The 288,358-nt window shown below is 44.8% G+C and overlaps 3 protein-coding genes, 1 long non-coding RNA gene and 2 other non-coding genes across 26 annotated transcripts; 4 read left to right on the forward strand and 2 right to left on the reverse strand.

Annotated features, from left to right (window-relative positions):
* The first annotated feature begins 217 nt into the window (after window positions 1-217).
* Window positions 218-15,922, forward strand: LOC116596948. The gene is made up of 3 exons (XR_004288380.1): window positions 218-1,871; window positions 13,506-13,640; window positions 14,119-15,922. It is a non-coding gene; the product is annotated as an uncharacterized LOC116596948 (long non-coding RNA).
* A 10,429-nt stretch (window positions 15,923-26,351) lies between these two features.
* On the forward strand, window positions 26,352-95,773 carry MFSD6 (major facilitator superfamily domain containing 6). 9 transcript variants are annotated; one of them, XM_032354184.1, is made up of 8 exons: window positions 27,187-27,283; window positions 50,678-52,277; window positions 76,612-76,709; window positions 89,992-90,153; window positions 91,023-91,121; window positions 92,482-92,762; window positions 94,505-94,529; window positions 94,691-94,809. In XM_032354184.1, exons 2-8 carry the CDS (start codon window positions 50,731-50,733, stop codon window positions 94,699-94,701), a joined length of 2,223 nt encoding a protein of 740 aa, XP_032210075.1. In that variant the 5' UTR covers window positions 27,187-27,283; window positions 50,678-50,730; the 3' UTR covers window positions 94,702-94,809. The 9 variants fall into 9 exon arrangements, with proteins under 9 accessions (XP_032210073.1, XP_032210080.1, XP_032210079.1 ...); XM_032354182.1 differs by lacking the exons at window positions 27,187-27,283; window positions 94,505-94,529 and adding an exon at window positions 26,352-26,625 and having other exon boundaries at window positions 94,691-95,773; XM_032354181.1 differs by lacking the exon at window positions 94,505-94,529 and having other exon boundaries at window positions 27,188-27,283; window positions 94,691-95,773.
* A 707-nt stretch (window positions 95,774-96,480) lies between these two features.
* On the reverse strand, window positions 96,481-127,327 carry NEMP2 (nuclear envelope integral membrane protein 2). Of its 8 annotated transcripts, none has more exons than XR_004288379.1 (10): window positions 127,099-127,327; window positions 117,294-117,409; window positions 112,570-112,801; window positions 112,366-112,438; window positions 111,211-111,304; window positions 110,286-110,400; window positions 107,471-107,696; window positions 104,107-104,283; window positions 100,316-103,470; window positions 96,481-100,221 (listed from the first exon to the last, which is right to left on the reverse strand). XR_004288379.1 is itself a non-coding variant. In XM_032354198.1 (10 exons), exons 3-10 carry the CDS (start codon window positions 117,381-117,383, stop codon window positions 103,347-103,349), a joined length of 1,131 nt encoding a protein of 376 aa, XP_032210089.1. In that variant the 5' UTR covers window positions 117,384-117,409; window positions 123,229-123,384; window positions 123,729-124,616; the 3' UTR covers window positions 96,481-103,346. The 8 variants fall into 8 exon arrangements, 6 of the variants coding, with proteins under 6 accessions (XP_032210089.1, XP_032210084.1, XP_032210088.1 ...); XR_004288378.1 differs by having other exon boundaries at window positions 96,481-98,900; window positions 99,092-103,470; XM_032354198.1 differs by lacking the exon at window positions 127,099-127,327 and adding exons at window positions 123,229-123,384; window positions 123,729-124,616 and having other exon boundaries at window positions 96,481-103,470.
* LOC116598015 lies at window positions 118,992-119,095 on the forward strand. The gene has a single exon (XR_004288925.1).
* Window positions 127,328-182,428: 55,101 nt separating the features above from the next.
* Window positions 182,429-182,533, reverse strand: LOC116598023. The gene has a single exon (XR_004288933.1). It is a non-coding gene; the product is annotated as a small nucleolar RNA U13 (small nucleolar RNA).
* A 35,120-nt stretch (window positions 182,534-217,653) lies between these two features.
* NAB1 (NGFI-A binding protein 1) lies at window positions 217,654-262,471 on the forward strand. 6 transcript variants are annotated; one of them, XM_032354206.1, is made up of 10 exons: window positions 217,654-217,913; window positions 221,091-221,153; window positions 227,182-227,281; window positions 228,002-228,839; window positions 241,095-241,228; window positions 243,763-243,814; window positions 254,029-254,118; window positions 255,894-256,056; window positions 257,984-258,097; window positions 259,953-262,471. In XM_032354206.1, the coding sequence occupies exons 4-10, from the start codon at window positions 228,021-228,023 to the stop codon at window positions 260,039-260,041; spliced, it is 1,461 nt and encodes a 486-aa protein (XP_032210097.1). In that variant the 5' UTR covers window positions 217,654-217,913; window positions 221,091-221,153; window positions 227,182-227,281; window positions 228,002-228,020; the 3' UTR covers window positions 260,042-262,471. The 6 variants fall into 6 exon arrangements, with proteins under 6 accessions (XP_032210097.1, XP_032210092.1, XP_032210096.1 ...); XM_032354201.1 differs by lacking the exon at window positions 227,182-227,281; XM_032354205.1 differs by lacking the exons at window positions 221,091-221,153; window positions 227,182-227,281.
* Window positions 262,472-288,358: the final 25,887 nt, after the last annotated feature.

The following is a 288,358-nucleotide window of genomic DNA, read 5'->3' on the forward strand; positions in this document are numbered from 1 at the left end:
TCTTCCTCTGACCCTCCCCCATTTCGTGCTGTCTCTCTCTCAAATAAATAAAATCTTAAAAAAATAATTGCTCAAGATCTTTTTTTTTTAAAAGATTTTATTTATTTGACAGAGAAATCACAAGTAGACAGAGAAATAGGCAGAGAGAGAGGAGTAAACAGGCCCCCCCAGCTGAGCAGAGAGCCCGATGCAGGGCTCGATCCCAGGATCTTGAGATCATGACCTGAGCTGAAGGCAGAGGCTTTAACCCACTGAGCCACCCAGGCACCCCAATATCTTCTTAGAACGTTTTCTACATATTCTTTTCACCTGTTACTGTATACCAGCCACTTGCTTGTTCCTATGAATACCCCTAACTCAGCCCTGTGGTTCTTCCGGACGGGCTCCCACGCTGAGTCGGGTCTTGAAGATCACGGCCTTTGAATGCACTTTGTATGCTGCCGGTCATCGCCCTGGCTTCGGACCCCTCCAAGGCTCCCTGCATGAAATTCTGAAGTGCCAACAGATGTGTATTCTACAAAGGGCTTTCTGCGATGTCATAATGATGGGAACAGAAAAAGCAGAGCATTTCGCCTGTGCATAAAGTCGGTAAGACAGTCCTTCCGTCGGGGAGAAGTCCAGACAGGCCAAGCCTGCAGTAACGCTTTATGTGGACTTTATACAAACCACGTGTAGCAAAATGCCAAATCCACAACAGCTTACACAAGATAAAAGTGGTTTAGGAGGCCGAACGGTGGCTGTACCCTAACACCCACAGGGACTCAGGCTCCTTCCATCCCAGATGACGGCCCTTCTCCGGCGACGGCCGCAGGACCTGCAAGACAGAGGGAAAGACAGGAAGGAAAGAGCAGGTAATTTTTCAGCTCTTTGACCGGGACCTAGTCATGTGACTGTACTTGCACACGGGAAGCTGGGAAGTGTACCCAGCCGTGTGGCCAGCAGCCATGTACCCAGCAAAACCGGGCATTTCATCAGCCTGGAAGACCGGAGACAGGCGTTGGAGAGCAACCGGCAATCTCTATTGCTCAGTCCAGCCGGGCTGTCCTGGCCGGCCCCGGTCTGACCTCTGATCACACATCCCCGTTCCTATCACGAGTGTCTCGTGACGTTTCCAGCCACATCACTCCCATCCGCAGCCACATGCACTTATCTATTTCAGCTGTACTTATCTACTTCATCCCCCTAAGAATTAAGTGTCATAAATATGTACTTTTATTACAATGATAAAGGGAACTTCCGGCCGGCAAAAGCACAGACGAAAATACAAGATGAATGGAAGTGGTTATTTTTCTCCCAAGATCTACGGTAAATATCTGGGCTTCTTGACCCTGCCAAGTCCCCTCCTGCCCCCCTTATGAGCGAGCTCGTGTCCAGAGTGCTTCAGCACTCCACTCCGGAGTCTGCCCAGCCCATCCCCAGGCGCTGGGTGTGACGCTTTGTCCTGCGTCCGCAGCCGCCTGTGCGTTGCCACGACCAGCCTTGAACAGTGACCACCCCGCAGCACGGCCCCTGCCACGGCAGGAAAAGTCAAACCGAGATACACACATTTGCTACCTTCCCCAAAGGAGAAAAAAGCAAACGGAAGGTTACAGTTGCCTTCCTGTCCCCGGTTTTGTTTTCATTTTTTCCTCTAAGTGTGAAGAGAGAACAAAGACCGTCGGTTGCAGCCTTTCACAGCCGCAGCGGACAGCTCCAGTTGTATCCAGCCTGGTACAGACTGGCTGAAAGACACGTCCCGAGAGCAAGTCCAGGGGACTGCGGGGGCCCCTCGGAACGGCCAGGACCGCGTGGGAGTCCGGTGTGTGCACGAGGAAGAGTCGGAAACTGATCCAGCAGCAGTGGCTGCGTCCAGCGCCGACGTTTCTGAAAAGGTTTTGTTTACTCTTTCTATTTGATAATCAGACTAGCCAGAATTCCGGCTCTGTAGCAAAATGCCTGTAATCTTAATACGATTTTTCTTTCTTGGGCTGTATTTTCAATGCGTTCATTCCTGAAGGAGCCATGCCTGTGCAGGATTAGGAGCTTGCTGTACCCCTTAGCAAGGACGCAGGGGAGTGGACGGAAGGGAAGGAGGAAAGAGAGAGGAAGACGGGCCGGGGAGGGAAGAGGTGGGAAAAGAAGGGCAGAGAAGGGAGAGAGGCAAGGGGGAGGAGAGGGAGGGGAGCACCCCTGCAGCTGCACAGGCGCCTCACTCAGAAAGCCTTGTACTTGCTCTGCTGTTGCCATGTCAAACTTCTCAAAACGTTTATTTTTAAGGAGGTGGGCGGGGGGGGGGGGGGCGTAGGTGACGGTGATTGAGGAAGGAACTTGTGGTGAGCACTGGGGACGGTATGGAAGCGATGGATCAGTAAATGCTACACCAGAAACCAGCATTACACTGCGTGTTAACTAACTGAAAGTTAAGTAAAAATCTGGAGGAAAAAAATAAAATAAAATCCTCTTCTTAGAAAAATAATTTATGTTTGAACTTGTGAGTTAAGTCAGGACAGTGGAGCGTACGCGTTGATGGGGACACGGCATACAGGGTGTGTCCCCCACCCACCGGCTGCCCTTACCCCGTTCACCTAACACGATGGTGTCCTGTGAGTGTGGAATTCTCAGGGGCCCGTGACGTTCAATGAGACTCAAAGTGAGCACAAGGTAAGTACGTCACACTCATGATTACGTGGGGACATCGACAGCCCTGGAGGTCCAGTCCTTGGCTCCAGTATGAAAAGAAGACAAGAGCATTCTGAGAAACATGCGTGAACAACCAGATGAGCCTATCCCCCCGTTCTTATCCGTTACGTTTCTGTATTAGCAAGTCACTTCGGCTGAAAACCTTGGCGTGGAAGGAAGGGGAAAGGCAGGGTCACCTATAATTCCTTCCCTTTCTTGTCCTTGCTTGCCAGTGAGCCACAGGTAGAGAGATTTGGCAGAACGTGTGAGTATCAAGAAAAGAAATAAAAACAGTTGAGTTAGTTTCATGAAATGTTTCCACTGTTCTGGTGAGAATTAAATATGAATTCACATAGAAGCAATGAAAAATGGATCGTGTAATTTTGGCAACTCCACACATGCGTTAAATGCTTGTATCTGCATTTAAAACTGGCATCACACTATATATAGATGAATAAAATCCATGCTGATAAGTTACATTTTTAAATTTTCTTTACCTAGAATGACATTAAATAGCAAATAAATGATACATGACAGGTTGAGAGGGAGACTGCGGAAGAAAGGAAAAATGTTTTACTTTGATACCTTGAAGTATTTAAGTACTTGAGTACTTTAGTACTTTCCCCCCACCTTTTGAACGAAGGCCCCATATGTTCGTATGGCAGGTTCGTTTGTGGCACTGGCTGCCCCAATGACGTAGCGGGCCCTGTATCCGTCTCATTTTCACTTCTAACCTCATTGTCTTTTGCTCTGGCTGAAATTTTGTCATATCTGCTGGTCAGGCCCAAAGCGAGCCCCCGGTAAGGGAGGTCTCCCCCAACTGAGAGCAGAAGGATCTTTTCTGTTATAACAAAACTGAGGTGATAAGGGAACCAAACTGTTGTGTACACACATTTCCCACGTGGCCCTTTATGCTGTGGCATTTCAAGCACATTTGTTGTAAATTTATTAACACCCTCCACCAGGGGCCTCCAGCAGATCCACGCTGGCCCTTGTGTGATATTAAAGGCAAATTCTAGCAAGGTTCTTGTCTTGGCTAACCTCTTCCAAAAGGTTCCTTTTAAACTACATTATTATGTGTTAAATATGCTGCTTCCTTTGAACAAATTATTCCTTTTACTGTGTTTTAAATATTCTTTTCATTACGTGCTTCTTGAAGAACTGGAACATGAAAGGGAGTGAAAAAAAAAAACCAAAGAGGAAAACCCGTCACCCAGTCACAAGGACTGCTGACATTTTAGTCCGCTTCCCTAGAGTTGGTTTCCTTTGGTGCGGAAAAGAGTGAAAACACGAGCCACAGAGTGTGAGAAGATGTGTAATATGTATCTGGTGAGGGACCTGTACCCCGAAGAGAGAAAGGCCTCCTACAGGTCAACCTGAAAAATAAAGCCCAATATAAAAATGGCCACACGCTTTTTTGCAATGGGTTTGCAGCCAGAACACAGGTTCTGTGAGAAACCTCATCCATAACGGGAAAGAAAAAGACTCCTGTGCACACCGTCATCGCTGCACATGTAGGCTTGGGCAGGTCCACCACTACTGGTCATCCGACCTCCAAGCGTGGTGGGATCGACAAAGGAACTATCGGAAGTTTTGAAAAGGAGGCTGACACGAGAAAGGGCTCCTTTAAGGATGCCTGGGTCTTAGATAAACTGAAAGCTGAACTTAAACATGGTATCACCATTGATAACTCCGTGTGAACATTCGAGACCAGCAGGTATTATATGATCATCATGGCAGTCCAGGACAGAGACTTTCTCAAACACATGTTTGCAGCCACGTCTCAGGCTCACGGAGCCGTCCTGATGGTGGCGGCTCGTGTTTGAGGCCGGTAGCTCCAAGAATAGGCAGACCCGTTAGGATGGCCTTCTGGCAAAACAATGAAGGGCTGGGTTGCAAATGGGTTCCACCAAGCCACCCTACAGCCAGAAGAGATACAAGGAAATTGTAAAGGAAGCCAGCACCTCCATTAAGCAAATTGGCTCCAACCCTGACACAGTAGCGTTTGTGACAACGTTTTGGTTGGAATGCGGACAAGATGCTCGAGCCTAGTGCTAACATGCCTCTGTTCAAGGGACAGAAAGTCACCCGTAAAGATGGGAACGCCCGGGGAACCACCCTGCTTGAAGCTCTGGATTGCATTCTGCCTCCAACTTGCCCAACTGACAGGCCCTTGTGTCTGCCTCTCCAGGACATCTACAAAATTGATCGTATTGGCACTGTCCCTGGGGGCCGAGTGAACACTGGTGTTCTAAACCTGGCGTGGTGGTCGCCTTTGCTCCTGTCAGTCTTACAACTGAAATAAAGTCTGTTGAAATGTACCATGAAGCTCTGAGGGAGGCTCTTCTTGGGGACATTGTGGGCTTCAATGTCAAAAAGATGTCCGTCGTGGCAGTGTGGCTGATGATAGCAAAAATGACCCACCCATGGAAACACTGGCTTCATGCCTCAGGTGATTATCCTGAACCCTCCAGGCCGGAGCAGCGCTGGGGGTCACACAGCTCACATTGCTTGTTAGTCTGCTGAGCTGAAAGAGAAGACTGGTCGCCATTCTGGGAAAAAAGCTGGAAGAAGGTCCCGAGTTCTTGAAATCTGGTGATGCTGCCATCATTGATTCAGTTCGTGACAAGCCTACTGTGTTGAGAGCATCTCTGATTATCTTCCTCTGGGCAGCTTTGCTGTCGGTGACAGGAGACAGACGGTTGCCACCGTGTCATCAAAGCCCGTGGACAGGAAGGCATCTGGAGCTGGCAGGTCACCACGTCTGCCCAGAAAGCTCAGAAGGCTAATGAGTATTAGCCCAACACCTGCCACCCCAGCCTTAACTGGTGGCGGAAGAAGGGTCTCAGAGCCGTGTCAGTTGGCCAGTTAAGTTTAGTAGTAAAAGAGTGGTTAATGACAGCAATGCATCATAAAACTTCAGAGGAAAAGGGGAACGTTTTCTATGGGCCATGTGTGTGTGTGTGTGTGTGTGTGTGTGTGTGCGCGCGTGTGTGTGTGCGTGTGTGTGTGTGCGTGGCAGTTTTGTTACTAGTTTTTAAAATCAGCATGTTTTAATGGGGAACAACCTGACCAGACATCTGTCACAGAATTTTGAGACCCATTAAAACAAAAATTTAATGAGAAAAGAAAATAAAAATAAATGACCACAAGACCCCTTACAAAAGAGAGTGCTTACCAGGTCAATAAGCATACGAAAATGTGCCCAACATGGCGCATCACCAAGAAAATGCACTTAAACCACATGACCCGCCAGCATAACATGAATTAGCAAGAGTTTGGAACAACAAAAGTCTCCTCTCTAGCTGGTGGGAGCACAAATGTGTACAACTACTTTAGAAAACTAACACATAGTGGAACTTTAGAAAAATATTTAATGAAGCCGAGCATATGCTTATTCTATGACCTTTTCCTAGGTGTGTGCCCCACAGAAATGCATGTAAATATACATTAAGAGACACTTCAAGAATATCCATGGCAATGGTGTTCATAATGGCCAAGTCCTGAAACCCAAGCAAACACTCAAACCACGATAGAAAGAGAAACCACGTCATGGAATGAAGCACTACAGACCAATCAAGGCACATTATGCTCTAAGAAGTGACACAGAAAAAGTATATACAACGTGACATCATTCTTCATTCATACGATGTCAAAACCAAGCAAAACTAATGGAAAGCACCATCACGAGCCCTCTTCAGGGATGGTCTTCTTGGGAAATGTCTCAGCGGACCAAGATCACATCCCCCACCGTTGGCCGGGCATGAAGGCCTTCACTGAAATTCGGGAGAACTCGTCAGTGTCTTCTGCACCTTAGAGTTCCCGGACAGCTGGTTGACGACTTTGGGAGTTGCAATTCAATTCCGCTCCTACCTCTGCTCAATCGTGTTGCTTTCCTTCCCCTCACAAAAACCGGTCCCAGCTGCACAGTGATCTGAGTCTGCTTCCCTGGAAACCTGATCTAAGTGAGAGTACTAGCTGCCTTTGGGGTGGCAATGACTGGAGAAGGGCGAGAGAGAGATTTGGGGGTGTCAGTAGTGTTCCCTGCCTTGATGGCAGATACACGGGGGTGTCTACTTTGTAAAAATTCATTGAGCTGTATAAATTTTGTGTATTTTACTGTATGTATGTTATACTTCAGTAAAAAAAAAAAAGCCAATGAATATACTTGAAGACTGTGTATATAAACATTTTTCTAATTATTCCATCGAGATAAATTCCTAGAAGTGGAAATGCTAGATCAGAAACAGACATTCTAAATTTGGGTGCCTACTGACAAAGGGTCCTCCAGAAAAGGTTTACCAACTGATGCATCTGCAGAGGACGGGAATGTTCATTCCCCACGTGCTGGCCAACACCAGATAGCATCACTTGTCCACTCTGATACGTGAGAAAAAGTAGCAGATTGTTTTAATATTCTCTTGCTTTTCTTTAGAACTAATTACATGCTGATGATTAGTTGGCTAATTTTATGTAGTTAGTGAAGTCTACTGTAGTCCTTGAATTATACCATTTTATCATGCAAAGTAGATAAAAGCTTAAATATTTGTATTAAAAGAACAATATGCAGACATTGTAGAAGGGCAGGTTTGAACTCAGTACAAGAAGCTCCGGAAAGATTCAAGATGTCGCCCATGGAATGACTGTGTTCTACCTACCATTCAGCCCATAGGCATTGGGCAGGGACTCATAAAACCTAGATGATCCTTTCTCTAGGATTCAAGACATGAGATCTAGTTTTCATGATGAATCAGATTATATATATTGGGATTTTTAAATTATAAAATTCCAATATACCATGCTTTAAAAATTTTTTTCTTCATGTAGTTTTTCACTTTAAGATCTCATTCACTTTTGCAACTTCAACTCTATATTTGATTCCCAAATTTATAAAAGGAAAAATGGAAAAGAGGAGGGCATGGATTGGAATAAGGAAAAGCCCTCATCTCTCTTTCAAACCCCAGAGTACATTTCTAATTGCGAGCCCACCATTTCCACCTCCAAGTCTCCCTACGTAACCACCAACAGCTCCCTAAGTAGCCCTAAGTAACCACCTTTCCTGTCCTGCCCTCCCCTCCACTCACACTCTAATTTTCTGATTCCAGGTGTTTTCTTCCATATCCTGCTCTGAGAGAGAACTCTGGGGTCCTGTTCTCTTTCTTGAGCTTTTTCTCCCCACTCTCTCCTCATTTCCTGGCCTCCCAAATCCTTTCATCCTTCAAACTCCCGGGTCACCCCTTTTGGCCGACCTCTCCATGCCTCTGGCTCACAATTACACAGGTACTGTGACAGGACTTTGAGGGACCCGCATCCTTGACAAGAACCTAGACTAGGGGTCAGAATGGTATCTGCTGCTGTGGGTCATTCGTGACTGTGGATGGTCACGCCCAGTGCCACTGTCTCTTCACTGGCAGGACAGTCACACAGGGGCCCTTTTGATGCCAATACCGTACAACCGATTCCAAGTCAGGCTCTCATGTCCCTCAAAACCCTCTGGTGACTTTCTTTGATTCCCCAGCTTCAGCTTGGCCTACAAGGCCTTCCCCCTGCCTCCTGCTGCCCGCCCGCCCCACCCACCCCCAAGGAAATGAAGAAAGAAAAATTGGTGAGACTCTCAAAATCTAAGAGAAGATTTTGAGACTCTTATCACCTAGCTGCTTTCCACTGGGCTTCTCATCCTTTTACCCCCAGTACGTACAACTTAGGAACTTAAAAAAAAAAAAAAAAGCCATCGGGGAAATTGCATGGGAAGTCCCAGGCTCACTGCTTTACATCCTTCTATTCTCGGGGACGCTGAGCCCTCAGATCTTGGCTGCCCAGTTTCCAAACTCCAATTTCCGTTTCCCTAGTCCAGTGAGACAGCTGCAAGCTGGAGCTCTGTCTTTAGGTCTCACGGGTGAATTTGGGAATACCTTGTGGTCAGCAAAAATTTCTTGAGCAAAATACTAATCATAGTGGGAAAACTGGAGGTAACCTCAATGATCACCAGCCGGAGAATGGCTGAAATAACTCGCAGTCTCTACATAATGGTCACGTTATGTAACCAATGACCAGAAAGAGTTAGGGCTCCATGCCTCGTTAGGAAAACACGCTCCGGGTATAGGGTGATGGTGTGTTGTGTATGGTGTTGTTAAGTGGAAAAAAAAATGTATAAAAGAGTGATTTACTTGGTAAATTAAAAAAAATTTTCTTAAGCCTGTAAATATATATACCAAACTATTCATGGTAATTATGCCAATGGACAGGATTACAAAAGAACATTCATTTTCTCTATCATTGTAGTTTGTTTCCATGGATACACAAGAATTACTTTTATAACTAGGGAAAAGAGTGAAATCAAGTTGATGTAACATTTCTTTAAGAAAAAAGTAACATTCTGGTACCCCTGGGGCTAATAATACATTATGTTAATTAAAAAAAAATAACGTTCTGGGGTGCCTGGGTGACTCAGTTGGCTAATGTCTAACTCGTGACTTCACATCAGGTCATGATCTCAGGGTTGTGGGATCAAGCCCCGCGTTGGGCTCTGTGCACGGCGCAGAGTCCGCGCGTCCCTCTCCTTCTGCTCCTCCTCACTCTCGGTCTCTCTCTCTGAAATAAATAAATACAATCTTAAAAAAACAAAAACAAAAACAAAAACTTGGGCTACAGGTTATATACACCCTCTGGAACATAAACCTGATGAGAGCAGGGACTTTTAGAAATCTGTGGTTGTGTTCCCAGCACCTAGAACAATGGGAGTCACAAAATGGGCACATAGTAGTATCAGTCAAATGAATGAATACGTCCAAGTCTGACCTGAATGTGAAACAGTGGAACTAGTTTCCTATATTTAGTAATACACAAGGAGTAATACACATGGTATTATGGAAAATATATTTTAAGGGGGATCACTTGAATATAGACATGTACTTTTCCTCAAATAACATACATTCCTAAAATACACTTAAAGTATATTTTTTCTCTGCTAAGACTGCGAGCTCCTTGGCGCCACGGCCTGTCGTTTCTGTGCACGCTTTGTTTTACTCCATTTCAGTAAGGACTGCACCAGAACTTTGAGCACCTAATAAATATTTACTGAATAATTGCTCAATAATTGATATTTTACTATTTATTATCAGTGATAAAGATGATTAATCACGGATGTGTAAGGATGTAAACTTTATTCCTATTTTATTTTAGCATGTTAAATGTAATAGAAAGTCAAATTATAGTTAAATGAAGATAGATGGATTTATAGTTCCTTTTACATTCCCTATGTGTCAGGTCATGATATTTTCAATATAGGGTACACAGAAGACCAGTGATATTACAATCAAAGTTTCAAAAACAGTGATGCAAAACTTCTGTATACCCCACAGGACTATTTGTTTCAAAGGGAAATACTGTTTACTGCATAATTTTTTTATTTTTATACTATTAAAAAAAACATTTTATTTATTTATTTGACAGAGCTCACAAGCAGGCAGAGAGAGAGAGGGGGAAGCAGGCTCCCCGCTGAGCAGAGAGCCCAATGCAGGGCTCGATCCCAGGACCCTGAGATCATGACCTGAGCTGAAGGCAGAGGCTTCACCCACTGAGCCACCCAGGCTCCCTACTGCATAATTCTTTTAAAAGCAGGGATGAAAATACTTGACAGGTACAGATTCAGAGAATCACAAAAATGTTTACGAAGAGATCTTAAAGATGATCAATTCCAAGTTCATTCATTTTACATAGGAGACTGTCCTAACTCTAAAGGGTTAGCTATCTGCATACAGTGGGGGAATTCAGTGCCCTCAGGCCTTAGGGTCCCAGAGTGAACATTTGGGATGTTTCAATAATAAATACTATTTGATTCAACTCAACTAAAAGGCAACTTATGGAATGGGAGAAGATATTCGCAAATGACATATCTGATAAAGAGTTAGTATCCAAAATATCTGAAGAACTTATAAAACTCAACACCCAAAACATGAACAACTGAATTTTAAAAATGGGCAGAAGACATGAATGGACATTTTTCCAAAGAAGACATACAGATGATTAACGGATACATGAAAAAATGCTCAAAATCACTGATCGTCAGGGAGATACAAATCAAAAGTATAATGAGATATCACCTCACCCCTGTCAGAATGACTAGAATCCAAAACCCAAGAAACAACAGGTGTCGGTGAGGATGTGGGAAAAAAAAAACCCTCGTGCCCTGGGTTGCTGGGAACGAACGCGAGCTGGTGTGGCCACTCTGGAAAAGAGTATGGAGGTTCCTCAAAAGTTCAAAACAGAGCTACCCTACGACCCAGCAATTGCACCACTGGGTATTTACGCGAAGATACAAAAGTATTAAATCAGAGGGATACAGGGACCCTGCTGTTCCTAGCAGCATTAGCTACAATAGCGAAACTATGGAAACAGCTCAAGTGTCCCCTGACAGATGAATGGATAAAGAAGATGAGGTATGTACACACACACTCACACAGACACACTCACGCGCACGCACACACTCACACAGACACACGTGCGCGCACACACACACTCACACACACACTGGACTACTACTCAGCCATAAAAAAAGTCTTGCTATTTGCAGTGACACGGATGGAGCCGGATGTATTGGACTAAAGAAAACGAGTCAGCCAGAGAAAGACCGGTACCATATGATTTCACTCACTCACATGTGGAATTTAAGAAACAAAACAAGCAAAGGGGGAAAAGACAGGCAAATCAAGAAACAGACCTTTTAAAAAAAGACTTTATTTACTTTTTAGAGAGAGAGGAAGTGAGAGGAGGGACCAAAGGAGAGGGAAAGGGAAGCGGAGTCCTCACTGAGTGGGGAGGCCGCCAGGAGGCTTGATCTCACGACCATGAGATCACGACCTGCGCCCAAACCAAGAGTCGGGTGCTCAACCACCTGAGCCACCCAGGCGCCCCAGGAAACAGACTCATAGCTGTAGAGAGCAAACTGGTGGTTACGGGGCGGGGGGCCAGGGTCGGATAGTGAAATCGGTGGTGGAGATTAAGGAGCGAACTTGTTGTGATGAGCACTGGGTGATGTATGGAAGTGCTAAATCACTTACTGTACACTTGAAACTAATATTACACTGTGTGCTGACTGACTGAATTTAAATAAAAACTTAACAAATAAAAGCAAAAATTAATGGGAACAAAAAACACTATTTGACTTTAAATGACCAAGAACAGTTTATTTCATACTTTCATTTTAACATACATTCTAAAATACCATACAGCAAGAGATTTAAGTTCTATTTATACAAGTTACTGAGGACACAAATATTTTCTTGCTGTTGTCTACCCAGCTCTCCTGAATTATGAGTCCGTCGTCATACAGAAAAATATCCAATATGAAGAACGATACTTTACATAAATTAACTCATTGGTAAATTCCTAAACAACCGATGGCAGGATGGGTCAGGCTACGGCCCGCTGCTGGAGGAACATGGTTTTCAACTGATCTGTTGAAGGAAATAGAAACCAAGGCATTACACTGAAAGAAGAGGAGACGGTGACCCTTCGGATCACACAGAGAGAGCTTCTCCGGAAAGGCTTTAGGACCATAAACACATTCCGGCTGATTCCCAACATAACACTTTGAGAAGGACACAGAAGTAGAAAATGTTCAGAAGAAGTGACCAAGTAGTGAGAATTTCATTGTTCTCAGTGGTATCAGCTTTTTTCCATCCTATAGTGTTTGTTTTCCGCATATTTAGAAAATACTGAATTCTGCATATTAACTTTGTACCTTGCCATATTACATAAACCTATTTTTCTTTTTTTTAGGATTTAATTATTTAAGAGAGAGAACACGCAGGGGTGAAGGGCAGAGGGAAAGGGAGAGAGAGTCCAAGCAGATGCTGAGCTCAGCATGGACCCTGATGGGGGGCTTGATCTCGGGATCCTGAGGTCAGGACCCGAGCTGAAACCAAGAGTCAGAGACTTAACCAACTACACCACCCAGGCTTCCCAACCTAATTTGAGTTCCAGTAATTCTTCAGTTTGATTCCCCCGAACTGTCTAGGTAAACAATCAAATAGTACACATAATACAGTTTTGTTTCTTCCTTTCCAACATGTGTAACTCTTCTGCTACTTTCTTACTGCATTGCCAGATGTTCTGGGAGAATGCGTCCGCAAGCATGTGGAGGACAAGTATGAGTTGGTGTGATTTTCTGGTTCCTGAACACGCACAGACTAGCCTTAGTCATGAGAGTTTATTATAAAAATAAATAATAACTTTAGATAGCAAGGAAGTGAAATTTCCTAATTTCTTATACAGTATCTGGGTCTTCTGGAAGCCTCCGATCTGAGCACTCCTCCTGGACAGTTTAAAGAATGCTCTGAGGCACTGACTTCCTTTCAGTCCGGTGTCGCAGAGGCGAGTTGGGCTTGTGAACAGGTCCGGTCCAGTCCGGAGCGGCCCGGAGGGAAGCGTGACCTTCCTCCCGGACACTGAACAGGAGCCACAGCCTCCCCACCCGCCCAGTGTGCTCCCAGTTACACTGACATGTGATAAGCTGCACATATTTCAAGTACACATTTTGGTAAATTGTTTCATAAGCCACTCCTGAAGGCATCACCACAACGGAGGTGATGAACACATCCATCGTCCTCCCAAACTTCCTCCTGCCCCCTTATAGTTCTCCCCTCCCCTGCCCCACTCACCCCCATCCCGGAGCAATCACTGATCTGCTTTCCGTTCCCACAGAGCAGTTTGCAGTCTGGAGTTTTGCCAACAGAGCTATACAGGACTCTCCTTCTTGGGGCGGTGTCTGGCATCTTTCACGTAAGATCACGTCTTTGACATTCACCCCTGTATCCTTACCTACTTATTACCGCGTGTGTCAGCAGGTGCGTCTTCTCACTGCTGAGCAGTGTTTCCTTGTGCGACTAAACCGCCATCGGTTCCTCCATCCACAATCGACAGACACATGAGCTGTTACGGGTTCCTGCTGCTGCACATACAGCTGTGATGTCCGGTTCCGCGTGAGTCTTTTTTTTTTTTTTAAAGATTTTATTTATTTATTTGACAGACAGAGATCACAAGTAGGCAGAGAGGCAGACAGAGAGAGAGAGAGAGAGGAGGAAGCAGGCTCCCTGCAGAGCAGAGAGCCCGACGCGGGACTCGATCCCAGGACCCTGAGATCATGACCTGAGCCGAAGGCAGAGGCTTAACCCACTGAGCCACCCAGGCGCCCCCGCGTGAGTCTTTACACGAACATGTGCCTTCGTGTCGCTCAGAGAAAGACCGAGAGTCGAGCCGCTGGAGCAGGTCTGTGCTGAGCTGCTAAAGAAACGGCTAAGTCACCGTCCGAAGTGGCATAACTACGACACCCCCAGCTGTGTGAGGCCCCACCTGCTCTGCATTCTCCCCCGTGACAGTATGTTCCGTCTCATTCACCCTTTCTTCCTTTCACGTGCGCTGCTGTGTGGCTGAGGTTTGATGAGCATCTTTCTAATGCAGAGTTTCTCCCTTATTACTACGGACGTCTGAGGTCAAACGATTCTTCGCGTGGAGAGCTGTCCTGTTGCATTGCGGGAAATGCAGCTGCTTCCCTACATGCCACAGGCAGCCTCCAAGCCGGTGGTGACAATCACAACCGTCTCCAGACATTGCCCAAAGTCTCTGCGACAGAGAGGCCAAACGCTCCCCAGTGGAAAAGACTGCTCGTGTGACTAATGATGTAGCGCATATTTTCATGTGCTTATTTGCTATTGACATGTTTTCTTTGGCAAAGTGTTTCTGACACGCTTTGCCCACCCTTAAATTAGTTGTTTGTCTTGGTATTGTTGAGCTGTGAGAGTCCTTATGCATTCTAGATACAAGTCATTTGTTGGAGGCATGTTTGAAAATATTTCCCCCATCCTATGTCTGGCCTTCTAATTTTTATAACATTGTGTTTTGGAGAGGAAAACTTCTTAATTTTGATAAAGTCCAATTTATTACTTTCTATTATCACTTGCATTTTTAATATTCTATTTAAGAAAAATTGCCAGATTAAATGTAAGTAAAGTTTTCCCTTGGAAGTTTTATGGTTGTATCTATTATATTTAGGTGTATGATTAATTTTGAGTTAATTTTGTATGTGGTATGAGGTAAGGTGGAGCTCTACTTCTTATTTTTTTATTCTTATTTTTATTTTTTTAAAGTAGGATCCACATCCAACACGGGGCTTGAACTCAAGACTCTCAGATCAGGAGTCACATGCTCTACTGACTGAGCCAGTCAGGACTATGTAAGTGGCAATACCTTGTAAATGCAAATTATTTGTAAAGCAGGTTAATTTTTAATTGATTTTTGTATCCAGCTAACTGGATATTCCCACTTACTAGTTCTATCAGTTCTTTTATTGTAGATCGTTTAACATTTTCCACGTAGATGAACACGTCGTCTATGAATAAAGATGGTTTGATTTTTTCTCTTTTTAATCTTGATTATTTTTATTTTTCTTGACTTATTATATTACATAGAACCTCTAGTGCTGTGTTGAATAGAGGTTGGATTTTATCAGTTTGTTCTGTTGAGATAATCATGTTTCCTTTTTTATTCTATTAGCACAGTGTATTACATTGATTAGATTTTAAATATTGATCTAACTGCATTCCTAGAATAAACCCCAGTGGGTCATGGTGTGTTATAATGTTTAATATATTGCTAGATGTGATTTGTTAAAATTTCATTAAGAATTTTTGGGCCTTTGTTAGGGATGTTGGCTTGTAGTTTTATTTTCTTATAATATTTTTGTCTGCTTTTGGGACCAGGGTAATGCTGGGCTCATAAGTTGAACTGGGAAGAGTTCTCTCCTCCTTGGTTTCTGGAAGTAACTGTATAGAAGTGGTATTACTTCTTAGCTAGAAGTTTGGTAGAACTTAATCAGTCAAGCCATCAGGTCTAGAATTCCCTTTGTAGAAAAGTGTTAAAGTACAAATTCAATTTTGTAATAGATATTTGCCTATTTATGTTTATCTATTTCTTCAAGTAGATTTGATAGCTTGTCTTTGAAGAAATTTACGTATTTCATCTAAGTTGAAAAATTTACAGCATAAAATTGTTCATAATATTATTTCTTTTTAATAGGATTGGTAATGATATCTTCTTTCCTTTTTTTTTTTTTGTATTGGTAACTTGTATTTTCTCTTTTTATTTCCTGTTCAATCTGGTTTGAAGTTTATCAGTTTCATTGACCTTTCCAAAGAACCAATCTTTAATTTTATTGATTTGGCAAAAATCTTTTAGATATGATACCAAAAGTATAATCCATAAAATTAAAAAAATTTGGTAAGCTGGATTTTATTAAAATTAAAAACTTTGCCCCACAAAAGGCACTGTTAAGAGAATGAAAAGACAAGCTAGGGACTTGAAGTAACATTTATAAATCATGTATGTGGTAGAAGACTTATATCCAGAGTATATAAGGAACTCTCAAAACTCAATAAGAATATAAACAACCCAATAAAGATGGGTAAAAGAAAGTGTCTCCCAACAGATGAATGGGTAACGATATGATATACATATATATATAATATAATAATATATTATATATATAATGAAATATTAGCCATAAAACAGAATGAAATCTTGGCGCTCCTGGGTGGCTCAGCTGTTTAGACATCTGACTCTTGATCGTGTCTAAGAGACACGAAGAAGACAGCACAAGGCAGAGTGGTGACGGACTCTGGAGGACACTGAAAGGGACTGAGCGGTCTTCATTTGTCCTGGAGATGGACATGGTCCTCACAGCCTAATAATCTACACTGTCTCCATCTGCTGAAAAAGTCAGAAGCAGAGAGCAGTGTGGGCACGCTCTAAGTCTGAGTTCAGGTCTTGATCTCAGAGTTGTAAGTTCAAGCCATGCTCTGGGCTCCAAAAAAATAAAAAATAAATAAATAAAAATGAAATCTTACCATTTATGATAACATGGATGGACCTAGAGGATACTATGTTATGAATTAAGTCAGACAGTGAAAGACAAATACTGTGTGACTTCACTTATATGTAGAATCTAAAAAAGAAAGGAACAAAACAAAACGGAAACAGACTCATAGATACAGAAGCACAGCTACTGTTGGTTACCAGAGGGGAAAGGAATGAGATAGTAAAAGGGATTAAGAAGTAGAAACTTCTAGTTACAAAATAAATTAAATCATGGGATGTAATTCACAGCATAGAGAATATAGTTATAATATTGTAGTAACTTTGTATGGTAGCACACTAAACTTATCCCAGGGATCATTTTAGAATGTATAAAAACATAGAATCAGTAGGATATACACCTAAAACTAGTAGGATATTGTATGCCAATTGTACTTCAATTATAAAAAGAAATACTTATACCTTCTAAATAAACTTTCTAACAGAAATGTTTCTAAGCCTTGAAAGAAATCTAACAAGGCCTAATGGATAATATAGTCTCGTCAATCTAGCTACGTGACCTTAGTGAGATGAAGATGTGTGACCTCATGTTTTTCCTCTGCAAAATAGGAATACTAATACTACCTTGGAATGCTGTAAAACTTAGAGTTTGTGCATATTAATTAGCACTGGTATATGTCACCTGTCTGGCATAGGTCCAGGTTCATAGTAAGTATTCAATCGGTGGGAGCCATCAGGAGCTTCCTATGCTCCTCATCACTGTGATTCCTTTATCTGCATACGCCTCCCTCATGAGACAACTGGCTCCTCTTCCTCACAGGTAGATCCCATGCCTTTAAATTAATTTCTGTGTCCTTATCCCCACTCCAAATAAATAACAAAGTCTTTGAAAAGAAACAAAACTTACTCTTAATTTTTAAAAAGATGTATTTGAGAGAAAGAGACTGAATTTTAAGTCACAGAATAGAATAAATATCCATGAATCAATACTGATATAAAAAACTGATTAAATAGTAAATAAGTGGGTGCCTGGTGGCTCAGTCAGTTAAGTGTCTGCCTTCAGCTCAGGTGATGATCTCAGGCCCCGGGATGGAGGCCTGCATCAGGCTCTCTGCTCAGTGGGGGGCTGCTTCTCCTTCTCTCTCTGCCCTCCCCCTGCTTGTTCTCTCTCTTGCTCTCTCTCAAATAAATAAATGCAAAGAATAGAGTAAACATCCATGAGGCAATACTGATATAAATAATTGATTAAATAAGTAATTAAGGGGAGAAGAAGGGAAGATTTTTCTCTACAAAAGAATTCCGGTTAATAAATGTATAAGTAATAAGGACACTGTAAAATGTCCATTAGAGCATCACAGTAATAATAGCTTCCAGCGAGAACCACCGACGAATGTTAAATTAGTGGATAAAGGTTGGAGGGAAACGGCATATATATACAAAGTATCAGTGTGTCCTTCCAGACGCTGTTAATCAGAAAGGGAACGAGCGGGACTTGACAGTGGAGAAATCTAGTAGACATGACCTTTCTCAAGGGATCAAAACTAACACTACAAGTAATGGGACATGGGAAGTGTGTGCGCCTGTGTGCTGAGAGAAGGGCGCGCACCTCAAGGACATTCTTCCCACAAAGATTCAGCCTCACTCTAGCCACGAGAAGGTATCAGTAAAACGACATGGAGCCATTCTACTAACCACCGACTAGTATCTGAGGACGCGTAGCGAGGTTCCAGAAAGGGACGGGGAAGACTAAGGAGCAGTCACAGATCGAAGGAGAAACTAGAGAGACACAAGTGTTGGGTGAAATCCTGGATCAGACCCTGAAACAGAAAAAGGATGTTGGCGGAAAGACTGGTGAGACGCCACTGGGATCTGTATCCGGGTTTAGCAAGGCCAGCGTCTGCGGTTCGATCGTTTACTGTGACTGCAGGATGTGACTGACACGCAGGAAGCTGGGTGACGGACCTCTCTGCTCTATCTTCACAACTTCTCTGTAAGTAATAACTTATCTCAAAATAAAAGATGAAAAAAAGAGAAGACTGAAAATACCAAGTCAGGGCAAGGATGTGGAACAAGGAAGGAATATAAATACAGCCCCCTTGGGAATTTGTTTGGTGCTAATGAAGGTGAAATCCTGCACACCCTACGGTTTAGCAGTTATACTCCTAGGTATGTAGGATAGAAATTCATCCATATGTGCACCAAAAGACAGGAATGGTCACAGCAGCATTATTGTAATTGCCAAGGAATATAAATAATCCAAATGCCCATCAGCAGAAGAAAACAAAACGTGTCCTCATATGTCGGAAGTGAAATAAGTAGACACACAATGTAATCTTGAGCAAAAGAAATCAAGTATAAAAGGCTATATACTTTTAATTCCTTTTATATAAAGCTTAAAAACAGGAAAAACTAATGTATACTAAGTCTGAAACTAAAGAGTTTACAAACCAGAATGATGGTTACCTTTGGGGAGAAGGGAGGAGTAGTAACTTGTAAGGGTCAGAAGGGAATCTTTCGGGGGACTGGTCATATTCAGTTTCTTGGTATTGTGATGATGACACAGTGTTGTTATTAAATTTATTATAACTTTGAATTTTACCCTTTGATTTGTATACTGTCCTACATATCATACTTTCAGAAAAAGATGAAGAAGCAAGTATATTGTTAAAAATTACACAACTATGATGCATATTGAGTGCCTTCATTTGTACTGAAGAGATTTGCAAGACTGGAGACAGGGAAACCAATCTGGACACCTTTTCATGCACTGTAGGGACGGGTAAAATGGAATAGCTTCGGAAATGCCAAGGAGATAAAATTGTCAAGATTTAGTGTTTGAAGGTGGCTAAGAATTTGGAAATTTGAGGTCGCCTGGGTGGCTCAGTGGGTTAAAGCCTCTGCCTTCGGCTCAGGTCATGATCCCAGGGTCCTGGGATCCAGCCCCACGTCGGGTTCTCTGCTCAGTGGGGAGCCTGCTTCCTCCTCTTTTTCTCTCTGCCTGCCTCTCTGCCTACTTGTGATCTCTGTCTGTCAAATAAATAAATAAAATATTAAAAAAAAAGAATTTGGAAATTTGGGCACCAAGCCATAAAAAGCTAATGAATTTTTTGTTTTTGTTTTTTTTTAAAGATTTTAATTATTTATGAGAGAGAGAGAGCACAAGAGGAGGGAGTGTCAGAGGAAGAAGCAGACTCCGCACTTAGCAGGGAGCACACTGTGGGGCTTGATCCTGGGACGCCAGGATCATGACCTGAGCCCAAGACAGACGCCTAACTGACCAAGCCACCCAGGTGCCCCTGAATTATTCTAAATAGGGGAGGAACATGGTGGAAGTGATATTTCTGAAAAGAGTCTGTGTGCCACTCGCAGCATATGCTACCTTCTGTTATAAGCAACCTATTTATAACCATGCCTCAGCCAGTAAGTAAACCACAGGACCTGATTCCATACTTCCTTATATATCCAGGGCGTAACTCCACGCCACACTTCCGTTGACTTATTGTCATCTAAGAAACAGTACGATGATGAGATGGTACTAGACAAGAAAACATTTTAGAAAGTATGTGAAGAAAATTACGTTAAAACTCTTACTCTTGGGGCAACTGGGTGGCTCAGTTGTTGAGCGTCTGTCTTGGGCTCAGGTCATGATCCCAGGCTCCTGGGATCGAGCCCGCATCGGGCTCCCTGCTCCGTGGGAATCCTGCTTCTCCCTCCCACTGCCCCTGCTTGTGTTCCCTCTCTCACTGTCTCTTTCTCTGTCAAATAAATAACAAAGTCTTTGAAAAGAAACAAAACTTACTCTTAATTTTTAAAACTCTTATTACATTAAAAACTCTTATTTACAAGAAATATATAAAGAGATATATTTTTTTTAAGGATTTTATTTATTTGACACAGAGAGAGTGAGCACAAGCAGGGGGAGCAGCAGGCAGAGGCAGAGGGAGAAGCAGGCTCCCCGTGAGCAAGGAGCCCATGGGGGGTCAATCCCCAGATGCCAGGGATCATGAGCTGAGCCCAAGGCAGCTTCTTAGTGGCTGAGCCAGGCAGGACCCCACGCAGCGATATGTCAGTGACCTAGTGAAGAACTATCTACTGCGCAGTGCTAGCTCGTCTTACTGTCTGTGGTGAAGCACGAGGGACACTCAGAGTAAAAAAAAAAAAAGAAAAAGTAATGACACAAGGGAACAACTAACTCTTGGCCATCATGAATATTTATAATTGTTTTGTCAACGTGATCCTATTTTCAGATATGCCTGTAGAAAGACTGAAGGGAGACGGCAGGATTATTATCTACAGATTGAGCACCGGGCCGGCCAGCTTCAGAGGTGCCAGCGCAAAGACCCCAGCGTGGAGGATGTCTCGGAGCCTCCTTCCTTCCGATTTACATTTCACGCCTGCTTTTGAGTCGAGTGTAAGTCGCACTTTCTCCACGAAGCCGATGCCACCGAAAGAAGGCCGGCTGGTGGCGGGAGCGAGAAGATACGAGCTCGCGACTCTTGTCACCTGGCATTTAGCCATCTATTCAACAAATACTCATCAGGTCTCTCTCCGCGTGCTTCCATGTCATCCGGGCCGAGGCAATCAGCCTCAAGGGCGCAGGGTCAATCTCCCTCACCTTTCCGGCGAGGCACACAAGCCAGGTCAAGGTCAGGCTCAGCGGCGAGTGACAGTGAATGGCATGGGGCGGGGGGGGGGGGGGGGGGGGGCTGCTGGCTGCGTCTGGTGTCTGTCCTGTCTACCTCCCGTGGTGACGGAACCTGTGCCTGCGCACGGGCCACTTTGGACCGCGGCCGCCGCCTTCCTTGCGCTGGGAGCGGCCGGAGGCAGCGCTCTGCCCCCGGAATCCAGGCGTGAGGAATGAGCAACTTCTGGTCGTGTCCCTGAGAGAAGGAACATGCCTTCTCTTTCCCCGTCCCACAGGTGACGGTGGCAAAGCCAGGTTGGGTTTTGAGACGGAAATTTTATTGAAAGTGACAGAACAGTGAGGTCAGAGGAGCATAAATCTGGTGCCCAGCACCCCCGAGCCTCCCAGGGCGGAACCCTGCATGTGGGGGAGAAACAGGTTTATCTTGCTTCAAGCACCGCATGTGAGCAGTTACGTGCGCACGAGTGCAAGTGATACGAATCTCGAACACGACAAGCTGTCCCTGTCTGTACGGAGCTCGCGGCCCAGCGTGAAACTGTCTGGTGGGCGCCAGGGGAGAGCTGGCCCCCCGGGCGTGTCGCCCTTGAGGGACAGCCTGGTCTACAGGGACATCCTGTTTTATGTGGCATGGGAAGGAAGCCGGGTGATGTGCTGTCTGCTCAATCGTGCTTTGGAAAAGCTCTTCTCAGGCGCCTGTGGGGCTCAGTCGGTAAGTGTCTGCCTTCGGCTCAGGTCCTGATGCCAGGGTCCTGGGATCCAGTCCCGCCTCAGGCTCCTGCTCACTGGGGAGTCGGCTTCTCCTTCCATCCTTCCCCCATTCATGATCTTTCTCTCTCTCTCAAATAAATAAAATCTTTAAAAAACCCCATTCTTCTCTAGGCTTCAGTGACAACACCTTCCTGACATTCCTCCTTCCGTCTGTTATTCCTGACCCAATAACAGACGAGCCACATGTGGCTTTACGTGGCCAAAAGGACTCTCATGCCACCTCCCATACCAGCTGGTGACGGTTGGCCTTCCCCGGGACTCTGGTATCTTCTCTCCCCCGGTGGTCCCCTTCGTTCCCCTCTGCCCGCCGGCCTCCCGGGGCCACCTGCGCGTCTCACGGTCCTCTCAGGCGGATGATGCCCAAACGTGAGCTCTTCTTTCTCCCTCCAGCCTGCACCTCCCACAGGCTTCTCCCTTTCAGTGATGGTTACCTGCATCCAGCCGGCTCGTGCCTCCTCAGCTCACTGCCTCCTTCCCGCGGCCACCCACACCCAACAGATCACGGAGCGAGCGGGTGTCTCCAAACCCTCAGCTCCCCCCACTTCTCTCCGGCCCCACTGCTGCCACGGCTCCGCGCCCCTGTGAACATCTCTGCTCCCGGACGGGGCTTTCCAAGGGAGCCTCACCCCCTCCTTCTCCCTCTGCGCCAGTCTCCACGCAGCGGCCACGGCCGTCCTCTAAAGGCACCAGTTGCACTGCTTCAGCGTCCTTCTGGGGACCATACCCAGTGTCATGGAATCCCAAATGCCTAACATGAGCCTCCGGCCGACTTACCCAATCTCATCTCTCGACAGTCACCCTTCGCTGCCCATAGCTCAGCTCCTTTTGGCCTCACAGCTGCCCCCGCTGGGGGGAATGGGGTGGCCCAAGCTTTTCTGGGCCATCGCCCACTTACTGCCTCCAAGGCCCTCTGCACCCTCCAATCTAACTTAGGCCCCTCCATCTCTCTAGAGCTCTTTGGTTCCCCCCTGAAGACTGCTGTTCGTTCCCCAAACCCACTCACCCGGTTCTCCTGCTGTGACTGAACTGGGCTGGGCGTACAGCTGCTCAGTCGAACTGTCTTCCTCCTTTGCATCCAGACGTAGACATGGGACCGTTTTAGCCAAGGGGATGTGAGTGGACGTGCTGCGTACGAACTAGGACTTCCCTTTAGGTAACTGGGCATGTACGTCCCCAGCCCATATACTGGAACTGGTGGGGTCTGAAGTGTTCATCTGGGACCAGAACTGGAATCCATGTGTTGTACGGCTGGTGGGACCCAATAACAGACGAGCCACATGTGGCTTTACGTGGCCAAAAGGACTCTGCAGATGTGGTTAGGTTAAGGCTCTCCAGAGGAGAAGATCATCCCGGATCATCAGGATGAGCCCAGGGTCACCACCAGGGTCACCACCAGGGTCCTTACAAGGAGCGCTGAGCCAGAAAGGCAAGAAGCAAACCGAAGCGGCAGGGAGATCGGTGCCCTCCGAAGCTGCGGGAAGGGGCTGTGAGCCAGGGACGAGGGAGAGGCCCCCAGAAGGGGGAGAGATGAGGGGTTTCTCTCCTCAACGGCAGATGCAAGATAGTTGCAGATGCCCGGATTTTAGTCTAACGACGCCCATTGTGGACTTCAGACTTCTGGGTAGTAAGTTTGTGTTGTTTTGATCTGCCAAGTGTACAGCAACTTGGTGTAACGGCCAAGAGAAGCTGATGGGGGCACAGGGAAGGGCATCAACTCGGTGCACGACCCCCTGGGAACCCAGAAGGAAGGCCCAGTGGCGGAGACGCGGAAGGTGAGGAAGGGCCGGTGCAAGCCTCAGGGCTTGAGATGACCGACTGGATGACGGCTCTTATGCAGGCGGCACTAGAGGGGGACATGGCCCCGAGACAGGGATTTGGAGGAATCCTCAGCATTCTGTGACTGCGCGAAGGGACGAGGTGAGCAGGCACAGAAACCACGCGCGAGAAGAGAAGGGCCTAGAACAAGAGGCAAGTGGAGCACAGAAAGGAGCAGAGGAGGACGCGAGCGTCAGCCCAGCAGCCCCACCCACCGGGAGACACCCGAGCCCCGAGCGCGCGCGTGAAACTGCGGACAGCACCAAACCCTACAACAGGACAACACACAATTAGGATGAAGTTTAATTCGTGAACTAGGCGGGGCTGAGAGCTCTCCCACACTGACCAGCACTAACACAGAGTGATCGCGACGATAGCACCGTACGAAGGTCACGGGAGCGTGGTTTCTCCTCCAAAATACCGCATTGCATGGTACTGGCCCTTCTTCTTGTGATGACGGGAGACGAGGAAACGTCTCGGGACGAGACGCGGCGAGGGGACAGCCCGGCCCGGGACGTAGCTCAGGCTCCCAGGAAGGAGAAGCCTCGGCTTCCAGACCTCGGGTGGCCTCCGCAGCGGACACTCGGGGGAGCAACGCTGCCGCCGCTAAGGGGGGACTGCTGTGCCCAGCGTCGCTAGCGGGTGGACGGAGAAAAGCACCTGACACCGTGTGCATAGGAGGAAACTCCTCGGCCCTCCGCATGGGAGCAGAGATGTTTCCCAGAGTCTCCGACCCAGGAGGAAGGGCCGGCCCCGACCCAGAGCCCTGACGCTAGACGACGCTGGCTTGAGCGCGGACGCTTCCCCTGAGCCGCGCGATGTCCGCCAGGTCACTTAACCTTGCTGCGCGCCGGGTTCCTGGCCGTGACCCGGGAGCGGAGCCGCAGCTCCTGGCGGCTGCCCGCGGGGAGAACGGAGCGAACGCGCGAGCGCCCGAAGGCCCGGCCGGGGAGTCCTACGAGCGTTGCCATTACACGTGCTGGTCTGTCTCGGTATTTTAGAACAATAAAGTCTGCCAAAGGCCATGAGGGCAACAAGCGCTCTACGGAGGAAATACAGACCCGCGGGGGAGCGGGCAGTGGGAGGGCGGCGCGGGCCGCGCGGAGGACGGGCCGGAGGTCCGGGCGTGCAGCGGCCGCGCTCGGGGCGCCAGCACTCAGGGAGCGCACGAGGCACTGCGCGTTAGGATCCTAAAACGGCTGAAGGGTTCACCTGGCTACTCGCCGGTGACCCTGCGCAGCCCCCATTTGTTCTTCTCCTGGGAAACGCGTAGGAAACGCGCAGCTGCCGCTCGGCCTGACCGCTGAGCGGGACGAGGAGCCGGGGGTGCTCGTGCCCGCGTCCCGGCAGACGGTGCCTGCCTGGGCTCCGGTACCCGCAGCGCCTGCCGGCCGAGCCCCCTGGTTCCGCCTCGGTTCTGGCCCTTGTCCCCACACCAGCACCACGCGGAAGGCGGAGTCACGGAGAGGGGCAGAGGGCGAGGCCCGGGCTGGACTCGTGTTTCAGCAGCGACGGCCCGCGCGCACCCGGCCCACGTGCGTCCGTCTCCGCGCTCTTCCCGCCCGCCGCCTGCCGCGTACTGCGCGCTCATTCGAACCGCACGTGACTCAGCCTCTGCGCCCCTGCCTCTCTGCGGCGACCTCTGGGACAGCCTGCCGGGCAGGGCGGTGGGACGCTCACAGCACACCCACCTCAGGGCGGCAGGGAGCGGCCGACCAGTTCTCTTTGGTGCACGTGCGCCTCTTCTCCCTCGTAAAAGGCGAGGCGCGGCCAGGAAACGTTCCCGCCCTAACGCGGCCAATGAAAACAACATGCTCTGCTGTGCTGACCCCTGAGGCCACCCTGTCCTTTCCGCAACAGAAACACCAGCGCAAATCTCTGGGTAAGTCGGCTTCACTGTCCCCATGAGGCCACCCCCGAGCCGCTGCGGTCTAAGAGCTGCCCTTTCTTCCTCCAGTTTCTCGCTGGTCTCCATCCCTCCTCATACACGCAGGAGAGAATCGGAGCCATGGCAGACCACGTTTTTTTTTTTTAAAAGATTCCTTCTTTAAGAGCCAGCCGGACAGAAAAGAATGATATTCTGTTATCATCGCTACCAGCTGGGTACCTTGTGAGCTGTCCGTTCCAATGAGGCAGTAGGAGGTCACACTAGGCCAAAATGTCTCCTTCTCCAACAACCCACCTTCGTCTCCTGCAGCATTTACTGCCTTCAATCGTTTCTGCTTTTCCGCAGAAGTATTGCAACTGGATTTGGCCTGAAGCTAATGTAGTCCAAGCTTCTGGGACCCTTCCTGGCCTCCAGGACTTTGCATTTGTAATTTGGTTAATTTTTCCTCAAGAGGGACCTCAAATTCTAAGGCTTCGGGGCCTGTGGAATTCTCATCAATATGATTTCATGGCTAAGAGCCTTAAATCCTGGAAATAAAAGACTTCCCTTCCTTTTATTATTTAGTAATTTGGGGTAGGTCACTTTAAGCTTCAGCCTCGGTTTTATAGTTGCGGAGCGGGAATATGATCTGTATCTTTAGGATTACGGTAACGTTAGATGCCCGGAAGCAGTTTCTCATACATAAGAAACGTTCCTAAATGTTGGCTGTCATCATTGTTGTTGTTGTCGCCTGAACAGGACCGTAAGCTCCCCGAGAGCAGGGTGCGGCACCCTGGAGCCCATCACAGGCTGGTGGCCGAGGGATGCGGCCTTCCAGCGCCGGCGCCCGCGTCCCCACCTTCTCACCGCGTCTAACCAGAAATGCAACTTTGGTTACGTTCTCCGTGCGACACACACGGTTACCTCCTCGGCGACGCGCCGGACACTCAGTGGCCCCTTCCCACCTGGAGAGGCTGAAGTAGCTCCGCTGCGTCCCTGCCCGGTGAGTCCCGGAACCCGCTGTGCGCCGGGCGCGCCGACCCCTTCCCTCCCCGGGGTCGGCCGGGGCCAAGGTCGGGCGCGCGGCGCCGAGAGCTCGGGCGTGCGTCAGCGCGTGTTTGCGCCTCACGAGCGCCCGGCGAGCGGCGGCGATGCTGCTTCCCGGTCGGCGACCATCTCCGCCCGCCGGTCCGCGCGGGAGCCGGGTGCGGGGACGGAGCCGCCCGCGCCCTCCCCTCCGCCGCGCGCTGCGCCCGCAGGCCGGGGCCGGGGGTCCCCCGGGGCGCGGGGCGGGCGGGAGGCCGGGAGGAGCGGCCCCGACGCATCCGCCGGCGCCGCAGGAGGCGGAGCGCTGCACCTGGCGGCGGGTTCTCGGGCCTGACGCGGGTCCGGCCGGCCGCGAGCTGCGCGCCCCGGGCCGCGGGGAAGGAAGCCGGAGTCCGCGCCGGCGCTGCGCCCGGCTGGCCGCTGCGGGTCGCCCCTCCGCACGCGCCCCTCGGCCGCGCCCCGCCCGCCGCAGCCCCCGAGCAACCCCCGCCCGCCCGCGATGGCGCGCGCCGCCCCGACAGCCGCCGCCCCGGCGCCCCGAGCCGCCGCCCCGCGCCGGGGGGAGAAGGCCCCCAGCGTCCCGCGCCTCTGAGCGCCGGCGCCGCCCGCAGCAGGTGAGTCCGGGCGCCGCGCGGGGAGGGGGCGCTCGGCCGGGGAGGGGGACGCGGCAGCCCCGCGGGAGCTTCCCCCGCGGGGGCGGCCGGCTCGGAGGGCGGGGGCTCCCCTGCCGCGCGCGCACCTGCTGCGGGGGGTCTCGGAGGCGCGGCTCCGGGCGGGCGGGCGGGCGTGGGCGGCTCTGCTCCCGGCTCGCCCGCCCTCCCCCCTCCCTCCCCACCCCCTGGCATCTGGGTCGCTTGTTGTCATCCTCATGGGGCGCTAGGGGGGCTGCGACGGGCACCCCGGGCCCGGGCGCGGGCGGCACTTCCGCAAACGTAACTGCGGCAGGAAAACAAAGGCGCTGGCGGAGGGGCCCCGCCCGGCGCCGGCAGCTGCGGGGGAGCGGGCGCGGGTGCGGGGACAGGGCCGGGCCCCCAGTGCAGGCCCTTCTCCGCGCTCGCCTGGCGCCCTCGCGGGCAACACCCTCTGGGAAGGGGGAGCGAGAGTCTCGGGACAGACCCAGTGACAGGCCCGGGACCGCCTGTGCGCGGGGAGGACTGCCGGCGCCGGATCCCGCAGGTGAATAAACAGGAAAACTGCCTCCACCCTCAGCCCCGGGCCGCCTGGGCCTCCCTGCTTAACCGAATCCTGCTGTGCTCTGACATGTCCCCAGAGCCCTTTGCGGATACTAATGGGGGCTACCCGCCTTTGGGGGTCCTAGTTATTCCCCACCCCCCTGTAATTTTAAGTGGGAAGGTGAAAAATTGGAAACGCAACTTACGCCTCATTTCTCTTCCTCGGAGACAGACGGATTAATTCCGCTTACAGCAGGAACACGGTGCATTTTGCTTCTCCCACACACATTCAGGACCACAGGCATTTCCTTTTCGACCAAAAATATTTAATAAACACCGTACAGAGCTCCTGGAACAGATAAAACCTCGCCTGATAGCTGTAGGAAAGAACCTTAAAGTGTTGAGGTTCTGGTAACAATTGCTGTCTAGATGCGCGCGTCCTTGGGTATGTCACATCTGCCCCAGCCTCAGTTTCCTCGCATGTAAAAGGAGACGGTTGGATAGTACGGTGGCCGGGTTTCCCCTTCGCTGTTCTAGAAGTTAAGGATTTTGTGGAAATCTAACCTCTTCAATATAGAGGACTACAAGGGGTGGGGGAGACAGACAGTGGGCCGACAGAGCTGTATTTAGTAGACTTCTGGGGTCGCAGAGCATCCGTTCCCCAGGGACAGGGAGAGCTGGCCCGCTGAAGGCGGGTGCATCATTGATGGCCTCGCTGAGTAAAGGGAAGGGCAGGAACCCTAGTCATTGTTAAGACTGGCTTTTGACACCTTGAGCAGCCGGCCATGAGCAGACATCAAGACATTCTCGGTTATTTCGGTAGCCAGATGGCCTGTGTTTATCACAGGTTGGAAGTAGAATTTAGGATTGCTTAAGAGCAGGCTGGGACGTTGCTGTTGAGCCCAGAGCAAGACACGCAGTGAGTAGGAGAGAGGATCACGTTTCCATAATGCATTAAAGCTACTAAGCATGTTCCAGTAATTTATTTCTAAGGCCCTTTGTGTTTCTGTATGGATGAGGCCAACTAAACCGTAAGGTAGGACAGCAGCAAGGTTTGCACGTTCGCTGGAAGGAGGCCCGGGACCCCCTCGTCTGCCTGGAGTGCCGACAGTAAGAAGGCACTTTCTGAGCACGTACTATGTCCAAAACACCATCTTACACGCTTAATTTCTCAGTCTCTGTGAGAGAAGTCTTTTCCCCAGCACTGAAAATGATGAAAAGGAAGCAGAGAAGAGTTAAAGAATTTACACAGACCACATCATCAGTGAGAGTTAGATGGGACCCCATGTCTCTGGCTCCAAAGCCTAGGAAATTTCCACACGGTGTTCCTCCTTATTCAGGACCCCTTGGGCCTCACTACCCAGGCAGATTCCCTCCTCCACTTTTTGACTTTGATAGTTGACTTTGACCTTTCAGGGTCCATATACTCCATATGTTCATATCCATGACAGATGATCTGTAATGTGCATTGCACGCACATTCATGCATATATACCTATTTGTTCTCACCATTTTTAGGTTGAAGGCAAGTGTGAGAAAAATGAAAATAACCAAAGATATATTTAGTACTAGGCCAACAGGTTTTTTTGGCTTTCTTTTTTTGATATCCAGGAAATCTTGATTTAGCAAGTTGTCAGTGAAAGGGAGATCTGCAATAAATGTAAATATGTCTGTTAGCCACCTTGACGCATTGTCTTGGGAAAAGTCAAGACATAGTAAGTGGAAAGAGGAAACCGAAAAAGATATTTAGATGCATGTACTTAAACATGCACGCAGGCCCTTGTACAGCTCGTTGCCCTGAAACCGTTGACATCGACGGCGTGAAGGGAGCAGGGTGGGCTGCGGTGGAAAGAGAATGCTTTTACTTTTTTCCTCATGAAGTTATGTTTGGACTGTTTTTTAAGGGTCTGCCTTAGCCTGATTTGTTGCCCTCAATCCCAAATGACACATTTATGTAGTCATTAGCCCTGTTGTTGATTTCAGTAACATTTCTTTCCTAGCTGCTTGTCCCTCTCTATATTTAGAAGACAGTTATTTGCTATTCTGTAAAATGGCACTGTCTTAATTTAGATGACCAGGGAGCTTTAGGAAACTCTCAGAGTCCTTTGTTAAGGCAATGATTTCCTGGTATAGAGCCCCAAGGAGAAAACCAAACCCAAACAAAATAACCTAACTGTGAAACACCTATACCTCGAGCCTGTATATCAGTATGTATTTGCTATAGATGCTGCAACTCCTCTTGCTAGTTTCTGGGTCTAAGTAGGTCCCAAGCAGACCCACAACCCTACCTCCGCACCGACAAAAACCACGCAGAGTGTTGTATTAAAAGTAGCCTCCATCTGCCTTGGTCCAAGGTAATGTAAATGCGGCTGAGTGGAGGAAGTGCAGAGGGGTGTCTGAGGCTTGGAAATGTGAATGAGAACACTGGATTACCCTAGGACCTGGCGGTCCTGCTGCATTTGAGGCTGGGGGAGGGTGGGACAGATGGAATGAAACGTAGGCTCAGAGCAAAACCCGTATCCCAGAGGTAAGAAAAGGGATTGGGTAAAGGAGGGCTGAGACACCTTTTTTGACATTTGTTCTCATGTGTTTGGGAAGGGAAGACAAATCCAGGGAACATGTCACAAATAGGAAACAGGAAAGTCCAACTTTTAATAAAACTCAGGGGAAATCTTTTGATCTGAGACTAAGAGTGGGACTGGGGGAGAGTGGGAGTCTGGCCCTCATGAGTCAGCAGTGGCCAGAGGAGCTGTGCTGTGGCTTTGTGGAGGATAAAAGGAGAACTAGAAAGGGGAACTGGTGTTGTCTCAACAAGCCTGATTTATAGGTTAATCGTGCCAAGGGAAAGTGAGTAAGGAGCCTGGGGTGGTGGTGAGCTGCCTGTGTGGCTATGGAGAGAGACCTCTGCTGCCCAAACAGGGGCCCTCTGCCCTCCTCACGACGCCTCAGAGTGGGCCCTGCCGCCCGTGGGGTGCTAAGCCGTAGCAACGTCTGGAATCCAGAACAGTGGAGGAGCGGGTCCCTGGGAGCCGTGTGGCAAATTCCTGTCTCGTAACTGCATTAGGTACTTTTAGGGACCAGATTGAGAGAACACGCTTGGGCCCAAGGTAAACAAGGTGTCTCTCAACAGAGTGAAGTCTGGAGCCCTTACCCTAAGCATTAAGCAGAACCATACAAAGGGACACGCACACCGTCCACGATTTAACAGGATGCACTGTTCTGGTCCAGCACAGTCAAGCTTGTGTGTGTGGCTGACAGGGAGCTAACAGGGAGAACCTTCTTGATTCTGTTTCAGAATAAGTTCTGTGGAGCTGGGTTTAAAGAACCAGTGAAACTCAGATTCACCTTTATGAGGGAGTTTGAATAAAAGATTTTATTGTTATGCTTTCAAGGGGTAAAAATGACACACGTTTTAACTTACTGTATAATCAGGTTCCTTATGTTTTGAAGGCATGACATCTTTTAAAAATTATTTTTTATTGAGGTATAGTTAACATACAATGTTACATTAGTTTCAGGTGCATAACATAGTGATTTAACACGTCTATAGTTACACAGTGGTTACTACAATAAGTACTAGTTACCATGTGTCACCCCACAAAGTTGTTGCAATATTACTGACTGTACTCCCCATGCTGTACTTTTCATCCCCTAATTTCACAGGAATTTATACCTCCCAATCCCTAACCCTTCAACATGCCTCCCCTGTGGCAACCACCAGTTCTCCGTGCATATAAGTCTGATTCTATTTTTTTGTTTATTCCTTCCTTTTGTGTTTTAGATGCCACATGTAAGTGAAATCATATGGTATGTGTCTTCTTGTCGGGCTTACTGCACTTAGCATAATACCCTCTGGGTCCATTCATGTTGTCGCGAATGGCAAGATTTCATTCTTTTCTTGTGGCTGAGTAATGGTCCGTTGTGTGTATGGACACCACCTCTTCCTCATCTGCTCATCAGGCATTGGACACGCGGTCACTTCTGCAATTTGGCTGTTGTAGGTAATGCTGCAGTAAACAGATGTGTTTATCTTTTCGAATCTGGTTTTCATTTTCTTTGGGTAAACACCAAACAATGGAATTACTGGATCCTGTGGTAATTCCATTTTAAATTTTTTGAGGAATCTCTGTAGTGTTTTTCATAGTGTCTGCACCAATTTATAGCTCATCAGCAGTGCACAGGGGCTCTCTCGCTATCGTGAAGATACACAGCACTTTAAGGGTATCTCAAAGCCCTTGTAACGGGCCTTTCATTTGTCTCTCCAAGTAAGTGGGATCAGCCCAAGGAAAAGCAGACTTCAATTTAGCAACTCCCTGTGACTTTTCAAGAGCTCCAGGATCAAGGGTGTCCTGATTGTAACTCAAATGCCCTGTTTTTTTTAATTTTTTTAAAAAGATTTTATTTATTTATTTGAGAGAGAGAGCATGAGCAGGGGCAGGGGCAGAGTGAGAGAGGAGCAGGCTCCCCGCTGAGCAGGAGGCTCAGCCCCAGGCTGGATCTCAGGACACTGGAATCATGACCTGAGCTGAAGGCAGAGTCTTACCATTAATGGACTGAGCCACCCAGGCGCCCCATCAAATTCCTCGGTTTTAAAATAATGCCTCTTCTGTATTTTATTTTATTTTTTTCTTAAAGATTTTATTTATTTATTTTACAGACAGAGATCCCAAGTAGGCAGAGAGGTAGGCAGAGAGAGAGGAGGAAGCAGGCTCCCCGCTGAGCAGAGAGCCCGATGTGGGGCTCGATCCCAGGACCCTGAGATCATGACCTGAGCCGAAGGCAGTGGCTTAACTCACTGAGCCACCCAGGTGCCCCCTCTTCTGTATTTTAAAAGTGATAAATGCTCATTGAAGGAAAATCCAGCAAAGTAAAAGAAAAAATTGAAGTAACGCCTGACTTCTCAGAGATAGCCCTACTGGCATGTTGTTATTATTATCCTCAGGTTTTTTGCCAAACATACTTCATATGAAGTACACAAACTTGCAGGTAGAACTCTTGCAGTACACGGGGGTTTGTGTCCTGCCCCTTCTCACTTAGTGCGATGCAGAGTAGATCGTGAGCGTTTCTCCGTATTCTGTTAACGCCAGTCTGTTGAGTTCTGTTCTGCTCTCGTTGGATGTACCACACTTCATTTAACTTTATTTAACTGCTCCTGTCCCTGACTGCGTCCTGTACTTCAGTTTGGTTATTATGAAAAGTGCTGAAATAAACATCCTTATACTTAAATTGTTGCATTCTAGAAAGGTTTTGCCCTTCTCAGTTAACGAGGTCAGCACTGAATATTTTCATTTTCAAAAGCATTGGTGTGGCGTGTGTGTATTTGTACTTTAATGGGCTCGGCGATCAGTCTTTTTCTGAGAGAAACTGATAGCTTATGTTAGCTGTCTATCGGAGTTCTAACAGCACCAGAAACAAGTTAGGTTACATATACTGGAATGTGCGTAGGATATAAAGTATTGTTTTAGATGCTAGCATGTAGGGGATGTAAATAAAAATCAGAGACGGGAGCTCATGTGCTTAAATGTACTTTAAGTCTTGAGATCTATATTTTGATCTAAATTATAAATTCATAAAAGATGTGCCTGAGTACCTCTAAATTTCTGTTTAAAATACCTTGTCTTGGGGTGCCTGGGTGGCTCAGTGGGTTAGGCCTCTGCTTTCGGCTCAGGTCATGATCTCAGGGTCCTGGGATCGAGCCCCGAGTTGGGGGGGGCGGTCTCTGCCCAGCGGGGATCCTGCTTAGCCCCCACCTGCCTCTCTGCATACTTGTGATCTCTTTCTCTCTCTGTCAAGTAAATAAGTAGAATCTTAAAAAAAACAAAAACAAAAAAACTTATCTTATGGGTGGCTTGTACTTTCCTTAGCCTTCTTAACCTCCTCAGTGTCTTAACAGTGTTGGAACAGCCAGGTAAGAACAGCAGTCATTTACTGAACAAGCTTGCATCAAATACCCCTTATAAATATAACATCATTTTTCATCTCTATGCCCACATGCACATAAGTGCTCTAATGTAATGTTTTATTACTAGTACCTGGAGTTGTGTTTTTATTTTTCCTTATAATTCTTATTTTTCCACAATCTCTTTTCCTGTGTTCCTAGTATTTTTAGATCTTGAACCCATACTCCTATGTTAATATATTTAGAGCCAGCTTTTTTCTGAAAAGATTTGGGAAAAAAAAAGTCTGTATGTATAAAACAGATTCACTTAACAAGGTTTAAAAATAAACCAAAAAGCATTTTAATAGAGTTATAATTTGTCTTTTTTTAAGCTAATGTGTCTTCTCTATAAATTGCTCCTCAAGTGTAGCAAGCAAAGATTTATTGAGAAAAATCTTTCTCTAAAACTGTAAGCAGATCACTTCTTTCAGTATCAACCTCTTAAAAACCTTTTGTTTCATGCTTTGAAAATATAAGTCTGAGATTTTCCATGTTGGTTTCTTGGCAAAGAAACAAAGGTTGCATTTATATTCATTGAAACAGTAAATCATTTCATAATAGAGATTGATAATAGGGAGGTAAGTGTTGACTTGCTGAGGTGGCCAGGTTCCCTGTGGTCTGGGCTGGGGCTGGCCGGGTTCCACCTGCCCCCTGCGCGCCTCTCTCTCACCCTGTGCCTCTTCTGGTGCCTGGAAGCTGTGTGAAGACTCCGTTCGGTGTCAGTCGATTCTCCAGGCTCTCACATGGGAATAACAGTGCGTGTAGGGGTCCCTGTCCGAGAAAAGCGAAGAAGAATTACATTGACATTTGAAACTGAGCAGGCGGCTTCTGGGTGAATATGTGTTTAGCTTTTGGAGACTTCTGGGAAAGACTGCACGGCCCCCCAGGTGGGAACCCGTCGCCTGGAGGACCTGAGGGGCCGGGACGGCACGCCGGCCGCTGCGGCTGGAGGGGAGTGACAGGAGCGCTCTGGATGGGCCTGTCTGGGGAGACCGTAGTTGGTGTGCCAGACTGCAACACAGGATTCCCTCTGGTTTAGAAGTGATGCACTCGGGGGCTAGGCACCTGCTGGCCTGGCTGATCTCGGGATTGTAAGTTTGAGTCTTATGTTGGGCGTAGAGATTACTTGAAATAAAATCTTAAAAAAAAAAATAAATAAAAGGTAGGTACTCTGTGACACCCCCGGGGCTCCAGCCCTGCTCGCGGAGTGGCTCAAAGGGAGCCCTTGCCAGGCTCCAGCGGCTGCTGGCCGGTGAACGCGGGGACCCTCTTCCTCCTGTACTTGTGCTCAGCTTCCTCCACTGCCTTTGCTTTCTGGCTGGTGCCGGTGGCTCAGGAAGGGGCTGTGCGGGGTCCTTGTGCACAGAGCTCCCGGGGCCTGTCCCCACGGGTAAAGCAGCATGAGCTCCTGCACGTCCACTGGCTCCCCCCCGGCTCAAGCACCCACTGCTATCTGCTCCTGCTGGAGAAGCTCACGGGATCGAAGTAGCTTAAAACGAAATTCTGTTCCTGGTGTGATTTGAGCTGCTCACTGACTCCTCACGCTGGGCTTGTGAATAAAGGCGTGGAAGGAAGCCGGGTTCTGGGCCCGTTTCACGTTGGCCCTGCAAGCTCCCGGCCCAGGCCTTCACCAGGAACCCAAAGCAGACAAATAGGAATTTGCCTCCATGATGCTCGCCAAGGTCTAAGGCCACCAATTTTTTAATCATTTTTCGTGTGTCTTCCACAAAGTGAAAGTGAAAATCCATTCGGCTTACTGCTGGGCCACATTTAGGATTAAAGACTGTTTCCTCCCCCACAACCACACCCTCGAGAGATGAGAGTAACTGGTTCCTTCCTCTCTCTCAGCTGTGGAGGGGAATGCACTGGATTTCAGCTCCTGTCCCTCATGGTTATATAACTGAAATGTTCCTACAGGTGGCTCTATTCTAAATGAATAGGTATTTCTGGCCCGGAGATACCTGATGGCCATTCCAGTCCCTAAAGAACACTGTGTCCTCTTGGGAGCCGGTGTGCTGCTCCCCACCCCCGGAAGAAACTAGGCTGACGATGCAGAAATCAACAGGAATGTGAATTCACTCTTGCTTTCTCTAAAATAAATTAATAAATCTTTAAGAAAAAACGAAAAATGCTTTTTCACACATTATTTCATTTAAGCCTTGGAAACCCTCTTGGGTTTGTGTTTTGATCCCCATGTTACAGTGAGTAAAGTGAGGCTCAGAGAAGCACAGATCCGTCGAGGCTAGGAGAGCACCCGGAACTTCTCTCTGCACTTCCTAAGATTAATCTCTGTCACATTAAACTTCAGTAAAATATCCATCAGGCTCCAGTATATGCCATCAGGTGCTTGTCAAAAATAATCTTTATTGTGAGCTTAGAAGAGTAAAGGGAATATGCTTAGTACCAGATCCCTCATTCAAGTAGTTTATAATCTAGTCGGGAAGACAGGAAATACCTATAAAAACAATAAAATCATCCACAAGTCTGCCACAGCTCAGGTGTGAGAGTCATCAAAGGAGTTTCTTTTATTTCCAGATGTTAATAAAAGATTGTGTTAAATGCAATTCATAGAGACTATCTAAAGCAATTCTAGGGTCACTCGGGTCCCGGGCTTAGTCGGTTAATGATCTGCCTTTGGCGCAGGTCATGATCTCAGGTCCTGGCCCGCCTCTCCTCCTCCGGCCCTCACCGTCCCCACTGGAGCTCTCACTCTCCTTCTCTCAAATAAATAATCAAACGTTTTTTAAAAAAGTAATTCGATCAGAGCGCCTGGGTGGCTCGGGGGTTAAGCCTCTGCCTTCGGCTCAGGTCATGATCTCAGGGTCCTGGGATCGAGCCCCGCATCGGGCTCTCTGCTCAGCGGGGAGCCTGCTTCACCCTCTCTCTGTCTGCCTCTCTGCCTACTTGTGATCTCTCTCTCTCTCTCTGTCAAATAATAAAATCTTAAAAAAAAAAAAAAAAAAAAAGACCAGTACACTAATATAAAAGATCAAATGTTAGGAAATCCTTAGGGGGTTTCTGTAGTAAAATACTGCCATTCTGTTTCCCACTCTAAAGCTATAATGATCTTCATAAAATACAAACATGGCCATTGTATTCTAACTCTCCGGTTCCTCTCTGTCGCGCCCAGAATGAATAATACCAAGAAGTTCCCACCCTAGATCAGGTGCCGTAAGAGTTGCGCGTTAAGCTTTTTCATCCCGCCCCCACCACTACCCAAATGGAGAAGTATTATTAAATTCCTCATTTTGTAGATGAGGAGACTAAGAGAAGTAGCTTCCTCAAGACCACAACTAGTTGGTGACAGAGCCAGGATCCCAGTCGCTGCCAGTCTCTCATCCCCTACTCAGCCACCCCTTCGGGGCGTGTAGAAGGCCCTTCCGGATCAGGCTCCTTCGGATGCGCCTCCTCCTGTGGGCCACTCTCTCATCCTTAGAGACCTCCTCATGGCCCCTCGAGAGACGCCTGTTTCAGCTGTGCTTGCTCCTGCTTTAACAGACAGCACGGCGCCCTGTGGCTGTGGTCGCCCTCTCTTACCACTGGACTGGACAGCAAGGACTTGGTCTTCACCTTTGGAATTACTGATCACCAAACACGCATCCCATCCAGTGGTTGGTGCTAAGTTTATATTTGTTGGGTTAAAGAGCCTCTTTAACCCAGTTAAACCCACTACGTGGTAGTCTGTGTTTCCCCCTGTCACCTCTTGGTTGATTTCTAGGTCCTCTGTGATCTGTTCCTGAGTGCTCCCCTGAGGTGCCCCTCGGCCCCAGCATCAGCATTTTCAGGCGCTCCTGTGGTCTCTTCTTTTCCTCTATCGTGGAATAGTTTTCCCATTCATCATTGCCCAAGGCAAACCCTACACATCTTTTGGGGTTCAAGTTAAGTCCTTCATTTTCTTGACAACATCTGTGTGAAGTTCGGGCTCTCTGCTCTGCTCGAAGCTCCAGAAGCACCGCATTGTCTGTGACTTTTCCCGTTACTCTGTGCTCTGTAGCTTCCGTTATTCTTGTCACTTGCCATTTAAATCCTCGTGTTTTGCGGTCATCTTGTCAACTGTAAAGCAAGCCTTTGAGGCCCAAGACCATGTTTTGGACGTCCCTGTCCAGTAGCCGCACGGTACCTTAAGACACAGCCCCGCACAAGCTGTCTGGTGTGAGCGTGAGCTCGGCTCCCGGCTCCCTGCGCCCTGCTCGCTCGGCTCCCGGCTCCCAGCTCCCTGCTCGCTCTGGGCTCCTCATTTTCCTTCTCTGGGGCTCGCTGGCCTCATTGTGAAGTTGGGAAAGTAATCTGACCCCAGAGAACTGTTGAGATGATGAAATGAGTTAATACATTTTAAACCTATGGCAGCTATTCCTTAAGCCTTGTTGTGTTGTAGTGAGTAGTAACTGTGATGCTAACATAGCCCACTGAGCCCTTATTAAAATACAAATATGTCATCAAGATGGCCAGCCAGGAGGTATATATTCGCCACTGTATGAGTCAGGTTGTTTGTCACCCAGCAGACAGGTTTTGCTTTGAGCCTGGGAAAGGTCCACCAAGAATAACCGGGAGGCACTTTCTGGGAGGAGTTTCCTTCCAAGGGGAATGATGCTGGCAGCAGCTGTGGGGAGCAGTGAGTGACTGGAGGGCTCAAGCGGGACCTTGGGGGATCTGGCTGGGCTGACAGGACTAGAACCAGTTTGGCTCTTTTACAACTTGGTTTAGCCATAGAAGAGCCATGTCAAAGTGCTGCAAAAGGAAGAAAGATTCCAAAATAGTCATTCCCCTCTGTGGACCTTAATGCCCTTGTAGCTTGGGTGACTATTACAAAACCAAACTTGTGTTTCTTTTTTATAACATCGGCTAAAGGTCTAGCAGATGCTCAAGCAATCATTATGGGAAAAAGATCTGTTGGAATTGACATTGAATGCTAAATAAGCCTCTGAGGGAAGCTCTTTCTGGAAAATCTGGGGGGTGAACTCAATGTTCAAGATGCAGTGGCTGAAAACCAGGACTGCCGGTCTTGTTTGGGTGGTTTCTCTGCGTCTATATCACTAATACAGTGCGGCAGTAGTTAGAGACCTGCCCTGCTGCTCACATCGTGTAAAGGCCTAGAGAATGGTCGGTGACAGTTGACAATGTAGAGCCGGCTCTCAGGGTTCAAAGTGTGGATTTTCCCATTTTGCAGCCTCTATACTGGTCTCTGAGCAACAGCGAGCTGTGACAGAAGTGGTGCCGAGAGGGGACTGGCCTTTCTGTGTTAGCCGGTCACTGCTTCCTCTCCGTCACCGAGAGTCATGTTGCTGCTCTGTTATAGTGTTTGTAAATCTGGCCTTTGACAATTGCTACTCCAAATGATATATTCAGGTTTAAGGTGTTTTTCCCCCTGAAAAGCTGAATCCAGTTCCATACTCACATATTTGTGGATACTCTGTATAGGCTTGAGTGGTTTCCAGTTAAACGCAAAATGATGGTAGCTATCAATTTTAGCAAGAATTATTTCATCACCGTCATCAGTAATTCAGAAATACCTGCTGATTGAATGACTCAGTGTAAGTACCAGTGGAACGTGTTTCCACGTTTAGAAGGCTGTGTTCTATTTTCCCAGTGACGGTGTTGGTTACTATCATTAGAGAGTGCTCGGTGAGAAAAATTTTCGGCTTTTCTAATAAATAAAAGCCCTTCTTATCCAAGTAGTATTAACTGTAAGTCTACAGTACAGATTTCCCAGAGAAGTTCATAAATTTAATTCTGTGTCTGAATTGAAATGTCTTCTCTCCTTTTTAGAAGTTGCTTTAAAAAAATCTAAAAAAAAAAAAAAATGCTCAGAAGTTTAAACAAAGTGTTAGCTGAATGGGTTCATATTGTTAGACTACTTAATAAACAGTACCTCCCCTTGGGGTAAATAGATAAAGTACTTCATCCAGCATATAAATATTTTTACTGCTCTTTATACTTGCTCTATCAATCCTTATGGCGAATGAAATGTAATCCAAGTCAGCCAAAGCATGCCCTACTTTAGGGCATATTTTAATTTTATTAAAATACAGAGTTTGTTTTGGCTCATTTGCTTCTCTTTGTCCCTGATCCCATGATTGTACAGATGACTGCATGTGAACTGTATTTTGTTACTGTGTTTTTTAAATTAATTAATTAATTAATTAATTAAAAAGATTTTATTTATTTATTTGACAGACAGAGATCACAAGTAGGCAGAGAGGCAGGCAGAGAGAGAGGGAGAAAGCAGGCTCCCCACTGAGCAGAGAGCCCGATGCAGGGCTCGATCCTAGGACCATGAGATCATGATCTGAGCCGAAGGTAGAGGCTTAATCCACTGAGCCACCCAGGGGCCCCTAGTAACTGTGTTTAAATGTGATTGTTTGGGTTCCTTTTCCTCAAAATCAAAATATAACCTGAAAAATATTGAGACTAAACATTAGTGTCCTGAACTGAAGCTAAAAGTTTTTGTTGTATTTTTAGAATTAAAATTCCTTTTTTAAAAAATTAATTTATTTATTTTCAGCATAACAGTATTCATTATTTTTTCACCACACCCAGTGCTCCATGCAATCCGTGCCCTCTCTAATACCCACCACCTGGTACCCTGACCTCCCACCCCCCCGCCACTTCAAACCCCTCAGATTACATCCAGTAACTCTTATAAGAATTTTAATTCTTATAAGAGTTACTGGATGTGACATTCATACAAAGGTACTGCCCGTTATAGAAGACATTCCAGTAACTTTGCATTTGTTGGTACTTAGAGAACTACTTAACATCTGCACTCATGGAGTAAGAAATTTTTCATGGTCTTATGATGATAAAAAATCTTGACTAAGATGGTGAGGAAAGAGTGGTTTGGGAGAAAGTCGTTCATCAAGATTGTAATCGACGGTCGAATGGAAGGTATTTTGCAACTTTGAAGTAGCATTTGGGCATGGGTTCTCAGCATTGCTTGGACAAACCAGAGACTTAACGCACTTTAAAAGGACTTGGTGTCCTTCTGTGACCTACTCGTTAAAGACTCAGCAGCTGACCTATGGAGGATAATTAATTAAAGCCCACCTGACTGGAGTTCAGGTCGGAATTCATTGTGTACAATTCTGAAAACTGTTTTTTGTCTGGGGTACAAGGGCATGGTAGCTGCTTTTAACTATTGTCTTCTGTAGAGATAAAGCTCGTAAGACGGCACATTTCCTTTTTAGTCTTGAGTTTTATTTTTTAAAGCAGAGAGGCATGCACCATTTTTTTAAAAAGAAGAACAAGCTTAAAAAGCTTGTTTAAAAGTAAAACAACAACCAGATTCTACCTTATCCACTCATGTCCCCTGTCAGAGGCAACTGCTTTCTCTGCATTTTGGGCTGCTGTTGTGATACTCACCTGTGTATTTTGAAATAGAACGCTTGTATTCTTGAAATCTTCATTTTTGAGTAAAAGCATTAGCTGCTGTCTTCTCACCGTGGAAGATACGGAGTTAACTCTTCTCTGCTGCCCCAACTCTGGGTACCTGCTCAGCCGCCTCCTTCCGCATCTTCCCAGCGTGCTGATGCGGCAGTTTCGGCAGTTCGGTGAGTCCGGACTGTTTGCATTAGTGTATGACTGTAGTCACAGCTGAGACTTGGAGCAAACTCGGATTATTTTCTTTTCCTGTGCAACCTTTTGTTTTCCTGTGATGTTGTGCTCACTTCGCTTTCCCTGTACTTACACTAACTCACCCCTAAACTCCTCCATCATCTGTGTTTCCTCCTGGGACATTCCGATGTACTGTTCCTGTCGGCGTCATCTCGCTGTCCGAGGCCATCTGGGAGCCTCCAACGCTCCTCCTGCTCTACCCGTGGCCCTGGGGCTCTGGCACGCGGCTGTCACGCGGGACCTGCAGTCACCAGCGTGCCTGTGTCCCTTTGCCTCTCTCCCATGTCAGGTCTTTTGTGTCCTGTATCCCCATCTTTCTCTTGATTTCATCCCTTGCTTGGTGGCAACCTGAGAAAGGACAAAGAAGTGATATGTTCCTTGAGAAATCACATAGGTTAATGGCTTCACTTCACCTGCGAACTTGAATACGATTTGGCTGCCCATAGCTCCCACCGTTGTTGAGAAATCTGAAGTCATCTCTGGTTCCCGATCCAGAGTACGTGCCGCAGTTTCTTCTCTGAGGCTTTGTGGGGTCATGTCTGTGTCCCAGTGCTCTGAAATCTCCACCGTGTGCTTCTCCCTGGGTCTGTTTTATTGTCTGTGCTGGGCCCTCAGTGCGTCCTTTCAGTCAGATAATTTATAGCTCTCAGTTCTGAGAAATTTTTTTTGGATTAAAAAAATTTCCTTTTCTTCATTTTCTCTATTTTCTCTTCTTGGAGTTCCAATTTTTTAGATAGTTGGCCTTCTGGATGACCCTATATTCGCCTTGTCCTTTTTCTCCTACTTTCATCTCTTTTCTTTTTTTCGTCTTATTTTAAGAAACTTCTTAAGTTTCATTCTTAATTTCATTAAACTTTTCTTTCTTTCCAAAAAAAGAAAAGAAAAAAATGATATACCCATTGAATACATCCATATGTTAAAGACCCAGATCAAAAAATCATAAAATTCTTAGTACCCTAGAATACCATGTAGTCACTGCTTTCCCCAAGGAGAGCTACTATTTTAAATTAAGCTTTTTGTTTTGTGATAACTGTGGATTCACATACAGTTGTAAGAAATAATACTGGCGGCCTATGTATCCCGTGCTCACTTTTCCCCAGGGGTAACATCTTGCACACATCTTGTAGTACAACACCACAACCAGGGTACTGACACGAATATGGTCAAGATACAGGATGATGTATCACCTCCTGAGTTTCTCATGTCTCCCTCTTGTGGCTGCCACCGCTTTCCTCCTGCCTCTGCTCTGTACGGACCCCCCACCCCAATCCTTTCCGCGCTCTCCATTTCAGTAATTTTGTCGTTCCAAGATTGATATGTGAATGGAATCATAGTGTGTAATCTTTCAAGATGGGCCTTTTCTCATTCTTCAAAGCCCTCTGGAGATCTGTTCAGGTGACTGTATGTACCAGTAGTCTATTCCCTTTTATTGCTGTGTTGTAGTCCATGGCCTGGATGTGCCACAACTTGTAGAACTGTCTCTCTGCTAAAGGACATCTGGTTATTTCCAGTTTGGGGTATCACAAATAAAGCTGTTAACAGTATTTGTGTCTTGTTTTTTGTGTGAACTGTTTTCATTTCTCAGGTATAAATGCCCAGAAGTGCGATTGCTCAGTCATATGGTCGTCATGGTTTCGATTGTCAAGAAACTGCCAAACTGCTTTCCAGAGTGGCTCTACCATTTTGTGTCCCCACCAGCAATGCATGAGTGAGCTGGTTTCTTCCTCTCCTTTTCAGAATTTGGTCTTGCCACTATTTTTACTTTAGCCTTTGTTACACATGTGTAGTGGTATGTTTTTAATTAAATTTACATTTCCCTAATGGTTAATGACAAGGGACATCTTTTCCTATGTTTATTTGCATCTGTGTATCCTGTATCTCCTCTTTGGTGAAAGGTCTTGTGTCCATTTTCTAATTGGATTGTTTGGATTTTTTTTTTTAACTGTTGAGTTTTGAGAATTCTTTACATGTTCTAGATACTAGTCCTTTGTTGAATGTGTCTTCCAAACATTTTCTCCTCTTATAATATGTCTTTTCATTCTCTTAGTAGAGACTTTTATAGAACAAGATTTTTAATTTTGATGAAGTCTGATTTAGCAATTTTTCCTTTTATGAATCATGCATTTGGTGTTAAGTCTAAGAACTCTTTGTCTAGCACTAGAGCCTAAAGATTTTTCTCCTAGTTTTTTTTTTCTTAAAGTTATGTGTTTCTACATTTTACATTTAAATCTATGCCCATTTTGAGTTATGTTCATATAGTATTCATATAAGGTGTGAGACTTAGATTGATGTTCATATTTTGCCTGTTGATATCTAATTGCTCTGGTACCATTTGTTGAAAAGGTTATCTTCCCTCATTAAATTGTTATTGTGGGTGCCTTGGTGGCTCAGTTGGTTAAGCGACTGCCTTCAACTCAAGTCATTATCCTGGAGTCCCGGGATGAGTCCCACATCCAGCTCCCTGCTTGGCAGGGAGTCTACTTCTCCCCCTGACCTTTCTCCACTCATGTTCTCTCTCATTCTCTCTCTCTCAAATAAATAAATAAAATCTTTTAAAAAATTAAATTGTTTTTGCATCTTTGTGAAATATCATCTTGACATATTTATATAGATTTATTCCTGGGCTCTGTGTTCTGTTCCATTAATCAGTGCGTCTGTTCTTCTGCCAGTGCCACATAGTTGTGATTATTCTGTAGCTGAAATAAATCTTCTTTTTCAAAGTTGCTTTAGCTGTTCCTGTGCCCTTTTTTTCCATAGATTATTCATAGGGAATCTTCTCTGTAGCTACAAAAAAATCTTGTTCAGATTTGGGTAGGGATTGTGTTAAACCTGTGCATAAATTTAAGGAGAATTGAAATCTTTGCTATGTTGAATGTTCTGATTCATGAACATCATTTGTCTCTCCTTTTTTTTCTTTTAAGTGGGCTCCATGCTGGGCCCAATGCAGGTTTGAACTCATGACCCTGAGATCAAGACCTGATCTGAGATGAAGAGTCAGATTCTTAACCGACTGAGCCAACCACACGCCCTGTCCATTTATTTAGATTTTTATTTCTTTCATCAGCATGTAGTAGCTTTCGGCATGTAGTCCTTTGCATTAACTTATATTTAAATATTTCTTCTTTCTAGTAGATTTTGTAGGTTTCCTGGGACTTCCTATGCAGACCATGTCTGCTGCAAATAGATACCATTTCTTTCTTTTTGATTTGTATACCTTTTGTTTTCTTTTTTTGTCCTTACTGAAATGGCTAGAGCTTCCAACACTACATTGCATAAGACTCGTAAGACCAGATGGTCTTGCTTGTCTCCTATCTTAGAGAGAAAGCATTAAGTGTAATGTTACCTATAGATTTTTGTAGATGATCTTTATCTAACTGAGGAAGTTTCTCTCTATTCCTACTTTTCTGAGACTTTTCATGAATGAATGTTTAATTTTGTCAAAAACTTTTTCTGTACTAATTAATAGGATTATGATACTTTTTTTTGTTAGTTAATATGGTGGATTTACATTGATTGGTTTTCAAATACCTTAACCAGCTTTGTATCCTTGGAATAGATCTCAGTTAGTCAAAGTGTACCATTCTTTTTATATATTGCTAAATTTTCTTTTCTAATATTTTAGTAAGGATTTTTGTGTCTATGTTTATAAGGAATATTGTTCTGTAGCTTTCTGGTGTTTGGGCTGTTTTTCTTATGGATATAAGATTCTGGGTTGACAATTATATTATGCCACTTTCTTCTGATGCACACGGTTTCTGATGAGAAATCTGCTATCATTTGAATTGTTTTTCCTATATTGGGAAATTGTGAGTCTGGTCTCACTGCTTTCAAGATTTTTTTCTTTGTCTTTGGTTTCCAAGTTTGACTATGATGTGTCTTGGTGTGGGTTTCTCTTGTTTGGAGTGCATTCAGCTTCTTGAATCCGTAGGTCTTTTGCCAATTTGAGAAGTTTTCAGCCTTTATTTCTTTGAGTAATTCAGCCCTGCCCTTTTCTTCTCCTTTCAGGATCTGATGACATGACTGTTCAGTCTTTTGTTATGGTCCCATAGGTCCTTAAGGCTCTCTTAATTTTTTTTCCAGTCTGTTTTCTTTCTGTTGTTCAGATTGTGTAATTTCTACATTCTGTCTTTCATTTGGCTCATTTTTCCCTCTCTCCTCCATTCTTCTGTAGAGTCCATCCATTGAATTTATTTTATATTTTGGCTATTGTCTTTTCAAGTTCTAAAATTTCCATTTTGTTTCTCTTTATACATTATATCTCTTTCTGAGACTTTCTATTTCTATGCTTCAATTTTCTCCTTTCTTTCTTTTCATTTTTTAAAGCATGTTTTTAATTGCTTTTTGAAGCATTGTTTGAAGTCTAACTGGTTCTTGGTATGCATTATTTTTGTTGAAACTTGGAATTTGGGGTATTATGTTATGAAACTCAGGATCATATTTAAGCCTTCTATTTTAGCTAGATTTTTCTGACATGCTCTAGCAGGTGAATTGGAGATATTGCCTCATTACAGCTCGATGGATGTTGAAGTCCAGGTTCCCCACTCACCATCTTTTGGGTGAAGGAGCTCCTTATTACTTTGAAGTAGAGATGGGTGTTCTGGCTCACCATTAGGTATCCACTGACACTTCCCTGGCTGGGAGAAATAGGAGTGCCTCATTACTGCTTCCTGTGTGGTTTCTACTGATACCACAGTGGGGGTGGGGAGAGGAATCTTGTTATTGCTGGGTGGTGGGAAAAGTTATGAGTCTCTACTAGGCCTCTTCTGATACCACCCCGGGTAGAAAAGTAGGGATATCTTGTTACTAGTAGGTGGGGATGTAAGTCCAGGATCCCCCAGTGTTCCCCACTAATGATGTCTTGGGGACATGACCTCATTACCACCTAGCAATGATGAAAGCCCCAGCTCCCTACTTGGTGGTCTCTGATATCACCTCAGTTTAGGGGTTGGGGTGCCCTGTGATAGCTTGGTGGAAATCTAGGCTCCCCCTGTAGCCTTTGCTGGTGGGGGTGGGAGTTAAGACACATTATCCCCCAATCCCAAATCCCACTCTGTGCTATTTTGCTGGAGTAGAGCTGGTATTATCTAAAGTTTTCTGTTTTTCTAGGCTGCAGTTTTCCTCATCCTTTAGCCAGAGAGGACTTTGTGGGGTTTTTGTTGGTTTATTTGTTGTTGTTTTGTTTGGTTGGGGGCTTTATATTGTTTTGTTTTTTGGTTTGCACTCATTGGAATTTCCAAGTCCTTTAGCCCCATTCATCCCCATGTTGTTCTTTGGGTAGAAAGGTCCCTAACTTGTTATAGTCCCATAGGTCCTTGAGTTCTGTTAATTTTTTTTCCAGTCTGTTTTCCAGCTGATTTTTCCCAGCCTTTTCTGTCTATCTCTCAGTCTTCTGTATTTGTTTTCTATATAATGTCCAAGATTTTTAGTTGTACTTAGCAGGAGCAGTAGAAATAGTAGTACTTAATCTCTTTGGAAGCAAAAATCAACCCTGACTTTTAATACCACAAATTAGTTTTGCTTGCTTTTGTAACTCTATATAAATGCAATCATATGGTGTATGTTCTTCTGCTTCTTGCTTTTCTCAGTCCATATTATGTTTGCGAGATTTATCTCTATCATTGTGTGAAACTGTAATTGTTCCTCTTTTACTGCTGTACAGTATTTCATTACACGAATATAGCATAGTTTATGTATTCTGCTATAGATAGGGTATTCCCAGTTTTGAGCTATTAAAATTGTTCTGCTGTGAACATTTTTTTAGATGTCGTTTGTTGAATCTATTACTATTAAATAAACATCGAGGAGTTGTCATCAGGTAAACCTTCAGGTTTGGTAGCTATTTCCAGTTATCAAAGTAGTGTATCAATTTACATTCCTAACAGCAACCTATGAGAGTTCCAGTTGCTCTACATTCTCACCAACACTTGGTATTATCTGTCCTATTTATTTTAGCCATTCTGGGAATATGTTGTATTATTGCATTCTGTTTTAATTTGTTTTTACTGCTTGTTTGACTCAAGCTGAGCATGTTTTTACATATTTATTTTCCATTTGCCTAAGCTCTTTTGTGAAGTGACTGTTTAAGTCTCTTACTCATTTTTCCTATTAGACTACCTGACATCTTTCTATAGATTTTTAAGAATTCTCTATATATCTAGAGACATTCCTTTGTCAGATATATATAATATTCATCCTCACCAGAATACCTTATTTTACTCTTTGGCTTGACTTTTCCATCTCTAATATTGCCTTTTGATGAAAAGAAGTTTTTAATTTTAATGTAGTCCAATTTACTTTTTCTTCCTTAACACGGAGCAGTCTTACATCCTATTTAGTAAGTCTTCTTCTATGCTAAGATCTTCAAGATATTTTTCTGTTTACAGTCTATCAGGAGTTGATTTTTGTGTATGATGTGAAGTAGAGGATCTGTTTATTGTTGTTGTTGTAAGTAGTCACCTTAAATTCTTCTTTTACATCATCCCTTACTTTATCATTTATGCTTTTTTCCCACAAAAAATTTCCATAACTTTTTCTTTCAAGCATTCCTTTTCTTCCCCTTCATCCTCTTTTTCTTGAAAAATAAGTATTATCTTATTTTTGTTTCATAGTTGCATTTCTTTTCCTATTTCTGAAAATAATATATTTAGGAAATATTTTCCTCCTCACACAGCTCCTATTTTCTCCAGGTTGATTTTTTGTTTTTGTTTTGTTTCTGACTTTCATGGAAGGTACTCTCTTCAGACGTCTTACGGTTCTGGATGGCTGCCCATATTTAGTGGCAAAACTCCGTGACTCTGAACTTCCACATAAAGTGATTGGGTGGGTGGTTTAGTGGGGGAGGCTTTGGTGTCGAGATCCTCAGAGAACCTTACAGTTTCCTGCCTGGAGGATGATAGCCTTGCCAGCCTCTGGAAACCTTGTGAGGGAAGTGGGATGGGGGTTCGGGGCAGGGCTAAGGTTTGGAATCAGTATGTATGTGTTCACTTACTGCCCTGTTTGCAGTACGGTACCCCTGCTCTCAACTCCAGCTGTTTCTGTACAACAGCAGAACCTGTTTTATTCTCTCCAGAGGGAAAAACACTCTAGTTGTCTGGTTTGACATGTGGAGTAGAGAAGGGCACTGAATGATCTTAGCTGGAGTTCAGGCTTTCAGTCAACTCCATTAGCAGCAGCCTCCCCTTCTTGCCTCTACACACACACACACACACACGTACTTCAACCTAATGTGACCAACCCATGAGACTTTGAAGGATTCAGAGTAATAAATTCTGTTACTGGCTTTCCCCACTGTCAACCAAGGTTTCAGTTTTCTAAGATCTACTAAGTTATTTACCAACTGTCTAATTATATTCTGGCTTCCAGAATCTTATTGCTCCATTTATGAGCTCTTTAATTCTCCTAGCTTGGATTATGACTTTAAAAATGTGTGTGTGTGTGTGTGTGTCTGTGTGTGTGTGTGTGTGTGTTTATTTTAGTGGAGTTTAGGGATGAAAGTCAGATGTGCTCCGTCTTTCGTCTTCATTCAGACGTGTCATACAACTTTTATACACTGTAAAAACAAATATTTCTTTTAAGTTTGAGCTCAGAAATGAAATTAATTTAGAAAATAAGTCCAAAGGAGAGTTATTGTTCTTTTCAGATGATGAGATGGGATTGGAACTGCTGATGTGGATAGGGGAGGGCATGAATGCTGGAAGAAACGTAAGTCTAGAACATTGAAAATAAATCAGCTGGATAGCAAAAGACAGGATTTTGCTTTTCCTTGAAGTTTTGTGGGGGAAAACAGATTTTCCTTTACACTAAAGAAAACATGACTTGGGAACGAGATGGAGTTGGGGGTGGCACAACTTTGGGAATGCACTAACTTCCACTGAATTGTCTACTTAAAATGGTTAATTTTATGTTGTGTGAATTGTACTTCAAATAAAACAACTGGTTAAACCTAAAAATAAGAAACACATGAACATTTTAAAAACTTAAAGCTACATTGACGCTTGTAAAACAACTACGTTGTGTTTCAGTGCCTCCCTAGCGGCAGTTTTTTTAAATGTTTGCAGGCCTGGTTCTGGAAGATTTTCAGCAGGTTAGTCTTTGTTTTGGGGAAAAAGGGAGAACAAGATCTGCTCCAAGGGGGTAACAAGTGAAATTATTCCTCTCTGGTATAGAAGGTGAAGGGAATTTCTATGTATTTAATGTATATACCTCCCACCTCAGAATTTGCTGAGTGCAGCTGGACAAATCTGGATGCCAGCAAGACCTTTGGACTCTTTAATTATCTATATAGTGGAAGAAAGGGAAATTCTGATGGAATGTGGCACAGTTCCTATAAATTTATGCAATTGATATATTGTTTATCTTTCATATGAAACACCCAGTTTTATAAGAAGGTTTAATAGCATTTCATTATCCAGAATGTAGCATTTGGCCATTGATGGTGGTGCATTAGCGCGTGCAGCTTAAAGCCATGATATTAGGGTTTGGACCTTCACTTTGCTACTTCTGAGTTATTGAAGCTCACCATGCCTCATTTTTCTCTTCTGTAACACAAAGAAAATAATAGGGATATTGAGATAAATATGAATTAACACATTTAAAGATTAAGTGTTGCCCTGCACAGAGTAAGCACTTAGTGAATGGTATCTGCTGTTGTTTTCTGATGTTGTCTTAAATTTCAATCCATAAAAGCACACCTAGAGAAACGTATGGAATATATACAACATAAAGACTGTTTCCTTACCAGGATACCTTTGTCATGGCTGTGGTGAGCACCTCCAGGTACAAACGTGCAGCCGACTCCCTCTTCCTCATCACATTTGTGGTTGTAGTTGAAAACTTATTTCTACCCTGCTACAGAAGCTGAACGGTTTTAGCTACCTTTATTTTCTAGAAGCTCCACGCTTCAAATGTGCAGTGGATTTGTTTGAAAAGTAAAACCAAGAAACTGTAAATACTATTTATTTTCAATTTTCTATATTTGGTTTAGACATAATCCCTATCATTTGTACACTTTCACTAGGAATCAATGAAAAGATTTGAGAATGAACCTGAGCTATAAACCTACCATTAGAACATGTTATTAGTCAGTCAGTGGCCACAAAAAGTATTTGATTCTTTGAAAACTGTTTCTCTTTTTTAGTATTGTGTGGCTGTAAGTGATAAATAAGAGAATTTTCTCTCACCATTATTATTTTTAGCTGTAGTTTGAAACTCCTCAGCTTCTTGCAAGATGAAATTCTGGGTTTAAATGTTATTTTCATACTAAGCCATCTTTAAAATTTTACTCTGCAGATCAACAGTCGAGATTCTGAAGGTCATAAAGTTTCTGATGGTGGTGGTAAGCCATGGCGTCAGATGATAAAGTCGCCATCTTAACCGATGATGAAGAGGAACAGAAGAGAAAGTACGTGCTCGCTGACCCCTTTAATGGTATTTCCAGGGAACCAGAACCACCTTCCAATGAAACGCCCACCTCCACAGAAACCAACGCTCTTCCTGAGGAGGAGATAGACTGGATAGAGAAACATTGTGTCAAAATAAACAATGATCTCCTTATATCCAAGGTCTTCTATTTTTTCTTCTACTCTGCATACGGCTCTCTTTATCCGCTCCTGCCGGTGTACTACAAGCAGCTGGGGATGTCACCCAGCCAGAGCGGACTGCTGGTGGGCATCCGGTACTTCATTGAGTTCTGCAGTGCCCCCTTTTGGGGTGTAGTTGCAGATCGCTTTAAAAAAGGCAAAATCGTCCTCCTCTTTTCTCTTTTGTGTTGGGTGTTATTCAACCTGGGCATTGGATTTGTCAAGCCTGCCACCTTGAGGTGTGTACCAAAGATCCCCCCAACATCTCATCCCACTAACTCCAGTCATCTGCTGACCATCCCGCCAACCAACTCTTCCCTTGCCACGTCCCCACGAATGCGGGAGAAGAGGGCCCTGCTCCCTTCTACCTGGCCAGTGAGAGCGGAAACGGAGCCCAATGTCACAGAAACGGTCATCTTCTTGACAGCTCCGAACAAGACCAGTGGGCCCACTCTGCAACCTCAGACAGATGAAATTACGGATCATATTACGGACTTGACCTTGAGTCCAAGCACAACAATGCCTGCCTTCCTGGGAAACACAACCAGAGAGACAACCACTGCTGTTGTCACCACCACCAAATCTTTACCGTCCAGTCAAGTCACTCTTGTTTATGATCAGCAGGAAGTGGAGGCTATATTCTTGGTGATCCTGGTTGTCGTCATAATCGGAGAATTTTTCAGCGCCTCTTCGGTCACCATCGTGGACACGGTAACGCTCCAGTACCTGGGCAAGCACAGAGACCGCTACGGGCTGCAGCGCATGTGGGGCTCGCTGGGCTGGGGGCTGGCCATGCTGTCTGTGGGCATCGGGATCGACTACACGCACACTGAGGTGCTCATCGACGGGAAGGGGTGTAGACCCCCCGAGTCCCGGAACTACCAGGTCGTCTTCATCGTCTTCGGGGTTCTCATGACCGTGGCTTTGGTCGTCGCCACGCAGTTCCGGTTCCGCTACAACCACTTCAAGCCCGATGAGAGCCAAGGGAAAGCAGAGGAGATCCCTGCGGCGGACAGGAGCAGCTCCACTGAGTCCTCCGAGGGGACACCCGCCGGCCCGGGCAGCTCGCCGGCCTTCAGCTTCTGGGCCCTGGTGCGGCTGCTGTGCGGTGTGCGCTACGGCTCAGTGCTCTTCGTCGCCTGGTTCATGGGCTTTGGTTACGGCTTTGTGTTCACCTTCCTCTACTGGCACCTAGAGGACCTGAACGGGACCACCACCCTCTTCGGGGTCTGCTCCGTCCTGAGCCACGTGTCTGAGCTGACGGCCTATTTCTTCAGTCACAAGCTCATCGAGCTCATCGGCCACATCAGGTAGGAGCGCACTTCTCTCGCTGACACCCCCCCCCCACCCCCCGCCGCGGCTGCCCCCGGCCTTCTGCAATGACCGCTCCCTGGAGCGCATCTAGGAAAATTGGTTTGTTTGGGGCCAGGGCTGGAGTGGGAACAGGGCTTGGTGTAGCTCTTCCTCCTTCAAACGGAAACTAAAGGAAGGAAGTAACGAACCTACTTGGGTGACGTGAACCCGACACAAGATGCTGCCTCTGGCTGCGCACAGGAGGCTCGGGTCACTGGCTTTGGTGCAGGAGCCCTAATTCAGGGAGCTGGACCGGCCTGCGGCCTGGAAGGGCCCCTCGTCCCAGGCATCCGTGAAGCAGGTTTTTGTTTTTTTGTTTTAAAGATTTTATTTATTTGACAGACAGAGATCACAAGCAGGCAGAGAGGCAGGCAGAGAGAGAGGAGGAAGCAGGCTCCCTGCCGAGCAGAGAGCCCAATGCGGGGCTTGATCCCAGGACCCTGAGATCATGACCTGAGCCGAAGGCAGAGGCTTATCCCACTGAGCCGCCCAGGCACCCCAGTGAAGCAGGTCTTAAGTGGGTAGAGCAGATTCGGTTCTTCAGCTTCAGTTCTTGTCTGCCTCCCGCCGATGCAGATCGGGCTTGGATCCGTGGTTGATAAGGATGTCAGTCGTGTCTAAGGAGGCCGGAGCCGCCATAATCGCTCAGCCATGATGCTACCCGAGGAGATTCTTTGTTTTTTTCTGACTGTTACATCCATCTCCGCATTTTTGTCTGCCTTGAGCACATGGGACATGTAAAAATCTTCCTTTCACCTCAATTTCCTATGGCATCTTTTTAGTCAAAAAACAATCTACCAGTGCCCAGTGTTTCTTCTGTGATGTTGCTCACTTAACGTTTGTCTGAAGTTGACCGAACAGTCCCTTGCCTCCTGTCAGTCCTCCTGCTTTGCGGTCGGCTGGAAGGCTTAGACCCAGCTACCGTTGAGTGCTCTTATCTCAGAGAACAGCACGGCAGGTCTCTCCCTAAATTTGAAATCGCTGTCACTGAAAGAAAGCAATCATGTGTGTCTGTGTGTGGTGATGATCAAGTCTGTCTCTGGCAAATTGAAGGAATAGATACGGACAAGATTTAAGAAACAGTGATTTTTTCCCCCTTTCCTGTTGACTGAAGATTTTAATTAATTAATAAGTTACATCATTTGATTTAATTTAAAGCTTCAGCCTACAATCACTTTTTCCTAAACAATCGTGAATATTGTTTTCTTGTGTGGTTGGTTTTGCTTCGGGAAGCTGTGTCCTCCTGCTTTTGTTTCTCAAGTCTTTGACCCCTTTGTTGTCACTAAACAAAGTCAAGCATTGTGTGGATGGTTCCCAGACCCACAGGGTCCCCAAGGCACAGTCAGTGGAACCAACGTGAAAAGAGTCTTGTAATATCAGGGGCTTGGAATGTCCTTCAACTTTGTCCAGGTCATGTTTACATTCTCTGAGCTTTGTGGATTGACCATGATGCATGTAGACATTTCTCTTCAGTTCAAGTATATGAGGGGCTCCTCTCCTCAATGAAGCAGGTTTTTTAAAATAAATATTTTATTTATTGATTTGTCAGAGAGAGAGAGAGAGAGAAAGCAAGCAGGGGAGCAGGAAGCAGAGGGAGAATGGGACTCCATCCAGGATGCTCTGATCGTCACCCGAGCTGAAGGCAGATGCTTTGTCAACTGAGCTACCCAGATGTTCCTCAAATAAGCATCTTTAAAATCAGTCATTTGTTCCCAGAAAGGCACTCAGGTCTCATAAGTGAGCAGAGTTCCTAGATATCATGGTTTAATCAGTCACTAGCATTAATTAAGTACTGACTGTGTACAGAATATGAATATGCATTCTATTTTCAAAGAAATAGTTAGGCTCTTCTCGTGAGCTGAGAAAAGGAAGTTTATTTTTTGTCTTTGCCTTTTGTCTGAGGTGTATATTTTCATGATAAAATCCTAGCAGTTTTACTAGTAATTTTGGTAAGTACGTGAAACTTATACTTTTTTTTTCCCCTTTTTCTCCTGAGCATTGTTAATTACTCATTGTTTAAAAACCTACAGCTCAGGGGCACCTGGATTGTTCAGTTGGTTAGGCGTCTGCCTTCGGCTCAGGTCATGATCTGAGAGTCCTGGGATCAAGGGCCATCACTGGACTCCCTGCTCAGCGGGGGATTCTGTGTCTTCCTCTCCCTGTGCCCCTTCCCCTTGCTCGTGTTCTCTCTCTCAAATAAATAAAATCGTAAAAAACAAACAAAGAAAAAAACCCTACAGCTCATTCTACTTTAATTTTCTGGTTTTATATACAGAAAACATCTTCATTTTGTTACTTAATGATGTGATGGAAGAAAAAGGCTCTGTGGTCACATTGTTGTCCCAAGGGTCTGCTGGGATTCCGTCAAGTTGTGGTCATTTATCTTATTGGATTTTATTTTATTTTATTTTATTTTATTTATTTTTTTTTTTAAAGATTTTATTTATTTATTTATTTGAGAGAGAGAGAGTGAGAGAGAGCATGAGCGAGGAGAAGGTCAGAGGGAGAAGCAGACTCCCCATGGAGCTGGGAGCCCGATGTGGGACTCGATCCCAGGACTCTGGGATCATGACCTGAGCCGAAGGCAGTCGTCCAACCAACTGAGCCACCCAGGCGTCCCTCTTATTGGATTTTAATTCTGTCCATTGAACATATTATCTGAACTACTTTTAAAAGATTCTCTTAGCTGGCCTGTGATTATGCCCACTATTCAAGCAGAACAGGTAGGTTTCTTTTGGTAAGAATTTGGGGAGCCCAGTCAGGTGGTGGCTGTTGAGATTTGGGGCCTTGAAGATGTGATGATGACCATCTGAACTTCTCACTAGAGCACAATCAGACATTAAAGAGTTGACAAAGGGAAATTATCTTTCCATGATTGATAGTCTTTTATGTTTCCCTTATAGACTCATAAGTGGGGGTCTGTCTGTGGCTTTTATGTATGCATGGATGGTTTTTCAGTATTCTGTGACTGTTTTACTAGGAGCTTGTTTTCAGGAGTCAGTGCTACCATAAAAATTAGAAATAGCCTCATGTGGTCAGAAGTAGATTTGCCACAACTTTTTAAATATGGATTCATAAGAAAAAATTATACCAGAAAATAGTTTTTTAAAATAGCATGTCCAATTTTGAAGTACTTAGTATTTTAATAGTTACACAGTTGGGGCCCAGTTTTTCAGGGAATAAACTATCAGTCTAACGACACATATACACACACACATGCAGAGACACATACATGCACAGAGTAAATGATTTCTGTTATTGATCTTGGATTTTGTCCTTCTCTGGAAAGTGGCTTTCTCAGGCAAGTAGGATAATGCTCAGTATTTCCACGCAAAACGTAAATTTCTTTTGATGTGAAATCACGAGACTTTGAAATTTATAGCAAGTATATTTGTAGGCTAATTTATGTAGAGATGATAACTAGACTTATTTAACTAGAAATGTAAGTGTATCTTAAGGGTATATTTATGCTGCTGAATGTTTTAACAGTCATGAGTAGGGTTGTGGTCAAAATGCATTACAGTTAGTCATGTGTAAATTTGTAAATCATTACTATCGAATGTTGCACCATCATCTATTATTTGATTGAAATTTATTTATATTTTAAAGGACACAAAAATCTATTCAGTCAACTTGACTTTGCCCTAAGATTCTTATACTCAAGGTCAGTTTTGCCATGCAGATATTTACTGATGGGGTAATAGATTAACCACTTTTAGCCATTAATTACTTCTTAATAGTAGCTAAGTATCCCAGTGAGCTAGCCGGTCAGCTTGGGAAAGAAGGAAATATATGACGCAAATATCAAAAGGAGGAAAACAAGTTTTCCTAGTGTGGGAAGACTGAGAACAGAGAACAAGATACTGGACTACCCGCTGAGGTCACAGGGAAGTGGGACGTGACATTTTGTCACTGGAGGAACAGCAATCGGCATTATAAGGAGGAAGAAATTCTGCTGATGGCACGTTCAGGGACGGCTTCACAGAGAGGGGAAGTTTGAGCCTGCCACAAGGGATCTGGAAAGATCTTGTTCATTTACTTATGTTTTGCTGCTTCGCCTCTCCATGCTCTTACCTTGGTCCGTGCCATATTAGCTGACTACCACAGGCTCGAAGCTTAAACCCTATGCCCATGGGATAGTGATTTGCGGCAGTTCAGACTATGAACATGGATAAGATCAACCAGGAAATTTTGTGGTCAAAGAAGAGAAATGGGCCGAGGAAAATCAGTTATGGCTGTGTCCAGATTGTATTCCAAATATCTGATCTTACTGAAGTGTTGGTCTGTGCTTTATTGCTTGAAGTAGGTATTCTCATGCTTCAGCATGTTTTGTGTTGGGGAAGGGTGTGGTACAGTCTTTACTGTCACCTTCTGCGCATCTTGCTTCAGGAGGAACTGGCTTCCTGAGCTCCCCTGCGTGCCATCAGCTGGGCCGGTGCCCTCTGTGATGATGAAGTGAACCCGAGACTTCAACAGCAAGAGAGGAAAATAGAGGGAGAAGGAATGTAAAGAGCAGAAAGGGAAAGAAAAAGAAAGAAAGAAGGTGCTGCTTCCTCAAGGGGAAGCTTTCTTCTTGCCCTCCCTGCCGAAAGGCCGTGCTGCACAGCGGTTCCGAGTACAGGCTGCAGGCACATCGCCTGGTTCAGAGCCTGGCTTTGCCTTTTGGAACTGTGGGGCCTTGGGCAAGTTATAGAAGTTTTTGCATCTCTCTTTTTGTCACCTGCAAATACGGAAACTGTTAGTACCTACCTCTTAGTTTGGGGTTTTTTTTTTTTTTTTTTTTTAATGAAGATGAATGAGATAAAACATGGCAACAACTTAGTACAGTGAATGGCATATATTAGGAGTTCAGTTGATTTTTTAAAATTATTACTACTTTGTTAATCTTCAGATATATTATGTTGCAGTAAGGGCCACCAAATATGAGAAAAACACAGGGACTTAATATCATAAGTGTACAGACCATTAAGGTTGCAAAGTGAAAATGTGATTTTCAGAACTAACATTCTTTGTCAAAGACGACCTGGTCAAATTGAGTTTTTCTCCCCATGTTATGTGACTGTGGATTATTATAGACTCCTTTGTGCCATTTTTTCGAGTTGTGAACGGCCGGCACACAGGGTGGTTACAATTGTTGCTGTCGTTACATGTGATTTCTGTTTTTTCTATTGCTTTCCCTTCATAGAAAGTGATACCCATTTTTATTAAGAAAAGCCTTTAGGGGAACTGTTTCAAATAAATACAGATTCTCACTATTAACAACGTATAAGCCATAGAATCCCAGAAGTAGAGGAATTTATGGTCAAGAGTTGAAAGGCAGTGATTTGGTTCTTACAGTCCCTTGAAAAGAGCAACTTCATAAAGGGAGATGTCAGCACGTGACATCTGTCAGGCTGACTTGCCGGTAACCACGTTATGTTAATCGGGCAACTCACAGTTCAGAACAAAAGGCCAGCACTGTGGGGCAGTGCGAGTGAGTGCAGGGCTTCTGGATATTGGTGTCGAATCTGGTTTCTCTTTTCCCTTTGGTTGACGGAGGCACTGAGTGGAAGAGAGCAGCTCTCACTCCGTATAAGCTGCACCCTGGGGTCGCACACAGCCGCTGTCCCCAGCTCACAGGCTGCGGGTTGTTCATTAGGGTGTGCACCGGCAACGGCAGAGACAGCACCCGCAAGTTCATTACCGAGCCAGCACAGTGGAGACGAGGCTGCCGTCCGGGGTGCGCTCAAGTTAGACATTCTCTATGGCCTGAAGATTGCATTATAAAGTATACACCTATCTGGAAAAACACACACATGCAGAAAGACGTGTTCGTGGATGTTTACTTGCTTGTCCAGCTTCCTAAGTGGAAAAGAGAAAGAGTCTAAATGCCCATCAGTTGGAGAAAGAGTGTGTTTGCTACAGTATAATCCAGATGTTAAAAGGAAGGGACTAGATCAATATGTCAATATGAAAAGTTCTTAAAAATATGTTGAATAGACAAAAAAGCAAGTTTCAGAATGAGACATAGCTTGGTACATTTATGCACATTTTAACAATGCATATTAAAAGTCATATTTAGGTGGGTACACCTATGTGCATGGAAAGACATTTACATTTGGAGAGGAAAAACTTCATTTCAAATTCATATTAGCTCTTGTTTTCTGGACAGGCTGCAGAAAAGAGGGGACTGGGATTGGGGACGAAGATGATAAAGAAAACCTCCACTAAATCTGCAATATTTCATTTTTTAAGGAAATATGGAAAAGTTCTCATAATTTTCCATTCTTGGCACTGGACATATGTATTGCAGAAGTTTTCTTTTGGATTTCTTATTGGAAAATAGCTGAAAGCTTGTCTACTTATAGTGAATCTAATATAATTATCCTCAGATAGAAGAATTGTGTGTGTGTGTGTGTGTGTGTGTGTGTGTGTAAACTATAGAGACATATATCCAAATACATCAGACATGGAGAATTTGTACCATATTGGTATGGTACAATATGGTACAAATTCTCCATATATACGTGTGTGTGTGTGTGTGTGTATATATATATATATATATATAGCCCATGTGTTTCCCCTAAGCATAAATATAAATGACTAAAAATCTACTTTACCTAAGTATCGTGCCCTCGTGTTTCTTTAAAATGAGATAGGGTGCGAATTTATAGTATCTTATTGGAAATTAATATCAAAGTGCCCAACATCCCTGATTTGGGCAGTAATTATATTTCTTTATATATAGAAAGAAATTAGGGTACCAGAAAGCCGCATGAGATCCCAAAGACCGTCCTTCACCGCAGGCGGCGAGTCCAAGTACGGGTGTTCGCTCTGGTTGTTTCAGTGTCTGGAGTCATTCGGTGCCCACTTACCGCCTTTTTCGTGTGGACAAGTCAAAAATCAAAGTAATCTTGCTAATGATGTTTCTACTTATCCACGGAAGCATTTGGTGGACTGCAGTTATATGATCGTGTGGGGTACTCTGAAGAGTGGATGAGAACAGAGATTCCCTTGGAAGTTTGCCTCATAGCACACCTGTCCACAGCCTTCCCAGCTGGGAGGCAGAACCCCACTCGGTTCTTGTTTCTGATGCATTAAGCATCTTTTCCTCACCTTTTCTCTGCGGAAAACAGCGTCTCTGCACAGTAATCTGTAAGCAAACAGTAGCTTGTTAACGTTCCCTGGAAAAGATAACCTGTAGACCGACTCTCAGGCGTGATGAAGAAGAGCGATGTCCCGTGCGTCTGGGCACTGTGTCCCCCTGCATCGCGCCGTGGGGGGCTGCTGCGGGTTGAGTGTGGCGAGGGGTCCCGAGGACGGCAGCCGGCCATGGGCCTTGCTGGATCCGTGGCCTCTTGGCCAGACTTCTCATTCCACTTAGAATGAAAAAGAGATGGGAGCACGTTGGTTCAGCCTCGGCTTCAGCCACCTTCTCAAGGCCTGGTGGGACGGCTGGGTGGTCCGCTTGCTGTCCCATGTCCTTTTACTCCTGTGCCAGTCCGCCTTGAAGGGGCGTGCGTGGGTGAACAGGTGCACATTTGATCTAGGTTCGAATCCCACACTTAGCATGCATCTGACCTTGGACAGCTCAGCAGTTTAACTTGGATAAGTCTTTTAGGTTCTTCGTTTATAAAATGGGGTTGGGGGCGCCTGGGTGGCTCAGTGGGTTAAAGCCTCTGCCCTCGGCTCGGGTCATGATCCCAGGATCCTGGGATCGAGCCCTGCATCGGGCTCTCTGCTCGGCAGGGAGCCTGCTTCCTCCTCTCTCTCTGCCTGCCTCTCTGCCTACTTGTGATCTCTGTCTGTCAAATAAATAAATAAAATCTTTAAAAAAAAATAAAATGGGGTTAATGATTGCACTACACTTCACAGCAGTAGATTAAATGAAATAACGGCTGGCGACCCTGAGTGCTCAACCACAGGCAGTAGGTGGTTTTCTTACCGCTCTCATCAGCTGACTCCTCCAGCGACATTTATGAAGCACACACTCGGTGACAGGCACTTCTTCTAGACCCTGGGCAGACAGCAAGCGTGTACTAAGACAGAGGCTCTCCTCGGACTAACAGGCTGTTGGGGAAGACAATAAGCAGTGAACAGGTTATTTTATTCCCAGTGTTGATGAGTGGCGTCAGGCAGAAATGATGCAGGAGGGGGCCTCACAGAGTGACCGAGGAGACACGACTGCTTTAGCCTGGGTGGGCTGAGAGGCTTTCTCTGAGGAAGTGACATTTGAGCAGGGTCCTGACTGGAAGCCAGCAGTAAAGACGTGGGGTACAGAGGACACCACAAGTCTGAATGGCATGAGGCAGGGTGAGGCCTCACGGGAGGTCAGCAAGGTGGCCAGGGCTCCTGCAGCGCCTGAGGCCATGGTAAGAGCTGGCATGGCTATGTGTCCAAGGGCAGTGCGAGCCATTGGTGAGCCTGAGCGGCGGGTGACAGGAACAGATTTCGGCTTTTTGGTGTTTATTTTTTTTTCTTTTTTCCCCAAATGCCAAATGGGTAGTGAATCTATGATCACTATTTACTTTGCTCTAGTTTAGAATGGACCCATTTTACGTCATTCTCTGAATTACAGAGAAATCGAGTCATTTTCTTCCCGAGCCCTGAGCTGGTGATGACACACCACCTCTGTTGACTTATGCTTTCCAGCGATCCAGATGAAGGGCTCAGGGTTTTTAGGTTTTTGTCTTTTAAGCAACTTCATAATTTCAGAAAAGCCAGACAATCTAGAGAATAAACAAAAAAAGAAAATTAAAAATTAAAAAATCTCCAACCTTAACAAGAAATACAATTCCAGCTGGTATGCTGTCATCTGAGGGCTTAGTCCAGAAAAGTGGTTAGAAAGGCGCATACTGATTGCTTTGCCTCTGAGCCCTCCTTTAACCCTTTTGATGACCTTCTGGGGCAGGCACTGGTGTGTCTGTGACAGGGAGGAGGGATTCCTAGTGGTTCCTTAAGTTGCGGACTGTGACACAGCTAGTAAATAGCGGAGGTAAGACTCGAACCCAAGCCCCTCAGACTCCAGAGCCTGTGATCTCAGCCACTTTATTTATTTAACTAGTTTTGATCTCAGCTACTTTGTAGATTCATGGGCACAGGGCGGCACGGCAAGTGTTTTGTCCCTTGATGCAACCCAATCTCACCTCTTATTCTAGCCTTTTTCTATTCTGAGACACCAGTGTCCAGTACAGCTTTTTCACCTGTCTCAAGCACTTTCCCATGTCTTGTTCGTAAGATCTCCATTCCTCTAAAATGCCCCATTCTCTCCAATTATTCCTTTCACTCCCCCAATAAAATTCTCATCTCTCCAGACCAGCGGTCTTCCAGTAGTGTGAGGATGAGAGTAATGCAGAACACACACTGAATGCAAGTGGCAAAAACGAACGTTTCTAAAGAAGACTGTGTATCACATAGAGTTAATTCACGATTAAATATTATGTTTGCACAGTTTTTTCTTGAAGGAAGTCTTTATTTAAAGATCAGGTTCTCTTCTAGGATATAGTGTTGAACAAGATACCCAAGGCACCTCTCTCATGAGGTTCACGTGGCATGGAAGACCACGAAACAAATGAATGAAAATGTTGATTGCTACAGAAATGTCAACTTAAACACTTAAGATGTGGGGAATGGGAAAAGAGTAAAGCAAATGAATGTGGGAGTTCTTTGGGGCAGGTGTCAGTATAGATGGAGCAAGGGAGAAGTTATTTTATGAAACAGATGCCAGATCAGTGGTGGTGCCACTCCCCAAGGGAGGGACCCCAGGGCGGGGGAAGAGGATTATGGAACTTACAGAAATCTTACGAGACGGTGGAGATGCCATTGGGAAGTTGCATTTGTAAGTCCAGATCTTGGAAGAGGGGACAAGGCTGGAGATGTCTTTTGGGAAACACTGACGTGTACATAGGACAGCAAACGCCATCCCATGGTTTGAAGTTTTCTGCAACCATCTTCCTCCTCTGCTTCCCTCCCTTCCCTTCAGCTAGTCAGTCCATTTTGGGAAATCATCTACCCCAAACAAGGAAACTGTTACTATCAGTGTTACCTCTGGAAGCGATGTCACAGAGCAGGACTGTTGAAAAGAGACAAGTTCAGTGTTTCTAGGATGGGGATGAAAATTATATCCTGAAGTCAGATCAGTAGTCTTGATAAATATATCCATAATATTCTCTTGAGGTTACTCACTCAGAACTCAAGACTTTCATCCTAGAGTGTCCATTAGAAGCGGCCCATTTTACGTCATTCTCTGAATCACAGAATCCCAAGGGGGGTGGGTGGGAAGGGAAATATCGGCTAGCAACCCTGAGTGCTAGTGGACCCTGCATTTCTGTGCAACTGGAAAAACACACTGCTGGAGGGATGATGATGTCCAAAATAGCCTCTTGGCTTAGGTGTGATTTTTCTGTGCCTAGGGCTTATTTGATAAGTGCAATGTAAACTAAGACAGCACACCAAGATAAGCAAACAAATCAGTTATTATTTTTCAATACACATGCCTGAGCATAGCATTATTTTTTCATTGCCTTCTCTCAGGAATGCTTATAGCTGGAATATACATTATGCAGCAGAGAAGATTCTTCTATCTTTTAGAGGGAACCATTTTCTTCTCTTTCCTAATTAGGCTAAATCAGAAAATCACTTTTTCCATTTCTAATTTCTAGATCACCAATAAAAATAAAGGGAAACTATATTATTGTAGGCTTTTTAACTTATAGTTTTCATAACTATTTTTATTAGTACAACCACAAAACAGTGAAGTTTTGCTTTTCTCATATTACAGTGGCTGGATAGAGCTGGGTGTCCTCCATTGGTAGAAAGACCATATTGGCTCCCTGGGGCTCTAGGGCAGAGCACCTGAGAACCTGCAGCCAGGCTTCATGGAGCCCCAGGGTGGGTTCCTAATTGTGTCACAGAGCGTGGGCATTAAGAACAGGGAAGCCTGTTGCTGTGGACTGGATTGTGTCCCCCTGAAATCCATGTGTTGGAGCCCTAACCCCGAGCGTGATGGCATGTGGAGATGGAGCCATCAGGTGGTGACTGAGGTTATGTGAAATCATGAGGGTGGGGCCTTCATGATGGGGTTAGTGCCCTTATGAAAAGAGACACCAGCAAGCTTGCACTGGCTCTTTCTCTCAGCCATGGCAAGACACAGTCAAAACCAGTATTCCTAGAGTAGTTGTCTCCTCATAGCTGCTTCCGGAGAGGTACTTCAGGGATCTAGGAGTGGAACAGATCAGGGATCCTTTCAACCTGTTGGTAGGCTAAGCCCATCTCAGAGATTTCCCAGGCTCGTCTAGAGACCCACAGTGTTGATGAACACGGCCTCGGCCTGTGGTCAGACTGACCCAAGGTGGAGACTCTTAGCCCCTGTCTTCCCTCCCCTCATAGACCTGTTAGGGGTGGGTGTGGGGTGCTGCTCCCTAGTTCCTGTTCCTTGCCCAGCCCAAGCCAGAGAGTCAATTTCTGAGAATTTGACTTCAAAGTCAACTTGCTCGGGGGCAGAAATCCTGGCTCACCTTGTGTCCTACCTCAGCAAGACACCTGAGCTCTCTCAGGCTACCGCAGTAGAAATGGGCTTTTGGCCCATTTTATCACATAACAAAATTCTGCTTCTCAGTGAACTTTTCTTTTGTGATCCAGGATATGGGACAGCTGTTGACTGGCATTTACTTTACTGCTTTCGTCTTATGCCTTTTGTCCTCATGACTCATCAAAGTTTAAAATGTTAACCGTCTCCTAAAGCCAACTCAAACATACAGCCAACTTCCTTGATCCAAGTGTACAGCTGTCACCAGACACAACCACGCTGACACTGCCAGGCCCTGTCGCTGTCCGTCCAATGCAGAGGTGCTTCTCGGGCCCTTGTCTAGGTCTGACTTCATGCACGAACACAGCCCCTTGTTATTATCGACCAAAAGAGCCATCAAGCAAGGGGCAGGGACCTTGGCCTTACACTGGTCCATGGATGTGGCCCTATTCTGCCTCTCCGAATCTCTGTGTCCTTCTGTCTGTGAAAGGATTGGACTTGATGCCTTGGCTTCTTTGAGATCTGACTTGAAGGGTGTCCTTTCTACTGCGGTTGGTGTTAGTATGTAGAAAACCACGCAGTGGACCTCACTTCTCCCTCCCCACCCCCACCCCCGGGAGGACTCAGACTCCCTATTGGAATGGCCTTTGCTTATAGGTCACAAATGTGCACCAAGCCACTCGTGCACACTCATCCCGGCCACGGCCTGACCACAGACTTTGTCAGAGATGAGCGACGTGGGTTATGAGGAGAGTCAGTGGGAACTGGACAGAGGGTTTTCTTTCTGGAAAGCCAGTTGACTTGAATAGAGGTTAGAATCCTCAACCCGGGACATTTTTACAGTCTGGCTCTGAAAGAGGGTGTCTGGGGCTCGGCTGCCCTTACTGACATATTTGCATTTTAGTCAGTGGTAGTTGCCACGTCTGCACCGTGTTACCCGGTTTCTCTTTACACGTTTATCTGGCCTTTTCAGAGCCCCAGAGTGTAAGGGCGGCGGTCCTGCCGGTTCCTGACGGGAGTCTGTCTCCGGGGGTCTGCGCTGCGACTCCCGCGCCTCAGCCCGGTCAGGCCGCGCCGCCATGCAGCCGCCGAGCCGAGGCGCCGGTGAGCGGTGCCGCCGAGCCCAGGAGTAAACCGCGCCCAGAGGACGCGAGCGAGCGCGGACAGACAGACCGAGGGGGACGCGCAAACCCGGCATGACTCTGAGGGCGCGGCCTGGCTCTTGCTCTGGAGGCCCAGGGCAGCCGCCCCGCCCTCAGTTCCCCTCTGACGCACGGAGCCGAGCGCTCTCGAGCACGACGTTGGCCTCTTTACCGAATTGTGCTGGAATTTTTGGTAACCTCGGAGCTGGACGTCATTGTGTGGCCTGAGCTGTGTCCCCCCAAAATGCACAGGTTGAAGACCGGAGCCCCGGGACCTCGGACGGTGGCCGCATTCGGAGGCCGCATCTGTCAGGGCGGCGGAGTGACGTGTGAGATGACGTTGTGACGTGAAAGGCGGAGTGACGCCAAAGCCGTGGGTGGGGGGGGGGACCCCAGGGAGCGGACAGGTGTCCCCTGGGCGGGGAGCCTGGGCCGCGGTCACAGAGTGGGGACAGCGCGGGGCTTGGGGAGAGGAGCCGCGAGCGGCCGCGGGAGCGACGGTCCAGCCTATGCGGTGACCGCAGGCCGCGGCCCCCAGCGCCGCGAGAAGTCGGTTCTGCTGCGCCGGTCCGGCTGCGGTGCTGGTCACGGTGGGACCCGCGGACGGACCCGTCGCACAGGCCTCGACCCCGTTCCGCGCCGCCCGGTCACGGCAGGCGGTTGTTGAGCCTTCGTGCGGCCGCTTCTGTCGTCGGAAGCTGCTCCTCGCAGGGCGTCAGCGCGGGCTCTTCCGTGGACGCGACAGAAAACCCGCTCGAGCAGCTCAAGCGGCGCAGGGGCCACGCCGTCTCCCTGAGAAGCCCGCGAGCGGCCGCGGCCGAGTCTCACCGGGGGCTCGGGTGCGCTCAGAGCCCGGTTGCTTCTCCGCGGGCTTCCCTGACGGGTCCGGCATCAGGGGCGGCCGAGCGGGTCCCTGCAGCTCCCTCAGCGCTGGCTTTGCGGCCGGAAGCGCTTCTGCTGTGGCGATGGCTCGCGGGGGTGACGCGGCCAGTCCCTCCTCAGCCGCGACAGCCTTGGCTCAGCCGAATGTCCCCTCGTCGTCGGCCTTGCCACCCCGGTTCGCTCCCGGGTGTCTCGCAGAGCGTCGTGCCTGACGGTTCTTTCCCCTCGTGGTTCTGCTCCTCCTCATCTCCTCAGCGATTCTCTTCCTTGGCGCCGCCTCCTGCTGCACTCGGGCGGAAGCCGGGGCGCGACCGTCGCTGTTACAGGAACAGTAACTCCTTCCGGTTGGGGGGTTGGGTCGTGACCAACCAATGTTGGATCTTGATGAACATGTTTAATTCTCTCAAATTGAGCTTGGGGCCCACGAAAACTCTTGAGGCCTTTTTCAAAGGAACAGTTGTACCGAATGTCGGTGACTCTCCTCTGGGAATGACAGGGTTTGTGTTTGACGCGTGTGTCAGGTCATCCTACGGAAAACGTTTCAACAAAAATTTATACAACACGTGCGCCTGTGTGTGTTTGATCACTAACTGTTACTCAAGCGGAAACTGTAATGAAGCAGCATATTGTGCTTTACGAGGAGTTGGGTTCCATTAGTTAAGGTTCTGTTTTGTTTTGAACATCCTTATTTTTCTACCTAGAGATACACACAACCTAAGAAAAAGTAGAGAAACTAGAGGAACAACAGAGAGATGTAAATAGGGCCAGGACCGGCGTAGTGACCTGACTGATGGCTACCATAGTTAGGCTCTTAGCTTATCAGGCACTGGGAAAGGAAATTTTTGAAGGCAACAAAATAAAGAATAACTTAAGACCAACAGAGGCTCAGACTTCACTTTCACTTTTTTTTTCCTAACAGAAAAAATGGAAGCATTGGTAGCTGCACAAAACATAGGTAAATAAATAGGCTTTTCCTCCATTCACTCTTCGGACACACTATGTGGTTCTTAACACTCTGTTGTACAAGGATGAGCATAAGCCCACTGTACACGCTTAATGATGGAAGCTGAGGAGCTTGGTGTCTATTGGTGATCCCCTTGGCGGTGCTGTGGTTGGTATGGGAGTACTGTTGGCTCTTTGAGCTTTGCGGCATGGATGCTCACTCTTAGTCTTCTAGTGAGGTAGGCTGGTGGGTACCCAAGAACACCTCCTTGTGCACATGTGTTGAAGATCCATTGTGTGATGCTTCAGGAGGCCCCACATAACCAAACCACAGAGAGCTAGTCATTGAACTACTACTTGTTCCTACAAATGACTTAATATGTATCTTCAACTATAGCCTAACATTAATCACAAATGGTGCCAAGTATGGGCGTCCTTTTTTTAAAATCCTAGTTCTAGGTCTTTTTTGGAGGTCAATTCATCCTTTCACATGCCCATCTCTTATATACATACACACACACACATAAAATTATAGACATAATACATGCACGGAGCACGTCTCATTCACCACATATCCCTGGCACTTAGCACAGTGTATTCAAATATTTGTTGAGTGGTGTTCTATTTAAAGTATTCATATTTTCACTCTAGTTGAGGAATATTTATTGAGTGCTTCCTGTATGCCAAGCTCTGGGGATCAAATTCAGCCAACATTAAATGGAATTGACTTTACCCTGCACAGAGCATACATGGCTGGAGGACAGAGAGCTGAGCAGAGCACTGTGCCAAATAGGCTACAAAGAAAGATGTTTCCTAATGGAATCTTGTTTCTACTAGAAGCTTTGATTCAGAGGTTCCCATTGTGTTATATATTATACTTTCTGATGAACCAAGTGGCCCTTGAAGCAAATAGACACTTTTCTTAAGACTCTCTCTACAGACTGCCACTTCCTTTGTCTAGAAAGAATACAATAATGGCGATGCTGATTATTTCATGTGCTTTTCTTAACTATATGTTTATGTGGTTTACTCACACCCCATCTCACAATAAGTTCAAAAGATAAAAATAATACTGAATACTAGCTAGGATGTCATATTGTTTTTAAGCCAAAATAGAGACTCAGATAATATCCCTTCAGGTTGGAGGACTATGGGTCAAACTCCATACATCGTTTAGCGTGGTTATTTATAACTACATGAAACATAGTGACTGATCTCTGTTCATTCTTTGAGAAAGTAGATAACGCATGGGAAAAAATTCAGGAAGTATTAAAAGATACCCAGTAAAGTCTCTCTCCCACCCATGGGACAGTTTTCCAGTCCTCCTTCCTGGAGACAATCATTGTTACGAGGTTTTAGTGTTATCTTTCCAGAGATATTCTGTTCACATGTAGGTGCATACACGTATGTGAAACTCTCCTTCTCTGACATAAATATTAGAATGCCATACTTAATATTCTGTAGTGGTTTTTAGCTTGCTTTAGATGGCAGTGTCAAGGAGTTAGAGTTGGCAGATTGATAATAAAATGTAATGTATTCAAAGTTTAAATATTATAAAACAAAAATACAAAAGAATTTGCTAGTTTTTGATACAGAGTCAGATTTTTTCTTTGAAAACAATGTTGCTGGTTGGGGTTAAACCAAATGTATAATCTATGATTTCTGTTAGTGTTGGTATCCTTTTTTTTTTAAAGATTTTAATTTATTTATTTGACAGACAAAGATCACAAGTAGGCAGAGAGGCAGGTGGGTTGGGGGAGGAAGGCAGGCTCCCCGCTGAGCAGAAAGCCTGATGCGGGGCTCGAGCCCAGGACCCTGGGATCACGACCTGAGCCGAAAGCAGAGGCTTAACTCACTGAGCCACCCAGACACCCCAGTTTTGGTATCTTTAATGTGGAAAATGAAGTTAAAATACTTTCAAAACAACCTGAGAGCTGAATTCTTTTAGTTTTTTATTATTTTAACCCAGATTTTTTATGATCTTTCCTATGTCTAATTTAACAGTTTTACCTTTTAAATCTTGATTATTATATAATTATCAAAAATACATAACTGCCCAGCAAAGGAAGCAGTCAACAAAACTCAAGGGCAACATACTGAATGGGAGAAGATATTTATAAATGACATATCCAATAAAGGGTTAGTATCCAAAATATATAAAGAACTTATACAAAATACCAAAAAAAAAATCACATAATCTAACCAAGAAATAGGCAGAAGTCATGATCAGACATTTGTCCAAGGAAGGCATACAGATGGCCAACCGACACATGAAAAGATGCTCAACACCACTCATCATTAGGGACATGCAGATCACAACCACAGTGCAGTCGCCTCACACTTGTCACGATGGCTAAAATTGAAAACTCAAGAAACAACAAATGTTGGTAAGGAAGTGGAGAAAACAGAACCCTCGCATACTCTTGGCAGGAATGCAAACTGGTGCCGCCACTCTGGAAAATAGTATGGAGTTTCCTCAAAAAGTGAAAAGCAGAAGTGCCCTATAATCCAGCAAGAGGAACAGCACTTCTTTTTGCCCCCTTATGTCATTAATTTACTTAAGATTACATCGTGTTACCATAGGTTCACTGAGCTCTTGAGCAAGGCAGATTCCTTTTGAGGACAGAGATAAAGACATCTTCCTAGTCTTCCAAGAACTCACAAACTTCTACGCCACAAGGTGTAGACTGTGACAGATAGTCTAATGGAAACAAATAGTTTAATAGTATTAATGGAAGCACAGAAGGAGATAGGATCAGTTGCTCCTAGAGACATTTGGAGACATTTCTCAGAGGGGATGATCTCTTTCAAGAATGGACTCTTAGAATCACAGATACCAGTGCCCAAAGTTGTGTCGAGGACAGGTGTGTTGTTGCTCTGGCACTTCTAGGTAAGCACTTCGTCTGAGCATGGGGTGTGGGAGCTCCTGCCGTATGTCGTTCAGGTCCCCGACTGTGGCCATGTCTCCTTCCCTTTATCTGGTTGCTTTTGCTACAGTTGGGGCATGAGAAGAGTGTACCCTGATGGTGGCTTGGGTCACCTTCTTAAAATCAGAATTCCAAAGAATGCCAGCTATGATCCTTTTTTTAACTTTTTTTAAAAATTTTATTTCTTTTCAGTGTAACAGTATTCATTGTTTTTGCACCGCACCCAGTGCTCCATGCAATCCGTGCCCTTTCTAATACCCCAACTGATTCCCCCAACCTCCCACCCCGACCCCTTCAAAACCCTCAGATAGGATCCTTTCAAAGCAGTGAGCCATGGGAATGGAACACAGGACAGCAGGAAAGGACATGGAGAGAACAAAAAGAGGGAGGAAGGAGAGGAGAGTCCAGATAGTGACGGTAAAAACCTATTCTGCTAGACAGGGCAGAGAAATCCTGGCAGGATGTCCACAGTAATACTGATGGAGATTGGTTGGGAAGAGGGAGATGGATTTGAAAACACATGAGTTTTCTAGACTGACATTTAACTCTTTGAAGGCCTAAAACTTATCTTCTAATTATTTTCTAGAGAGTTTGGATATATTTTTTCCTACCTTTTTAAAATTAATGACTGTGGGAAACCTCATTATCTTAAGGTCATCAGTATAAGTTGGTGGTCATGCTTGAAATGAGTTTCATTCTTGGGGAGGAAGATAATGCTTCCATGAAGCTCCAAAATCTTGACTGTAATTAGCAGCTGACGTCTGCCTGGTCTAGAAAGACATCGGTAACAGTATCTGAAGGAGTCTTTTTTTACTGACAAGTTTCTATAGACTGTGAAAGGATGATCTTGCAATAATGGAACCCATATCAGGGTGAGACCACACACTGTTTACCACACAGAAAACTGAAGTGGATTCATACGCAAGGCAGACTGTAGACTCTGCTCCGAGTGTCTGATGTAAATGACCAATTTTGTCTCTTTAGGAACTGCAAAACTCCAGCCAGTGCTTGTCCAAGTGCTTTGTAACCTGTTCGGAATGTTCTCTGAATCTTAATTTGTTGCTCATGTATCTTTGTTGCCCACTGGGCCCATAGACTACACTTCCTCTGCCCTGGAGTGTGTGCATCCCCTCGTGCAGGCCTTGAACACGGCGGCGTGGAACCGCCAGGCTGTCTGCAAATACCCGCCTTCTGATTTTGCTGAAGACAGTCTTCATCCAGAGCATTTTGTCTTATTTAGGGGCCTTTCCTTTTTGGGGAGGTTTTACATTTTTCCAGGAGAGGCTTTGCAAAGGCTTGCTGCCAAGTCATTTAGCTGAGAATGGGATCCCTTTATGTCGTATGGCTCTTTTGTCTCCCAGAGCTGAGCATTGTCTGGTAATCCTGCTTGGGTCTTTCTTTGAGGCTCTTAGCCTGTGCTGTCTCTGGAAGAAAGAGTAGTTTCCAGATTGGATCTGAACTGCAGAAGGTCACTCATCTCTTCATAAATCCTGGACTCTGATTCTCCTTGTATCTTTCAGACACCCTCTGTCAGTTTTTCTCGTTGTTTCTCTGCCTGTGATGTCCTTCCCAGTTACCTCTGTCTACTAGTTCCAGCTCGGTGTCTGGACACCCCAGGGATAGCTAAGAGCCTCTCCTTTGTGCTCCCTAGTGTTTTGTGAATACCTTTTAGTACTAAATTATTTGCTTACATTTCTGTCTCTCTGCTATACTGTAAGTTCCTTGAAGTCAAGGAGGAATTCTCTTCATTTCTTATTCCCCTTGAGTACAGCATCATATGATACATAATGGTGTCTCGATAATGTTTACTCAGCAGAAATCACGTTCGTTGTGGCTTAGAGAGACTTTTGGGGGGAGGGTATTCAGGCATATTATAGAAGGGCTAAAACTAGACAAGTGGCCTCATAACGAATCTACACTTTGTAGGGCATTGCAGAGTGGCTCGCAATGAAATCTGGCAATACCATGAATTGTAGTTATGTAAGAAATCAGAATCTCCTTTTGTATTTTTGCTCAAATACAGAATCAAGGTATTTGAAGAGTATTTGACAAGTGATTTGCATTTTCCATGGTGTAGTTGTTTTGTGCTTCTTACAATTGTGTTCCCCCTCTTTATAGTAAGTTCACTTACACCAACAACCTGTCCTAAAATTGCCTTTATTTCTTGCTTAATTTTATACTTAAGGAATTCCTGTTGTGATATAGGAAAGCAATGATGTCGTCTTTGGACTTCTTTATTTTAGGGGTTCAGTAAGTATCTGTATCTCACTGAGAAGTGTTTTTCAGCCTATTCTTGATATTTCCAGACCTCTCAGTGCTTAGGAATATTCTAGGACTTTGAACAAGTGCTCTATATTCAGTGTAAACACTTTGATTGTCCAGAAAATGATTAGTAAAACATTTTAGATTTCTTTTTATTTGAAAGTCCTTAATTTCATGAGTGTGCATGAATTCATTTTCTAGGGCTGCAGTAACAAAGCACCATCTGGATGGCCTAAAAACCAGAAATTTATTTCCTTACGTACATTCTGGAAGCCACAGTCCAGGATTGAGAGGTCAGCAGATTGTATTCCCTCTGAGGGACTTTCCTCCTTGGCTTGCTTTCTTCTCCGTCTGCACCTGGTCCTCTCTCTGTGCCTGTCTCTGACCTATTTCCTCTCCTCTGACCAGGACACCAGTCATATTGGATTAGGACCCACACGTACGACATCATTTTACCTTAATTACCCCATTACAGGCCTCATCTCTTTCATAGTCACTCCAGGGTACTGGGGTTTCAGACTTGGGACTTCAACATAGAAGTTTCATTGGGACAAAATTTAGCCCATAACAGTGAATAATGTGGCAGTTTAAATATCGTATTCAGGTATTAAAGATATTCTTAGGTTGCTGAAATACTTCTAGGTGACTATTTAATAAATACACACCTACCTCTTCCCTTTCCATAGATCAAAATGTTGCTTCCCTTCCTGCTTACAGTTTTACCCTTGCTACTTTCTTGATGCCACTGGCTGCCCCGGAGTGGTTGGTGAGGACGAAATGCTAGTGCTCCTCTCACTCTTGTCAGAAAACAATCTTATTTTAGAAAAATATCTTATTTTAATAATGTAGTATATAATATGTACAACATATAAAATCTGGTACTTGAATCCTGTTCTTTAAAATGATGATGGTGATGGTGATGATGATGGTGATGATGATGGTGGTGACGGTGGTGATGCCGCCGCCACTGCGATTTACTGAGCATCTGTTTTGAGTGAGTCACTGTATGGGAATCATCACAGCCAGCCTGCAACTAGAAGTGATGATCTCTGCTTGAAACAGGAAGAAACTGAGGCTCAGGGAGAGGAAGTAACTTGTCCTGGAAGCTTCGGTTCCCTTGTCTCCTGTAAGGCATCTGTTTGGTCCTGAAGGACCATCAGTTCTGAGATTAGAAATGCGGTACAGAAGTGAAAGATATCAAGCTGATAGTCACCTGGCTTCTTGGTTGCAATCTGAGACCCAAGGGTCCCAAGTGTTACAGACTCCAGTGACTGAATTCCACATGGTAACAGTTCGAAGGCACAGCACCATTGACCTCTAGAATGGGGTTGATCGACTTCAGGTTACTTTTAGGCTAGGACTTGTGGATTATGGCCTGCAGTTATCAGGATTACTGATTCAGAGGTGGTCTCAAGAGAAAGGTTCAGGATATTCAGTATGAAGGAAGGATGTATTATCACAAGGAAGATGTATTATCACATTTTTAAAATAATGGGATTATGGGAAAGTATTAGTGGGAGCTGCTTGGAATGAGCTAGACCCGTGGTTCTTCATCCTGGCTTAGAATCAGAAAACCTGGGAGGCTTTCTAAAGGACAGTGCCTGGGTTCCAACCACAGAGATTTTTATTGAGACTAGCATGGGCCTGGACATCTGTTATTTTTAATAGTTACCTGAGTAAATCTGACATAAGCCAAAGTTAACAAGAACTAATGAGCTAGATCAGGGGTTAGCAAGATACAGCCCATGGGCCAAATCTGGCCTGCTACCTGTTTTTCTATGGCCCAGAATTTTTTTTAAAAAAAGAATGGTTTCTATACTTTTAAGTGGTTGAAAAAAATCAAAGAAAAATAATATTTTGTGATGCATAGAAATTACAGTTGTCCTGCGAACAACATGGGTTTGAACTGTGCAGATCCACTAATACACAGAATCTTTTTCAACTATAGTACAGTACTGCAAATATATTTTCCTTGTGTTTTTCTTAACATTTTTCTCTATCTTATTTTAATAATGTAGTATATAATATGTACAACATAAAATCTGTGTTAATTGACTTTATGTTATCGGTTGGGTTCCAGTCAATAGTAACTACTTGTAGTTAAATTCTGGGGGTTGTCAAAAGAGAGATGTGGATTTTCTACTGTGCAGGGGGACTGTGTCCCTGACCCCTGCCTTGTTCAGAGGTCAACTGTCTATGAGATTAAAAAATTTCAATGTTCATAATTCAGATTTTATTGGAAAACAGCCATGCGTGCTCCTTCATGTATACAGTGTCTGTGGCTACTTTCACGCTACAGTGGAAGGCTGAGTAGAGGCTGTATGCGAGAGACATACAAAGCCTCAACTGCTTATGGCATGATCTGGCCATTCATAAGAAATGTTTATTGACCCCTGAGTTAGGCTATGTCAAGATCATCAACAGAGCTAGATTAGAACTGAAAAAGAAGACAACGGTTTGGGTGACTTGTATGTTTTTGTGTGTGTTTTGCACTTTAACGTCCTGTGGGCTTGTTGTGTTGCTGTTGTTTTCTAGCAGTAGGACCCTTGTTGATGGATCCAAGCTGGTTTGTTCAGAAAGTCTTTTACCAAACAGGGTTGAAATATACACTTTTAAAAAAAAAATTTTAAAAAAATTTTCATAAACATATAATGTATTATTAGCCCTAGGGGTTCAGGTCTGTCAATTGCCAGGTTTACACACTTCACAGCACTCACCATAGCACATACCCTCCCCAATTTCCATAACCCCACCACCCTCTCCCTACCCCCCTTCCCCCAGCAACCCTCTGTTTTGTGAGATGAAGAGGCTCTTATGGATTGTTTCCCTCCTGATCCCATCTTGTTTCATTTATTCTTTTCCTACCCCCAAACCCCCCACATTGCAGCTCCACTTCCTCATATCTGGGAGATCATATGATAATTGTCTTTCTCCGATTGACTTATTTCACTAAGCATAATATCCTCTAGTTCCATCCACGTCGTCGCAAATGGCAAGATTTCATTTCTTTTGATGGCTGCATAGTATTCCATTGTGTATATATACCACATCTTCTTGATCCATTCATCTGTTGATGGACATCTAGTTTCTTTCCATAGTTTGGATTGCTGCTATAAACATCCGGGTTCACGTGCTCCTTTGGACCACTACGTTTGCGTCTTTGGAGTAAATACCCAGTAGCACAATTGCTGGGTTGTAGGGTAGCTCTATTTTCAACTTTTTGAGGAACCTCCATGCTGTTTTCCCGAGTGGCTGCACCAGCTTGCATTCCCACCAGCAGTATAGGAACCCTTTCTCTGCATCCTCGCCAGCATCTGTCATTTCCTGATTGGTTAATTTTAGCCATTCTGACTGGTGTGAGGTGGTATCTCATTGTGGTTTTGACTTGTATTTCCCTGATGCTGAGTGCTGTTGAGCACTTTGAAATATATACTTTTTTCCTTAAAACATACCAGTAAAAAGAACATAGTGTCCACAGAATATGACAACCCAGAACTTTTCAATACTGAAGTTCCCCTAAATCCTTTAAATATCCATTTCCTCTCCCATCTCTGCCCCTCAACCCTTTTTTCTCTTTCTCCCATCCTTCTGTTCCATATTTGCAGGTGATACCAGCTGGATGCCTTGAAGCTTTCAAAGTTGGGCAAAGAGAACCATGTTTGCTGGAATAATTTTAATACAAAAATGTAGTTGAGCAAGTTGAGGAAAATACCACTGACTATCCTATTGGCTTATTTCTTTTATCTTCGAGTTTTCACCCACTTGAACTTAGAAAAAAAGAAAAGCGTTAAGGTTAGGAAGAGTAACAGAAAATGGAAAACAAACTAGAAACAGAAATCCCCACCATCAGGTTGCGTTTTGTGCAAAGACATAGCCACCATTTGCTTCCAAGCCATCTCACTCAGCTCAGAATGGGAGAGACCGTAAGCCTGTGCTTAGAGGCATCACTTAAGGCCTTTTTTTTCTCTCGTAATTTTGGTGGTGGTGTTTGTGAGGGAGGAAGCAATGTTGACATATATTCATTGGTTCGGTCAGCATATGATATCATGGATTTATTTTTAAATAATGAAGATGCATCCATTGAGCTGATAGGAAGAAAGTATTTGATTTCCAGATCGTTTATTATTCATCATTGGATGATAGTTTTTGATGACCTTGAGAGTCTCCTTATAAAACTCCTTGGTGTCTTGGGTATTGCATGTGGGACCATGTTCATGTTCATGTTCTTGTTTCTGTCCTGCCCTTCCCCTATCATCATGAAGTAGCTAAAGCCCCTGGCATGTTTCCCCCACGGCCGTCTGGAAGGAAGCCAGTAAAGTCATTACAGATGGCTGTGTGCCCGGACTATCTGAAAAAAGCATCGACTGTGCTGCTAATTCAGTTTCAGGAAGGGTGATGTTCGCTTTTATATTAACGAGTGTTTTGAAAAGACTGAGGGCAGATATGTTGGGAGCAGTTTTCTTCTCCTTGGAGGCCATGGTTAAATTTAGTTGTCCTTTAGCTTCCCGGCTCCCAGGTCTGAGCACTGCTGGCTGACGGAGGATGCGGATGGGAAATGTATGTAATGTTGGTGTGTTTTATGTCTCATACGGGGTCTCAACTTACTTACCTTTGCTTGTTTGTGTTCAAGGGTTCTTTACATTGGCCTGGCCTGCAACACGGCGCGCTATATTTACATTTCCTACCTGGAGAATGCCTGGACTGTTCTCCCGATGGAAGTTCTTCAAGGTAAGCTAACAACTGGAATTAGAATTATTTTTCTCCCTGACTGAGCTAGGACTATGTAAACCTTCAGTGACCGTGAGCATCTGACTCTGAAAGGAAGGGCAGACCTGCTGTTCTGTATTGTTCCGAAGGGTTCAGGAAGAGGTGACATCAGGGGGCTGGTTCTTCAGTGACTCTGAGTGGCTGTTTGTGCAGCCAAACAAAGCTGGGTTGTCTATGCCCTTGTGATTAAACAAAGAAGGAGGAACTCAAATGAACTCTAGGTACAATTAAGCCTTTACGTCCAAAGGTGGTTTAAAGTATAAAAGACTGATCTTTTAAAGACTTTGGTGTTTTGGTGTTTGTAGGTTAACTGTACATGCTGAAAACAGGTTGTCATAATTATTTTGATTCTTCAGCTTCTTTTATCACATCTAGTGATTTACAACTAAAGGTTTAAATTCAAGCTGTTATTTTCCCATGAACCTTTTAAATCTTTGCTCAAATGCCCTGACCAGGCTTCTCTTTGCTTCACTGGACTGATTCCCTTCAACAGATAACAGTGAAAAAAAAATTTTCTCGGAGGCTCTTACCATGGGCTTAGGAGCAGTAAAAACTGGGATTTCTATCCAAAGCTCATTGCCATATTAGCTCCTATAATCTTTATACTGAAGACCCTTGTTAACTGCTTGGCTGAAGCATTTGGTGGTTGGTGTGATGATTACAATGAAAGTTTAGGCCAAGATTATCCGAGTTGAGGCCTTCTGAGACAGCCTAGGCTCCAAATCATTAATTCTCCTGAGTAGTCTCTGATTATATACAGTTTCATTAGCTTTATAGGTTGCCATTCTCACTCTCCCCTAAACCTGAGGAAACAAATATAGCACAATCTACATAATTTCTCATCATGATCTCTAAGAGGACTCATTATTGTACATCTGAACAAAAGGTACAAAATGCAAGCGCATTCATCAAATCCCATTGTGGCAATTAAAAATAATTATCCTTATTGAAAGGAGGTATAATTTTTATTCACATGATAATTATAAAATTAAAATATATGCATATTCTAAAGATGCTATTCTCAGGCCTGATCCAATGGTATAATTGGTGAAAGGAGATTTTGTTTAAAACAGAAAATGGAAATTTGTCTTATAATAAATTATTGTTTATAATGATTAGAACTCTGGAATAGTCTTGCACTCTGGAATAGTAGAGCACGTCTCAGCACTGTGTCGCTTAAGAAGAAAAAAGCACTAACTGTGGACCGTAGGAAAGAATTGTGCAGCAACAAGGTCAATGCAACGCAGTTCTCAGGATTTCGCAGCTCTGGTTTTACAAGGCAGGACCCCCCCTTACTTAACCACTTTACTTTTTGGTGTCCCACAATGTGCAGATTCTAGATTAAAAAACAAACTCACTAACTGGTGCCCACAGAAAAGATATGGTGATAGTATGTGCATATATGTTTTTTCTCCTTTTGATTTAATATAAGTTAGATGGAAAAGGACATAAATGACTCAAGAAAAGAGAGCAAAAGAGAAGCTTTTTAAATGAAATGCTTAAAGGAACAACAAAGGAATTTTATAAGAGAAAAAGTTGCTATTACGAATAAAAACACTTTTTCCCTGTTAGTTTATCAAAGATCAATTAAATAGCTATAAGAATCAGGTAGCATGCTGGGAATGTCATAAATGTAATAAAATATAATAAGGAATAATATATTAACTTGGGCCCCAAGGCCCCACCATCTGTGTGGAAGCTGGATGTGTGAACACAGAATTACAGCAGTGTGTTAGAAGGAGCCAGAGAAATGTGCCCGCTCCCAGAGAAGACGCTCTTTGGGACCAGAAGGCATGGAATGATGAAGGTATTATTGAAAGATTCCCCCTGGGAAGTCACATGAGCTGGATTTTGAAGGCAGCATAGGAATCCACTGTGGCGTCGAGAGACAGCCACAGAGCCATGCGCCAGAGCTAAGAAGCGGAAAGCAGAGTGGCCACTTTGGGGAGACAAAGTATATGTCATGGCATCCACTTCAGTATTTCTGGGTGCCTCAGGGGCGTTAGCCTGGCTTTTGGGGAGCTCGCCGGGTTTGAAATACAGACGGGCATCCTGCCTCCTGTGGCAGGCTGTGATTTGTACCTCTCTGCTTCGTTTTATTTCCCCTGTGCCAGCAGAGATCTAGTTACTGATCTGAAGCAAGTAAAAAGGAGTATCTGGAAATACATAGAGTCTCCTTGTCTCCCAAAGGGCTCTGTAGCCACTTCTGAGAGCTCGTTGTGTCTGAGACTGGAGGAGACAGTCTCATTCCCTGGCAGAAGTGAGGGCTTAGTATGTTTGGGCTATACAACGAAAACAAAACCCTTTGCCTTTGTTAGACCCATACCCCCCCCCCCCGAAAATAGTGGAATAAATCCTCATTCCAGAGATACACCTATGACCGAATAGGGTTGTTTTGCCAATCTAGATTCTTCTACCTTTACAGATACTGCCCACATGACTTTAAAGTCTTTGTGTTTGAGGCAGTTCTACTTAGGATAGGGTAAAGGCAAGGGACCATGATGACAGAACACTGGGTTAATTATAGGACAGTCCCATTGTCATGATACAGCTGCTCCTTAATTCCTGGACTGGAATTATTAGCTGAGTCTCCGTGGGGCGGTGGCTGGGAGGGGGACTTTGGCTCTTTTCATTGACGATCTTGACTCGGAACAGTCAGCACTTCCACTCTTCGATTCCCAACCAGTGCCGCAGCAGACGGTCTTCTTAAAAAAATAGAGGCGAGGTGAGGTCTGTCTCTTCATCCTGTCACCCCCTCTTCCCCCAAACACCAGGAGAACTAGTGTCACCTAGTGGGCTCCTGCAGGGGAGGAGACAAGGATGCACTTTACCCCCCGCTTCCCTGCCCATCTCTTACTCTTCTGGGAGGAAGGACTCCGTGTTCTCCTTCCTTCCTTCCTTGGAGCGCCTGAGCGTCGTCTCAGCATCCGTCTCCTTGGGTCACGTTGCTAATAATGAGCAAATGAGGTGGGGATGAAGTCAACGTCCTCCTCTCTAGGCCCCTAGTAAGGAGGCTCTGCAGGCAACCATGCGGGTCGAGGTGAGGCTACCGGACGCTCCTGGGAATCCCGAGGACGCTTCCTTCCCACATGGGGTCTCTGTCACCCGTCGCGGCCGGTGTCGCCGGAGCTCATCCTTCGCGCGGCCCGGCCGGCGCCTGCGGCGAACGAGCGGCTCTGCAGGCCGCGGGCAGCGCGGAGAGCGACGCCGAAGACCCGCCTCACGCAGTTCCTTGGGAAAGCCGCAGTGCGTCTCGGTCCGGAAGCGCGGCCGGTGGCGGGGAGGGGCTGCGCCTGCGCCTGCGCCTGCGCCGTGTCTGCCGAGCTCGCTCGCGAGGACCCGCAGGCGGGTTCTCTGTTGCCGTCGTGCGAGCAGCGCTTCCGCGCACGCGGCTGCGGTGGGGCGTGTCCGCCTCACTGTGTGGACGACACGTCGGACCCGGGTCCCTTCCCGGGCCGGTCGCGGCTGTGAGTCCTTGCGGACTTGGAGAGGAACGTGGTCAAAACCGATCTTGCTGCTGAAATGCGTGTAGGAAACGCGGGCCCGGCCGGGCGGCTGTGACGACGGAGACCGTTTCCAGGTGCCTGACTGGCTCGTCCGAGCCCGGGACGGTGAAGACGACTCTGTGTCGGTCCGTCCCTGCAGGACGCTCCAGCGGACGGAGCCGCGGGAAGATTCTCGCGGAAGATGGTTTTTTACTGTCACCCGTAGGAGAGCTTGAGCGGGTATTTACGAAAATTCCCTTTTTATTTATCCTCTTCAGCAAGTGAGGACCGTGTTTTCCTTCCCGGGGGTTCTGGAAGGCCGTAGAGACAGGCACGGGAGGGTCACTGTGCGGCGCTCACCTGGCAGTGGCGTCCCGGGCTGAGTGGGTCTGTGAACACCGGAGCGGGGAGTTTCCGTCGGGCTTAACCCTTGAAACACAAGCTGCCTGCGGGGGGACGGCGCCCTCCGTCCGCATTTCCGTCGTGTGAAAGTCCCTGGTGCCGTCCGAGTCCCGCCCGCCTCAGACCCGTCATGAAATGACCATAGAGCGGCCTTACTCTTCGCTCGGCCTTGGCTTGTTTGCAGTTACATAACCTCCCGCAGAGCCGTTTCTTCGCAACTGGCATTAGTTTGTTCGTTTAAAATCCGCTTTAGATGTCTGCCCCAAGAGCCCTGTTCTGGGATCGCACGCCACACGTCGCTGTCCTTTCCTCAGCTGTCGTGATTCAGGGGCTGCAGCACTTAACGGCTACCCGGTTATCTTACAAACACTCGTTTTACTTCCTCAGTTTTAACTCTTAAATGCAACAAACACGAACATGCTTATGTTGTTTGAAATCGCCAAAGAAACACGCACAGAGGAAGACCTGCTACCTGATTTCATAGTCTCCTGCAAAATGCCCTGTAATTGTGTTTTCTAATTTTTAGAGCTCTCGAGTAATACAGAAAGTTCTATCTCAAAAATTTATAAATATGTGAAGAAAATTTGAAAACTAGATTTAAAAGCTAAACCTTCAATATAATAAACTTTTTCTCTAGGATATCATCCTTTCTCTACTGCACATTTACAAAACATCAGTTCTTAAAACACTGCCCATTTAGAAAACGTGTGTTTTTAATCATTTATGTTCCCACCTCATTCTATAAATTATATAATAACTTACCAAAATATGCACTAATCTACAAACTATTAAGTTCTTAGGCCTGAATTAGACTGTCTTGCATTCCAGCTCCCTTATCAATAATCTAAGTGTTTGGGGGCAAGATACTTAGCCTCTCTAAGCCTCAGATTGTTACACTATAGAACAGGCTGATAACAGTATTAAATAGCCTAATCCATGCAAAGTGTTCAGCATATTAGCTGGCACATAGTTAGCCTTCAATAAATGTCAGATATTATAACAATGAAAGTAAAATAAAAATTATAAATCAAAATCAGGACCAAGGGCAATATAATTTAAAATTAAGATTCTACTCTACGAGATTAAATTGCAGTTATGCATTAAAACCTGGCCGTAAATGACTAGTCATGCACACTGTTCTCAGAGTTATCTTTGGGAAGTGAAAGTTTTACTGTCTTTGATATGACAGCAGTTCTCGCATGAGGCTTGATACAGGGAGATACTGAGCCTGGAGCATACATCGCTGGCCAGTCTTGATACTAAACACACTTTGGGCGGCAGTCTCCTAAAACTTCTTCTAAGGCATGCTGAGGGTATGGTGCCAGCATGTAAAATTCACAAGGGCCTGTAAAACATTGTATCACTTACACACCTTAAAAAAAAAAAGCAACTCACTTTATTAAATTGTAAAGTGAAAGGAATTTATAGAAGCTTCGTTTCATCTGTTCATTTTACCTCATACGTGGGATCTGGAACTCTTCTCCAGCCTTTTCCAGGGCACCTTTTCTCTCCAAATGCTCTCTTCCTCACACCGCGGACCACTGCCTGCTTACTTTCAACATTGTTCTGCTCGGCTGCCCGTGTGTGTCAAGGCCCTGTGAATGTTTGTTCTCAAGGAGCTTGGTCTCTCTCTCAGAGAAATCCCAGCCCTTTTCACCCACCAGACCATAAACTCTGAGGTGGTTTAAGAAGATGTGCATTTCCTCGTCCTCAAAGCAGAGCAGGGGTCTGGCACATGGTCTGGCTGCGCAGTGAGTCCTGCTGAGTGAACTCACGAAGTTGATTCTTGAGGGGCTCTACATTGGGGGATAAGGGAGCTTCGGATTTTCTCACTGATTGTCGTACGCCCCATAAAGTTGCGTTCCCGCAGGTGCTCCGTGCCAGTGGCTGTGGGGTCCACGGTTCTGTGGCGTATTCTCCACTGTTTGCGGAAGGTCCGTTGCTGTTGGTGGCCCAGACTTTGGCAGAAACACTTGGTGCTTACCTGATGTTTCTTGTTCTTCACGGACACACAGACTCTGCTTCCCAGCCTCCCTTGCAGTTATGTATGACCATTTGGCTAATTCTTCTTAGCGGGAGGTGAGCAGAAATGATGGGTGTCACTCCTAACCCCAGACCGTAAAATCTTCCTTGTGCCGTCCTCTCCTCCCCACTCTGCCAGCTGCATACGGGTACCCAGGGTGACCGGGTGTTAAAGGGCGCGGTGTCTCCAACGCCTGGTCCCCGAGTGACCCTATGGAGCACAGCCACTACTGCTCTTGACCCCTGCCCATTGAACTTCATTTGAGCAGAAAAACAGAAAACAAACAATATCGAATGTATGAAACCACTAAGATTCCAAGGTTTGTCTGTTACAACAGCTGTCATTACCCTAATCAGTATAGACTCTCTTAATGTGAGCCCAATGGAGCTTTTTTTTTTTTTTTTTTTTTTTTTTTAAGAAAGAACAGTCTCTTTTCACTAGGTTGATTTTCAGAGCTTTTTTAAATCCTAGCATTCGAGAGGCACCCTGAAGTAACTGAAATGTATGCTTCGGTCCGCCAGTGTGTAAGGTTTGTCACAACAGATTCAGTGTGCGGGCACTGTGGGGATACTGCTGTTTTGTCATGAGCATAAGTCAGGGGCAGAGCAAGAAAAACAAAACAGAACATCCTAGTTCTCCAATACCTTGTCAGTTCTTACCCCTCCCAGCCGTTCTGATGTGATTTCCTCAAGCCAAGCAGCATTTTACATTACAAAGAGCAGCTGCCCATCAGAAGATATGAACAGACACTTCTCCAGTGAAGACATACAAATGGCTATCAGACATATGAAAAAATGTTCATCATCACTAGCCATCGGGGAGATTCAAATTAAAACCACATTGAGATATCACCTTACACCAGCTAGAATGGCCAAAATTAGCAAGACAGGAAACAACATGTGTTGGAGGGGATGTGGAGAATAGGGAACCCTCTTACACTGTTGGTGGGAATGCAAGTTGGTGTAGCCACTTTGGGGAACAGTGTGGAGATTCCTCAAGAAATTAAAAATAGAGCTTCCCTATGACCCTGCAATTGCACTCCTGGGTATTTACCCCAAAGATACAGATGTAGTGAAAAGAAGGGCCATCTGTACCCCAATGTTTATAGCAGCAATGGCCACGGTCGCCAAACTGGAAAGAACCAAGATGCCCTTCAACGGACGAATGGATAAGGAAGATGTGGTCCATATACACTATGGAGTATTATGCCTCCATCAGAAAGGATGAATACCCAACTTTTGTAGCAACATGGACGGGACTGGAAGAGATTATGCTGAGTGAAATAAGTCAAGCAGAGAGAGTCAATTATCATATGGTTTCACTTATTTGTGGAGCATAACAAATAGCATGGAGGACAAGGGGAGATGGAGAGGAGAAGGGAGTTGAGGGAAATTGGAAGGGGAGGTGAACCATGAGAGGCTATGGATGCTGAAAAACCTGAGGGTTTTGAAGGGGCGGGGAGTGGGAGGTTGGGGGAACCAGGTTGTGGGTATTAGGAAGGTCACATATTGCATGGAGCACTGGGTGTGGTGCAAAAACAATGAATACTGTTACACTGAAAAGAAATTAAAAAAAAAAAAAAGAGCAGCTGCCTATTTGGGAAGAAAGGATTTTTCTCTTGCCCATCCCTGCATACATTTATTGCAACAGAACATTCTTCTGGGCCCAGACTGAACAGTCTTGAAATTTGTGTTACAGGAAGACACCAGTGTTGAAGATTATAAGGTGAAGAGTTGTTTGGGGCATATAAAAAACATATGATGTGAGCTCTTTTTAAAGGAGAAGTAGGTAGTAAGAATACACTTTTTCTTCTTCTTTTTTTGTAGAGAAAGCAGGAACGGGAGAGGCAGAGGGAGGAGAGAAGAAATCCCAAGCAGGCTCCACACTCATTGCAGAGCCCAGTGTGCAGCCTGATCTCATGACCCTGAGCTCGTGACCTGAGCCAAAATCAAGAATTGGAGGCTTAACTGACTGAGCCACCCATGCGCCCTGAATATACATTTTTTTAAATTGACAGATTATTGGACATGCTTGATATTATCAAAAAACCTTGTAAAGTTGATTCCTATAGTTACGTTATAATAACTTTCAATACGGTTCAAATCCTGTTCTCTTGCCCTGTTGTCTGTGTGACTTTGGACAAGGCACTTGAATCTCTCTGTGCCTAGTTTCCTTTTTTGGAAAAATTAGAAAAAAAAATATTTATTACTGGGAGGAATAAATGAGATAACGCATATAAAACAGCCCAATTCCCAGCAAACTCCTATAATATCATTAATGAAAAAATTTAATATTCGTCATTTCTCCTGGTTCTTGGTTCTTCATATGTAGTATATTCCCAGGCAGCTCAGGTCTTGGTTGTAGGTGCTGTGAAGCTATCTCTGTGTTTCTCTTGGGCCTTGTAGGTGATCCTGAGGGGCCCCAGTAACGGTAAGGAAAGACTGAGAGGCTGTTTCTGTGACTAATGTGGTTGGTCTTTGAGAGTCAGTTGTCAGGTAACATATGAGGTTGAATTGCACTCAAACATACACAGTAAGCACCTATTAATGTGAGTTGGTGTTTGAATTGCCATTCACAAATACTAATAGTTTCCTGAGAAGGAGCCGATGAGGGGTTAACACATATTTCAAGGAGAGGCCGTTCAGGTACCTTTGTTACTGTTACCAGTCGAGGCTAACTTCTGTTTATCTTAGGCTGTCTGAGCCACCAAGCTACTTATTTCATACTAAAAGGTTTAAAAAGGTGTAGCTCTAGTGTGAAGACACTTTTCCCTATGCCACTGAATATGTCTGTTTATTTCATCAGATAGAGAGTAATCATCTACTACTTTTTCACATTCCTTAATAAAAAATAAAGTGGACAGAAGCATTTTCTCTTCTCAGCTTTTATCTTTTGCTGTCTTAAATCTTACAGGAAAGTTGTTTTGGGCAGCAAAATTACTAAGACTTTCTTTCTTGCCTTACAAATATGAAAAATGATGGAGAGTTTTTAGTTTCTAGATTGCTTTTTTATTATTTTAAAATTAGAAGACCAGAACTGTAGTAAAAACACTGGCAAGATTTTCAGGTAACTAATATGATTATTAGAAGTTTAAATATTTAAGAATAAGAACCACAACTGCACAATTGTTTTATTTTATTGTTTTATTATTTTTTTTTCCTAAAGATTTTTTATTTACTTATTTGACAGAGAGAGATCACAAGTAGGCAGAGAGGCAGGCAGAGAGAGAGAGAGAGAGAGGAGGAAGCAGGCTTCCTCCCTGCTGAGCAGAGAGCCCGATGCGGGACTCTATCCCAGGACCCTGAGATCACGACCTGAGCCGAAGGCAGCGGCCCAACCCACTGAGCCACCCAGGCGCCCTGCACAATTGTTTTATATATAAATGTGGTATTATCAAGCCAATCCCATCTTGTAGACTTTTCAGTTTTGTTAGTTTCTTCTCTAGGAAATGGTATGGATTTTTTATTTATATATTTTGAAATAACGTATCTCAGAGAAACCGGTTTTTAATTCTACATGTGCCCTGGAAAATATTGGAGCATACAGAGCGACTTTCATTCTTTTGCTCTTGGTACCAAAGAAAATTTTTTATTGTATGCTTTACTGCATTTTCCTTCAGCTAATGCTCTGAGTTGCTTTAAGGAATGTAGTTCCCAGTTATCTAATTAGTCCCAGAAAGCAGTAAGGAAACTCTAGAAATCTGACTACAGAGAATCTTCTACAACTGCCATATAATACTAGCCCCAAAATTCTAAGAACAGTTTAGAATCTTTAAAAAGAATCTTAAGGGACGCCTGGGTGGCTCAGTTGGTTAAGCAGCTGCCTTCGGCTCAGGTCATGATCCCAGCATCCTGGGATCGAGTCCCACATCGGGCTCCTCGCTTGGCAGGGAGCCTGCTTCTCCCTCTGCCTCTGCCTGCCATTCTGTCTGCCTGTGCTCGCTCTCTCCCCCGCTCTCTCTCTGATAAATAAATAAAATCTTTAAAAAAAAATAAAAATAAAAATAAAAAGAATCTTGACTTAAGTCATCCTTCTGGAATATGGATCCTTCTTAATCTTAGAAGACTGGATGTTTTAGAAAACCCTTAGAATTTTGAAGAAAAAGAAAGAAAGAAACCCTATTTACTGCTAGAATTGCATTTGACCTGGAATTATAACAAAAATGTATTTGTCCTTGTTTTGGTTACATAGATAAGTAGGGCCATCTTTGTCTACTTGTAAATCCAGCAATGGAGCGGTCACACACAGATGTAACAATAGATTTGGCTTCACTATTCAAGTTAATTTATAATCATCTAATGTGGTTTCAGGTATTTGATGATTCATCTTTAAGAAATGATTTCCACATCCATGTTGGACTTTACCCATAAATCCAATTTGGAATACATTCATCTTATTTCTTAGAATATTTGAGTTTTTTCCTTAGTGTTGTTAATGAAGAAATATGTGTATCTGAAAAGAAGTGAAATTATCAGCAGCATCTTTAATATAAAGGGAAATATTTAAAAATATTTCCATTGTTACTACTTTGTCAATATTTATAATTAAAACTCTAGAGGTGCCTGGGTGGCTCAGTTTGCTGAGCTTCCAACTCTGGATTTCCACTCAGGTCATGATTTCAGGGTTCTGGAATCACACCACACATCAGGCTCCATGCTCAAGGGGGAGTCTGCTTGGGATTCTCTCTCTCCCTCTCCTTTTCTCCCTGCTCACTCACTCTCTCTAAAATAAATAAATGTCTTAAAAACAACCTACCTAGGAATCATTCAGTTCTGAGAAAACTGGCAGTACCTAAGGTACTTTGGTTATTTAAACAGTCAGATAAAGCAAATACTTTATTTGACTTCTGTGGAAATTAAATACACATACTATCTGTAACCATCTAGTCCATCTTTCTAGTTAAAAAATAACCTAGTTGAAATGATTATTGAAACATATAAACCTCATAAAAATTATTTTTATGATTTAACTATAGGGCATATAACCTAGGTATCCAGTAAAAAGTGTTTATTTCATTATTGGATCCACTTAAGATCATCTCGAGTCATTTAACTGTATGCTAGACATCGTGAATTTTACTTTGTTGGGTGCTGGATATATTTGTATTTCTATAAATATACTTGAGATTTGTACTGGGATACAGATAAATTACTTGGAAATAGTATGATCCTTTTGGGTTTTGCTTGTGAAGATGACTTAAGTGGGACCAGAGCAGTGTTCAGATAATTCCCATTCCTTCATAATACTAACACAAGGACCTTTTGAGTACTCTCCCAATCCCAGGAATCCTGAGTTTTTCCAGTTAGGGTGGAAACACGTACTCTTCCTGGCCCTGTATGGGTTTGGAGTGCTGTTCTCTGTGATGCTTCTGGGTGGTTCTTTCCCTGGCTGTGGACAGTCTGTACCCTTGCTTTTGCAGCAGCAAAAAGCACGCAGCACTGTGCTGAGTGCTCGAGGGAGAGCACATGCAGATAGCTGTGATTTCCCTCTGTAGAGCTCCCTCTCTGGCATCTGCCATCTCTGGGACTCTCGCTGTCCTGGTCTCTCCAGACTGTGGGCTACCTCTCCTCAACCCAGTTGCTCCCACTTGCACCTTACAGCTTTTAAACTCTAACCAGGCAATAAGCTAGGGTTGCTCGTTTGTTTCCCATCAGTCAGAGATCATTGTCCTTGTTTTGACACCCAGGGTCTCGGGAACTCTTGTGTCCAATTTTTGACTGTTTCAGAAGGAAGGCAAATCCAGTCCATTGTTTCAGTTCGGTCAGAAGCAAACTAATGTCATATTAAATCTTAAATGAATATTAGTCTTTCTGTTTAGTTTTTCAAAACAGAGGTAATAAGATGCTATTATCTCCAAATGAGATTATATTTCAGGGATCAAGCTCATGACTTAATCTAGGCAGAACCAGATGATTTTTTAACCCCTTCTAGCTCTAAAACCTACTGTGGCAGTATCTTTTCATTGCATTTAAAGCCGTGCTGTAATAAAGATTCAAGTTCAGACAATGTACATTTATTATACCAAAATTATCTTTCATCTCTTATCTTTATCCTTCCCTCCCTCCCAACAAATGGTGACAATATAAGGAAACGGGTATTGAGGCACTGTAAATGGTCTCTACGCTCTTTTGGAAAACAAATTGGAACTATATATTAAAGGCATAAAAATCACTATATGCTTTGAATCAGTAACTTTATTTGTAGAATTATAGCCAAATCTCACACATATAAAAAGATGTATCTCTAGAAATATTAATCATGGTACTAATTATAACGGAAAAAATTGGAAATAATCTTAAGTCATAATAGGTGTCCAGCGAGGGGTTAAAACCCAAAATATATAAAGAACTAGAACTCAACAGTAAAATCCCCAAACAACCCAGTTCAAAAATGGGCAAAGGACTCGAACAGATATTTCTCCCAATTAGATACACAAATAGCCAGTAAACATATAAAAAGATTTTCAGCATCACTAGCCATTAGGGAATGGAAATCTAAACCACAGTGAGATGACCACTTCATGCCCATTAGGAATGCTGTCACAAAAAAAGAACATGAAAAATGACAAGTGCGGGGAGTGGAGAAACTGGAACTAATTCCTGTTTCTCAGGGAACGTAAAACAGTGCAGGGCTTGTGGACAGCAGGCGGCTCCTCAAAGTGTTGAGCACAGCATGACCCTGTGACCTGGCAATTCCACTGCCGGGAGTACGCCCCAAACCACTGACCGAGCGGACTAGAGCAGGTTCGAGCCCCCACATTCACAGCGGCAGCATTCACGAGAGCCAAAAGGAGGGAACAGCTAAAAAGTCCAGCAACAGATGAATGGATAAAATGTGTAATCTCCGTGCAAGAGAATATAAAAAGGAGGGAAATGCTGAAACATGTTACAACTTGGATAAACTCTGCTAAGTGAATCAGCCAGACACAGAGGACAGGTACCAATTCCACTGGGAAAGGAGGCACTCATGGGAGGTGCCCAGAGTAGTCAGACTCAGAAAAGGAAAGTGCGATGGTGGCTTCCAGGGCTGACATGGAGCTATTGTTTAATGGGTACAGAGTTTCAGTTTGGGATGATTAAAAAAAAAAAATTATGGAGATGGATGGTTGCATACGACTTTGAATGCACCTAATGCTACTGAACTATGCACTTAAAAATGGTTAAGCTGAAAAAAAAAATGGTTAAGCTGGTAAATTTTACGTTATGCCTATTTTACACTAGCAATCAAGTCTTCGTCTTTAGTAAGTGTGTGTGTGTAATGAAGTATTCCGCACTCCAGGAAAGAGTGGCCTACGGAGTGCTCATCAGACCCCCCCTCTCCTGTCCCTCTGCAGGGGTGACGCACGCGGCCATCTGGGCAGCCTGCATCTCTTACCTCAGCGCGGCCGTCCCCCCCGAGCTGAGGACTTCTGCTCAGGGCATCCTACAGGGCCTTCACCTGGGCTTGGGCAGAGGCTGTGGTGCCATGATCGGAGGCGTCTTAGTCAATTACTTTGGTAAGAATGGCTTTTCCCCTTTTCTCTTTCTTTTTGAAAACTTACGATTCTTCAGCAGCACCTCAGCAAATACTCAGATTATTACTAAGATTGCCAGAGGCCAAACTCCCAGATTCGTACAATCTTACTCACTTTCACGGTAGTCGTCACCGTGAAACCAGGTGCTCAAGTCCTTAAGATGGGCAGCGCCAGCCCGTACCCATGCCCACTTCGATGACAGACTAATGGGGTGCTACACGGATACCTCAAAGGAGCCAAACGATGAGGAAGCGCCTGTGCTTTGGGGTTGGAGCACAGTACCCTAAACCTGCTGATCACGATGCTGGAGGAAAGAAGATTCATCGTTATTGCAGAAAAACCTAGCTACTTGCTGCCTTTGGTAGGTCACTGCCTCTCTTGAAAACATAGTCTGTCCTGTCCGATCTCCCTGTCGGACACCCCGCGGTGGGTTGGAGAAGAGAGGACCCTGCGCGAGGCATCTGCACTGCTCAGCCACTGGGGAAAGCGGCCCAGGGTGCTGGAATTTCTAGCAGTATTAGAGCGTTGCTGTTCCCGCCACTGAAAAGGGCTGCTTAGCAGGTGAATGGTCTTTATGAAGAGAGCACTGCAGAGTTTTATGGTAAGAGGCACTCAGAGACAATCCTTTGTAAGTGTAGTTTTAAAATCTGATGAATGACCAATCCAGTAGCAGCATCTGGGGCTCCTGGCACCTACCAGACCTGTCGTTCCAATGTATGAGGGCAACGGTTAGTCATCTTCTCTGGTTCGTCCCAAGCGCTGCTGCCTCTGGCCTGGGCTTTGGCATCTGGACAGTTTGGGATGAGGGCAGTTCCTGGAATTATCTGAGAGTGCACTGCCTGTTTCCACAGGGGCTGCCGCAACCTTTCGAGGAATCGGCATGGCCTGCCTGGTGATCCTCCTGCTTTTTGCCCTGATCCAGTGGCTGGCAGTGCCGGATGAGGAAGAAGGTAAACCTGTCCATTCTCTCTTACTGGGTCCTAAGGCTGAAGCCCTGGAGAATTCTATATGTAGCCCTCAGAAACCCAGAGGTGCTAACAGACCCGCCTGGCTAGATTTTCTCAGGGGTGTGCATCAGTGAATTTATGTGTACCACTGTGAGGGAGAAGCTATCTCCCATGTTGAAACGGATGCTGGTCATTTTAAGTAGCTTGGGATTTTCTTGTTTTTGTTTTGTTTTGTAGTACAAGGTATTGTGGGAAGAACTGGTTTTAAATTCCTTTGGCATTCTAAAGGAATATCAACTTTAAATCACATACATTCGACCAATACAGTAATTTTACTCCTAGGGATGGGAGTGGTATTAATTGCTAAACTTTTACATTCATTTGAAAAACAGTCTCTTAAAACTTGAAGTTTTCCCTTGCCCAGGCATGGCCCTCATTAAAATTGTCTCATATGAAGGAGGTTATATCAAATATAATGTACAAGTTGAATCAACTTTTTTTTTTTTTTTAATGAAGAAAACCAACCAGTGATGGAAATACTCTTGCTTAGATCTTGGATCCCAGAACAAGGCTCATCTTTGGTGTCCTATTCTTCTTCTTTCCTTTTTAAAGATCTTATTTATTTATTTGATAGAGAGAAAGAGAGAGAGAGCATGCGCATGAGCAGGGGGAAGAGGTAGGAGAAGAGGAAGAAGCAGATGCCCTGCTGAAGAGGGAGACTGATGCCAGAACCCTGGGATCATGACCTGAATCAAAAGCAGACACTTAGCTGACTGAGACACCCCAGTGCCCCTGGAGTCCTATTGTTTAAGAGGAATTTGCCTCAGGCACCTCAAGTGCTTCTGCTTAGGGAGAAACTAGCTTGTTACACAAAACCCCAGAGGCAGATTTTAATGCTAACAGGTTATACGGAAAGAAAGACCAATGCTGATTTTTCTTACTTAAAAAAAAAAAAAATCCTAAAGGGATTATACAGTGTTAGTCCAGGCCTTTAGTAAAAGGCCAATAAAAATAGCTATTACTGTTTAGATGCTTATCTTTAAAAACTCAGTCCTATAAGTGGCTTAAGACCACATTCACGATAACCCATGCCCACAGATTAAATTATATCTAAGAGTAATGAGCACTACATTCCATAAACAAATACTGTGTCTATCAACACCTGTAAAGAGATCTGGAAGATAAACATCACATCTGTTGTTCAGTACTTGCTCCAAGAGGCCCTTGATACACAGCAATTTAGTTACTAATGGCGCCAAGTACTCTAGAATGGGCTTCTGGGATTGTCTGCTTCTTTATTTTTATGTTTGTTTAAATATGTAGAAAACTCTGAAAAATGATTTAAACATGATCTTCTCTCCAGACAAGACAATGCTGGCGGAAAGGATTCCCGTTCCCTCCAGTCCGGTTCCCATAGCAACCATCGACTTGGTACAGCAGCAGGCAGAGGACATCCTGCCGCGCGTGGAGTCCAGACTTCCGCCCAAGAAGACCAAACACCAGGAAGAACAGGAGGACGTGAACAAGCCGGCCTGGGGGGTCAGCTCCTCTCCCTGGGTGACCTTCGTCTACGCACTCTACCAAATTAAAGAGATGGTGCAGCTGATGAGAGACAGCCGCGCCCCCGAGATACAGCCTCTGCAGGTAAAGGTGCTCCCCCAAGGGGGACTCAGCTGTGGTGCTCCCGCAGCAAGGCTTACGGAGCCTGGGGGGCGACACAGGCAGGCAGACAAGTGGTTGTGGTAGTCTGTGACGAGGGCGTTACAGACGTGGACACACGGTTTGCAGAGGGAAAATTCTGCCTTATGGAGCTCAGGAAGGCTTCTCAGAGAAGATATTTCTTAAAAGAAAGAAAATAAATATAAGAAATTGTACATTTCTTTAAAATTTCAGTGTTGACAGTTCCAGTGACGATATATGGTTCTTGCCATGGGATACCATTACTTGTGACTCTTTAATTCTGAAATTATAGTGAGGACATTATATATGCTAGGACTTCAGTAACTATCTGATGAATTCGTACCCTGAGCCACTGTAGGAGGCTGAGGAATCCTCAGCTTGGGGAAGTATTGTTTGGCTCGTGGCCTCATGTGAAAAAATTTTTTTTCCCTCATCCCTAGAGATGTGGTCCCTCCTGAGAAAAGTCAGATCATGTTGCTCAAATGGTGTGGGTGACTGTTAACTGAATCTATATTCTGCCTTTGGAAACGATCAAGTGTGAATTCTATGAATAGTTCGGCTGAAGTAATGAGTCTCCTTCCCTGTTTACATTAATCACATCCTTTTACTTGATGAGTCATGTCAGCTCTATATCTAAAGTAGCTTCAGAGGACACAGAGGAAAGACAAAAATAAAGAGTAATTGGATAATTTCCCTTTTAGAAAATTTGAACTACCTTAATTAAATTTATCATGACTCTGTGAACCTAACATGTAATATTTCCATAACGTAAACCAGATCTGATGGCTCACCCATGTCGTAACGCACCCTGGTCCACGCACGATCTTGCTCATTGTCAAGATTATAAACTCACATGAACATGCTGCTCAGTCAGAGAGGAGAGTCTTGGGGGCGGGAGGAGCGTCTAGAGGACGCCAAGCAGAAGAAAGGACGAGATCTGCCGCGCGAAGGGCGGAGTCGTCTTCACTCGGGCACCCGTCCTCCTTTTCACGGAAGCCTGGAAGCCTGGTGGGCCTGGTGGGCCTCCATACCATCATCACATTTGGTTCTGTTATGTTAGGGTTACGAGAAACTGGCTGGGATGGCTTAGTTTTTCTTACAAGTAAGAAGGCATATTAAGATTTACCTTGTAGAATCCATCACAGAATAAATCACAGAAATAAAACATTTTCTTTGCCAGTCAGCTATTTGAAGTGATGTATAATGACTCAGAGGAAAATGTGTTTTTAAGAACACATGTTCCCGGACTGTGGCGAGGGGGCATCTTAGAGACGTGCTGGGGGACATGCGCTGGAGCACGTGCCGCCTCACATCCCTTACGGCTGCTGACCCGAGGGCTGCTCCCGATCCCCTTCCTTACACAGATTTCCGTCTTGTGTAACGTGTAGTGTACACTTTGAATCCCAAATATTTCATCAGGATTCTGAATTTCGGGACACCTTCTGCTGGCCTTGTCTCTGAGGCGGAGGATGCCTCACTTGCATCTGGCAGGTGGTCCCAGCTCTTGAGTTCTGTGGTCTCAGCAAACGGCCCGAGTTTCAATTCCATGCTGCTTGCTCAGTGACTTGTCACCACGGTGGAGGCTCAGTAGATATTTGCTGATGTAAATTGTCTTCCTCATGATACTAGGATTTTGGTAGTGATGTTCCTTCATGCACAAGATACGTCTGCTTAAAGTGTTTGTGTTTTTCATGCGGCTTTGGCAGTTGCACGTAGGAAAGGAGGTGAAAGGTAAGACGTTCTGTCTTTATTCCTCTCTTATTTGTTCCCTGAAGTTCCTTCGGGATGATCTCCCCATGTTTCTCATATCTGACTTGAAGGCATATAAAAAATGTTGGATTTACTCGCAAGCAGCCCTGACTACAGAACATCTTCTCTTTTTTTCCTTCCAGGGGACCAGTGAGAATCGGGAAAATTCTCTAGCTGGTGGAGTCCGGCCTGTCCCACGTGAGACTCACTCTGACCCATCTAGAAACCAGCCATCTCCTCAAGCAGCAGCATCTCAGACGCGGAGCAGCCCCACTCACCCCAGCGTGGCCCAGCGTGTGGAGGAGAGGGAGGACCAGCAGGCTCAGCCTGCCGCTGGGGGACACTGAGGGCGCCACTCATCTCACACCCTGCATGGAACCGGGCTCCTCTGCCGGGACAGAGGGAGAGGCTCCCCGAACCTAAGACATGCCTCCCCGTGAGAAGCATAGCACTGTATACGCTTCTAAATACCTAAACTCATCAACATGGAAACACACACACACACACACACACACACACACAGGCGCTACAGTACATACTGGCAGGAACAGGTAAACTCCCATAATCCTGTGGAACTCGCAGAAGGGGAATGGGAGTTCGGTGAAGACGTCCAGCTCCCCGGCTGGTCAGGTTCAGGACTCTAGGACTTCTTTGCCAGTGCAGTAAGGGTTGAAAGCAGCAGTTACACTGAAGTGGAGGGAACAGACGTGTTTCACGGTGAATGCTGATACAGTTTCCCTCTTCTGATTATTTATTCTAATTATTTGGTTCTTAATGCAAACTGGGAAGAAATAAAATATAATTTTGAATCTCTTAAAGAGAACTGTTTCAAAAATGACATGACATATTTAAAAAAGTAGCCAGTTAAAAGTTACTAGCTTATATGCTTTTGTTTAAAAAAAAAAAAAAAGGAAAAAGTTTCATTAGAAACTTGGCATATCTCTAGCAAATATATTTTTATATGTATATGGTATATAATGAAAACAGTCAATTCTTTGAGCAGCAAAAGCCGCATTGACTACTGCAAACTAAGCTGAGCTTTAACATGCCTTTTGTTTTAAATGGGCTTTAAGACCAGAGGAGGGAATATTTCAAATCAACCAACCAATTCAGTATCCTGTGGCTTGACAGACAAGGGTTTACTAAATATTATCGATACTGTAAATAGCCTCTATCACTATTCAATAATTTTATAGTGATTTGGGCTCTAAGTAGCTGAGGGAATTAAAAAAAAATCACTGAATTCCTAAGGGTTTCTTTAATTAAACAGTACTATTTACAAATAACAGTATAAGATTTAAGTGCCTGGGAGAGGGATACAATTTTTAAAAATTACACAATGGGTAAGTTTTTGTTTTGTTTTTGGTGAGGGGAAAAGGCGGTTGCACAGAAGCCGGGACCGGGAAGCATGAGAATCGGTAACTGTACTGTCCGATGGCTGACAGAACAGATCTCTGTACGTTCTTTTCCACGAAGACTCTGTCAGACCCTGGACAGATCAGGGAGAGGTGTGCGCCTGTGAACATCACAGCTACGTCAGAACAGGGGGCGGGTGGCTCCCGGGAAAAGCTGAGGATGGGAGGAAGCCTCGGGGGAGGGCTGCCGCTTTAGCCGAATGAAGGGCAGTACTGGTATGTGTGATAATTGAGTGAGCAGAGGAGGAAAGGACAGAGCAGAGTTAAAGATGAGCAACTCACCTCACCTCTTGACTCTGGTTAGACAGGATGAGTTGTGAACTGAGGGCTTCTCCGTGACACCATACTTCTGCCCAATACTGCAACTGGGAGAAGAAATTCTATACTTGGATGTCTAGCTTTGCCACAAAACACAGCTTAAAAATAAAATAACGGAAAGAAATAGAGTTAAGCAAATAGTTATTTTTGCACTTGAACTGAAACGTACTGTACTGTAAATTACCATGACTCATTTTAAGTGACCTTTAAAATCAGATGTATTTATTATGCTTATGTAATTATAGAAATAAAGAAATGGATGATGGGCTGAACCTCACCTATGAATGTACAGTATGTGGATTTGTGAAACTGACTTTAGGAAGTCAAAAACTTATACTGTGTCTTGTGTTTACAGTTCTGATTTATTCCTTTGAAAAGCCTGCTGTTTTGGAAATGCACAGTTGACATGTTGAAATAAAAATATCATTTTTAAAAATTTCTTAAGTGATAAAGATGTGACCAAATAAAAGCCCTTTACTCTGCAATGACAGAGACCAAGTCCAACAGGCCTTTGTTATGGAACATTTACTGTGCGGGCTGATTTGGTGATTTCTAGCCTTTTAGGGCAGATGCCTTCATGGGTTTGTGGACTTCCTGACTTGTTCTTACTGTTGCCAAAGCACCATTTGCATTTTATTAATTTTTTAATATGCCATTTATTTACTTACTTTTTAAGTGGGCCCCACGCCCAGTGTAGGGCTTGAACTCACGAGCCTGAGATCAGGAGTTAGATGCTCTACTGACTGAGCCGGTCAGGCACCCTTTAAAAAATATTAAAATGGATTCAAATTAAAATTTGAGAATTTCATAACCTCCCTTGAGACTCCCTGGAAATCCCCAGAGCTGTCACAAGCCCGGGCTGATGTCATCGCCGTCTTACTGTCGTCCTGCATACACTCTCCGCCCGCAGAGAGCGTGAGCGACCCGAGTGCCGAGTCCGCACGGATCCAGAGAGGTTCGCTGCTGCTCAACTGTCCCTCAGAACCCGCAGGAGAAGGTTGGACGAGGAGCCGCGCTGGCCGGGGGCTCGCGGGAACCCTCAGTTCCGGAGAAGAGCGCGCTCCGTCCCGCGCCCACCGTGCCGCGGCCGCAGGAGTGACCGGCTGGCGCCGCCCGAGTCGCCCTTGGCCGGTGCCGGGGCGGGGCCGCTGGGGCCGCGGGGAGCGACACGTCGGCCGCGGTCCGCTGAGCCAGTCGCGCCGGGAGTCCTGGACGAGGAGGGCCGCGGGCACAGTTGCGGGCGCGGGGGGTGCCGAGACCGACCTCCCGACCTCCGACCTCAGGTCCCTCCGTCCTCCCGAGGGCCCAGTGTGGCCGGCGCGGCCCGTCCCGTGTCTCACGGGGACCCCGGGGCCGGCGGAGCCGCAGCGGACGGAGCTCGCCTAGCGGACCGACGTCGCTAAGCCGGACTCGAGGGACTCAGACGCGAACCTGCCCGACGCCGGGGCCCAGCGCGGCCGCTCCTGCCCCCACGTGGGGGCCGCCCTGCGCGTGCGGCCGCGCTTCATCCGGATTCCTCCGTCTCCGCAGACCCCAGAAATCCGGCAGCGCCGACCCCAGCGCGCGGTTAGCGGGAGCGTCCGGCCCGACGCACTCCGGGGACCCCGTGCGGGGAGAGCGGCCCGGTCAGCGCGGGCGGCCGGCGGGGCCGCGTCGCAGGAGTCGGGAAGGACCAGCAGACCCGCCGCTCGGCGTCCGGGGGCCCCGTCGGGCGCGGGGAGACGCGGCCGGTGCGTGCGGGAACCGCGTTTCTCGCCGTCCACAGCGGACGGCGCGGGCGGAGGAAGACGTCGGTTTGGGGAGATCCCGGGCCTCGGTGTGAGCGACCGGAGCCTGCGATTCTCCGACGCCGCGCACGAGGGAAGCCGCGCCGAGCGGGCTGCGGCGGAGCCAAGCGAGTCCCCTTCAAGGAGGCCGTCGGGCCGCCGCCGCCTGCGGACACGGTGCCGCCACTTCGCGAGCCCCGGAACCCGCCCGCGCCGCCTCGGCCGACTCCGGGAGCGCCGGGCTCGGGCACCCCGCGCGGGCTGGACGCGCGGGGACATGGGACGGAAGGACGGGCCGGGCCCGGGGCGCGGTGTCTCGGGCCCGAGAGCACGGGCCGTGCGCCAGGACGCGCGGCGGCCGCGGGAGCAGCTGGAAGCCGACGGGCGTCTCGACGGGGAGAGGCGAGGCGTCCGGCCCGGTTCCCACTCGGCTCCCACCGCCCCCGCGGCTCTGGGCAGACGTGCGGGGCAGCCGGAGCGGTGCGGGCCGGGGGTGGAGCGCGGGGTCCAGAGACCAAGTCTGGTCTGGCCCCGGGTCTCCGCTTCGCCGGCGCGAACCCACGGACGCGGCGCCCCGGAGCCCTCCTCCGCCCGCCGCCAGCGATCGCCGCACCCACCTGCCAGGCGGCTCGGAGAAATGAGGTGCTGGTCACACCCGGTACCACGTGCGCCGCAGCCCCGGGCGAGAAGGTGCGGCTCGTTTCCCCACCTGGGGCCCGGCGCTCCGGGAGCCTGTTCACACGGACACCTGCGCCCGTGACCTCCCAGACTTCAGGGCCGCGTTCAGACGTTCGCCCGCACCCAGCAAGCACTCCGTTCCTATGTGCGGTGCAACCAGTCAGCCGCCTGCAGATCTGAGGTAAGAGAAAATTAAGCAAAATATAAACTGAAGAGCTGGAAAATGCAAGTAACGAAGGCAATTCTACGGTGTGCAAGAGCCACAGACAGGAAAGGTTTTAAGACATTTATTGCCCAGTTTCTTTCTCTTCTAAGGCTGTCAAAAAATGTAAGCAAGAATTTTATAAGCATTTAACAAGTTACTTACCTTTCTCTTTGCCAGAGAGCTGAGGATATTACTGTAAACTTGTATTTTGAAAAGGTCAGGAACCTTCTGTTCCCTGGAAAGATCAATGGGGGTCTGGAAAAATAACACATAGACCAGTTCTACTCAATTTAATTCTTTGAGTGGGGGGGGCTTGATGGAAGGCAGGGGAATGGGTTCACTGCGCCAGAGCTGGCCTGCATCTGCCATCAGATGTCGTCATGTCTTCAGCTGATTAGCCATGTGGCCACCAACTTGACTAACTCTATTTTTGAAAGATGGCAGTAAAGGCAACACAAAGGCATGGGCCCAACACACTGAGGCTCATGCTTTGATTCTACCACTTTAGCTACTATGTCTTTGGCGACCTTCTCTGAGTCTCCCCTCAGCTGAAAAATGTAAATGATGTTACAGCATATTACAGAGTGATCAGAACTCTAAATGAAGAGGCATAGGAAGGGCCTAGTACAGCACATGACACATCGCTAACAAATGCTGGTCCTCCTCCCCTTTCTCCTTTTGATTGCTGCCTTGTTGGAAAATGGACGAAATCTAAAAAGTGTTAAACAGATTCCCCCAAACAACTTAAGTAAGAAACAAAGAGCAGCTACCCAACTGAATATATCTCCCATTTATCCTAGTAAATATACACTCAACACTCAACCCACATCTCCGTGACCTATTAGGATACACACTCAGGGGTCATTGCCAAAGAGACATAGTTTCCTGAAATAGGTAACTAGCCTCCTGCAGACTTCAACAACATATCTGAACAAAGACCATGCCCAGTAGAAGGGGGTGGAGATGTTGGTCAATGACCAAAAGAATACAAGAACAACAATCGCAGAAGGAAAAGCTGGTAGGGCCTGCATAAAGGAAGGGTGGTCTCTGCCAAGAGACAGAGTATCTCGTGTCACATTAGCAACGGTAGCCCCACTGAGGGGGTTGCACTGGACTTGTTCTGGTGACATTAAATATGTGAATTATGTACCGAACTCCCTTTGTTCTTTCTGCTCAAGCGACCTTCTTACCACCATTTGACCTTCATAGGGGTCTTCTGGGAGAGAATCTGCTGGTTTCATCAATTCAAGTGTTTTTAATCCTTATGTCGTTTTGTTTGTGGCTGTGAATCACTAAATAGACAATATGAATTAGCTAGTATGAGACAGGTCTTCCTATGGTACAATGACAAAAATCAGGTTCTAAATCAACAAGGTCAAGACTCACACCCACGTGCTTATGTCTCCAATGTTGTATCACCAACCCCGGGGTCTTTCAGGAGGCAGCTTACTCCAGGGGCCACCTACAAACACCTCTGGCTTATGGCAGGCTTCTTAAAATTCTTCAGCCATTATGTTATCTATGCATAAAAGCTGCACAAAAAAGCTGATTTTAAAAAAATTCTACTTCTCTAACTGGGAAATAATCACATACAGAATAATCTTTTTTCTTTTCTTGACACAACTGCAGCAGTCTTAATTCTTTCCCATGTTTAGATACACAAATCATCCATCACCTATTCCAGGCCTCTTAAAGTCTGAAATTTCTTAAATTTCTAGATTTAATAAAAAAGGTAATAAATTCAAGTATTATCCTAAACATCAGATGGACACTCCCCTCTAATTCAGCCCTTACTATTATTGGCAAATTGTACATGCAATTCACAAACCATTTTTTTGTGAAATGTAAAATGTGTTTTAAAACCTTTAAAAATAACATTTGAATGATACAATTGTTTCATCATTGCCACCTAAGCTAAATCTCACCCACACATTTTGGTGTCAAATAGTCCCAACTTGCTAACAACAGTAAGCTTTTATGAGGTACCTCGCATAAGCAGTAATACAAAGGTTCAGTTATGGTCCCTAATTGCACACCTATAGCGATAGGAAGCACGAGGCCAACTTTCAACCACCTGTGAAGGGCAGAGCCATTTTACTGACTCATCATTTGCACAGTTTAAAGGCCTTTACATAAATAACAGATGGGGAAGGAGGTAGGGAAGAGAGAAAGAGAGGAAGGAAGGGAGAAGGAAGAGAAGGCAGGTCTCCTATGGGAGTCATCTGTATATTGCCTCCTGGGGACAGGAACAGCAATCAGCGCTGTAATAAACCCCACATCAAATGAACACAACATAACACCACATGTATCACAAGCAACCCTTGTAATGGTTTAGCTTCTCACAGTGCTCACATAACAAACTGACAGATTCCTGATTTCCTCTAAAATTAAACATGGAAAACAGTATCCTGGAAGACTTGTTCTTTGCCTTTCGTTGTGAGGGTGACACCCAGCCTGACCCATGGAGAGCTGCTTCCTTCTGTGGTCAGCACCTCTTCCACCCTGCATAGGTAAGCCCCAGGGGCTCTGCTCGGACAGCCCCTGGGAACCCCAGCTGACGGCTCATGTGTTCCTCGCACAGCACACGCATTCGGTCACAAACTGCCCCCGAGGTGAATGTGGTGAGCACAAGCACGGATACATCTGATACATTTATATCAGGAATAAATTTAATTGTAAAAAAAATCAAATTAAACTATAACAAAAATGACCTGAGAACCATTTATAGTTATAAAACATCATCATCACAATCATCATAAATCTGAATGGAAGATTCTTTGGTATTTGAAATCAGTCTCTGGAAGCACAGATTGAATTTAGTGCATTTCACAAAAAATTGCAAAGCTCCAATATTAAAAGTACCTGGCCAAAGAGAAACTTGTTAAAACACTGACACACTGTTTCAAAGAGGAAATATCACTGAAAATCAATCTAGAAGTTCCAAATGGGAGCCTTGCCCTCATTCAACAATTTAGAAACACTCTGCTGACCGTGCCTCAGGACAGCCGCTTCAAATTCCCTCTACACCCTCCTCCGAAATGCTTCTTCCAGTAAAAGGGGAGTCCTCATTCTTTATGCCTCTATTCTTTATGAACCTGTCACAGCAAGAAAGCCCATGTTTGTTCTTAAAGTTAACCAGTTTAGCCCATCCTAACCCTTGCGTTGTTTTGCCCTGCTCACAGCATTTCTCGGCTCTTAAGTGTTGGCCTTCTCGCCCCAGGGTTCAAGTTCACAGTCCCTCATTTCACTCTGGAGAATCAAGAAAAAAAAAGATGTGTTCTGTGAAGAAAGATCACAAATCTGTTTTGTAGGAAACTCTTACAAATATATATAACTAAATTTTTAAAAATGGACCTGTCAGCTCAAAATGTCACAGGAAGTTAAATGTCTTCAATTTCAACATACAAAATATTACAGAAAATAATTCTCATTTCTGATTTTTACATGTCCATAAAAATATTATCAAGCTTTAAAATATAATCTTAAGAAATGTTTCTCTATCACAGTTACCAAACAGCTAACTGTCCATTATTTAAAATTTTTTTAAAAAGTCACCAATATGGTAAGACCCAAGGCTCTAGGGAGATGGCCCCTAGGCCCACCTCTTAAAAGTCTCTTAACCCTGAGAGTTGCAGGAAACACTAGGGCTGCAGTTCTAGTCCCAGTGCTGCCTCTAAATGGTTTTGGACAAGTTATTTAACCTCCTCAAACCTCAATCTTGCCATCATTAGCATTTTCCAAACTGTTCATAGGAATATTAACCTCATGAAAAAGGGATCTGTGGTCAAAAAGGGATCTGTGCAGTCAGAAACTGCTGCACACAACTTCTCTTGAGGAGATTCACGATGTGCATCAGCAGCATTAAAGGTTCTGAGAAATCCTGCAGCATGTTTGTTCAACTTTGTATCAATCTTAGATGACCTCAGAATCCCTTCACTGACTAGCATTTACTAGCATCCTACGGATCATTCTCTGGAGAACACTGGTCCAGCGGCCGCAGGTCTCTGGCAGCACTTTTACAAAGAGCACTTGGAAGAGCAAGCCAGTCTTCTGTCACGGGTTCTGAAGGTTAAGAGGGTTAAGATATAACGTCCTGGTGTTGACGGGGCAGATGTTCGTGTTCAGTGGCTCCTTGAAGATCAACATGAGTCCCTGTTCCTGATGACAGTCTTCACTCAGGGAAAGTGGTAACGACTGTCCCAGAATCTTGATGGCCACCAATAGCACAGTAAGTATCAGAACTCACCAGGAATGAAAAGTCATCTTCGATATAGTTCAGTCTTCTTTTCCAGTAGGACTCCTTCCTGTAGTAAATGCTTTTGCCACTGTTCCCTAGAACAGCTCTGGCCAACGTTAATAGGATCCTGGCCCTTAACCCATTTCCTTGTCCAGAACGGAGTGAACGCACAGGCGGCCATCAGGCCGTCCTCAGGTTAAACAGCTGCTCCTCCAAGAAGGCGCCCCCGAGCCCGTACTGCTCTTCATGCAGACTCATTTCTTCAGGGGACAAGTGGCTTCCTCCAAGAACAAAGTCTGCAAATCTGATAAGTATTTATTTGTTTTAAATAAGGTCAATGTCATCACAGAAAGGTTTATTTGGAAGATAACATGTTCTCTTACTATTTATCCTCCTTAATTAAATTTGACTTTATGTCAATAGAGAACAGCAGTTATACGCTGGATGTAAAAATGGCAGCGGCTTCTAGAGAAATTCAGGGAAAGAACAGAGAAGCAGGCACACTTACGAGCACTGACTGCTGCCGAACATACCCACTCCCATTTGCTCATTCCTTGCCTCTTTCTTACTAGGTTCCTTATTCACGGTTATTTTAGCACATCAATACTTTCCCCTTTCAACGTTCAGTCTGAGGGCACTGTTATTTGGATAAGGCTATGAAGAAGGGGAAGCAGTAAGGAAAAAGATGTTGGGGCAAAGATGTCTCTCTTGTTCAACTTTGAAAATGATCTTCCATACCGGGGACCCCCCACATGGACGAGATCTTTCTGCCCTTCCCTCTTGGAACGTCCAGTCCTGACACTGGCAGTGGGACGTGACCTGCTACCGGCACCTGCTACCGGCAGGTCTGCTCCTGGTCTGAAGCGCACCTAGGGACCCACCGCGGCGCCCGCACACACCTTCTACCCCACGGTGGGCTGGAGCACGGGGCAGGGCTTACTTGTTGGGGGCCCGGAGTCTGGAGACGACCACCCAGGCCGGGAAGTCCGGCCTGCGACAGGCGCGCCGCAGCTCCTCCAGGGCGCCGCTGGTCTCCGTGTCCGCCTGCTCGCGGTACTCGTCCTCGGTGAGGAACCTGCCCGCCGGCTTGTCCGCGGCCCGCCACTGCTTCGTCTTCCTGAAACACGCGGCATTTGGTTGCTGGAGTCCTGGTCATAGCTGACTGCTCAGCTCAATCCTTAAGACTTATAAAAACACGTTTCTTAGAAAGGAGCAGTGACACCTGACTTCCTTGATAGGACACTGGAGCTCAGGGTTCTTACCGTGACCACGGCACACAGAACATGCACAGCTGGGCCTCGCTGGACATTTCCTCTCCTCCTGGACTGTCCTGAATTACGTTTCTAGGAATTTGAGGCTCAATTTCTGACAGACATATTAATTGTATTTTTCATCTCAGTGACCTTTAACTGCACAAGCAGACCATGAAAAGTCTGGCTCTTTTATGCTTGGTCCGCTCACACTCTCAGGCACTAATGGAAGCAATTCTCTGAGATGCCCTTTTAAGGAGACCTGGTAGAATCCATGACCACTTAGTGCACAGGCCCAAAAAGAGAAGGGAGGATCTGCGGGATACCGCCTCCACCTAGTGGTGGAGGTCCTGACTAATCCTAGAGAGGAATAAATACTGTACGAGAATCATTTATGTACAATAATTTATAATAACTCCTCCCTTGCCATATGCGGAGGGGATCATGACTGGAATTTTTTTTTTTCCAATCAGGAAAGTCCTAAAGGAAAGAATCTCATAAAAATGGCAAGATAATAACACATATGTTTAGCACATATGTTACATTTAACAATGAGTTTTTTAAAAATATTCTTGGGTGGCTTAATAATTTAAAAAAATAAACAAATAAAAATATTCTTGGGTGCTTTAAAATTTAATTTAACCAGAGAGTCCCAAATCTGGATGAGTATAAGAATTATCAGGAGGTGGTTTAAACAGATATTCTCTTAAGGGTTGGGACTTGAAAAACCTTTAAACGTTTGAAGACTGTGTGGCAGTGAAGAGTCAGATCGGGGCACGGCTGACATTATTTCCTTCTCTTTTTCTGAATACCAGTCCGGTCTCCCTCGAGGAAAACCTCTGGCCTCTGAGCAGAAGACTAAGGCATGACTCTGGCTTTGAGGTTTATCCACGGAGTCAACAAAAGCAATTGCTCAGCCACTCTGAGCCTCGCTTTGCACGTAAGAACGAAGTGAAAGCAGTAACGTCTACCTGACAGGTCACTGTGGGGATGAAAGGAGGTCTTCTGTGTAAAAGGGCTTAGCACAGTGAGTGGCCTCTAGTGAGAGGTCGACAAGGGTGACTGAGAGAGTAGCGACCCTACACTAGGGCATAGTCACACAGCTCTTCATACAACTAAACTACTGTACAAATCAAGGTATTATTCCTCTGGTTTGTTAGTTAACCCGTATGTTCCTGTTTTATCCTGTTGTTCCTCACATAATCATTCACTGGCAAAATGAGAAGCTAAGGAAATTACAGAACATCGTATTAGGTCACGTTAACAGAGTGTGCAAGTGCGCAGGACCATCACGCAGAGGACAGAACACACTTCACACTTGGCGTGGTAACCGGATGTTTGAGGGGAAAGAGGCCCAAATTCTGTCTTGGGTTCCTCAAGCCACAAGCCTGGCAAAGGGCTGGAGGTTGGGGAAGTGGGGATTGGCCAGCCTCCTCCTAGCAGAGGGACCTCTGGTAATCCCAGTCACTGTCAGCCTCTGCGGCAGGCCCAGGAGCAGCAGCCAGCAGCAGCCCCTCCAACCAGGCCCTGCTGCCTTTCAGCCTTGCCAACATTCTCTACACAAGAGCCCTGTCCTGTCACTGGTATGTGCTTAACACGGTGACACGGCTACATATGCAGTCCCAGATCCGTAAACTACCACTTACCAGAGTCTCCTTCCTCTCGGCTAGGTTTGCCTCATAAATATTTATTAACTCCCTCACTGCCTGACTCTAGGCCCTCATCACCTCTTGCGTGCTTGGCTGTGATGTCACCGCCTCGGGGCCTCCCGGTTGTACACGGCCCCTGAGCCAGAAGGCAGCTGGGCCACATCCCACCACCCAGGAAGGTTCACGGTCTCCGCTTTGATTCTGACTGATGAATGTATTTTTATTTCCCGATTAGTTGCCAACATTTAAACATAAGAATTCACATTCAAATCCATATTCCCAGCTTTTCTAAAAAACAAAAAACAGAAGATCTGGCAAGGCAGGGCCCGTACTCCTCCATGGCAACAGTCAGCTCAAGCTGAGTAGTGACTGCCCCCTTTCTGAGGATGCTGCACCGCAGAATTTCCCACAGTCCTCAGGAGTGCCCCAGCGCCTGACCCCTGTTCAGCATCGCCCCCTCGGTTCCAGCCCAAAGCCACTGGATTCATGAATCTGGTCCAAGCGGCAGGCAGAGAGCGCTGACTGAAATGCATGATGGCTTCCAGCCTCCACTACCTCAGACCCAGACGAGATTCCTTAGCACGGCTTGTGATGCCTCCATAGTGTTGCCGATGCCCCCTGCGCTCACCAGCCTCATGGTGCTACCGGACCGGGCCATCTCCCTGTCAGGAAAGTCCTTTCCACATCTACTCACCTCGCTGTTTTAATCCATGAAGATTCAGCCTAGTAATTTCTTCTTCAGACACTCCCGGGAACCCTCTCTATGTGCCGCAGTCCCTGATCAGGTATATCTTAACACTTCAAAGATACAGAACTGTAAGCTGCTGTCTCAACGAGCACGCCTCAGGGAGAGAAACTGTCCCTCCGTCTGTGCACCTGACTCAAAAAAACGTGTTTGGACTCGATGACTAAGGACAGACATAATACAGCTATGGCAGTGAAGTTCCCTCATCGCTCTTTCTGTATTTTTAAAAGGCTTAAGCCTTAGCTTCAAACCTAAAAAAAAAAATCCTAAGCATAAATAGTACTCTTCAATCATTTTTCTAGCTCTATTTCATAAGCACAACAAATACCTTTAAAGCAAACTTGGGCCCTAATGAAAGGAAATGTAGAATGAAAGTACAAATTTTAGGCAACCCAGAGTGCAAGTAATTTTGCCTCTGATTTTAGTGAATTCTGGGTGAGCTGTAATCACCTCGTAACTGGGGGCGGCTCCCTGAAGGCGAGCGAAGACGAGATGCAGACGGGATTCGACACTACGCCCTCTAGCCTCCGGCTCTCTCAAACCCCAGATGAAATACAGTCAGTCGTGAGACAAACTACGACACGAGCAAGAAACTTACCACAACAATAAATAAAGCCAGAGCTCAAAATGTCCAATTTACAAGGCAAAAAAGATACGCACCACCTCACGTAACTGAAGGCTTTCAGGGGGTAGCGCAGACTCCTGAAGGACAGGATGAGGACCATGACTGCATAGGAGCACTGGGGCACGGTGACCCTGCAGTAGATCAAGACCAGGGCGAGGAGCCGCAGTGTCCACGCCAGAAGATTTACGCTCCTTTCATCAACAAGGGGCCCGTGTTTGTAACAAACAGCAAAGCTGACAAATCCCACCATTAGGACATAGCCTGTAAAAAAGCAGAAGAACTTGAAAATCTGAACTTGAAAAGCTGTATGAAAAATCCTGGCAGAGCCTTGACTTAAGCTAAGAACATATCAGAAAGACTTCATATTTATGATTTCTTTTTCCAAAGAAGTAAGACTGAAAAACACATAGAGGGATGGTTACTCCTTCCATGTGACACTGCCTTTTGTAATGATTAAGGATATGCAATAATAAATTATTACGATATGTATCTGTTTTTTAGTCCAGAGTCCTCGATGGACCAATGTTCTCATGGTTGCTCTGGTTAGGATTTAAGCCTCAGCATAGGTCACAGCTGGCTACAAACTTTATTTTTTATTTTTACTTTCTAGTTAAAAAAGGAAAGTACAATTTTATAACAGATGGACCCTGCTGCACCCCCCCGTGCAGTGCTCAGTTTCAGCACTAACAATGGTGGGACGATGAGACAGTTCGCATCTCCTACTGGGATCCAACGTGAAACATGCATTTCTCGTATATCCCACTATGTGTTTCACTCATACCTAAGCAAGCCTCAAAATCGACTTTCCAGTTCAGAAAGGGGAGAGAAGAGCAAGTTAAATTACACCACAAAGGAGCCATGAGAGAAACCCAGAAAGAGGGACACTCGGTAAGGCAAGGAGACTGGGTATCACTATGAGGAGAAAAGGAATTGTTATGGATTTAAAAAGACTTACGAGACATCGCAGATGCAAAAATACAGTTCCGGACTATATCTCCCCTTATACAACCAACCATCAAGCGCACTTAGGAAATCTAAACATGACCTGAGTAATTTATGTAATTATTATTTTTTAAATTTGTTATTTAACTACAGAGGAAAATGTTCTTGTTTTTTAAAGATGCTTACTGAACTAGTCAGGGGGACATACCATGATATCTATAATTTACTTTAAAAATACTTTATCATGGGGGTGCGCCTGGGTGGCTCAGTGGGTTAAAGCCCCTGCCTTCGGCTCAGTTCATGTTCCCAGTGTTCTGGAATCAAACCCACGTCGAGCATGAAAGGTGAGAAATTCTAAATATAAATGACTAATGAAAACTTGAATTTTCAGAAACAGAGAGGCTATTAGGAAGCCACTTGTTTTTATTTCATGTAACCAAAACCAAACAGCTTTTTAAAATTATTTATTTGTTCTATTTGGGAAATCATGGAGAATGGGAGGATCAGTTTTCTCCTAACCCCTTAGCACCAAAATTTTCACCTAAGTCCACCCACCCAAAACAAAAGCAATCAATTTTTTGTTTTACTTGAATATTTTGGGTATCACTATGAGGAGAAAAGGAATTGTTATGGATTTAAAAAGACTTACGAGACATCGCAGATGCAAAAATACAGTTCTGGACTATATCTCCCCTTATACAACCAACCATCAAGCGCACTTAGGAAATCTAAACATGACCTGAGTAATTTATGTAATTATTATTTTTTAAATTTGTTATTTAACTACAGAGGAAAATGTTCTTGTTTTTTAAAGATGCTTACTGAACTAGTCAGGGGGACATACCATGGTATCTATAATTTACTTTAAAAATACTTTATCATGGGGGTGCGCCTGGGTGGCTCAGTGGGTTAAAGCCTCTGCCTTTATATATATATTATATATATTATATATATATATATATATATATATATATATATATATATATATAATGATAATGATGTAATGGCAAACTTTATCATAGTAACTCCTGGGTGGCTCAGTTGTTTAAGCGGGTGACTCTTGATTTTGGCTCAGGACGTGATCTCGGGGTCGAGATGGAACCCCACAGCTGGGTCCCCTGGCCAGCTACATGCTCAGAGTCTACTTAAGGATTTTTCTCCTGCCTCTGCCCATCCCCCTGCACCCATGCACATACTCTTTCTCTCTCAAATAAATGAATAAATAAATCTTAAAAAATACTTTATCAAAAAAAGGAGCATTAGCTAAAGACAAAATATTCAAGTAAAACAAAAAATTGATTGCTTTTGTTTTGGGTGGGTGGACTTAGGTGAAAATTTTGGTGCTAAGGGGTTAGGAGAAAACTGATCCTCCCATTCTCCATGATTTCCCAAATAGAACAAATAAATAATTTTAAAAAGCTGTTTGGTTTTGGTTACATGAAATAAAAACAAGTGGCTTCCTAATAGCCTCTCTGTTTCTGAAAATTCAAGTTTTCATTAGTCATTTATATTTAGAATTTCTCACCTTTCATGCTGAATACATGAAGAAAAGGAAAGAGCCACATTTCAGAGAAATTTTTTCATTACAAGTTAGATCCGGCTAGAGCTTAACCACAATTCAATGGCATACAAGCAGTCAAAAGAGACAAACTTTTTTTTTTTCTCTTTTGATCATTAGTACAGAAAACCAAGAAAGATGTCATAGGGGAAAAAAACAGTCTAAAATGAGATCTATTGAACTGAAATCATCAACTGTGGGAATAAAATTTAAAAAGACTTTTAACAGCACTTCTCCTTAGTTCAAAAGGAAAATTTAGACTCTGGAAAGAAATGTATTTCCAAAGAAGGACTCCAGTTGTACTTTTCAGCTTTAGTAACAATAGAACATACTTTTAAAAAATTACCTACCTAATACATATGCTCTGTTTTCATGCCACAGCCACTTGAGGCCCTCCATCCATCCGCACACAGCATAAACCGAAGCAAACCAACAACTGACCATTAGAGCCCAAAAGGTGCTGTACTGTGTGCGGAAGAAAATAAATGACAGTTTTTGGTTCATTCACTCTCACAAAAATAGGAGTAAACAAATAAACACTTTCTATTAGAAACTTCTACATCAAATTGCACCGATGTCAATTCGAGATACTCTCTAGAGTCTTGTTGAAGTTATGGTCCATGAACCAGCAGCATCAGCACCACCCAGGAGCCTGCTGGAACGCAGACTCTCAGGCCCCGTGGCAGACTATGAGTCAGAGTCTGCATTTCAACAGCATCCTCAGGATACTGGAAAAGCACTATTTTAAAGAAGAAATTTATCTCAAAATGATGCTGGTGTTACAAGCTTTAAAGAGAGTCTCTGCAACGTTATCATCATGAAGTACTATTTACCCTCAACTAAGTACAAAGCATTCTTTCATGAAAGGTGTTCTGGGAACTAATAATAATGAAGAAAATCCCCAGATAGAGCCATGCAGCTATTCAAGGCCTTGATCGTTCAGCATCACGGCCTTCTTCAGCTCTGCTAAGACAAGACAGGTTTCTACTCAGCACAGGTCAACCCCTGCCACTCAGGGGAAAAATTTATTACCTAAAAGTAAAAAGGTCTCAAAAAAATTATCACCAAAACTTAATACTTACTTTACAGTATATATAGTAACAAATACAAATGGAAACTCTAGAGAAAGATACCTTTTCAAGTCAGTTTATACAATGTAGAAACACAGTTTTAATTAGGAACTGTCACAGTCAATGTGAATTAACTTTGATCAGTTTTTCATGTCTATGAGATCATGGTTTCCCTCTTCTATTCATTTATACACAGTATGCCCACCTTAGGAATAAACCTTTTCACCAGCAGCAGGACAAAGACTAATGTCATCAGAACACCTAGCACGGTCCCAGAAGAGTAATAGAAAATAGGACTTCTGTCAAAACAAGCAGATAAAAGCCATTTAAATGTTAAGCAGGACTTTCAGTATTAAAACCATGTTTAACCTGATACTAAGAATACTAAGAAGAAAAACTCAGATGGTACCTTTAATTATATCCTATACTCTTAAAAAATGAAGTCTGTACTTGAAATTTATGGTAAATAGCTTGGCACTAACTCAAAACAAAATGCCTGAGTTACCTTCTCTGTTTAGAATCTGACGTAAGAATTACTGAGCACCTCCTGTGTAGCAGACGCTGGTCTGTGAGTGTGCACGCACTCACAACGGCCCCGTGAGGTGGCTAGCCGGGTCTGAACTTCACAGGGAGGAAACAAAGGCACCAACATATTAAAGACCTTCCCCAAGTGAGCATCTGCCAGCTGGGACTCAGGCTTGCAGCCCGGCCTCTCTGAGTTAACTGACTGACATTGGGTTCTAAAGGCCACAGATTTCATGAAACGCACTTAATTATACTACGAGAAAGATGAACACTATGGAGAAGAGCAGGCTAAGAAGTAAAATATTACTAGAAAAAGACTCCTTTTTCATGAGAGAAGTGGTAATACGCAAAATATCAGGTTATGTTTCTCCAAGAGTCAGACACTTGTTAAATTCAACTTCTGTATCAGAGCCACAAATCTTGGAGGCAGCTTGACTCTAACAGAGAGAGCAAGGCATCTGGCATCAGAAACCCGAGTAGAAATCTCAGCCCTAGCAAGAGCAGTCATGTGATGATGAATGCTGGCCTTCTCATCTATGAAGTGAGACCAATACAGCGCTGACGCAATCCTTAAGAGGATCAGATTTTTAAATGTATATTAATACATAATACAAAGTAATACAAGTAAAAGCACTCCGAAATATACATATCGTGTGCTGTTACTCAGTTTTTAAAGGCCTTTCAAGCACTATCTTCAGATCTATTGTTTGTAAAACCACAGCAGGAACTAAAAGCTAGTGTGGAAATATTTAGCATGGGGTCAAAATTGTGCTACCCTCTTTTTAAAAGGATAAAGGATAATTGACAAAATTAAGAAAGTAAAATGGATACTTACTGACTCAACGTCTTTGCATAAAAGAAGAGGAAAACGCCTGCCACAAACACAAGGAAGAGTTTGAAATCCACAACTGGAGTAAAAAAGACAGACACACACGACAAAGGTTTTACGTCAATGTAGTTAGTGAAAGAAGAGAAAACTCAATTTATTGGAATGTCACTCCAGAAAAACAAAATCCAGAAAATCAGAAAAGAGACTTACTGTTTCGAGTCACACTAATTGTATAGACAAATATCTTCTTGACAGGTTTCACAGAGAAGCACATGGTCTCTCCATATGGATTGATGATTATGGTTATTTCATTAGACTCCTTTGGTGTCCAAAAATTATGAGTCATACACTTGATATAAGACAGAATGGTTTCTGGATATTGACAATTATGTCTTTCTGTGATATATACAATACTGAGCAGGCCTGAACTGGTAATTTTCACCTATGAAATAAGAACAAACAAATCCATAAACACATAAGCTCCTTCAAATCATGAGCAGAAGAATGAAGAGAGCCCGAGATAACGGAGGAAGAACACAGTCAGATGTACACAGTTCCGGGGATCCCAGCAATGCACCTACAGATCCGTGTTTAGTTCGAACATACTGGAGCACAGAGACTTTGCGAGGTGGATGTTTCTTCCCCTGGGTTGTAGGTGATTTAACTCCCTCCTCTAGCAAGTTGTTGTGGCCAAGGGACGTGTGAAAAAGGATGGGAGAAAGCAACAGGTGGCAAACTACTTGGTCTGTAAAGGGGTTTCTAGCTCTACCACTGTGTACTGTGTTTGAGGAAAAGCACTTCTTCTGGATCAGCTACGCATGTGTAATTCAGGCTTCTCTCCCCATGCCTCCTGAAGAAGAATCCAACCACGGGTCCTAGTCAAGTCTCACAACAAAGCACCTGCTACAGTACCAAGCAGACACTGACAAATAGCCAGTGATCATTAAATGACAACTGTGCAGCTGCCTCTGTCTGTCCCTCTCTATTCATACTCTTCTTTGTCCAAGAGTAAGGTGAGCCGGCAGAGAGGGAGATCACCAGCTCTCAGTCTCCGGCGTTAGGTGATATAACCCACTACCTACCCTCCTTTCTCTTGGATTTCAGCTCCTGGCTCACTACTCTATTTCCTGTCATACTTCTCGGGGATTCAATACGCATAATACACACACCAAACTCCTTCCTATGCTCTGACTCTCTGCATCTTGAACTCCTCCCCTCTTGTACTCCTGCCCCCTGCCGGGCCTCAGCTCATCACTCCCAGGGCCACACCCTGGACCCTGTCATTACCAAACTACAGGCCCTCTATAGGTTGTTTTATGCATCCCACTGGCTGACCACCAACTCCTACCTTTCCAGTAAGCCCCTTATAGGACCTTGAACCCAGGAAGCCTTTGACCTCACCACACATCAAGCATTTTCCCCCTGCTCCTCACCCCTTCCTTTCAGCAAAATTCCAAGGTCAATTATTATAAATCATTCCCTTGCATGTACCCGCCTCCTTTGTGGCGCTCTTGCTTTTTCAGCTCTACCTGCAAACTCCAACCCTCCACCCGTTTCACGCTTGGATTCGGACCACCAAATGGCACCAGATACACCACACAGCAGTGTGACTTCAAGCCCGAGGGTGAACCTGAAGTGGGACGTAAAGCTACAGGTGATCCGACCACACATTCCCTACTCTCTTCAACAAAGATGTCACAGCTTTTCCCTTCTCAACACCGACACCTCCTCCTCACCCTCACTCTTGGCTGAAAATGGAAGACGACGAAGTCCACAGGCTCCCATCCCATTACCCAACCAGCGGTGAGTACCTGCAAGGACGTGCTCTGCTTCCTGCCTGTGGGGAGGAACCTTCTGCCACAGAGGAGATTTAAAGGAGATTCAAAGGTATCCTTTAGAGTATCCTTTGTCTACTCAAGGACCTCCTACCAATAGTCCTGCCCTTTCTACTGGACCACCCTACTGATGTGGGAAACAAAGACAAAAGAAAAATTAAATTTCCTTACTATCTATACCCCACTGGTGAAGTCCTTAAAACAGGCAGAATGACATTCCTCTAGAAACTCAGCTGCCTGGATGTTAATACTTTGCTAAGGGCAAAAGGCAATCTTAGCCCAACACCCAGGATCCTGTAAGTCTACTTTACACACAAAAACTCCTTTGGAAACTTCCTTTATCTCTCTCCAATCATCCCCCAAGCATGTGACCCACCAATAGACAACTGAAGGGTCTGACGACTAAGGTTTCATTAGGCAGTAATAAATGACTTCTTCCCAACAACAGCTAGCCCCCTCAAGGTTCTGGAAACCTTGCTTCCAAAATTCCTTAGAGACTTACGCTGTCCCTAATTCCCTCCCAACTTAAGAGTATATAATGGGCCACTCCTCGTGACCCCAGGGTAGCTCTTTCTGCCCATGGGTCCCGTCCCCAGCTTTAATGAAATCACCTTTTGCACCAAAGATGTCTCAAGAATTCTTTCTTGGCTATTGGCTTCAAACCTTAACATCTTTCCTACATCACTATTAGCATACAAACATGTTGATACTTTTCCCATGGCGGGGGTGGGGGGGAGCCTTCTATGGACTCCACTTTCCCCTCCAACCAACCCTTTGCTTCCCAGTGCAATCAAATTCTCTTACAAGGTTACCCATACCTGCAGTCTTCAGTTCTTTTCCTCCCATTCTCTCTTTAAACCCTTTTCAGTCATGGAGTGTTTCATGCCCAAAAGGCCGTCCCTGACAAGGTCACCAGCAGCCTTCACGTTGTTACGGCCAATTCATTCTCAGTCACCACATCTGATCCACGAACAGCATTGAGCACTGCTGACCACTCTCTTCTCCTTGTAACACCTTCTTCGTGCAGTGCTCCTTCTCTCTCTCCTCTGCTGGCTCCTTCCTCCTCCCTATGTGTAAGACTGACCAGGCTCAGCTATTGGTCCTCCAGCTAAACTCACTCCTTAGCACTGTCTACAAACACGCACCACTGCTGACTTTTTCAGAAAGTAACACAGAAAACATACAGAAGCTAGTAAGACTGCTACCCACAAGGGCTAGATAGGAATAGGTAGAGGAATGAGGGGGACTGACACTTCTCTGAGAATACTTCTGCATAGAGTTGCAATTTAAAACCATATTAATTCCATCCCTACTAATACATGTTAATAAGATCAACTAAGATAGGGAAAAAACCTGAAAACAATAAAAACAAATATTCAAATGGAAATGGCAACAAATAAAACAAAATATATCTCAAATGAATAATATAATCATATTAAAGGAGGTGTGTGAGAATGGGTTAACCTAAGTGATTCTGGAGCACAGTATTTAAACTATACACTCTCACACTAGAGGTAAAACACACTCTAAACAAATACTGACAAATAAATTACTATTCTATCATTGGACAAATAAATAAATATATTGAGAATAATGAAAACTAGTTTCTCCCCATCAGAGAAAAAAGTTACAAATACGACAAGGAGATGAGAACGAACCCAGTAGTATGGAAGATACCAGAAGTCGTGTTTTTCAACAAATGGAGAGACAGAAATAGAATGTCCACAGGTGTATGGGTATGTTTCTGTCTGTACACATATGACAATGGTATCCCAGCACTAATAAATACACCCAACGCTGAATGCTCCTTGAAAAAAATGTATGACTCCAGAGCTGGGCTGAAGAAATTGTAAGGTAAGCCTGGAACATCTTGCTTACCAGAAGATGCCCAAATGATAGGCACAAAATAAAAGGACACATGAGCTACCTTAAAGGTGCTCTTACTGGCCAAATCTAGGACGATGTGAACGTCAGAGTGAATAACGAGGTAACAGACAATCCACAATCGTGACACTGTGTGGATACAAAGAGACTGGAGGAGGAAAACCTCTTCCTTACTGAAGAGCGCTGATGGATGTGGAAAGAATCGTGGAATTAGAAAAGGACCATTTGATAAACATCCTGATAACTGATTCATGCAAGGATCATCAACGAATGATAAAAGTAGGAAGGGAAAACCTGATGAGGGAGGAAAGGACATCTACATAGTTTCAAATTACCTCCTCAAAATACTCCTTTATTAAAAGGGCAAAATGGTCACTTTATAGTGGTAAAACTGTAAATTTCCAGAGACCACCTTACCCAGGTGACCCAAGTGGTGTGTATCATCAGTAATGGCACAAACCAACATCATGTGCCTTCTGATACGCTGTCCTATCTTTTCCCTCAGCCTAGAATATACTCTCTTTGTATAGTATCTTGGTAACTCACGAACTTCATTAACATCTTTCTCAAGTATCCCCTTCTCAACAAGAACTACCCTGACCCCACTTTTTATACTGTAACTTACTCCCCACCTCCCTCATTCCACCTCCCTTACTTTACATTTTCTGTTTTCATGGCACTTACTCATTTTATAATTTTCTTCTCTACCTCCTACCCCTAGGAGCCTAAAAATCATAGGAACAGGGATCTGTTTTAGGATCCTACGATACTAATGTATCCTAAGAGCCAGTAATAGTTCCTAGCCCCTAGTGAGTGCTTAATAAATATGTTAAGTGCTGAATGATGGGAAGTACTAGGCTATTGAGATTAACTATTATCTTGGCCATCCCTGGGATCAGAGAAGGGCTTGGGATAGAAATTATTTTGGAAACTAGGAGAGAGGGTGTTGTCTTGAGTTGTGTCTGAACGGTGACCACACTGTGCTCACTTGGATACCATATTTCTTTGGAATGGTTTGGAGAAGGGCTGATAAAAATCATGAAGAGTTAATGTTCCCTTCCACATGCCCCTTTCCCTTGGGTCACTCTATGTGATTCCCCAGTCAGCTTTCATACTGATACGCTGCTCTATGCCATACAAAAGCTATTTTTTATTCTTGAACTAGAACATTTTAATTCTCAGTTCCTAAAACATGATTTAAATGTAGGCTCTTACCTGCATAGTCGACCACATATATTTCCACTCCATTTGGGAATTTCGATTGTAGCAGTAACAGTCCGAGTCAGATGTTTTAATAAAATCCATTTCCTTCAGAGTTTTACACCTTAGAACTGAGAGACAGAAAAGAGAAGTACTTCCTAAAATATTTTATTTCCCAGAATCTTATCTTTTATTTCTTTCTCTTCACAAGAATAATGCTGTTTTTACATTCTCTAACCAATGAATTTTTCTACATGGTAGTTAGAGTCCCTCAGTCTTTCCAGCCCACAGGAGACAGACAAAAAAATTATAGTCCAGTGTCAATTCTCTTACGATATATGGGAGGTACTGTAGGAACACAGAGAACAGGTACTTCAGTCTTGGAGCAGAGGGCAAGAATTGGGGGCAGCTTCCTAGAAAGGGGGAAATGAGAGAGAGCACTGAAGGGGGAGCCAGAGGCAGCGAGACAGAGAAGACAGTTCAGAGGGCAGCAAGAGATGAGGGAAATCACGGAAGCAGTTTAGTCATTCACTGAGGATGGCGTATGGGGAATACACGGGGGCCTTCCAACATCTGCAGGGAGACGCAAGCGATGGCCACCACTTCACGGAGTACAGACAGGGCGTTGAATGCAGAGCACTGAAGCCTTCTAGGTAAGCATCAAAGTCTCAGCAGAAAACTGCTGACACTCCCCAGGGTTTTACGGAAGAGTTTGGGCGACTGGGGCAGAGTTAAGACATTAACACTGTGAGCTAAGGCACTGGGAGCTTCCTAGACATCAACAACACAGGAAGCCTGTAACATCCCTCGGCCTGAAATGGCAAAGGTAGGGCTGGATGTTACTGCAGCTTCTCAAGCCAGGAGGACAGTCTAATGGGATGTGATCCCTGCCAGAATGTGGGATGGTGGGACGAGGGGGCACCACGTCAGCCTCTGTCTCCTGCCCTCCTCCCAGGGCCTCTCACTGGCCAAACACTATGGGAACCAAAGGCCCTTTGAAGAAGCCCGGGTGATACAGCCCACAGACCTCAGCTTCCAGACACTGAGCAGGGGAGGGAAGGACAAACAGAGCATCACCAGTTTGACCAGGGAAACAACAGGCACCCAGCTGTGTTTCAGAAGAAGCATTCTCTAAGCAGCATGCAAGTTTAGAGGTGAAGAAGACTGAAAGCAGAAGAACCACCAAGGCGGTTCCTGCAGCAGCCTAAGCAAGGACAGAGCTGGGCAGGAGGGAGAACGGGCAGATCAGCGACCCCTTATGACCGCGACCCACAGGCTCTGCACAGTCATTAGATAAGGGAGCACAAGAAAGGGAAGTTCTGTTACGTGGAGAGATGGCAAGGCCCTTCACGCCAATACAGAACACGGAGAGGATGCAAGCTCGGGCAGGGAAAGGGGGAGGAGTTCAGTCTGGGGCAGAACTAAGTTCCGGTCGTGGGACTCTGTGAAGCCGCACGGGGCTGCAGCACAGGAGAAATCTGGAGACAGAAGTAGATACGTATGTGTGTCTGTGTGCTTAAACATAAACATACGTGCATTTGTGTGCTATATGTAACATTAAATCATGTACAACACAACGCCATATACCATAATATACAGAGGAGAGACAGGTGCTTTATTAGAGAGAGCAACTAGCATTAAGGAAATTATTAAGTAATGGCGTTCATTTTATTCTGTGACTGCCTCTGTATCAGAATTTAAAATGAGGTGAGATGCCTTTTATTCCTCAGTCAGGGTTGGAGGCTATGATCTGCCCTTGGGGATCATGGTCAGGGCTGCCACAAGCTGGCAGGCTTGTTTTCCTGCCTCAGACATCTGTGCTTACTGGGAGCCCCCACTTGGTCTACACCAGGCGTGCTGACCCCCCAGCCAGACTAGGGTCTGAAGTGGCAGCACCGGGCCCTGGGCCCTGGAGCTCTCCTTGGATAGTGCCAGGTTCTCACAAGCCGATCCTGGCCTGTGTTGCCCCCAAAGTAGCTTGGCGCCCGGCCTGCCCCACAGGCAACACCTAACAAACACACCTAAACAGGTAGTCACCTACCACAGAGATGCCTGTGAGGGAGTGGGGCGCTCACCTCCTGCTCTCCTACAAACAACGGCTTTGGCCCCAGGACATATCACTGGGGAGGACAGGGTGTCCAAAAGTGGGGGGTTCGGTTGTCGAAGGGGCATCTGAAGCCACCTAGCTCATTCTTCCATGCCTGGATTAGTTGGGTACCAGCCAGGCCTTTCCATCCATCCACTCCGAGTCGCGTCTCCCATATGTGATCCCCTACAGGAAGTGAGGAGCAGGGTGGTGAGGGAGAGTGTGAGTGGGTGCTGGAGGAGGAGCTCTGCAGGCGTCTGGGCAAGGAGGTCAGACCTGACACTCAGTACAGCAGCCACAAGCACAAAAGCCCCAGTTCTTTTATTTTTTTTTTCAAGATTTTATTTATTTATTTGACAGACAGAGATCACAAGTAGGCAGAGAGGCAGACAGAGAGAGAGGAGGAAGGAGGCTCCCCGCTGAGCAGAGCCTGATGTGGGGCTCGGTCCCAGGACCCTGAGATCATGACCTGAGCCGAAGGCAGAGACTTTAACCCACTGAGCCACCCAGGCACTCCAAAAAGCCCCAGTTCTAAGGGTTCGCCTTCTCCAGTCTGACAGCTCTGGCTCACACAGTTGCAAGTGGGAAATGTTCTATGCTGAAGAGCCTACTTCCATCAGCTGACAAAATCATGTTTTAGAGAAGTTTTCAAGTTCTGTTTTTCTTCAGAACAAAAGTTCTGAAAGCATCATATTTTGTTCTAAAAGCAATAAACCACTTTCTGCGGGGAAAACAAATGAAGTAACTGAGAGGAAAATCCTAAATTCTTCTGGATCCAGGATAAGGTGTCACCACTGGCTCTGTCAACAGGAAACAGAGAACGAATGCTGTGGGCACACAGAGAGAGGGACCTTATGCCCAACCCCCATCTCCTTCAAGGGACGTGCCAGCGCAACCTGCTACAGCGAAGATGAGCAAGGACAGAGTAACTAGTAACTAGTCGCAATTTCGTCCACTTCAGGAATAATACTGAATGAGCCCGCACAGGTCCATGTCCTGCTAGAAGCGTCCTAAGCATTCTGCTGGAGAAAGTGCAGACAGACCCGGGGAGAAGACGCAGAGTGTCCACCCATGTGACCACACGAAAGTCACAACAGAATCCAGTATTTTCCACTGGGACACTGTCAAGTCACTTAATCTTTACTCTTAACATGGTGAGGAAATGCATATGTTTTTAAATATACGAACAAATTTGCTGAGTTTGAGAGTCTGAGAGACAGGTCTCAAAGAGGCACGTGAAGGAAGGTCCAGAGGCCCTCGGCGTAGAGGATACGAACAATTAAAAACGCATCCCCCAGCATGGCCTGTTTATAAACAAGACCAAAAGGAGAATGCAGAACCAGTGCGACCAACACAAAGCACCCCATGCTGAGGCGAATTCTCAGGTATATCTGAGATGCAAGCGACTCCTGGCCACGGCCTACGCAGGGGAGAGGGCACTCCTGGCCATCCAAGGGCCGCAGCCAGCTGTAGAAAAGACCATGTCAGAGGCAGTGTAGTACCTGGGAGCACCTGAGCAGCGAGAGCACATTACCAGCCTCCGGGTAGTGGAAGCAGAGGCAGGACTGGAAGGAAGGCTGTGGACTGACCTTCCGGTGTCCCTCGTTGAGCCTCTCCAGAGTCTCCTGTGGTGTCTCTGAGCAGAACAGGGCTAAACCAGGTGGCAAGAGCTGACAACTTTACACCGGGGGTCCTCAATAAAAGAGGGGAATCCCTGCCTGTTGTTGGAAGGGGAGTGCATTCCAACAGAACAGGGGCAGGGTGGGGACGCCTCAGGTCCAGACCGCAGCAGCCCCAGACCACGGTACGAACACCGACTCCCAGCCAGCTCTCTCTTCAGGCTTTCTCCTAATTCCACACTTGTGCCCAATCTTAGGCACTTTTCCTTTTCTTTCACTTTTTTTTTTAAAGATTTTATTTATTTTATTTATTTGACAGAGAGAGAGCACAAGTAGACAGAGAGGTGGAGGGGAAGCAGGCTCCCTGCCCAGTAGAGAGCCCAATACGGGGCTCGATCCCAGGACCCAATCACCATGACCGGAGCCGAAGGCAGAGGCTTTAACCCACTGAGCCACCCAGGCGCCCCTGTTAGGCACTTTTCTTAAGGGTGACTCCAGGGCTGCTGCCCGCATTGCCTCTCCAGGTAGGCCCTACTGCTTCAAGGAATCAGCCCCGTAAGAACAGGGAACTACTCCTCTTGTTAGCTGTTTGAGGGAATAGCCTTTCTGGGACCTGAACTTTGCAAACAAACACTGCCCTCCATTGAGTTTTTTCCTACTTGGTCCTAAGACCATCTCCTAAATCATGTGACGTCTGTAACTTAAGAGCAAGATGGTGTAATACAGTGCGGTAATTTGAATTTAGAAGTAAATGCTTCTCTGTCATCCAGGCCAGTCTCCTTGCACTTGGATTACTGTAAAAGCCTGGTTTCCCTGCTTCCAGCATCACCCCATGATGCTCCCCTGCAGCCCATTCTCCAATCGGCATATAGATCATTTAACAACATCAATCAGAGCACATCATTTACCTGCTGAAAACCGATGACTTCAGGCTGCAACCGTAACAAAATCCACCCTCCCTTCCAAGGACCTAGGACCTCTGACATTCTCTCCTCTTCTCCCTTCTCTCAGCTGCTCAGGCCACACCAGCCCTCCCGCCCTCAAGATGCTGAGACACTCCTGCCTCGAGTTTTCCTACTTGCTGAGTCCTTGACCTGCAATCCGCTCTCCCCAGCTTTTGGCAGAGCTTGCTTCTCCTGATAACTGAGGTTTGCCCGAACGTCACCTTCTCAGGAAGGCCCTCTCAGACCCCACTGTCTAAAATGGCACACTCCAACCCCTTTCACCCACTTTCTTCTCACTCTGCTTTATTTTTTCCTCATACTATTATTAGTTTATACTCTGTCTCTCCATAAAGTTAGGGACAACATGTTCATTACCGGATCCCCAGCCTTTAAATATCCGCCTTTTGTATGTAGGTTATAATTTGAGTGTTGGTGGGTCATTTGGGCATGCATAGCAGAGACAATGAAAGCCTGGCCAATCTTTGTAAAAGGCTGCCCAGTACCAGCCAGCACCATAAAAGGAGGTGCACTCTGGCCTTCCCCTTGAAGCAACCTGATGTAATCAGACACCCCATCCAGCCTGGGTCACATCCCACCTACGGAACCCACAGGCTACAGCTCCCCCTCACCCCACCTCATCATCAATATACCTTAACTACAGGGTTGAGAGCTGTAATCCTTACCATCCCTTGGGCTAGGGACCTTCTTTATCCTTCCCGGACAGAGAAGAACAGAGAGAAGCAAGAAACAAGAAGCTTGGTTTTGTTTTACTCGTATATGGTACATCAGTGTGTCCTGCACAAGGGGCCTCCCAGTTAGACGAAAGTAACTTGCTCTGAATTTCTCCTCGGTCCTCTACAGGATTAAGCAAAGTACGGACAGAGGTAGGTTGCTCTGGCAGGGATACCCACAGAAACACTACTAAAGGCATGTTGTGAGGTACTCCCCTGGAATTCTCCAGAGTGCCTCTGACTTTTGAGGTGAAGCTGATGTCAAATTTACACAACACATGAGACAACAGACGGTGTTAGCATTTCATGGTGTCCTCTGGCTACCCTCATTATTACTAACTCTCTCTTCAGAGATGAACTTCATTCAGTTCACATCAGAGCCCCTAAACATCTAAGGAACTAGAAACAGCTACAAGAAACCACAAATCCAGCTTCATGGCAGTTCATGTAAACCTTAAGCCAAGGGCTAGCTGGGCTAAGCATAAAGCAGTGACTGTGACATCAACACTGTTTATCTAGGCTTCTTCTAGAGACATTGTACTATTCAGTTTTTACTTCCTCCATCCCCACCTGAGGGAGGGAACAGAAGATGTAGCAGCTGGACTGCTTATCTGAAACCTATCAGCTGCTCAAGCTCTGAAGTCTGGGAAGTGGCCTGCCGTCTGCGGGCATCATTTATTCCGGGGCCTCAGTCTTGGCTCGTTCATTCTGTCAAGACGGAACTTCCTAGAGGCAGATGTAGGCAAACCCAAAGATATCACAATGATACCAACAAAATCCTCTCACAATACAATTCAGAAAACAAAAGGGAATTTCTAGGGATTCAGAAAAATGTAATAATAACCATTCATTTGATTAGACTCGAGAACAATACCTGCCCAGGGACAGCTACTGTTTCCACCTGAGGCTGAGTATGTTTCTACCCCTAGAAGGTGCCCCATAACGCTGGTATTTACAGCCTCAAACCTGATTCCAGATCTAGAGAAAGATCTGCAGGGCCAGTCCTGAATGCCATCCTTCCTATGCCTACCCCCAGCAAGGCTGCATCTCAGCCATGACATGATCATCACCTTCTGTAACTCCCTGCAGTCCTCAAAAGGTTCTCTCGATTCTGCAATAAAACTGACTTCTGACTTTCTGGACAGTTGTGCCCAGACTGCTAAGACAAAGCACAATTATTTACATTACCAAAGGATTTGAGTCAGGGTGACCTTACCCAGTGAGATTCCTTAGTTCATTTTAAATAGTACTCAATTTATAAATATTCAATTAATCTAAGACTATATAGCTTATATAAAAAAGGGACAGATGGGTTATCACTTGCTTTAATAAATTACATTTTAAATTACTACTTTGTACAGCTTTTGTCATTTATTAGTTTTCCTAAATGTAAAAGAACATGTTTAAGTTAAAGAATTTAGTCATACATAAGGTAAAAATATTCAAAACTTCAGAAAAAGGCAGGTAGTACTTAAGCCTACTTATAGAGTATGCTAAAAATAAAAAGCACAAACACTCCTCAAATTTCAGCAGATCTTAAACAACTTCCAACATAAAAATATTCCAGCAATGTTCCTTGGAAAAATTTAACCTTCATATGGCCCTCATATGGGAAGAAAATATCTTCAGATGAAACTATAACAGAATAACAAAATCACTTATTAAATTAGAGAGCCATTTTCTCCATTTGGCCTATTACTGCTTCTCTTTCGGGACAAGAAGAGGGAAAAAATAAAAAAATTTTAAAAAAGCAAAAACCAACAAAACTTAGCTCCTGAAAGCTCAAAGGAAGGATTTTTCTGGGTATTATTTGTAGATTCACATTTTCAAAGGAGTTAGCATGGAGCACCAAAATTAGAAGGTAACTTCTCTATTCTATTAACCCTAGTTTAACCAGAATTGACTATAAATCTTGATTTTTATTTCTCCAAGAATGTGCATAGAAAATGAATCTGAGGGGCGCCTGGGTGGCTCAGTGGGTTAAGCTGCTGCCTTCGGCTCAGGTCATGATCTCGGGGTCCTGGAATCGAGTCCCTCATTGGGCTCTCTGCTCAGCAGGGAGCCTGCTTCCTCCTCTCTCTCTCTGCCTGCCTCTCTGCCTACTTGTGATCTCTCTCTGTCAAATAAATAAATAAAATCTTAAAAAAAAAAAAAAAGAAAATGAATCTGGAATTAGCACATACTGATGCACATTCAGGCCGATTTTAACTTCAAGGACTGATTTTTCTTCTCCTTAGATGGTTTCAAATGGGCCATCACTACATAGCCCAAGCCTGGGAACTCAACACAGTGGCCTGAACTACATCCTAAGACAGCACATGGTTTCAAGGGTCCTCAACCTGGGCTGCAAACCATGAGTAAAGTCTTTCAGCCAGCCAACTACCTGCCTCTCCTGTCACTTGCCTCCGACCTTCCTCCAAATAGGGTGACAGAAAGCTAGCCTGGCTCTGGATGTTCTCTATTTTATGGAAGTGTGTGTGTGCATTCAAGAGAATTTTACAACAATAAAGTATCATCTGATCCAAGCTTCTCATGTTATAAATGGGCCCTATTATGAAAGGAAGTCCCAGCTGTTTGATCTCAGTGCATAAAATCACTTTTACAGCAGCAATTTCCTTAGACATAGTCTAGTCCAAGGGTTCCAAAGTGGTGTCACTGGCACACCACAGGATCCAGGATGCTCCACAGCCTGTCCCATATAAAGCGTATCTGGAATGGCAAAAGTTGCTGTAAGGCTTCATAAGTTGCCATTTTTCTTGGCTCTGCGCTAGAATTTTATCAACTGTACCTCCTTTATCAGTGTACCTCCTGCATGTCTCGGGCGGAACAGTAGTTCTGACATGCATCTATGTAGCTCTCTGGCTAACAAAACAGAAGTCAGAGTTAACACCAAATGTTGTAACACAAACATGAGAAATACCGGCTTTACAGAAGGAAATAAAATGGTGAAGAAAATGCTGGAAATCATTCCACAATGGAACAACTTTATCGTATGATGAGAAAACAATGGTCCATAAAGACTATGGGCCCGGACCAAGGTAATTCTACGAGTGGGTGGGGGCATGGAAGGAAAGTCTAGAAGTGAAGGTTCTGGATGTCCATCCGGGCCTACTTAGAAGCTTCTGGCTGCTGCCATGCTCAGAAACCCTCCGTCTTGGGCACGTCTGTGATTTATCTGTTCACCCGTGTAGAATGGTCACATTTCTTACTACTAAGCCTGCCTCTCCCCATCTATAAAACGGGTATCTCCCGGTACTGCTCTCAGAGGACTATCACAGGCACTGGACAAGATAACGCACTCGGAGCACTTTCAACACTGCTGACACTTCGTGAGCACTCAGCCACGGAGTGTTGGATGACCACCCGTACAGAGCAGTCGCCCGCAGGGGAAGTCACTGCAAGAGTCCCTGGGGTTGGCAGCTCCGGCAGAATCCGGCCGTCGTCCCCATCCTTAGACGAAGAACCCCGACCTCGCAGGAGGAGGGCCTCTGCCCAGCAGCAAGACCAGGCTTGGCTGCCCCCTGCCAACAGAGGTGGCCGAGGAGATGAGAAGCTGGTGGACAACAGCGCCAGGAAACCTTGACCGGGTGGTGCGGAGGTGGGGGAGGGGCGGAACGCCGCTCTGCGCCTTGGGAGCCGCAGCTGCCCCTCCGCGCGGGATCCCCGGAGCACCCCCGCAGGGACCGCGGCGGCGCCCCAGCTGCCCCCGTCCCTCGTGCCCGCGTCCCACCGCGCGCCGACCTCGCAGCGACGCCGCGGGACACGCAGTATCGGGTCAGGCCGCAGGGCCCGTCCGCGGAGGAGCCGCGGCCTCACCCCGGAGCCGAAGCCATCGCCCGCTCGGCCCGCGTCCACAGCAACCGCCCCGGGAGAAGCACGGACGTTCCGCCGCGAGCCGCGCGCCTCCGGGGGCCGCGCGGGGAGGGCAGCCGGGGCCGGGCAGCTGCGGGGCCGCACACGAACCACCGCACTTCGGTCGACGGGGGAACCCGGCGAGACGCGGAGCTCCGCCGCTTTGCTTCTGCTAAAACCAGGAGAACGTGCAGGCGCGGGGCGCCCGGGGGGCTCAGGCCATGGTGTCAGGGTCCCGGGATCGAGCCCCGCGTCGGGCTCTCCGCTCGGCGGGGCGCCTCCTCCCCGCCCCCGCCTGCCGCTCTGCCCGCCTGTGAGCTCGGTCTGTCTCTCTGTCCAGTAAGTAAATAAAATCTTTAAACATTTTTTTAAAAAGGCCAGATGCCGCCCGAGACACCAGGCAGCCCGAGCAGGCGGGGAGGGGGCGGGTGCCGGCTGCGCCCCGGGTGAGCCCGGAGGAACGAGGCAGCGCCCGCCGGCTCCCCGCCCCCCACGACGCCGCCGGGCGCGGGCGGAGCAGCTGCCGGGCGCGGGCTGCGCGAGAGCCGGAAGCCGGGAGCCCGCCCGCCCTCCCGCCGGCCCGGTTACCTGAGAGCGCGGCCGCCGCCTCCTCTCCGCGCGCGGCGCCTGCGGGCGGGGCGGACAGCGGCGGCAGCCACAGGAGCAGCCACCAGCGCCCCGGGGGCCGCCGCATCCCGCCCCGGAACCAGGGCGGCGGCGCGGGCCGCGGCGGGCCGGCTGGGCCGTTGGCAGCAGAAACCGCGCGAGGCCCGAGAGACGAGGGGGCGGCGGGGCCCGCACGCGGGAAAGGCCGAGACCCCGCCTTCCCGCCGCCGAGCAGCAGCCGGCGCGAAGCTCCCGCGGCCGGGGGTGGGGCGCGGCCGGCGCAGGCCGGCGGGGCTGCCGGGAGCCGCCCCCCGCCCCTCCCAGCCCCCGCCTCAGGGCTTCCGGGCCTCGCTGCCCCGGAGGCCGTCGGGCGCGCCGCGGTCCCGGCAGTCTCCGCGCGAGGCGCCGGTCGTGGGGGAGGGGCCCCTCGAGTGTGGGCTTGGCCTCAAACTTCCTCGACCCGTGCGTGACCTGCGGAGTTTTAGGGCTGAATTCTCGGACTTGAGTGACGCTCTGTGAAGAGGAAGACCTTGGAGGAACCCCCTTTTTGTTTTGCCAGTAAGAGTTTATTTTCCCTTTGTTTCCTTTTCCGTTGGTGTGAGACAGCAGCAGGCGCGCTCGCTGCCCAAGGACGCGTGTCCGAGCGCCGAGGCGCCCCGCGGGGAGAGGCTGGGACGTGCCTCGCCCTGCGGCCCCGAAGGCCGCTGCCGTCCGCGAGGATCCGGAAGACGGTGGGCGGTTGCCACCGGGTCCGGGCGCAGGAAGAGGGGTCGGACGGGCAGAGCGGGTCAGAAAGTCCGGATTTAAAGTTGTAAGTACGCCGCGGTGACGTGACGCGCGGTGTGACACGGTCGCTAACGATGACGCTCGCCCGAGAGCTGCCGAGAGTAAATCACCGACGTTCTCCTCGCGCGGACGTTCTGGAACCGCGTGAGGTGACGGATCCCGACGTAGTGACGTTCCGCGGCGCGTGTCAGTCACACGGCGCCGCTGCAGCCGACGCAGCGTCGTGTGCCGGTTACGTCGCAGCGAAACTGGAGAAAATACCTGAGCGGCCTGAACGCCGATAATTAGCATAGAATTCGCAGACTTAAGTAGATTATACTGCATTTCTGTGTTTCCGAAGCACAGATCTTCCTCAGGCCCTGAAAATCCATTAATGTAATTCACTATCTCAGACGAAGCACGGACTGGAACGGAAGTTCCTCTCCTCTCTTCTAACTCTGGTCTGCTTAGGTGCCTTGGAGAAGCCAGTGGTGACAGAAATCATCGCCTAAAAATAACTTCGTTTTCCCCAAAGGTGTAAGTAGGACTCACGAACCGGGCTTTCCCTGCTTCGGCGTAAGGTTTAACCAGTTGTCCTCGAATCCCTTGCACCATGTGGACGCCCGTAGTTGGCGTTGGGAGCTCCGAGATCTCTTTGTAAGGAATTCTTGAAGGGGATGAGTTTTGCACATAAACCGTTAAACTTCCACCTGTGTGCCCTGAAGACTGTCTCCAGGGAAACAGCGGAGCTCTTGATCCAAGTGTGAGGTGTGCACTTGCCTCTTGCACACAGCTTTTCCCCCTAACCACTTTGATACTGATTTAGCCTCATTTGAGATGGCATGATGGAAAGTAGCTAAAAGAAACAGGTAGCTCCGTGAAAGACAAACACGCGTTCCTGCAGCGGTATCTGGTAAAGGGCAGGCAGCAGTGTAATGAGTTAATATTTCAATTGCTGGGGCGCCTGGGTGGCTCAGTGGGTTGGGGCCTCTGCCTTGGACTTGGGTCATGGTCCCGGGGTCCTGGGATCGAGCCCCACATTGGGCTCCCTGGAGCTCAGCGGGGCACCTGCTTCCTCCTCTCTCTATCTGCCTGTCTCTCTGCCTACTTGTGATCCCTTTGTCAAATAAATTTTTAAAAAATGGCTGTTCATGTAGCAGGTCTTTAGTGAGTATCTGTAAAAAAGCTAACTCAAAACACCACATTCCTCTCTATAGGAGAGCAATACATCTTTTTCCAGAGATAACAATCTTGGAAGGTGGTAGTTCTGTCACTGGGGGACAGTTGTGAGACCACATGTAAGGTCCCCCAAACCTTTCTCTGATATGAAGACCTTAAGCTATTGGGGAACAAGCATAAAGCACTACAACCACGGGGCCGTGGCGAAGACTCTTACTTCTGGTGGAGAGAGAGAAGGGCAAACTCTACTCTGCTCCTGGGGGAGCAGCAGGAAGCACTGGGGTTCGGGGGCCTGAACTGAACTGACAGAGTAGAGGTTGGCAACTTCTGGGAAACCCTCTTTCATTGAAGGCATACCACAGAAACAAGACAGCATTTGTCAGCAATGGTAAAAGGAGGAATAAATACTGAAAAAGCCCCACCTTTACGGCCCAGGTATACAGGACTTGCCTAAGAACAAAGCTGACCAGCAGAAGGGAGTACTCTCTTGCCCCACCACAAACCAACACTAGCAACAAGCAGCCTTAGGAGGAGGAAGAAGAAAGTGGAGACAGATCTCTCTGGAACCCAGGCATGCAAGAACTGCTGAAAGCTAAGGGACACTCAGAAAAACTTCAGCACCCCAGTTTCTACGCTAAGAACAAGGTAATAGCATAAAAATTAAAATCCTGTGGTACAGTGCACCTGGGTGACTCAGTTGGCTAAGCATCTGCCATCAGCTCAGGTCACGATCTCAGGGTTCTGACCTTGAGCTCCAGCTCCCTGATTAGTGAAGAGTCTGCTTCTCCCTCTCCCTCTGCCCCTCCTCCCTGCTTGTGCTTGCACTCGCTCTCTCTGTCAAATAAATAAATAAAATCTTTTTTTTAAAATTCATGTGGTATAACAAAGGATTTATTGTTATTATAAGAATAGAACCCAAATTCAGCTCACTTCCTGACTAGATTGATTTAATCACCTACATTTCTAATCTGACAGAAGAGGCATACTCATTTCTTGGTATAAATATTTTTTACTTCAGTTTTTACTGTTCTTCTAGAAAGATATCCATTATTCAATAAAAAATTACAAGATACCTAAACCAGAAAAGAAAAAAAATCCATTGTTTAAGAGCTTAAAGCAATCAACAAAACCAGATTCAAAAATGACTCATATGTTGGGCTGTGATTAATATGTTAAAAGATCTAGTGGAAAAGGTAGAAAACGTGAATATATAGAAAATTTCAGTAGAGACTTGTAAATTATTACAAATGTGAAATGGAAATGCTAGAAATTAAAAAGCACATTGTTAGAGATGAGTAATCACTTCAATGACCTTAGCAGAATACTGGATATAGCTGAGGGAAAAAAACAGTGAACTTGAATATAATAAATAGAAATTATCCATATTGAAATAGAAGGAAAGAATTTTTTAAAAAAGAACATGCAAGGTATATGAAATAATATAAAGTAGTTTAATAAACACAGGTTGGAATCCCAAAAGGAGGGGAGAGGAAGAATGAGACAGGGGAAATACTTTATGATATAAATATGAGAATTTTCCAAAATTAATGAAAATAGTAGATACAGACAAAATCTTAAAGACAGCCAGAGAAAAATGACACACTGCAGAGGGCTAAAACTTACAGCAGACATCTTGTTAGAAACTACATAAGTGGGCTCCTGGATGGCTCAGTGGGCTAAAGCCTCTGCCTTTTGCTCAGGTCATGGTCTCAGGGCTCTGCTCAGCAGGGAGCCTGCTTCCTCCCTCTCTCTCTGCCTGCCTCTCTGCCTACTTGTGATCTCTGTTTGTCAAATAAATAAAATCTTTAAAAAGAAAAAAAACTACATAAGTGACCTTTTTAAGTAGAAGAAAGAATACCATCAATCCAGAATTCTATACCCAGTTATATCTTTCAAAATCTTGAAGACAAATGAAGGTTTTTTAAATTTCATTTTTAAACTTTCACTATAAAAAAGTTAAAAGACATTCTTCAGGCAGGAAGAGTAGTATAGCTGATGGAAATTTGGGTCTACCTAGAGAAATAAATAGCTTTAGAAATGATGAAAGTAAACATAAAAGTTTTTATTATTGTAATCACTTTAAAAGATGTGTCTAAAGCAAAAATAGTTGCAATGCACTGTGGGACTTACATGTAGAATTAAAATGAATGACAGTATGACAGGGAATGAGAGGAAGAAATGGAAGTATACTACCATAAAGTTCTTTCACTATATTTAAAGTGATATAGTAATCATTGAAATTAAACTGTGATAAACTAAAGATGTATGTTGTAAACCCTAGATCACCCACTAAAATCTTTTAAAAAGAGGTATAATTAATAAGCCAACAGTAGAGATAAAATAGAACAATAAAATATTCCAAAAGAAGGCAAGTATATCGGATGGAGGGGGAGGGATAAGGAACAAATTGACAAATACAAAACAACTTTAAAAATGGTAGGTCTAAATCCAACCATATAAATAATTACATTAAATATAAATGGCTCAACATCTAATTAAAAAGTAGAAGTTGTCAGATTGGATAAATAAGCAAAAGTTTATTCACATGCCATTTACTAGAAATACTGTAAATTTAGAGATGTACTTAAATAGGTTAAAAAGAAAAGGATGGGAAATGATATGTCATTAAAAAAATCGATCAAGAAAAAGTTGAGTGGCTATATTAATATCAGATGAAGTAGGCTCAAGAATAAGTAATATTGGGTGCCTGGGTGGTTCAATGGATTAAGCCTCTGCCTTCAGCTTGGGTCATGATCTCAGCCTGGAATTGAGCCCCGCATCAGGCTTTCTGCTCAGCAGGGAGCCTGCTTCTCCCTCTCTCTCTGCCTGCCTCTCTGCCTACTTGTGTTCTGTCTCTCTCTGTCAAATAAATAAATAAAATCTTAAAAAAAAAAAAGAATAAGTAATAGTACCAGTAATTCAGTAGGTCTAGGGTAAGGCCTGAGATTCTGCATTTCTAACAATCTCACTAGTGGTCTGAGGACATCTTAAACAGCAAGTTCTTAAAACACCAAGCCCATAAAAAATTGACAGAGAGGGCAGATGGAAAGAATCTAAGTTCAAATAGTTTGGAAAATACAGCTTACTGTATTATCCCTCAAAGACATTTACAATGACAAGCAGTATCTTAAAGGCTTAAAAATTCCCGTAATAAAGAAATTTGCAGTAGGCAGCCTTTAGGATGGCCTCCAATGATTTCCTCTATTTCTTGGTATTCATGTCCTTGTATAAGCTCCTCTCCTTGAATGTGGGCTGGAAAAACTGAGTTGCTTCTAATGAATAGTATATGAAAACCATGGGATGTCATTTCCAAAATTAGGTTATAAAAAGACTGCAGCTTCTATCTTGACTGTTCTCTCTCACTTTCTCTGGGATCATTCTCACTAGGGAAGCCAATTACCATGTTGTGAGACAGCACTGTGGAGAGACCCATGTGAATGAGATCTCCCCCAACAGAGCTTTGAGATGTTTGTAGTATTGGTCCATGCCTTGATTGTGGCGCTTGAGAGACCTTGAACCAGAACCACCTAATTAAGCTGCTCCTATTTTCCTGACCCTCAAAAACTATGATATAGTAAATTATGCTAGGTTAGTTTTTACCCTACTAATGCTGGGTATTACTAGTGCTACCTACTACTGCTACTAATGGTGTTTCCATCATGATCTCTCCTGGATTGAGGAATCCTGGGTGAAACATTTGGTTTACACATACACAACACCAAAATTTAAGCCTGATAATTACTTTTCTCAAATAAAATACATTAATAACCCAGGCATACACAGTTTAGAAAACACTACACTTAATCTTTTGTGAAGTCTTATTTCAAAGTCAGACTTTAGCTGTGTAAAGAGCTTTAGAGGTGAGCACCACAATTAAGCTTTCTAGTAATAACGGAAATGAACCAACCCCCCCCCCACCACCACACACACACAAAACCCACCAAGGAGAAATAAAAGGAGAAATACAGAAAGAAGGAATTAAGTGTGGTCAGACTCACCGGTTCTTTGACATCATCATGGAACATTGCTTCCTTCTCAGCGAGCAGATGGGATGAACAAACCGTGATTATTGCAAGGTATTATTCTTAAATTACACCAGCATTTTTTGGCATCCTTCTAGAATATGAAATGTACTCAATCAAATCAAACCAAACCAATCGAAAACAAAACCCCGTGTAAACAGGGCACCAGCAGAATCTTCCGTTCAAACTCCTGGAATATTATGCAGGCTTGCTTTCTATCTTTCCATTAGAAAATAGAGAAAATGTTTGTCCATCAGTGGGTCAGTGAAGTGAGAATGTTGTAGTTGGAATCACCATCAAACTTTGCCAAGAGGATGCAAAAATAATTGTCACTGGATAATAACACCAACCCATAAATTTCTACACCAAAATGGGTGATTGAAGAAGGACAAAATTCATTACCTCTTGAAGCAGTTGCCCAGTTGTGCTACAGATCTTAGCTGTGGACTTCTGGCAAACAGCCCATGTCCACCTTTAAGATGGAATGAAGCTCTGTGGCTTGGGGGATCTGGATGCCCGAGAGAGTGAAGAAGTTGGCACTTTTGCCAGAATGCTATTGGTGTGGGTAATAAGTAAATGTTTAGCATTGTGAATGCAGATTCCTAAGACAAACCCTCTGGAGACTGATTCATCAGGGGAAAGCCCCAAATGTACCTTTTTAATATGTACCCGAAATGATTCAAAATCATCTGAAATAAACTTTGAGTTTTACAAGTTTCATGCTTGACAGAAAGTAGCTTTTTCAGCAAGTTTGTAACCACAGCTAAAATATTTATGTATTTTGTGTGATTTATATTGCAATAATATGATATATTTTTTGAAAAAAAAGTTTAATAAAGAGCTTCCTTAGTATTATTTTAGTGACCTGAGTTTTTAAATTCCATTTGACTATCTCCACATGGTGTGAAAAAGATCATAATTCAATTTCCAGCCTCTGCATTTTTATTTCTCGAGTTCTTGTTCTTCATAACTAATTAAGTTTCTGTAACTGTCATAGGGTTATAATCATTCATTATGAATCAGATGTAAAATTTAGCTCATGTCAGAAATTATTTAGGAACTTTCACTTGGTTTCTAGGTAGGTAGAACATTTAATTAAATCAATTAGAATAAAATAAAGGTCTACTACTTTGTGTTCTTTCATAAAGAAAGAATTAGTCTGTTACTGCAATGATATCTGCCAATGCTATAAAGATTATAGAGGCTATAGGTCATAACGTCTTCTTTTTAAAAATTTCTATTTTTGAATTTTACATAGAGAGAGAAAAAAACAAACAACAAATAACAGCAGGCTGTTCAAGACCGCTCCATGAAGGAAAAAAGTAAAAATAGAAATTGACTCTTTGGATCATGTTTTTCTTAGCATGTTTCATTTAGGAAATACTTTGAAATTGACTTGCCATATACTAGTTCCACAATTAGTAATAATTCATGTCAAAACTAAAAGAGAGATAGCTTTTCAGTATAAGTGATGATAGGAAGGATTAGCATAAATGTAATTTATAAGAAAGATACTATGTCCTCTATACTAAATTAACTAAGCACGTTGTAAAAAGTAATTGGTTAAATTCAATTCATATCTTTCCATTCAAATAGAAAGATGTGGAATTGTTTAAGGTAGTGGTTGTCAAATTTTGGTGTGGGTTAGAGTCCCACCTCCAGACATTCTTGTTCAGTAGGTCCAGTGTATGACCTGGGAATCTACATTGGTAATTAAGGTAAATAGTTTTGACTATACTGCTTTAGTGGTGAAAAAAATATTCAAAAGTGATTTATGGTTAGTTGGTGATAGCTAGAAAATAGTATCTAAGGGGAAAAATTGACGTATTTGGTTAATCTGAAAAAAAGGAGATTGAAGAATTACAGCCTTCTAAGAGTTAATTTAAGGAACCGGTTATTATGTTTTCAAAGAGAAGAGAAATCTTATTATGTTATTATGTTTTCAAAGAGAAGAGAAATCTTTCACCTGGACACTGTCCAATGCTACCATTCCACATCACCTGATTCCTAAAGAAATTCTATCAAAGTGTTCTTTGCTGCCAACACACCCTTGGGAAGTATTTTTAATCAGCCATTCTCTACAATTAATCTAGGTCTTTTACCCCTGCTGGAGTAATTTCTATTAAAATGATTATAGTGAAATAATTATATTTCCATTTCTATTTTTCTTTCATGGAAAGTGGAAAACTGCAGATATCCTTTTAGTTTAAGTTCCTTTACTGTCTTCATTAATCATGTGTTGACAATGAAGAAGATTTGTGTACGATTCAGGAGCTCTTCAATTCAGTTAAAACAGGGATTTTCTCTTCTTGCTTTCAGTTCTTGATCATGCACTTATTTCAGAATGTCCTGGTGGTCACAGTCTACCTGGAAAATTCTTCAACCTATTTCTTTTCATGTGTTTTTGGAAAAAACTCAAGTATTTTTTAAAGGGCATGCAGGGACTTGGGCGATGATAAGTTTCAGATTCTGTTCTTCTGCTTGTATGTTGTCTCTGTCTCTGTCTCTCTCTCCCTCTTCAAATCAGATCTAGCCTATCTCTATTGCCAATATTGCTGTCTCTTTGCATTCTCTATCTAGAATACATACCTTTGGCTAGATGCAAGTATATTACGGAGTTGTTATAAAGATTTTTGACTCTCCTTATTTTTCCAGGATGTTGTTGTTGATCATGGGAGTGGAAAGAAAACGTAAGCAACTGTTGGGAAGAAATTTATAATGTTTTATAATAAAAATATTTTACTTATGAAGAAAATTGACATGAGAGTCTATCTGTCCTGAATGGTTTCTATAACACAATCATAATTTCTAGGTTAGTCATGTGTCAGTGGAGGTTATGGAAACTGGAAATAGTTCATGTCATATACTTCTGATTTTTGCTAGTGTTATTAATCCTATTTTGCCTGCAAAGCCCATATGCCTAAAATTAGATATATCTTTCTAACATTAAGCAAAGTCTATAAAGCTAGATTAAAAAAATATTATTTAGTATATTTCAGTAACTTTCCCCCACACTTATTCATATTTCTTTGTAGGATTTATAGGCCTTGTCCTTACCGACAGGGTCAAAAATTCCATCTGTGTCTTAAACAATGAAAATATTTATTATGTCATATGGAAGTAAGTCCCAAGGCAGGTTAATTTAGCAGCGTAAGCATGCTATCAAGGTCTCAGACTGTTTTCAGCTTTCTACTTCACCAGTCTTAGCTTGTGGGATTTTGTCCATAAGCTTTTCTCCTCGTAACCGAAAAGGGCTGCCGTGTCCTCCAATACTGGGTCCTCACTGGGTCCTGATGCAACTGTGACCCAAGGCGGGGGTACTAACTCTACTTTCATCTCTCGAATAGGGAAGTGAAGTCATTCTTCAAAGCCCTCCCCTTTACCCTCTCAACAGACTCTCTTGCTGGTCCTATCAGTGACTGGTCCAACGTACCAGGGTGGCTCCGTCAATTAAGCGTCCGCCTTCAGCCCACGTCACCATCTCAGGGCTCTGGGAAGGAGAGCCACATGGGCGCCCTGCGCAGCGAGGAGCCTGCTTCTCCCTCTCCCTGTCCCCCACTTGTGTTTGTTTTCTCTCTCTCTCTCTAGGGCTTTCTCTTTCAAATAAATAAGTAAAATCTTTAAAATAAAAGAAGGAGAAGGAGGAGGAGGAGGAGTGACTAGCCCCTGCTCTCGCTGAATGGGCTGGCATAAGGATCTGGCATTTTCAGCCTCTGTGGTGGGAAGGGTATGTAGAAGGCAAAGACTGGAAGAGCCACGAACGGGAAAAATCATTATGGTGATATTTCTGACAGCTCCCAAAAGCCTCCAGAGGCTTCTGAAAATGGCAATTGAAATTTATGCTGACTTAATAAGCGAGTTTTATTCCTAATCCTAAATTTCGATAAATGTGTTTTGTTTTAGAAACTTACTCACTGACTCGGAACGGGAGTCGCTTCTGGATCAAGTAAGTGGTCCCCCCATTGCTCCTGTTCCGTAGACTTACCTGACACTCTAGAGCACTGGAAGTCCTAACTAGCAAGTATTTCCTAGTCTAATAATGACAGAGAATAGAATTAGACAAAGGAGTATGGGTTGTAACAGAGGAAGTAAAGAGACAGTAATTGGAAGGGCAGAAAAAGAAAACGGTAAGGGAGAAAAGGAGAGGCAGAGTAGACTGAGTGGTGGCTCTACTGGATGGTCTAATGTGAGAGGGTTGGGTTAACTGGGCCACTCGCCCCACTTGGAAGGACGGGCAGGGTGAGCCGGTAAGACTCTGCGGGAAACAGAAGGAAAGGAGGAGGGTGTTAACTCCTTCAGGCATGCATCCTGCAAGTTAGAATTTGTCTGTCCTAACCATGCTGCAAGGGTGTCCTTGGAAATGCATGTTCATATAGGCTGGCACTCCTTTTTCTTTCTTCTTTTCACTTAAAGATATCTTGCGTAACAACAATGCTTAAACTCATCCACCTAACTATTTAAGGCTCTTAACTTGTTTCAGCAATAATTAAAGCTGAACCCACGAAATATTTCCTGGATTTGTTTGGGATGGAGAGGCTACTCTTCCTGCTTTCCATCTTCCCATTTACCTGGTTCTTTATTGTCAGATCCTATTCACCAGAAATATTATTCTTTTCAACACTTTATCAATCTTGAATGATACATGAGAGAATCTTGTTGAAATTCTCCCTTTGTTGTGATAGGTATACTTTATGTTAAATAGGTTTTGTTATTTTAGTCCTTACATCTATTATAAAATCAAAGTATAGAAAGGAATACAAAATGAATGTGTACCCTAATTAATTATTTATCTTGTAGCCAACTCCCCAAATTAAAAAATAGAATTTTCCAGCTATTCCAGAAATCCTCCATGTCCTTCACCAATTTCAAATCACCTACCTCCCCCCAAAGTACCCATCATCCTAATCTTTATAGTAATTATTTCCATGTGTTTCTTTACAGTTACATGGCAGACGCACACTCCATAAACATTGTATTTCTGACCACTAAATATTTTTAATATATCCTTTAAATCTCATCCTTCCACCATGTGGAGGTGTTTTCATACTCATGGAGCCATGCAGCATGTTCCTGTGTCCTGGGTGTGTCCTGAAAACTCGCAGCTAGATTCAGAAGCGTCACTAAACTTGGGTTTTATCTCTTTGGGCAAGATGATAAGTTGTGCTGTGCTCTTTCCTAAGGAGGCATATGATGTCTTGCTGATTCTCTTTTTGTGATATTATTAACTGTTGATGTCTGAATCCATTAACTCCCTGGGAGGTTGCAAAATGGTGATATTCAAATTCCATTGTTTTTTCACTTATTGGTTGAAATACTTTTATAAGGAGATACATGTCCTTATCTATTATTTGATTACTCAGTGATAAACAGTTCATAAAGAAAAGGTAGGACAAAATACTTGGTTCTTTCCTTCTATTTACTAGTTTTTAAGAGAATATATTTTTTTTCCTTCTGTGAAGGTAACTCTTTTTAAAAAAGATCTTATCATAAACTCATGATTTCAACATATTTGGTAAGTTTTCCACCAATAGCAATTACTTCTTCTCTTTTGAAGCTCATATTGTCCTATCTTTGGCCAATAGGATTCTTTTCAGTTTGGCTTCTGAGCCCTTTTGATATACCATACTAATTTTTGATAACTTCTTAGATATTTGGTATCAGCTGTCCAGGTTCATCCTGTACTTGTCTTGGCCCAGACATGGAATCAGTCATGTTTCCAAGAGTCCTGATTTCTTCTAAAATTTCAAGATCACAATCCAGCTCATGTCTGTTGCTCTGGGGATGCTTGTTTCTGGGCCTTTTCAGTGGCAAAGCTAGGAAATCCATCTATCTATTGATAATTACACCAGCAGACATAATTTTACAGATCGATATGCCTATTATACTGATATTTTCACTTAAAATTCAGAAATTATGGGATTTTTTAGTTTGCCTTTTTTTAATGCTTTTACTACGTCTATATCTCTTTTCCTCCATAACAAGATTTCTGGTTCCCAAGGATACAGCAGATGATGGAATTAGAACATCTCATAGTTACTCATCCACATTGTACACGTGACAGGCTCAGAATAACAACACACATATTATGACCACAATATAATTACAAAGAAGAGTTTAAAATATTTTTTATATGCTCTCTCCACTCTTGCTCAGTTTTTTATTGTTGTACTATTTCTACATTAGGCAAGAATATAGTTTTTACATATTTATTTCCCTTAACTCTCATTTAATATTATTTCTTCAGACAACTGTGTTTTACTATATGCCTTTAACAATTTTGTCTGAAATTCACCCCCTACTGGATTCTTCAGGAAGGACTAATGAAAACAATATCCTCTCAGATCCTGCATGCTGTTAACTGTTGTTCTGTGACTTTTATGGTTGAAAGTCAGTTTTGCAGGATATAAAAATCCTTAGTTCACACATTTTATTTCTTGTGTCTCTTAAATATATTCTTTCATTTCCTTCTCGCATAAAGCATAGCTGTCAAAAAAAAAACCAAACACCAAAACTGATGATAATCTAGTTTTTTACCCTATAAGTTACTTGGTGGCTTTAACTGAATACTCAATGAAATATTTTCATTTTTTTAAAGTTCACTCGTTTTACTAAAAATATGTCTTGGTATTGATTATTCTAGGTCAATATTTCCAGCTACATAGTGTGCTTTTTTAATACATAACTTCACATTGTTTCTTATTTGAGGAAAGTTCACTTCAGTTATTTGTTTTGTCCCTTGTTTTGCATCTCTTCTTCGAAGATTCTGGTTACCTGTGTTTGAATCTTTTTTGTCCATCTTCACTATTTGTCACTTCTTCTCAAATGTTTTTTAACATATTTTTTAAACATTTTGTCCCTTTTATATGTTATTTCTCTTAAGACATAACCTCTTTTTTTTTTCTTTTTAAGATTTCATTTATTTATTTGAGGGAAGGAGAGAGTGAAAGAGAGAAAGTGTGAGAGGGGAGAAAGTCAGAGGGAGAATCAGACTCCCCTGGAGCTGGGAGCCCGATGCAGGACTCGATTCTGTGACTCCGGGATCATGACCTGAGCTGAAGGCCGCTGCTTAGTCAACTGAGCTACCCAGGCACTCAACGCATAACCTCTTTAATTATATTTGCTTTTGTGTTCCTTCTGGTTTAGTGTTGCTCTTGAATTGTTTTTTTTTTTTTTTTAACTTCTGATTATCTCCTGGGTTCTGCCACCTCAGTGGCAGTGTTTTTAAAATTTTCAAAGCTTTAACAGTTTTGATTAATGTTTTCATTTCATGTCTTTTATCATTTTCTTAATGTATTTTGGCTTATCTTGAGATAGAAAGTTTCAGTTTGTATTTGTTCTATATATCTCTTTCTGGCATAGATATTATTCTACTAATTATTTTTCTTAGATACTTTGCAAAGGATATAGCCTCAATACTTTTTTGTTTCTCACCTTATGTAAAAATTGTCTTCTATAACTTTTAGTAGGAGATGTGGTTTTGAGTAAGCTTCTCCAACTTCACAAATTCCCTCTTCTGCTATTTTCATGTAGTTAAGAAGGATCAGCTTGCTTTGTGAGATTTCTTGGTCCTGTTGCCTCCTCCCAACACACTTTTATTTGGGTCTCCTTCTATCTTTATTCTGTTGTCTCTGTCCAGCCCAATTTTTACTGCACTCTCAACATTTCTCTTCTGTGGGACACTCTGTCCTTTGAAGGGAGCTGTGGCAGGTCAGTTCTCCAGAGAGTTCATAGGACAGACACGGCTTAAACCCCTTCAGGCTTTTTCCAGGGCCCTGGGATCGAGCCCCGCATCGGGCTCTCTGTTCAGCAGGGAGCCTGCTTCCTTCTCTCTCTGCCTGCCTCTCTGCCTACTTGTGATTTCTGTCTGTCAAATAAATAAATAAAATCTTTGAAAAACAAAACAAAACACCTTTAGCCTTTTTAACAGACATGGTGTGCTCACCATCTACTGAATTGGGCGAAACCTACCTACATTTTCCAGGAAAATAGTCGTTGCTATTTTGGGTTTCTCCCCTTCTCAAGTCTGTCAAAATCTCTTACGCTTCACTGCTTCTCTCTGCTTTTCCTGCTCAGATGCTGATATGATCCAGGTCTGTGGCTATCGGTTTGTCCTTACTCATGTGCATTTTGAAGTCTTTGTGGATGCCTCATTACCTAGTGTCAGTGTAGATATTGTCCATGGGTTTTTTATTTTATTGGGTAGTTCTATGTGTTTTGATGTTGAGATTGAAAATTACATTGCTGCTGTAATCCTCTTCCTAGAATCCACCAGCTAGTTTTAAAATATTCTCTTCTTTAAGTAGAATCTACATTTTAAGAATTGGAAATGATAAATTGTTAATAACTTCCCAAGCTGTGATAATTTTATTAGAATTTCAGCAAAGCTTAGGGGATGTTCTCTCAATGTTATAAAATCCTCTGAGAGCTTTAGAGGTATGTATTTTTCAGTCTACTTCCGACACAATTAAAGAGAGAAAATTTCTGTGTCCTCAAGCCAGTTTAAAATATAAAGTGTTCCAGGTATTAATGGAAAACTTTGGTGCAAAGCAGGTTATAAGCTGAAAATAATAGAAGTAAAATTCTTCTTGCTGTGTAAGAGGAGGTGTGTTTACACGGTGTTTTCACATATATTATCTCATTTTATCCTCAAAATAACCTTAGAGAGGTATTGTTACTATGAGCCCTACTCTTCAGAAGAAATAGAGCTTAGAGGACTTGAGTGACCAGACTTTAGCAGGGAGGAGCTACATGCAAAAGGTTTACTCCTCCACCAAGGACTCAGCTTTGGAGAGATCCCTGTGTAGCTTGTGACAGGAATATATGGCCAAGGACATAGATATATCATATTTAAGATTTATTTATTTATTTATTTTAGAGGGACAGAGAAAGTGGGGGAGGGGCAGAGGGAGAGGGAATCTTTAAAGGGACTCCTTGCTGAGCGGGGAAACTGATGCGGGGCTTGATCTTCTGACCCATGAGATCATGACCTAAGCCCAAACCAAGCATCTGATGCTTAACCAACTGAGCCACCCGAGTGCCCCATACCAGTCACAGATTTCTTGAGGACCCATGGGGTGACAGGTGCTGCGGCTGGATCTCTCTCACGATCTGATTAAGAGTCATGCCTAGCACCTCAGAGCCTGTAAGTGACAGAGGGGCACCTGAACCTCAGACTCTACACCCTTTGGTTTGCTTTTTTTCCCGCTGGCTAACATCAGTTTCAGCAGCGTGCTTTGTGTGACCTGTGGCACACTGACCTCCATGTGACATCACTATAGCTGTATGTCATTGGCCAGGAGTAACTTCGGTTCCCGGAAGATGTGAAAGGACAGTGCCCGAACATTCGCTGTGCTCACAGCGGTGCTTCTCCGACGTTTACAGGACAGTCCTGTTCCAGACCTTCAGGGAGTCTTTCATTACCTCCTAATATTTCACCTTAAAATTCATGCAATTTTTGAATTTGACTGGCAATACATTTTGTGTTTGAATACAAAAAGAGGATTTTCCATACAACTAGCTAGCAAGTAACATTATTGCTATAGGGGAGGACCTAAGCTGTTACTCCAGTGGTTCTCTTAGTCCCTCCTGGCGTGTAACCATGTATTCCTAAAGTTCCCCAATTCGAAAGCTTGACAGGAAGTGGAGGAAGTGGGCTGCCACTCTGCCATGGGAATTTTAAGATTTTGCTGAATATTTGAACTTTATTCTCTAGACACTAGCAAGGCAGTGAAGCAAGAAAGACACTGACCTGGTCAATTTTGTGTTTTAGAGGAATGGCTTTGAATTTTGGGGATTATCATGTATAGTAATACATTTTACATAGTGATTCACATGCACAGTATATATATGTGTGTCATATATGGTGCATATACATATGTGTATATATATGGGAAGTATATAGGTATATAGGTAAAACAATTCATTAAATCGGTTGCATGACCTATCATAGAATGCACCTCGCAATTTTTAAAAAAAAATATTTTGGTGGCAATATGGAGGAAGGGAGACAGCAAGACCATTCAAAGTGCAAACAGGTCAGTATAATCAGGATACAAAGCAGGGCAGTGGCCATGGGGATAGAACTAGAGTCCACAGAAATTGGTTATTAATTGCCCATGAAAGTGACTCAAGGTTTCTGGTTTGACTGACTATCCATCCTACTTCCTGAGACTAGGAAAAAAAAATACAAGTTTAGGAAGGAAAAGAATAAATTCCATTTGTAAGTGAGTAAATGCAGGACGGGTGTGTAGCTGGGTAGGAGAGCTGGAGCTCGGAAAGGGGATGTGAGCAGGAGAGAGACCTGGAACTCTTGAGCACAGGCGTCTGTCTGAATTGAAGGCAAGGGAATGGGGGCAAGATTGCCAGGATGCGTGGGAAGAGACAAATGAGAAGAGGACCAAGGCCAGAAGCCTGAAGAGAGCACCTTCGTTTACAAGAAGGGCAACAGGGCCCCTGAGTGGCTCGGTTGGTTGATTTTGGCTCAGGTCCACGATCTCAGGGCCATGAGGTGGAGCCCCACATGGGGCTCTGCGTGGGGCTCTGTGCTGGGCGTGGAGCCTGTTTAGGATTCTCCTCTCCCTCCCACCCTGCTTCCCACAGGCACTCTTACTCGCTCTCTAAACAAAAAAACAAACAAACAAACAGACAAATGGAAGGCAGAAAAAGAGGAGCCTGCAACGGAAACTGAAGTGGACATAGAGCAGAGGATCACCTGAGCCAGGGAAGAGAATTTTCAAGGAGGGTGTGGCCAGCAGTGTGCAATGCCAGAGGAAGGTCTAATAAGATACCATTTAGCAATTGGAAGGGCTACACCTTGAGAGGTATAACAATTATACCTCGAGAGATAGTAACACAATGGGGCAGTAGTTTAGGGAAGCATTCAGAAATGCTTAGCAGGGAAGCATCCTGAAAAACTACAGGTGGTCCTGGGAAGTGGGTGGAGAAGGGCACCCTGATCCCTGATGCGGGCTCTGGGAGTAGGGGAGGTTTGGCTGCTCCAGGGAGGCAGCCGACACCCAGAAAACACAAACCTAGTTGCAGAATCGTCTCTTTGGGGCCCCAGGGGCTCGTCACCAGTTACCGAAAAGGAGGATGGTGACAATGAGGCAGGAACTGAGCCCGAAGGGGGTGACATCATAGCCAGGTCTCCAGCTGTGGCTGAGGTGCAGACGAACGCAGCTACCCACTCTGGGGCATGCCGTGTGGGCCAGACCCGGGACTGAGGGAAGAAGGTTCAGAGCAAAAGGAGAAGTCGGTGACTCAAGTGCTGAGTCCGGGGAGTGCTCAGACAAGAGCTGGGGGGGGTCTCTTCAGCCTAGAAGGAGTTGAGGCAGGAGGAGCCTGGAGGTGGGGTCAAGCAGTTTCTGGGAGCAGAATCAGAGGCAGGTGAGGAATGCAGTGGCTGCGGGCGTGGCCACCATCAGATCACACCTGTCCCTCCGTCCCCCACCTGCCTGCGTGCACCTCCCCCTCAAGTGCTCACTGAGCTGGTTCGAGCATCTCGCCGTCCTCTCATTTTCAACATGTTGAATAAAATGCTTCTACCTACTCATTTACTATTGGGTCTTAGTCATTTTCTCTTTTTGAGAATTATACCCTAGCAGTATACATGATTCAAAATTAAAGAATATGTGACATTTGCTCCCCATTACTGATCACCTTCTTTTAAAAACAAGTTGGACATCTGGATTAAATCTTTGAACTTCGGGACAAATATGCCATGTGTTCGTGATAACTGTGGTTTTAGGTGATATTTTCTCTTTTAATTCAAGCGTATTTGTTGAGAGCCTACTTTGGGCAAGGAGTTTATATTTCATTTCCAACCACAAAAATACTAAATTCGGCTGTTGTGTGGTAGTGCTGTGGATTTATTGTGAATTTGGTTCATTCACGTGGCTCATTGTTACGATATGTAGGAGGTACAGCCATTAAGCTGACTTAATCCTGTTAACTAGAAATTCAAGGCACAGAGTTCTGGGTAGACTTAGAGATCTAAATATCACTTTTCATATTTCACGTGATTCTCAAGTACTGAAATACTGTATTTGTTTGTTATAATATCATTAGTATTTTTTTATTAGAAATCTTAATCATTTATGTGACAGGTATTCAGAGAATTTAGACCTTGCATTAATATTGCAAATGGAACAGAGCTGTACTCGTTAAGAACATTGTAATGCTTTTTCCAGGAGGATTAGAAGTTGCTACTGGGCAGGCAGAGAAGGGGATGTACCCAGACCCCACTGCCACCATTTTCCCAGGGGCTGGGTCCTCTCTGCCCCCTCAGTATTGTTCATTTTCTTGCAGCCTGTGTGAGGCGATTCAAGAAGTAAGAGAGCATAATCTCTGCCTTGAACCACCGTCCTCTCTCATAAAACACTTGAAAGCAATGTGTTAACACAGAATGAAGACCATAGGTACTAGATTGTTAGGGCTGCCATAGATCTGGTGGCTTAAACCACAGAAATTTATTTTCTCACAGTTCGAGAGGCTAGAAGTCCAAGATCAAAGGTCAGCAGAGTTGGTTTTTCTAAGGCCTCTCTCCTTGATTTTTTTTCTTTTTTTAAAATTCAAATTCAATTAATTAACATACAATGTATTACTGGTTTCAGAGGTACAGGTCTGTGATTCATCAGTCTTATATAACACCCAGTGCCCATCGCATCACTTGCCTCCTAATGCCCATCACCCAGTTACCCCATCTCTCCATTCCCTCCCCCCAGCAACTCTCAGTTTGTTTCTATGATTAAGAGTCACTTAAGGTTTGTCTGCCTTTCTGGTTTCATCTTGTTTTATTTTTTCCCTCTCTTCCCCTATGATCCTCTGTTTTGTTTGTTAAATCCCACATGTCAGTGAGATCATATAACAATTGTCTTTCTCTAATTGACTTATTTTGCTTAACATAATACCCTCTAGTTCCATCCGCAAATGGCAAGATTTCATATATGATGACAGTAATATTCCAGTGTGTGTGTGTGTGTGTGTGTGTGTGTGTACACATATATGCATAGCACATCTTCTTTATCCATTCATCTGTTGATGGACATCTAGGTTCTTCCCATAGTTGGGCTATTGTGGGCGTTGCTGTTATAAACATTCGGGTGCACGTGCCCCTTCGGATCACTACATTTGTATCTTTGGGGTAAATACCCAGTAGTGCAATTGCTGGGTCATAGGGTAGATCTATTTTCAACTTTTTGAGGAACCTCCATGCTGTTTTCCAGAGTGGCTGCCCCAGCTCACATTCCCACCAACAGTGTAGGAGGGTTCCCCTTTCTACGCATCCTCGCCAACATCCGCCATTTCCTGACTTGCTAATGTTAGCCATTCTGACTGGTGTGAGGTGGGATCTCATTGTGGTTTTGATTTGTATTTCCTTGATGCCGTGTGATGTGGAGCATTTTTTCATGTCTCTGTTGGTCATTTGGATGTCTTCTTTGGAGAAATCTCCTTGACTTTTTAGATGGCCAAATTCTCTCTGTGTCAAAAATGGTCTTCCTTCTGTATCTCTCTGGGTCCTAATTTCTTGTTTTGAGGAGACTAATAAGATTGAATAAGGGCCCATTCATAAGACCTCACTGTAACTTAACCCTTTAAATGTCGTATCTCCAAAAACAGTCACATTTTGAGGTACTAAGGGTTCGGACTTCAACATATGTATTTGGATGGGGGGGGTGTGTAGGACAAAATTCAGCCCATAGCACCAAATATGTTTCTTTCTTTCTTCCTTTTTTTTTTTTTTTTTTTAAAGATTTTATTTGAGAGAAAGTGAGAGAGAGAGAGTTAGAGAATGAGCTGGGGGTGGGAGGCAGTGGGAGAGAAGCAGGCTCTATGCTGAGCAGAAAGCCTGATGCAGGGCTCAATTCCAGAACCCCAGGATCATGACCTGACTGAAGGCAGATGCTTAACCGATTGAGCCACCCAGGTGCCTCTAGTTCTTAAAAATCAAATATAGGCATTTAAATATTGTACAAAATAAATGTCAAAATACCACTGGTACAAATAACATTACAGCTGTTCTTATAATGAGTTCAGTTCGTTAATTATTTTGTAGGTAGCTTTTTCTATTTTAGTGGCCCCTAGTCTTGGAGGCTACTAACTTTATTTTTAAAAAAATAAGAGGATCTTAGTCTTTCTTTTACTGTGTAGTTATTGCTGCTCAACTGTTTCATCTTACCCTTGACTGGATGTCCTCACCGCACAGAAAATTTCTGCATGAAAAGCTAGTTTTTTAAGGATAATTAAAGGACATCAGTAAAACAGATGAGAAAGACAAGAAATCTTTGAATTGGGCTTCACTGGGTTGACTGAAAAGAGAAAATCCAAACAGCCCTTCCTCCTTGGGAAGTTCCGTAAGAGGCACACCCAGCAGGCCTGAATTAGCTCAGAGGGAAAACACAGGCAGAGACCCGTGGAAATGGGATGTAAACTCATTAGCTGGCCCTGGTCTGATGAGGCTCCTTCCGGCGGGAAGCTGACACCGGCAGACCAAGGAGCATAAACCAAGCAGGGTCTCCGGCCGCCCTCCCAGACGCCCGCAGAAACTGCAGCACCAGGGTGGGCTCTCGCTGCTCTGCGTCCCACTCTGCCTCCCACATGCCTCTCTGTGGGGTCACAGACACTCCGCATTTGCTTCTGGAGGCTGCTACGGCTGGGGCCGGTGCCCTTTCCGCCCATCTCGTTTGCTGATGGATTGACTGCTTCATCCCACGTTCCCGCGCTCCCGGCCCACTTCTCCTGCGCCCCGACTGTGTTTAGCTCCCGCGGAAACGAGGCTTGGCGGCTCGTGAACCTGAGCTCGGGATGGTCTTTACCCTGATGCCACAGGACTTTGTGCTTCAGTGACAGACTTTAGTGGAGATGTTGAAAAAAACCCGAAGTACAGTTTTAAAAGAAACTTAATATAAATGCCTCTGGGTAACAAATAAGGGAAGAAAAGTGCCCCTTTCTTCCTAGGGTTGTCAGCCTGGTGTGAGACGGAAAAGTTGAGCTCACCCCAGCCCCGAGCCTTCAGCTGCTCCCTCTCTCCGCTATGGCCACGACTCTTGCTCACGGAGGCAAGTCCGAGATCATCCTGAAAGCTACAAAGGAACAGAAACATTCTTCAAAAAGGACAATTTTTAAAATTCAAAATGACTACCTGTAAGATGGCATTATCAGCAAGCTTTGCTTTTTTAAAATCAGAATTGCTAATGAATTGTTTTCCAAAGCTCTTTTCACCATCCTGGGGGTATTTTCCTGAGACATTCACGTTTATGAAATGGCTTTGTTTTCTCCTTGTGGCCCCCTCATCGCCCACACAAACCCGGCCTCCTACTCCTTGCTGACTCAGGGGCCCAGCCTCTTCCCACACCAGTGCTCAATGACCCGGGGCCCACCACCTACCCTCTGCTTTGTTCTCCCACAAATCCACCTGCTCACTTTCTCTCCTTCATCCAGGTAGACACTTTCATACGCCCACTACTCAGCGGCCAAACCACAGTAATGGCCTGGGGGTGGGGGTAGAAAAATGCTGCTTCTAATGACCATTATGGTGTGGGTTTTTTTTTAATTAATAAGCTCTATCCACAAAAGAGTAGTTGAAAAACAATTCTTTTATTCTTATTTTTCAAAATTCCCTCATATACAATAATTGGATTTTCTATTTTTGAGAACTCTACCAAAACGTACATGCACTTTGCATGTTGTAACATTTTTCAGTGGGAACAGATGCTCTTTTGTCCAAATTAAAATGTTTTACTCACATTTTGAAGTGAATGAGTGTACCAGTGAGACCATGGCTCCCTGGGATGGTTATTTGCAGAGACAGTGTCTGAGCTACAGCTGAAATCGATAGGCACCTGGCGAGATTAATTGGCTGTGAATTATGCCTGAGCTCTTCCAGAGCCAACACCAGAAACAAGGGCCAGCCCACTCATCAAGACCCAGCTAAGGACTCCCCACTCTGCGGGGCTAGGGCTGGGGAGGCAGAAAGGCCAGCCTCTCCTACTTATGTGTGTGTGTTTGACGATTTATATATTTTAGAGGGAAGGAGAGAGAGCACGAGCGGGAGAGGCAGAGAGGGAGGCAGAGAGAACTTCTAGCAGACTCCACGCCCAGCACAAAGCCCCCTGCAGGGTTTGATCTCATGACCCTGAGATCATGACTGGAGCCAAAACCTAGAGTCAGACGCCCAACCGACTGAACCCCCCAGGGGCCCCTACTTATGTGTGTTTTAAGGCCACCAGAAAGGCTTTCCCCGTCATCCTCACCCTTACGTGCTATGCCTTAAATTCCAGCATTAAAGAGTCATTCCCGAACCTTCTCAGTATTTATAGTATGAAGAATTAGAAAGATCCTGGATTTTCTTCCATTCATGACAACTATTTTCATGTTTCTATAGAGTTCAGATAATATACTACATGATGTGACGGAATTTATTCTGCAATATCATAGATCCACTCTTTAATAGGAAAAGTGACTGTAATAGCAGGTTTGAATAAGGAATGCGCGATTGAATTTGTGCTGGTAGGGTTTGCTTCATTTTCTTGTTTGGCTTTTTCGCTGTTAGAATTGATGGGAACTCCTTAAAGGAAGGCCAGGACCATTTCTTTTTCATTACTCTCTCTGAGGTGTAGCACCGTAGCTGACATACAGGGGCACTCAGTCCGTGACTGGAAAATTGCTTCCTGCCCCTGGCCATTTGTCTTGTCATCGCTGAGACCCAGGGACACTTTTACTCCACTTTATATACACTACTAATTTACCCTTTATTTTGAGAACGATGCTTTCCCTTAAATTTTCACAACACTGCATCTGTTCTTTATGTATTCATACTTGCTCTCTTGTACCCTGTTTGATCTCAGAGCTCTTCGCGGCTCTTGAGGACTTTCAAGTTACAGCTCTATTGGATCTAACTTTATATCCTCACATAGAGCAAATCTCCTTACAGAAAAAGGTCCTTGCATAAAAAGATGCAAGCAAGAGGCAAAAAGCAAGAGACAAATACCTCCCTGTCCATTCTGTGACCACAGCGGTGATACGACTGCCACTAAGCTTCTAGTCGCTGGCTTCTAGATAAGATGGTAAATGAACCTAGGCATTTGTCTCCTCTCCATAGAGGCCAGAAGAGGGGATGGAAATAGACGAGGGGTGGTGGAGGGCTAACTGGCCTGGTGGAGATGAAGCTGCAATCCGTGCGAAGTGGGGCGGACTGAAGATAAGCAAGGTATTTTGCCTTGGAGAACCAGAAAGAGGCTCAGGCCTTGGGGTCACCCGATTTGGTAAAATGGAAGTAAGGTGTGCCATGTAAAGCAGGAGGTAAGTTAAAAGCTTGAAAAGGAACAGGCAACTACTCTGTACCCTCAGTCACAGAAAATCAGCACCCAAGGCTACACCCAGGCTATCCCCCAGGAGGAGATAGAAGGTCTGTTTCCTGGAGACACTCAGGAGTTCAAAGGCCTGGGCATCAGAGAAATCAGGCCTGGTAGACGACATGGATATAACATGGAGATTGAACAGTGAAATGAATTAGAAGCCTACATTGGGAATGATGGGATTATCTGTGTCCTCTCCCCGGCCACACAATCAAAGAACTGTTAAACAAGCAACTAGCCCTTAGGCCAGTGTTTTTCAAACTGTGGGTTATGAAATCAGTTATGATTAGTGGACTATGAAATCAGTTTAATGGATCATGACCAACATTGCCATGGGTTGAGTTCCCCAGGAAACAGACTCTAAAACTGAGTTATGGATTCAGAGTATTTATCGGGGCATACCCTTGGAATCAACATCGGAAGAAGGAAACACAATCCGACAAAGGGAAGAGTGGAACTGTGACTCAATGCCCAGTGACCTCTTCAGCTTTCAGCCATGCCCATGGGCAGTACTAAAGTTACAACTGCTCTACCGAGTTGTTCCAAGTCAGGCCCAGATGGCCAGGTTTTCAACCCCCTCATCCTTCATTTAGAGGATAAGGTCTTTTGGAGATAAGGTCTTTAAAGGGGTGATCAAGTTAAAATAAGGCCCTCAAGAGAGAACTCCTAATCCAATGTGACTAGTGTTCTTATAAGAAGAGGAAGAAAGCCTAGTGTAGGCAGAATAAAGGTTATATGAGGACCAAATGAGAAGGTGGACACCTGTGAGCAGAGAGGCCCCAGGAGAAAACAATCTGCTGACCCCTTAACCTTGGACTTTTAGCCGCCAGAACTGTGAAGAAATAAATATCTGTTGTTTAAATCACCAGGATGTGGTACTTTATTATGACAGCCCTAGCAAATTATTATATCTCCCCACATTGGATGTGGCCACCCCAAGGAGTATGACCTTGGGCAAAGCAGCTCTCTGCACGCCCTGAGGGGCTGACACCTGAAGACTGGCCCTCAGCACCACTCCCAGCAGCTGGCCAGCCAGTCCTTTGCGGGGATCTGAATGGTACAGTCACAACGTCCGTCACAAACATTAAAGAAAAGAAAGTGCAGTAGACAAGGTAGAAGAGATCAAAGCGCATTACATGTAGAAAAAGGAAAGATTTTTTTCCATGAATTTTTTTTTTTATCTTTATGTTTATGTATGTGTGTGGACTGGGATGTGATGGAAAATCTCTTCTTACTGTCAAAAATGTTTACAAGTCACTTTCCTTGGCAAGAAATTAGAGGAATGTTTTCTGAAAAGCTAAACTGACTCAGAAAAGAAACAAAATGTTTTCTCCACAATCCAAAAGTGAAGTCCGTTACTCTGTAACCCCATCCGCCCACACGGAGTCTCTCATCAGCTTTCAGAAGCCTGTTCTGAAATGTAAAACGGTGGAACAGACATGTAAGGCAGCTTCTAACCTAAAAGAGGGGACGCCATGAAAACAAGAAGAGTGCAAGAGGAAACAGTAGCAAACAGAATCTTCATATGCTAATTTATAACATTCATACACTAATTTATAACCTCAAAAATTATGAGATTTTATACATAAAATAAAAAGAGAATGCTATGAAAATGAACAATCAAGGAAAAAACATAAGAGGTCTCTTAGAAATTAAAAATTCAACAATTACAAAAAATTTCATAGACGAATCAGAAGATAAAGTCAAGGAGATTTGTTGAAAACAAGTAAAACATGAACAGATGAGCAATGAGAAAGCAAAGACATGAGGTTTAGAGATTCCGACCAGTAGGGACAATATCTGACTAGAAGTAGCCCCAGAAAAAGAAGAAACGGAGAAAAACTTATTCAAGAAAGTTTCCAGAACTATAAGGATAAGTCTCAAAATTGAAAGTGCCTACAAGTATGCAGCACAACAAACGAAAACAGGCACGTTACTGAGAAGTGTCAGCCACTGCGGATAAAGAAAGAACCTCAGAAGCTTCCAGAAAAAGGAAAACAAATGACTGTTCAGGAGGAATCAGGATGCAGGAGACTTCTCGACCACATTGTTGGACTGGGAAAGCAGCGGAGCAATGCCTTAAGAACTATGAGGGATAAGTTTTTTAACCTGTAATGTAATACCCAGCCAAGTTATCCAAGTGTGAGGGCAGAATACACACATTGTCAGATACAGAAGGACTCACGAAACTTACCTCTTGTGTATCTTTCGTAGGAAGCTGCTGCAGGGGACGATCTAAAAAACAAGAAGGAGAAAGACCTCAGATGCAAGAAATAGGGGACTCAATACCCCTGAGCTGAAGAGAACCCACGAGGTCACTGTGAAGGTGACTTGAGTGCAACAGCTCCGCACGGAGCCAGAAGAGCAACGGGTTCAGATTGTTGCAAGAAGACAAACGGCTGCAGGAAGGATGTCGCCAAGAAAATGAAGAAATTTATAGAAACTTTCATAAATATGAGTGTATCGAGAGATTTACATTTCTGGAACAGAATAGGGAATTGGGTTTAAAAAAATTTTTTTAATTTGAATCCAATTAGCTAACAACTACAATTTTTTTTTTTTTTTTTACTTTAACTCCAGTCTGGTTAACATACAGTGTTATGTTGGTTCCAGTGTTCAGTGCAGTGACCCACAGGTCCACACACGACACTGAACTCACCGGGATACGCGTGACCCCTGTCCCCTCGGCAATCCCCATCACCCTTGTCATCCACCTCCCCCACCTCCCCTCTGGGAACCATCAATGTGTTCTTATAGTTAAGAGCCTGTTTTTTGGCTTGTCTCTCCCTCTTTTTGCCCTTTCCTTGTTTTGTTTCTTAAATTGCACATGAATGCAATCGAACGGTGTTCATCTTCTCTGACTTTGCTTAGCACAAAGCTCTCCAGCTCCACCCACATTGCTTTGATATAACGGTATTAGGAGAATTAGAGGAAGGTGTAAGGGATTAAATCTGTATCTTCCCTAGGAGGGAGTCATAGACAATATAAGGAACTTAGAAAAATCAAGAAATAGCAGCAGAAATGTGGAGATAAGTACTGGACGAAATGTCTGAAAGAGTTGACTGTGGTGGCTTTTGGGAGTGGAAATAGAAGCAGATCTGCAGGCTAGACAGGGAAGGCTGCTTTTTTTCCTTTAGACTTTGAAGAGATATTTAGCTATTGAAACTCTGTGCATTTATGACGTAGGTGAAAATAGACACAGTTTTAAAAGAAAAATGACAACATAGGCATATTAATTTTGAGATACGGAGGCAACTGTCTTAAAAGCTAAAGGGAAAGTTCGAAAGTGGGTTGCTTTGGAGGATAGCACTGGATTTGGTCTTCACTGTAAGCCTTGCTTGATTTTGTAGACTTGTGAGGAGGTGACATTGGAGAACAATTTTAAATAAGAACAATCTGCAAAAACGAATCTAGACATGTAGAACTTAGGAAGAGTTTTGAGTTTTAGCTCTGCTACTTGCTTGATTAGGTTCCTAATTTTTAAAAATCTTTAATGTCTTCCTTACAAAAGGTAAGGGGTTCAGGAGAAAACACATTTGGAAGCTCCTGGTAGACTGAAAATAATCAATAAAACTTTCCTTTCCCCCTTCTTACAGATAAAACCAGGGCATGAGTTTTCATTAGTTTTCAGCTCATTCTTTGAAACCCCTCTCTTTTCTAGACTTGTAAGGTCCCTTCCATTACACCTTGAGTGTGAAAGAAATACCCAGTGTACATGTTCATAATGAAGTCATTTTTAAAAAAATCATAAGTGAAGGGGCACCTGGGTGGCTCCGTCGGTTAAGCCTCTAACTCTTGATTTGCGGCCCAGGTCATGATCTCAGGGTCGTGAGAGGGAGCCCGTGTTGATTCTCTCTCTCCCTCTGCTCCACTTCCTTGGGCCCTAAATGTTCTCTCTCTCTTTAAATAATAATAATAAAAAAAAAGTTAAAGATCCTAAGTGATAAAAGAAATGCCTTTGTGTAATCTGACTAACCTTATGACCCATCCGTTATTTCAACACTAAAATGAAATATATAGTTTACCCACTTGACTTTTCTCATGCCTTAATAGTTTTTAAATAGGTTCCAGATTCAAATTTTATCTAAGAGTAAACAGAACCAATCTATGCATTGTGGAAAGACATTAAAGCTGGGTTGTGGTGAACATCTTAGGGGTGAGGAACTGAGAAACTGAGCCTCACATTTCCTGGGGTAGGTAGGTCCCCGCATCAGTAATTTTGGCCAAGAGCAGCCTGACAGTTTCATATAGGACTGTACAATTAGCATGGTTTTGCTTTGAGTGCCATGTCATGAAAAAGGTTGGGAAGTACTGCCTTAAACAGGTGCCATAAGAATCATTACAAGGTTGGACAGTCATTTAGTTAAAGTCTTTTTTAGTCGCTTCCTTAGTAAGTTTATAAGAGAAGTAGTTAAATTCGCATGCCTTTAAATGATTTTTTGATGCCCCCCAAATCTGGATGGAAATTACTTAACATTAGGTTTATATAAAAGTTTGGATTATTAAGGTTAGCTATAAGTAACTTAATTCAAGTTACTTATTCATAAGATATTCGTTTCAATAATTAGATCATTACTCTGTCCTGTAAGAACTCTGGAGAAAGTTAGCCCAAGGCTAGCATGCTGGTTTCATCATCATCAAAGATCTGGCTGCTTTCAGCTTTTGGCCTTACACTGTTAAGACAGGAGTCTCAGCTCAGGGATTGCAAATGAGTATATCCACACCCCAAAAAGTAGGATGGAGAAGGAGAAGGGTGTGCCCTCTTCCTTGTACAAAGAATTCCCAGAAGTTACCATCCTACTTCCAGTTAGGTCTCATTGTGAGGAACTTAGTCACATGACCGCATAGCTGCGAGCATGGTTGCAAACTGTGGTCTTCTAGCTGGTCGGCAATATGTCGAGCTTAAGACAGGAGTTTTACGAGTTAGAGAAGAATGATTATTTGGTCGGAAAAGAGCAGCCTTCACATGTTTCAGTAACTGCCATGTGATTCATTTCTAACAAAATCATCTCTTGAGTAGTTATTTAATATATACTGCAAGAAAGTCTGCCATAATCACTAAGGAAGACCAATTAGCAAATTCATTATTTGAAGTCTTGATCACTTATTTTTTCTGGATTTAATAATTCATGATTAAGACACTATAGCTGGGGATAAAAGCACAGATGCTGAAGTAGACGGCCTGGCTTCCATTTATTAGTTGTCGAACCTTGAGAAAATTGCTTAAGTGCTCTGTGCCTTAGTTTTCTTTTCCATAAGGTGGAGATAAAAATATTAGTACCTATCTAACAGAAATTTGGAGGCTTAAATCAGTTAATACATGTAATGCACTTATTGTCTGGCATATAGTAAGTACTCAAAAATGTTAGTTATTAATAAATCTTTTACTTAAATTAAAATCTTTTTCTTCCAAATCATACATGGCTTTAAAAACCTGATTCCTTAATAAGAATTTCCAGGTATGCAATAATTCCCTGGTCTTGCATTTGTAGGGACTTAAAAATGGTGATCCCTGGAGTGAAACCGTAGAGTTTTACTTGGGCTAAAAAATGTTATGTTCCATAGTAGCGTTAAGAATAAGAAAGGAGCACCTGGGTGTCTCAGGGGGTTAAAGCCTCTGCCTTTGGCTCAGGTCATGATCTGAGGGTCCTTAGATCAAGCCCCGCATCGGGCTCTCTGCTCAGTGGGGACCCTGCTTCCTCCTCTCTCTCTGCCTGCCTCTCTGCCTGCTTGTGATCTCTCTCTATCAAATAAATAAATAAACTCTTAAAAAAAAAAAGAATAAGAAAGGAGGGGGCACCTGGGTAGCTCAGTTGGTTGAGCATATAACTCTTGATTTCAGTTCAGGTCATGCTCTCAAGATTATGAGACTGAGCCCTATGTCAGGCTCCACGCTGAGCATGGGGTCTGCTGGAGCTTCTCTCCCTCTGCCCCTCCTGTTCTCGCGCGCGCTCTCTCTCTCTCAAATAAGTAAGTAAGTAGATAAATAAATAAATGTTTAAAAAAAAAAAAAGGGAGAGAAAGCCGTTGGGTATGGGTCAAACTGAATCGTAAGTGGTTTGTCTTTCTCCTCCTTCCGTCCCACGTCTTCCTTCCAGTGGACCGTGTGGACGACGGCCCACCCCAGCACCCCCGCCGGCAGGTCTCCTGCTGCCACAGGCCTGTGCACATCCTGCCACCCTTACTCCCCGCACTGCCGCACTCCCTGCCCCGCCACGTTCCTTCCAAGTCATGCTCCCTAGTAACTTCTGGCTACTTAAAATTGCAAATTGCCCAGATTGGGGCAAAAATGTCATTTATCTGTATATTCCTATTATTTTCTGTTTTTTCCCCCCAGATTTTCCTCAAACATTTTCACAAATATGAGAGGATCTATTTTCCCTTCAGAAAAACAATATTTAAGTGAAATTTTGGCGAGTAGTTGCATTAAGACTATGCTAAAACGCTTTCTCATCTTTATTAAATAAAAAATATATTACGGAAGTTTGAGAAAAATAAAGAACTCATACTTCCATTAGTCTCTGGCTTTAATGTTTGGCTCCAAGACAATTGCTTCCGCGGTTGCCATTCCCTTTCCAGTGGAAAGGGATGAGGCGTGGAGGGGTGCCTGGGGCGGTTGGTTCCGTGTCTGACTCTTGATCTCAGGGTTGGGAACTCAAGCCCCATGCAGGGCTCCACACTGGGTTCTATGCTGGGTGTGGAGCCCACTTGAACAAGTAAAGACAGAAGGCCTGGAGGAGAACATGCACCTCGGTACGTCTCTGGGCAAACGTGGCAAACTGCATATCCTCCTCTTGCTTCTGTTTTACTGGCAAGAACCTACTCAAATGACAAGATCTGGATTCCAGAGTGGCTGGGAAATGTGGTCCACAGCTGGGGTCCCCCTGACAGGTTAGAGCTAGAGGTGGGGCTCTGTTACCGAGAGAAGAAAGGAGAGAAGATGTGTTAGCAGTCTTCGCCATGCAAATGTGTCGTAGAGTTGCAACATAGTAAAAACAATCTTATTTTGCTTTTTACTTGACTTTATATCAAAGCTTTTTCTACATCACAACATGATCTTCATAATGACAAAATGAGAAATAGTTTCATAGTAGCATATTGAATGTCTAATCAATAAATTCTTTAACTCATTCCTATTATTGAAAATATAGACTCTTTCTAGTTCCTCTGTGTTATAAACAGTGTCACAATCGATCTCTCCAGGACTGTAATTTTTTCATCTTTTTGACATGATTCCCTGAGGATGAATTCCCGGAACTAGGATTACCAGGTCAAAAGAGTGTGTGAACAGTTTATGATTCTTAATGCTTTCATTCCAAACTGGTTTTTGAGGAGGCAGTACCAAGTTGTTCCCAAAGGAAATGTGCACTTTTTTCTTCTATGAATGTGGGGAGAGAGACATAGTCACATAGCATATCCTTGTGGATAGAGTATTTTCAGTTTTCAGGGTCTGGCTGGAATGATCAGGAGACACAAAACTTAGGTTTGAATCTCTTCCTCTGCCACTTCCTAGCTATGTAGTTGTAGGCAAGTACTTAGTTTCCCAGTGCCCCTGGATTCTTTATTTTAAAATTGAGGATAAAAATATTTCCCTTATGAGATTGTGAGGTAATCATTAAGGCTACTGACAAGTACTATCTTATCATCTTCTATGCACACGTTACAAATGTAATTCTCTGCTCCCCTGAAGGTAGATATGGCTATGTGACTTTCTGTAGTCAGTGATACAGAAGCAAAAGTCATATATGTCATTTCCAGGCATACATCTTTTTTTTTAAGACTTTATTTATTTATTTGACAGACAGAGATCACAAGCAGGCAGAGAGGCAGGCAGAGAGAGAGGAGGAAGCTGACTTCCTGCCGAGCATAGAGCCCAATGTGGGGCTTGATCCCAGGACCCTGGGATCATGACCTGGGCCGAATGCAGAGGCTTAACCCACTGAGCCACCCAGGCACCCCTCCAGGCATACATCTTTAAAAATATATATTTATTTATTTTAGAGAGAAAGGGAGTGAGAGAGAGAGAGAGAGAGAGAGACCAAGCACACATAGGAGGACCAGAGGGAGAAGGAGAGAGACTTTCAGGCAGACTCGGAGCTGAGCACTGAGCCCAATGTGGGGCTCGATCTCACAACCCTGGGATCATGACCTGAGCAGAAACCAAGAGTCGAACATGTAACTGCCTGCACCACCCAGACATCCCACCAGGTGTGTGTTTTAAGGCCGTTGGCTGTTTACTGCATTGCTTTTTTTCCCTTTGTCATGTGATCAAAGTATGTTGGATTATATTAGCTCTTCAAGTGAGTCCTAGAATAAGGAAGACACGGAGAGGGGCCCCAAGCCAACCTGTGATGGATATGCAAATGGAGTAAAAATTAAATCTCTTTTTTTTAAACTACTGAGGCTTTGGGATTGTCTGTTATTGCCACATAAGGTAGCCTATTCTGACTACTGCAGATTTACCCAGGATTAATAAAATAACAAGCTTAAGATGTTGGGCCTATAGAAGAGCCTCAATATGTCCTGCACAGCAATAGTACTGCCATTCATTCGGTGCCCCCTCTGCCAGGCTTTTGTATACGCAGTCTCTGATCTTCAGAACAACCTTGCATATTATAAAAGCCCCCATTTTATAAAGTAGAAAAATAAAGTTCAGAATGGTTAGTGTTTTACCTAACCTCATCCAGCTAGAAAGTTGCAGAGGGGGGATTTGAACCTGGTCTATTTCTTCCCATTTTTATCTTTTTTACTTGTCGTGGGAATTTGTTGGCATAATTTTATTGTTATTATTATTATCATTATTATCATTTACAGCACCGTGTGAGGTTCTCTACCATCTTTGTTTATGAACTTTGCATTTATTCCCACAACAAAACCTCTGTTTTTTTAAACGTGTTGCAAGACAAACAGAAGCTGAACCAAAGGTTCGGCCACTGCTCTTCAAGCCCGTGCTTGCTCTCCGGAAGAAACCGCTCAAACCCTGGTCCCTTCTACAGTTTTCTCAGCTTGAATATGCCTGAGAGCAGTTACAATTTATGTGCTCATGAAAGGAAAGAACGGCTTTAAAATTGAAATGGAATGAGTCGGGTTAGAATGAGTTGGATTAGATGACTCCAACATTTACGGACTCTCTCTTTCAACAGCTTAAGAAATAATTCACATACCACACGTTCGACCACGTAAAGTTACACTTTGGTGGCTTTTAGTATATTCACAGAGATGTGTATCCATCACCCAATCAATTTTGGAATATTTTCATTACTTCAGAAAGAAATCTCACACCTCTCAGCTGTCACTTCCAAACTCCCACCCACCCTTCACCGCTCCGGCCAAGCCTAGGCAACCGCTAATTTGCTCTCTGGGCTCTGCATCTTTTTATGGCTCTCATCAGCCCCCAACATGGTCCTCTCCCTACCTACCCACCCCAGCCCCACTCCCAACTCAGCAAAGCTTTTGCTCAATTAATTTATTTATTTAAAAAATATTTTTAAAGATTTTATTTATTTGACAGACAGAGATCACCAGTAGGCAGAGAGGCAGACAGAGAGAGAGGAGGAAGCAGGCTCCCCGCTGAGCAGAGAGCCCCATGCGGGGCTCGATCCCAGGGTGCTGAGATCATGACCTGACCCAAAGTCAGAGGCTTAAACCACTGAGCCACCCAGGTGCCCCAATTATTTTTAATTCAAAACTCAAATTCTGAAATATCTGGTCTAATTTTTTTCTAAAAACTTTGCTTTACTCTACTAAACTTAGAATTTCCTTGCAATGTAGTACTCAAGGTAAAAAAAAAAAAAAAAAAAGGAAAAAATTTTTAAAGCTTTCATCTGTTCGTGACTTTATTATCCAGTTTGTGGAGCTTTCGAAGTCTTTTCTTCTCTCTCATCGTTCCCTTACTTTTACAGCTTGTTAGTACCCCTAACTCTATAGAAAATGCTTAAACAAGATTAAATTAAAATTGTCCTCTTACACGATCCTGGTTTTTAAAAAGGATTGCTTAGGAGAAAGGCAAAAATTTGAAATTAATGGTTAAAAAGAGTGTTAAGGATTATCTGTGAATTTTAGTGACTTACATTCACAATGACTATAGGGAATATGTGATTTACTCTCTATAATGCTCAATGCCATGGAAAATTATTGACAGCTTGTTGAATCAGGTTGGATTTATTACCATGAAACTCTTAGACTATTTGAATCAGAAGGCTAAAAACAATGATTTCTAGAACTAGTACCAACTTCCAAGGTTTGTGGGTGGAAAGCAGTCCTGTGCTGATACATTTTACAATGTTAACTGAAACAGGAAGCAACAAGGGCGCCTGGGAGGCTCAGCGGGTTAAGCCTCTGCCTTCCGCTCAGGTCATGGTCTCAGGGTCCTGGGATCGAGCCCCGCATCGGGCTCTCTGCTCAGCGGGGAGCCTGCTTTCCCCACCCTACCCCCCCACCCCGCCGCCTGCCTCTCTGCCTGCTTGTAATCTCTCTCTCTGTTGAATAAATAAATAAATAAATAAATGATTTAAAAACCAAATCAAACCAGGAAACAACAAAAGGCAGCTAAACGTTAAGGGGGTGGGCGATGGGAGCTATTCCCCAGGAGGGAAGAAATCACTGAAACGTGGGGCTGCGTATACAGCCCTGAAGATGGTATTTCTTCCATAACTGAAACGAGGATGAACTACCTAGTGTATGGGGTGGGGGGGGGTCTGATTCTAGTCTCGACTTGTGCTGTGCTGACTTGTTCTTTGTGTTTTGGATACGGGCCGTGTTAGCAACCTCTCGGGCTCTGGTTAGGACAAACACGAAGCCTGGACACGTGTGTCTGAATAAGCACGTCCCAGAGACACGGACGACGCTGACACTGTGGGGCAGGGAGGCAGCCGGGGAGACAGTGTCTGTGAGCAAGGACGCCCAAGGGGTGGCGGCTTACTGCAGGGAAAGGCAAGGACTTACGGCAAAGAGGGTTTAATACACCTTTTCTTCATCAGTGAGATCTGCAAACTCTAGTTCTGCCCTAACCCTGACCACTCTAACCCTGACTGCCGGCTCCCACGAGCGCACGGGCAGCAGGTGCAGAGTCAGGGCTGGGCCTGCCAGCGGGACGTGCAGCGGCGGGAGTTCGGCCTCGAGGCGCAGCCGCTGCCTTGGCGGCGAGTACGGGAGACAGATGGAAAGGAACTCAGGACGCGCATGGCAGGTTCCCGAAGGCCCAATCTGCATGTCAGGACTTTATGCTTTGGGGACTCACTGTTTTTCTTGTTTTGTTTTGTTTTGAACATGGAAAAAAAAAAGCGATCAGAGCTGTTCCTGGCTATGTATTCACATACTTTCTTGTCCCATTGATACAGTCTCTTCTGAGATGGTGCATTCCTAGGGGAAAAAACGTCCCCTGCCTCAGTCCCTTGTTCAGTGCTCAACGTGGCACGGCGGGCTTTGCTTCGTGCTTAGTGCATGAAAACAGCAGCTCCTGTGGAAAGATCATGTGTTCTTAGAATGGAAGGAACAAAGGTCCCCCATTGTCCGTAACCTTTATTTAGCCAAACTAGAGGAAAATTCACCTCCCCAAGGGAAAGTAAGAGACTCGGCAGCATGACAAATCGTTTGCCAGGAACAACACTTTTAACCCCAGGGAAGCTGTCGCGGACTGCGCAGCCTGGAGACAAGATCAGCTCATCTGTTCGCATTTCCCTGATTCAGCAGTTTTTCAATGCTCTGTCTCAAGTGATTAACATATATTTAAATTTTTGAAGGTTCTGGTGAAACGCAAGCAATCTTATTCTTTTTTTTATTGTCCTGTCTGTGGTCCGTGGGCCTGCCAGGGCCCCTGGCCCAGGGCGACTTGCCCTGGCGACAGGAGGTGAAGGATGCGGCCCGGCCGGTGCCGGAAGAGCCTCCTCGGCAAGGACGGGACGGGAAAACCTGCCGGGAGTTAGAGGCAGGGAGGAAGGGGTAATTATGCAGAGCCCGCGCTGGCTCCTCCGGGGATGTGAAGAGGGAAAGCTAGAGTTTTGTAGTTTCCAGAAACAGGACACGCTGCTGGCTTCTTTCCCTGCTCCGCCGTGGCCTGGCCGGGGCAGAACAGGCCCATGCAGGCCGCCGTCATGCTTGTGACAGGTCCGGATGACACACACGCAGAGCAGGATCACAGCAGCCTTCCCAGGCCCCGGCGGCCCGGCACGGGGAGCTGGGCGCACTGCGGGAAAATCAGGAAAGCGAGGAAAACAGAGGAGAGAGAAGCACAAGAGGAAGTGGGTATGGGGGGCGATCCGGGGCTCAGGCGTGGGGAAAGGCCTGAGACACAAGGCCCTGGGCTGCCTGGATGTGTGTCTGAGCGTTGGGGGTGTGTTTGCAGAGGGAGCTGTGGGGCCGGTGTGTGCACGATGCCCGTCGGGGAGGGGCTTTATTGATGTGGGAGTGGGAGGGTGTGTGCGGCGGGTGTGGAGCTCGGGCGGAGCGCGGGGGCCGAGAGAAAAGAGCGAGGAGCGAGCGGACTTTCATGGAGCGCCAGGAACGCCCGCTCCACGAGGGAGAACTGCCAGCTGCCGGCGAGTCACATCTCCTTTATGGGAATGGATCAGTTCCCCACAGTGGATTTTGGCCGCAGGTCCTACCCCAGGATGTTTGCCAGATGTTTGACCCATGAAGGGAGGAACACAGTTTCTGGGTTTTACCACACCCTGATCCATGATCTTTCCCAGGGACCGATGTTTTTGCTTGGAATTATCCTACTGTCGGTCACAGAGCAGCAGACGTTCTTGGCAGGCAGTGCGATGGATGGAACAGTAAATTAAAAAGAAATACTTTCTAGTCTTGATTTCATCATGTGCTTTTTGATGGCCTTTGGAACTCTACCATAATATTTCTGTGCTTGGTTCTAAAATCTCTTAGTAACAAGAAGAGTATATCAACCAGCTGAGGGAAATGTGTAGAATTAATCATTGCAATGACTAAATAATTATAAAGACTGGTGGGTGACAAATTTTAATCCAGTTTGAGAAAGAACTTGTACTACTTCAAATTTTTCAAAAGCAGAAGATACTGGCTTAGAAGGAGGTATCATGTCATTAGAGGTATCCAAATGGAGGGAAGACGGCCAGCTCTTGGGAGTTTAGGGGGAAATCCAGCAGCAAATAAGGTGTACTTAAGGTATGTTGAAGAGTCATGCAAAACTCTAAGATCCTGTAATTCCAGAACTATACAGTACTTTAAACGGCATGGACTCATTTCACATGTTAAGGTGCTTTAGCTATGCAAAAACCAAGGCATCAAATAATGGACTAAGACTGTCCCTGTGATTAGCACTGTGAGGAGACAGGCTGGATGTGTGGCCTAGAGGTAGAGAGACCTTGAGGCCCAAGTCTCCCACAGTAGCCCCCAGACAAATTAAGTACAGAGAAAGCTATGCTATAGATCAAGAAGTGCCAATAAAAACAGGCCAGAACTCTTTTTTTTTTTTTAAGATTTTATTTATTTATTTGAGAGAGAGAGCAAGAGTGTACAACACTGTGGGAAAGCTGGAAGGAGAGAGAACCCCAAGCGGACCCCACACGGAGCTCAGAGCAGACACAGGGCTCGGCCCCAAAGATCATGACCCGAGCCGAAAGCCTGGGTTGGACACTCATCTGCAGAGCCAGCCAGGCGCCCCCAAACAGGTGAGAGCTCTTACCAGTCATTCCTGAATAGCCTCTGCTCCTAAGAGTGACCTAGCAACTCGGCACAGTGCTGGGAAAACGCTGATCTTCTCTTCGGTGACAGAAACTCTCGGAGGTTGGCTGACCACCCGGTTCAGATACAGACGAGGTGCTTGTCTGAGAGATGGTGCAAAGTCTCGGAGCCTCCTCAGCTTCCAGGCACCGTTGATAAGGTTTCCCAAATGGTCACGGACATTTTAGTCACCTGGGAGCCTACTGAAGGGCAGACACTAATTCGGCAGACCTGGGATGAGGCCCAAGGGTATCTGCTTCTAGAAGATGCTGAGGACGTTTGTCCACAGGCCCCTCGGAGAAGCAAGGCTGCCAAAGTGGGCTGTCAGGGAAGTCTAGGCTGTCACGTATTTTCTTGGGCATCAGGGGGATAAGAGTTCGTTCTATCCCATCCACGGAATCACAAAAGTTGTGGGATAAAAGGAGTGAAGCCTCGTGATGGTCTCCACAAACCATACTCAGACTCTTCTTACGGCCCCAAAAGTTACTTTGTGAGGGAGTGTGAGATCTGTGTGGGCTGGACTGGGGTTCACATAGGGCAGTGATAACATTAAGATCTATTAAGATAAATGTCAGGGACTGCCTGGGAATTATACTGTCAAGTAGATGAAGTTTGTTTTCGTTCCTCTTACCCATTTGTCTCCGTTCTTAGAACATGCTTTTCTTAGGACGTCCCTCTTAGGGAACTTTGACCTTTTCTCTCAGGATTTTGACCTCAAATAATTTTCTTAATCTCCTTTAAGGAATCAGATGGTAAAGAATTTAACGTTCCCAGGGATACGAACGTTCCCAGGGAACTCCAGAACTTCAAGACACAAAAAGATAAACTCTACCCACAATATGTCAGACCCTATGGTAGGTAGAAAAGTACAGGCTAACAGAGCGCTGACGTAAGTCGCCTTTTGCTTCCATCACCAGCCGACCTTACTCAGGATAAAAGGAGTGGGGAGAAGTGGCAGCATCGGGAAGAGTCCTGAGAACGGTCCCACACTAACCCACCGGGACTGAGAAGGTCAGAGGGTGAAAGTCTTGGTCCAACGGAAAAGCACTTGAGGACATGAATCAGCTCAGACTGTTAACCATTTATTTGTCTTGCATCGATGAATCAGAAATAACTGGATTCCGCCCCGTTTCTCAGCTCAGAATAGATAGTAACTGACGTTACGCCATGTATTTTTAACTGTACCAGAATTGTAAGAATTGTCTGCGTCAACCATTCACAGCTCAGCTCTCCAGCAATACTGTCCATCCAGAGCACAATTACAAACCCCAAATTATGCAAAACATTCCCTGAGCAGATAAACGGATGTCTTAAATTCATAGGTGCAGGGAGCCTGGGTGGCTCAGTGGTTTAAGCCGCTGCCTTCGGCTCAGGTCATGATCTCAGCGTCCTGGGATCGGGTCCCACATCGGGCTCTCTGCTCCGCGGAGAGCCTGCTTCCCTCTCTCTCTCTCTGCCTGCCTCTCCATCTACTTGTGATTTCTCTCTGTCAAATAAATAAATAAAAATCTTTAAAAAAAAAAATTCATAGGTGCAACTCATGAGAGCTAATGGTCTTAGTGTTCATATAATCAACATCTCCCACTTAATGTCGGTAATTCATTACCAAAATCAGACATCTTCTATAAACAAAGCTGACTGGAAGCCTGTTTCTCATTATCTTAAATAGGAAAAATTACAATGTGTTACATATCAGCCCTAAACCACTGACAAATGTCTTAAAAGGCAATAAAAACATAGTAAAATGTGTATAGTACACGTTATGATATAAAAGGACTAAACAATGCTTGCTGGTCATCAAAGAATCGACACCATTTTCAACAGCTGCTTTATATGCTGTCATGCCTCTGAGTACAGTGACAGAAAAAATCACCTTTGTTGACAATATACACTTTTTAGTGTGTGCATGTGATTCTGACTTTCTAATTATATTTCTTTTCCCACATATTACTTTTTAAAAACGTTCTGTTGAGTTTTGAGTATGTAGATATGCATTTCTCCATAAGACGTCATCCAAAAAATTATGTATATATTATGTTTGTAATCTATAATTATGTAACACAAATTATATATAATATAGAACATATATGTTATATATATATGTATGTATATATATATATATATATATATATATATATATATATAATATCACACTGTGAAGTTGGATTTCAAAAACCAAGAGATAATTCTATGAGAAAAATGCTAATTGGGGAGCCGTTTGTGGCATATGGCTAGGGGTATGCTAGAGTCCACTTATAGTAGTTCATAAGAACCAATTGTTAAATTTTCAGGAATTTAGCCAGCTGACTGATATCACACTGGTAACTTGAAATTGGCCATGGTGGGAGTATTTATACCACAAGAGTAGGCAAATGATACAAATCAGGGACTCCTCCCACCCCCAGGAGAGCCGGTTGCTAAGCATTTACAGCTAAGTTACCACTGAGTATGCCTATATGGTATTTCATCAAATATAAGATATCATTGGTTGTCGGGTGGATTGGAGAATTATAGTAAGGATTTGCTAGGCTTATATTATAGTTAAAAAACAACAACAACAACAACAAAAAACAACCCAAACCTCACTGGCTTACATAGTGAAAGTTTATTTCATGCTACAGTGAGGTCATGCATTCGCTGATAAAGTCTCTGTCACCTCTCCCAGAGGCTTCAGGGTTTCTTGTGCTGACAGAAAAGTCATTTCAAAGTCGAGACCTGGTTTTTAAATGCTTTGATCCAGAAATCACACCAGACACTTTCTACCAGTATTCCTCTGGCCAGAATTAGTCACATGCCATGACCTACTTTAAAAAGTCCTGGGAAATACAAATTGGTTAAAGTAGTTGCTAAAACTTCTGCATATTTATTTACTTAAAGATTTTATTTATTTGAAAGAGCAGGGGTTGGGGGAGAGGTATGGGAGCGGGAAGCAGGCTCCCCGCCGAGCAGAGCCCGCTGTGGGGCTCGATCCCAGGACCCTGAGATCGTGATCTGAGCTGAAGGCAGAAGCTTAACCCTCTGAGCCCCCCATACACCCTTAAAACTTCTGCGCATTTAGAAGCTGGTTCTTCTGGACCACTTTGGATTCAGAGTCACTGATCGTCTCTACAGAGCAGCAGACACTGTGCCACTAAGCACACGAGTGAGGTGGGATTTCTTAAGCGGCTGCACTACTGTCTCTAACACTTGTTTCCAAACCAGCGGCACAAACGGGGTATAAAGTTTTCACTCTGGAGCTGCTATTCACGGAAAAGCTTTCGCGACATCGGGTTTATACTCCCACCTCAGGTATCCCCAAATGACAGGTCTGGAGCTGCGCGGTTGTCCAGTCCAGCCCCGGCCGGAACCACCGAGTTACTCTACCTTCAGCCAGGTCGGCCTCAGTGGACTCACTTCTCACGGATGCGGCAGTTGTGTCACAAATGCTGCTGGGCTGAGTGTGATTGATTGTAAGAGGCCGTGGTTGTAAGACGTGTCCTGATGTCAGAGAGGTTGAAATATAAAAAATAAAATAAAATAAGTACATTATAGAATCATTTAAATATCATACTTAACTGAAGGGGAGCTTGGACTAAAATTCGGCTTTAAACATTTTTGAAAACTGGATGAGCAGAAGGAAGAAGAAAAGCACAGTGACTTCAAAGCTATAAGCAACTTCTTTTTTCTCAAGGGATGGCAGCTGGAATTCACTTTCAGGGTGGAAAGTTCTTTAATTTGGGGAAAATAATCAGAATGAGTCATTTAGGTGTTCAGACTTCAGCAAATGCCTTGTTTTAAATTGGTGATGCTGAGTTGCTAAACACTCTATAACTCAACACCAAATGCTTGTTGTGTCATCTGCACAATCGTCTGACTTTCGACTATATTGTGCCTGAGAAGCGTCACTTATTCACTTGGAGGTCTCTGTGCATTCTTGTTCAGAAGCAAACTCCGGAGACTACATGAGGCATAAGCGCGCAGACCTCACGCGAGCAGGCAGACCGCACGAAGGAGCTCGGCCAGGTCTGGACTTAGCCAGGCCTGGAGTACCAACATCTGTGGGCAATATAAGGTTGAATCATTTAGAATGTATTGATGTTGGACTAATGTGTTTTGATGCCTTACCTTACTGGGAACCATGGGACAGGCTCACGATTCTGCTGGTGTGTCATCTTAGGAAAAGTAGTAAGATACTGGGGCCAGCAAGTGAAGACTGGAGCAGTTGGCTTGAACCGGAAGGAGGAACAGCTCCTGTGCGTCTCTGGAGCTTGGCTGTGGGTTTGTGTTTGGAGTTGTGGGTATCTCTGACCTGCCTCTGCGGTTAGAGTGAGCTGGGCAGGGGTGGGAACAAAATGGGTCTGCGCCTCCCTGAGTTCAGGGGTCGGCAAGCTGGAAGCCAAATCTAGCAGCAGGTCTGTAATACCCTTCTCCTCTGCTATTCCCCAACCTTCCATGAGGCTTGTTGATTGTGCAGCCTGGTCTCTGGGGGCGTCGGAGAGGTAAGGGCAGGTCTGTCTCACAGCTGAGATGACATGACACAGGAGCGAGTGGGGCACTTTCCTCCGAAGTCAAAGAGGTGGGGGCAGCATATTAGGAAGGAAAGGGTTTTTCCTGGAAGCCCACTCATAATAGTGAGAACAGAAGCCTGAAGTGCAAGGAAGAAAGTAAGCACGAGGTTGGCCTGGGGGGCTCAGTCAGTCAAGCACCTGACTTCGGCTCAGGTCATGATCCCAGGGTCCTGGGATCGAGTCCCGCATCGGGCTCCCCGCTCAGCGAGGAGCCTGCTTGTCCTTCTCCCTCGGCCTCTCTCCCTGCTCATGCTCCCACCCAAATAAATAAATAAATAAATAAAATCTTAAAAAAAATAAAGCAAGTACAAATATTCAAAGAAATGACAACGAATAACCACAACAGCTCCGTGGGACCAGTTTAGAGTAAAGCAGAGCCCACCCATCTCGTCGGACACCCTGGCCCCTAAGATGCACGTTTCTTACAGCCAGGACGAGACTGTGTGTTCTCTGTGAAAACCCCCAGTACTCAAACTCGCAAGGTTAAGTTTGGCAGACTCTGTCTGACATGCCGTCAATGTTCACACAACCATGGAGAGAGATTTTTATACAATGTGTTAATATAAAGAATTACACAAGATATGGTAGCTTAACTCTCAGATATTTGGAAAACTTCGGTGTTACGAGGGTAGATTTCCTGGAGAAACCTGGACGGTCAGAGACTTGCTTACTCAGTCATGGCACTGGCGCTATAGGACAACTCAGTATTTTCTCTGAAAGCATTTGGAGACGTTCCCTGTGTGTTTCTAACAATGCTCTAACAGCTCATATGAATCTAACAAGCATGAATTTATCTAAATCTTTCTTTATCCTATTTATATTTGTGGACTTTGCAACATCTTGAGGATAATGAGTTCCATATGTTTACTACCCACTGTATAAAGTAATGCCATCTTTTATTTATCTTTAAACTACTTTCATAGAATCTCAATGGGTGCCCTTGAGTTTTTAGCATTCCAGGATTTGAGGACGTTCTAACTCCAGGGCTGAAGCCAGCACAGACAGGGCTTCGTGAAGATAAGAAAAAAACAGCCCGTCCGGCACCAACTGTAGGAGCGGCTGCTCCGTCTTTCCGGCAGATGTGGTCTCGCTCCAGGTTCATGGCTCAGTGAGCAGAACGTGGCAGGATGTCAGGCCCCGTGCAGTCCCCGCTCTGCCCACCCCTCCTCACCGTGCCCTTGGCCAGGTGCCCTGGCAGCACACGCGGAGCTAACTGGTTCAATGGTGTGCAGCAGCGCTGGGCCTCGCCCCAGCCACAATACCCAAATTCACAGATTTCAATAATAAACTCTCTCAGGTACTAACCTTCCTGCCATATCTTAGTCTTCCTGTTGACTCCCAAACCAGAGCTACTGACCCTTCTCTGCCTTCTCTGGGCCGTGGAGACCCAGTGAGAGTCCATGGCACACCCTCGGCCTTTGGGGCAGCTACAGAGCAGAGGCCAGAGGAACAAGACAGTAACAAATGTTGTTTCCAGGGTTTCAAATGGCTAATATGGAGATGATCATCTTAGAATCATAGTTTAGACTAATTTGCCCTAGACTCTCTGTCTGCTTGCTGTCCACACAGAGTTCCCGGATCCTTTCTCTCCGTTTTCAAACTTGACGCGGTCTCTCTTCGTTTGATCTGGACCAGCCGTGGCACCACCTGCACTGTCACTTTCAGATTTCATTCTCTATTTCCTTTCCCAAAACACATTCAAGTTCTAAGTAATATAAGAACTAGCAGTAAGGATAATACAACTTAAGAAAAAATACCGAGGATCATGAGTTTACCCCCTCCTTAAAAAAATCTTCAGGCCAGTTCTGCACTCATCGAGCCCAGCGCCTGCCTGACACTTGGTTGATGCTCCGGGAAGGGAGGAATGACTACAGTTCCCTTGAGGTCAGTTTTGTTCTGGTTTCATGTGTTGGTGTATAGACACTTGCAAGGCCCTCATTCTCCTTACTACTCGGTGAACGCTGAGCTTTAGAGATGCATGAGTTATGTAATCAGATCCTTCTGGTATGCTGGCTACAGCCCTTAGTCATCTGGTGAAATTTAATTGTTCAGCTTTCTTTTTTTTCAAAGATTTTATTTATTTATTTGACTGACAGAGATCACGAGTAGGCAGAGAGGCAGGCAGAGTGAGAGGGGGAAGCAGGTTCCCCACTGAGCAAAGAGCCCGATGCGGGGCTTGATTCCAGGACCCTGAGATCATGACCCGAGCTGAAGGCAGAGGTCTAACCCACTGAGCCACCCAGGCGCCCCAGTTGTTCAGCTTTCTTTCATCCCAGGTGTCTGATCCCATATTTAAAATATATCAGGTATTTCAAAAACTAATATTTCCATTTCAATTGTACCCACTGATTAAATGCTTACGTATTTTACCCCCTTCTACTATAGGAGGAGTTTTCTGGGGAGAAACGTTCTATAGAAACCTCAGCTAATAAAGGTTTTTATCCTAAGCACTTTTCAATGGAAAATTCTGCTATTTTCAAATTATTTAATTAAAATATTTAAAAATTAATGTAAAAATTAATGTAAAAAATTTTAAACATGTAGAGTCAAAAGTAAAAAGAACCCCATGTACTCATCAGTACTGCTGTAACCGTCTGCTTTAACCGTCTTCAGCAGCTTTTGAATCTAACCCGGGTTGGTTGGTTTGTTTTTGACATGCCCTGACTTCTACGGTCCCTTCTACTCCTGAAAGTCCTAAGTTCTTCCAGCTCTTGTGGAGGTTTTTGTTTTCACATCCTGTGGCGGGTTGAATATCTATGATCTCATAAGCTCCCAACATCTCCGCGTAGATCATCCACAAAATGACTTAGCTGCGGACGGGTGCTTGCGTGCCATTCCCCTGGTGCTTATTACTGGGTACTTCTCCACCAGCGCACCTTGTGAATGAAGCACTAACTTGCCCTTTGTTGCCTCAAAGGGTGTTTGTACAGCAAACGCCTTGAAAGTGAGAGGTAACAGGGATACTCACGGACTGTGAGGGAAAGCCTCCGGTTTCCTAAGCTCGGGACTCACGCCCCGTAACACAGCCTGCTGCTTGGGCTGATGTCACCTGGCCTGTTCTCATCACCCTGCCGGAACTGGGACTTGAGGAACTGAGGCAAAAATGCCCCTGCTCTGGCCGTTGCGTTTGCTGTGCGTGATAACGGCCTTCACCTCCGACCTGGGACTCTCAGGGTCTTTTCCCAGCCGCCGTTGAACGGTGCCGTGCTAACTTGCCGGCTGGCAAGGAGGGCAGAAGTCAGACCCTTCCCAGTTCTTGACGGTTTTGGCCATGACGGTGGGTGCTGGCAGAAACAAGGCTTTCCGGAAGAGGGCAGAGGAGTGCCTCACAGCCAGGTAACAGGATTTGAGGGAAGTCCGTGGGAATCAGTAGTGAACTAAGTAATATGGCCAACCAGGAAACAGATGTTTGTCTGCCTGTTTTGCTCTGTTGCCTGATAAGACAAGGAATGGGAAACGGGGGTGCAGGCTGAATATCAGAGAGCTGCCCGCCCAGAGCCTGGCTCGTTGGCTACCTTCCTGCAGACGGGGAGCTCCTTCCCCAGCGGAGGGCTAACCTCACATCTGTCCCACAGTAACAGCTGGTATCAAGATTTACCCTGGGCGGGTGGAAGGTTCCACCCCATTCAGACATGGTACATACATGTACGGCCACATCGTGCACGAAAGGAAGGAAATTTGCTACCGCCACAGGCAAAACCCAGACAAGTCGGTCATTAGAGCTACGACGGGTGGCCGGGGAGCTGGGGGTGGGTTCTGTGATGGTTATCCGGGAAGACAGTGACAGCTGTGCTTTCTGGAGTCAAACCCTCGGAAGCCTGTAAGGCCAGCTCTAGGTCCATGTGGAGAGGAAAGAAGAAAGGTCTCAGGACTTTCTTTGCGGTGAATCCTGGCTACCGTGAGGGAGCACCGGCCCTCGTCGGGAGGTTTTCCCGAGACAGAAAGACTCTTGTGGAAACCATTTACGAAGTGTTGACAAAGACCCAGGCTCTCCCTGCTCTGGGTCAGGTTTATAATGTTGATGGCTGAGAACGAGGAAATGATCTCTCTCTAGCCTCTCTGACCTCAGTCACATTAAGGCGAAACCGTGAGAGGTGGGGGCTGATATTTCCTTACCCCACGGAGGATTAAAGGCCAAGAACACCCATTTCGGGAAGCTGGGGAATCTTGGAGTGAATTACAGCTTCCGTGGCTCCACTGGACACGGGGGCCCAGGTCAGCATCCCACCTGGAGGTGTGCACGGAGAGGCACAGACTCACCGCGGAGCCGGGGCAGGGCTCAGAGCAGGGGCAGGCGCAAGCCTGCAGGTTCAGTGCATTGTTGCTGCTGCTGCTGCCACATCTTGATGTCACTAAGAACCGCTGCTTGTGCATCTCTGTTCCATGCGAACCAGAGAGGATCCCCCCGACCGAAAAGAATGCACATAGAGAACGCTAATGTGACCCACAAACATTTTTTGTGACGCCAGGGAGTTGAGGTGCCCTTGGAGACGCACTAGGAGCATACTGGGGGCCTTGGCATGCGAATGAGACCCGTCCTGATCTTCCAGCACCAGCGGAAGCTGTGCCTCAGGCCGCAGCACGGATGCAGCGCCACGGCTGAGAGCCGCAGCGGAATGTGGGCACTAATGTGCTCCCGCCAGCGTCCAGCGAGCACCTGCGGCTAATGTCCAGAGCCTTCGTGATGTAATGTCCCGTCACCGGGCAGGTCACAAGACTCAGTTCAACCACTGACTCGCATTACCACACCCCTGTCATCAGAGGTGACCAAGAAACCCTGACGGAATTCAGGTGCCTGCTGACCAAGTAGTTTCTTGAAACTCTGGGTGGATTCCCAACACTCACTTTTTCTGTCAGTCAAGTAGAAGCTGCCACGTCTTTGACGACCACCCCCGAAAGGATGCTCGTGCTGGACACTGAGTAACCGGACACAGCACGCACCTCATCGGGGGAAGCCGTCTGGTTCTTCCCACTGGCAGACTTGCAAACAACCACCTTTGACAGGGGCCCCCATGAACAGGCTGCGTTGGAAGCTGTCTGGAAAGTTGTGACAGCGCCTCTCGCTTGGGAGCCCGTAACTCTAGGGACCCCTCTCGGTCCCCACTCTCTGTGGCCGACGGTTTGGTTAACCAGAGCAAAGGGAGGCAGCCTCCGCCAGAGATGCTCCTTCGCGGTTCTGGATCCATTCCCTTCATGATGCGACGATCGATCGGGACAACTGCTCTGCACAAAGCCTATTAGCTTGCTCTGGTGTCCTTCCCGAAACTGAATGCTGACCCACGGAAGCCTCGCGATTCTCTGGCATGACAATCCTATCTTTGGGTGCGTCAACTCAGATTCAATGACTAACCAAGGGGGATGGGCCCAGCGAGCTTCACTCGTCCAGTGGAAACGGCAAGAACACAGCCAGCGTGGCCTCAGCGGCTTCTAGTCTTCACCTACTCTTTTGGGGATAACTGTCCCCTATTAAGCCAACGGAAGCCAAGTCCCCGGCTTTACAGGGCCCTTAAATCACAGCACTTCCCCCACCTGCCTGGGCCTGATGGTCCCCGGGGTGTAACCCGGTGTTGCTCACAGGACTGCCACGGTTGTTCCGTTCCGGTGCCAGCGATGCGGACCCCAAATAAACAAAGTTGCCCTACGCATTGGGCTGAGCTCAAGGCCGTTCTTACAGGTCTGGACAATACTACCCATGAAGAACTCTTACATTTTTACTGATTCTTGGGCCATTGCCAGTGGTTTAGCTAGTTGATCTGCCAGTTAGAGACTAAAAACTACAGAGTAAAGACACCCGCCTTGGGGGCTGCAAACTGTGGGAACAGACCGGGGCTGCTGGAACGGCCTGGGTGAAGCCCGGGCTGAGTCTGTTCTCTGCTCACACTGATGGGATTCAAGTTGCCAGGCCTGTACGGCCCAGATTTCTGCCATCCCTGCCTGCATCTATCACCACCCTAGACGTGGAAACGCATCTAGCATCAGAGAGGGGCATAAATCAAAGGCTTCTGTGTTTCGGATGCAGAGGCCACAGCTGCCTGCCAGGCTTGAACTCCTGCCAGAAGCTGACTCATTGGCCTTGTCATCAGGGAGGACACATCACCTGGGGCGTCCACCCCACCCACTCCCGACTATGTTAGACCTTTCATTCGCTCAGACCTACCCACAGGACCTCGCTTCTGTGGTTTCTTTTGCAGGTGATGGTGTTTCTGCTCTAGGCTGGTCAGCCCATTCTGGCCACACTGCTGTGACCCTTGAGCCCACCTACGTTCAGTTTCCGGCCGTCTGCAGTGTCGGCGGTCTGTCGGCGGTCTGACAATGGTGCGCCTCCGATCACAAGCCACAGTGAGCTGGTAGTCAAGGTGTCTGAGGGACCTTTCAGGCCCCTGCCCTCCTGGCTGAGCACTGGAAAGTCTCCTCAACTGCCTCAATAATGCCTCCGACTCCCCCTTCATCTCTTCCTGGTCCCCACGCCTTGGGATGACAATGTGATCACTGAACACAACCTCCCCGGCAGGAGATCATTCTCTCTCAGCTGCTGCCTGGGTAGTGATTAGGATGCAAGGAGTACAAAGTCATATAGTTCTAGTTAGGAAATTTAGGACTCTACTCTGGCCATTCCCAGTTAAGGTACTTTTACTTTTGTCCTAACGGCAAACCCAGGACAGCCTGGTTGGTTCACCTCCTGTTGCTGCAAATAATAAACTGTCTTTTGGCTCTGATTTCTTATTTTCCTATTTCTTCTACTAAAATAAATGAAGTTATAGTGGGTGAACATGTTAGCTTGCAAGTAGGATATGGTACCAGACTCTGTGTTGATCTTGACATTGGTCCCTACTCGGAACAGCGGTCTGGAAACCATACTCACCGCCGGAACAGCGGTCTGGAAACCATACTCACCGCGTTAGAGCTCTAAGAACTAATGCTTAAGTTTTACCTTTCTGCCTCGTGTTGCTGGACTGAGTGGGAGCTCCATACATGCTCTTACAGACTCCGCAAGATTATGCTGAGAACATTTTGACCAAAAAAAAAAAAAAAAGGAAATAAGTAGGATTCAGGGACTGTTTCCTTTATATTACCATGCAGGGGAAAAAACTGTGTATTTTCTTTGCCAGTTGCCATCACACTTCTGAGAGTCCCAGGTGTGATGATCTGGTGAGAGCGCATGTCTTACTGACCTGTCCCCAACGGTGCCACAATGTGCACAACAAATAATGTAATTACAGTAAAGAGTGTGCGCAGCTCCTGTCTGGTTGTCTAATGGAACTTTTACTACGGTTGCTGATAGCCATGCGTGTGTTTAAAGATTCTGTTGTGAAAGCTCCTTTATCATTACTATTGTGATTCTGCACCCCTGCAGGGAGGCTGCAGGTTCCCAGGTCCCCGACACAGCAGGACAAGGACGGGGACAGTGTTAGTTCGCACCGTGTGCGTGTGTGAGAGAGTGAGCACAGACATGGGCAGCCCTTCAGAACATTTCAGTGCGCTCAAACCCCGACAAAGGGGAAGGGTGGTTTTCTCATTCCTTAGGAAAGGTTGCTGCAGTCACCATAAAGCCCAACCTCGGAAGGTCTTGTTTACGTAGGCAGGAGACGTGTTTTCAGACACGTGTGATGGCTGTCGTCTGCGGGGAGTTTCACGAAGCTTAGGGGTCTGGAGACAGACACTGGCACAAAGACAGCCCTGCAAATGATCGTGGGCCACCGGACTGCGGTACTGGCTGCGGCTGGGGACTCTGTGTCTGACTCAGTAAACACTGACCACGCGCCTGCTGTCGGCAGGGGTCGTACTGGACACTAGGGTGACACTCAAGGAGGGCACAGGAGCCTGGCCAAGCCGACGCCAGCACCCGCAGCCTCCCCAGCCCCACTCCCGGCACGCATGTGCCCTTCTTCCCGGAATCTCCCAGCTTCTACAGGCCAACACCTTGCTGGAGGGGAAACAACCCTAACTTAGCCATGGCGAGGCCTCTGAGAGCTTAGGGGTTGTCTTTACTGGGGGGGGGGGGGGTGTCTCCTTTAACATGTGAAAACCCTTCGGAACCTCCCTTTGCCTCACTTCCCTTCCAGCCTACTCCTGAGTCTACACCCGCCGCCCCTCAAGACCCAGGGCAGCAGCTCTTTCCACCCACAGGTCCTGTCCCTGCGCGTTCCTAAAACCAGCATTCTGCACCCGAGTCGTCTCACGGGCTCTTTCTCGGTCGTTGGCTCCGGACCTCACGGCACGAGCGCCTCACCCATATTCCAGCGGCCTGTCACCCCGTCAACCCGGTCACCCCGCCACCCCGTCACCCCTATCACCCCCGTCACCCCCGTCACCCCGTCACCCCGATCCCGAGGTGCTGGCCCGTGGGGGTGTGGGTCCGGCGAGGCACCGTGAAGGGCCTGTAAAGCCGTCGCGCCTAACGTGGGAGTGTGCAGGGTCCTCGGTGGGAGCAGGTGGTCCCGTCTCCCCGGTTAAAAAGAAAATCGAGAGGGCGGCGGCTTGAGGTCCCCCATGTCTGGGGCGGACACGCAGCCGTCGGGGCGCCGGGTGCCAGGCCCGTCTGAGCTGTGGCCCGGCGGCTCCGCGGTCCCCGGCCTGCGTGTGACGGAGCCCAACCATGCGCGACCGCTCTCGGGAAGGGACGGAGTAGGACACGCAACCTTGTCACCTCTGGTGTCGCGTGGGGATTCTTTACCGCTGCTCCTGGTGCTGCGGCGGTCGAGCCCACGGCCACGACAAAGGGCCTCCGACGACCTCGCGCAGAGCGGGGTTTGATGACAGCTTGGGGACAGCCCGGCCGCAGGGCCCCACTGGGGCTGGAGGAGCCGCCGGCTGCGCGGGGAGTTGGGCCGTGAGGAAGGAGGGGTTCTGCGGGACCCTGCTCTGCTCCCCACGACCCTCGGCCGCGTCTCCGCCGGGAGGACGGAGAAAGGATCTGTCTGGAGTGTCCCCGCGGGTGCCCCCGACGCCGGGTCTCCGCCGCTCGGACCTTCGGCCCCGGGATGGCTGATGCAGAAAAGCCGAAGGACCGTTTCCAGGCGACCGCGGGCTGGTTCCTTCAGGCGCTCGTCGCAGGTTCCAGAGCATTTTGGGGTTTGAAATTCAAATAATTGAGTGACTACGAGAAGAGGAGAAACACCGCCACCGCCGCTGTTTATGGGCCGCTTTTCCTGATTCTCTCCTGTCATCCTCAGAACAACCCTGGAAGGGAGGTCCCCTTTCCCGCGCCCCGAGATCACTTTCTGACCGCCTGTACTATCTCCTGTTACTTCATTCACGTTGTTTTGCGTTTGTCTTACCCTTCCTCACCCTGACATAGGCTTCGGGTTTTTTTGTTTTCTCCTAGGGCTTTAGAGTAGATTTACGGTATCAAAATAATTTTTCTTTCCATTGCTATGCTTTCTTCCCATATGAGACAAGAGGGCACGGAGGAGAAGACACTGCTTTATGTTTTTAAAAATCCCTGATCAGCCCCAAAGACTCTGTATGCCCTAGCTTCTCTGCAGTCGATGCTTCTTTTCACTTTTCCAAAGCTGCTCATACTACCTAGGGCATGGAATAAGCAGTTCTAATCAAAAGACTCTAAAATACAGCACAGCTCTAAAAAGACAGTTTCTTGTTCCCCTGCGCTATAGACTAAAGGGAAACACTGAGGCCAGCCAAGGGCTGTCCCAGGAGGTCAGTCAAGGAAGTCTGTCTCTCCATCTTGTTGCCCCACAGTGCCCTGGGGTTACATTCTCATGCCCCAGGGCCAAAGCTGGGTTGATCCATGTCTGAGTTTCAGCTGGAGCGGAGAGTACAGGAAGTCTTACCAAGCGGCCGTGTCCTCAAGGACGTGATCTAGACAGTGCATACGTTAGCTCATTTCTCAGCGGCCTGAATTTAGTCACAAGGGCACTCCTGGTAGCAAGGGAACCTGAGAACTGTGGTTTACAACTTAGTGGCCATGCTTCTAGCTAGAGCTCAAGGAGTCCTATTACCGAACCAGCGGAGAAGAGATACTGGAGACCGCGACCCCAGAGTGGCTGTGCAGTAGGAGAGCAGAACTTCCCCCCCCGCCAGTACCCCGAAATATCTACTTCATAACATGTATCATAGCCTCTATTATTATCCATTTACCTGTTTATAGTGCGTAAGCTCCTGGGGTGGGGACACTGCACCGCTGCGTCCGGAGCCCCTCGCAGGTGGCTGTGAACACAGGGACACCTGTTAGTGGTCAGGCTCGGTCTCTGGGAAAGAGGAAAGCTACCTAATGGCTCTCCTACAGGTCCTTTACTAGGGATCCAGTAAATTTTTGTTAAATGAATAGACCTAGCTGCAAATCCAGTAGAAAGACAAGACAAATCCAATCGGAGAGACAAGGAATGCCATTTGAAAAGCCTTGACACAAATACTTTGTTTTTAGAATTCAGTAAGGCAGGTAAAATATACAGGTAAGTGTAAAGGAAAGTCTTACCACTGAAAGAAAATCATGGTTAACACCTCCATAACACTCGGACACAATTTTTTCCTATATGTGCGTACACGTACAGTTTTTATTTAGTTAGTTATTTTTTTTTTCACGTACAGTTTTTAAAACCGGTATCATACCATATACCGATGGGCCATATTTTTCACTTTACTTCACGTCTCAGACATTACATTTTCTACAAACGAAGGTTTGTGGCAACCCAGCCCTGAGCAAGTCTATAGGCACCATTTTTTCCAATAGCACTTTGTCCCTTTTCGTGTCCTTGTCACATCTTGGTAACTCTTGAGATATTTCAAGCTTTTCCATTAAATATAACAAATATATGTCACAGTGGTCTGTGGTCAGTGATCTTCGATGTTACTATTGTCATTCTCTTGGGGCACCACAAACCGTGTCATATAATAATGAACTTAACTGCTGAGAGTCGCGCGTATCCTGACAGAGTCGCGTGTATCCTGACAGAGTCGCGTGTATCCTGACAGTCCACTGACCTGCCGTTCCCGCATCTCTCTCCCTCTCCTCAGGCCTCCCCACTCCCTGAGGAGCAACGAGATTGAAATTAGGCCAATCAATAACCTATTATGGCTTCTAAGTCTTTAACTGAAAAAAAGAGTTGCACAGTTCTCACTTTAAATCAAAAGCTTGAAATGATTTGTCTTCATAAGGAAATCACGCCAAGAGCTGACAGAGGCGGAAAGCAAGGCCTCTCTCACCGGTTCGCCAAGTGAGAGCAGAGGAAAAGTTCTGGAAGGAAATGAAAAGTGCTACTCCTGTGAACGCATGAATGAGAAAGTGACACGGAAGAAGCTTTAACGGCCTGGGTAGAGGATCGATCCATCTGCAACAGTCCCTTAGACCAAAGCCTAAACCAGAGCAAGACCCTCACTCCCTCCAAGTCTCCGAAGGCTGAGAGAGGCAAGGAGTGGGAAGCCACAGCAGTGGGTTCCCGGGGCTGCAGGAAAGAAGCTGGAACATCTCCGGAACATCCATGAACCCGCTGAAGCAGCCCATGCTGGCGGAGAAGTTGCCGCAAGTTCTCTAGAAGATCCAGCTAAGGGAACCGAGGAAGGGGTTACACTAAGTGAGAGATTTTACGTGTAAATGCAACAGCCTCACAGTGCAGGAAGATGCCTTCTAGGACTTGCACCGCTAGAGAGGAGAAGTCAGTGCCTGCCTTCAGAGGACAAGGGACAGGCTGACTGTCTTGCTGGGTGCGAATGCAGCTGCTGACTATAAGTAGCAGCTGATGCTCCCTGATCGCTCTGAAACTCCCACGGCCCTTGCGAATCATGCCAAGTCTACTCTGTGTTCTATAATGGACCACGAGAGCCTGCGTGAGGGCACATCTGTTTACGACGTAACCAACTGAGTAGTTTAAGCCCACTGTTGAGACCTACAGCTCAGAAAAAGAGATTCCTTTCCAAATAATCCTGCTTGTTGACATTGTACCTGCTCACCGAGAGCTTGGACAGAGCTGTATTGTGCGATTACTGTTGTTTTCAGGCCTGTCAACACAACACCCATTCTGGGGCCCGTGGATCAAGGAGTAATTCTGATTTTCACATCTTACTATTTAAGAAATACATTTCCTAAGGGTATAGCTACCATAGACAGTGATACCTGTGTCGGATGTGGGCAAAGTAAATCAAAAACCTTCTGGAAAGACACCATTTTAGATGCCAGTAAGTACATTCACGATTGGCGGGCAGAGGTCAAGATATCAATATTAACAGGAGTTTAGAAGAAGTTGATTCCAACCCTCAGGAATGACTTTGAGGGGTTTAAGAATTGAGTTGAGGGAGTAACTGCTGATGTGATGGAAATACCAAGAGAACTAGAATCAGAAGTGGAGCCTAAAGTTGGTGCTGAGTTGCTGGCAATCTCATGATCACATGGGAATAGAGGAGAAGATGCTTCTTATGGGTGAGCAATGAAACTCCTTTCTTTTTTTTTTTTTAAGATTTTATGTATTTATTTGACAGAAATCACAAGTAGATGGAGAGGCAGGCAGAGAGAGAGAGAGGGAAGCAGGCTCCCCACTGAGCAGAGAGCCCTATGCGGGACTCGATCCCAGGACCCCGAGATCATGACCTGAGCTGAAGGCAGCGGCTTAACCCACTGAGCCACCCAGGCGCCCCCGAAACTCCTTTCTTGAGATGGAATCTACTCCTGGTGAAGATGCTTTAAGATGGTTGAAATGACAACAAAAGATTTAGAATACTCCATAAACTTGGTTGATAAAGCAGCAGTAGGGTTTGAGAGGAATATCTCCGATTTGGAAGAAAGTTCTACTGTGGTTAAAACATGGTCAAAAAGCATCACAGGCTACAGAGAAATTGTTCATGAAAGGAAGAGTCAATCAATATATCAGACTTCACTGTTGTCTCATTTTAAGAAATTTCCACTGTTACCCCAACCTTCAGCAACCACCACCTTGATCAGTCAGCAGCCACCAACCTCAAGGAAGAACTTCCAACAGGAAAAAAGACTGTAGACCCCCTGATGGGATGGATGGGATGATTAGCATTTCCTAGCAATAAGATTTATTTATTTGAGAGAGAGCGTGAGCACAAGCAGGGGTGGGGGTGGAGCAGAGAGAGAGGGACAGAGTGCAGAGTGCAGAGCCCAAGTAGGGCTGGGTCCCACATCTGTCCCTCAGATCATGACCTGAGCCGAAGTCAGGAGTCAGATGCTTAACTGACTGAGCCACCCAGGCGCCCTGCAATAAAGTATTTTTTTTTATTAAAGTATATACCTTGTTTTTTATGACATAATATGATTGCACTCTTCAGAGACTACAGTATAGCATAAATATAACTTCTGTATGCACTGGGCACTGGGAAACCAGAAAATTCTTTTGACTTGTTTTATTGCAATAGTTGCTTTATTGAGGTAATCTGGAACACAACTCACAATATCTCCAAGGTATGCCTACATGCAGCTTACTTATTTTTAGTTATGAGATGTATTTATTTTTTTATTTAAGTGTAGTTAACATACAGCATTACATTAGTTTCGGATGTATGATATAAGATTCAGCAATTCCGTGTCTCTCAGTGCTCCTCAGAGTTAGCGTGCTGTCCTCCCTTCATCTACGCTGCCCGTCCTCCTACCCACGTCCCCTCTGCCGGTCACCGATTTGTTGTCTGCATTTGAGTCCGGTTTTTTGTTTTGTTTTGCCTCTGCTCATAATCTGCTTAAATAGAAAACTTCCCAAGTATACTCACAAGAAATAATGCTTCTTCTTCTATTTTTTTTTTTTTTAGAAATAATGCTTCTTTTATTTTATTTTTTTTTTAACATTAAAAGGAAAATTGTGCCCAGGTTTGAGCAAGGTTTGAGGGGGTCATATGTCACACAATGCCCTGGACAGCCAAGCATAATGCTTATGAACTACAAAAGGTCTCAAAACACTGCCTGAAGTATGAGAATGAACACAGATAAATCAGATTGTGCGCTACAGTCACATTTCGGGCGGTGATTAGAGAGAGCACAGAGTAAGTCTTACATGGACACATCTATTAGCTAGCAGACCCATATCCCATGCGGAGGGCTCTTTGCAGAGTAGGGAAAAAAGGAATTCTCTAGAAAAGTTTGTCAACCCCGAGATGCATATTTTTATTAGGATCGAATCCTTCCTTTCCACAGAAGGGCATCGCTTGCTTTTCTTCTCATCTTTCCTAGCCAGAGACGGGAAATTTCACTGAAAGAAAACTATCCAGATTTATTTTTACTTTTACCACCGACAAGTATATAATGCAAACTCCCATGCTGGACAGGACAGCTATGGTTATCCTGCCAAAACACCAGCAGTGCTGTCTTCCTGGGAGGTGAGGAAAACAACGAGGTTTGGAAGTCTGGTGTATGCATGGATATGAATATACAGATGACATTTCTGGATCCAGAGGTGCCCATCCACCCGTAAGAATAGAGAGCTGGCATCAAGTCACTAAGCATAAAAAATGCTGTGGGTGTCTACAACTTTTTTAAAAAAGGCATTATCTGCATTTAAAATATGTTTTCTAATTTCCAAAATAGTCTGTGTAAGAAGTTGGGAAATTTGGGTGAAAACATGAGAGTGGGGGAAGGAAAGTAATGGGAAAAATCGGAAACATATGCATAAATGCATCACAGTCTTTTGTGTTTCCAGCCTTTTACACATGTGAAAGCAGGAGTTTCCAGGTCTGACTTAGCCCAGCAACCAGTACGAGTGTGGCCAAGTCACTTCCCCTCCTTGAGCCTTTGTTTCTTTATCACCAAAATAAAACAGGAGAGGAAAAGAAGCCAGAAGCTGCCATCAGTATAGGATGTAGCCCCCCCTTCCCCGAGCAGCACAGAGTCCCATCCAACTGGCATGTTATGATGGTTCCTGTGAGTACATTAGTTGTGTTATTTGGCACAGATTAATTCTATGGTTATTGCTATTTTTTCTTCTGCCTGTTTGTTTGTTTGAAGGATATTGGTAGGTAGTTTTTCTAAATGGTGTTTCACCTGCTTAAAATTTCTTGTGTGATCTCTACCAACATGACTGATACTTCAGGAGCTCTCAGTTGTCCCTGAAAGCCTCTGATGCTGGTGCAAGTTTTAGTTGAGTCAAAAGCCTCCTCAAGATTTGGAGAAAAGGGAGCCTCTTACACTGTGGGAATGCAAGCTGGGGCAGCCACTCTGTAAAACAGCATGGAGATTCCTCAAAAAGTTAAAAATAGAGCTCCCCTACAACCTAGCAATTGAACTACTGGGTATTTACCCTAAAGATACAAATGTAGTGATCTGAAGGGACACGTGCACCCGAATGTTTATAGCAGCAACGTCCACAATAGCCAAACTATGGAAAGAACCTAGATGTCCATCAACAGATGAATGGATAAAGAAGATGTGGATATATACACAATGGACTACTATGCAGCCATCAAAAAAACCCAAAATCTTGTTATTTGCAGTGATGGATAGAACCAGAGGCTATTATGCTAAGTGAAATAAGTTGGTCAGAGAAAGACAATAATCATATGATCTCCCTGAGATGAAGAATCTGAGAAGCAAGACAGAGGATCACAGGGGAAGGAGAAAAAAATGAAACAAGATGAAACCAGAGAGGGAGAAAAACCGTAAGAGACTCTTAATCTCAAGAAACAAACCGAGGGTTGCTGGAGGGGAGGGCAGTGAGAGGGACGGGGTGTCTGTGTGGTGGACACTGGGCGGGTGTGTGCTATGGTGAGCGCTGTCAGTGTGCAAGCCTGATGATTCACAGACCTGCACCCCGAAACAATGCATTATATGTTCATTTTAAAAAAATAAAAAACAGAAAAAAACCTCCTCAAGTGTGTTTCCGAGGGATGGTCCCTGTTCACAAAAGGAGGGTGGCTGGGGACTTGCCTCAAGAAGACTGTAGTGACGAACACAGTCACTCGGATGTGCACGTGCGGCTGGTGAGGCAGGGCCGGGCCCAGACGAGGGAGCGGCTGCGGGCGGGTGGCGCTCCTGGGCGCAGAGGCGCTCGCGGTGAGTGACCGGTGCTGAGTGAACATTAAATCAGGCCGAGGCCCTCGAAATCTTGTGAACACTAGACCTCACTACTACCCACACAACAGCTCTAGAGAAAGGAGACAACACGTTGCCTGCAAACGTCCTGCTGTCTTGGACCAGGGCTTGGAAGACGAGAGGGAAAAGCCAACAGCTAACGGGAAGGCAAACGCAGAGAACGCCGGCACCTCGGTGGCTGTTGCAGCACAGTCACAACACGGTCACAGCACTGTGTGTTACAACAGTCACAGCATAGTCACAGCACTGTGTGTCACAACACGGTCACAGCACTGTGTGTTACAACAGTCACAGCATAGTCACAGCACTGTGTGTCACAGCACGGTCACAGCACTGTGTGTTGCAGCACAGTGACAACCTTTCGTGCAGAAGGACGGCGGCACAGAGGCGACCCGTGCAGGGGTCCGGAGTGGCAGGCTCGGATGCAGGCTCCGTTCTCAAACCCAAGCATGAAATCAACAATCCTCCGCCTGCTCATCACAAGGCTTCCTGGGGCGATTTTGCTCGGGGAGTCGGGTCGGAGGAAAGAATAAAAAGTCTCTCCGAGCCAGCCTCACATCTGGTTTGAAAGGAGAGTTTCTTCACTGGAACTGCTGATCTGCAAGGCCACCAGTTTGTGTGGGTCTCAAAGGGCTCTTAGAGTCCCAGTACGGCTGTGCTCTGCTTGTGTGCCAGGATCCTGCACACACACACACATGCACACACGCACACGCACACACATGTGCACACGCACACACCGCCCCGTTTACATCTCCAGGCCACGGTGTCTCAGTCTCTGAACTATTATTTGGGTCAGTGAATTCCTCATTCTGGGGCTCTCCTGCTCATTGTGGGATGTTTGGTGGCTTCCCTGGCCTCACCTACCAGAAGCCGGTACCATCTCTCCTCGCCCCTCACCTACCCACCCCCCAGCTTCCCGCAATAGCCCCAGATGTTGCCCCAGGTCTCCTGGCGGACAAAATCTCCCTTGGCTGAAACTCACTGCTTCCGGCTGAGATGGGAAGATTAATTGCGAGGACAGAGCGCGAGGAACATGAGGCTTTTCCAGGATGCAGAGATTTATTCTCAAGGTTATTTCTATTTATGGAAATTACTCAAGCTTGAAAGTGTTTTTAGGAACCTGATTTCTTTCCAAGCAATCCAAATATTACAAATATCCTTTTAGGCTATAACTTACACCTGCTTTTCTACAGAATGTCCTAACTGAGTCAAGCATTTGACTTGAAGAAAGCTATTGGTTCATTCATTGTTTTCCTGACCTGTGGCATTGCCGGACTTCCACCTGGGATAGCATCAGGGCTGTTTGCTTTTTTCCCCCAAAACTTTGCAAACTATTTTGATACACTATTGAAAATACATGTTAGCAAAATAACTTTTTTTTTAAACAGCAATTCTTAAAGAACACACATTGTCTATTTGCTAGGAGAGCAACCATTTTTTTTAAAGACTTTATTTATTTATTTGACAGAGAGATCACAAGTAGGCAGAGGCAGGCAGAGAGAGAGAGGAGGAAGCAGGCTCCCTGCTGAGCAGAGAGCCCGATGCGGGACTCGATCCCAGGACCCTGAGATCATGACCTGAGCCGAAGACAGAGGCTTAACCCACTGAGCCACCCAGACACCCAGCAGAGAAACTATTTTTAATCTGAATGTAACTGGGGCATAGTTACCTGATCCATTTGACCACATTGTTACACGGAGCTTAAACTATTTTGCTGGCAGCACAGTCTGCAGTTTGCCTTCAGCACTGAGCTTACCAGGTAAACTTATGATCCGAACCTCCTATCTGAAGAGCAACTAGGAGTTGATATACCTTAATTTGAACTTAAGGATATGCCTTTATTTGGTGTTTACATCTTTTTTTTTTTTAAGATTTATTTATTTGAGAGAGAGAGAAAGAGAGAGGGCCAAGGGGGAGTGGGGGTGGGGAAGGGCGGAGGGAGAGAGAATCAAGCAGACCCCAAGATCATGACCTGATCCCAAAGCAAGAGTTGGAGGGTCAACAGCCTGAGCCGGCCAGTGCCCCTTCAGTGCTCACCGCTTACCTTGACTTGTATTTTTACTCCCAAAGAGAAGGGAAACAGAGAAAATGGTGAGGGTTTTTTTGCGTTTGTTTTTTGGTGGTGGCACTCCAGGACGTTCCTTCCACAATTGATTTCAGCATCATTTATCCAACACTGACTGGGAGCGAGGGGTTATGCCAGTTCTTAGCAGGTTTTATTTTTGCAGTAAAATCAGATGTATTTCTTTTAAAATTGTGCTCTAAATTTCTCTATCATTTTGATGTCAGTGAAGATTAACTACCATAAAAGTTAGTGTTTTCTCTATCTATAAATGCAAGACTGAAATCAAGGAATGGGAGAGAGAGAATGTACAAAAGGTAGGTGAGGTTTTAAAAAAGCCAAACATATAATCTTACAAGATTAGAATAGGCGGTGAGAATTCTGTTTATCTCTTTGCTATTTGGCATCAAGTGGGCAAAAAACAGACACTCTCAGACTAAGCTTTTACTTCCATCTGGGTGGATGGCAGGCCCAGAGCTTCACGGATTGAATTCTTGAAACCTCTGTAATTTGAAATGAGTTCTGAGAAAAATACATACTTTCTGGCCTGTAAACTGACCACCGTATTTTTCCATATTTGCTACTGATTTATTATAATCTGTTAAGTGTCAGTAATAGGGCCAGCATAAATATAACTGCATTTAAGGACTTTGATTCCTACTTGCTTTTAGATTCTGTATCTTTTAAGTTAGGCGCTGGGTCTCTAATTTGGTGTTGATTTGCTTCGCTGCGTGGGAGTTTTGTAAAATTATCCAACCGATATAAGCCAGGCGTTCACAGCTCTCTGTGCATCAGGGACTGTGCTGGAAGCTTTCCAAGAGTAGGTGTCTGTGACCTACATAGCAAGCATGACAAAGATGGCACATGGCCCTGTTCTCAGTGTCCCTTAGGCAAGCTGTCTCCTCAAACTCCCTGACCTCCTCGAGGGTTCCCGGCCTCCCTAATCCCAGTCGCAATCCCAGTCACTTGTGGGAACTGTCTTTGGCAACAGTCGGATCCATGGCACCTTCCTGTACCGACACGAGAGTGCCGCAGCGCAGTGGCCTCCGCCGTGTCCCGTGGCTGGCGCCGTCCTTACCCCTGTGCGCCTCCACACCCTATACCTCTCGTTGGTCTGAGCGGTACAGAGGACCTGAAACTTTAGGAAATGACTTTCCGAACGCTTTTAACTGCAGCTCTAGATGTCACAGAGAACAACACATTCATCACCTTCAATGAAAACTGTTGCTTTAACAACATCCCTCTTGCTCTTCCTCTCATTCTTTTCTATATGTGGTTTCTAATTCTTGTTCCTTGATTATTCTTCTCAACGAGGGAGAAGATATCAGTTAAAAAGCAGCCAGAAGGTACTGGAGAAGGGACGGAGACCTGCCGGTGGAGGGTGCATGGGGAGGGTCACCAGCATTCGTCTAAGGGCAAGGAGGTGCTGCTGGACTAGAAATCCCTTGCCTGGTGCAGGAATGTACAGCAGCAGTCACGGGACAACGTGGCCAGGACCACGGCAATGTGTTGCTAGCTCTGCGGTGCAGCTGCACAGTCCTCCTGTGAAGGCTGCCCCAGACGCGTGGAAGGAGTGCGAACAAACAAGCTTTACGGGCTGAACTCTGTCTCCTCCCACCCAACACCCACATATGCCGAAGTTCTAACTCCTGGTATCTCAGAATATGACTTTATCTGGAAATACAGTCATTGCAGACATAGTTAGTGAAGATGAGGTCATTCTGCTGTAGGTAGAAATACAATACGACGACGGTCTTTATATAAAGGGGAAATTTGGACACAGAAGCACACAAGCATCCATGTGAAGACTGGAGCTCTGCTGCTACGAGCCAGGAGACTATCAGAAGCTGGAGAGAAGCTGCAACAAGTCTTAGTGCCTTCAGAGGGATTAAAGCTCGACCAACATCTTGATCTCAGACTTCCAGCTTCCAGAACTATGAGACAATAGATTCCTGTTGTTTAAGCCACATGGTCTGTGGCAATTTGTTAAAATAGGCCAAACAAACTAATATCATAATGTAGCAATGATGGAGTTGTCCTGATCTTGAGTAGAATCTTTCAGAAAAGGTTCTGGTTTGATGAAGCTTAGAAGCTAAGCGTGGTCTATTCAAACACCTAGAAGGAAGCCTGTGTATATGTATAATAAACACACACACATAAGGGCATAAATAAAAACACACTGCAACCATTTCTGTTACACTACTGGGTCACTCTTGGGTTTCCTAAATGTCAGAGCATCTGCTTCCCTAGGTAGTTCTAGGAGCTGAGCCCTCTGGACCAATGTCCTTCCACAGTGCAACTCAACCAACATTTATTAACCTCGCGCCAAGAATTCTAAGCAACAGCAGTAGAATAAAGCATCAGACACGCTTCTGGCCCTTAAGTACCTTTGTTGTATAACAATTAATGATATTAGGCAGAACTCTGCAAGAATCATTCATTTATTAACCTATATGCGATTCTGTCCACTTATACCCAGGAATGCTCAAGACTGAGTCGCAGGTGACAGGAACACAACTCAAGTTGACTTAAACCAACACACAAATAAAACCCTGAGCAATGCAAGGATGCAAGTATGACTTAGGAGGTGTATTAGTCAAGGTTCTCCATGGAAACAGAATCCATAGAAGAGAAGGAAGGAGAGAAGGTATGGGAGAGAGGGAGGAAGGGGAGGAGAAAAAAACAGACAGAGAGAGAGAGAGAGACAGGAAAGAGAGAAACGAGATTTCTTTAAGGAATTTGTTCACATAATTGTGGGGTGATGTGTAGGGCAGACTGGCAGGCTAGAAATTTAGGTTTGAGTGGACACTGCAGGTCTCGAGTCTGAAATCTGTAGGGCAGCAGCCTGGAAACTCAGGCGATGTCTCCATAGTGCAGCCTTGAGAAGATTTCCTTCTTGGGACACCTGTCTTTGCTCTTGACGTTTCCAGATGATTCCAGGATGATGACGATGATGCCACAGTATGCAGGGTACCTGCCTTACCCAAGCTCTGAGCGAAATGTCAGTCTCATCAAAACAATTCCCTCGCATAGGAGCACCTGGGTGGCTCAGTGGGTTAAGCCTCTGCCTTTGGCTCTGGTCATGATCTCAGGTCCTGGGATCGAGCCTCGCATCGGGCTCTCTGCTCAGCAGGGAGCCTGCTCCCCCTCCCCCGCCTGCCTCTGCATACTTGTGATTTCTCTCTCTCTCTCTCTCTCTCTGTGTGTGTGTCAAATAAATAAATAATATTTGGGGAAAAAAAAAGAATACCCTTACATAAAGATCTAGATGAGTGTCTGACCAAACGACTGGGCACCATGGTCTAGTCAAGGTGACATATCAAGTTAACCACCACAAGCAGTGTGGAGCCCAGAGAGCGCCCCCAAATCGTCAGAAATCCACCCTCCCAGCTCCATCGGGGGAGGCTTGAAGTGACCGATCTTCCAGTCTATGCCCTGGTTAACCACCACCGGTCACCGTGGCTAAGGGAATGTGATTCCCCAGCTGGGGCTGAGAATGGGGTGGGGGGCTGTGCTACAGAAGGGCTGTGGAGCAGCCACCAGGAGCTGTCCAGTCAGAGGGTCCTGCCAGCCAGGAGGAAGAGATAAGTGAGTGTCATTGTGAAAGGAAAGAAAACATTTTGTGCGTATCCAGTCCTTGAGTACTTAAAGGTGGGGAACGGAAGGGAGAAAGGAGAGACCCTCTGGGAGAAAGGAAGGGCTCATGCTGGAGGGTCCGACAGGCTCCTGCAGCTGGAGGGTCCGACAGGCTCCTGCAGCTGGAGGTTGGCACCCATTCCAGCGGTCACAGCAGGTACCACATGCAACCAATGGGCTTACATCACATTAGCTCGGTTTAAACTACCTTTGACTCTCAGGAGATATTTCTTTGAGGAAAATTTATGTTTTTTTCATTGATTTAAAGTCAGTAATTTCTGTTCCTCTGAACACAGAATTGCTTTTAATTATAAATGCATGACATTTAAAATTATTTAAATACAAATATTTTTACACCAACGGTGTGGAATGTGGGGTGTGGGATGTTGGGATGGAAGCAAAGAATTTTTTCCTGTACAGAAACCCTGCTAGAGAAATATTTCCCCTTAGTCATCGCTACAAAAATCATCCCTCTCAGGGATGCTTGTTATTTAAAATTAAATGGAATTGGCATTTGGAGACTTTTGAATAATGTAGCTGGACTCATTTCGGTGATTACATAATGGTTACAAACGGGTCAAGGTCCCGGTCCCGTCAGGGAACTAGGAGGTGGATCTGTGCACACGGCCGCTTCTCCTCCGCCGTCCCGCTCCCCTCTTCCCATTCCGTCCCTTCGGCAGCTCCCCCCACTTCTCTCCCCCTGGGAGCCCCATAGGAATACAACTACCTTTTACTCATCCCTTCCCTGTGTGGTCTCTGATCCATCACTGTGGTGTGCCAGTTGCCCTGAGCTTTGTGATCTGGAGATCCTGGGCATTTAGGCAGACAGAGGAAAGTTCTGGAAATTCTCAGCAAACAAAGTTCCTTTAGAACAAAGTCAACAATGTTAAAACAACAACAGCTTTGCATGTTTCTAAACGCACAGCTGCGGCTCCGGGCAGGTGCTTACAACAAAAATCTTCCTCGCAGCTAATGTCTGTCAAATAATGAAAACCCACTCTAGGCAAAATCCGAAGTATTCTCCTATATCCCCACTATTCGCCGTTTTTGAACTTCCCTTTTTTAGATTTCTTTTTCCTTTATGATAAAATGAAAAGAAGTGTCACACTCCGAAAGGAAATCTGGGTCTGAGTAAGTAGCTAGGGACGGTTTTTCTGCTCAGCTACAGGGGCCTCCTTTCTTCTCTCCATTTCTGCTTTCCTTGCTGGGAAAGAGGCGTAGACAGGGTCATCCTGAAGAGCACCCCTAACAGTGCAATGGTTTGAATCCGCTGAGGGGGCTGGAAGGGTCCGATATAAAGATGCTTTCCTCTACTCCAAACCCATCGTTCTGGCACCTGAACGGGGCTGTAGATCTATCTTTCTTTCTTTCTTTCTTTCTTTCTTTCTTTCTTTCTTTCTTTCTTCCTTTCTTTCTTCCTTTCTTTCTTTTTTAAAGATTTTATTTATTTATTTGACAGAGAGAACACAAGTAAGCAGAGCGGCAGGCAGAGAGAGAGGGAGAAGCAGGATCTCTGCTGAGCAGAGAGCCCAAAACGGCTATTGAAAGTTCCCCGGTGGGGCACCTGTGTGGCTCAGTGGGTTAAGCCTCTGCCTTTCACTCAGGTCATGATCCCAGGGTCCTGGGAAAGAAAGAAAGTTCGTTCCCCGGTGCCTCGCTTCGCATCTGGGAACACAGGAAGGACGACCGGATCCGCCTGGAGAGCGGAATTTCCCACTTCTGTGGTAAGGGCGGCGGTACAGAGACTTACACCAGAGGCGTCTCCAGAGTTGGGAGGAAGGCGTGTGGCACAGCCTGGTGAGCAGTGCTGAGGGCAAGCTTCCCAAAGAAGAGCTCCCCCGGGGCTGAAATCTGTCCGAGGAAACATGAACAAGGGGACAGAAGCCAGAAAAGCTTTGACAGGGGAGGACAAATGGCAGATCCTTTGGTGCGGCTGCGGCTTGGGCGCGTATAGGAGAGAGCAGGGGAGCCGGAGAGACGAGCCGGGGCCAAATCGTCAGGGGCCGCGCATGCAGGGGGGAAGGTGTGGGCTGGGGTTCTTCCCTCCCAGGAAATCGCAGCTCTGTTTGCATATGGGAATCACCGGGAGCTTTTGAGAATGCTGAGGCCCAGGTCCGAGACAAATACCGAGAAATCACTGTCGGTGCAGCTGAAGCATCACTTGTTTTATAAAGTTCCCAAATGACTGTGACATGCCGCCCACTCGGAGAACGGCTGTGTCCTCTAGTCGTCCAAACGCAGCAGTCCGAATCCGGCTGTGAAGGGAACCACGGAGCAATCACTGACCTTTGGCATGGGAGGGGCAGTAAGGAGCTATATTTTTTAAATTATTTAATTTCTTATTGTGGCAAAACGGATATAACACAGAGTTGACCATTTTAACCATCTTCTGGTGTATAGTTCAGGACCACTCAGTCCGCTCACCTTGTCGTGCAACCATCACTGTCCACTTCCAGGACTTCTGGGTTATCCCAAAACGAAACTCTGTGCACGCTAACCACTCGTCCCGCTTCCTCCCTCCCCAGCCTCCAGCCCCCACCATTCCACTTCCTGTCTCTAGAAATTTGACGACACCCGGTCCCTCGTGTAAGTGGCACCATATGGTACCCGCCCTGTGACCGGCTTACTTCATCCAGCATGCTGTCTTCTACGGTCACCGATGTGCCGGAACGTGTCAAAACTTCTTTCTTTCTGAGGCTGAATAGTAATACAGTTGCACCCACCACATTTTGACCCGTTCATCCATCAACAGAAACCTAGGTTGTTTCTACTCTTCGGCTACTGTGAATAATCCTGCTATGAACATGGGTGGGCAAATGTCTGTCTGGGTCCCTGTTTTCAATTTTTTTTTTTTTTTTTTTTTTTTTTGGTGGAAATACTGAGCAGTGGAACTGCTGGGCCCTATGGTAATTCTATATTAATTGTTTTGAGAACTTCCATACTGTTTCCCACAGTGGCTGCACCATGTTACATTCCCACCAACAATACACCAGTGTTCCAATTCCTCCATTTATCTACCAATACTTGTTATTTCCTGTTTATCTTGTGGGGTTTTTAAGATCATAGCTGTGCCAATGGGTGGAAAGTAGCATCTCATTGTGGTTTTGATTTGCATTTCCCTAATGATCACTAACGTGGAACAATTTTTATGTGCTTCTTTGCCATCTGTATATATTCTTTGGAAAAATGTCCAAGTATTATCCCATCTTTTAATTGGGTTGGGTTTTTTTGGAGAAGTTCTTTATATATTTTGGATCTCAGTCCTTTATCAGATATATGATTCGCAGTTATCTTCTGCCATCTCATTTGTTGTCTTTTCACTCTATTGATGGCATCCATGAAGAGAAGTTTCTAATTCTGATGAAGTTCTACTCATCTACTTTTTTCTTTTGTTGCCGGTACTTTTAGTGTCATAACCCCTGTGCTTTACAGATGCGCGCACAAGGTCCTGCGGGCTGGGCTCCCGGCAGAGAAGCCTGAGCCGGAGGCGGGTCCACAGCGTACTTCAGGCGGCGTTCTGGGCGTCACCACGTGTGGAAGCGAAGGGGAAGAAGCGTGGGCAGAGGGAGAAGTTGGACCGGGACAAAATCCCAAGGAGAGCCCTAACTGAATTCCAAACCTAGGAGGACCTCCAGAGACGTCCTCCGTTTGGGTGGAGGGGACAGACTTTATATTTCACCAGTTACTGGGCACAGGGTGCTGCCGGGAGGGGCTCTGACGAGGGTGAGGCAGTTCCCCGGAGAAGGCTGATAGCCGGGGACGACTGGCCATGAGCACCCCCGCATCTCAGCAAAGAGGCTTTTATTACCGGAAGGGGATTTGGGTGACAAGCATGCAGTGCATTCCCAAAGAGGTCTCCTCTTGCTTGTTTGGATGCTCCCGGCCACCGGCATTTTACTGTAGTTTAGGGTGGCACCTGAGGTCACCAGCAGCCCCCGGCCTATCTGCTAGGCCCGTCCTCTCCCTTCCCTTCCTCACTGTTCTTTTCTCAGTCCCTGGTCTCTCTCCTCCCCACCGGGTTTCCGTGGAAGACGGACATTCATGTCATGGTCCAGACCTCCTGCCACCTCAGACCTTTTATTACTTGAGACATATGAGCAGGAATGAAAGCAGAAGGCAGTAGCTTAAATCCTGGAGTCTGGGTGGTTGGGATGAGGGAAAGGCAGAGAAGAACTACTTGGGCTAAAATACTTAGACACAGAGAATCCCACGACGGGAGCCCCGGTACTGAGGGGTGGATACCGAATCAAGTAAGTGAGCACATGATGAGAAAAGTAAGACGGTAAAGGAGGATAATTAAATAACAGTTGACATTAGGGACGCAATAAACATGGACTTTAGTTTTAGATGCTGGAAAAATGTCAACATGGAAAGAAAAAAATACAAAATTAATATTCAGGTCTATTTGTGATGCAGTATAAGAATTCAGTATTTAATAAAATGTGTTAAAACTTACATGTGTTAAAATCCTACCTCAAGTTGTATTTGATTAGAACAGTAAGCTCTCACTGTCACAGATACGGGGTTTCCTAAACTGCGGTTTACACGGACTAGAGATCTGCCCCGAAGCCCAAGGCACCAGCAATGCTCACTGCGGTGCGGCCTCTTCTGGGCTGAAGGAAACGGCCCTTCCACAACCCGCCAACACTCACAGATACAAAACCTATGAGCTGTGTTCCTGACCCTAAATGCTGAGACGCGCTGCTCACAAAAATTTCTCCATAATGATCTTATCTGTGTACTGCCACTATATTCTGTGGCTTTGCCCAAAAAGAATTTTAGACTATCTGAATAACTAGATTTATGAGCATTTCGATTCCCAGCCCCAAGGTAACCCACTCGGCTTCAGTCCTCATGAAAGTCCGCGCTGCCCAAGGCCTTTATGTCATCGGAAGTCAGGCTCCATTTGGAGGTTCAGTCAAACTTTTTTTCTAAGTATTCCCGAGAAAGTTTATCTATTTGGAAATGGTTTAGGGCAATACAGATGGAGAAACAAAATGTAGATTTTATATTTTTCTTACCCTTTTCTAGTTGGGTGGCACGAAGGATACCGGAATTTCTTCCCAACCCCACCTTACCGCATCCCGCCCCCACTCTCCCCCCAAACTAAATTACCCCCACCAGAGAGAGAGGGAGTCCACGCCGACTGAAAGCATTTTCACCTTCACAAATTTCCACTTGATTCCTATTTAATATCAGAGTGTCATTTCCAAAGCTTGCTCTGACCCTATCTGTACGCCAGTCTACAGCCTCAGACTAAGAGAACATGACATTTCTCTGGGAAAATTTACTTTGAAAAAATCCCCAAATGCAAATTCCCTAGAAAATAATATGATTACACATTCTTTACAAACAAGTTCTTGTATTTCCTTTATACTAGAGCCTCCCTTCTTTTAGGACAGCCACGTGGGAATTGGATGATTTCTTTAGCTGCATTATGGTTTTCTTTATCCTCATCACGATGATTATTGCTATTAAGTTTTGAGCCTACATTTTTATGATTCAGTCTTGGAAATGGTTTTTAGAGTCTCATGATCATTTCCTTAATTGTTTCCGTCTTTCAGGCTTTTACTATGACATTAGTTATTGTCCTTTCTTTAAACTGCCTGAAAATCAGGATTTAAATTTTATTATCAAGTAGCTAAATGGAAAATCGCTGTCTGGGGATTCTTAGGGAGGCCATGTGAGAAGCTTCCCAGGAGATGCTGACTCCTCATAGAGCTGGGTTACAAGCTCAAGATCCTAGAACTAGGTCAGAAAACCCAAGACCTGAGCAGGTTCTGCACTCTGCCCACAACTTTTATCAGTGTGAGAACTCATCCAGGCTTTAGCCAAATCATTCTGCCTTTCTCTGGTTTGTCCCCACTGTTTGCTTAATGTGGCTCAAATTACAAATCCAGTCATATCTCCTTTTGTCTATCCATTCTCCACTCTTTGCCAAGTGTTCTAGGCAGTTCCTTACTTCTTATCTTCGGTTTCTAGCAGTTCCAGACTCCCCAGGCCAGACTGGAACACTACAAATGTATCTCATAGGGATCAACGGCACCGCATGAGAAACACCTCAACTTCCCCACTGAGACCCTTAAAACGTATAGAGTTACTGTGAGTTTTCGGGTGTTCTAATCCCTTCTTCCACCATCACTCCTTTCCTCCCTCCCACCAAGCAGAAGTTCTTAGAAAGGAATAAATGATCTCATCATTGACAAAAGAGACACTTCCCAATTACTAACTTCTAACTTCCTCTAGATTGGGTTATAGTGTTATCTGAAAACAGAGGAAGTCTTTGTTCTTTCAAAACTCTTTTTATCCCCACAATTCTTGCCTAAAATGCTGGGAGTTGGAATAAATATAAGCAAAGAATACTCAGTCTTCTATCAGAAGTAGCAACGCTGATTCCCATTCGAAGGGCAGACAGGTCTTGCCACTGAGACGAATAGCAACCCATGTGTTGCTTGACTCTGAAAGCACACGAAGTGGACTTAAGAAAAAAATTGTAATGTTATGATTCGCTTTTCAGATTGTGATTGTTATGCATGAATAATGCAAAGCTGAGCAGAGTCCAGCCTGGGGTGTGTGCAGGGCTCCAGAAACATAAGACGGGCGGTGTTTCTATCTTGCCATCTCAGGTGGAGGTTCGGGAAGCAGCCAAGGGAATGACGTATTGGTCCTTGGGCATCACACAGAACGATGAGCAGCTACTGAAAGTTGAGAGCGAGAGATGAACAATGGCCACGGGAAAATGGCAAGCTAACAGGCAAGAGGAAGCTGGGAAGCAGAGGGCAGAAGTGAGAATATAGAACCAAAGTCATTCCCTTAATTCTGTGCTTCTGTGTCTTCCCAGGCTGAGACTGTTTTTGCCTGGGCGGCCAGTCCTGCCTCGGCTCCTGGGCTTGCCCTTCTTGAAGGTCCCACTTGATGCCTGGCATCACTATCACAGTCAATCAGTGCTGATTTTCCCAGGATGCAGAGCAAGTCTTCATTTGCCAGATCCCCCGCAAACTAAACTCTCAGTCGGATTCTATAATGTCTTTTCTTCTCAGAAGTGTTTTGAGAAGGTTTTCGGAAGCTGACACCTTCCCTGACTTCCTATTTTATATAACACCCACAGCATATGTGCTATCGACATTTGTGCACACATGTACCGTCTCCTCACATCATAAGGATAGCAGGGCAAGGAACTATTCTATTTACCTACCACAACCATTTGTTTGCTCTCATGGGTGGGAGACAAGAAAGAATGCTTGGAAAAGAAAGGAATGCAGGAAAGAAAGATACCCCAAATTTCCTTTTGCAATATTCAGCCTTTCCCAGAACAAAATACATAACCTATCTCTAGTAGGCATTGTTTCCACATCTTACTACAATCCTGAAAAGGACAAGAACTCCCCCCAAAAACTTCTAGATCTCATTAGTGTTAGCAATTAAGCATCAATGAAACTTAAAGAGAGCTATAGAGAGAACTTCCTGAGGTCCTGATAAAGGTCATCTACAAAAAACCCCTCAGAGCTAACATCCTACATGACAGTGAAAGACTGGATGCTGTCCTCCTTAGATGAGCACGATGATAACGCGTCCACTCTCGCCACTCCTGTTCAGCGCTGTGCTAGAGGATCTAGACTGAGCACTTAGGCAAGGAAAAAACAAAACAAAACCAGAAGGCATCATATCAGTAAGAGAAAAGTAAAACTATCTCTATTTGTAGATGACATGATCCTGTATATAGAAAATCCTAAAGAATCCACTAAAAAATATTAGAACTAATAAGCAATGTTAAAGGTTTCAGGACACAAGATCAACACACAAATATCACCATATTTCAATATACTAGTAATCAATAACATGAAAGTGAAACTAAGAAAATTTCATTTAAAGTAACATCAAAAAGAATAAAATAGGAATAAATTTAGCAAGATATGTATAACATTTGCACACTGAAAACTCTAAAACACTGTTGAAAGAAATTAAAGAAGATCTCAATAAAGGGGAAGACACTCCAGGTTCATAGATTGGAACACCTGATCCTGTTAAAACAGTGATGCTCGCCAAGCTGGTCTGCAGATCAGCTATAGTACATATCTGAATTCCAGCTGGCGCTTTTTGCAGAAATTGTCTCATGCTTCCCTGTTTCAAAATTTGCTGCAAAGCCTCAATAAACAAGTGTAATAGTGGCATTAAGATAAACATATAGATCAGTGGAATGGAACTGAGTCCAAAAACAAACCGTCACATTTACGGCCAGCTGATTTCTACAAGAAAGCCAGCTAAGACAATTCAAGGGGACGGCTAGGTATCTACATGTGAAAGAATGAAGTTGGTTGCTGACTCCGAATTGTATAGAATAATTACCTCAAAATGGACAGAAGATCTAAATGTAAGTTAAAATTACAGAAGTCTTAGAAGAAAACATTAGGAATAAAATTTTGTGATTTTGAATTTTCTCAGATATGACACCAAAAACACAAGCATCAACAAGAGAAGATAATTGAACAGTATCAAAATTAAGAACTTTTGAGCTGAACTTTAAGAAAATAAAAAGATAACACATGAATTGGAAAAATGTTTGTAAATAAAACACCTGATGAGGAATTTGCACCAGAATATATAATGAATTCTTAAAATTCAACAATAAAAAGAGAAATATCCCAGTTAAAAATACGCAACAGGCTTGAACAGATATTTCGTCAAAGAAGATATACATATGACCAATGATCACATGGAAAGAGTGTTCATCATCATTAGCCATTAGGGAAAGGCAAATCAAAACCAGAATGAGATTCTACTTCATACCTACTAGGATGGCCGTCACCCAAAATTTGGACAATAACAAGGTTTGGCAAGGGTATGGAGAAATTTGAACCCCTATTCTTTGTTGGGAGGAATGTAAAATGACATGTCATTTTGGAGGACAGTTTCAGTTCCTCAAAAGCTAAACACAGAGTACCACTGACCTGGTCATTCAGTTTCAGACATAGGTCCAAGAGAATTGAAAACATACATCCACACTAAAACTTGTACACTGATATCTGGAATGGTATTATTCAAGATAGCTTAAAAGGGGAACAACCCAAATGTCCATCAACTGATGAGCGGGTGAATGAAATGTAGTAAATCCACACAATGAAGTATTATTTGGCTATAAAAAGTAATAACCATGGATGAAACATGAAAGCATTATTACGAGTGCAAGAAGGCAGGCACTAAAGGCCACGTAGTACATGATTCCTTTCATATAAAATGTCCAGAGTCCACAGAACCAACGAAAACTCCACAGGGACAGGAAGTAGATTGTAGTTGCCAGGGCTTGGGGGAGGGGACATGGGAAGCGACTGTTGATGGATTCGGGGTTTCTTTCTGGGCGGATGAAAAAGTCGTGCAATCTGTGATCACTGTGCAACTTAGTCAATATACGAAGAACACTGAATTGCACATTTTGAAAGGGTGAATTTTTTGGCGTGTGAGTTGCACGTCAATAAACCCGTTACAGGAAGGAAGGAAGGAAAGAGGAAAGATCGGAGAGAGGGAGGGACGGAAGGAGGAAGGAGAGAAGGAAAACAAAGTGAGCCGCACAGAAACCAGCCTGCGAAGGTTTACTCAGGTCGCTGCCCCCCCAACCCCGACAACCTGGTGCTGTCAGGTATTTGCATGTATTAGCTTGTGCTCAGTTGTGTTCGTTTCTTTCTTTTTCATTCTTTCTTCTCTTTAATCCAAGTCGTCCAGCCAAATGGGTTCTCGAACGTGTGTTTCCAACATATCTGAGTCCATGGCCAAGGCACCCAGATTCAGGTAGGAAATTATGACCAAATTCAATTTTGTTACAGATTAACAGACAGGGGATCTCTAGAGACCACAACACTTCTTTTTTTCAAACACGGTGACATGACATCAAATTAATGATGGGTTCCCTTTAGTGCCAGGTTGATATCTGAAAAAAATAATCAATTTAAAAGTTAGAATGAGCAACAAACATAATGAAACACACATTCAAATGTACCCTGAGAAATGCCCTTTTATATTACCATATTCAGAATATATTAAAAAAAAAAAAAAAGGAGCTGTACCTGCGGGCGTGTAATGACTTTGCGCAGCCATGCGGCACCTTCCTCTGACCTGCTCAGAGCACTTCCGAGCATTCACTCCAGTGACCGTCACAACATCCCCGTGGGTGGCGAGCGCTGCGCCCCCAGTGCGGGATGGCTGCAGGTCAGACGACCCAAGGACGCACAGTCGTCCCGAGGGCTAGAGCACGGGGACGTGGGAAATGCAGAGGGTCCGTCTTAGGAGCCGCGCTGACCTGTGACCCAAGCGGCATCTCCCTGCCGGGGTGACCTTCCTGACCAACGCCGGCTCCGAGCGCCAGTTCCTCTGATACTCCGAGTGCGCCGGCTGCATCCTAAGCAGGCGGTCGCCATCACACAATGGGGCTGTCTCTGGTGCTAATAAGAGTCCCATGGCTAACACTTTCAAAAGGAAACAAAAAACTTGATTATACTGAAAATTGGACCTCAGGAGTTTTGTTCGTTTGTTTGATTCCGTTTCATTTTCAGGAAAGCACAGGAATATTCAAAGTCAATAGGATTTTGGCGTGGATTAATCTCTACGTTTGCTATGTCACACAGTCTGGGAAGTGTAGAAGGCTCTAGAAACAAAATCGTGTTGTGGAGGGCAGAAATCGAGAAGCCGGGCACGGGCAGTTTTACTCACCATTTTGGGCCTCGGTTTCCTCATGTAGGAAACAGAACTTCAGACTAACTGATCTCTTGGGTTCTACGCAGCTGTTTGATTTGGCGAGTGTATTTCTCTTGGCCATCTCAAAGCCTGGCCAGGGACAGGCATGTAGGGACAGGATCCCTCTTATTTACCAGTATATCCCCCTGCTTAGGACAGTGCTTGGTACATAGTATGTGCTCAGAAACATTCCTGAATAAGCATATTCTGTTTTGTAAGATTTTCTTCAACAGTGAGGCACTACAGTTGAATGAACACCTTTCCCAGGAATATATGTTGTATTGACAATGTGTTTTTATTTTTCCAGATTTCTTTCATTCCATTCCTAATTTACCGACTGACAATCCTTCATAAAAGGATATTGCTAAGCTTTGAAGATTTCCAAACACTTGTGGCAAGGGCATTTCTGTAAGTGCTCACATGTTTCTCATTAATTTGAAAAGTTTATTTATACTTGCAGTATTTTTGGTACTTAACAAATAATAACATATTTATATTACATCAACACTTACTTCACTGTTTTGCCTTTAAAAGTTTAAGAAAAAAACCTTTTTTCGACAGTCTTTCTGGTTTTATTTCCTTCATTGCCATTAGTTACCTGCGGTGACTCTCTTCTTCTTCTTTTTTTTTTTTTTAAGATTTTATTTATTTATTTGACAGACAGAGATCACAAGTAGGCAGAGAGGCAGGCAGAGGGAGAGGGGGAAGCAGGCTCCCCGTTGAGCAGAGCCCGACGTGGGACTCGATCCCCGGACCCTGAGATCATGACCTGAGCCGAAGGCAGCGGCTTAACCCACTGAGCCACCCAGGCACCCCATCTATCTCTTCTTTTGATTGCTAATATTTGTCTGGAAAACTTAGAGGAAATGTCCTATTTGTCTTTGATTTTTGCTTCCAAAGATGCAGCCCTGAAGAACAGGAACTTCTTCTAGAGCATAAGCTCTAGGGGCATCTGTCTCTAACTTGACAAAAATAAGATAATAAAGTTATGTGTCTCCTTCACACATTTAGAAGCCAGAAATAGATTCAGACGTGCGTTTTTCGATCTGCGTGCCAACCCAGTAAGGAGGGAACAGACTGCAGGGAGGAGGGCTCCCCCCATCCCCACCGGTGCTTTCCCTCCTCTGGGGGGCCAGGCTGCCCACAGCCCCACGAGTCGTCCCCCCCCCCCCCCCCCCCGCCAGCTGCGCCCTCCCCCGGGGTGGTCATGCTGTGTGGCAAGGTCAGGTGTCATGGAACTCTGTCTCCCGGCGTGTCAGAGCTCAGTGACTTCGGAGGGCTCCTTTTACACCCCTGAACGGCTGCTGATGACTGACTCCACTTTAGATTCTTCCCATTTCATCGCCCGAAAGGGCTTGCAGAAGGCACTGGAGGCAGCGGATCATGCTGCAGTATCTTGAGGCCGGTCTTAATGCAGAGGTTAGAAGAAGGTTCTGGGTGCCCAGAGAGATGTGCTTGATGGGGAAGGCCTGTCTGCTACCGCTCTCCCCCTTAAAGGAAGGAAACCTCAGAGGGTAGAGCCCAACGTATAATGTGGTTTTGGCTAACAGTATATGCAGCATACATTTTTCCTTAGAAAGAGTAAAATCAGTTTTGTAATGCCTTTCCCCCCAGCTCTGCTATCATACAAAATACTGGGTGAAGAGTGTCCCTCCTTGGCTGAGCCGGGCAGATCAGAGTCATTGTCACGGGAGTTTGGAATTGGGACAGAAATGCTCACTCCCAGTCTGTGCAGTAGGGAGCTGTGGATTAGCAATGTTCGGGGCCATGTGCTCTGAGGCAGTGAAAACATCTGCAGAAAGAGAGAAGGAAAGAAAAATAAAATTACAAAGAGAAAAGCAGAGAAGAGAACAAGAGAGAGAGCTTGTTTCCTGGCTTCCTGCAGGGTTCCTGGCTCTGGGGTCCAGTGTCTCCGGAGAGCAGCCTGCCTCCGGCGTTTGGCCTGAAGTTCGCCCCTCCTACAGGCAGCAGAAAGTCTTTCCTAAAACCCTGACTTCATGAGTGCTTTAACAAAGCACCATCATAATCCTTTTATCAAGGCCAATTATCCAAACTCTCAAGCGAAGGTCCCAGAGTAATCATACCACATATCCAAGAAGTCCAAGCTGGGGTTTTGGTCCAGAGGGGTGCGGAGGATCACTCCTAGCTGTGCCTGACACTCCTCCTCAAAAACGAGTAACTCACCAAGTGTGTATTGGGCGGCGGCTGCATATTCTGAATCAGGCCAAATGCTGAAGGCTTGAAAGCCATAGAGACGGAGCCCCTGCCTCCTAGGAGCTTTCAATCTACTGGAGAAGTTGGGTAAGTAGAATGTACCGTGTTCCCCTGACGTAAGCTGGTGGAAAGACCCAGTCTTCTGTAACATCGCTCTCCGTGAAAACCTCAGTATTGAATAAGAAATAATAATACTCTGTCGATGTTATTTGTTAGTATTTCAAGAAGCCAAGCATGAGGATTAGCTACAAAAATCTCAAACATTTTGAAGGTCTGACTAAAATTCTTTAGAAGATTTTGGATGAGTGTTGCATGGTTCTAGAGGAAGAAGAAACAATGTCATTCAGGATGCTTACATATCCAACCCAGTGAAACGGATTACACGCAATTTAACTTCCTTCTGCTGGTTGTGTGGAATGGGTCATGAAGTACACCGCCAAGTGTGGAATGAAGTACTCCGCCAAGTGTCATGAAGTACACCGCCAAGTGTGGTAGGGTCGTGGAGAACTTTGGACCAGGTTCTCCAACTGATAGCACAGCAACAGGGAAACAAGCCTTACTTAGACACTGTCAGTGATCAGTTACAATGTCAACTGACTTTATAAGATTAAATCTTTATATTAATATTTGACTACTTTTACATTGATGATGCATCAAAGAACACACGCTATTTTTAAGTGAATATGGTGTTCAGAATAGGACTTAGAGAAATAACTTCCATCTGATTACAAATTAACACATATTTATTGCAGAATATTTAGATAATAGACTAATATGATGTGACTGAATCCACAAAACCATTTTATTGCCATAGTTATAATTTTTATATTTTTTTAATGTTTTAGATCCTTCCTTTCTCTGTCAGTGGAAAATCTAATATAGTCTCACCCCAAATTGTCTAAAGGCCCCACGGGCTTGCCCAAAGGTGGATAAGGCTGAGTTATGTTTTCAGTGCAGGGTCTGGAAGAAATTGGTCTAGACCCTTTTACCAGGTCACAGTGCATGGTGTGGGCATACCCGTGATCAGATGCTGGTGGGTTCTGAGATGGGGCTCTGCACCTATAGCTCTCTTCGAGGCCCTCGCGTACGCACACATTGGGCTGGGGTGCGGGGGACGGTGGCCCAAGAAGCTTCCAGCTTAGCTGTGTGCCAGGCTTTCTCCAATAACGCCTAGGCCCTTAGTGTAAGTCAGAACACCAACTTTGTTCAGCCCGTTTCTAAAGATAATTTTATCAGGGCTTCATTATTCTTCTCTGATAACGAGCTTGAGCCAGACTACCCTGATAAACCTCAAAACAAGCAGGGATGAGCGTTTGTCTCTGTCTTTCAGACATCAAAACTCGATCCTCAAACCGTCCAGCTGTTTCATCAGGAATCAGATTGACGGTCATTGTCATGTGTGGCAAAGGTGGTCACCAAAGAGTAAATTGACTGCATAGATTACAAGGAAAAAAAATAAAAATTCTTGAGTGGCAGAGCACTCAAGCTAAGCAAGGATTCCCAATGTGGGACTCAATCCCAGGACCCTGGGATCATGACCTGAGCCGAAGACAGACCCTTAACAACTGAGCCACGCAGGGCCCCAATGCTTACCCCTTTCGAGGCACAGACTGAAGGTCACCTCTCTCTGGTCTTCCTCCTGCAGAAGCTCCACCTACTCAGACCCACCCCAATTGCTACTTCTAAAGTCACTTACGCTATGTGTGTATTGTTCTTATTTTTGCTCTGAAGTGAGGATTTTGTTTTATTCAAAAGTTTATCCTCCATGTCAACTACAACGGTGTTTTCCTTGCAAATAGTGGAGACTTGACAAATATTGTCAGAAATACATGGCTGCACAAGCTATAGAAAGATGGCGCACCAATTCAGTTAGCCCTAGTTCTTTAGCTTCATCAAAATCGAAATGGTATCAAGTACTTAGTACATGTAAGACACCAGGTATTTACAATTTCAAGATTTTCTTAAAATCTACTTGGAAAAAGTGCAAATAAGAAAAATTATAAAGAATAACATAATAAATAACCATATAGCCCCCATCCATATTAAGAAAGAGCATTGGGGGTTACTATCCCCATTAACATGGGGGGTCTTTATGTTTTAACCATACTACACATTACTTATAATGTGTGTTGGCTGAATTATTTAAGAAATTTGATTCCGGTGTAGAAAATAAGAGAAGCAAATACACAGGAAGAAGAATGAAATGAAGAATGGAAGCAAACGGCTTAAGAGGCGGGCGAAATTTGTCGTATATGTTAAATGAGAAGAAGTAAGTTAGTAACCTATGAGATATGCTAGACTCAGAGAAAGTGGAGCATTTGTTTAACGAACATAATTAGAAAAGGATGGAAAAAATAAGAGACTCCCAATAGTCATGATACATAAATATATATGAGGCCATGAATCATCAACTATTCATGACCTACTGAAGATACATGAGGAACATGAGGCATTTGCTGTTAACAATTTCTTACTTTAGGCAACCACTGGCTCCTCCTGCCCTCTGCGCAAGGAATGCAACACAGAATCCACAGCATCCCAGGCCTGTGTGGGAGCTAGAGCTCCAAGCAGAAGCGCATGATTCCAAGCCTATAGAGCAACCGTGTGTTCTGACTACAAACACCTTCTGAGGGAAGGGTCCACTTTGTGCAAATCTCAGTTCTGGTCCTTAGCAAGGAAGGCAGAAGGGACTGGGGACCAGGTAGTGCCATCCCGCTACCTGCCTACATCATGTTTTAAATGTATTAACCTAACCTATCTTTTCACCCTGCTTCTTGCTGTGTGTTTTCAATCAATTTAATACATCCTGTGAGTTAAGCATCTCATTTTGGCCTGTAAGCCTTTCTATTTTGAGATCTCCTGGGTAGCTTGCGTGTTACTGTACTTAAAGACTTCCATTGTGCAAAGGCGATTTCCCACACAACAACAGTGTTCACAAGTTTTAACCTGGATATCAATGGCATTATACTGCGCATAGTCACCCGCATGTGCTTCTCACTATCATATTTGTGAGAACCTTCCAGAGATGTGTGTAGATCTCTTTCACTGATGTCACACTATACCCTCTCCATGAATATATCACAATTTGTTCATGAATTCTTCTGTTCATCTAATGTATGCGGTTTCCAATTTCTTTTTACTAAAATTGCAATCAAGGCTGCTGTGAATATTCTTGTACAAATCTCTGCAGGCACATAACTCCTTAAGATGATCTCAGAATACACCCAAGAGTGAGCATTTCTGGGTCAAAGAGTATGCACATCTTTAACTTGACTAAACACTGCCAATTGCTAGGCAAAGTTATTGCTCCAATTTATATTCTTTTTTTAAAGATTTTATTTATTTATTTGAAAGAGATCACAAGTAGGCAGAGAGGCAGGCAGAGAGAGAGGGGGAAGCAGGCTCCCCACTGAGCAGAGAGCCCGATGCGGGGCTCGATCCCAGGACCCTGGGATCATGACGTGAGCCGAAGGCAGAGGCTTCAACCCACTGAGCCACCCAGATGCCCCTCCAATTTATATTCTTAGCAGAAGTAGATGAGTCCCTACGTTTTAATCCAAGCCAGCAGGTTGTGCTGTCATCCTTCACAATTTTTGCTAACCCAATGAATAGACGCACTCTAGTTACAAAGAAGTAATAACTGTGACAATTAAAAAACTTGTGGTATTTCTTTGGTACTTCCATTATGAGGAAAAAATATGTGCAAGTTTTGTCTCAGCTTTTTAAATTTTCCCATTCTCTGTTTAAGGCCAAATAAAATTTCCCCTTTTTCTTTCCAACTCCATGAACACCAAAGAAAAAACAACTTTGCAACAAAATCTGCCATTTTTTTCCTGTAGGGAGAAGGGTTGGGAAGAATACCATGCTGGTTGCTTTATGTCACAAAAATATCCGCCTGGTTATAAAGGAGCAGAAGAAAAGGAACTTAGCTGTATCCATGCAACTCAGCCATCACTAAGCACATGCCATAATGATGGTGGGTCAGGAGCTGAATGAACATAATTAGAACATAATTACTCACAGGCTGAGAATGCATCCACTTAAAAAATTCTAGAAAGTTGCTCCTTGCCCTACAGTATTTATCATAAGGGCTTCTTCCATGCCTTAAATTTGACTATTATAATGTACTTGGAAGGGGGTCAAAATTTTCATACTTAAGAAACCAGATCTCAAAAAAATACATTCAGTACTTAGAAATTGCTGGCACCTTATTTGTTACATCTCTTTCAAAACACAGATGGATGGGACACAGGACCTGTGAGTCCTACGGGATATAAGATGGAGACCACCCTCAACATCTTCCTCTCCCTCAACTAGCACCTGCAGACAGGCAAGTCTCCATTCTTAATATCTTGCTTAAACCTTTTGGGTCATTCCCCCGACAGCCCTAGCATTCTCAAGCATGGTCTAAGGGTCCCTTTTGCCTTTGATCCTCTAACATAATTGTTTAAAAAATGCAGATTCATGGGGCACCTGGGTGGCTCAGTAGGTTAAGCCTCTGCCTCCGGCTCAGGTCACAATCCCAGAGTTCTGGGATTGAGTCCCGCTTTGGACTCTGCTCAGCAGGGAGCCTGCTTCCTCGTCACTCTCTGCCTGCTTACCTGCCTACTTGTGATCTCTGTCTGTCAAATAAATAAATAAAATATTTTTAAAAAACAAAATAAAAAATAAAAAATGCAGATTCATTAGTCCCAGCCCAGGCCTGCTCAATCAGAATGTCTGAGCCCTGGAATGGCATTTTCTAGAAATACCCAGCTTGATCTTTTTTTTTTTTTTTTTTTTCCAATTGAGAAACATAACACACATGAAGTACTAAAACCAGAAATATGTAGTTCAATAAATTATGACAACGTGAACATGTGTATAAGTGCCTTGCCAGCACTTCAGAGCCCCCCACCCCCACCCCCCAGGGCACCTGGGTGGCTCAGTCGGTTAAGCATCTGACTCTTGGCTTCAGCTCAGGTCAGGATCTCAAGGCTGTGGGACCGAGCCCTGCATGGGTTCCACGCTTAGTGTGGAGTCTGCTGGAGATTCTCTCTCTCCCCTCCCCCTGCCCCTCCCCTCACTCACACACATATTCCTGCTCTTTCTCTCTCAAATGAATAAATCTTAAAAACAACAACAACAACAAAAAGCCCTTGCTTCCCTTTCCGTCACATCCCTCATCCCTCTTCCCAGCTGTCCCTACGAACCTGAGGCCTAACCCTACCAGCGGACCCCTGAGCTCGCCGAGGCGAGAACCACAGTGACAGGGTCCGGTCCACACCAGCCAGTGGGCAGAATTCGGTCTTGCAACCTCTCCTTCCGCCTCTGCGCTCTTCACGTGTTGGCCTCAAGTCATTTGGAACCAGTTACGCTTCATCTTAAAATTGTTGCCCTAATTCCCTGCTCACCCGTCCTTCTATTTCACCCCCCACACTTGCTGGGAGAGATTGGACTCCTGGAGTTCTCCTGTCTAGGAAATTCGCCCTGCAAGACCTGTCCAGTTGTCACTTTCTTGTAAGCCTCACGATGTTTGTCCCTCTGCCCCGTCCAAGGCAGAACCACGGTGCTTTCCATTGTGTGACTAGGGAGAGCTTCCACGTGGAGCAGAGACTCCTTTGCACGTCTCGTCGCCTTCCTAGAGCAGGAACTAGGGCGGAGCGTTTATTATTATTTTTTAAATCCTCTGCAGCACGTAGGCTTAGTGTGTGTGCCTCAGCGGGTGCTTAACTGTTGAACAAACGCATAATCTGCCGGTCTGAACCTCCGTGGGAAAGGAGCACGCGGCAGCGCCAACACCCCAGTGCCCTGTGCCCATGACCTTCTTACTCCAGCAGATAACCTCAGACGTCAGGACAGTGCCGGGTGCCGGGCAGGGAGGGGGAAGTGAGTGGAAGCAGTGGGATGCAAGGCAAAGGGGGGGGTGGGAGGCTAGAGCGAGGCTGGGCTGCCCGCAGAGCCCTCCGAGTGAGCGAGGCTGGGCTGCCCGCAGAGCCCTCCGAGTGAGCAGCGGTCAGACCACCACAGGCAGCTGGAGGGCAGGAGTGGGAGTGGGGCGGGGGGGGGGGGGCGGGTGGGGTAGGGTCTCCTTCCTTGCCTAACACCCCCCCCCTTTTTCTCAGACAGGACTTCTGGTTGTTAGACTGTTGTGCTGTGTGGGAAGCCCAGACTGTCTAGACTTCTTCACAACACCTTTTCCTGCCTCTTAATTGTCCCCAGACTGTGCACCTGCATCTGAGGGTCCTTTCTTGCTTGAGAAATGCCACCTCGGGAGTAACCTGCCTCTTCTTGACCTTGGCCTACAAGGAAGGTGGAGCATTCAGTTCTTCAAAACTCCTACCCATCTACAGTATGCATGAGTAGGAGTGTGGGACGAGAGCCAGGCACACAGAGGGGCCTTGTGTAACTGCCCTGGTGCGCAGAGGCTCTGGGTCGCCAGCATCTGGGCAGCCTGCCACGGGACCTTCGCCACCACGTAAACAGTCCTCACACAAGTGACCCTTGGCTGCCGGGCACCCCAAGAGCTCGGAAGAACAGGAATGCGAAGAATGACTCAAATTTTAAATAACCCAGAAAAGATACTGTAAAATAAGATTAAAATCTATCAAAAAGTAGCCGGAAAAAGAGCCACTGCCGTGGCGGGACCCCGGGATGGGGGGCGGGGTGACTTGACGTTTGGAGGTGACCGAGGCCAGCACAGAGGTGGCTCTTGAGAGGGGGCTGTGTTTGTGAAATGCAGGAGGATGGAGCCCTGCACGCCGCACTCTTGGAGACAGTAGGTTCCTGGGTCCTGCCCTACCGAACCACGGCGGCCTGCAGAAGGGTCTCGAGCAGCACTGGGCCAGCACCGCACCCCGTGGGCCCAGCCTCTGCCGCAAACCAGGGCGGTAGAAGCCGTGACATCGGAGGCTGCTCAGACACCAAGTCTGTCATTCTCTGGATGTGGAAGCCCAGATGAAAGAAATGAGTACCACTCCTTGAATTACTGCACAGAAGCCCCAGGACTGCATACGGCTCAGCAGCAGCGGCAAACACAAGTAGACACATGCTCGAATGATTAATCAGAAAAAAAAACAAAGAGATATGACTGTATTTGTAATATGAGAGTAAAGCAGTTCAAGCAAGCTAACCCTGTATCTCTAGATCTGTCTGACACATGGAAGACTCTCAAGACATAATTATACAGGATGGGCTCAATACCTATTTGCTAAATAAGTTCCTGATTTTTGTCACCCTCTTCAATTTCATTTTAATTTTTATTGCATTGTAGGCTGCTTTTGAAGCAGAATCTTTGTTAAAAATAACTTTTAAATTTCCCCCCTGATTTTCAAAGTAATGCATGCTTGTTGCTGAAATTTTTGAGAATTAAAAAAGCACAAAAAATTAAAATTATCTATAATACCATCACCCAGAGATAACTATCCTAACATTTGGCAAACCTCTTCCCGTATTTATTTACGTAGAGAGATTATGGATTGTTCTGCTCTATTCTATTTGACTAGTAATATTATATCATAAGCATTTCCCAATATTATTCAATATTAATTGAGTATTTTCCATCATTTTGATGTGATATAACTTAACTAATCCATTATTTTGAAGGTTTTGGCTTTCAAATTTATAAATCCTGTTGTGATAAATATCCTCCTCTTAAGTGTTTATAAATATAGGATAATATCCTAGAAGTGAATCTGTTGGATCAAAAGAAATGGATACTTTGAAACTATTGGTTCAATTTGCTAAATCTTCCTTCTAAAAGGTTGTTTTCCTTTCTACCAGAAATGTGTGGAAGAGCCCTAAACCTTACCAAGATCAGGACGATTTGGAAAATTTCATTTAAAGGAATATATTTTATAGCTGGAAACAACTCTCTGTCACTATTATAGATGTTCTTTCAGTAGAAAATGAAGAAATATAGCAATAGATAAAAAATGAGGAAATCAGGGGCCTTATATTTTTTGACTACCACAAATTACTGCCAATTCCGGGCAAGCTGATGGTCCCAATGTATAAATCTGGGTGTGCACAACAATATAATTCAAATTATAAAGCTGTAATTTGGAAATTACATGTGAACAGAACCATGTCTGATTTACTTTTATTTCAATAGTTTTGAATCACTTACTTTGTTCAGTACGGGCATGGCTCCCCTACAGGGTTTGCTCCTAGAAGGCACTCAGTGTTGAGTCATTTATTTTGACAAGTAGCCCAACTCATTAATACACTTAATTTCTTTATATTTAATGTAGTGCATGGTGGGTATTGTTTGAAGCTTTTCTGCTTTTCTTTCCTTTTTCAGATAAATACTTGTACCTGATATATACACTTCCTCTCCCAAACCAACTAGAAGATAATCCACAGGGGAAGAGAATGCAGGGTAACCACTGCTTCTCTGTCCCTTCTTCCTGAGGAGCCCTTCCCAGACGCTCCACCCCATCACTGTCATTCGTGTGAGGTCAAGAGCACACTTTCGTGGAATTCACGTTGGGACCCTCTCTTCTGTCTCTTCTTTGTTCTTCTCCGGAGAGTCCTGTCCTTGGGTAGTTTCCTTTGTTGGTTGTTTCCACTTCTTTCAGAATAGCTATGGACACTTCAGCCAGCGTCTCCCAAGTGCCCAGCCACCTGTCGCTTCCTCTCTATCTTCTTCCAACTCTTGCCCGTCTGCTCCGAGGAAGGCTCTCTACCTTCACGTGTTCTTCTTACTCCTTTCCTCTTTTCAGGGGCTAGAGGAAGGCTCACATCGCAGCTGCCAAGGCACACACGTTGGGCAAGGACAATCCAAATCTTTCATCCACCCTCACGGGTAATCCACTCTCACCGGTGGGTCCTCTGCCTGCGGAGTGTAGACCTGCGGGGTGTAGACCTGCGGAAAGAGAGCTTAGAGAAAGGCGGAGAGTGAGCACAGCCTTGGTGTCATCACAGCCAGCCGGATGGAAGACAAAGGCTGAGCCCGGGACTGGGAGCAACAAGAAAGCCCAGAATACGGCGTGCAAAGGGAAGGGGATCTGGATAAGCTCCAGAGGCTGTGAGCGGAGTACTTTCCCTACTCACCACTCCCTGCCCCGTGTAGTTGGCGGAGAATCATTAGCGGCCGGTGTCTTAGTCCTTCAGGCTGCCATAACAAAAATACTCAGACGAGTGGCTTAAACAACAATTTACTTCTTCACTATCTGGAAGTCCAAGATCAAGGTGCTGGCACTGGCAGATGATTTGGGGTCTTGTAAGGAGCCACTTTCTGGTTCACAGATGCCATCTTCTTGCTACGTCCTCAGGTGTAAGTAGAGGCAAGAGAATTTGCGATCTCTTCAACAACGACTCTCCCCAGGGCGCCTGGGTGGCTCAGTCGGTGGGTTAAGCATCTGACTTTGGCTGGGGTCAGGATTTGGGAGTCCCAGGATCAAGCCCAGCGATAGGCTCCTTGCTCAGCAGGGAGTCTGCTTGTCCCTCTGCCCCTCACCCCTCCTGCTGTCTCTCAGTCCCTCCCTCAAATAAAATGTTAAAAAACGAAAAAAAAAAAGACCCTCCCATTAATTAGGGGCTTACTCTCCTGACCCACTTCCTAATTAGGGGGATTAGCATTTCAACAAATGAATCTGTGGGTGGGGGACACAGACATTCAGCTGGCCACAGCCAGGAATAAGTGGACAGTAGTGACTGTTTGTTGAGATCCAGTGTTACAGAACAGCTAACTGTACCAGCAAGCCCTGCGCAGTGGGGGCCCGAGAAGAGAAAATGTGGGAAGAGAAGAGAGAGTAGCTGAGTTGGAACCACTGTTGCCAGAGAGGACAAAGGAGGAAGAAAAACCAGGCCCTATTCTTTAAAAAGTGTCCAGAAATTGTTTTTGGAAAGTCTTTTCAAAATTTTCCTTACATACTCTTCTACCTTAAACACAAATTTTTAAAATAAAACCAAAATTACTCCTCATTCAATTAAATGGTTGTATTTACTGTTTAATGTTATATTAACATTTTTCTGCTGTTCAGTTAGCAATGTATAGTGTAAATGTCTTTATTGGTAGAAGTCAACCCGCTGTGTCAGATGACTTCCACGATCCTACCTACCTACATTGCAGTCTGTAATTCTGTATTTTCACTAGCATTTTATCAGCATTTGTAGCCCGTGCTGGGAATCCATCTCAATCATTCTTTTCACCCCAGTAGGGATGGGAATACAAGTTAAAATTAGCCGACTTATAAATAAGCTATTAGAACTAAACTAGATGTATGTTGAATTTCTCCGAAGTATTTGAACTACTTTTAATATACACGAAAGGTTGAATTATGTGAACATCATAAGCCTTTTACATCTTAAAATTCTAGTGTCTTAAAATGCAATGTATGAAGATATGCTTTTTTTTTTTTAAGAGTAATTATTTTTAGGGTCATGACTCTTGAAATGATCAGTTATTAAATATATTCTCATTAGCTTACCTTTAAGAAATCTGTTATAATTTCAATATACTAAAATATTCAAATCTCCATACATTTAAACATCTACTTAATCTACAGCACACATCCAAAGCTTTAAATTTCATTTTACAAAATAAGGGTAATTTTAATGATATTTCTGGTAATATGAATATTACACATGACTCAGTTAATTGTAGGGCCACCACCACACAGAGCGGAAAATTCGTTAAGTACAGAATTGCTCTGAGGCGACAACAGGAGAGCTGAAAGATAGCATTATATTCTTGTAGGTCATAAGCCATAATGTTCTTCTTTCTCTCCTCTAAGAATATTTTTAATCTATTATGAATTCTTTTGTTTGGAATCACTGAGGCATTTTAAAGTAAGAAATCTTTCTGAAAGTAATAAATTAATGCTCTTTCAGTGAAATTTCACTCAAATGTCAGAACCACCACCAAATTTGTACTTTTTTTTTACTTAAAATTTTTTGGTTTCTGAATGTGGAAAAGAACTCCTTATTCTTGTAAATATACCAATCACTTAAGTACTTTTTTTAAAAGATGTTATTTATTTGAGATAGAGAATTAGTGAGAGAGAGAACACCAGAGGAGGAGGGTGGGGAGGGGCGGGGAGAGAGGGAGAAGGAGGCTCCCCCACGAAGCAGGGAGCCCAACACAGGCCTCAGTCCCAGGACCCTGAGACCATGACTGGAACCGAAGGCAGACATTCAGCCAAGTGAGCCACCTCAGGTGCCGCTGAAGATTTTATATGTTTATTGACAGCGAGAGAGAAACAGTAAGAGCAGGAACAGGAATAGGAGCAGAGGGCATGGGCGAGGGAAAGCAGGCTTCCCAGAGCAGGAAGCCCAATGTGGGGCTCGATCCCAGGATCCTGGGATCATGATCTGAGCCAAAGGCAGACGCTTAACCAACTGAGCCACCCAGGCGCCCTGCTGAAATACTTTCAATAATATTATTTTAAAAATCCTGTTAAACACATATGTACTGAATTCAAAAGAAGTAGAAGACACACTTACGGGACAGAATAGGATATGGAACAATCAGAATCTCTAATTGTTACCTTATGGGATGGAGTGCCTTCTCTTAAACCAGCAGGGCCTGGCAATGGGAGATACCTGTGTGTGTCCAGGGCATGGGGCTGGAATGGGAGGTGGTGTTGAGGGTGGCATGGGTGGCAAAAGTGGTGAGGAGGTCTGTAACAATCATGCTCCTTTACCTGAGTTGTCTCAGATATAGATGAACGCCTCAGTTCTGCTCGTGAGGAGCCATCCTGATTATACTGTTGTCATATAGACACTGTAGACAGAGAATTGGACGCCTAAAAGCTTAAAAATTTATCTTTTCTTCATTTTCCTTCCTCCCACCACTTCCCCCAGCACCAGGGAGTGTTTAAGGCAATGCAAAGTGGGCCAAAAATACCATTCTTAATGTGGGAAGGATATACTATCTAAACGTGCCCAGAAAACAAACAAGGAGGGATTTCAGTGTTTAACTGTAGAAATACAGTAGCCCCAGATTTCACTTTCCTTGCTTTCAGGAACCCATGGTCTAGATGTAGATGACCCTCCTTCTGAGGTAACATGGGCCGGCCGGTAATGAGCTGGAACCACGTCACAGGCCTAGTCCTGCATCTCATTCATCTCATCACTACAAGAAGGGTTAGGATAGCGCAATGATATTTTGAGAGAAACATTTACCCAACTTTATTACAGTATGTTGTTATAATTGTTGTAGTTTATTATTACTTACTGTTGTTAATCTCTTCCTGTGCCTAATTTATAAATTTATCATAGAGAGTTACAGGAAAAAACACAATATATATATAGGATTTGGTACTATTTGTGACTTCAGGCATTCACCAGGGGCCTTAAAATATACCCCCCCCCCCATAAGGGGAACCTATTGTACCTAGTCACAAGGCAGAAGAAAAATATCTTCCCTAACATGTTTCCTTTTCAGCATCTTGTTCAATACTGGCCAAACATCCAGGTTCAGTAAGAGAACTTAATGTGTTTCTGTCCACTCTGGAAACAATTCTACTGGGAGGCTCAATAGTGCCCATTTCACGACTTGTGAATTACTAATTGTACAAACTTATGGAAGAAGTTATTTTTTTTCTAGCCCTTTACAACCAACAATGTTTGCAAAACATCAAGATTCCAGAGAGAAACTAGAATTTTGCCGTTTTCATTGCTTGAAATTTTGTTAACCTGCATCTTTCCAAGAAATTGTCTTTATTTTGTAACAACCTGTTAACTGTCTCTGTAGCAGAACAAGGTCCACAGGAGCAAAACCACAACTGGGTTAAGACAAACCTCCCGCAGATTTTCTCCAATTGGAGAACTTGAGGGAGCGAGCCTGCTTGTCCACTGGAAGCACCGCCACGGCCAGTCCGCACGGCACCGCTCACTCACGCGGGGCCAGGGGTTAACTGTACACATTACGGACATGCTACATCCCATCGCGCTGTTACCCCTTCTCTCCACAGGTTTGGGACAAGGAGGAACAAAGCGCGGAGCCCTTTAAGAGGGTCTTTTCCTTTCCGCGCCCGGCCCCGTCCGCGGCTGATGCGGGAGGAGGAGCCCCTCTCCGAGCGCGCCTCGCACCCCTGCCGCGAGGCGAGCCCCGTCCGGGAGGTCAGCCAGGCTGCGGGCAAGGCTTCTAGAAACCGGATTTTCATGCTAAAACGCGACTCTACCTGTACTGGCAGCAGCTGTCGGTTTACTGCAAGAGCACATTGCTGCTGAAATTCGGGGATTCTCCCATTTTCCCGTCTTTGCAAACAGAGGGGAGATTCTAAAACAAATTTCCTTTTTTTTTTTTTTTGGCAATAGCTGAAGTACATTTACGGAGGTTTCCAATACTTTGGTTAGAAAAGTTTATGCAAACCGAACTGAGACTCCGCCGCGCGCCCGGGGACTCTGTTTCGCGGCCCCGCGGGGCTGCGGCGCGGGCGGACCTCCTCGCCTGGAAGCGGCCGCGCTGACCCGCAAAGTGACAGGCCGGCTCTCGGGGGTGGCAGCGGCGGAATCCGGCGGCCCGCAGGCGACCCGCTCGTCCAAGCCGCGCCCCGGGACTGTCGGCTCCCGCCCTGCCCCTCCCCCACTCCCGCCGCCCGGGCCGGGGCGCGGGGGCGACAGGGGCGGGGCGCGGGGGCGACAGGGGCGAGGCGGGGGCCCTGCGGGACGGCCACGGCCGGTCCCCGGCTGCGCACCTGCCGCCCCCGCGCCCGCGGCCGCGCTGACCCCCCCCCCGCGGGACGCCCCAGCACCGCAGCCCGAGGGGCACCGGCGCGGCGGCCTCCGGCGGGGGCGAGCGGGCGCGCAGGGCCGCGGGCGCTCTCGGCTTCAGGGCGGCCTCGCGAGCAGCCGGTGCGGCGGGCCGCGCGCTTGGAAACGCTGCGCCGGGAGCCTCCCGCGTTCGGACGGGCTTTTTTCTCAAACTGCAGATCCTCGCGGCTCGGCGGGCGGCCGGAGCGCAGGCCCGAGGCGGCGTCCCCGCCCCCCGCCCCCGCCCCCGCGGCCCTGCCTCCCGCCCCCGCCCCGCCCGGAGCGGCCCTCCGGGCGCCGCCCCCTCGCGAGCGCCCACTCGGTTCCTCCCAGCTGCCGCGCGAACGGGCCGCCCCCCGGGCTCCGCGGAGGGGGCGGCGGGAAGGGGCCGAGCCCGGGCCCCGGCGGCCGCCGCCCCCGCCCCCGGCCCGCGCCGGCCCACGCCGGCTTCTGCGTCACTCGGCCGCGCGTGGGCGGGAGCCGGAGCGGCGAATGTGGCAAGCGCGGAATCTCCCCATGTGACCGCGCGCGGGGGGCGGGGGCGGCGGAGGCGGGCGGGGGAGGGGGAGGGGAGGGCGCCGCGCGCCGGGAGGAGCGGGGAAGCGAGGAGGAGGGCGGGCGCGGCGGGGGAGGCGCCGCCGCCACCACCGCCCGCGCGCCGCAGCCCGGAGGAGCCGCCGCCGCCGCCGCGGACGCGGCCGAGCCGAGCGCCGTCGGGGCTGGCGGGCGGGCGGGCGGGCGCGGCGCGTCCGAGCCGGGTGGGGAGCCGGAGCGCGCGCCCACCGCCTTCCCTTCCCCCCTCGATGGGCGCGGGGGCGTCCCGGCCGCCGCAGCCGCCTGAGGAGGGAGCGCTGGGGGCCGTGTCTCCGGAGTCGCGGCCGAGCCGTCCTCGCGGGAGAGCGCGCCGAGCCCGCCGCAGCCGCCGGCCGAGTACGTACCTGCCCCGGCCCGCCTCGGCCGGGACGCGCGGCGCTCGCGGGCGAACTTGGGCGGCGGAGGCGCGGGCGGCGCGGGCTCCGGGGCCGGCGTCCGGGGCAGCGGGCCCCGCGCGGCCGCCGGCGGAAGCGGAGGGCGGCCTCTGGTCGTGTGGGCGATCCCCGGAGCGAGTCGGGGGCCGCGGCGGCGGGAAGGGGGCGAGCGGGGCCGCGGGCCGGGGGCGCGCGCCGTTGCTCCCGAGCCGGCGGGTGCGAGCGCTCCCCGAGGGCGGCCGGGGTCGTCGCCGAGTCGGCCGTGCTGGGGGCGCGCGCCCCGGGGAGATGTGGCCCGGACGGCCCCGATCGCGGCCGCCGGTGCCCCCCGCTGCCGAGCGCGGTTTCTGTTTCGGCCGCGGAAGGAGTTTCTTGGAAGTGGCTGTGCCAGAAACTTGGCTCCGGGCGCGGAGCAGCGGGAGACGCGTGCTCGCGGGGCCGAGCGTGGGGCTCCCGGCGCGGGGGGCGGCCGCCCGGGGCAGAGCGCTGCGACCTCTCGCGTGCACAAGCATGGCAGGCGGGGTGCGGCTTCAGCCTCCGGGTCCGGGCGACCGAGGCGGGAGGCGACCCCGGCCCGTGAGCCCAAGTGTCCTCCGCTCTCAGGGAAGGGCCGTGGGCTGGGGGGCGCGCGTGGGTTCCGCGCACCGGCCTCGCAGCAGGTGGTCGCGAGGACCCCCCCCCCGCCCCGGCCCGCCTGCAGCTGCCCCCACAGCCCCCGAGGGCGGCGGGCTCGGAGACGGGGGCAGCTGTCACGTTAAAGGGTCGACGTGGAGTGACCGCTCACGGCCGGTCGGCCTGTCCCTGACTTGTCTGCGGACTCGAGGAGTGCAAAGATCGGAAGCGGAGACGGAAATGCTCGGATCTTGTTTAAAAATATTTTGGCAGTTTTAATAGATAATATTAGATTGCATAGGAACAGAGGCACGGAATTTGAAATAGATTAGTCACGGAGGAAATGCCAGGCGGTTTTGTTAGAAAAGTGTGCACACAGTGAATTACCTTCTTAGATTTTCACTTTTTTGAAAGATTTCCTTTCTAAGACATACCAGATTATGACACGTCATAATTTGTATGTGGGTTTCAAGAATAAATATTGGAAAAGGGATGGTTAGCATTTACTTTATTTTGGGGTGGAGGCTGATATTTTCCTGAAGACTTAAAGGAGCTGCTTTCAATCTAAGTGCCAGTGAAAGTGGCTCTTAGATTCAAGGGTATCCCTTTCCCTCCATTTTTTAGTATTGAGACATTTTAATATTGTCCTCTAATTAAATTTTCAACTTATGGTATCCTTACAGGTATTAATATGCATATAAAGGTTTTCTTAAGAACCTATGGGTGCCTGGCAAGGTCAGCCTTCTTTATTCTTGTTTGGGTGTTGGATGCTGGACAATTAGGTCTTGAAAGAAAATAATTTCAAGGAAACATTGGGAAGTTTCTTGTTTTAATTTTATGAGTATCTTGTACAAAAGTTAATATGCCATCCTGATATTAGAAACACATTATATTTCTTGGCTCTGGTGATTCCTAGTTATAGGTGAATGAATCAGTAATAATAATACAAACATGGAGGCATTGTAGATTTTTTATCTCATTTTGCTTGCTAATTGTGGATGTTATTAAAATGACAGAAATCCTTAGCAATACTATAGCTGATAAAAGGAAATTTAGTGAGTTCATATGTCTAGTAAACAAATTGATATATTTAATAATTTATGTCCTGTCCTTTTCCAGAATTATTAATACAATTTAACCTCAACTAAATTAATTAAAAATTTTCCCTTTTTGGGACCAGTAAATAACACCCATCTTATAGGGAAGTTAAATTCTTTTCATCCTCCCTCATTGTTAGAGAATCAGTTAAAGCATTTGATATTTTAATCACACTTTAAGGACATAATGGTTTATTATTCAAGATTTGGGGGGTTTGCACTGTGGTTGCTTTGAAAGAAGAAATTAAGTGTATTACAGAGTGGGAGAGTTCTTTGAAGAATATATGGGTTGAACTTTAAGGTTTGTTTTTTTTTAAATTTACTTATTTGACAGAGAGACATCACAAGTAGGCAGAGAGGCAGGCAGAGAGAGAGAGAGGAGGAAGCAGGCTCCCTGCTGAGCAGAGAGCCCGATGTGGGACTCGATCCCAGGACCCTGAGATCATGACCCGAGCTGAAGGCAGCGGCTTAACCCACTGAGCCACCCAGGCGCCCGAACTTTAAGTATTTGAAGTAAAAGGTGGTTGGATGGAAACAGAAATATGTCAGGTTTTTGTGTCTCTTGACCTAAACTCTAAGACTTGGGCCTCATTCCATTAGAGGTCTGTCTGTTTTGTTGGTGCTGTTCGTGTGCATTATGAATATGATGTTTTATGTTATGTTCATGGAAATGAGCATTTTATAATATGTTTTGATCAGTATTGAGATTCTGCTAACGTATAATTATCTTGCCTATGCATATTTTATCGTGGAGTTTATTAAGTATATTAAGGAATAAATAATACCCTTTCAAGCATGATATAAGATTCTCAGCCCCTTTGTTTTGGATTCAGTTTTATCTTATATGCTTCTTTCATTCTTTTCAGTGGAATGAAGAATAGTAGTTATGATATTAAATGCAAATTTTCTTTTTGATCTGACATGTTCAAAAACTAGTACAATAGTAGAGTATACTCTTAAACTTAATAATGAAACAAGTGGGAATACTGAGAAGTTGGTGCTGGAAAAAAATAGTAATCCTCATCTTGTCAGAATTTGCACAGCTAAAACCTGGCATTAAGCTTTCAAACACTTTGTCATTTCTCAACACCTTGGATTTAGGGGGCTGCACAGTTAATTTGCACAGTATGTTAATTTTAAGGAGAAATTTCTGGAAAAAGCATGCTTTCTACATGCTCAGAGGACATTCATGTTTGTTGAATGACTTGTCTGTTGGTTGGTTGAAGAATTTCCAGCCATATCTTATGAAGGGGTAAGATACTTTTTCTTCCAGTTTCATTCAGAATTCAGAAAAAAATCAATAGGAGGGAACATTTTATGTTTCCTAAATTACTGTTAATTCATTAGGAGCTGTGTGTTCAACACATAGCTCTGACAGTAATAAGATCCTGAATATTTTAAGATCACTGAATGCTGACTGATTTGCCTAGGTTAAATTATTTGGTACTTGGAACACAGAAACACCAGCTCTGCAATCTGAAGTAACCCATGATGTAAGTAAACTTTATATGTAATTATTTCAGCTTGAGTTCTAGCACTAGGACAAAAGTTTAAAAGAATTCATTTCCCAGGCTTAATGCTTATCCTTGCCTAAGCCAACCTCTGACTTGTCCTAAACCTTTTCCGTTTCAACCTGCAGTATACCCACTGCACCTTTCTCACCAGGCCCCTATACCTTCAGACTCCATTCTTCCAAACTCAGTGGTGCACTTCTGAGGCTTTAAATACAGTCTCTGCCCTTAGGTTTCCTCATTCTTTCCTTAACATTTCCAGTCCATCTTTTCATTTCCTTTAGCATGCACTGGATTTCCATCTAGATGTTAAGAGGAAAACAATCTGGTGGAACTAATTCACCTTAATCTGTAAATGACTCATGAGCTAACTCTTCCCAAGGTTTTTCACATTTTTTATAAATCTGTAAGAAGCTGCTGTTAACTTAGACAGTTTTAAAGTAAAAATTTCAGGCTGTGTTGGGAGGAAGGAATTTATAGTCCTTTGCATGAAAACTAAGTGAGATTTTACTGGGATTCTGCTCTTGTTATCTCCTCATTCCTGAAGGGTCTCTGTTCTTTGGAATGCCACAGACTTCATGGAAGTGTGTATATGCTGTGTGTGTGTGTGTGTGTGTGTGTATTTCCTGCATGATGAAGAGGAGGATTCAGGAGTAGTGATTATCAGTCCATTTGATATTTGTGGGTAACTTATATTGCATTTTATAGGAACAACGAAGGAAAAGACCTAGAATCTTTGATGACCTTTTAAAATGCTAGTGTTGGGACTGGACTAACCCATGAAGTATATTATAGTCCTAACCACATGTAGTTCCTGTATCTGGAAATAATCCTTAGATCTTTTGGGAAAGTAGCCATGTTACGGAAATCCAAATAGCCTTATAAGAAGGAAGTATTGAGGAAGAGAGAATGTAAAAGCTTTCAGGGAAAGTAGTAGCTAAAGTGATAGATTGGTCATGAGATACCAGCTCACAAAGACAGCATCCCTTTGGGAGGCTGCTCGTCGTAATCTGTCTCAGATGTCGGATTTCATTCAGGAGCAGCCTTTATAGAGTTGTTATTTTACATTGAACACTTAGCTAGAAGTGGGGGATAGAAGATGAATGAGGCTGAGTTTCTGCCTTCAGGCAGCTTAAAACCTCTGTTCTGCAGAGCCTGGCCAGGTTTCTTCTTCATCCCATAGCTCCTTCTGTATAACACTTAGCACTTATCACCGTGTTTAAATGTCTTGCTTCTTTGTCTTCCTTCACCCTCGTAACTCGTTCTCTATGAAGGGTCGTTTGAAGAAGTGGGGAAAAAATGAGAAAGTAGTGTAGGGTTCAGAGAAGGGACAGGACACCAGGGGGGTGTGGAAAAGACCAGCGGAGGTGGGCAGGAGAGAGTATGCGGGGCACAGGGGCAGGGAAGTGGGAGGCACATTCAAGGAGTGCCCGGTGTATCTCTTTGGCGTAAGCACAGGGCTGTGTTTGGGACCAGAGAGAAGGCTGGAAAGGTACAGGTTTGGGTCTGGGATGCCTCTCTGAGAAGTCTGGACTTCTTTCTCGTTGCAGTGGGGAAATTTGCACAGGTGGGTACAGAGTCACACCTGTACTGTAGGAAGATAAAGGTGGTATTGCAGGGTGGGAGGTCTTGAAGGTAAGGAAGCTGTTTTCAGAGTGGAAGCAAGAAGCGGTGAAACTAGAATTAGGTGCTCTTGAGGCACGGAAAGAAGAAAAGGATGGATATGTGGCTTAAGGAGATGAAGATTTGAGGAAGGAAGAAGAAGAAAGCACAAAGGTGAAAGCATAGTGATGCAACTGAAAAAGAGAAATGGGAAGGGTAGAGTTGGGATGCTGGAAGGAGAGAAACATGGACACTTGCTTTTGGACTTATAAAATTTGAGATTTTGACAATTTCCAGGTAGTAGTTCAAATGCAAAATTATCACAAATTATTTGTGCTGATGTTCTCAAACTTGTCCATTATGAGGCTCATTTTTGTAAATTAAAAACATTATGGATGTTCACTGATAATTTTACTTTCAGTATTTGTTGAGAATTCATACACTGTAAGAACGGCTGCCATGAATTTGGTTACGCACTTAAATGAGTTAAGAGGCAGGGAAGAGAGCGTAATATGCCCCTAACCAAGTCAGGTAGTGAGCGTTTCAAGGAGCTGTGGTGGAACTGCAGAAAGGTTCGAGGGACGGGACGGGCGGGTGATAACACGGTGGTTTCTCTGAGCTCCGACCGAGTGGGAGCCCAGGAAGCTCCTTGGAAGGGAGGGAGGCCGGGAAGACCCTCCGTCCCACACCACGCCCCCACACCCGCACGTCCCCACGTCCCCACGTCCCCACGTCCCCACGTCCCCACATCCCCTCTCCGAGAAAGATGTCTTGCTTCCCTCAGGCATGTCGAGTGCTTCCTTGTGGTTCAGTGACAACATAGGAGTTGACCAGTCGAGTTTTCTGGGCCAAACTCACCCCTTTTTCTCATTGAGCAGGTTTGAATCTGACAGATAGATGACTGATCCTACCTGTAAGGAGGAGGCAGTGTTCTGTTTTGTTTTATTTTTAAGGTTCTGGAGCAACTGTTACCATTTAAAATAGGTTAATGAATAACAAATGACAACAAATGGCCTTAAATGAATCCATTGTTGTTTAATTCCTCTTCCTCTGGAATGGACCAGGCTGAACAGCGTTCAAGCTGGCTCGCTGTGTGTAGGTAGCAGGCCTTTGGTGTGGATTTTGAATGCAGTAAAAATTAGTAACTGGTTTCTCTTCACTGTGGAATTCATGAAAAGGTCAGACTCAGCATGGTTGTTCCAGCATCCTGAAAAGACCAGATAACGGTCTTCAGCTGAGTAAATTCACTGTGCTGTTAGCTACCTGTGTACAGTGTTATTGGCAGGATCTTTTCCTGTTTGCTTCAGCTTCAAGAACTGCAGTTAGAAGCTCGCTCCTAATTTATTTGACCTTCATGTTAAAGCATGAATAGATACAGCATTTGTAAAAACAAAATCTCCTAAGAATTTGCTTTTAAATCAAATCAAGTTCATGTATGAGGTGGTGGGAGTTTGAATGATCATATCACAACAGGCATTTGTAGGGAACTGAAACATTCTCCCAAGGCAAAAGCTTGAGGAAACTCCCCTCCCAGCAGTAGGTGTGGGCCTTCAGAAGCCTCCTGGGACCCTGAAGAGCTCACGGAGTTATCTTTCATCTGGTATCTTGACTTTGGGAATGCACACGTGGTCTTATCAGTCATTACGGAGATAGTGTAATAACTAGTACTTTCTTCTTGCTTCTGCTTTTTTATCCCCTTAGGAACTAGGGGTTTCTTTTCTTCCTTGGTAAAGATGAGAAAGGAAAAGATCTGAAATTAATTTTTTCCAAAATTATAGACATTTTAAAAGACTAAAACTTAAGTTTGGGGCTTTAGTTTTCCTTAAGTTTCTCTTTAAGTTTGACATATCTTTTGTTGCTAATAAAAAGATTCAAAAACTATTCTTAACTGATTTTCTCACATACTCTTTAGACGAAAGAGATGTGAGAAAATCTAAGGGGAGCACTTATGATGAGATAATTGATGACACCATAAACCTTGCAGTTGCATAGCTCTCTTCAGAAGAGAAGATTGTGTGGGCACATGGTATATATGAGATGGATGACTTCTGCCTCTGAAACCAATAATACATTATGTGTTAATTAATTGAATTTAAATGAAAAAAGATTGCTTGTGTGTGTGTGTGCACGCGCATATGTGTGGTTATACCTGTATATGTATTTTTTTTTGTGTACTGGAGTTGAAAGTCTTTGAAGCTCTTGCATTCGGTGTATGATGGGAAAGGAAGCTTCTTTTCTCCCTTAGACGCTTTCTACGAGTCCTTCTGTTTGGTGTAATGCAATCCAATACAGATTTAAACTTGTATCCATAGTTCCCAAGAGTTGTGTTTCTGTGGGTTAGTGTCCAGCTGGATGATATACTCTCTCCCTGGAGAGTCTCCCTGGAGTGGGAGGACAAGTAGATACTCCTCTGTGTGATGTAGAAGATGCAAGAGTGTTTTTATCCAGAGGGGTCAAGTGGCCTGAACCTGAAGGTAGATTTAAAGAATCTGGATGATCACAGAACAAGTAGGAGTTCCTGGTTCCCAGAAGCTACACTAAATAGGGATCTTCTCTTGTAGTTCGCCAAGTTTGCCAAACCATGGGAGTCTCAACACAATGACCTGGGAAATTGTATTTTTTTTTTCAAGATTTTTTTTTTAAAATTTATTTGTTTGCGCATGAGCACCAGCAGGGGAGCCACAGTCAGAGAGAGAAGGAGACTCCCTTTTGAGCAAGGAGCATGATAAGGGACTTTCCCAGGACCCTGGGATCATGTCCAAGTGGAAGGCAGATTCTTAACCCACTGAGCCACCCAGGCATCCGGGAAATTATCAGCGCTCCAAGTGATGGTCCTGGGTGCTATTAGAAAGCTGCTGCTCCCCAATTGAATTTTTTTTTTTTTTTTTGTATGCCTTGGGAAGTTATCAAGTCACCTGGAAATACCCTTATAAAATAAAGGACCATAAAATTTGAGGCGGTCACTGGCTGATCAAAGCAGATTGTGGGTGACACAGACATTCCTAAAGATGGGGCTTCCCAGAAGTCAGTCCTTAGGGTGTCAGGGAGATATAGTATCCCTGAGTGGGATGACTGAGACTAGAATTTTGATAGTTTTCTGATCATGGTATAAAGAACAAGTCCCAGATGTGGTGGCCTCCTGGCCTTCAGAGATGTCCTAATACTCTTCTGCTTGCCTTATCTCCTAGTTCACTGTTGCTCTGTACTATTTTGAATTGAGGCTGGACCTTCCATTTCCCTCTGATGCACATACATATTCTTACATATTCTTACACTCTTCTGTAATGTTCTCTGTAGAGGGCCACAAGGTCCTTTTTAATCCTAAAGGTGCAAGTTGATTATAACATGCTTATTTGTTTCTCTTAAGTGGAAGTACTTGGCCAACTCCTCTTTGTATGTGGGAGGTCTCCAGGCAACTGTGAATAACTTTTAAAGGCTGCTAAGAGGTCAAGAAGTGCTTTGCTGGGTCTTGTTCTGTCTCTTTAAAAGCAGGCTTCTTGGTCTTGATTGGGCCCCAAAATTCTGTTTCTTCCTGGACTGTCTTGGGCTGTCTGCGGCTGCATTAGAGGCTCTTCCATCCTCTGTTCCAGCCTATGTCTCTGACCCTTACACACACCGAGATCCAGGCTGCTACTTTGCACGCAGGGCAGAGTTTTGAAACATCTTACCTTACGCCATCTTCAAGTGCTAGATGTTTACAAGAGAATCCCATCATCCTGATTTTTCTGTACCCCAGTGCCTTCGCAGTTCTTAAACTCTCACAGATGTAATCCCATGGTCAATCTGTTACTCTTTTCTTCATGGACTCAGCAAAAAAGTGTCAAAGAATGGTAGCCATTTCCTCTCCTTTATCACTAGTACCTAAGTGCTCACCACATCTTGTCATTTATTTTGAAATTTTCCTGCCTCTTTTCCTGGGTTCTTAAATATACCACCTATCTTCTGACCTCCAATTCATACTGAAATCCAATCCATTGTGCTCAGCCTACCAGGCCAATTTTACTCGTTTTTCTTTATAAAGTGGGAATTACTGTACCAGTCTGGCAGGGCTGCTACAAGGATTACAGATCTTCCTTGACTTACCATTGGGGTTACATGCCAGGAAACCTGTCGAAAGTTGAAAATTGCCATGAGTTGCATTTAATGCAGCTAACTTACTGAATATAAGAGCTTAGCTTAGCCACCTTCATTGTGCTCAGAACACTCCAGCTTACAGTTGGGCAAAAATCACCTAACACAAGGCCCATTTTATAATAAAGTGTTGAATAGCCCATGTAATTTATTGAATACTGTTCTGAAGGTGGAAAAATAATGGTTGGTGTGGGTACAGAATAATTGTAAGCATATCAGCTGTTGACCTCATCATTGTGTGGCTGACTGGGAGCTTTGGCTTGCTGTTGTTGACCAGCATCAGGAGTGTCACTAGCCCAGGACAAGATCAGAACTCAAAGTGGTGTGGTTTCTACTCAGTGTATATGGCTTTCCCACCATCATAAAGCTGAAAAATCGTAAGTCGAACCAGTGAGTTGGTTACCGTTTGTAGATGTCATGTAAAGTGTTAATCATATTGTCTGATGCAAAGTCGGTATTCAGCAAATGGCAGCGTAACAGACTTCTCTCCTCCCTGAATCTGATTGTTATTCACCTCACCTTTCACACCACGGAAGCAAGCTGCAAAACGCGTTGACAGAAGTATGGGATATAGAGCCCCCGTGAGCCTTGATTTGAGTCCTTGACTTCTGCTTGACTGCCTGTAAGATTTTAGGCAAATTACTTATATTCTTTATTTTTTTTTAATTTTATTTATTTGACAGACAGAGATCACAAGTAGGCAGAGGCAGTCAGAGAGAGAGTAAGGGAAGCCAGCTCCCTGCTGAGCAGAGAGCCCGATGTGGGGCTCCATCCCAGGACCCTGACATCATGACCTGAGCTGAAGGCAGAGGCTTAATCCACTGAGCCACCCAAGCGCCCCCAATTACTTATATTCTTTATATTTTTTCACTTAAAAATGGAAACAGTTATACTGACCACTAGGATTGGTAGAAGAATAACATGAGGTGACTCTGGTCAAGGGGGAATGCTTCCTTAACTAAAGGCAGTTGCTGTGCAAATGCTCCTCGTCTTTGCCCTTCTGGAAGCGCTTCTGTCCGTTCTGCAGTGTCCGATGAGGACGTGTAGGAATGTCGAAGCCAGCGTCACGACTGTGTCCTCTCTTCTTCTTTTTGCAGGTTGAGTCCATCCACAGTAATGGCCGCGGCCTTACCCAGGACGCTGGGGGAGTTGCAGCTGTACAGAATATTACAAAAAGCCAATCTGCTCTCTTATTTTGATGCCTTTATCCAACAAGGTGGTGACGATGTCCAGCAGCTCTGTGAAGCGGGGGAGGAGGAGTTCCTGGAAATCATGGCCCTCGTGGGCATGGCCAGCAAGCCCCTTCACGTCCGAAGGCTGCAGAAGGCGCTGAGAGACTGGGTGACGAACCCCGGCCTGTTCAACCAGCCGCTGACGTCGCTGCCGGTCAGCAGCATCCCCATCTACAAGCTGCCCGAGGGCTCGCCCGCCTGGCTGGGCGTGTCCTGCAGCAGCTACGACCGGGGCAGCAGCGCGCGCGAGCCGCACCTGAAGATCCCCAAGTGCGCCGCCGCCACCTGCGTGCAGAGCTTGGCGCAGGGCAAGGCCGACGCGGCGGGGAGCGTGGTGCTGCCGGGCCTCGGGGAGGCCAGACTCTGGCAGGGCCACCACGCCCCCGAGAGCGAGCACAGCCTCTCGCCCGCCGACCTGGGCTCGCCCGCGTCCCCCAGAGAGAGCAGCGAGGCGCTGGACGCGGCCGCCGCGCTCTCCGTGGCCGAGTGCGTGGAGCGGCTGGCGCCGTCGCTGCCCAGGAGCGACGCGGCCGACGTGCGGGAGCTGCTGAGGAGCAACAAGAAGCTGGCCAAGATGGTCGGCCACATCTTCGACATGAGCGACGACGACCCGCGCAAGGAGGAGGAGATCCGCAAGTACAGCGCCATCTACGGCCGCTTCGACTCCAAGAGGAAGGACGGGAAGCACCTCACGCTGCACGAGGTAAGACGCCGCGTGGGCCGTCGTGCCTCCCGCGTGGGCCGTCGTGCCTCCCGCGTGGGCCGTCGTGCCTCCCGCGTCCGTCCTGGTTCCTCACCGGGGAGTGCGCTGGCGCTCGGCCGCGGGGACGTCCGGCCCGTCGGCGTGGGCAGGAGGGTCCCTCCGCGAGGAAGACGGAGCGTGTCTGGCGTGTGCGGCGCGTCTGTGGGGCCCGGGCGCGCCGGCGCCGACGCCGTGAGGGGCGACTTCCGGGAAACCCCGCGCGAAGCCGGAGAGCGTGGAGCCGTTGCGCTTAAAGGCGGCCTGTTTTTTAATTAAGACAGAAAATAGGATTTTAAATACAACGGTTCACGGAAAAGCCATGTGGGGTGCTTGGGGGGCTCAGTCGGGGAAGCGTCTGACTCTTGATTTCGGCTCAGGTCACCATCTCAGGGTCGTGAGCTCGAGTCCCGCGGGGGCTCCGCGCTGGGCCCGGAGCCTGCCTGAGGGTCTGTCTCGGCCCCACCCGCTCTCTCAGAGACGTGGGTGACAGGCGGCGTTTTCGTAGACTTTAGGGAAAAAAGTTATAAAAAAACAAGACCAGAACTTAAAAGTAATTTTCAACTAGCATAGACAGTAACATTTTAGTAGGTGAGTGTTACAGGTATTATGATGGATTTGAAAATTGTTTCGGTTTGGCATTCGGCGTTAAAATGCTCAGCATCCGTTGGAAGCGCTCTGTCCAGAAAACCCTTCTCGAGCAGAAGAACGCATCCCTCCCTCTCCCGCGTGCGTCGCCTTCCTCTCGCCCGTCCGCTCGGTGCGTCATGTCTAAGATGTCGCTCAAGGATAAGCTTAAGTCTGTTCTGATGGGTTTTCCCACAAGTACAATGACCTTCCCTTTCCTTTCCGTTTTTATCCCTGCAGACACCGCTGTCACAGTAACGGAAGCACTTCACTGTGCGCGCTTGTATGCTGATCTGTCCCTCACAGTGTGCTTTGGTTTTCTTCAGGGCAGAGAGAATGTCTCTGAGTCTAACACACCCTATACATGTTTGGCAAATAAATGCATTTTCAGAGTTAAAAAGACATTTTATTGCTAAATTTTTATAGCATTTATTCGATAGAAGAAATAAATCCTGTAGAAGAAATAAAATGTTCATTTGAATGTAGTATTCCATGTAAGAAACATTAGGTTTTCCCCCTGATTTGTACTTTAGCAGAGCAAAGAATATTTACTGCAAATTTATATTTAAAAAATAATGAATGAATAAATAAATAAATAAAATTTACTGCAAAAATATTCAGTTATTACAAAAGAATGTAAAGAAGTTGAATCTGTAAACTTTCAGATAGTTTTCTTTACGTGTACAAATAAGGGATCATATTTGGTACACTATCCTCTAATTCCTTTTTTTAAAAAAAACTTTTAACACTATATTCACAGCACAATATATATATTAGGTATCTTTCCAAGTGAATACACCTAGAGTTACCTTTTTTATTTTGGGGTCATATTGTATTCCAGAATGTGAACATGCCGTTACTTATTTATCTGAACCATTCATTTTGTCATTTAGGATGTTTCTATTTTTTTGATACTACATATGGTAGACATGAACATTATATACATACTCTTTTACAGACAGACTTGGCGTGTTTTCCTGTAGAATAGATTCCAACATGTGGTATAATGGAGTCAAACAATAAATAGACTTAATATTTTAGTAGATGCTGCTGAATTGCATTATAAAACTGCAGCTTTATGATTCCATTGTTACATGCAACTGTTCATTTCTCCACACTCTTGCTAATACTGCATTTATCATTCTTTTTAATCTTCGACAGTCTAACAGATGAAAAATTTTCATTGCTCAAGTTTACTTAGTGAGGATGACTATCTTTTCATATGTATAACAGACATAAAATTTTATGTTCTTATCATTTGTTTTGTTTTAATTGTTTAATGTTTTGTTTAACATTTAATTGTTTGATGTTTTAATTTATTTTTCTTACCCCTAAGAAATTTGATTGGTTAAAAATTTTTATATTTTAAGGATATTAACCTTTGGTCTTACGTTGTAAATATTTTCCCAGATTATCATTTGTCCTTTGACCTTTCAGACTCATTTGCCATGTGGAAGTTTAATTTTATATAGTAATATTTATTGATCTATCCTATATGATTTCATTAGTCTAGTTTGCTATTCCTTTACCAGTATAGAATTACTTTAATTACTGTAGCTAAATAATGTATTTTAATATCTGGACAGGCAAGTGTTCCTTCAGTAGTCTTGTTTTGTAGCTTCTATCTTTCTGGGTGGTCATGCATTTCTTCTTCCAAATGTAATTTTTATATTTATTTATTTATTAAAAGATTTTAATTATTAGAGAGAGTAAGAGTGTGCATAATGAGCAAGAAGAGGGGCAGAAAGAGAGGGATGAGGAGACTCCCCACCGAGTAGGGCGCCAATGTGGGGCTTAATCACAGGACCTTAAGGTTATGACCTGAGCTGAAGTCAGACACCCAACCTACTGAGCCACCCACAGGCCCCCCCAAATGAAATGTTTAATGCATTTATTAAGCTGCCCAAAAATTTCTGTGGTATTTTTTTTTAATTCCTTAAAGGTATGGATTAATTTGGGAAAAACTGACATACTTAAAATAATGAAAACCCCATATAGTAAGGTAGTGTGTATATTCACATATTTAGCTCTTTTTTTTTAGATTTTATTTATTTATCAGAGAGAGAGGGGAGAGAGCGAGCACAGGCAGACAGAATGGCAGGCAGAGGCAGAGGGAGAAGCAGGCTTCCCGCCAAGCAAGGAGCCGGATGTGGGACTCGATCCCAGGACGCCGGGATCATGACCTGAGCCGAAGGCAGCTGCCCAACCAACTGAGCCACCCAGGCGTCCCAATATTTAGCTCTTTTATATTCCTTCATAATTCTATAGTTTTTTATTCCTGTGTCACAAAGGTTTCGCACATTTCTTGTTAGGTCAAATACTGTGAAGTATATATATATACATATTAAATGTCTTCTATATATTCAAGTTTTTATTTAATAGAGGATATGCAAATATATAAGATTTAAAAAGGATATAATTGTAAGTGAAATTTTTTCCCGCTTTTTAAAAAAGATTACTGTCACTGGCTGATTTTTGTATATTAATCTTGTTTTCAGCAATTTCACAGTCATCTTTTTAAATAAACGCTTTTAGATGTGAATGCATACTGGAGCTTAAAATAAGGAAATTGGTTAGCAAAATGTTTAAAGTAACAGTGCATCTGATTTGATCTATTTGGGGCATATCCCTTTGTAATTGTATGTATAGTTCCCATACAGTAACTGACTCACAAGAACTTAGGAATCCATCTAGAAAATACACTTAGCATTATAATTCAGACACACTTTGATGCTTTCATTACCCATGAATTAATGGAGGAATCTACCAAAAGGCTATTATGGTTGTCATTAATAGAAAACAAAGGGCAATACATGTTGGTAATTTTAGTTTCATGCTTTAATCTAGTTCTAATGTAATTTTTTTTTTAAGATTTTATTTATTTATTTGACAGAGATCCCAAGTAGGCAGAGAGGCAGGCAGAGAGAGAGGAGGAAGCAGGCTCCCTGCTGAGCAGAGAGCACAACTCGGGGCTCGATCCCAGGACCCTGAGATCATGACCTGAGCCGAAGGCAGCGGCTTAACCCACTGAGCCACCCAGGCGCCCCTCTAATGTAATTTTAAAATATAGCAGATGAAACCCAAAGTTGAGTCAGTATTTTTTCAAAGTGAAAGTATGTTAAGAGATGACTTTGATCAACCAAATCAACCTCACTTTTTTTCTTTTTAAAGTCCTAACCTACTTTTAAAAAATAGAAAAATTATTTCACACTTGGCTTTTGCTTAAGGTTTCTTTGCTTCTTTGGATAAATAGGTACAGATGGTATTTAGGTAATGAGATTATCATGAGTTTCCCAAAATAAGAGAACACTCAGAATGAGTGCTAGAAGGCTGAGATGTGGGGGCGGGGGCTTTAGAATATGTGGCTTATATCTTTGAAACTTAGACCACTTGTTATTTGTAAACTCAAGTATGTGAATCTGGTCCAAAAATACAGTTTAGGATAGATGTTTATGAATCAGGATGCTTCCTTCAAACCAGTAGCCATTCAGCACTTGGTGGATATTATGAAATCCTGAGAGAATTAAAAGAAAGGTACTACATTAAGCGTAGGTATGGTAATTTCACATTTTCTCCCGTGACTATTTAAAATGAGTGAAAGATACGTGAGTTTTTCTAAATTCCTAAGATTAAAGAACAGTACTGGTTTGTCCTCAATTTCCAAATAAGGAAATATATGACTCATTGTTAAGTCACTGTCAGTATTTGAGAGTTTTCTTCATGAATCCCATGTGGACACTGTTCTTTCAATCTTTCAAGACCTACAGCTGTAATATGTAGGTCACTAGTGAATGAAAACCAAAAAGTTATCTGCACCTGAAAACATTTTCTCAGCTGTAAACTACATAAAATTCTCTTTCTTAATGCATTTTTATACTTGTTTCCAAATGTACTATATATCAGGCAGAAAGAATTATGAAATTAATCATTGTTAGAATAAACACTTTTTTGTTTTCTTAAGCTAAAAAATCAGCGATGGTCTTGGTACCCCGCTGGATATGGCCTGGTGTATAGGAGTCAGACCATGAAGATAGTGTGAGTGGCTGGGCCTTGAACCGCACTCGTTGTTGGGGTGAGGCAGGTTCTAAGGGACAAACCCCAAAGTGTTAGAAGTCCAGGCAGACAGATGTTTCATCTTTCCCGAGGTGTGTTACATGGTAAGCAGACAAGCAGTGTATGTGTCGGATCTTAAGTCAGTGAATGGATGAGGAGAAAGAAACTGAGAGTTGAAAGCAGCAAGGCCAGGGGAGGAGGCAGGAGCTTGCGGTATCAGAAATGCGAGCGAGTAGTCAGCTTGGCATTCTAGAATATTTGTCAGATAGCATCTTCCATTGGAGACTTCTGGCACTTAAAGATGGGAGGGGGTGGATGGGTAAGTGGGTAAGTTGTAGACCTACTGGAAATTCTATAGGAGCTGAAGTGTATGTGTTACTAAGATAAGGACTTGGGCCCACAGAATATGCCACATTTAGGTCAGTTTTCCTTGTAGTGCTGAGAAGTCAAGGCTGAAGCTTTCAGAGGAACCCAGCAGTCTTAGTTTTGAGAGGGGAGGACTTTTGAACCTGGGACCCCCCCCCATAGATAGACCTGAATACATTATTGATAAGTTCTGATGCTTTATTCTAAACTCTTAGAAAGCATTGATTTCAGCATCATATACTTGAATTTTTTTTAATCATTTTTAAAAATGGGCTGTAGGACTATCAGAGTAGTCTTCTTTTGAGTCATCTTGGTAAGTCACATTTTTCTAAATATGTCCATTTCATCTAAGTTTTCAAACTCATTATTGTAAAGTTGTTTATTGTTTTTAAGACCTCTGTTGTTTGTACATTTCTCTCATCTTTTTTTACAATTTGTTTATTTGAGAGAGTGTATCCACATGAGTGGGGGGGAGGGGCGGAGGGAGAGGATCTTCAAGCAGATTCGCACTGAGCACAGAGCATGATGGGGGGTTCCGTCCCGTAACCTGCGAGATCATGATCAGAGTCGAAACCGAGTCCGCGCTTAACCAGCTGAGCCACCCAGCCACTCCCGTTTGTCTCTTTTAACCCCCAGATCAGTTTTGCCTGAGATTTGTCTGTTTTATTCATCTTTTCAGGGGTGTGTGAACTACAGCACGTGGGCCAAATGTGGCCCATCTCCTGATTTTCCAGTAAGTTTTTGTTAGAACCCAGCCAGGCCAGTTCATTTATGTACTCTGTGTGACTGCTTCTGAGCTACAACTTCAGACAGAGTTCAGTAGTTGTAACAAAGACTCTTTGGCCTGTTAAGCCCAAAATACTTACTATCTAATCTTTTACAGCAAAAGCTTTCCAACCCCTGATCTCTAAAGGAGCAACTTTTGGCTTAGCTGATATTCTTAGTTGTGCCGTGTGTGTGTGTGTGTGTGTGTGTGTGTGTGTGTGTAGTGTCTGTGCACGTGTGCTCTCTTACAGTTCATTTTATTGTTCTTTTCTAACTTAACTCAGATGCTTCCTAGTTCATTGACGTTTAGCTGTTCTTCTTTTCTAATGTAAGCAGTTAAGGCTATAAATTCTCACTATATACTGATTTGGTGTAATTCCCAAAGTTTTGGTATCAAGTCCCACCCCCCCCCATTCTGATTACTTCTCTTTTTATTTATGATTTCTTACTCATGAATTATTTGAAGTGTGTTTTCATTTCCAAATATGAGGGCTTTTCCTTAATTATTTTTCTAATCATTTTTAACTGAATTACATTGTGGTCAGAGCACTTGGCTTACATATATTAAAATCCACTGAGATTTTAATGTGGCTCAGTGTGGCCGGTGTTTCGTGTGTGTTTCTGCAGGTGGAGTGTTCTGTGTGTGTTTCAGCAAGCTTGCTCTAAGGTAGTCTGCTTTTGTCTGCGTGCTCTGTCAGGAACAGTTGTGTGAAAACCGGCTACTGTGGTTGTGGAGTTCTCTGTTTCTTTCTGTGTTCTGCACCAACTCTTCTAATCTTTCATAGCCCATTTTGCTTTAAAAGCCTATTTTGTATGATTTTAATACAAGTACATGTGTTTTCTCTTTGTTACCTTTTTACCATCCTTTTACTTTCAGTTTTTCTGAATCCATGTTTTACATCCAGCTCTTGTATTGGAATTAAAAAATTAATAGGCACATTTTTCTTTTATCCAGAACAATTGACTTATTTACACTTTTTATAATGACTACTATTCTGAATTTATTTCCCTTATTTTATTTTGTATTTCTGTCCCTCCCTTTCTTTAGATCTGATTTACTGTCGGAATTAGTTTCCTCTAGTCTGAAGTTTTATCTATCATGTAGAAGTTTCTTAACAGAGGCCTACCGATGGCAAATTCTGTCCTATCACAACCCACTCTAAAATATCTTTATTTTGCTCTCGTTGTTTATTCTGCGTATCAAATCCTGTATTGTCTGTTATCTTGCCTTACCAATTGAAGATATTTCCTTGGCTTTTGGTTTTCATTGTTGTGTTTATAATCGGTGTTATCTGTTGTTTGCTTTTGAAGTCTTCTGTTTGCCCCTACCCCAGTTTTTTCTCTCCTTCTGTTTTCTCAGTTTTTCTTGATCTTTTTTACTGTATTTTCTTGAGTCACATTTTCATCTCTTACTTTTTCTGAGGTTTTTGAGGGTCTTATTTGGTCATTTGGGCTGGTTTTTACTTTTGATGCCTATTTCTTTGGATATTTTGTGATTTCTGTCTATAACTCATATTTCTTAGAACTGTGGGAATGTTTTGAGGCCTAAGAAGAAAATGGATTCTTCTAGAGGTTGTTTGCTTTTTCTTCTACCAGTCACCTGTTTTCTGCACAGTACCACTCTGGAAACCTGTGAAAAAAATTCTCAGCCCATATAGTGTAAATTAGGGCTGAAAGTCATGTGTGGGCTAATTTGCAGGGGATGGTTTATGAAATCTCGAGGGAGTATCTTCTGTTTTCCCCTACTCAGTAGCAGGGTTCAAGACAGGTAATTTCCCTTGTGTTCTCCTGGGAGTACAGGTATATTTCTATTTCAGGCTTACAGTGGGGGTGTGGTGGTTTGGGATTTCAGCTTGTGGAGGGAGGGGTCTCAGACTCCCTCACCTTTGGTGGATCCTGGGTTTTTCCTCCTGTTCTCTTCCCACACTAACCATACCTGTGAGGTTGGGAGCTGAAGCTCAGGGTCATCTGGTCTAGCAGCTGTCCTCAACTTACTTTGTCTTCATTCATTTTATCCTTACTAGTCCTTACTCTTGTCTTGCTGGCTTAGTGATAGCATTTAAGATATTTTTCCTCCTATTTTTATCCAATATTCGTAGTTGTTTTCTCTGAGGAGGCCAGCCCTTCCCTCCCTGTGCTGGAAATGAAAGCCTTGATTGCCTTTTGAGCCACCCTGTCACAGAGCATTCTCATGGTATTTTTATGCTAACAATACAAAATGGAAAGTCACAGTCATTTGATTGTTAAACATTATAATTTTAACTACCAGAAAAGAAAACTTTAGGTCTAGTTACAAATGATAGGAAGCTAACTTTAAGGAATAGTTAACATAAAAATATGAATGGGCTTTTGACATTTTTAGCCACAAAAAAGAGGAATTGGAGGAAGTAAACCAATTAGAGAGAATACCTATTTTATATTTTTAATGAAACTAGAAACGTAGGGTCTCCTGGGTGTCTCAGTTGGTTAAATATCTGACTCTTGATCTCAGCTCAGATCTTGATCTCAGGGTCCTGAGTTTAAGCCCCACCTTGAGCTCTACACTGGGTAGAGTAGAGCTGCCTATTTAAAAAAACTAGAGACTTAGAATTTTTACTACTACATCTTCTTCTTCTTTTTTTTTTCTTTAATTTTAAGCGGGCTCCTACATCCTGTGTGGGGCTCAAACTCAGGACCCTGGGATCAAGAGTCACACGCTCCACCAACTGAGCCAGCCATGTGCCCCTGGAAACTTGACTAACAGAGTATTTATATAATTTTTAAAAATACATCATAATATTTACTGATTTAATTATTAACAATTAGGAGCATGAAATACAGAAAACACCAACAGGAAATGCAATTTTTGAGGGGATCCCTGATGAATCAGCTTCTTACTACAACTTGGGGTGAGCGATAGTTATTTCTACAGTTTCAGTTAGTTTCCCTAAGGTCTTGGAGAGCTCGGTCAACTTTTTTGATCTCTGGAAGCCTGAATTCAGTAACAGAGAATATACTACATTTGTGTTTTTGGTTTCTGGTAGGATGATGGAATACTAGAACGCTATTTTCAGTTGATGTTGAAAGGTTATTTTCTGTGGTTGTGCATAAGGTGGTACCTCTGAAATGTCAGTTAAAACACCTCAGTAACAATCCAAAGCTCTCCCTACTAATTTAGGGTACGAATGCAAGAAAGAAAGGGCTACCTAAAAGGGGGTTTAAGAAAGTCTTCAAGGTCATTGTAGCTACTGCTTTTCCAAAATTGAAGTTAATTTATTTAGGAAATCATTCTTTATATTTCACTTTTAGCTCCAGTTACATTGTGCCTTTCAGAAGCACTTAAGCGCTAGCGAGATAAGTCAGTCAGAGAAAGACAGTTACCATACGATCTCCTTGATATGAGGAAGTTGAGAGGCAACGTGGGGGGTTTGAGGGGTAGGAAAGGAATAAAGGAAACAAGATGGGATTGGGAGGGAGACAAACCATAAGAGACTCTTAATCTCACAAAACAAACTGAGGGTTGGGACGGGGAGGGAGAGGGTGGTTGGGGTTATGGACATTGAAGAGGGTATGTGCTATGGTGAGTGCTGTGAAGTGTATAAGCTTGACGATTCACAGACCTGTACCTCTGGGGCAAATAATACATTATATGTTAATAAAAATAAATAAATAAAAATAAGTAGATAAATTTTTTAAAAAGGCGCTTAGCGAAGAAATTGATCTGTTGATGATTCTTTAGGAAAAGGGGAGAAGATTGAGAACACATTGTTCCTATTATGCTCTCATTTTCAGTTGTGGGTTTAAAATAGGAGGCCTGGGTGTATAACCTTGTCCATAGCAAAATTATTTGAGAATTAGACAATGTAAATTATAGGTGGAAATCTGGGGAGGGGAATGTTAAATACGTGATTTATATCATACACCATAACACATTCTAAATGGTTTAGTAGTTAAGTGGAAAAAATAAAACTGTTATGCCAAATTACAGGAAACCATTCATGTTTTAGGGTGAGAAGGGAGTTTCTATGCATGGCACCCAAGACAAAAACCATAAGGCTAATGATAAGGTATGAAAAAGAAAAGCCACTGCATATGAAGAGTTAATGCTCTTAATGCATAAAGAATTCCTGAAGTCCCTAAGAAACCAAATAGCGCAGTAGAAGAAACAGGCAACTGCCATGAGTAAGCAAATTTTAAAATACTTCATAAGAAAAAAGGTTCAGTTTTATAGTCAAAGGAATGTTAATTACAACCAAATGATACGGAAAATACATCAAATTGGTAAAGCTTTTAAAATAAAATAACCAGTATTGGTTAATTCTGGATAATGGATCTTCATGTAATTGTTGGTAGTATTATGATTTGGAGCAGTTTTCCTGGAGAGTAATTTGGGGAAATCTATAAATCTTGTAAAGTTTAGTATAGTCTGTGACCTGACAAATTTATTCTTAGGAGTTTATTCTAAGAAAACAGTTGAATATGTGTGCCAAGATACATAGTTAAGAACATTCTTTGCAGGGCGCCTGGGTGGCTCAGTGGGTTAAGCCGCTGCCTTCGGCTCAGGTCATGGTCTCAGGGTCCTGGAATCGAGTCCCACATCGGGCTCTCTGCTCAGCAGGGAGCCTGCTTCCCTCTCTCTCTCTCTCTGCCTGCCTCTCCGACTACTTGTGATTTCTCTCTGTCAAATAAATAAATAAAATCTTTAAAAAAAAAAAAAAGAACATTCTTTGCAGCTTACCTTGTAATACGTGAAAACATACATGAAAAGTTTCATGTTCAGAGTGAGGTTGGTTTAAATAATATATTGCTCTTCTCTACAATGGAATATTATATGTCGGTGTAGTAAAAATGACATCGTAAAGAGTATTTACTCATTTATCAGCCAACAGGTACTTGTTGAGTAGCCAGCCCATGCCAGATGCTGACAAAAATAAACGAAGTTTCTGCCTAACAACATGATAGAAGTAAAAAATACAGCATACATAAGTGAAAAAAGGCAGTTACAAATCTATATTCACATACATGTTTGTATGTTCACAGATATTAGAATAATATACATTAAAATATTAATAGATGTGGGTGCCGGCTGACTCATTTGGTCAGTCATGTGCCTTCAGTTCAGCTTTAGGACCTAGGGTCTAGGGACCCTGTGGGTCAAGTCCCACATTGGGCTCCAGACTCTGCAGGGAGCCTGCTTCTCCCTCTGCCTCTGATTCTCTGTGTGTCTCATGAATAAATAAATAAAATCTTAAAAAAATAATAAAATATTAATAGATGGAAGGTTTGCACTCTGCATTGCCTTAATAGAATGAAGGCTGAATTTCTTCTGTTGCTTCTCTGTATTTTTGAAAATTTTAAATATAGAACATTTTTGTGAACAGAATGGGATGCCCGGGTAGGAAGGAAGTAATGCCTGTTTTTTTATGAAAGGAAAACAAGAACTAATACTAAGAACAACCTTGTGCCAGGTGTGTCTCATTTTCTTTCTTGTTAGTCACTTGGGGTAGTTACCGTTTTGATTATCCTGTTTTTGCCTCTGAGAACGCTGAGGCTCTGAGAAGTTTTTAGACGCCCAGAGTCACACAGATGGTAAGTGATGCCGCAGGACTCACCTCAGGTCTGTCTGTCATCACTCTGTTTGCTGTCAGTCATGCCTGCAACGAGTGTGTTTCTTGCTTTTTGAAAAAGTTTGATATACTGCATGGCATTTCCCTACATCTATTTAAATTGGCAAAATTACGTGAAAAAACCTTTTCTAATTAAACAATTAACAGATTTTCAATTTGGATAACATTGCTATTTTAAGTTTCAATACAGTGCTTTTGTCAAGTAGCATTTCTGTATTGACATTATTTAACACATAGATAAAAGAGTGGAATTAGATGAATTTTAGAGATTTAGTGACTCCAAGACCTTGATTTTCCTGTATGGCCCTAATCTGTGGTAACTCTGTTTTTTGACTAAGTAATTTGATAAATATTTAACTCAAATCATAAAACTCTTATTCCTTCCTAAGAAGTTTCATATCAGTTCACACTGAAAAAATAATACCTGTCAGACCGCATATACTCACTTTTAGTTAGGGAACTAGTATCAACAAGTCATATCAAATCCTTGGCTTTTCATAAAAATGAGATACAGAATTTTTTGTTTTATTTTGCTTATTTTCTATAAATCCATGCCTAAACAAAAATTAAGTATATAAATACATAAACCAGGGTGACTATTTTGATTAATTTGAGTTCTGAGAGATGGTAGGTGATGTGATTTTCTTCTGAAATTAGGCCTTAGGACTAATGAAGACCCATCCTGATTTTTATAGACTGTGATCTCATTATACAATGTGACATTTTTATCCTTAAGTGAAACATTTTCTTAATTGATTAAATACAGATGTTTATAATTTTTAAACTTTGTTTGGATACACAGCTCACTGTTAACGAAGCGGCTGCTCAGCTCTGTGTAAAGGATAATGCGCTGCTGACGAGAAGAGATGAACTGTTTGCTCTGGCCAGGCAGATTTCTCGAGAAGTCACCTACAAATATACCTACAGAACCACTAAGTAAGTGTCTAATTGGCAGGCAATATTTTTGCGTTGCTTGGTAGAGGTAGAACGTACAGCATTACCCATTGATAGACTATAAGCATTTTTTTAAAAAGTAGAATTGTAATGTGACTGTGGTTCTGTAAAATTAAAGAGTGAAGTGACTATTCAAAACACTGCTAAGGTGGTTTTGTTTAATTCTCCTTTTGTCTTTCTTTTGAAAGACAGTTCCGTAGCACTATAGCGTTGTTCTGATAGTGGTTTTAACATCCTTCTCACACAGATGCTTTGGTTTTGAGTGTGATGATGAGATGTAGTTAGTATGTATAGACTTGTATACTCACTAACCGTGTGAACTTGTTGAACTCTTGGTAGAAGCCAAGTGGTTCCTTTGGCAAGGTGTTTGCGATCCAGTGAGATTAGTTGAATGGAGGAAGAGACTCCATTGGCCAGTACTTAAAGGAACATCGGAAGATGCCAGATTACATGGAATATGGACTTGTGTTGCAAATAAGAAGTGGAATATGGAATATTTGAAGTAAAAAACTTATATGTTGAAAGCAGTGGTGGTTTTAAAATGTAATACAAACACGTCTTACTGTTCATCTCGTCTTCATTTGAATCCTAAATCGATTGACTTCCTCCATAGAAGTCATTTTATTAGTTTCTTTTTCATCTTTCCATCTTTTTTGTTCTCTTGTCGCACGTGGATTTCTAGTTCACCATGAGTTGTGTGTGCCGCTGCTTCTCTGAGGAGATGCGTTAGCGTAATTCAGCGTGTGTTGAAAAACCACATCCTGAGCACCCTCCCTGGCCCTAATTAATCACAGTTTTGGGGGATGGAGTCTTGGAATCCAAATTTTCACAAGGGTCCCAGATTACCCTCATACCTGTTCACATTTGAAAAGTCACTGTTGAGGCATTTACTGTCATTATGGCCCCAAACTCATAGCAGTTTCCTTTGCTATGCCTTAAGAGCCCACATAGACACAAAGTGAAGTTATTAGACTAAGTGAACAGGCTAAGAATATATAGCAGCAATATTGTAGAATTATAAGATTTTTTTAAGTTGGATGATTAAGAGCTGATTTAGTGATTTTTAAATTTTTTTCATTGTATTACACAAAATTTTCTGACTTCTTTATTTACATAATTTAATCAAGGTGATACATGTACATGCTTTAAGATTTACCGTACATGGGGCTTGTACTGAAACTCACCAGTTTCCCTGCCCCTTCAGGATACCACACCCAGAGGCATTGCTTTCCACAATTTTTAGCTGTTTCTTGTCGTATTTCCATTTATATACTTTTTAAGTTAAATATATAACACGCTTGCATAATTTAGAAGCCAAAACCATGTGAATATGTAATATAAAAAGTTACATTCCCATTCTGGTCTTCTTTAACTTCTTCCTCTTCTCAGAGAAGTCGTTTTATTAGTTTCTTTTTCATCTTTCATCTTTCCAGTCTGTGTTAATGTACTTGCAACGATATATATTTTCTCATTTTTACCAAAAAACAGTAGGTAGTATGTATCTGTATTATTCTGTATTTTGTTTTTAACATGTCTCGGCAATCTCATTATGGTAGTATGTATACATCTTCTTCATTATTTTTTACAGCGCCATGGTATTGCATTGTGTATATGTACTATGATTTTTTTTAAAGATTACTTATTTGCAAAAGAGAGAGCGAGCGCACAGGTGCACGAGCAGGGGGTGGGCAGAAGGAGAAGCAGACTCCCTGTTGTGCAGGGAGCCTGATGCTGGGCTCAGTTGCATGATCCCAGGACCATGACCTGAGCTAAAGGCAGACACTTAACCGACCGAGCCACCCCAGTGCCCCACTATGATTTATTTACCCAGCCCCTACTGATGGATACTTGAGTTGTTTCTAGCCTGTTATCATTATAAATATCATCATCATAAATAATGACATACATATTTTGTTGATTCTGAAATGTACTTTTCACATTTTAACATCTTTTACTTTGAAGGATAACTTGTAATTGATAGCTTATTACAGTTTAATTGGCAGTTTCATGTATCTGTAGGTACCCTTGGGATAGAGTGCCAGCAGAGGGATCTCTAGGTTGAGGGAAAATGCATCTGTAGTTTCAATAGATAGACAATAGGTGCATTTTAATCTTATGTAGCCTTAAGCATTCATCTTAAATGGCCACTTTGGGCCTTTTATCCTGAAGTGTTCCTGCTGGTCTGTAGGAAGATATCATGTGGTATAATCCTGCTTGATTTTTTTTTGCCTTTTGTATTATTTGATAATCATTACATATTTATTGAGTACTTTCTTTGTGGGGAAGTTTTTAGGTAGTGGCCTTTTAAAATGTATAATATAATTGTGTCTGCATACTTCCCTGATGTTAATTTAGAAGTGACGAAAAGTCTTTTTTGTTATGTCTGTAATATGAATGTCTTACTTCTGGTGTAAGGGTTTCAGGGATGTATGTTTTGGTGGACGTTTATAGATTGAGATGTCTTTAGAATAAAATTTGTTACCTTCTCAAGTTTTTCTCCCTCCCATTTTATTCAGGTCAAAATGTGGAGAAAGAGATGAATTATCCCCGAAGAGAATTAAAGTGGAGGTAAGATTATGCATTAATTTTTCTTATGCTAATAATGTTTACTAGTTCAAACTGAAAAAAAAGGGCATTCCATAAACAGAAAATGTGAATGAATTGTAGAATCTTTAAGACAATATAGAATTTTGTTGCTTTGAAGTATCTGATTCAAACTAGAATACTGAAGAAATTCTTAGAAGGAAGCAACAATAATGAGATTGATTTCCAGTCAATTTATCACAGGTTGATTTGTCAATAGGTGTTTCTTAGAGATTTAAAAACTCTACTCATTAAATGATTTTTTTTATAATCTTATTTATATCATTAGTCATCTTACCAAGTACAAATTTAGAGGAGCTAAATGTTGTTTATATTAATGATCTGAGAGAAATAAATGACAATTTAGTATTTCCAAGTAATGGAGACTTTCCTATAATCAAGCCTCTTTTAGAGGATCATGGTTGAGGCTGTCCTTTTTCTTCTTATTTCTTTTTTTTTAAGATTTATTTATTTGAGAGCGAGAGAGAATGAGCAGGGGGAGGGAGGCAGATCAAGAGGGAGGAAGTAGACTCCCCACTGAGCTAGGAGCCTGACGAAGGGCTCAGTCCCAGGACCCCGAGATCATGACCGGCCCTAGAATCAAGAGTCTGATGCTTTAACTGACCAAGCCACCCAGGAGCCCCGAGGTTGACCTTCTGATTTTAGGTCTGCAAGAGGTAAGGTGGGAGTTGAGCAAGAAAAAATATATCCTTTTCTTAGGGCTGTCAGAACTATAGAATAGTTTCAAAACTACTGTTCATTAATTTGGATTGAATGTTTTTTTAAAGGCCGGTCTTCAGCAGAATAGAAATTTGAAGTCTAAGAGATCCTTCCTTTTTTTTCTTGGGCAGGGGATGAGGGCCTGTACTCCCTTCGACATCCGTTCATTTCAAGTTAAAGCAAATAAGCTGTGTTAGATTACCCTAAATTCTTCTCATTATTTTAACTAAGCGTCTGTTTGTCTATAGTCTTTCAGTTACACCAAAGCTACAGTTACCTTTCTTTCTCTTAAAGATTTTATTTTTGAGAGAGAATATGTGTACACATGCACGCGGGTGGGGTTGGGTGGGCAGAGGGCGAAGCAGACTCCCTCCTGAGAGGGAGTCCCACGAGGGGCTCGATCCCAGGACCCTGGGTTCATGACCTGAGCCAAAGGTAGACGCTTAACCAGCTGAGCCACCCAGGCGTCCCCACAGTTACCTTTTAAACATGTTTCCCTTTCTCACTTTCTCACTTAAATCTTTCCAGTGGCTTTCTCCTGTGCCTAGAATAAAATCTACACTTGTGGAGACATGTAAGACCCTACGTGATCTGACTCTATCTGCGTGTCTGACCTCATCTGCTGCCACACTTCCCCATTCTTACTGTGTCCCCACTAAACTGACCCACTCTTCGGTGCTAGAACAGGTCGAGCTCATCCTGCCTCAGCACTCAGTGCTTGTTCCCCGGCGCAGACCGTTCTGCAGCTCTTCATGGGGCCTCAGCTCACAGCCAAGCTGCCTCTGACTTCTTGCCTCCCTTTCTGAAAGGGCACCTTTACCTCAGTCGCATTTAGTCTCTTTCTCCTGCTTTGTTTTGTTGGTTTTCACAGCACTCGCTGGCATCTGAAACTATGATGTATTTGTTTTTGTTATCAATCTGGCCCATTGGATGAGAATATAGCTCTTATCTGTCTGTCCACTGCTTTGTACTCGGATTTGATAATAGTGCCTCACACTTAATAAGCACTTAATAAAATCAGTGAGTTGAGATAATGAGTGGCTATGGCTAAGCATCTTTGACTTCTTAAAAACTTTATCCTAAAGCAGTGGTTCTCAAAGAAGAGAAGAATTTTGTCCAAAAAAGGCCCCACTTTTAAAAGTTGTGCTTGTATTTGTAATCAGCATCACTGTTAGCTCTTGAGTAATGCTTAAGACCAGTTAGTCTCAGATACAATGCCAAAAAAATGGCTGGAATTACCAAAAAGGCCATTAGAAGATAATCTAACTCGTGATGACATGGTTTTATCCTGTTGTATCCCAAGGTAACGGACAAGAGAGGATCCCTGTAGATACAGTGACTCTGCCCCTGAACAGGAAATCAGGTGACTACAGAGACTGCGAAGAAGCATGTGCTGTCAGAGGAGTTAGAGGAAAGAAGGTTCAAAACCTGCCCAGGGGCCAGGAAGAGTAGTCAGCCGCTGGGCTAGAAATCCTGTCTGCCTCTCTTTCTCACCGTTGGCCCTCCGTGTAATCCTCACTCGGGCTCTTCTCACACTGAAGCCCTGCTTTCCTTTTTTGTCTGTGTTCAGAGATCACTGTTGTACATCTGCGATCATGAGTCTCACCGGCTGTTTGAGCTGTCACTGTTTCTCGTTCAGCTGTATTAATGAGTCTTCTGACCTCCTTGGTGGCCCTTATCTGAAATTTAAGCAGTGTTTTTTGTATCCAGCACAGGGTTTTGAGTTTCTTTTTAGTAGCTCAGAGTGTTGGGTCATAGCATTAGACGTAACCTTCTGTTCCTTCAAATACGTCCCACTAGAGCTACTGAACGATGGTTCTGTTTGGTTAGTTGACTGTTTTACTAACATTCCCAGAGCCGCTTGAACAGTTCTGGACTTAGAATTAAGATAATCGGTGTTTCCTTCTTCTGTGAATAACAGTTCTAACCCTTCCTAAATAAGACAAGTGACTCATCAGCCCAGGCCACTTTAAATGCTGTTATTGGCACTAAACTCTTGATTTTGTTTCCCAGAAATAAAGAGGGACCTGAGCTTTTTAGCTGGGACGGTAGTTTGCCTATTCTGCTGGCCTGTTTAAATTTCGTTTTTGCTTTGTTTTTTAAAAGCACTTCTGGACCGCAGGGCAACAGTCTCTCTCCCGAGAGCGTGTGTTTTCTGCCTGGGTGTACCGACACATGGATCAGGGTAATCCTTTGCAAAACACACAGTATTGGCACCAGTCCTTGTCTCGGTTCTCTTACGTACTCTAACTCAGATTTGAGATTCCAGTGCTTCTCACGCGATTCCAGAAGCCGACACTGAGGGAGTTAGTGTTCTGTGGGCTGCACTCCCTTAGGACATTTCATCGAGTATCCGTGCGCTGTTACACCTGTTTTGTACGCAGCCACCAGTGACGGGAGACATGGTGTGAGCTGGGTTTTAGAAGAAAGGGTTTTCGAAGGTCGGTGTCAGGTGGAGGGGCATTACAGAGGTAGACTAGTGTGGGCAAAGTGGGGGTAAGAGAATACTGTGCATGGTTAGAAGAACAGTGAGACCAATTTGTAGAATTTATGACTGACACCAAGGACTTCAACGGTAAAACTGGAAAGATTTTAGAATTCTTTGAACATACTCTTTCTTATTTCATTTGAATTACTAATTTTCTATTAAAAGAAAATACTATAAAGATAAGCTTAGCACGTTATAAATTATAGCAGATTACTAGACCCAAGCTAATGAGAATTTTTTCTTTCATTTTCATTTTCCTAAAACACTTGACAATAACCAATTAGCATACATGCCAAATTGCTGACTTTTTTTAATCTCAAAAAGATAATTTTTACAGTGTACGAAAAGAAATGTAATGTCCAGTAGATAAAATAGAAATGAGATAAAAAAAAATAGGCATGGAAGGGAAGGAAACGTTTCCTTGCATGGCTGTGCGTTAGGACACACTCACAAGACCAGCACTTTGTTCAGACTTGGGAAGGTGTTTTCTTTTTGCCAAATGCTGTGATTTCCTGGTTTGTTCATGAAGTGTTGGGTATAGGTTTTAAAATCCTTGTCTGACTTTTTCCTCTTACTGTGTAGTGGGCTGTCCCCCTTTAAGGACAGCTAGCTATTCTTTGATCGCTCTTGGTTCTGTGGCGGCTGTGTCCTACCGCCCAGCATCGCGGTGGGTGCTCAGCATACCCCCCTTCCTGTAGGGAATGTCGGACATCAAGTAACAGAGAGGTTTTGTACTCTATAATTTGAGAATAATGAAGTAGACACAGAGGAAAAAGCCTGCTGGCTTAGGAAGGCTGTAGGGGAACCCACTGCCTGGAATGATGCCTCTAGGGAAGGCGCCCCTTCAGCCCTGTGTGTTGGCAGGCGAGGTTTGGGAGTGGATCTCCGGTCTGGACCCGATGAGTGGCTTGTCCACCTGGAGTACAGTCGTTTGTGTGGATCCACTTTCAGGTGAATGGAGACGAATTATGTTTTTGTTTTTGTTTTTCCCATCGGAGACCTCAGATCTAGCTCTGGGACACGTGCAAAAGAGTAACTTTTTTATTGACTCTATCAATTCCTGTCCCTGCGAGGCATTTGAAATTCGTTATCACAAACCTTCTTGTTTATCTTGATGTGGACGCTTTAGGATTTCCGTTTATAGCCAAAGAGACACCCAGAGAGTCTCTGTGACTTGCTCAAGCTGCCACATTTCTCTCTAGTAGCAGAGCCAGGCCTGCAGGCTACCTTCCCGCGTGCTGACGAGCATTCACACCGCACATTCGGTGTGAGAAGCGCTATTGGCCTTACACCTTTGCTCCTGCTAGGAGGGTACGAAGGCCGAGTGTTTGCAGAAGTGTAGCCTTTAAAAGAAGAGGGAAAGGGGGCAGTTACCATTTCTGTTTCAAGGAGGCATGTCCAAGCAATTGTTAAGTTTTGAGTGGGAAATTTAACAATATAAATTACAAAATATATTTAAATGTAAGGCATTGCCATTTGATAAACTGATTATTTGGAATGAGGAGAAGCATGGTGTTGGGAAGATAAATAGTAAATCAAGAAAAATTAGTTTGATTTTGTTCTATCATAACTATGACAGTATATTGCAGAAAGATTGACAATGAATTAAAGATGAAACACTACCACCCAAAGTCCTGGCACTCCTGTCTTTTAAAAATAATAACTAAAAATGGATTCAGTGGACAGCCTTTCTTTTTCATGAAGAACATAACGTTACATGAACAGATCCCGTCACCCCCTCCCGTGTTTGTAGTAAGTGAGATCTTGGAAGACAGAATATGTAAGAGAACCGGCCACGGGAGCTGAGTGCAGGGGCTGGTGCTGCTCAGATCTCCTCTGTAGCTTCTCTTCGCTCACCGAACTCGCTGGAGACCCGGCAGAGGGATGGGGGGGACAGCATTCTTGATCCTGTGTGGGCTGGGAGTGCAAAGCAATCAGAGAGAGCTGGATGAAAGAAATGCAGTTCGTTAATAGAGACCAGAAAGTCAGAGAATCGGATCTTGAAAGACTTGGAGGAAACATCTGCGAGCAGTTCCAGCGGGGTAGGGATGGGAGAGGGAGGCGGGGAGGGAAGAGGGTCAGAACATCCACCTACGCATTTACTGAGGTTGTTGAAGGCAAGCTGGTCTAATTTGATGTAGACTCTTCCCCTTTGGATCAGAAAACAAGAAGCATTACAATCTGCTATTCATATAGAAAGTGTGAGTAAAAAAAGAAAAAAAAAAGGAAAATGCATGTGTGAGGCGGAGAACATCTGTGGCAACAAGCGGTTTTGAAGCTAAGCAGCGGCTGTAAAGCAGCTTGTGGTATTCGGGGGCGAGGTTGGGGAGGGGTGGGGGTGGCCCCAGCGGGAGGAGAGTCCGAGGTCACGAACAGCATCCCACCCCGGGTCTTGTTTTCTCCATGCTCAGCAGCAAGGGAGCCTGTGATTAGTGGCGGTAGCCGTGACATGAAGGTCACATGAAGACGACCTTGCGGATGAATGGCTCGTAGTGTGGTCCGGCTGCTGCTTGGGGGAAAAAGCTTGAGAGACGTGCAACAGAAGTCCTGCACCAAATGTCTCGTGAAAGAGACCCGTTTCTGGGGAATGTTCTCTCTTTTCTATCTAAGCCACGTATTTTGGGTCCCTGCAGACGTAGGTCGTGGAGTGACGGCTGCCGAGCCTTGTAGTTGGCCCGTAGGGAACCGTCAGAGACTGCGAGGGAGTCAGAGTGACTCGCACCCAGTCTCTCGAGATCGCTGCCTGCTTGGCGAGGTGTACGTTCCTGAATCCATGTCTTCGCCTCTCTCCGTCAGTGAAGGAGCAGTGTCCGTTTCCCAGAAACTGCCACATGCAGAGTTTGCAGCCCCCCTTCCAGCTTTGTCGCGTTCTCCTGGTTAAGCGTCCTGACACCCGAACACGTGCCACCCCGCGTTTGTGTAGCAACGGGCGCTTTCCCGAGAGTGCCGTTTGCGCTACTGCGTTTAACCCCCACGACTCTTCATTGGGTGGATATAGCAGGTGGTATAATTTCCACTTAAAAATTGGGAACACTGGAAATCATGAGGTTAACTGCCCTGCCTGGGGTCACACATCGAATTCTTAGCACGAGAAGACTAGATCGCTCGCTCTTCTGTAAGGTCCTTTAGAAACAGCACGGGAGTCCTGGAGGTTCTGGCCTGGGCACGCCCCACCCAGGGCTTCCTGAAAAGCTCAAACTATACATTGTCTCCCACACGTTCAGACGGAGCTTTCAGGAACACAGATTGGTTTGTTTCTTCCCCAAGACCTGCAGTGGCTTCTCTTTGAATTTAAGATAAAATCGACAATTCTTAACATGGCTTACAAAGTCTCACAGAATTTGGGCCTGCGTGTCCAGTTTCTCTCATCGTGGCCTCTTTCTCAGTGTGTTTCCCCTGGTAGCCGTAGTTATCCAGCTTCTGAGGGATGCCGTCCCTTTCTTGCCACCTCTAGGCTTCTATACAAGCTGCTCTCTTTCCCGGAGAATTCTCTTCTTTCAGGTCGAGGCCTAGTATCACGCCCTCTAAGAAGGCTTCCGTGACGCTGGCCTCCTCTCTGCTCTGGATCTTTTTGTCCTTTTCTTCCTCTAGACTACTTGTCAGGAGGCAAGAGTCATCGAATCCCCAGCATTGAGTACAGAATCTAGAACCTATTGGTCAAACGAGAAATTTTTGATGAATGAATAAACAAGTATTTCCAGATTTCTGTTGTTCTTTCCACTAAAACCATTCCCTACCAATATGTTCAATATTTTCTTGCTGGTTTTAGTGTTAAATACCCAAGATATCTTATACTATGTAAGTAATCTCTAAGATGTTTAGACTGTGTAAATTTCCCCCCAATTTATCTTAATTCCCCTGTACCATAGACATGCAGTAAGTCACTTGTAGCCTGCTGTCTGTTTTACTGTGATTACTCTGGGAGCTTGAAAAGGGAACTTAATAAATATCAGTAGCAGACCTTTAATTGGGTAATATCTGTGTGCCAAGCACTGTGCTAAGTGTTCTTGATGAGTTTTTGTTCCTTAAAACGGTTCTGCAGTTAGCTGAGTAGACACACAAAGAAGAAACAGTCTGTGCAGTATCGCAGTCAGTCGGTAGTAGGATGGGGTTTTGAACTCCGTGTAGATCGCGGAGGCAGGCCGGTTCAGCTGGGGGAATGCGCGCTGTGAGAGCTGTGCCTGCGTTGACTGCCGTGCGCCTTAGAAATGCTGAACAGGAGCAGAGGCTTCGAGCCACTGTCCAGCCGTGACATGAGAGGAGCCTGCGGGCATCTGTGCTGGGGGTTAAATTAGGTGGACACACGTGAAATGCACAACGCGGTGGGGAACCAGGGGCACGTGGTCGTCACCTGGAAAATGATAGCTTCTCGTTTCCCAGGTCTTCTCCTAGCCGCCCCTGTTGAACTCACTGACCAACCCTGACAGATGAGTGCTCTTCACTCAAAGGAGAGACTGCTAAGAGGAAGCTAGATTTAGGTCTGAATAAGTTCTTAGAGAAAAATCGAATGATGAAGCAAGTGTACTTTTCGCTTAGATTTAAATTGCATCCATTTGTATAACGTTCGTTCTAGCTCAGTTAACGATTATATGCCATACGTTCCTCTGAGTCCTCGGTCTGGGAGTGCCTAGAAAGGTAGCTATTTTCAATGCTTTAAAAATGCTGATTGGGGGGCACCTGGGTGGCTCAGTGGGTTAAGCCTCTGCCTTCAGCTCAGGTCATGGTCTTAGGGTCCTGGGATCAAGGCCTGCATGAGGCTCTCTGCTCAGCAGGGAGCTTGCTTCCTCCTCTTTCTCTGCCTGCTTCTCTGCCTACTTGTGATCTCTCTGTCTCTGTCAAATAAATAAATAAAATCTTTAAAAAAAAAATGCTGATTGGGGGCATTTGGGAGGATCCATTGGTTGGGTGTCTGCCTTTGGTTGGGGTTGTGATTCCAGGGTCCTGGGATCCCCGAGCTGGACTCTTTGCTCAGCAGGGGATCTCCTCCCTCTGCGCCTCCCCCTGCTTGCTCGAGTTCTCTTTCTTTCTCTCTCTCTTTCTCAAATAAATGCCGATTGTATGTTGACCCATCATAAAGCTACATGAGACTATCTGGAGATGTCAAATTTATTTGCCCTTGGCTCTAATTCACGTCTTTGAATTTAAAAATGGCAAATTACTTAAGAAATGGATTTTGGTAGATGAAATCTTTGAGAACATGAGAGTCACTGTGGAGAAGTAAGACCCTGTTGGGGAAAAACTTCTGAATCAGTATGCCTTACTTCAGATACAATATTGTGTTATTATTATATCTCTGCTAGGTTATAATAAGAACTTTGGTTTTTAATGATTTATCCTTTGTTAAAAATACATAGTTCATGAAACTAGGGGAGAAATATTTTGGAGGTTGTGACCATTTCTGTGAGGAATGCTTCAGTTTATAGTAAATTTACTTAAATCACGTTGTTGTCATGTTTGTGGATATAAATTTCATGTAAAGAACTAAATGAGCAAAAACCACTAAACAACTGAAAAAGTGGATGAATTGGGCTTTCATAATAAAAAGTTCAGTGAAATTCATTTAAGTTGATGTGCTGTGCAGGAGGAGGGTGCCTCGAGTAAGCTGTTTCATGGAGTTTAGTGTGTGTTGACGTACTTACGTGGCAGTGATTACGCGCTAAGTGACTACATCCTCACAACTCACAACAACCCTCACAGAGAGGTGCTCTTACCTGTATTTTTCATAAAAATATTATGAACAGTTAGGAAACTAACGTTCGGAAAGGTTGAGTTATTTCTCTGGTGTTACGTAGCTGGTAAGTGGTACAATTGGAACATGAGTGCAGGCCTTTTGTATTTCTTCTCCTCCTCCTTCTTTGAAGATTGATTTATTTTAGAGAGAGTGTGAGAGCAAGCAGTGGGGTGACAGGGAGAGAGAGAGAGAGGGACCTGAAGCACATTCCCTACTGAGCAGGGAGCCTGAGTTGGGGCTCGATCCCAGGACCCCGAGATCACAACTTGAGCTGAAATCAGAGTCGGCTGCTTACTGAACTGTGCCCCCCAGGAACCTCCAGAGCGGGTCGTTCTAATTCAAATCCCTGTTGCCTGTCATGTGAGATGCTGAAGGAGAAATGACCACTTGGCGTGGCAGAATTCTTCAGAAATTCGGATTGGGGTTATTGGGGAGCATTTTGAAGACTATTCACGTTGTACATAGAACAGAATAAATTCTTGATGGGTTAGAGAGATTTTAGAAACAAAGCAAACAAGTAAAGCTTTAGAAAAGCTAGAGGGTATATTTGAGTATTTGTCAAATCTCTAAAGCAGAATGCCTTTCTGAAGCTTACAGTGATAGAAGAATTTACAAAATAAAAGTGTATATAGTTACAGTGTATATAACATTTTAAAAATTTTGAATATCGATACAAAAATATGAGTTGGCAAAAATTAAGAAAACAACAACACCCAGTGCTGGCAAGGAAAACTTCCAGTCTAATTAGCCAGTAAAGGCCTTTGGGGGAAGTAGTGAATGAAAAATGTTCATAAAAATGTTCATCCCTTTGCAGTAATTGTACTAGGAATCTACTGTACTGGGTAACCTAAGCTATGGAAAGGGCTGTTCCTGTGAAAATTTTTTTGCAGTGTTTTTCAACCTAAAAATAATCTAAATGTCCGATATAAAAATAGTGATTATTACTAGTTGAGCCACTGGATGAAATGCTATATGAAACATTACACAGCCATTCCTATTAATGCTCATGAAGTCTGCATGTGCAAAAGATGTGTAATTCTTAATTCCATCTTTTTCGTTTGTATTTTTCGTAAAGGAACAAGTGTAGAAATAAGGTAATTGTACCATAAAAGACTGAAAAGAAGTATTGTACATTAAAATCTTAATCATGGTTACTTGGGCAGTAGGATTAAAGTGTTTGGTTGTCATTGTTGTTCTGTTTTCTGAGTTGTTGGTATTTTAATTACAAATTCTAAAAAGGACTTAACTGTTGACCCATAGGATGGATTTCCAGATTTCCAGGACTCTGTGCAAACGCTCTTCCAGCAGGCCAAAGCGAAGAGCGAAGAGCTTGCTGGCCTTGGTTCGCAGGTAACGTAACGCAAACCGCCAATAAACGCTTCATAATAGTACCTGTAGATTGAGAAACAAATGGGTGCTCAGCCAGCTTCAGTTTTAAGCCTCTGAGGACTGGGTTTATTTCTGGTTGTTTCTGAAAAGTCAGCTGATGCACAGCTGTGTCAACAAGAGAGCAGTGACAACATAGTTTGATTGGGTTATGAGCAGAATCTGATACAGTGATATCTACTCTTTGTAGTTTTGTAGGAAGAAACACAAGAGTCTCTACCTAGAGGTAGAGGAATTTGATACCAGGAAGAAAGCCATGTTGATTACATGAGATAGAACAGGACTAGTTCTCAAGAAAACATTAATCATCAGCATTGTAGCTATTTTTAAGTCATTTTGATTCATGGATGAGAAAAAATTCTTACCTTAATATGTATCTTCGGGTGCTTTTGTTATTGTTTCATCATTATATCCTTAAATTAGCGTTTTAAAAAGTCATCTCTGCGAATACCACCTTTTAGAAAGGACTGTAGGTTTTATTCCTGTTGATCTTCTGCCTGGCAGCTGCTCTTGGTCAAATTCAGTAGTGCCAAGTTTTGGGTTTTTTTATTAAGAGAATGAAAAATACACTTCCTCTTTAGAAATCTTACTGAAATTTTCCCAATTAATTAGTAATAAGTTCAAATGAATTAAAGCTCCTTTTGATCTTGTTTATGTGCATTCAGAAAAATAGTATAAGCTTTTATCCTATTCTGTGAGTTAATATTTTTTCATTTATTGATTTTTACTATTGTGAATCAGGATTTTTTGGAACTAATTTATACAGCAGCTTCCTTGTACTACCCTTCTCTGTGGCACAGCAGTGACTCTTGTTTGCATTGTGACTGTTAACACAAATGCACTGCTTTGAATATCACATATAAGTAATTTAAAGCAGTAATATGTAAAGAAGGAACTTAAAAAACACATGGCAGAGATGAATTTCTATTTACTTGTGTATTTTTTTTAAGATTTTATTGATTTATTTGACAGAGAGAGATCACACGTAGGCAGAGAGAGAGGAGGAAGCAGGCTCCCTGCTGAGCAGAGAGCCCGATGTGGGACTCGATCCCAGGACCCTGAGATCATGACCTGAGCTGAAGGCAGAGGCTTAACCCACTGAGCCACCAGGCGCCCTTTACTTGTGTATTTTAAAGTTGTCTTTTTATGATTGGTTGGGAAATACTGCAGTTTCATTCCATGGTGAAGGGGAAAGTCTCGTTGGCACTGATGTTTTTCCTGCATAATTTGCATTGTTTAATTTCGGTGGGAAGGGTGTTTGTCTTGTCCTTCTAGACAGCCATTTTACACCTTTTCTCCCCCAACATGCTGTCATCATATCAGAGTATGCGTAGTGCCAGATCCTAAAATAAGAATGCCAAGATCTCACCCTGTGTGTTTCTAGCAGATGTTGCTGTTGCTCTGAGGTTCCTTTTTTAAAAAATATTTTAAAGGACTCAGTACTTCGGGAAACAAAGCTAAGGTTATTTTGCCTTTGAGCTGAAATATAGAATTCTCTTTAAAGGACGAGCAGGAAGGTTTTTCTTTTTCTCCCTCTTGCACAGAATCCAACATTTTATGTTTTAACATGATGATATAGACATCTAAGCATATTTATGGAACGTGTATACCACATGAAGTGTGAACTAATTTAATGAATACTAAATATATTTGCTGGAGTCTGAAATTGGCATCTTTAAACCATTAAAAAAAATGTAGACTGTTTTAGTTCCTGATTTTATTTTTGCTTTACTTACTAGCAGCCTGAAAAGGTGATGGCAAAGCAGATGGAGTTCCTTTGCACCCCAGCTGGCTATGAGAGACTGCAGCACGCCGAGCGGAGGCTTTCGGCGGGGCTCTACAGGCAGGCCTCCGAGGAGCACAGCCCGAACGGTGCGGCTTCTGACACCTCGGATGGGCAAGGTGGGTCTTAGATGACCTGCTCTCGGCGAGCCGGGGGCTGTGTGCGCTGTAGAGAGCAGCAGAAGTCGGCTTGTTTTTAAATTCTGATATTTTAGAGTGATTTTGTTATTTGTTCCCCATAAAACTTCATCTTCAAATTGTCTCTTTTTCACAAAAGGAAAGGATTCATTCTGCAGATTTAACTAGCAAAAGTTTTTGGCTTATTTTGTTTGTACGTTTGTTTTTTTACCTTATTATCCCTAAACTAGCTGACCCGTGCAGTTGACCCGTATTTTGTACAGGGTGAGTGGGAATGGGACATGTAAACAGTAAAGATCCTTTTCCCCGAAGTCCCTGATGCCATGGGAGACATTTATCAGTTTTTAAAAACTCACATATATTCATATTTTCTTGGACTTCAAAAACAAATTTGTCTATGAAATTTATAGCGTCTGGTTTCTAAGACGATATGGTAACTGCTTCTCAAGCACTGGGACAGGAGTACGGAGATGTGTAGAGATAGTATAAGAATGGAGAGACTTGAAGTTTTGTGTTCTTCAAGCTTTAGATTGACCACGGTCTCTATGAAACTGTTTGGTGTGGTGCATTAGAAATGGTTCTCTTAAACTCTTAAGTTTAGAGAGCTGTGATTTATGAATATTTTTATCAATTTGAAATTTTTTTTTCATTTTTGTTGCATGGACACACGAGGAAATCTCACGTCGTTGTCATGCGCTCATAGGCTCTTCCGGCGTGCCGGGCACACTTCTGGGCACCACGGGCACATCGGTGGCGTTAAGTCCCTGCTGGCTCGCAGCTCACTCTCCATTGGAGGCAGATGTATAGTACACGACACAGAGTTTCAGATAGTGATGTGTGTTTGAAGAAAACAGTAATTTTGTAGGACCTTCTTGTTTTACATATTGCTATACTTTTCTAGTGAGTGGTTACCATTGTCAAAAAAAAGATTTCTAAGTGAGAATACTGTCTTAACAAGCATTCTCACCTGGAGAGTAAAATATGTCAGCAGACCAGAGTGCTGTAGGAGAAGGGAATTCTTCCTTTTAAAAGATGTTACAGAAACTGCTGAGTTGAGGTCTTGTTTAACCTCTGCAATCATCCTTGACAGTTAAGACTTAAGAGTTTAAGAAGCAAAAGCAAAATTAATGAGAGACTGAATGACCGTAATTGGTGGAGTCAGGATAATGACACGTGGGGTGGCAGTCTGCTAACCGTGTGGGTCTAGGTGTATGACAGAAGGTGATGTGGCTTTTAAGCATTTTTACCTTGTCTGTGTTACTTCTGTCTTGGGTTTGCCGCGGGTTCTGCTGTTCAGTAATGGGCAGTTGTTGGAGCCGTCTCTGTTTCTCTAGCACTCGTTATATTATGTGCTAATGACACGTCTTGGTAAACTGTGCGCTGGTAAGAAAATGCCTTACAGAGGGAACGTACTCTGTGCCAGAGCTGGAGTGCTTACTGGAAATCTCAGTCTTTTGTTTGGTTCATGTTTCACTCTGGAAAATGTCCTGGCAGAATTGTAAACCTCGGAACTAACGTGAGCTGCCTTTTCCTTCCTAAACTATTATTTAAAATATTTCTCAGCTATTATTTAAATTCTTCAGTGCCTGTTGGCTTTCCTTATTCCTTTCCTAAGTAGTGTTCAGGGAATTCATGAAAATGTATTTTTGGGGCACCTGGGTGGCTCAGTCGTTAAGCATCTGTCCTTGGCCCAGGTCATGATCCCAGGGTCCTGGGATCGAGCCCCGCATCAGGCTCCCTGCTTGGCGGGAAGCCTGCTTCTCCCTCTCCCACTCCCCCTGCTTGTGTTTTCTCTCTTGCTGTGTCTCTTTCTGTCAAGTAAATAAAATCTTCCAAAAAAATACATTTTTAAGAAAAAACATAGCATGTTTTTAATATTATTCATACTTTTTTTTCCCTTTTCCTTTAGGAGAAAGACCTTTGAATCTTCGAATGCCTAATTTACAGAACAGACAACCCCATCATTTTGTGGTGGATGGAGAGCTGAGTAGACTTTACTCCAGTGAGGCAAAGCCCCAGTCAGGTAAGAATATGGGATGTGATTAGAGAGAGTGGCACTTGAATAAGACATCGTTAAATTCTGTTTTCCTACCTTCCACTATCTCCACTCCTTCTCTCCCCCATTCCCAGCCAAAAAATAGGGTCATTACTGTTACAGTTTTTCTCCCTTTGGAAATAATAGATTGCCATAATAATGGCCACTTATTTTTAGAACATGGTATTCCAAAGAATTGACAGGGAAAAACTCATGAAGGACGATACTATTTTGATTAACTGTTATACAGAATTTTAAACCAGATAATACGTGGCTGATTTGAGTTACGTAATTGCCTTTTTCCAGCCTTTCATCCTATGAAATCAATGGATTACGTGTTTACTTGCAAACTAAGGAAACCTTGTCTACCAAAATCTAAACTTATCTTGCAGGTGCATTTTGGGGATGGTATTTATATTTTAGAATTAAACTGAACTCCATAAAAGGATAAGCTGTTCCGTATTAGATGCTTGACTATTTTTCCCCATGAAGAAGTGAGTTAGACAAAGTATTAGCGAGCAGCACCGTTTGAAAGTCTCGGGATCATGCGGGAAGGCTGCTTCTCCCTCCTTCCCGTATGATCTGGTATCATACCATCTTGGAGTTACAGTAGCATCAGGAGTCACTTGAACGCTGTTGCTTCTTCTGTGAAACAGACATCATTTCTGCTGCATAGAGTAGGTGAGAGTATTAAACAAGGTAGCACGTGAGAGTATTAAATAAGGTAGCACGTACAAATTGCCTCACTGATAGGGATCCTGTAAATGGTAGCTACTATTTCTAGACTCTTGCTAATTTTAATATCTACTTTTGCATAGAGAGAGCAGATTCATAAATTGAGCTGCCTAATTTCAGATTAGCTGTTAGTTTTGGTTACACATCTAGAATCCTTTTCAAAGGGTGCATGTGTGTGTACACGTGCGTGTGGATATGTATCTTCCAGCATTAGTCCTTCGCATAGATACTACATTTTCTTGCCATATGTAGTGTCCTCATGAGGTTGAAGTAACTACACACACGTAACTCCAAGGAACGGGTCCTTATGGGGGTGGCCTTCATTCCTTGATCTTGTTTCTCCCACCCTCCTGTTTTGTGGCCAGAACTTTTCCTAAGGTTCCGTGTTTAAATGTGGAAGATGTTTTCTGTCTCTTTTTCACTGATAGTAATTAACTATTTTACTAGTAACTTTTTTTGTAGATGCATGACCAGTTTTTTTTTTTTACATATTTTTTTAATGTTGAACTAACCATCAAAGAAAAATATGGTCTGTATGCATTTTTGTGCCTTTTATAATTTAACTCTCATGCCACCCTATATAGATAACTATCCCCCATTTTATAGAAGAAGAAAGATACTAAGGTCTAGAGAGGTATGTGAGTTGCCTGGAGATGTACACAGCTAGTAACTGGCAGAGATGGAATTTAAATTCAGAATCCAAGCTCTTTTTTTTTTGTCGTGGGGTGGGGGTGGATTTTATTTATTTATTTGACAGAGAGAGACAAAACGAGAGAGGGAACACAAGCAGGGGCACTGGGAAAGGGAGAGGGAGAAGCAGGCTTCCCGTTGAGCAGAGAGCCCGATGTGGGGCTCGACCCCAAGACCCTGGGATTGTGACCTGAGCCAAAGGCACCAGCTTAACAACTGAGTCATCCAGGCACCCCCAGAATCCAAGCTTTTAATTGCAACTCTATAAACATGAAATTTCTATATGGAATTGCAGAATTATGAATAGTTGAAACTGTTTGCTGTGGAGATTGGGGGTTGGTTTCATAAGTAGGAATTTGTTTTTTGTGATCCATTGATTTAAAGTATCAACACACTTTGTGTTTCCATTTTTATGCAGAGAGTCTTGGGATTTTAAAAGACTACCCTCACTCAGCTTTTCCATTAGAAAAGAAAGTCATCAAAACAGAGCCTGAAGATTCAAGATAGCTGTGATTCTCCCGCTGTTCTCTGGAAATGGCAATTTAAGGGTAATGCTCCATCATAGAAATAAGCCTTAATAACCAACGTTGCCTCATTCAGCTCAAACAGATTTCATAGCCAAAGCATAAGGACTGATACATAGTCTGCGGAAACCAGGAAGATAACACAGCAGCCACAAAGGAGAAAATTGAGAGAATGTTGCAGTCTGTAATAGAAATACTGATCCATTCACATTCCTGTGTAAGTTGTTTTATGTGGAAAAGCTTACAAATTAATATTGTAAGCATTCATTATTTAAGAATGTACAATGTATTTGTGTAATTTATAGAAGTAAAATCTAGATGTGGAGACATGTTTGGTCCAGTAAATGTGGATACAGTTTATTTTACTTGAAATTTCACTGTCTATTTTAAGTGTGTTTAGCATAAATATTATTATATGTTAGAGTTTAGAATCTTCGCAGTCATAAAGAAAGTTCAAGCAATGTAGTTATTGGCAAGGTTGCAATGGTTTTGGACAAATGGAAAGCAAATGCTCAATTCAAACCAAGGAAAATATTGTGGATTTAATATTTGATAAAACCGACTTTGTTTAACAGGAAATGTGTCATTTTTGGAAGTAAAATGTCACTTTTGCTGGCTCAGGCACACTTACGCAATTAATAAATTCTAAAGTAAAGTTTAAAAGATGAGCAAGAGAGTAGAAAATCTCTCGTATGTGGTTGATCCGGATTGTAGTAGAACATTCTCTCATCATAAAAATAGGAAGCTGGTCCTTGGACAGAGAACTTGAAATAGGTGAACTGATGTGTAAAAGCCGTGACTTAAACATTGTTGTTGAAGAATGTGTTGAATAGATTAAGTCTTAGTAAGTTAACCCCAAATGTGATAAGGATGGTGACTGTCAGAAAGGCTATAATATAAAATAGAGTCAGCACCAGTGTATGTCTAGCAGTTCTTGATGTCTTGGATGGAGTCAGAGAAAGTAGGCGTCTCGCCCTTGGGGAATGTCTTCCCACTCAGACCGTCCCAAGTGTGGACAATTGTTATATCCACATTTGCAGGCATAATTCTGTGGAGGTTTAGTTGACACCTGGATTCATTATTTATTTTACAGTTTTGTGTACCTTTCATATTTGCATATGCAGTTTTTCTTTAAATTCATTTTAGCTTGAAAGTCTCTTTCAATTCCCCCTATTTAATAAATGGGCTGTGTGCATATTTATGGGGGTGTGCTTAAATGTTGATAATGTCCTTGCATACTTATGAGAAGTTCACATTGGAACCCATAGTTTAAAAAAAATACCATTTCTACCAATTTACATTTTTTCTGTTGGTTTAAGAGAAGACATTTGACAGCTTTACCTACTTCCTTCAGATTCATCTAAACCCAGATATTGATGAGAACAGCATCCTGAGTTGGGATATGTAATGTTTTTTTGTTTGTTTTTAGTTCTGCTCTAAGTCCTAACTGTGTACAAAATACTAAGTCATAATCCATTATACTGGAGCTCATCGGCCACACATTAGATGAAATGTCTGGACTGTAGTCTCTGATCACTGTCACATGTATAATTGCTTTTTCATTCTGATTTGTAGAATAGCTTTATAGTAGAAACACCAGTAAACAACTTTTATACTATTGAAAGGCTCTCTTTCCCTAAGTGTTTTAATTGTACCATAGTGTTTTGCCCACTGAAGAAGCTTTTTATGGACCTTGCAACTTTGTTGCTAGCTTGAGATTGATTATTGTGGTTGTATTGTTCACTGTGTGTAGAAATAGTTTGAGTACGATTTAAATAGATTGTTCAGTTTTTAATATTAGCCATAGAACTGGTTAGTATCTCAGTAGTTTCATGAAACGTTTCCTGTATTCTAATCTATTTTGAGAAATTTTGTGGGTTTTTTTTTAATTGTGTCTTACAGTTCAAGTTTGTAGATTTTAATAAGCAACAATTTTTAAAGATGCAGTAACCTTCCAGTTAATACTTACCTGTCTTTCATGGCCCCACAAACTGCATCTTTAAATCCATAAGTAAGTTTCCTTAAGTATCACACTTTCCTGGTCTTTCAAGCTTAATGATAAGGGGAAAGCACAAGAAAAATTTCAGTAGAATACAGTTTTTATTTTGTAAACACTAATGTATTAAATTTGCTATACATTGAAGCAAATAATATATATTTTTATTTGAATTGTATATATGAATTGGATGTTATAACTAGTTGATTTTTTCATTGTGTTCGAGGTATTTTCACTGAACAAGGTCAATTGGTTACCTCAGTATTATAGCCGATATAGTCCCAAGGGACCATTTCTCCCCAAGTCTGCGTTGTACTTGATCACGTGACGTCTGCGTTCCTGTGACTCTTACATCTGTTGGTGAGGTGGGACGAGTGCACTTGCTTCCTGTGGCAATAAAGATTTCTGTGCCTCACACACGTATGTGTATATAACTTCCTGCAAAGCACTTTTCACAGTAGGTGATGTGAGCCTCGCCAGCCTCCCCCCTCTGAGTATTTGGTCTGGGCTCAGGTGTGAGGGGCCGGGGCCAGGACTTACGTCTCACTTCAAGACAAAGTATTATGACCAGTGACCTTCGTTTCTAGAAAGTTCTTTGGCATACAGGTGCTCAGCTGACTGGTCTGTTGAGGAACGGGTTTGGTTTATGTTGTTCTCACTTATGAGAGGTTTACAGAGATACCGTAAAAGCTATCCATCCTATCTAACCAACTAAATTAGCAAAAGGAACATTAGCATTTAACATATTTAATATAGTAATATTTGTAAAGTGCTAATGTGATGTGGCCTCGGTATTACAGCTAATTATGATACCGAGCTAACCTATGGTAGAGAATGAGCAGCAGCTTTGCGAGGAAGGTTTTTTGGCTTTGTTTTCTGGAGAGTGAGATTGAGGGAGAGCAGGGTGAGTGGTGGGGAGGGAGGCGCAGAGAGAGGGAGAGAGAATTCTAAGCAGGCCTCACGGCCAGGGCAGAACCCAACTCGGGGCTTGATCTCCTGACCCTGAGATCACGACCTGAGCCCAAATCAAAAGTCGGGTGCTTACCCGCCACCCAGGCACCCCTGACATGAAGTTGTAATTGCTGCATCCAGTAGATGAATGAAGAGCTTCCTGGGGTCCGACACCGTGCGGGCCGGCGGGGCGAGGGTGGAGGCTACAGAGGAAACACGAGGTGTGCTCGCCCTTTGTGAATCCAGCGCTCCACTGAGCAGGAACGAGTTCCGCTCCGATAAAACACACATTTCAGTGCGTCACAGACCGGGGGGAACAAGGAGCTGACGTTGAAGTGGGTTGCGTCCTCCGCAGGCACGGTGCTGGTGGGCGCTTGGGCGGTGAAAGCAAACACTGGCCTGACAGATGCAGAAGAGACCAGCCAGAGCTAGAGCAGTTAACGGGAGGCGGGCTGTGCTGGAAGGACATAGCGGCAGTGCATTTCCTTCGCTCTGAGGCCACTGAACGGAAAAACAATTCTTAGTTTCAGCCCGTTGGATCTGCTTGCCAGGATAAGAATTCTTTTTGGTAGTCCCAAAAAGAACTGGCAGAAGGCTGGGGGGTTTTCTGATCCCCGGTTAGTAAGACCACTGGGGTAAAAGCTTTAGGATTTGGTGATTATGGGGCTACTAGCACCTAATGTACATTTACAGTTATAGTTGATGGTATTTAAGACTTAAAACCTAAATCAGCATGCAGGGAATTCTCTAACCTGTAGTCTGCTCACGTGGTTACTCAGATGTGAAGAATTACTGACACAAACCTCTATTGCTTCTGTGCTGTGACTGCACTGAGTCCTCAACAGAAAATCAACCAAGGTATTAACCTAATGAAACTAGGAGGTCTTTCTCTTATAGGAAATGAATTTGGTTAGCAAACAGCTAAGTTAGAATTGAGTAAATGTTCTGTGTTTGTAACAGCTTAAAGCATATAACCAAATATGGTAGCCGCTCTTTAACTAAACACCACCGTATGGTCCAGCTGTGCGCGTGTTGTTTCAGGCAATCCAGGCTTATTTATTCCTTATCTGCGGGTGTCCTCATAAATGAGATTCTCAAGTGGACCTCCAAAATTAATAAAAGAATGATCCAATGTCCAGAAATGTATTTTTACTGTAAATATATTTAATCTTAAAAACCTTACTGTTAACTATTTCCTTACTGACTCTGTAAAATCATTCTTATTTTACGTAGAAGTGATCAAAAAACTAAACGCTAGGGGTAGGATTTTTTTTTTAACTTTTTGAGTACGTAGTGGTTAAAGCTTTAAAACCTCTAATTTCGTTTCTACTGACCTATGAATATTTAAAAAAAAAAAATACCGTGAAGTTCTTTTTTTTTGAATGCAGAAAAATCTAATCAGAAATGTACTTTTTAGGTTTAACTTGCAAATCTTTATCAGTTTAGAAAATTTTAATCACTTTTAAGGGAACTATGAATAATGATTAGTTCTATTTACAGAATCGGTTAACTAAGCTCTGTTGTTTCTTTCATATTCTCCTTGTCTCTTAAAGGCCACAAAATTTTTAAGTATTAAAACAGCATCCTATTGAATTTGGGGTCTCCAAAATTTGGGTATCTGTTTGGTCACAGTTTCCAAGGTGGTTGTTCTGACAACTAAATTATCTACTTCCAACATACTACTCCAATAATGTTAAAGCTTTGGTCTTTAGAAGTTCATCTTCAGTTAAAAGAAATGTTTATAGCAATTGGATAAAACCCTCGAACAAGGAACATCAGAAATGAATCATATAAAATACTAATCTTAGGGTTTTTTTCAACATATACCTGAAATGTTTAATTATGATCCTTCTTCCATTTTATTCTTTTTTTCCCCCCATTTTACTCTTCTTGCCTGATTTCAGATACTTTGGTGAGAAATTGCCTCTATTTATTTGTTTTTACTTTACTATACAACTGCTGTCTATTTAGTTTTCCAGCGTAAGTTCTCCAAAATGTTGTTTCACAAACTCAGAGAAAGAGTGAATTGAATGCTGCCATCAAACATGTTGCAAAATGCAGATGAAATAAATAAAACACTTGTTCCAGGTAAGGTGGTAGCACAGCACAAACGTTGACACCAGCCCGAGATTTTTCCTCTGCTTCCGAAGAGCAAATGCTGTGACCGTCCTGGTGAACCAGGCAGGTGGGTCCGAGCCTGGTTGTGCCGTGGGTGAGCGCCGTGACGGTGCGGCTCGCCTGTGCTCTGTGTTTACACATTCCGAAACTTTATGAGTCATCTCTGCATTAAAAGTTCGCACCTCACAAATTCATGTTTAAAGTGCCATGTTTGACACCCACTCACCATCCTAAGCAAGCAAGGCCATTGTCTTGTAACTGTCACAGACACCCTCTGCTGCCAGGTCACTTGGGCTCAAGTCTGTGGGCAGATATTTCAGTGGCGCGCACGGAGGTGGCGTCTTGCCGGGAACTGGCTCTGCAGAAGCATTTTACGATTTTCGGAGCCTCCCGACCACCCTCCCTGTGAACCGTCAAACCAGACACACATGGTCTAGCCCCGTCCCCTGCCATTTGTCGTCCTTCCCAGAAGACAGGGACGTCTTTGGAAGCATATCTGACACTGTAGGGCCCTTCAGAGGCTCATCATTCAGGTTCCAGTTTGGAAACCCTCTTTCCACCTTCGGGTCCCCAGCAACATAATGTGAGGACGTTTCCCATCAACAGTCAAATGGACGAGGTCCTTTTCCTTTCCGAATTCAGCCAGTTCCTCTGTCATCACAGCGTGTCCACGTAGTAACTGAATCTTTTTGCATGCACTGGCTTCACTCTCAGATCGGACCACATCTTTGTTTTTTGTTCTGTTTTGTTTGTGATGAGAAGACAAGACCGCTTACGGAATGAGAGGATAACCACAGAGAGAGTCAGGTTCTTCACTCCAACTCTTGGGGTATTAAAAAATCAGTTTGCATGTATCTTAAAAATTAGCATTTCAGGATGAGATGAATTTGAGGTTACCTAATTCAGAGAGTCAAAAATTTTAAATGCCATAATATTTAAAGGTGAGAAGAAAGATCTCATTTCCTAAGATTTTAAACAGGAGAAATAAATCAGTTTCTCCCGTGTTCCCTTATGAAAAAGAGAACTAGTTCTGTTTTGAAAAGCAAAAGATCTCAAACTGAGTTTTATACCGCAAGTCTAGTGGTGACTGTGTTATTGCCGTATGTCAAGTTAACCGTTTCCCGGCTCTGGGGTGACTGCTACACATTTAATCCTCTGCAACCCCAGGAGGTAATTATTAACCCATTTTCTGCAGCTCACGGCTAGGAACGGTAACTTGGGCCCATCTATTAGATGCCGAGTCCACATGCGCCCTGTCCTGTCACAGGTCCCTTGAGCCAGGCGTCTGGCCTGTACCATTGTAAGTGTTTTGCATTCTAGCGTAGTAAACGCTTCAAAATGCACATGAAGCTTAGCAAAACACTTAGAAACCACTAGGCTATGAGTACTGGTCGGCTGGTTGGTAGGTGGTGGTGGTGAGATTCCAGCAGAAGCTTCCTGAAGGAAGGAAGTATCAAGCCATTCCGAAGGCAGGTATTTAAGTGGAGAAGTAGAAGGACAGGCCCAGGTAGGGGAGCAGGAACGTCACACTCGAGTTGCACTGGGACGTGTAGTGGACTAGAGCAAAGAACAGAAGCAAAAATCCCATTAGAGGTGAAACAACTGGAAAAGAGAATGTCCATTAAGTGAAATCTTTTGAAACTCCCACGACGTTCTCCTTCAGTTTGGGAAGTAATGAGAAGCTTTTCCGGAGAGTAGTGAAACAGTCCAAAGATGTTTGGAACACGAGAGCAGAGTGACACAAATTGGATCTTTAAGGGCTGTGAGGGAGCCCCCAGAGAGCTGGCGTCTGGCGCGGGTGCAGGAAGTCGCGGCAGGGATGCGGCCGCAGCACCCGACCCTGGGGTGGCCCAAGGGAGCGTGAGAGGATGGACCAGGGAAGAACGGGCTGGCCCAGCGCAACAATGCACTCGCTCGGCAAACTCTTGTTATGCCATCTGCTTAAAAATAGCCAGCTGGGAACTGGGAACACAAAGATCTTAAGGCATTGTCCCTTCCCGTGAGGGACTCTCCGTCTCGAATAGAGGAAGACAGCGATCGAGACGGTTGACGATGGGTAACAGACTAAAATAACGGTCTGGCTCATCAGAAAGGACCGTATTGACCAACTGGATGGAGATTATCTGTGCCTCTGACCCTGGGAAAAGGAGGGAATAGTAGCATCACTCTCCAAAAAAGAAATGAGGAAAGAGAAGAATTTGGTGTTTGATGGTACTTTGTTTCACACTCGCCGCGTTTGGGAGTTGCACGTGTAAGTGAGTCGGGCTGCCACGGGGGCGGCGAGGATTGCAAAACGAAGGTGACCTTGGCAGTCCAGGCTGGAGCTCATTCTCTTTGGAGAATCTGAAGTCCTTTTCCTAGAGAGACTCCACCAAGGTCAAAGTCTGTTATATGGCTACACTGCCAATCTGCAAGTTAACCTTAAGGTTCAGGTGTGTTTTCAGTGTGTGGTTCGGAGGGCGGAGGGACGGGGGCATTCGGAGAAAGAAACAAACGTGCTAGATTTGGAACCAGGGTTCACTTAACTCCATTTTCATCTCCAAATTTCACCCACAAATTATTCATTACAAAGAGAGAAATCTAATTCTACAATTGCGACATCTAGTCCATTGTCCTCTCCTGAACGGGGTGCAAAAATTCTAGAAATAGAACTTTCACTTAAAGCGTGCTGCTGTGATTAAAAATTAATCCTTTTTTTTTTTATCATTACAGTTGTGACCTAAGTAATCCTTTCACACCCTGCAAATTTGGCATTATTTTCCTTGTTTTATGAAAGAAAAAACTTCTCCAAGAGATTTAGGCTCTCACTGATACCGAGAGAAGGAGTCAGTTTATAGGTGGTAATTGCTTCTGCTTTGATTTCTGTCCTTAACGAGGAAGGGAAGTTAGACTGTAGATTTAAAAAACACAGTTTGCCTCCGCCTCCTTATGTGCGGGCTTCTAACGAGACTTCCGGAAGGGCTGAAGAAGCAGCAGCATAGGCACTAACGGCTTAAGGTAAATTCCGAATCAAATGTAAAAGTACTGTACTTTATTTCTTAAATTGAAGGTCTTCTTTTAGAGAAATCATGTTTTAATAAAACATTTTTTAAATGTTTTTTTAAAAACTCAAGGGTTTTCTAAATACACAAATGACCATCACTGACATGTTTTAGGCACATCTATGGACCTAACACATAAGAACAAGTTAATTCCTGAACTCCCAACATTCCGGCATAAACAGCATTATTCTGAACAGATGCAAAAAGCAAAACCTGCAAGCCGTGCCCACTGCCCAGCTCTATTCTCTGCCTGCACTCCAGGGCACAAAAACCAAAAAGCAGCCATCACCATGGGCCATTGTGGGACCACCTTCTGCAGGGATCTCTGATGTACTGAGTTTGAAGTCCTCAGCTGGTCTTAGCAAAGCTATTTAGGATTTACCTGGCAACAAAAGTCTAGACATCGAAAAATCGGGAGCTCGGGTCCAGAACTCAGTTCACCTAGAACCCTTCAACTCCTTATCCCAGGTCCTGTCCAGAGTCCACCTCTCAAAAGACTGAAGTAGGGTCCTGTAGCATCTCATTGGGAATGCCAGACTTCACAGCCGAACAGATTTGCTTAAAAGAAAACATATGTTTTATTTCCTTTGTTTTTCTATGTGTTTCAGTAAAATGACCTTTTAACAGTGAACTACTGATGGTTCTCAGCCTATGGCACCAGGCCACCATCACAATCATCTGGCTATTTGTAGGAATCTTGTGTTTGTGTTAAAACACTACTTTTATTTTATCACTGCTTATGGATAGTTTTTAAGGCTTCAGAATCCGGTATCAAAAGTCAGGAATGAAGAGAATGTTTAGAAGAAAAAATAGTAACAATTCACCAATGAATATATCTTTAAAAATTGGTAATATGTTTCAACATCTAAACTGTGCTTGTTTTCCTCCTGCTAAAGGCAGCTTTGAGGTAGGATCAGAACACTGCGGTAGCCGCGGTGCCAACTCTCCCGATCTCACAGAGAGATGAACTCTGCCGACGTGAACTCCGTGACTGGGAACTTGACTCACCTGTCCTGCTTCTGCCGCCCCACGGAGCGCGCGTAGCAGAGCCACAAGGGACTGTGTGCCCAGCCCCGTCCTGGCAGTTTGGGAAGACAGGCCTGCCAGGACTCAAACCTGGGAAGCAGGAGTAAAGAGCTATACAAATGCAAATTTTAGTAGTCTAGGTGTCATTAACTTTTATAAAAAACCTTTGAGTTTAGGAAATTAGCCTCATTCTTCGAAATCTCCTGTTTTTAACTCAAGAAAAGTAGCTTTTAAAAGTCGTTTGAGGGCGCCTGGGTGGCTCAGTGGGTTAAGCCTCTGCCTTTGGCTCAGGTCATGATCTCAGGATCCTGGGATAGAGCCCCGCATTGGGCTCTCTGCTCAGCAGGGATCCTGCTTCCTCCTCATTCTCTGCTTACCTCTCTGCCTGCTTGTGATCTCTCTCTCTCTGTTAAATAAATAAATCTTAAAAAAAAAAAAAAAGTAGAATAAAAGTCGCTTGATTCTCTCAAAACCTCTCACAAGATGTCCATTTTATGTTTGTTCGACTGCAGGTGGGGGACCGGAATTCTGTAAGGTAAATGTTACGTTATGGCTGGTGATCCACACAGGTGAGGAGTCAGCGGAACGTTTCCTGCTGAAAAAGTTCAGATGTTGAGAGCACATGCCCTGTTCTCAGACTGAGCCTAGGCCACCCTGTGAAGTGACGGGTTAGCGGTCTCACAGCTCCCAAGTAGGGACGGAGCTGGGACCTGCACCACTTTTCTTCTCCATTAAGGAAGACTGGTGTTACTTCCCCGAACAAAAAACGTCTTACTGTTAGTGGTTAGAGACAATTCAGGAAATGTGAGCTTGAGACCTGGTGCACCTGCTGCTTGTCTGACCACCACTGACACGTTACTTTGTATCTCACATCTAAAGCCACGTTTCCCTTATGCAGAGAAGTACACTTGGGCAGTTCAAAGCCAAGTGCTACGGATCAAAGCACTGGGCATCAGAAAGCCTCCATTTTATAACTGGTTTTATCTTCAGGTGATGAGACGTTTAAGGGAGTCATGAAAGCTTTTTGGCCTTTGGTTTTCTCATTTGCAAAATGTAAATCATAAGAGTTGCTCTCCAAATTCCAGGATTGTGGTGGGATTATGGCATATAAAAAACGTAAAGGTGCTCTAAGTTTGTCAGTCTTAGTTACAAGGTGCACTGCCTTACCTGATCCCATGCGCATCTGAGGCTATCTTACAACGTTTAAGTTGCTGCTAATAGTTACTGAGGAAAAAAAATTACTGGACTCTGCAACTTTTCTTTCCAGTACAGAACATGCTTTACTTGTTTGTTACAATCCTGCTTAAAAAAATAAGGGGCTTTAAGAAATCAATAAAGGGGCTTTTTTATTTGAGCATTTAGGAGGTGCTGTCATGCGGAGAAAGAGCATTGACTAAGGTTCAGGACATCAGGACTCCAGTCCTGGGCTCTGCCATTGTCTTCTATGTGGCTTACTGGGTCACATCTTTGCGATGCTGTCATTCCTCCTCTGTAAAAAGAGGTTGGGCTCTCACCGGTTTCTAGTAGCGTGTGCCCTTTGATAGCTGATGAAGTGCCCCAATCCCCTCCTGATACAGACAGAGCTTTTGCGTACATTTCAGTGGACTCAGCCTCACCCAGTATTTATAACAGACTCTAGGTAATAAGCTCTAAACTCCTCAATCTCTTCTAGCTTTCATCCTCTGGAAGGCTCCATCCAAGCTGTCTGTATCTATTTTGCACAAGATGGCATTTCATTTCCAGGTAGCTTTTTTATTCATTACAGTTCAATCTGAATCCCATAGATGGTAGGAGAGTTCTGGCACTAGGTCACCCCACGAATAGTTGAAATTTGTGAGGAAAAGGATCTGATGGCCTCAATATTATTTAAAATCTCAAATCTTAGGTCTAGGTATCTTGTGGTTCTCACATCTACACCTACAACGAAAGTAAAATGGCACTTTGTAAAACAAGGTCTTAAATCTCTGTTCATATTGAAAAGCAAATTCAAGAAGTTGAAATACCTCTCTTTACTTGAAAAAAGACACGGGAAGGGGAAAAAATAAACTTAGATTATGTTCTTTTTATTTGCTATTATGTGTCTTGAGAATCAGGTGAACGGGTGGCAGGCTACCTACTCTTATTTTTATGATGATTGGCCCCTACTGTGAGCTCTTTACTGAGCTTGTTCAAATCAGTTTAAGCACACAGGGAAGTTTTTTGGGAAGGATGCAAGGTTATCTCAAGGAACCCAGGAAGGAGGTCAGTGCAGCTTCAGGAAGAACTACAGCCCAAGAAGTTGGGGGAGTTAGAAGCAAAAGTTACTATCTCTTGCTGCATCACAGAAGCTGAAAGCTTCCCACTCGGCCCTTCCATGCAGAGCATGACTGTCGGACCAGCAGCGTCTGCTTCAGGCTGCACATGGCTGTCTGGCTCAGCCTGACAAAGGCTTTCTGTCCAGACTTCAACCAGGATGGATGAGAGTCTCAAAAGCCTAATTCCAAATTCCCTACGGGAGAAGGTGATTGCTCCAACTTAAGGCAGAAACACCTTGCAGTGAGCAGTGAGAAGTTGTGTCATCACTGATTGCTTAGAAGGAGCTTTGGAACCAAAGTTCCCCAGAAGAGGGCTTGCACAGATTCCCGAAAAAGCCAGCAGGAAAACAATAGGCAAAGGAAACAACTACATCCCTAGGGCATGGCCGACCTCAGAGCAAGGCAAGGTAGTCAACAACATCAGGAGAATCCCATAGTGACGGAGGAAGGAGTGCTGCTGCTGGCTCCCAAGGTCCAGCCTTTTCCTTCTACTCCCTGATGCTCAGAGGAAGCCTTTATCTAGAGAAGACCTCCGAGGCCAGCAGCTGCCAGTTAGCCTGCGGAAGCAGTGCATTATCTTGTCCAAATCTCCTTCCAGATGGATACCGACGCATAAGATTGTGTGTTGCCACCACATTCTGATATCCTTGTCAAGAAAATGGAGGTTGCAGAGTTCCAATAAATAATACAGATGTTCATAATAAAAGTTTTGGGCCATTTAACCACCGATTAATCTCTATATTTTTTTCAAGACAGGAAAATGTAGATTAGCTTTGAAACTCTAAAACTGTATTCATTAGCACCCTTTTGGTCGCTAAATATATAAGCTCACTTGAGCTAGCTGAAGAAAAATTAGAAATTTATTTTAGAAATACAGTGATGTGTAAGGGTATGAGGATAAAAGAGTTCTAGTTGGGCAGAAACTGGGAAGTCAGAAAGGGACGGGGACCGTCATCCCCCCCCCCCCACCCCCGGTCTCTGCCTGCCCCTGCCAGGCCGCTGCGGTGCTGTCCCTGACCACCGGCTGTGTCTCATTAACACGGTGGGACAGGACGGCCTACAACAGTGAGCTCGCCTGCTTCCTGGGCTGATTTCTCAAAATGCAAATCGGTGAGTGTGTTTCTGTTTTGTATTTCCTTCTGCTCCCCCTGGGCCGTCCACACTGACTAAAGGAGAATTAGGAAGGTCCCAGGCAGTATGCAAAGATAAAGCAATGGTCAATACTTGCTTTTTTTTCTTATTAAAAAAAAAAAAAAAGGTTCTTTTGTAAGAGCCTGTCAGAAACAATAGTTCTGGGAACCAAGCTTCCCCCCCTCCCTTTTTTTTTTTAAAGAGCAGTTTAAGGCTCACAGCCAAATTAAAAGGAATTTACAGAGATTTCCCATATATTCCCTGCCCCCACACATGCACGGAAGCCAAAGCTTTTGATCTGAATGAGGTTGGTTCCTGTTGAGGGAAGAAGAGGACTGTGAGAATTGGAAGGCAAGGCCTAAGGAGGCAGGGCGCAGAATTAGGGTTCTAGTGGTAATGGGCTGGAAAGAGGCTGGAAGAAAGCCAGGACTGTGATTACCCCCTCCCCAGGGAGAAGGGCGGTGAGGTCCGCCGAGCCCGGGCTAAGGGGGCAGGAGCTCGGGGGCCGTGGGATGGAGGCAGGGCTGGTCCCGACAGACTCGGGGGCCTGGAGCGCGCGGGGGAGCCGCGCGGGGCTGCGGGTCGTGCGTCCGCACCGGGGCGAGCCGCGCTCCCGAGGCCTTCGTGCCCAGGAGGCAGGACCGGCCGGGCCTAGGGGCTTTGCCGCCTTTCGAGGCCCTTCCAGGGACGGCGGCGAGCGCGTCAGGTCCCCTCGGCCCCGCCAGCAGAAGGGGCGCTCCTGGCCCGGACCGTGCGCCCTGGACGAACGCTGGAGGCCTCACCGGTGCCACGGCCGGCCTTCGCCCCGCAGCCTTCGGGGGCGGACGGCTGGACGCTGAGCTGAGGGAGGAGGAGAGGAAGCCGCGAGCCCCGGGCGCGTCCGCGGGGCCGGGTCGGTTGGGGAAACCGCGTGCTTGGGGGCGCAGGTGGCCCGAGAGCCCGTGAGCTGCTCTGACCCGACGCTGTGCGTCCGGATGGTACGGGGCGAATCGTTTCCCCCTAAAGGTTCACGTTGTCAGTTTGGACTCCCCAGAACTTCAGAGCGTAAGCGGGTTTGGACACAGGGTGCTCAAAGAGCTAAGGAAACTAAAACGAGGCCTTGTGAGCGGGCCCTGATCTAATCTGTGGGTGCCGCTATAGAAAGAGGAAATCCAGGCACAGACACGTGCCGAGGGCAGGGGACACAGGGAGAAGATGACCACCTCCAGACGGTGGGGACAGAGGCTGGAACAGATCCTTGCCTCACCGCCCTCAGAAGGAACCGGCTCTATTACACCTTGAACTTGGACTTCTGGCCCCCAGAACTGCAAGGAAACTAGTTTCTGTTGTTTAAGCCGCTGGGTCTGTGGTACTTGGTCACGGCAGCCCTAGAAAACTAACATTGTTTTCCAAAAGAAATTTCTTGATTTCTGAATTTTATAAACTTCCTAACAAAACAGACTAAAAGATTCGTTAAATTATAACTTTTTTTCTTAAGAACGGGGAGAAGACATTATTGTCTGTGTAAACTAAACATGTCACTATGGAACCAAAAAAAGGTGTACTTGCGGCCCAACCAGCGACTGAATGGCATCGCAAATAGCGAAACGGCCAGTTTCAAACAATTTCATAGCAATATTATGTGAAAGAAACCAACTGTTTAACCACTGAGTCCTGCAGGATTTCCCACAAGAGGAATTCTTTTAAACTCAGCTGGTTTAGAAGGTAACCATGCTGCTGCCTGTCCTCCGACTCTGTCTGGTCTACCGCACTCACACAGACCCGCGGGGACAAGCTGGGAATAGGGTGATGACTCGCTGTACGGCAGGTGGAGTGTGAGCTGCTCTGCTCCTCTGCTGTTCTTGAGCAGCAACAGCAAACAGTCTCTAGTGAGTGTCTTGCAAGGTGCCTGTTCTGTACTGCAATTTGATGTTCGATACCAAACAGGAGGTCAGCTGATGGTTTCCTCTAGTGTCAACTAGATAAAATTATGACACCAGGGCGCCTGGGTGGCACAGCATCCTACTCTTGGTTTTGGCTCAGGTTGTGATCTCAGGGTGGTGGGATCGAGCCCTGAGTCAGGCTCTGAGCCCAGCGCAGAGTCTGCCTGTGACTCTCTCCTCTGCCCCTCGCCTGGGTGCATTCTCTCTCTCTCAAATAAGTAAATCAATCTTTAAAAAATAAAATAAAATTATGACACCAAATATGGCAAGACATGATGCTGTTTCCTGGAAACAAGTGATTTGTTTTATTACTTACATTTTGAACACTTAATAGGTTACCCAAGAAAATTCCTACTTCAAAAAAATACAAAATAAAACCAGAAAAAGAGATAGAAAAACAGAGGGCCAGAAAGAGAACTCCAGTAAGTTGGATCTTTTGGCTAAATTATTTTAGTCTTTACTTTTGGCTATAGGAATAAATCCCTAAATGAATGTGTCTTTCTCTTGTTTCTGTAAAAGATTCTTGCATAGAATACATTTCATTTTCTGACTGTGATACGAAAGAATTAGACAGTTTTGGTTGTCTGCTGGGTCGGATAATTACTTTAAGATTCTATAACTGAAAGCTAATTGGAACAGGAACAGTTTTCTTTTCCAAATGAAGCAAATGCCAATGGGTTCAGCAGAATAAAGTTTGATTGACATTAGTGACAGAGCGATGGAAAAACTGAAAAGTGAAAATGTGCTACACTCAGGTCATGTAATAAATTAATTCTTTTGAACATAAAGAAGTGTATAGCTTTCGTTAATAAAATATCAGTTTATCCCGCACTCTACTAAACACATGTAGAACAACATTTAAAGAATATTGTCTTGAATTTATTATGTCTTTGTTAGGGTCTGCTTTTATTATCTTCCTCTATAGTTAGAAGAACTCTGTAGTTAGGAGAAAAGTCGATTCTTTGCCTTTTTCAGCTCAAACTACCTGATTCAAATATTTATAGCCTATCAACTTCCAGAAGATGAGCCATTTTCACTAAAATACACTCAGGAAAATTTGAAGGGGAGACCAAAGAAAGGGGAACTAGGTTGACTTCTGATTGGTGCCAATGTTTTTCTCTTCACTTAAATTTGAAACCCGAGTCATTCTTGAATGACTCTAACCTTTATATGCAGTCAGATACCAAGTCCTGTTAATTTTCATTTGTATTTTCTCATACACAAATCCATTACTTTCTAGTCTTATTGTCACCCTTTATTTCAGTCCCTATTCATGGCATGCAATTTCAACCTATTTTTAATATCCTCCAATCCATTCTGTACATTGTTTCCAGAATAATTCCCCTCAAAACTACTTTTCTCATTCATTGCCTTGTTAAAGAAAACAACACAACCAACAATTTCAATGACCCAGTGATGCTAATAGAACAAAATCCAAATTCCCTCAACAAGCATTTTTTAGGCTGAGTCAGTACCATTGGGAGTTCTGTCCCTATCTAAATGCCAATGCGCCCGGCTCACTGAAAAAAGCGAAGTGCGTGCTTTGGCTTAGATGACCTTCCCATCTGGCACTTGAGACCTTCTGTCCCGTGTCTCATCCCCAGATTCCTCATTGCCTGGCCCCTTCGGATGAAGGTGAGTTTGGATTCCTATGTGGCTTTGGATTGAGGTTCTTCCCAGAAGGGGCTTCTGAAATCCGGTGCAGCCACTGAGACCCTCTGATAGATCTGACTCTGCTGGGGAGCAATATCCCAGGATTCACCAGCTGGGGAAGGGAGCGCACATATCCCTTAAAGCTCTCTTCGATTTTTTTCCCTTCTTTCCCAATGTAAGTGATTTATTTCAGCAAAGAGTCCACCTATGGTACCCTAAATCTCTACTCATCTACCCTGAGACTCCAGCTATGAAAGTCCAAAGGGAAATTTCATACCAGTATCCCTATTATTCGTCACCAGGGAATGATGAGGCCCCTCCTATCTGTTTATTAGGATATTTCCTACTGACATATGGATATAGTCTGGGAATCCAGTGTGACCATCTCTATGCCTCATCATGTTCTTTGTTTCTAGAGACAGTAGGTCTCCTATCATTGCCATTGACCAGGTATGATCCACTGCAGGGAAGAGTCCCTTTCAGCTCTGTCTCTGCCTGGTCCATTGGCTTGCCATGGAATGCTTTGTTGTTGGTTTCTCCACGGGAGTGTCAGATCCCAGGATAGCAGGGCTGTGTGAGAGAAACACTGGTTGTGTTTCTATCCAAGGTATTCCCTGGTCCCATCTTAGCAAAGGCCCTTCCAACTTGGGCTTTAAAGGAAAGATGTCGTCTGTAGATCCATCCTTCTGTCCTTTCCTCCCTCCACCTTCCCCTACTTGTCATTAAGGGGCTCATCCTCTCTCTGGGAAATCCCTTCCCTAGGAGGAAGAAGAGGCACTGCCCAGAGAAACCATTTTGGTTCTTGAAAATTGAGGTCCTCAGGCTTTGACAAGGTGTTCTTTGGGGCACTGATGCTGGTGCAGTCAGCTCTGGAGGGGAGGGACAAACTCTAGGCTGCTGAATGAGGGTGAAATTTGGTATTATAATCCCAGTTTCCCTCCCCACCATGAGAATTGCAGTCGGTTTCCCCTGCTGGTAACCTAGCAGTAATCACACCTTATCAATGCAGGCATTACTTTTTGTTTAAGACAACACAGTCTAAACTCACATTGAAGAAAGTCTATTTCTCCTATTAGCATGGTTTTTTCTTACTCTTTTCAGAAAAATGGAACCCACCGTTTTTGAGGGCAAGAAACACTTGTTTCTTCACTGGGCCCAGCTTGAAGATTTGAGTCACTACAGCAGCTGTCCAAGAAGGTGGTTCAGGCTCCGATCAGATTCTTCGGATCCCAAGTTTCCCCTGATAGGACCGTGACCATGAGCGGGGTGTTCTAGTTCATCCCATCTCTCTCTGCGGTGCTCAGATAGCAATTATGTAACTTCATAGGTTACATAGGGACTTTGTGGGATATGCGTGGATAAAGGAGACAGTCTGAATTCGAGGAGTGTAGAAACTCACTAGTGATAGAGCAATGAGTCACGACATAAAAAAATGAAATAACTAAGAATTGGCCAATGAGGATGGAGGGATGTTGATTTAACTGGAGGGGGCTGATTTTGATCAGAAAAGATTTCTTGGAAGTGGTGTCATTTACTATCCGTCAGTCTGAGTAGGGTTTTGGTAGGTGAACAATGGCCTGAAGGTCGGATGAAATAACATACAAAGGCCTAGAGTACTGGGGAATATCATACTGTTGGGGGAACAGGATGGGTCTAGAGTACTGGGGAATATCATACTGTTGGGGAACGGGATGGGCCTAGAGTACTGGGGAATATCATACTGTTGGGGAACGGGATGGGCCTAGAGTACTGGGGAATATCATACTGTTGGGGAACGGGATGGGCCTAGAGTACTGGGGAATATCATACTGTTGGGGGAACAGGATGGGTCTAGAGTACTGGGGAATATCATACTGTTGGGGAACGGGATGGGCCTAGTATTGGGGAATATCATACTGTTGGGGAACGGGATGGGCCTAGAGTACTGGGGAATATCATACTGTTGGGGAACGGGATGGGCCTAGAGTACTGGGGAATATCATACTGTTGGGGAACGGGATGGGCCTAGAGTACTGGGGAATATCATACTGTTGGGGGAACGGGATGGGCCTAGAGTACTGGGGAATATCATACTGTTGGGGAACGGGATGGGCCTAGAGTACTGGGGAATATCATACTGTTGGGGAACGGGATGGGCCTAGAGTACTGGGGAATATCATACTGTTGGGGAACGGGATGGGCCTAGAGTACTGGGGAATATCATACTGTTGGGGAACGGGATGGGCCTAGAGTACTGGGGAATATCATACTGTTGGGGAACGGGATGGGTCTAGAGTACTGGGGAATATCATACTGTTGGGGAACGGGATGGGCCTAGAGTACTGGGGAATATCATACTGTTGGGGAACGGGATGGGCCTAGAGTACTGGGGAATATCATACTGTTGGGGAACGGGATGGGCCTAGAGTACTGGGGAATATCATACTGTTGGGGAACGGGATGGGCCTAGAGTACTGGGGAATATCATACTGTTGGGGAACGGGATGGGCCTAGAGTACTGGGGAATATCATACTGTTGGGGAACGGGATGGGCCTAGAGTACTGGGGAATATCATACTGTTGGGGGAACGGGATGGGCCTAGAGTACTGGGGAATATCATACTGTTGGGGAACGGGATGGGCCTAGAGTACTGGGGAATATCATACTGTTGGGGAACGGGATGGGCCTAGAGTACTGGGGAATATCATACTGTTGGGGAACGGGATGGGCCTAGAGTACTGGGGAATATCATACTGTTGGGGAACGGGATGGGCCTAGAGTACTGGGGAATATCATACTGTTGGGGAACGGGATGGGCCTAGAGTACTGGGGAATATCATACTGTTGGGGAACGGGATGGGCCTAGAGTACTGGGGAATATCATACTGTTGGGGGAACGGGATGGGCCTAGAGTACTGGGGAATATCATACTGTTGGGGGAACGGGATGGGCCTAGAGTACTGGGGAATATCATACTGTTGGGGAACGGGATGGGCCTAGAGTACTGGGGAATATCATACTGTTGGGGAACGGGATGGGCCTAGAGTACTGGGGAATATCATACTGTTGGGGAACGGGATGGGCCTAGAGTACTGGGGAATATCATACTGTTGGGGGAACGGGATGGGCCTAGAGTACTGGGGAATATCATACTGTTGGGGGAACGGGATGGGCCTAGAGTACTGGGGAATATCATACTGTTGGGGAACGGGATGGGCCTAGAGTACTGGGGAATATCATACTGTTGGGGAACGGGATGGGCCTAGAGTACTGGGGAATATCATACTGTTGGGGAGCGGGATGGGTAAGGCAACAAAAATGCGTTTCCAGTTTTGAAAAAAAGGAATATCCTCGTCTAATTTTTGGTTGGGAAATAGAACTCTCTGTTGATGAGAAGGTTGGGTTGGAAGGACACGTGTCAAATCCGTGTAGGGCTGGTGAGCTCTGCTTAGACACACCGTGCTTCCTTAAGGTCATCTGTAGCTAGCAGAAATCCAGTTCCGTCATTTCTGTGCCTTAGAGGACCTTCTCTGTTGCTTGTGGCCTTATGTCTCCCCATCGGGGCTATTAACCAATTTCGAATTCTCCTAGTAAAACCTAGAGAGGGTCAAAGTCCCTCTTTGCATCGTATTACACTAGAAATACCCTTGAAAGTACATCGTAGCAACACAGGTAATTTTACAGTTAGAAAAGAAAAATCATTAAAGCAAATAATGTGCTAATATCACTTTGATATTTACCTTATTATTCATGATGGTTATTATGTATGTTTGAAGATCCATAAAATTGGTTTTCTACCCACTGGGGAATAAACAGGCTATTTAAGACCAGAGGCTCACAAATAAATCCTCTGAGGCGCACAAGAGCACTCTTCCCTCCTGATAATAACCCACAATTAGAACAGATTCTTGCAGATACATAAATTAAAGCAATAAAATGAGATACTATAAATAGCTACGCTTATTCACACTGGAAGAATTGAGCCATAAACTAGAAATCCCTGCTCAAAATAACTTTGCTCTGTAGTTGCAAGCACTGATAAGAATAGGTTATGGGATCTCCAGATGGGAAGAAATCCTAGTCTCTTCCTCCAAACTAGACTAGATCAAACCTCCCAAAGGCACAAGAATCTTGTCAGTGAGCATCTGCGGATGAGGCTGGGAAAGAACTGAGAGTTCTGGCAGGTGGTTCTTATTTACTGTCCCACCTCCCCAGGATTCCTCCCTGAGGAGGTGAGAGCTGGGCAGAGGCCAGCAGACGTCACATGCTGTGCCAGTGCTCAGGGACAGAGGAGCTCTTCTCACCCACGGTTGGCTGGTTAAGAACTCTGTCCTGCAGAGGCTTCTGAGATATTAAATCTGGAATCAGAACACCAGTCTGGAAGTCAATGAGGAGACCAAGGGCCAAGACATGGGACCAAAATAGGACAAAGATTAAAAAATCAAGGATTCTCAAGGGGTTGGTTTAGGTGGGCTGGGTCCCTTTAAAAGGTTTGGGATTTGGTGGACTACACTTCAATTTCTGGGTATTAAGTACAGATAGTATCAGAGCAAGTTTTCTTAACAAGAGCTTCTTGAAAGACAATTGACTAATTAAAAAACATGTTTTGCATAACACAAATTTCCAACAATTATAATCAAGAACTAGCACCAAAATAGGAAAAATGAAAATGCTGTGGCTCTCACAGGTTAGGAATACATTGCTGCTTTGTGGGGCTGGCTGCTCATTTAACTCGGCTTTCTTTTGTTATCTCATACTAATTTTGTGTTTTGTTTGTAATAACAATGAAAGTGATAATAATTGTGTGTGAGAGACTCTAGACCTTAACCCCATCTCCCAGACAAATAATCATGTTTATAACAAATTTTTTGGTAACATGAGCTTTCCATAGGAGTACAATTTATGCACTATGAACGGCAGAACAGTTACCTTCATTTACATTTCTTTTCTTTAAATTTAATATTATTCATTTAAAAAATAACAGAAAATGGCAAGAAGTGTATCTGGGAAGACACATCCTCAAGGACGTCACAGTCCGGGCTAGATAAGATCTATTCATTTCTCCAGCTACTCACTCAGCAAGGCTCTCCTCCAAAAAAAAAAAAAAAAAAAGTGAATTCTTGTAATTATGTTTTTAGAACTATCGAGTCTTAGAGATGAAAACAAAATCAGAATCTATCCTCTGATTCCAACTGTCCTCTCAGGTACAAAATATGAGAAATCATGAGTAAAGAAGTGCTGAGGCCACTGAGTGGGTGGGCAGGTGTTGCCAAAATGGGGCAAGACGGGGGCCAGGAGAGCCCGCAGGACATTTCAGAGCTGGAGCCAGGATGGGGACGAGGCTCCTTGCCTGGTTTATCTGGTCTATAGAGAAGCCAATCTTTACTACACTCGAGATTTCATCCTACCGAAATTAGAATTCTCAGAAAAAAAATATTTTTGCCAACTTCATGAGTAAATGCCATTTCTTTCAATGATGTGTTTTTGCGACACAGATTATTGTATGTTCCTTTGAAAATGTGTCACTAAAATTCTGAAGGCTTAAATATTTGATGAGGAAGCCCAGGGTAGTACTCTGCATGGGATATACCAAAAGGGTTTAGAACAGTAAACTGTGCTATAAAATCAAAAGAACATTGGATTTTGACCTCAGAAATTTAAATGTAATGAACTCTATCCAGGCATTTTGTGTGTGAGGCAGTTTGTGCTTTTCTATATATTTCTTTTCAACAGGCTTGCAAGATAGAGGTTACTGTATCGTGAACACAGGGAAGTCCAGACTTGGTGAAACCTGCCCGTGGTGAAACACAGAAGAACCCAGCCAAGTAAGGGTTTAAACTGTGCCTGACCGACTGCAAAGTCAGGAAAATAATTATGGGAGGAATAGCTGTTTCTTCACCCTTTATATTCATTTTAAGAGAAAATCTTTTTATTTACTTACGTTGTAAGCTCTTCAGCAGCATCTTCAGGATCCTCACAGTGAGACCCCGGTCCACTCACGAACCGTTTCTTATAAACTGAGACTCGATATCCCTGTCATCTGTATCACCCAGGGAGTAGCTTTTAGAAAACCCTACAAAATAGAACATCTACAAAAAAGAAATTTAATCTGTCTTCTTTTAAATCTTCTGACATTATCTGTCTATAATCTGTCCATAATCTGTCTTCTTGTAATCTTCTGACATTTCAAAACAGGAATCATTTTTATTATAAAATAATATACTCACTGTAGGGGCCTACTTAGCCAGAGCGACTCCATCTCAGTTAAACAGCCATTTTGTTGTTTGTGCAGTAAAACTTAGCAAGTCTGGGAAACCAGTAAGATATGGTCGACCAGTCCCTGATGCAAGGACGGATCAGGTCAGGTGGAGATAACAGAACCCAGAATGCAAGGACAGTCAGACCAGGTGGAGACAATCTTACTGGCCAGGCTCCACCACAGGGCGTTTGCTCTATAAAAGCTAGTCTGTGAAGCTGGGGGTGGTTGCTCTCTCCATAAGAGACGGCCCCCGCTGGTCAGTTTGATTCTCGGTGCTGGTGTGAAATAAAGCTTTGCTTGACCTTCGCTTTGTATCAGTCTCGCTTCTTTGATCACGGACCCCATCACTCACATTATATTTTAAAAATACAGAAACTAAGATGAAAAAAACCAATTCTAACTCCATGAGACTAAAAAGGCAACTGCTTGCTTGTTGTGATTTATACATTTCAGATTTTTTCTTATGTACATTTTTAAAATATAATGAATTCAGACTGTCCTAATTTTCAGTTGTTAACCTTAATATTTAAGAATTGGTCATTTAATTTTGACTCTTTTTTTAACGCAAATAAGACTGGAAAGAGTGGATAGAAAGAGAATGAAAAGGTTGGATGAAAGCTTCCACCAGCCCTATATATGTTCGATTCTAATTAAATTCTTTGAGGCCTCATCCCCTCCTCAAGTATGTAAGTGGGCGTACATATCATTGTCGTAAGCTCAGGCACCTATAACAAAATACCACGGACTGAATGGCTTAAACAGTAGAGGTTTATTTCTCAGGGTGCTGGAGATGGGAAGTCCAAGATCAAGGGGCTGGCAGATTCTTTCGTGTCCTGTGAGGACCTGCTTCCTGGGCTGCAGACCGCCGCCTCTCCCCGTGTGCTTGCGTGGCCTCTCCGTGATGTGCACACATGGAGACAGAGAGCTCACTGTCTTCCTCTTCTTATAAGGGCACAGATCTCATCGTGGGACCCTACATTCCGCTCGTCCAAACGTAATTACCTTTTAGAGGTCTCATCTCCGAATATGGTCACTGGGGAGGTAGGGCTTCAACCTACGAGTTGTGGGAGGACAGGCAAGTGACCAGAAAGCTGTAGTTTACACAGAGTAAAGCCCCGTGACTGCGCTGCAAGCAGAGTTCAACAAGATCAACCGAGCAAAGTGGGGTCAGTGTCCTTATGAAGGACGTGAGCCACCTGGGGGGTGGGGGGTGATGTCACCCGCTACCCCGCACCTGAACCTGAGCTGTCCCAGGGCACGTCGTCCTTCTGTTTTGAATGGCCTCTTACAAGGCTGGTATGAAGGAGGATCTGAGCTAGACAGACGACGTGCCTCGTCTTCCCTCAGTGGATAGTATCTGTGTGTTCAAGGCCTCGGGTTCGTCTCCAGCGCAGCTCTCGTCCGCGGCGGTGCCCCGAGCGCCCACCGGGGAGAACGCGGAGGCCGCGCCTCGGCCCGAGGCCCCTGCAGCCCGACGGGTCGGTCCGTCGGTCCGTCCGCGCGACGGTGGGAAGGGGCGGCGACGGGGCCTTGCTGCGCTTCAGACGGGCTCGTCTGACTACGAATGAGGGCGTCGGGGAGATCCTTGCAGAGGCGGCAGCAGGGACGGGAAGCGACCCGGAGAGGGACCCAAGCCGGCGGCCCCGGCGGGAGGAACCGGCTCGTCCCGTGGCCTCGGACTGAGCCAGTCACGAGGCCCGACGACCGCGGACCGGGGTCGCCGACGCCTGGAGGTCGGGGCCCAGTTCAAGCGCGGCTGAGCCAGAAAACGCCGAAGGCCCCGCGGGCTCTGCGAGGGCGACGAGCTCGCAGACCGGCTCCCGCCGTCGGTGCCGCGCGGCCGGGGCCGGGGCTGGGGCCGGGGCGACGCCGGAGACCGACCGGCTCCGCGGGCGGCGCTTCTCGACCTCGCGCGCCCCCGCCTTGCCCGCGCCCGTCTGGGGAAGACGCGGGGCCCGACCCCGCAGCTGCGGAGCCTCCGGGAACACGGCGTCTCCAGCCCGCGGGAAGGGCCGGCGCTCGGCCAGTCGCCGTGGGGGAGCGCGGCTGGAGGCCCGGGTGGGGCAGAAGAATCAGGACGTGACCGCGGCCCTGCGGAGCCCTCCGTGCGCACCGACGAGCCGCGCCGGCTCCGCCACGGGCCGCGTCTGAAGGGCTTGAGGCCTGACCGGGGGCTTCCTGCAGAGTCTGGACCCGAGTGCGAGGGAGCAAGAAGTAGGATCCGCAAGCAGGACAGGGAAAGGCGGGGGGGAACCATGGAGAAACGAGGAAGCCCAAAGTGCTCCCAGTTTAAGTGTGTTTGAGGAATACAACTCAGGGTCTGGATGCGGGGAAACCAGCGGAGGGAGATGGAGACGCTTAGCTTGCAGGCAAGAGGCCACAGGGACCGTAACTGTCTTTAAACGTTTGAATGAGAAGTCGTAACCGCCTGGTCTGATAAAGCCAGCCGTGTGCCACGTTCTAGAATGAGCAAAATCTGAAGCTCTTGGCGTGTAGAGAGGGTTAGGCTTCCTTAGTGTGGCTGTGAAAGCAGAATTAGGCTTGAGGGATTTAAAGTTCCAAGGAAGCAGAATGTAACTCAATCGCAAGAACTGTCTGTACAAGGGATGTCGTATCAAGGTACAAGGGTTTTACTCTGACGCATCCAGTCTAAGTCCCAGATCGTCCCTTATCAGCTCTGTGATCTTGGGAAAGGTATAAAATACAGGCAATGATACAGTTTTGAGGTTCGTAAGTATCAAGTCCCAAATATACCATCTAGAATTGAGCAGGTAAAACAGAATGTTCATGGGAAGTTTTTTTGGTTGCTCTAGAAGTAACAATTGGAATCCAAAGATGAGGGCAAATACATCAAGGACCAAACGAGAAACACTAAGTGAATAGGAATCAGACATTCCTTTCAGGATTCATCAGGAAGTGGCTGAACTCGGCCAGCTTCTCTGACCTGCATCTCTGCCACCTGCTCCACATCCCTATAAGCAGGCAGGAGCCAGGAGGAGAGAATTCTGGAAAGTCACTGCATCCTTGGGGGGTCACACTCTGATGCGATGTTTCTCCTGCTCCCTCCTCACTCACCAGTCGGGTGTCTGCTCGTGCCGTAGGTGGGCTGGTCCAGCTCTGTGCGGTTTGGTAAGTGCAAAAGAGACCTGCAAGGAGCAGCAGAGCCGAGAGAAGGGTACAGTGCGGACTCTTCCATGACCAGCGTTTAGCATTTGGTGATGGACGTGCGATTTGCTCTGGATCAAAGGGATGCTGTGGGAGGCAGCCAGGTTGAGGCTGTCTCACTAACATCCCACCCGAGAGAGGGGGCTGCCAGCAAAGTCAACCCTAGCTACAAGAAACAGTGGGGTGAGTCGCCAAGAGTAGGACCAGATGGTAGAAATGGTGAAGCGGGAGGCCTCCTATTGGGCCTCTGGAAAATTCGCATAAGCACCAATGAGGAAACCAGATCTGGATGCCTGCCACGGAGAGGGACCCAACCGCCAGCACTGCCAGAGAGGCCTTGGACAGCCCGGGCAGGTAAGAAACACTTGTCTGTCGCTTCTCTCCCTCTTCCCTCTCCCCACACAGAGAGGAGGAGTGTGGGCAGCAGGAGGGTGGTCCAGGGGCAGGTAAGCCCCTCTGGGATAGGGGAGCTGGCCAGGGCTGGGAGAGGGACATGGTCGTTGTGTTAAAGCAAGACCGAAGTTTTAAATCAGACTTAGCTGGATTGGGCTTTTTGTCCCTGAAAGGGCGGAGAACTCTAGAAGACTGCCAGAGATAATGTTGTCTGGGGACACAACAGGGGGACTGTGAACAGCGCAGAGCTGAAGGCAGTGATTGTAGAAAAACAAAATGATTTCATGTTTCACCCTCCTGTGAACTAGGATTGTTTGATAAACCAGATGTGGTAGCTAACATTTTCATTAACAACAAAGTGGCAAGAGGCAAGGCTGAATGATAAAGCTTTGCGGAAATGCACTGGTGATGAGTCACTGTGTGATTACGCGGGTGGGTTTCCCCCGAAGGGACTGGAACGGCTCGCCCGCCAGCTGTCCTCAGAAGAGGTCATCTGTGGGGCAGGGAATCAGAACTCTGGGACCTAGAGTCCGACTGACAGGATCCCAGGAAAGGCACCTTCTGAGGCCCTGGAGAGCTACTCAAGCACGTGGGCTGCTAGGAGTGACGCGCTTCCTCCTGGCCGGGACGGAGCGTTGACGTGTTCTCTGTGTTCCGTTTCCTATTCATTGTCTCTGACCTTCACTGAGATTCGATCAACCTGTTGCATGTTTTGACTTCCGATGTCCTGAGCAGAACTAAGGGAAAAGGTCCCCGACCACACATGGAGCAAAGCAGCACAGAGGGGGGTTGACTCCTGTCCTGAGACCGCAGTGGTGGTGGCAGTCAGCCTGGGGTGCCAGCTGCAAAGAGCTTTGCCCGAAAGCAACCATCGCACAGCAGCCAGTTCCGTCAGAGGTGGGGACCAAAACAGGGGTACTTGGGGGACGGTCGCTGATACGCATGACAAGGGAACCTGAGAGATCCTTGAGATCCTTAAGCACAGCAGGAGACTCTGAGGGGGGGACGAATTTATGTCAGTGAAACTAGTGCGAGTCAAACCGTATCATTTGAGTTACACTGTGATTGGAGTTCTCCCTAATGGAACGCGCTCCTTGCCACTACAGGTGTTTGAAAGATAAATACCTTCCTTTTAGGGACTCCTCGACGGATGCTCCGGTGGCATTGATTTACTCAACATGTGTTTCTTTTGCATGTACTGTATATCAGGTGCTGTGCTAGGCTTACCCACAGTCTCTACTAGGAACTGTGGAGATGGAGGAAACAGAAGCTTAAAAGATTGTCATAGCTAGTGAGCAGGAGAGAGAGGGCGTGACAGCAGGTTGCTGAGTTCTAACCATTGCCTTACTGCAAAGGTGACGATGCTAGCTGACCCGGTCTGTGGGGGAGGCTGACTCATCGGCGCAGATAGGCTCGCGTTGCGAGGGGACACATAACGTGACGGGAGGAGAAGAGGGGATGAAGGGATGGCCAATAGCGGCCCCTAGAGCCTGAGCCTCTGCAACTGTGTGTTAAATGACGCGTCGGAGTCAGAAGAGGGAGGGAGCACCACGGGGCAGGTGAGAGAAGGCGGACATTGCAGACAGAGCGGCCAAGTGACGTGATTCTCCCATCAGGCTCGCTCAGTAAATACTGGTTGAGGAGCTGAGGGACAGGATGGACAAGTCGAGACACGACACAGCTTTTAGGGGGCAGGGGTGGGGACACTCCAAGCATGTCAGCAAGAAATGCAAAGGGCAAGGCTGGGAGTGCCGGTGAGGCTGCAGCTGTCCTGGAACGCCACGAGCCAGAGGGGGTTAAAAAACAAAAAACAAAACAAAACAAAACAGCTCTGGGGAGCAGATGCGTTTGGAGGTTGCTTTCCAAGAGTAAAATTTGGAATCTAAGATTTGGGGGGTGGACACTTTCAGATGAAGAGAAGCTGCATGAGACCCCCCTGGCAGGGTCGTCTGAGCAGGTGGTGAAGGCCGCTGGAGTTTGAAGAATTTCCCGACATCTTGCAGCCGGGGGATTCCTTACGATGTTAGGGATCTGTAGTTCTATCAACTACCAGGCCTTTCTTGAAGCGGCTGCGTTCGTAAGATGCTGTAGCGTCATCGCACAGAAGCATAAAGCATCATACAGATGACTAAATGTTACTCTCTCACTTGGCTTTCTCAGCTACACCGCCAGGCTGTTTACCACCAAACCCTGTGATTTTAGTGATAATACCCAATTCAGCATTTCAGTTTTGTGATGTGCGGACAGAGTGTCGATTTTGTGACTCTAACGCCCCATAGCCTGGTGCAGTGAAGACATGCAGATTCCTTGATCTGTGTGACTCCTCGGGTTTGCGTGTGTGTTATCTTAAGAAACAAACTGTCAGCATCGG

This window comes from Mustela erminea, chromosome 8, assembly GCF_009829155.1.
Source record: "Mustela erminea isolate mMusErm1 chromosome 8, mMusErm1.Pri, whole genome shotgun sequence".
NCBI lineage: Eukaryota > Metazoa > Chordata > Mammalia > Carnivora > Mustelidae > Mustela > Mustela erminea.

What these genes read in the sequence shown, in the direction of transcription:
- NAB1 (XM_032354201.1), top strand. An exon ending in AGCACCTCACGCTGCACGAG is followed by an intron (nt 228,840 to 241,094) that starts GTAAGACGCCGC and finishes TTGGATACACAG; the next exon opens with CTCACTGTTAACGAAGCGGC. An exon ending in TGACACCTCGGATGGGCAAG is followed by an intron (nt 256,057 to 257,983) that starts GTGGGTCTTAGA and finishes CTTTTCCTTTAG; the next exon opens with GAGAAAGACCTTTGAATCTT.
- NEMP2 (XM_032354193.1), bottom strand. Translation starts at nt 127,204, where the DNA reads ATGCGGCGGCCCCCGGGGCGCTGGTGGCTGCTCCTGTGGCTGCCGCCG. An exon ending in ATATGTGGTCGACTATGCAG is followed by an intron (nt 112,802 to 117,293) that starts GTAAGAGCCTAC and finishes CTTATTTCATAG; the next exon opens with GTGAAAATTACCAGTTCAGG. An exon ending in TATGCAAAGACGTTGAGTCA is followed by an intron (nt 111,305 to 112,365) that starts GTAAGTATCCAT and finishes TTGTTTTGACAG; the next exon opens with AAGTCCTATTTTCTATTACT.
- MFSD6 (XM_032354182.1), top strand. Translation starts at nt 50,731, where the DNA reads ATGGCGTCAGATGATAAAGTCGCCATCTTAACCGATGATGAAGAGGAA. An exon ending in GAGCTCATCGGCCACATCAG is followed by an intron (nt 52,278 to 76,611) that starts GTAGGAGCGCAC and finishes TTTGTGTTCAAG; the next exon opens with GGTTCTTTACATTGGCCTGG. An exon ending in CCGAGATACAGCCTCTGCAG is followed by an intron (nt 92,763 to 94,690) that starts GTAAAGGTGCTC and finishes TTTTCCTTCCAG; the next exon opens with GGGACCAGTGAGAATCGGGA.